Source organism: Anas acuta, chromosome 9 (assembly GCF_963932015.1).
Source record: "Anas acuta chromosome 9, bAnaAcu1.1, whole genome shotgun sequence".
Classification (NCBI taxonomy): Eukaryota; Metazoa; Chordata; class Aves; order Anseriformes; family Anatidae; genus Anas; species Anas acuta.
Window position 1 is genome coordinate 6,954,479 of NC_088987.1, and position 212,257 is coordinate 7,166,735.

The 212,257-nt window shown below is 47.0% G+C and overlaps 2 long non-coding RNA genes across 2 annotated transcripts; one reads left to right on the forward strand and one right to left on the reverse strand.

Moving 5' to 3' along the window:
* Positions 1-13,798: 13,798 nt before the first annotated feature.
* Positions 13,799-197,259, reverse strand: LOC137861123 (uncharacterized). Its single transcript, XR_011099398.1, has 11 exons — positions 196,590-197,259; positions 176,748-176,885; positions 21,639-21,814; positions 21,058-21,218; positions 20,440-20,636; positions 19,322-19,798; positions 17,231-19,109; positions 16,795-16,923; positions 16,479-16,542; positions 16,144-16,366; positions 13,799-16,063 (listed from the first exon to the last, which is right to left on the reverse strand). It is a non-coding gene; the product is annotated as an uncharacterized lncRNA (long non-coding RNA).
* On the forward strand, positions 86,020-93,931 carry LOC137861299 (uncharacterized). The gene is made up of 3 exons (XR_011099534.1): positions 86,020-86,451; positions 86,850-87,193; positions 88,076-93,931. It is a non-coding gene; the product is annotated as an uncharacterized lncRNA (long non-coding RNA).
* Positions 197,260-212,257: the final 14,998 nt, after the last annotated feature.

Consider the following 212,257-nt stretch of genomic DNA (forward strand, 5'->3'; position numbering starts at 1 on the left):
CACCCAGCCCACCCGTTTATTTGCGGAGCGTGGACTGCTGCCCGATGGCCAAGAGCTAATAAAAGCCGCGCTCTGCCTCCTGTGCCAGCCGCTGCCATGTACCACAGGCAGGACAGACCTCTGGGCACACCGTGCTCGCTGCGAGCAGCCCGGGGTCACAAACCAAGCAGCAGCTGAAGATTTCCATTCTTAATTTCGATGGAGCCGCATCGCCACGCTGTTTTCTCTCCCAGCTCAGCTCTATATTTAGCCGGGGATCCTGTCCTCAGCATATTCTGTCGGGGAGGCTGCTCGCTAACGCTGCCTGCGCGCTGCCTCCCTTCTCACTGCCAGGCTGCTCCTGGGAGGCAGGAGGCAGGCAGATGGGACAGAAGCTGAGAGGTTTCTTTCACAGCTACGGGGGAGGAGGAGGAAGCCGAGCACTTCCATGCCCACCCCAGGAGCTGCGGTCCCAGGGGACGGCTGGCACTCAATGCCTGCCGGTGCTGGGATCCCCCATGTCCTGCAGCAGTGGTCGGTGTTCAGTGCCTGGCGAGGACATTACAATGCCAAGAATCCCAACCAGATGGGATATCAGGCACTTCAAAAATAGCCCACGGTGAAGCTCCAGGAAACTGTGATGACTGGGGGCCAGACCCAGCCTTGCTCACCCCAGCTCACGTCTGGGGTAACGCTGACCTTGGTGGCGTCGCACGGGGCTGGCAGTGAGAGCAGAATCTGGCCCGAGCCACTTGGCCTCCTGCTGCACCCCATGTTGTAACTATCCCTGATGTTGACACATTCAGCTTGCCACTCGTTTGTGGGACTAATTACGCATTCACATTTGTCTGCGCTCGCTCGGCTCCTAGCAACTGCAGTCACAGTCCTAATTAAAATAATAGACGGAGATTGGTAACATTACTGATTTAACAGGAAATTAGAAGAGTTACGTTCGCAGAGCTTAGGTAATTGACACCAACAGCACTTTTCTTGTAATGTGCATTCTGTGATTGATTTCATTCCCCAGTCAGACCTAAAAGCAGCTTGGGAGCACATCCTACCATCAGATTACAGTGCCGAGGAATTAAATGACTATTACACCACTGCCTGCTCCAGAGCTGGCAGCTGTGGGCTTGAGCATGGCTTTGAGCTTCCAAACCAAACATTAGACCTAAAATTGTAAGCCTAATGTAAAACAAAACATGTTCAGCACAACGTGTTCGGTTCCCCTTTTAAGAGCTTCCCTGCAACTGCTCAGCTGGCAGCGCTCCTTCCTGGGAGAGGGCGGCCATTGGCACAGGGGCAGCTCGTGTGGTTTTGGTTGTATTAAGCACTGAGTCCCTCAAAGCAGGACGTGGCCTCGAGTTCTGCGAGCTCCCCAAGGCAGATGAAGGGCTCCCTGAGCACCGCTGGCTGTGGCAATGGTCCTGGTCTGGTCCTGCAGCGGTGGAGCTGAAGGCAGGAGCTGATCAGGAATGCCCAAGGTGTGTAAAATTTCATTGTTGTTCTGAAGAGAGGAGACCCTGCTGTGCTCAGCCCAACCTGCAGCTCGCTCCACACGAAAAAGTCCTGTGCATGGACAACACTACAAGGCAGCAATACGCTTACGGAAAGGAAAGCAGAAAAGTTGTTGTTTCAAAAATGGGATGGACTGGTTCGGTATCAGCAGTAGTAACAGAGGCTGGTATCTTGATGTAACATCTCTTCCTGGAGGTTGGGGCCACCAGGGCAGAAGGGTTTCTGGTCTGACCTCCCGTGTCACATATCCTTAATTCCTTCCAGTTACAGCGCTGTGCTGCCCAGTGAGTTCCCTATATTGTGTTGTGTTGGGTAGTCAGTTCCTTTCAGAAAGCCCTTATTTGAAGACACCAAAGAAGAGACCCACCTCTGCCTTGGTAGCTTCATCCAACTGCCAGGCGTTTCCAAAAGAGGTTCTGGTCAGCTCCATCGTTCTCTGCTACCTCCAGGAGCTCTGAGTGTGCCCCGGTCATGCTGTTACTGTGGCTGTATGGTCACTACTAAGCAGCATTTACAAACTGACATTCAACACGTCCAACACTGCCTTATAGCTTAGATACACCAAGATATATCACCCATGTCTGCGTACCTGTAGATACAGACACTGCTTTTCGAAGAGTGCATAACTGCTGACTGCTTCTGAAGAAATGCATTGTCTGTAAATTATTGTGAAAACTGTGTATGAAATGCCAAAATTGCATCAACTTGGAAGTATATTAGTTACTTAATAGTCGTATCCTCCCATGGGCTCCTTTCTATTTGTGGACTCAGAAATGTGCTGGGAAGAACAAAGTACACGTAGTCTGAACTTTCTTATCTGATATTAATCCCAGCACAACAGGGCTATAAAATGTTTTCATGAACATATATGTCTTCCACACAGAGCCTTGTGGAATAATACTGCTGAGAGAGTTGCAGTGTAGGAAATACCCATCCACAGTTTATAAATCCTATCCATCTCAGCACATCTCAGGGAGTACTACCAGGGCCCTGGAGAGCTAGTGCAAATGCTACTTTTGCAGCTTGCGTGGCTAATTGTTTATAAAAGTCTTTCTTTCCTTCTGCTGCAACTGTGAGCGATTATATCCAGGAGACATTTGTGGTGTCCATCTCGTTTGGCTCCAGCAGCTCCCAGAGGCATGGCACCTGGGATGCTCCAGGAAAGCCCCTAAATCCCTGTCGGACACGGACAAGAGGACTCGGCCACACTGCAGATATTTCTCCCCGTGCTTTATCCCGTGAGAGCCAGCTTTCAGGTGGTAAATGACAGTCTGGGCTTTAATCACTCCGTGTGTGCACTGAAATGACTACTAGGGCATTTGCTTCTGGAGTGTTTCAGTATCCCACAATTTAAACCTCCCTGCTATTAGCAGCTATTTGATCCCATAAATATTGGCCAAATGCTCAGAATGGATACCTGCTGTTCACAATGATAGCATCGAGCTAGCCTAAAAATTAAGTGCCATCATCTCTCATAGTCCTCCGTCGAACTGTGTTGCCTCTGCTACACCCCACCGACAGGAGAAATTGCTCTCGGCGCAGGTGATTCCCACCACCATCATGGCAGGCACCCTGTGTGCAAGCCTGCCTCACGTGAAACCTGCTGTCTGAGTGACAAGATGGGGTTTGTATCCCTCGGGTCTTGGTAGGAGAAGCCTCAGCTCCAGACTCCACAGCTCCTGGCACTGAGCAGCCCCTCTGGGATGTCCCCAGACCACCCAGTGATAGCGACCGACTGCTACAGGCACCGGCTGCTTCTTGCCCAGTCCTTTGCTATGGGCCAAGCTGAGCAGGGGGAACAGGGCCCAGGACACCGTTTCTGTGCCTCTCTCCCAAATGAGACACACAGCTCCCCATCCTAGGGAGCTCCCAACCTAGCTACGAGCTGGCGATGCACAGGACGATGCAGATGGGAAATCGCAATGAGGCAGTGCTGCTGAGTAAAGCATGTGGCACCCCACAGCCTCACCACTGCAACACATCGTCAGCCTCATGGCAAAGCAGGGCTGTAAACATGTGAAAAGGCTTAAAATTGCTTTTCTGAGCATGGAAGAAGTAGGTGACAGATTCCATTTGATCCTTAATGAGAGCCAGCACTGGGTAGAGCACGGCGGGTCAGGGAACTGAAAACAAGGCACCACGTTTGCCATGATGAAGCAAGTGAACTGGTGAAAGTATGCCAGGGACTGTGTGGGCAACAAAATGGGCAATGAAGACGATCTTTGTGGGTGTCCCGCGTGGAGAGGGGCAGAGCGAGCCCACGCGGGGCATGGCGAGAGGAAAGGGGCACTGCAGTGAGGGGGGAGCCGTGTGGGAATACAGAAAGTGCCCAGCGGCAGGGATGCTCCCCAGAAAAAATGTGAGTTTTAGACACAGTGTGAAGGTTTGCGGCGGTGTAAGGACGTTTATGTTAACAGCCGGCTGCCAGGCAGAATTCCTTTATTTATGCTTTATCAGCACCAGACAAGGAAAGCAGGGCACAAGGAGCCGAGGCGTGAGGCGCGCCCCTCACGCCCTACAAGGGAAGATGGCAGGGCGGCAGGCAGCAGGGTGCCTTTGGTGCCACGTACAAGCCCCTAGAGGCTTCCCCACACGGCAGCGTTCCCCTTGCCCTGCCTCCACCCCCAGCCGGGCTGTGCGGAGCCCCAGGGCCGCCCTCAGCGTGCAGCATTCCCGGCACCCCCCAGCCGGGCCGGGCCGGGCCCCTCTGAAAATGGCCGCCCCCTCCCCGCCGGGCGGCCGCGCGCAGGCGGCTCCCGGCCGCCATTTCGCGACGCCTCCCGCGGGCGGTGGGGAGGGCGGGGCCTCACCTCAAGCCACGCCCCCTCCCCTCCTCCTCCCTCCGCTTCCATTTGCGCCTGGCCGGGCGCCGCGCGCGCCCCCCCCCCCTCCCGCCGGGTGCTCAGTCATTGAGAGGCAATAACACGGTGACGTCACCGCGGCGCGCGGGCAGCGCCCGGCTGCTGCCGGCGGCTCCGTGAGGGGAGGGGGAGGGGAGGGGGGGGGGGAGGCCGTGAGGGGCTGGGCCTCCCCCAGGGCCTCCCCCAGCCCCTCGGGCCTCCACCCCGCTGCCTCCACCCCACTGCCTCCACCCCATCCCTAAAATCCCCTCACAAGGCGTGGAGGCTCGCCTGGTGTTGCCCTCCCTCGCCTCGTCCCCGCCATGCCCCTGGTGGGTCCTGGTCACCCCAAGTTATCCTCAAGCATTCCCAAAATAAGGAGCTCCAGGGCTGCCGCCGCTCTGAAATAAATAATTTTCCCTAAATACATCAAATCTGTGTTGGTGTTGGTGTTGGGTGCGCTGCCCGAGCCCGGAGAGGGCCGCATGAAGGCATCACCCGGCCGTGCCTTCGTTCCCGCTCCGCAGATAGAGAATATTATAAATTTAATGGGTCTGCTTCATAATTCATAGCTTGCTTGTGGAAAAAAAAAAAAATCATAATAGGTTGGTGTGATATGTCAGGCATCTATAATTCATGGCGCTGAGATCACACGGCCGCCATGCAGCGGGAGCCCGCCCGGCGGAGCGCGGTGTTTGTAATTAATCTGGGGAAAGAGAAACAAAGGCGGTAAGCGGGAGGGGACAACAAGAAGGCCAGATCCCCCTGATGGAATAACGCTCAGCCAGAAATCTTGCATATTTTTTGGCTAAAATCAACAAAACCGGCCAAGGGATGGGACAAGCAGCACATCTATCAGCGGGCGGTTTATGTGTGTTCAGGCAGCCGGGCGGCCTTGGGCCCTGCTGCCCTGTTTTTGGGCTATAAGGTGCCGAAAAAAGCCAGGGGGCTTGCGTTTAGGGCATTGTTGGCCAACGTGTCTGAGAGTTTTTGGTTTACCCAAAAAATAAAAGAAAAATGAACAATGGTGCCAGGCTCCTCACACAAACTGACGTGCCGCAATTCAGTCATTTTAATCGGATACAAACAAGGCACAGGGCGTGGAGGCATCACGGGGAGGCAGGGGTGACCCCAGGAGGAAGCCCCGGCCTCGCTCCCAGCGGGCTGTGACGGAGCCCTTGCAGGGCTGCTGGAGGCCGGGGCCATTCGTGGTTTTGTTTGCTCATTTGCGACTCCCTCCGAAATAATTGGTTTTCCTTTGCTGCTCGCTTGTTTGTTTGTTTGGCTGCTTGCATTCTTTGGATTCAATTTCCCCTGCAATATGGCCTTAATTTGCATTGTGAAGATCCGCTTTTATTTATGCATTTATGTTGTTCATTCATTTAAAAAAAAAAAAAAAAAAATTTAGTTGCCCCTGGGCTGCTGGCCCTGCAGAAGAACGAGGGCCCAGTGGGGATGCGGAGGGTTTTGGGGGCGCAGCCCCACAGCTCTGCTCCCCGATGCCTGCACAACCCCCGGGTTTTTGCAGTGAAATGCACGGAATCGGGGAGCCCTGGGGTGCCCCTAATTGTAGGATTTCTGATCTAACCCAAGGCGGGTTTGGGCTGTGGAGTCTCAGTGATGCCCTCTGGTGACCTGTGCCATGGGCAGCACGCAGGTCCTCCTCCTCCGGGGCTGAGCCTGCTGGAGGAGTTGCATCAGAGAGCAGCTCGTCCTGCTCTAGGGGTCCTTAGGGGAAAATAAGCAGAAACTGGGATTTTTATCAGCTTCTGCAGACTCACAGCCTGCTAACCACCCTCTGCGGTGCCCCCAGCTGAACCCTGGCATTTTTCCTCATTTGGGAAATTGTTAGGGGAACATCTGAGCATCACTGCCTCATGCCAGCATGGGAGGAGGAGGAGGGCCCTGGGACCCTCAGCTAAGATGCCCTGATGGATCAGTCCGGTTATTGCCCAGCACAACACACTGGAATTAATTTTGACTTTCATTGGCTCTAATAGTCATCCAAAAAGCGTGTGATGGTGTTAATCCGCCCCAAAGGAGCATCGCGGGGCCCGACACATTGTTGTGGGTGCAACGCTGAGAGCTGCTGGCACAAAAGGCTTTGTGCAAGTGCAGATTTTTTCCCCTACGTTTTATTGGTTTTGCCTAGGAGCCTCATGTGGCAGAGAAGAAGAGAAGCAGTACCTAACCCGTGTCTAACAGCCGCACTGGGGCAGCGTTAAACTTTGCTCTTATTTTTCTGCAGTATTTGCATGTTGATATTCTGCAAGGAAAATAACCCAGAAGTCCCTGTTAGAAGCCTAGGGATGGGCAGACAGGTAGAAGAAGAGGACTGTGTCGTGACATTTTTTTTGTCTAGGGTCCACAACACAACATGAACATGGACAGAATTACCCAAAGGATCACTTGCAAGCTTGTCCTGGACTTAATGACTGCATAGATCAGACCTAACTTGGTGCATGGCAAGCACCAGATGTGCTGGTCCGATTCAAACCCAACAACACGTGCATCTGTCCTCCAGCCTTGGTGGGAATGCTGCATCACAACAGCTCGGCATGGCGATGTGACGTGGAGGTTGTGGTGGGAACGGTGATAGCTGTGGGCGCTACAGCAGAAAATTCCCTTGGCAGCATCCAGGAGAGGGGAGAGACAAAAAGACTTCAAAATTTTCACAATCCCTTTGAGAAAAGAAAAACAAAACAAAAAAACAAAACAAAACAAAAGGATTAAAAAATAAAAGGAAATAGGCAGGCAAAGAAAGCCAATGCTGGTGTATAAATAACCAGCAAATGGCAGGGTGTTCACCCTTCCCACACTGTGGGTTACCTAATGCGTTGCATTGCTTGCTGCAGCTCGTGGTGAGCAGTGTGTGCCTGAGCCCCCAGCAGCCCAGGGACTCGTGAGCTTGTGTCTGTGCTCCGAAATGCAACCGGAGCAGAGTTTCCTCCTTGTCCTGCATCCCAAGGGGCTGCAGCAGCCCGCTGCATGAGGCTATCCCAGCCCCATCCAAGAGAACTGGAAGTGTGCTTGAGGGACGTTACGGAAACACACACAAAAATGGCACGAGCATCCAAGCTTGCCAGAAACGAGCGCTTGCCTCCCATCTCCCCGGTGAGGCTGTGTTACACCCTTCATGGTGGGTGAGCAAGGCCCAAGAGGGGCACCCCACCCGCGTGGGGATGCAGTGGCAGACAGCAAGCGGCAGTGACCAGAGCGTGAGCAGTGTCCGCTCATACCCACTCCTCATTTCGGGTTGGCCTCTGCGCTCCCACCAGCTGCCAGATTTTCAATATCAAGTGTTTCAATAGGAATGGGATGAAGGCAGGCACCTGTTTTTGTACCTGTCCCTTTCCTGCTCTGGATTCATACCCAAACTTCTCGGTTTAACCTTGTCTTCATGGTGTGCTGAAATCAGAAGGCTGATGCAAACAGCCTGAAACACCCGGGATTTTCAGCTCCAATCTGAACTGGAAGCTGCTCTCCCAGGCTTTGCAGCGCTCGCTATTTTTAGCTGCATGTCAGAGAGTTGAAGCAGCACGTGGGGAGATGTTATGACTCTTAAAATTACTGTAGGAATATTCCAGGGAATGGTACCAATTCATCAAAAGTGAGTTCGTCGCACGAGATAACTCTGCGACCTTTGGTGTTGTGTTGCGTTTATGGGTCACTGGCTATGAACGTTGCTGCAATTTCTTTAGCAATAACCCGGTGATTACGGAAAGGGAAGTAGCTATTAATATGGTAAAAGGCACACCTACGCGAGGATGTTTACTTGTGGAGGCTGAGGGGGAGGGGAGGCACCCTTCAAGATGTTTTCTGTAGCTCTTCGGTGTCATCCTAAAAATAAAGACCCGCTCTCCCTTCCCCCAAGAGCAGACAGAGCATTGCAGCGGGGAAGCAGTGCCCTGGCATTTGAAGAGAAGGGCGAGGTGACAGGCAGCAGGCGAAAGGAGGCCTTGAGGTGGCTGTGAAGCCAAGACCGACACTCACGGAGGCTGCAGGATGACCTCTTGTTAACACCCAGATACGACATGTCTGAGCCGTGCCGCAGCATCCTGTGAGAAGCGGTGGATGGTTTTGTGACTGGCAGCATCTTCTGCAGCACCAACAGGGCTGCCTGTCTCTGCAGCAAGGCTCTTATCACCCCATACCTATGGGCAGCGAGGGAAGGCCATGGGTATGCAGCCACAGCCAGTTCAGCTGTCAACGCTTTGCCAAGCTTCATTTCTTCAGGGAAGTCTCCTGCTCTGTATTTTCTCCCCCTGTGAAAAGCTGCTGTATCTAACAAGAAGCCTGGGGGTCTGCAGGACCTACAGTCTGCCCAGAGGAGCACTGCCAAATGCAGGCATGGACACAGATCTGGGCTTTAGGGACGAAGGCAGAGGGGTTTTAGTGGCCTGGCCACAGCAGTGAAGGGAAGGGAAGAGCTGCGGCCTGTCCTGGTGGGTGCAGGAGGAGCTACCTGCACTCCGTGCTCAGCAGGGTGGGCTGATTTATAGCCCCACGTACAGTTATTGCTTCATAATAACAACAAAGGTGGTTCTCAGGCATTCCAGCCCGGTACCTCCACGTCACCTTCTTGCCTTTGCTAACTTTGCTTCTGATTTACGGTCACATAAGCAAGATGAAAATCAGTCGCCTCAGTTTCCAGACAGTCTGGAGCTAACCAAAGGGGAAAAAAGAAGAGGCCAGCTTCCAAAAATGGCCTGGGTTTATCTCTGCCTGCTTTCAGAAGCATCTGTTTTGGAGCTCTCGTGTTAGGCTAGCTCTAAGTACAACTGTCCCCACGGCTTTGTTGATAAATACTGAACTCCTGACGTCCTGCCTGGCAAGGGTTGTGAAGTTTCGTTGATGCAAAGCTCCTCAGTTTGTTCTGTGCTGTGTAATCATCCAGGTTGCTGGGACTGTTCCCTGCAGGGTCTCCCTTCTGCTCTTACTCCGGTCTCGCTCGCCATACGGCTTCGTTTCTTCAGTCCTCCACTCGTCACCACTCTTTTTCCAACCTCAGCTGTTCTTTTCATGTTTAGCTCACAGAAGAGTTAAATCCTCACAGACTGCTAATGGTCCTGCAGCTAATCAGCTGCCCTCTGCTGTATTTGTCACCTGGTTTGGCTCCTGAGAAGCCCGCGGGGTCTGAGAGCCCTCAGTCCTCCACAGCGTCACGGCGAGGATCTGCGCCTGCTTCTCCCACCCGCCTCGCAGGGCTTCATTCACCTGCTGCGACTGATGTGGGGAAAGCAATTAAACATTTATAGCCCTGTAGCCTCCTGGCACGTGGGCGGGCCGGCCTGCTGCCTGACCTACATAGGCTGTGACTTGGCTGCGATTTCGCCGCCACCTTGGCGCAGGCCCCAGCCTGCTCGCCCGCAGGCCCGTCCATGTCCCGCGCCGCTCAGACGAGTCCCTCGGTGACACAGGAGGCAGAGCCCTGCCCGTGCTGGGGCTCCATCTTTCACCGATATCCCTGGGGTGGCAGAGGTGTGTGTGGGCCTGGGCCTGGGCCATGTCCTGGCTGACCACCATGGCTCCTCCTGCTCGCAGTGGCGGTGTTTTTCTTGAGCTTTCTGAGCAGATTCACCTGCGTCCCCTCCTGCACTACAGCGAGCCATGTGGGCAAGAGTTAAGTGAATAAAGTGTGCTCCATCCACTTCATCTTCAGCCTTAGTTACCCCCTGGTAACTAATAGGAATGGGATGGTGGCCTGCTTTTGGGTCGCCTTTGGGTTGCCGATCTTTTTTGCGATGCTCTCCCCTGCTGGATGTGCCCTGGGCAGCTCTTGGCCCTCACCCAGCAGCATGGCTGGAGCAGGAGACCTGGACGTGCTGGTAAACATTTTGTAGATGGAAAATAAATCCATCCATCTCTGTAAGAAATGCTGCCCCCAAGAGAAATTTCTGATCATAGGCAAGGCTAAGTGCACAGGCACCAGCGAATTCACCACCAGCATTGATTATTTCATTATAAATTGCTCACTTGCTTTTTTACATTTGCTTCTGTGCAGAAACGAAACACCAGCTCCTGAAAATAACAACTGATACACAACCAAAAACCTGACTCGCACATGAAAACGCTGGATCTTCCACAGGGGCTTTCCTGCTGTTTAAGCTCCTTTGAACTTTAAAGTACGAGCTCCACCAAGATTACAGAAACGTGCTGCCTTAGCTGCTGGATTTTTCACCATACCAAATGGGAGCCAAGTGCTCAGAGGCTGATGGAGAAGGCCAATCTCCATATTAACAAACAGCCCTGCAACGGCATTGCTGATTAATGTCAGAGATGAGGATGCAGATGGAGAAAAAAGGGGCTTTCCAAATTGTAAAATGGGGAAAAGAAACCAGTTTGCTACCTCAGTCTGCTCTGATATATGCACAGCAGACACGTCAGGATACTCAGCAGTGGCCCCTCAGTGACACCGAACTCACTGGTGGCCTCCTCCTTGTTCTGGAGTGGTTGTTTAGTGGAAAATAAAAAGGATTGTTTACCGAGAGGCTTTTGCACAAAGCTTATGGCCTCGTACCTACATGGAAATAACCGGTGCTAGGACACCACTAGAGAGGATTTTCCTTCACAGGGCTGGAAAGGGACTAAGGAAAGGTGGTGGACACTGAGCGTGGAACATGAGAGTGGGGAATGAAGGGCAAAGAAGAGAAGGCATGTTGGTCCTTGACCCTGAGTTAAGGAGGTCTGGGCAGCTCTGCTCCCCTTGTATCTCCTACCTGATGGCTTCAGCAGTGGCTGGGGGCCAGCAGATGTCCAGGGCCATGATGTGAGGCCCAGGAACAGGGCACAGGGCTGACCCTGGAAGAGCTGCTGAGCTCTGCAGCTTTCCACAAGGGTGGGATGACCTTCTTCGCCCTTGAGGGGTGACTGGAGAGAAAGAATATATCTCACTTTTTTCACTATCAGAATAGACAAGCTGGTTTCTTGGGGTCTTCTCTGGGAAGGGGGAGATTTCTCCAGAAAGCCAACATTTGGCCCATTAGCATTTTTTCTTTTCCTAAATCCTGAGCTGAAGGTAACTGGAAAAAAAAAAAAAAAAAAGTTGTGTAGTGGTGTGTGACTAACTGCAATCTTGCACTGAAGCCAAACCAGGCAATTCTAATGGCACAGACGAGAAGCTGCCACCTAGGTAGGAAATTTTTCTATTTGCTTCCCATGGCCTCCTGCCCGTGCTGAGCCCTGTGCAATTGCTGACAGCACATCTGCTACGGGGCTGGATTTACACCACCTCATTCTCTGTTTATAGGGGTGATTCATCTTTGGAAACATTGGCTACTGGATGCCGTTAGAGGGATATTGCCCGCGATGGTGTGCTCCATCGTTCATTCTAACCTTTGATTTCCTGGGTGACATCAAATGATGGGAGTGTTTTTTATGATCACCTGCATTTGTACAGGCGAGTGCAAGAACGTGCAGGTAGGTGGGAAGGCCGCTGTGTCTCGCTCTGTAGAGAGGAGGAGAACAACTCCTTGGAAAAAGAAAATAAGAGGGAAAAAAAGGTAAATATCTCCCCTCTCCCTAAGGCACAGCTGAGAAAAGCCATCATCATTTAGCACAGACACTGGTATAACCTCATGTTCCCCACAAAACACATTTCCCTCAGTTCGGTTTCCACGTATCAGGTTTTGCCTATGAATACTCATGAGGCACAAATCAGCCCCTTTAATCCATGATTAGCATGTCACCCCACGCTCAGCGGTTGCATCATGATTTGCTGTTATTGTTGAATGGATGCTGTGCTATTTAATTGTTTTTTGCTTAGTGATCTGTTTGCTCTGTTAATATTTAATTCTCTTTTTCCATCCTTCTTTCTACCCCCAAAAGGCCTACAGAATAGGAAAGCATCTTTCATTTTCTCAGGCTTCATGTGCTATCGTAAGAAAATACCTATTCATAATCTGCTGTACGTGATAATGATGACATACAGTCATAAAGCTGGAATTTTTAAGTGCTTGCCACTGCTGCTTTATAGCTGAGAGAAAAAAAAAAAAATGACCTGATTTGAAGTAAAGCAGGTTAGTATGCTTTATTTGCCTTTTCCAATGGTTCGGATAATGAACAAATTGTCATCTTTACAGATCCTCTGCCAGGCTCGGAGCTGAGTGCTGCATGCAAGCCTGAATGACAGTAAACAACGCGCTGCCTGGTGCTTTGCATGCCACGCAGAGGTGAATTCATGAGAACAAATTAGACCTTTGATTGATCCTTTAAACAAAAAGAAAGGAAAACAGTAACAGTAATTTATACGAGCTCTAGCTGCATTGCATTTTTTACAGTGATCAATATTCTGGGCATTGTAAACAGCAGCTTTACATAATAAATAGCTGCATTATGCAATGCTAGTTAAATTTAGAAATGGTTATTTTATTACCTTCAGCAGACATAAAAGAGAGAGTGATAGAGCCAGGGCCCAGGGCTGCTGGTGTCTGAGGATGCAGGGACCAGCTGGGGCTGGCGGGAGGCGAGCGCAGCCCCGGGGGCCTGGGGGCTCTTGCACTGCCTGCGGGGTGGCCCCCACGCCGAAACGCAGAGCGCTCCGTAGCCAAGCATCTCCGCACAATAAAGGGGAAGATTTATGATGAAGGAACGAAATGTGCTACTTTTGTTCTCCCTGGTGTCCCCATAAAGCTTTTGTTTGACAGGCTGGTTGGGCTCTGGTTCGCTCCAGGCTCTGCTGTGCTACTACCGGCTGCTCTGAGACCGGTTGTGTGCGGGCTGGAGATCAATTATCTTCCTGCTAGGGATAAACAGGGTTTTCCTCTTCCCTCTCTAGTAGCGTTTGCTATTATCCTGGAGAAGAGGAGCCCTTTCTTTTCCTTCCCAGCCACACACACAGATGGGTTGCTGAAGGGTGGGGACGGAAGAATTCAGATTTGTTGCATTCATCTTAATAGCCCGCTCCCCTTGCAGCCTGCTGCTGCTAACTTAGCGTTCAGTGCGCTGCCCATTTACAATAGGCTGGAAGGATGAGCTCCTTTGTTATAAATAATTATGAGACATCTCAATCCAATAAACGCATTGAAATGAGAGCCTCTGAAAATGCGAGTCTGGAAAAATACAGCTGGAGAAGGAAAGTCGCATTGTGAAATCCTCAGCTGAGCACCACACTGTTGGCTGTTTCATAACACAGGGAGCTCCGATGTGGGAAACGACGGGACTCTAATTAGGACATCAGGGCTGTGATGTTGCTCTGCTCACAGTGGTTGGCACCCACTTACCTGGAGGCTGAGGCGCTCTCAGGAAGGCTGGAGGCAACCCGCTGGTGGAATTTGTGGGTAGGAGTTCACACAGCACTGCGGCTGTAGGGCTCCGAGTTAAAGGTTAACGCAAAGCAGCACCAAACTGAAGTTATATGCAGATCTAGGTCATCATTTTACAAGGACAACTGGTGGGTTTTTAATGGACTGCACCAGAATCCTGATTCAGAAGAGTGTTCAACTTTTCAAGAATATTGATTGGGATTGATATCAGGAATATCTCTAATATTTACACGGATTTGCTTTTTCTCAACTACAGTTCATGCATAGGACAAACAAGAATCCTGCCCAGCATCTGTTGTGCCCATGAATTTTCAAGCTATTGAGCAGCACGTAGTGGCTCCAGAGAAATCATTAAAGATTATTTAGCTGAGCTGCTCTGAGAGGTGAAGAGTTAAAGCTAAATCCCATTTGAAAGTAAACTTTGGAAAAGCAGTGAATTTTCTCAAAGGCTGACTGCTCTTGATTTACAAGGAGTCCTGATCCCAGTCCTGATTTCAATTAAAGAGAAATCCTCAGGCATTTCTGCAGTTTGGCGTCGTTCTTTATTCCACATTGTTATATATTGAGCAATAAACAAAACAAACAAAGACTGTATTCTGCAATGAACTACATACGTCCTGTGCAATCTTGGCAAAATCAATAGGTCAGAGTCTGGCCTTGGATCGTCTCAGATCCGCTGTCAATAATCCCTCCTGCTGCAGTGGAATTTACATCTGTGTAAGTAAAAGTGGAATACGGAGACACAAACCTATCGGTGTATTCACCTAAATAAGAGCAAGGGAACAAAACACTGTAGACTCCACTCCTCTCTACAGAAGAAGAAGAAAAAAATAAATAGGTAGCTGGCGTTGTAAACTGATTTAACTGCCAGGCCTCCAAAAACCATGACAGTATGTCTCGAAGGAAGCACATTAAACCAAGCTGTGGGATCTCTGCTTTCTGCTTGTTGTGCCTCTAGGTCCTGGTTCCCCGCCTGGGTCTGCAGCTCCTGGGCCATGTGGTGGATGCTGAGCTCGCAGGGCAGCAAGCACCAAGTCTTTAAACAGCAGGGATGTGGTGCTGCCTCAGAAGGGAAAGGAGGCAGAGGCTGGGGTAAAAGCAGCTCAGACACGGCTCCGATTACCCCATGGGAACTTGGTGACACAGCAAGGGGACGGGTGGGCTCGGTGTCCCCACTGCCAGCCTGTCCTTCTGCCCGAGGATGGCATCTGAGCCTCTAGCCCCTGCTTAGCACTTTCCTGGAGTGATGAAATATTCAGATGGCAGACATTTTAATGCCTCCCTCTATTTCTGTTATAGCCAAGTCTTGTTTTTAAATAGATCAGATTCTCATCCCCATTCAAGGCAGCATAAATCAGGAGGTAATCCAGGCAAAGTCACCTGGCTCTGCTGAAGCCCATACAAAAGCGTTTGTAGGAGATTGCAATCACAGAAAACGCTCATGGCACCGGCTGAGTGAAACCGTGCTTCAGAGCCATAAATATCATAACCTGCCTTTGACGTGGGCTCTTCAGATCTCCCCCCTTCTTTGCAGCCTGGCCGGAGCTTGCCCAGCGAGTGCACGAGTCTCCGCGTGCCCTTTCATCCTCCCCACACGCTTCTTCCTAAGTCTTCATTTGTATGCACACGCTTTGTAATCACTCATCCTGGCCATAAAACCTACAGGATTTTAAATTGAACTGAAGTCCCAAATGCTTTAAAAGAATTTATGTTGCATAATTGTACTGGTTTGCCTGAAAACAAACAATGATGTATGGCTAGAATACTCTCTCGGGGAGATGACTCAGATCTTTCCTTGTGGCTCAGACCTTGCTTGGCTGCTGATGGTGCAACTTGTAATCTCTCCTCTAGATGCACGCTGAGGGAAGACAAACAAAAGAGTAATGTGCAGAGCAGAGGGCATAGATGAGAAAACACGAGTTATTTGGAGCTTTTGGAGACACTCGATGCTTTCATTTGTTCTGAATCGAGGCTACTTCGGAGATTATGGAAAAGAAAACCAGACCCCATCAGCATTATGCAGCAGCCTACCCTAGCAGATGTGTGCCCGGTGAAATCCCTCATGCCTGGGCATCCATCAACAAGGGCACCTGGGCTGCTCCATCTGCGCCATGGGTGTGCAATGTTTGTGCCACATCACCAGCTGGTGTGGGGTTTGCTGTCACTGTTGTCACTTCAAACATCTTCTCATACTTTGTTTTCTGTAATCGTGGTTTACACCACACCTAACAAAACACTTTAGCCACTGTATAAAAGGTTTAACATGTTGTTAAAGAGAGACTGCCACCTCCTCCCCTTCCTCCAGTTTGACACTGGCAGAGAGAGCACCCTCACAAGCCCCAGCATCATCATCTGACTCTTGTTAATTAAGTTAATTTTTCATCCAAGGTTCAAAATCATCTATGAACGCTTTACTCTGTGGATACAACATTCAGCCACTGTCAAAACGTCAGGAATGGAAGCCTGAAACAGGAGTGAGAAGGATCAGAGCCACCTCACTGGGTACAGTTCTAAAGACCTACGTTTGCTTAGTACATGTGTACAGCCCCGGTTTGCAGAGGTGGCTTTGCAGATTTGGGGATTTTGCCGTGTCTCTGCAGTTTACAGATTTGGGGATTTCCATTCTGAGCATGCACTAAAACTGCAGCTGCTGCTGCGTGTGAGCAGGCATTTGCAGGATGGTGGCCCCAGGTGGATCTGGCTGTTTCGTTCAGGCATTACGAGCAGGGCAGAGGACATCCAAGGGGCTGTTGCTCCCCGCTAGCCCTGGAAATGCAATGCGTGCTGTGGTGTAACCCGATGCACTTAGAGCTGTGCACCCCGCAAGCTCCCTCCACCCTTCCTTTTTCTAAAACAAAAATAACAGCTCTGAAGTTACCATTACGGAGTGTCCTCAAGTAGCAAGTCTGCCTTCCATTCCAATCAAAGCAAAGCCGAGCAGTCTGATGCCATCAGTTTGCAAAGAAAGCATTAAAATAGTAAAAATAGGAAAAAAAAAAAAACTTAACTTCATAGCAAAGAATAAAATAAGAAAGTTTTCTTTTTTCTGAAGGCAGTGCCAAGCATCATCAGGGAACATATCAATTCGTAACAGCTGTGGATAGCTATTTCTGTCCCAGACTTCAGCAGATTAATTGGGGGAGCATGGTAAAAGCTAACAGATCTGTGTCCAGCAAGGTTAATTCTGAGGTTACCAGAACATGACGCAAAGCAAATCAGTCGGTGTTTTTCTCCCTCGCTCTGAGCAGCGTCATTGCATTACTGCCACCGGAAGGGTAGTCAGCTCTTCTCAATCTGTGGTCTGCCACTGTGGAAGGGGCAACCTGTGAAAAACAGGTTTTCTTTACAAACATACCCTCCTGCCTTTCTCATTCAATGCCTACGTAACCACCGTGTCGAAGGGGTGGTTGCTAATATCACAACTGCCTCTGATCCTGTTTTGTGACTGTCATTCCTTTCTGTAAGTTCGGTGACTAATTTTTGTGCAGTTCCTTTTTTTTTTTTTAAAAAGGATGTCAAAACCCAAAAGGGTTCTTAAAATCTTTTCAAGCAGCAGTTCTGCAAAAACGCTTATGGTTTTTGCTTCCACCTTGCCTCATCTCCTGTTCCAAAATGATTTGTGTGGCTCACCCGCTCCGTATCGCTGCCACCGATGGCCGAGGGATGCCGCAGTGCTTTTTCCAGAGGACTTCCAGTCTCAATGCAGCCGGCAGCCTAAAAAGGGACAAAAAAAAAAAAGATGCGCAATGCAGAGACTTCCAAATGGCCCTGTGGGAACGTGGTGGCAGAGAAGAATCTCCTGATTCCTGGTGCAGTGGACTGTCCTGTCCTGGGGGCCCGTAGCCAGTTTGTGCTGGCTAATTTTGACGTGCATCATGAGAAATTGTTTCATTTCCTGACTGTACCAGTGTAGCTCACAGAGACATATTGGCAGTGGTGATTTAGAAGTCAAATTAAAAACATTCCAGCTCAGCTTTAGACAGATCGATCTAGAATAGGGCTAATGATATACTTTCATAATGCGCTTTGAGAAACCCTGGTTAAGATACCCGAGTAAGTGCTAAGTGCTATTAATAGAGCTGATGGGATAAGTTCAAAACTCTTCCCCAATGAAATACATGTACATGCTTCCATCAAACTGCTTTCAAAATTGTGCACGTTCCCCTAATGGGTAAGCAGAATTAAAAAAAAAAAAAAAACAGCAAACAGTGAAATATATACATACACATATATATATTTCACTCTGGAACGTCTTGTATTTTATAATAATAGAAAATAAAGGAGCCGCAATAAAAAATATATGTTTTGACCTATCCAGAGCCTTCTTCCCTTTGGCTCTGAGGAGAATTTCGGGAATTTTATTCTGACTTGAAATGAAGCCAGACGTGAGGGCCTCAGGCTCTGCAGTGCAAGGTACGTGTGCTGCGGGGGCTCCCTCGGGGACCTGCACCCTGCTCCAGCACAGAAGAGAGAAGATGCTCCCAGCCTCGTATTCACAAGTCTGACTCAAACTGCCTTGCGGTTGCTGCAAGGAATATGAAGACTAGTTCGTGAACTTAGAATAATGTTGTTCACTTCTCTCCAGCTATTTATAAACTGCCTGGAGGATTCATGTTGCAGCCTGCTCCAGCAGGATCTTGCTCTCCTAAGTGTCCCAGGAAGGGAAGGAAGATTTTCCCCCAAGCCTTCATGCTGTTGCCTTTTTGCCATCTCAGATGGCAAAATTGGGGTGCAACAAGACTGTTCACCCACATGCTTGGGTGCTTTGCCACATCCTGTGGTCGCAAGACAACCCAGGAATTCAGCGCTGAGCTGAATGCATGCAGGGAAGAGGAAGGAGGGGACACCCCTGGTTCTCCTGCCCTCATACAACGCAAAGGCAGGGAGCAAGAAAAAGCCTTCCTAGAGTCCTTCTCTCACAGAAACACAGCCTCAGTTCTCCAGCTGTCCCCGGTTAATCATCATCTTTGTCAGGAGGGAAATGAGGATCCGAGCCGTGACTCAGAGCCACATCCCCACGTCTGGCCTCCTCCAAGGGAGGCAGATGATGCGCTGCCCCTTCCTCAGGGCTGCCAAGTCTAGAGGCACAGATGTAGCAGGGTTTGGGGGATGCTGGCCTTAAGACAGACCTTCAAAAATAGTTTCCTCAGATGTTACCTTGAGCGGTTTCAGTGTGTATTGCTGCCAATGAGCTGTTGTTAGAATATTTGTGGAAAATAAACTCTGGAGAGCCATGAGCAGAGCCAAGCAGATTAATTTAAGACGAGCAAATATTTGTGGGAAAGTTTCTGTTTGTTTGCACTATCCACCCAACTCCATCACACAGCATTTTCCATGAGTACGTAACTTTGCTGAGGCACCTTTTGATCAGCAAGATAAATCAATTGCCATGTATTCATCTCTGTTTTTCAGCTATGAGGCACTAGCAGAAATGTTGGTATTTCCTCCAAGAAGAATTGGTTTTGGCTCCAAACTTCACTCGAAGAGTTAACATTTCTCAAGCCATGACCTCAAAACCACAAATAGAAAAATAACATAAGATAGATGAGCACAACGTTCTGGAAGCTCTAAAGGGTAAAAAACAAATTTCAGTATGTTTTGTAACCATCCTCTTAGTAAAGGGAAAAGGACATTTTCATAAAACTGCACCCTCGAGCCCAGAGATGTGCTGGGCTCCATGTGGGCCTGCAGTCCTCCTGCTCTGAGGAGAAATGCACCTACCTGAGCCATCTGAGCACAAGAGCTGGTGTTGGATGCCAGCAAAGCCTCCTGGACCTGTCGCTGGACCCTACCATTTCTCCCTCCCACATGCGATTCAACAGGCCCGGAAGCTCATTGATATATATACACATACACACATATATATTTTGGTAAAAATCACCTGATGAAAAGAGATATTTCATCATCATTCCACCATGATCCCAGTGACCCAGTATCAACGGGGACACAAAGACCGTGCAGAAGTCAGTCTTTGATACAGCAAAGCATGCTGCCTTCCTTGCCTTTCCTCTTCCACACCTGCAACTCCCGACTGTCATCTCCTCCTCACGTCAAGCCTGTCCATCTGTCTGTCCCTTTTCAGGCACGTTCCTCTCCTGACCATCATCTCCCCGCTCACCGGGCTCCTCGCTCACCAGGCTGCCTCTATTTGTCGTCTTCCACAAAGTCCTGTGGTGAAAGGCCATCATTCAGCTGTGCCTAAACAAAAGGGTGGCAGAAACCAAAATGAGATCAGTGATTACTCATGAGGAAAACGCCACAGCAACACTTCTGCTGCTGTTTTTCCAAGTCAGAAAAGAAAAATGGGAAAAATAAAGCAGCCACGAAAACCAGGCTCGACCCACCAGCTCTGGTAAAGTTACCCCAGCATGGGAATCCCTAAGCTGGCCTGAAGGGCTTTGAGTTTTTGATTTAATTATCCCAGGAGAAGAGCTCAGCATTACAGAGAAAGATGCTGCCTCTGGGTGTGTCTCTGTGGTGGAAGAAAGGAGAAATTTTCCAGATTTCTGCTTCAGGAAATCCAGAACCCCAGAGGCCGGCAGTCAACCCCGCTGAGGCAGGGCCCTTTGGTGGCCCTGCAAACCAGCTCCGATGACACATGCTATCTAGAGGGGTCTATACGTCTCAAATGAAGGTGGCCAAAGTTAAATAAAGCAGATGGAGGGCGAGGGGTGCCCTCTCCGCAGCACTGAACGAGATGAGGGAGGAACGGAGGGCACCACTGTGCTTTATGCCTGGCGTCCCTGTGACCCAGTGCTGCTTGCTGCACACCTTGGGTGCTTGCTAACTCATCCGTAGAGCAGTCACTGTATTTGGTGGGGATATTTTGAGGTAAATACCCGTTTCCATAGCTGAAATGATTTCGCCATGGATCATCGTTGTATGACTGGAAATGGGACGTGAAGCATCGTATCAGACTGGAAGGAGCTGAGCATCTCAGGGAGCTGCCTTAAATCCAGTTTCAAGATAACACCTCAGCTAATGAGGAGCGACACTGCGAATGATCTCTGCAGATGTCCCGGAATTACAAGGAACTCTGAGCAACACAACAAATTTGCAAGTACAGCTTTAAACATTTTCTTAAGAAGAATATATATATAAAAAAAAGCTGGCCTGGCGGCGTGAAATCCTGTCTCCTTGCCCGAAAGCATATGGTGTGTTACATGAGCAATGCAGCGCGCTCCGCTCGGGGCTGCTGGGGCTTGCGGTATCCGGTTGCAATCAGGTGAAAGCAAGGGGAGACACAAAAATAGCTCGGCAGCCCACAGTCCCACCCACGGGAAAGCACAAGGCACCCAGCAGAGGTTGCACGCCGAAGCTCGCTGCATCAGCAGCTCTTGGAGCAGCGCTGGCTGCAGCTGCAGCTTGTGAGCTCCCCAGGATGGGGACCGAGGGACAGCAGCTGGGGGCAGGCTGGTGCACAAACCTCCTGCAGCAGGGTTTTGCTGCTGGTTTACCTGAATCCAGGCACGTTTGCTCTGGCAGTGCAGGAGCTGGGTGCCAGTGCCACCACGTAGTCATCTCAAGTGAGAGCAGAGCATGGGGGGGTTTCACCTTGTGCCTCGTCGCTGGTGCTTTGGGTGTCATCAGCATCAGGTTGGATCCTCACGGGACATTCCTGAGAACAGAAATACAGCACTGAGACTGACAGAGCATTGAAGCTCCCCCATTCTGTAGATAAAACCTCATCAAAGGCTCAGATCAGTCAAATATATGGCAAGCTGCCCCTCCTGAAGCCCAGACTTCAAAGGTGACACCTCACTGACCTCAACCCCTTGTCCAGAGATGGGTTAAGGGGCAAGTCCCATGGTTAGGACAGGGATGGTGTAACACCCATCTGACACCTGGGGGCAAATTCAGTGCCCCAAGAGGATGCGCTGGGACCTGTCTGTCTTTGGGATGGAGCCCCGTGCCCAGCCTCAGGAGCTGTGGTGCCCTCTCTCCTGCGGTCCTTCCCACCCGAGTGAGTTGTGGTCCCACCGCCTGCCTCCTCCCCTCTTGCCCAGAGGATGTTTTGGGTTACCCCTTGTGTAAGCACCGTGGATATTTTTGACTGTCCTTTTCAATTCCAGCTGAAGTTGGTGCCACAGGCAGCTCTCTTAGTAGATTGCTTTTGTGATTTATGCAGGTCCAGAAGAGTCCAAGGATCATTTATCTTCAAACCAGGAGAGAGATGAAAGAGTCGTGGTAGTAAAATTTCCTGCAGAGCTAGATCTGAGCATCAAAGAGGGGAAAATGTCATTGTTTTACTGAGACGAGACAACGTGAGAAAGGTTTTAATGCTGGAGGATTATTTATTTATTTTTAACTGAATAATCCTCCTTAAGGAAAAAAAAAAAAAAAAAAAAAAGAAGGAGATTTTGGAAGCGAGAGGAGGGCAAACAAGCATGGGTGGGCACCACTGGGATGCAACCCAGGGAACGCAACCAGCTGGGTGCTCCTGGGGAGGAAGGCAGGGACCTGCGGTGGCTGCCCAGTGTCCCCAAGGGTGCCCCACGTCTGCTGGTGGCCCAGCGTGGCTGGGTGAGGGTCCCCCAACACCCCAAAACCCTGGGGCTCACCAGCCAAGCAGAAACCTGGGGAAACTCAATCACATCAGCCGGGTGGCTGGGAGGGAGCCAAAGGAAGGAGAGGGCTGGGAAAGGGTCCGTTTACATTTGCAGCAGATGCTATCTGGAGGAGGAAAATACTTTTATTTCCCCTGTGGACTGCCAGTTGATTTTGTTGCGGCAGGTACTAATGGAAAATAATAAAACCCGTTTTAGTCAGGCTGTATCCCGAACACTTACAGGTCAAGCCAGTACTCAAAACAGATGGTTATGGAACATAGCACATTAGTTTGTCACCAGCATCTACGGTGGCCAGGGGATTTTTACCATTTGAAATTGAATTTTATAGGTCAGGGCCTTACGCAGGTCTTGAAAAACAGTGCATCTCTGTGAAGTTAGCGTGGCCGGGGAGGCAATTACTGGGTGTAAAGACACGCAACCTCCGCGTTTGTTAGCACTGCAGAAAAGCAACAGGGACCCACGGTGGGATCCACAGCACAGCTATAAACCCCCGAACATGGTCATTAATTGTTACGGACTCAAATATTTCAGTATGGTCTTCCTGCTGCTAAATCAAATCCCTGGACAAGACTCACAGTTGGCATCTTTCACTGAAAATGGTGCCCTCTCACTTTATGATTCAAAACGCACTGATGGCTGTAAAAGAAGCTTGGTTGTAGGAGCCCAAGTTTCTTAGAAGTGAATCAGAAGTGGATCATTTATTTAGGAGAGGTTAATTTACGTCAACATCCAGATAACCTCAAGTATCTTCCAGCTGGTTTTATACTTATGGAATAAATAAAGCAGGGGCAGGAGTGCCCGCATGGTTCTCCCCATCCTTGGTGGCTCCCCAAGACCAGGGACCCCCACAGCTCCACACCGTGCCCCCAAACCAGGCATACTCCAACACTGCTGGCTTTACCATGACACCAAGCACACATGCCAGGCAGCTCTGGTGTCAGGGCTCTTGTGGGGTGGGTGAGACATAGGACAACCCCCCGGCATGCAGAGGGACCCACTTGGCTTCAGCGCTTACAGGGCACTGCCTTTCCTGCCTCTGCCAAGCAGGTTCCTGCTGACTCACGGATGGTATTGATCACGAGTGTAATTAATAATAGCAAAACACTCAGCCCAGGCTACAAACCTGCCCTCTCTACGCTGTGCTCTGCCTGCTTCAGCCATTCAGTTCAAACACATCACTGTCCCCATCTGCTAGGGAAGGCATTTACCATGAGACCCTGGAAGCAAGGTGCAGAAGCTCCCCACAGGCACTGTTCACCAGAATTGGTGCTTATCAGTCCTCATCTGAGCTGTGCTCAGCTTCCCTGTCCTCCCCAGCTGGATTTATCTCCTGTGCCTCCCTCAGCAGCATCTTCCAGGAGGAAGGGGCTAGTCCTGCTGCCCTGCCTTCTTTATATAGTGGAGCCCTGGCTAATTATTTGCTATTTTTTTGCTAATTATCACCAAGCACAGGCCAAACTAATCAGCACCTCCTGAACCCCATGGCCCAGGGGACGGCCAGCATTGGGGAGATGAGCCCCATGCTTGGTGGAGTAAATGTGCCAATCTGCTACACCTGAGCCCTTGCAGTGCCTTTCTTCCCTTCCTTTACCCTTTTTTCACCCAAAGCCAAGTGCAGGTTTCAGGAGGGGTATGCTGTGCTGCTAGCACACAGAACCACTTTGTTTCCCAGTAATATTGGAAGAAGTCTGGGACTGCTATCATTTCTGCAGGTTTTTCCTGCAATTCAGCTTGGGTAAAACCCGCTCTCAGGGAGGAATTAATAGCATGCTGTGTTTGTGCTAAATATTGATCAGCGTTTTTGTCTTTATATGGAAAGCTGCACAGGCTGCTGGACAAAAATCTGTTAATAACAAGCGCTAAATCCGCTGATGGTTAGATAATGAGAAAGATCCCCAGATCCTCACACTGATCCCAAAATTGCCTCATTTGTGCTCTGGGCAGCACTTGGGCAGGCAGCGCCCCTGCGCAGGGGTTGGCGGCTGCAGCCCCTTTGTGCAGCTGGGAGCAGACCTAGAGGAAGAAGGGGGTCAGGGGACAGAGATGGAAACAGCATCTGGGGCTCCAAATCTGCCATAGTGCAATGCTACCTGAAATCCTAATGCTTTTCTTTTCCCCGGGGCTCTTATTTTCTGGCCTTGCTGGGTGCCGAGCTCTTGCTCCCCTTCCCAGCACAGGTATTTTGCACCACTCCCATAACTTCTTTTAAAGACTGCACTGTTTCAGACTCCCCACAGATCTGTGCCATGTAACGAGAGGACTTCTCTAATGTCTCAGAGATTTCTAAATTAAAGGTAAAATATTTGTTTCAGAGATGCCCAGCCATACATTATGCATCACCGCTCCAACACAATAACATAATACTGATAGAAATTATCCACATAGAGCTGCGATCAGCTTCAGCTACTGCTCTTCCTGTGCTTCACAACCTGGGCATTGGGCTGTGGAAAAGGGTTTGGGCTTGATTTCTTCTGGCCGGGAGCCGTCCACGCTCCTGGTGCAGACTGCAGGGTAAACCTGGTGTTTGCTGAGACCGCTGTGACTGACACCGGCAGCTCTTAAATCACCTCAGCTGCCCACGTACGGCCACAGGCCACACCTGGCCCTGGGGGTCGGGTCTCTTCTCGGCTGGTGTAAATCAGCTGGGATGGAGGTGTGGGGGCAGCCTGAGAGCCAGGCTGGATTTTATTGAAGTGTCTGTGTGGTAATTCCAGCTCCGAGGGACACCTGAGGGCTGTGGCTTTCTGTGGCTGGAGCTGTCAGGCCTCGCCACAGTAAAAACACCTTTCATGCTGAAAGCTTTGAGTATAAAAAAGCCTTGTGGGTGCCATACGGATGCCAGCAAGGCCCAGGACCAGGCCTAGCATTGCTCAGCATTGACTCCAATTATTAATACACTCCTAATCTTTTTCCAATGACTTTGACACTGCGGACAGGCTGTGGGCTGGTCCAAGCTGGGCCCAGCTCCCTGAAACTGCCACCATTTTGCTGTGGGGATAGCCTGGTCTCGCCTAGAGGGGCTCCCTGCCTTCGGAGGGGCTCGTTTTTCTCCTTACAAGCATGCACCCTGAGCAGGATCAGGCCCTTGGGGTGTGTGGGGTGCTCTCCTGCCCCATACACTGAGCTGAGCCTTGGCCCAGTGCCGCGGGCTGGATGTGGTGTGAGCATGGGTGTGTGTGCATCCTCCAACGCCGTCATACCCAGACCATAAGGTCATTTCTAGTCGGGTTTTATCTGGACAAATTACTCTGTGAGTAGAACAATCTCAGCAAAACACAGCACGTCATAAAAACAACGTCTTGAAATTAATTCTGCTTGGCTTTTCATCGCTTTTTGCATGGTCTGGGACACAGCAGACTGGCGGCAGCGCTCCATGGCGTGGGCTGAGAGTGGAAGAAGCAAAACAGCAGCTCCTTCCTCTGCCCCTTCCAGCCTCACCAAGCGTGAGGCCGGATCCATGCCCTCCTGTACCTTTCTCACAGGTGCCACTGCAGGGCCTTGTGGTGACCAAGGCTCCTTGCAGATGTCTCTTCATGTAACTTAGTAGCTAGATGGCACTGAAGGTATTTTGTGGCATCTACTTTCTCAGGTATGGCAAGGGGATGACTAATTTGCCTGTGAGTGGTAAATAATTGCAGAAATTAGTATTATTCATTTTTATTGCTGTTGGACCAAATTCTGGGTGCCGCTGTTGCTGTCTCACATAGAAGTTGGGGCTGCAGTAACATCAGGATCACCTCCTGGCTCTGCTGCTGGGGAGGGGAAATAGGAAGCTGGATTGCTTGGGAATCTAATTCCCGATTTGTTTCAATTACGCTTCTTTCTCAGTGGGAGTCAAGTGGGTGTTTTGGTCTCTCTGGTTTGAGGCACGTGAAACATGCTGGGGTCAAATTCCTCCTGTTTTGGAGACTCTTTCAGAGCTACCTTGGTGGATCCAGCTGCCTGACAGGAGGTACTCCTGACCTACTTGACTGCCCTGAGGAGCAGCAGGAAGAAGGAAGAGGGTTACATTGCTGCATGGAGGGAGCAGTGCATCCAAATGACCTAATTTTGGTCTTTCTTGAGCACTTTTATCTCCGTGGGCTTCAGCAAAGGAATGCTGGCTTCCACCAGAAGAAGCTGACCCAATTTCTGTGATGGCATCACCACTGCTCGCTGCCTTGTCTCCCCGGGGCACAGGGTTCTGCAGGAGCATGGGGCAGTGGCAGCACCCCTGCAGCCCCCCAGGATGGGGCACGGAGCCAGTCCCGGCCGTGGGGCTGCTCCACCCGCAGGTCCTGGTCTCAGCTCTGCTTTGTGAAAACTGCCCGGGTCGGTTGGTTCAGGCTGTGTTCAGTGAGTGGATATGAATGAAAACATCCATGAGAAATATTGGAAAGAAAGAAACATTTTTCATTTCTGAGTGTTAAAAATGAATTTCCTTTTTTTTTTCCTCCTCCAGTTTGAAACAATCAAAGGCAATTACAATAAAGCCGAGAGGAAAACAAAATCCTTGAAAGAAGATATTTCAAGTGACTGGAAAAAATAAACGAGGAGCACTAAGAGCCATTAGTTTCTCACTGCTTTGCATTGGCTCCACAAAATTTGGGGCAGAGCTGGGTGCCCATCCAGCAAGTGCCCAGTCTAGCCATACAGTGTTGCTCTGTGTGTCTGTGTGGGTACCACGAGTGCCTGGGGGCAGCCGTCTGTCTGTCTGCAGGAAAATAAGCCCTGGGTTTAGGTGGTGGAGCTTGGGAGAAGCCCACTCCCCACGGCTCCAGTCCCAGCCTGCAGCCACCCTGATATTATGGAGATGTGAAGCGCAGAACTACTGCCTGCTCTACCTGCCGCTGTCAAAATTCTGGTAAATGGTAAAATTCAGGGAAAATCCAGGGCAAACATGACAGCAGCGAGACCTCACACCAGTCACCCAAGTGATAAAATCAAGATTGAACAACTACAGTGAACTACTATCTCTGCAGATCCTGCCATTTGGAGCATAACAGAGGGGATTTGTGCACTCCACACTGCACCCAAATAAAACAAACTGTTCTGGAGGCAGCTGGGATGGAGTCACACAGGTTTATTACTGCTGGAAACACCCTCATCAGCCCTGGTACCTGCTAGTGCCTTAAAATATCTCCTTGGGGTTCCTGGAGCTGTTATGCATCCTTGTGGGGTTGTCGGATGAATTTTATGGCTAGAATCACACACCTCCATTATTAATTTCTGCTCTTTCCACACAAAATATCTGATGAGCTTGGCTGCTTAAGGCAACCTGTAAAAATTGGGGCCCGATCTGGCAGCTCTCCTGACAGTCGCTTTGTTACTGCCTGGCCATTAATGAGGGCAGGGAGGTGCCAGCCAGGCAGGGCTGGGCACGGAAGGAGCACGGCTGTGATGAACCCCTCAGTTTAAAGCAATGTTCTGGGTGCTGCCTGCTGCTTGGGCTCTGATAGCCTCTGCAGCCGTGAGAGAGACACTGGGAGGAAAATCCAGAACCCTTTCCCCCTTTCTGATAGTCAGATGTCTGGTCCGTCCCATCTATTTTTAATACTGATGTGACACAGCTTAATGTTCTGTCAATTAAATTAAGCTGTCGGGGAGCTGGAGCTGGAGCTGAATCCCCAGGTGAAAAGTGGCTGCCAATCACTGCAGCTTTCCTGGCAGCCACCCTGCAGTGCCGGACACGGGTTTGGGTGAGATGGGGGAGCCTTACCCGAGGAAAAGCAGGATACGGCCCTTTTCTATCCAAGCAGTGCCATCCTCGTGCATGGGGAAAGCTCAGCCACCACCACGATGTGGGTGCTGCAGCCATCTCCTGGCTCTTGTGTCATGTACAGTGGCATGGAGGGCTTGAAGTAGGAAATTGTTGAAGCTGAAAATGTATTGCATTGTTTGAATTGATCCAGAAGGATTCCCTTCTCCCCATGTGTGATTTCTCATGAAAATTTTCAGGAATCCCTCAGGAAATTAAGGAACGGAAAATTTCATTACTAGGGAAAAAAAAAAAAAAAAAAAAAAAGATTTGGTTCCTACACAGGCTGAACTTTAATGTCTCTCTAAAAATGCAGCACCTGGCTCCCCAGTGTTCAGAGGAGGGGCGTTTTGGGAACCTCGAAGGAGGCTGTGGATGGGGAGGCCGAGCACTAGGTTCCTACAGGGTATCTCCCAGCCCCTCTGTGCACCGTCAGCACTGTGGGGCTGAGCCTGCCCTGGTCCCAGCACACCAGGGTGCATGGAGGTGTTGGGCACGAGCAGCGAGGGCCATATCTGTGTCTCCACTGATTAAGAAAAAGCTGGTTTGCAGGGAGGCCAGATAAGCCTATTTCATAAGCACTAAATCAACACGCATGAAGCTCTGGCAGGATTGCCTCCATGGGAAGACATAAAACCATTGCACAAGTAATTTTACTAATAGAATAAAAATAAAAAAAAAAAACAACAAACACTTTGAACAAAAAAAAATGACAGATGATCTACAAATAAATAACCTCTCAACATAAACACAGCAAGAAAAATTCATTAAGTGTCTTTTAAAAGTATTGGATTTGACTTAGCAGATCTTTTTCAGATGTTCCTCTCAAGCAAACCTAAACATCAAATAATAATTGTGTAAAGGCAAGTACCATAATAACTCTGAAAATGCATTATGCATCTCTCCCTTTGATAAAGGTCTCTGTGCTTTTATGAAATGTTCATTATCAGCACTTCCCCCTATATCTGAAGAGAAAGCAGCGCTTTAGTGGTAGAGAACAGAGCCGACGGGGCATTATTTTTGATAGGCTGATGCTATAAAGCTATCCTTCATGTTCCCGGGAAAATTATTTCTGTTATTTATATGAAATTAAAACCAACTTGGAAAAGATTTCCTGTTTTTAAAACAGGCTCAGCTAATGTTCTGTTTTCTTGTAATTTATATTAATAATGATTGCTCTAATATTTTAATGTATTTCAACAGTTTCAGCAGCTTTATGAGGTAAGATTGCTATTATTTGCTTCAGTGACTGGTTTTATGGAATAACTGCAGCTTTCAGTGGAGGTAGATCAAATGCTGAAATGAAGGAAAATAAAACACAGCACAGGTTCTCACCGCTCACGTAAGAGGCAAAAACATCCAAAGAGGACAAAAAGGACAGGCTGTATATTTAAAACATCAGCACTGCAGGCTACTCCATTTGGACTGACTGCTTTTTGATGTCATTTTTAATGGGTTTGAACAAAACATGGAGGCCAATTTGGGGAGCGATCCAATACTGGTGCCCAGGAGATAGGCCCCATCTTCTGTCCTACTTCCCTACACCATGAATTTGAGGACATTTTGGGATTTTTAGCCCTCACACCACTGAACACAAACGCACCTCCCGGCCGGGGCTGGTAGCAGCCTCCGCTCTGACCCGCTCGGGCGCTGGAGCTCCAGGAACGCGCAGGGATCCCATCCAAAGTCCCATGAAGTCAAGGGGCTCCTCTTAGCTTCAAAGCCAGGAAATACATTCTTAAAAGCTGAAACCAGTTTTATAAACACTTAGGCCTAAATCTGGAAACCTCAAAAAAAATTTTTTTTCTTTCTTTCCTTTTTTTTTTTTTTTTTTTCTTTTTTCTTACGTTAATTGGAAACACATGTGCCCAGCTCCCTCTGTGTTTTGGGAGCATCTGCCCTAAGATGAGCAAGCGGAGCCGGCAGCTCTGTGAGCGCTCGCCGGGCTGGAAACTCCCCAAATCCCCACAAACATGCAGAAGCGAAGCCCACGAGCCGGCAGGGCGCGGAGCGAGGGTTTCAGGCGAGGCGGGCCCCCGCTTTACGACTTTAGAGATGACAATTGCAAAGGCTTTCAGATACCAAAGGATTTGGCAATGGGATTATCGTAGCAATTAATGACACACAGAGAAACTATCAGAGGAATGTGAGCTCTTCTTTCCCTGCTTGAAGGTTTTCTGTGGGCAAAATATGATAGCTTTATTTATTTTCTGTAACGGAAGAATGCCATTTTTTTATTGCAATAAAAAAAGGTCTGCAATGATTTTTCAGATTATTTCAGATATGTGAGATGAACCATGATGGGTCCAATACAATCACATAACATTTTTTCTTCCTGAACTGTGCAGTAGACAAGCACTGGAATGCCACAAGTAAACATTTTTGATCTTCCAAATATCATGGGGATTTTATACGTAAAATATCGTATTGGAAAATGAACTAGGCAATTTTCCTTCCCAAAAGATGACCCTCATTAAGGCAGCCTCAGAGCTTGTTGAAATTATTCAAAGTATCAGTTCTGAATAAAAAAATCAATGCTTCATTTGCACCTACCAGAAATATCCATCTCAGTGCACCAAAATGAAGAAGTAAAAATGGAAATCAAACACACAAAGAGTTCAGACTTGCCTGAGATGAATTCATTGAAAAAACAAGCTACGTACTTACTCAACACAGTTGCAATCATTTCCTGTGTTATCCTTGCAAAATTAAGAAATACTCAGAGCTAACCCTTTTGAGGGATTGCTACAAACACCACAAAGGAAATTTAGCAGTAACTTGGAAGTTTTTTGTTTTATGATGTTATTCCTTAGACACTTAAAGAAAAAGAATTGTTTTTCTTTTGCAGAAGCGCTCAGACAACGAGGGGATGCAAACAATTTTATATTCAGATGACTGTCGTTTTTTCCCTTCACACAGCTGTAAGATTTGTGCCTTTGGCACCTATTATTCTTGATAACCATATATTTCTGGCACTGTTTTTCAGCAGCGAGCTTACAAAGTCTTTGAAATTAGTCATTGCAGAAAAATCTATGTAGCGACGGAGATGAGAAAATAAAACCATGATTAGAGAGGATGAAAAGCCTAACCGCCTGAATCCAGGTCAAGAGCAGCACTGATTATTTTGGAAAAAAAAAAAAGTCCCGTATTTCTAAATTGTTGGCAGTGCCATCAATGCATTCTGTGTCAGGATTTTCAGGTTTTTAATCAGAATTAGGATTTTCTCCCCCAGCAACCACCGCTGCCCGAGCACCATCCTGCTTCCCCCCCGCGTTTCCCTCTCCCGGCCCTTGCAGCCCCCCACCATGGCCAAGCCCCCTGCCCGAGCGCTGCGTCATTTGTCTGGCACTTCCCTAAATCTGCCCGGTTTGTCAGCACTTCTGAGTGCTGGGTGATATTTCCAAAGCTGTCGAGGGTGGTATTTTCAAAGCTGTTGAGGCTGATATTTTCAGAGCTGTTGAAGTTGATATTTTCAGAGCTATCGACGGAAATCTGAGGCATCACTTCCCTTTTTCTTTTCTCTCTCTCTTTATTTATTTATTTATTTAAATGCTAGCTCTAAAGTCTCTGAGATATCTTTGAAAGCCTCAGCCTGTGGATTTAGGGGCAGGGACATGGGGGAAGGAGATGGCCAGCCCAGGGTTAAGGTATGACATTTTTTGCAGGTATTTGCTAGTAGTAAGGGGGTACAAAGAACAGAGAAAAATCTTAAATCTAAGACTCAGTTTTGCTTAAAAAAAACGGTCCTAAATCACATTTTTCCATACAAATTGTGCAGAGCCAGAATCTTCTCCTGTATAATTTCTGACTTCAATAGGCTTATGCAAGGGTTGGTTGTGACCCGTAATTAGAGCTGGCCAGCGAACAACGGGTTTGTTTCATGGTAGCTTCTGAGATTTCAAAATCTGTTTGTGTTCTGCAGAGGAAACGAAATCAAAACATTTCTAATGTGAGATGGAAGCCTGTCAAAATGCCCACTTTCTGAGCAGAGGGCTCCTCGTTTCCCTGCGGGTTTTTCCCTGCCCTCTGCAGTGGCCGGGGTGTGCGTGCAGCTGGGAGCAAGGACAGGGTGGGCATGGCTGGGTGCTGAATGCATCAGTGACCAGCATGATCTAGGTATTTTGATAAAAAGTACGGGACGTCATAAACACCATGACCTGTCTGAGATGTTCTGCTTCTTGGGATCACACTCACCCAGCAAGGAGCCCTGCCAGCACCCCGGAGGGGCAGAGGCTGACCAAAATGGACACACCGTCTGCTCAGTAAATCTGTCCAGCAAGAGCTTAAAAATCTGCCTTTTTTTCCGAAGGTCTAGCAAAGACTTTAAAAATATCTGCTCTGCAGGGACATTTGAGGCACGATGGCATACTTGGCAGGAGCGGGCATCTGTCCGGGAATCGCTGGCATCTCCCCTCCTGCCCCACGTGTTGCTGACCATCAGCATCGCTGCTGCTCTCCGTCCCAAAGGGACACACTGCAGCTACATACAGAGCCTGTAGGTCACACCAAGGAAGCTGCTGAGCGGTTTAGTCCTGACATCGTAACGTGGAAGAAATGCTCTTTTCACTGATAAAAGGAAGTTTCCAGGTATGGGCAGTCCGTCACCGTGCAGCAGTTTGAGGAACACCTCCCCGTTGCTGCAGGTGCAGAGGGGCTTATCGAAGCCCTGTAGGTGGAAGGACTGCATCTCTTGTGCTGGGTCTGTGCACAAGGGGAATAATGCCAGCTTTTTTTTTTTTTTTTCCTTGTTGAGTAATATAACTTTACAAAACCTGCAAGTCTGAGAAAACTTTGGGAAAATTTGCAATCTTCCAGACTAATTAAACCTCTGAGACAGTCACTGATTTACGTAAGAGGAGACCATCAACAGGAATCACCCGGCTGGATGCCAGCAATTCCCTCCCCAGCCTCCAACACCCTAAGAAATTGCCTCTCTGATCTGTGATGGCATGAAGCATTGCTTTTGGCAGAGAAGAAGATGGTTTAAATGAAGTCCCCCTTTCATGTACCAGCCCCTCGCTTGTGCTGCTGGGTGGCAAAGCCCATTGCAGTGACGCTGACTGCTCGTTGTTCACCCAGATCTTGTGAACAGCAAAGAGTCATCTGAAGGATTTTGCTGGCATTGATATCTGAAATCTGGGCCTTACACAACTGCTATTCCAGGAGAAGGGGAGCTGCTGTTTCAGGGCAGGACACAACACTTCTGCAATGCAGTATGTGCCCTGAATGCTCAGCTTCTCTCTAAACAGCAAAGCCCCTTGCTGTGCTATGCAGGAAGTTTACAGGGAAGAATTGAAACAGTTTTTCTTTGCCAGATTCACCATGACCACATGCTTCACCCCTCTGGCATGTGAAGGAAACCCAAGGGCTGCCTTTCCCATGTGAGGATACTTGGGTTCATTACCAGACTCCAAAATACACAGGAAACGGGGAAATCACCGCGCGGGGAGATTGTGCTCCTGCTTCCAGCCCTGCCTGCTGCAGCCTGCTTCAGCACATGAACCGCAGCTTCCTCCTGAGCCGGGGCTGATTTTGGTTGAGGGAAAGGCAAAATACCCAGCCGTCAGCTCAGGGACCTGATGACAGCTTGTCCTTTGTGCCCTGTGCTCAAAAACCTGCATGAGGACAGCACCTTACAGCAAAACGCCGTGTCCCTGGGAGCACTCCTGCAGGGTGCTCCCCCAAAACCAGAGCTCCCCTTCCTCGTTGGCCATAGCCCAGCCCGGATGGGGAAGCTCAGGCAAACTTCCACAAGAAGTCATTTGTCTCCTTATCACGCCAGTCATAGCTTTCCCCGAGGATGAGCACGAATTAATTCCCTTCACCCACAATTAGCAGTTTTTTATGACTGAGGCTCTTTTTAGAACATTTTGTGACTGAAAGCTCTGTGTAATTAATTTGCACGGGGTGGTGGGTCTGACACCACAGCCGAGGAGGACAGACCTAGATGTGTGCCAAGCCAGTGCCGACCAGAGCTGTGGAGCTCCCCAGCAGCCTCACACCCCAGCACAATTTGGCAAAAGCCTGGCTCTGGAGCAGTCAACGCTGCAGCTTTTTAGCATATCAAGAGAAATTAATGTTGTAACTTTAACTCGTAATAGCCTGAGAGCCCACCTCGGTACACTTCAGACTTAAAACCCTTTCCTTCAGTGCCTGCAAGTTTCTCAAAGTTTCTCATTTTTTCAGGTAGTGCTTCACCTATGCTGGCCCGTCAAAACCTCACGTTAAGCTCACACAGCCTAACACGACATGGATGGACACCTCTGCCACCACAGACAGATGGGTCTCGGCCTTGTTTCTGCTCAAGCCCAGCTGGAACTGGGGCCCCCACCAATATCAGCTCCTTCCAGAGACATGCTGATGATCCAGTGAGGCTGCGAAGGTTGTGTAAAGGGTTTATGAAAGAAAAGCCAAAGTGTTTGCAGTAAGAAATGGGCCAGAAGACATGTGGTGACCTCTGAGTGACGGGACCTGTTGGAGCCATGGGTAAATTGACCATAAACGTTGTGCTCATTGCATCTGGTAGCATTTGGCCCGCTCACTTTAATTGGGAATAAATGCAAAGCAGGAAGAGCGGGTTGCAGTTATTGTTGGAGCCGGTAAAACATTCTGCGCGAGGAGGGATGGTCTCCAGCCATCCAAGTAAAACCCATTGCCTAAACAATAAAGCTTAAAAGATGAGCCCATAAACATCACTGTTTATAGGCTGTTCCAGTTCCGTACCATTCAGATGGAGCTGAGTACACGAGCAAATTCCCTGCCTAACTTATTGGAAAAAAATGAGCCTTGTGCAGGATTTGAGCCATTTTAAATCGCTTGCTCAGGGCAAAGAGGAAAGCTCAGAGCAGCAGCAGCCCGAGCAGTATCAGTGGGAACATTATCAGTCCAGATCTGCGAGCGCTGGTGCAGGCACCACATGCATGAGGGACGAGGCACAAATGCACGCGGCTTGCGGCAGCCTGAAGGAATAACCCAGGCAGGGCAATCTGTCAAGCTGCCTGCCTCAGGTTGGGGACCAGGGGAGGCTTCCCGTGCACTGTTTGATTCCTAGCCCCATGTGCTGGAAGGGGTTTGCTCATCACCCCTCTGCGTGCTGAGCAGCTGGACCAGATTTCACAAACCCAGGCTGGTTTGGGGAATGCAATGCCTCGCTGGCATGCGGCTATTCAAGCTGGTGCCTATTATGTTGCTCATATTAAAATGCTATGAAAACAGGCATTGTGCACCGAGAGGCCGAGCAAACCTTGTTATACAGTAATTATGTAATCAGGATATAATCTAATTTAGGTGGCTGGGGTGTGGAAGGGAAGTTTTGGTTCCTAGATGTTTGTAGGGGTCTCTGCAATGAAATATGCATAGAGACGTATTTACCACCAGTGGCAATACAAATTCTGAGCAATGCTAACTAAATTGAGCTTCTGTGACGTCAGGAGCAACTTACAAAAGCCCCGCACAGCTGGCCAGGCTCAAAAAGCCTCTGCTGCTCAATAGTCAGGCTCTCTGCAATTGAGATGCTCTACAATTAACAGCCCCTTCTGGAGCAGGGCAGGAAAGGGCTTTCAAAACCCATGGAGTTTTTGTTCTGAGATTTTTTACCACGTCCTGGTCGCTGCTGTGGGGCAGGGGTTCTGCTGGGGCAGCGCTTTGTGGCTTGAGATGAAGAAACGTTTCTGAAGAAAGCTCTAGCAGGATGGGCGCTGTCCTGTGACAAGTTTGACTTTTAGCATGCCATTTCTTTAGCATGTCTCTTCTAGGAAGAATGGAAGCAGAGCCCAGGATCTCTTCTCCTTCTGGGGCCACGTCCTTCACCAGCATAAACAGGCTGAACTCTGCCTGGCCAGACTGCTGCCTTGTGTGCCAACACAGCCTGTGCCCCGCACTCACAGCCCATTTCCTTTTTTGAGCCACACAACACCAGATACGAGCCTCAGCCCCCAGCTGCCGTCACCTGGGGGCACACAAGGCCATTTCAGCAAACTCCTGACCCTACAAAACAAGCAAACAAAACAACCAGAACCTCCCAAAAATAATTCAACCAGTCATGAAATCGCAGCATCCACCAGCACGGCTGTGAGAGCAGACATCTCCAGTCTCCTTTTTTTCTCGTGTGTGACATTTTTACTTCCTCCAGAGTTGTGTGTGCCCTCCGGACAAGCGATTAAATTAGAAGATCAACAATACATGACGAAGGAGTGGGATCAATTTGCAGAGAAATGGCTGGAAGTGGTTTATTACATCTTTTATCTTTTTTGCTGGGAGATCTCTTGCCATATCACTAAAAGAGAAATCAAGTGACTGGGATGACCAGCGACTAAAAATTGCCTTTTTCTTCATGAGTCGATGTGACGACAATATTATTTTGAATAAAATTAAATATACAGATCAGCTAAAATCGCTTGCTTGGGGTCGGGTTCTGATCCCAGTTACCCCAGCAGCACATGGCTTTGTTGCAGCAATTCAAACCCTCGTGTTCGTGTTTACCACAAAATAAGGACACAGATCCCGTGGCAGCTCACCTGATGCCAGGCCACGTGTGTGCACCCAGTGCCTACTTCCCAAAATACAGCCCCTGACCCCTTCCCTGCTGCAATAAAGCCCTTTTCACCCACTGACCAAGACCCTCAAAAGACATCGCCCACCAGCACACGGGCAGTGCTGTGCTGCCTCGTGCACCTCACGGTCACACCACTTCCAGCTCCTTTGGCACCAGCAGAGTGGTGGATAGGAGACCAAAAAGCAAGAAGGGAAAAAGCCCTGCTCCCAAAAACCTTCCAAAATGAGCAAAGTTGCCAGTTTTTATCAAGTAATAATTTCCAGGTGCAGCAAGCTGTCAAAGCACAAGATGTGCTGCACCAGGCTGGGAGTAAAGTGCTGAGATCACCAAAAAATACTGCAACTCCCAGGGAAAGGGAGAAACCCTTAGAGATGCAGCGGGGGACATCGTTGTTGTATTATCCTGATCTTCTCTTTCTCTTTTTAACCTTATTTGAGCTGTTAGTGGCTGGCAAGATCATCATCTTTCGCTCGAGCCTCTCTGAATTTGGGAAATTCAAGTCAGAGAAAGAGCCCAACCCCGTCAATTACGAACAGACAGGACACGATAACACACTTGAAACAGGTCCAGCATTTAAAAACCCTTGCTATAAAAAGGCAGAAGTTAATTCAATCACAGAAAACAACACTGCAGGACCTATTAACGCCGGGTCCCCGTGTTTTCATCGAGAGCTCTGTCTTGTGCTTTTCCCCCATCATCTGCTATTCACATGACTCCACTTAGCAACCGCGTCTGATTAAGCTTGTTTGTGCGCTGGGTGCTATTATTTCTGCTTTGAATTAGTGCCTCCTTGTTCTCCTATTTCCCCAAATATAGCTGAATTATCTCCTTTCACCCAGAGCTTGGGTGCGCGGTTGTTCCACTCGGGCGGGGTGAAGCAGCGCATCCTCACCGCTGCCGTCCTATGCGGGATGGGAGAAAACAACGCTCGTTTTCATGCAAATCCCCTCTGTCTGTCAGGCATCACAGTTGTCAAGCAGGTCATTAGAAGCCTACTGTGTAAAATGAAGATTACTAATTAGAGCTGGAGAAATAATTTGCAACAAATAATTTATCCAATGAGGTTGGATTTTTTTTTTCTCCGTGCGTGCAGGTTGTGACTTCGCCGGAGCCGGCCATCGTTAGTGCTTTTAACTTGTTCTGCTCATTGTGATGGATTCTGGTTTTTCATTATTACTTTCCTAAGATGGGTGCCAACTTGGTGTTGACGTGGGGTTTATTTCCTGGCTCAGATATCAAAATATGGCTGAAATGAGTAAACGCCAGTATAGACTTAAAAAGTGCATTCCCCCAACACGGATTTGTGTTTCTGCAAACATCACACCACAAAAGTGGTTTGGGAAATTTCTGTTAAAATGCATTTATCAATATATATATATATATATATATATATATATATATATATATATATATAAATAACTGTAAAATCTTAAATTTTACCCAGAGCAAATCTTGCATAAGACAAGAAAAGCCTCAAGCCTGCGGTGTGTTATACAATCCTTATGAATGAGTAGCACCAAAAATAGGAAAAACAAATTTGTCCTCTAGGGAAATGGGGAACAAATGTATCTGGTTGCCAACATCCCTGAAGGCCCTGCGGGACCCTATGCACATCTATTACATAGTAGAAGGAACTGAAAATGAAAACTTCTGTGCTGTGACTCAGTGTTATAGGAAACAGGCTTTAGCAGTCTGACCACTTCATTACAATGAAAAGCACCAAAACACGGGGTTGGGATAATTTTGATTGACCGTTTCTCTTCGACCTATGACAAATTCTGTTACTTTGGCTCAGAATGCTCATCTGATTCAGCCTGAATAGAGAAAGTGAAATTTTGTATTGATTTCCATCCCGTTACAGAAGTCAATGTGCTGCAAACATCAATTCTGGCTCGATGCACTCTGCGAGCATTCAGAGAAAGGTGGAGCACTAAGAAAGGAAAAAACTCACCCAGTGAATTAATGCCAGCACCAAAGTATGCACTCATAGGAAACCATCTGCAACGTTCACCATTTTTAATTTATAACACGGGGCCAAGTCACACCTAGGGCTGGCACAACCAGGGCCTGGATGGCAAAGGAACCATTTCATTTTCAGCCCTACTCCTGAAGAACATGGAGAGACGTCTTGGGGGCGGGGGGGTTAGAGAGTCTCAATGAAGTAAAAAGGACAATTTGTACCAGACTCCTCGATCCCATCTGCTTCGCATTTGGAGCACTCGGTGTTCCCTGCGGGGCTGACTCACTCCCCTTTGTGCTCGCAGGCGGCAGAGGCAGCACCGCCGCCGAGGAGGGATGGGAGACGAGCGATACTCAGAGAGGAGCAGGGGGAAAAAAAGCAGAGAACACTCCAAGCTCGCTTGTCTAGTCAAAACAGCACTCAGGGCAAAGGAGGAGAGGCTGATAAAGCTGCTGAGAGAAGAAAGGCGGTTTGGGAGAAGCAGTGAGGGGTTTTGTAGGGCTTTGTGTTCCCTCCATGCTCCTTCTGGCTCCATGCTAGGGAAAAATGAATGGCAGACTGGGGGGAGGCAGAGAAAGATTGGAGGAACCAGGACTTTCCCCAAAAGTCCTGTGGGACATTGGGTGCTGGCACCTCTGCGGCTCCATCACCTACAGTCTTGGCTCACAGCAGGCAGATCTTGGCTCACTGTCACCAAAAGCCAAGATCCCTTCAGGAAGCCACAATGGTGATGTGGAAGGTGAGCAGGTCGGGGGCAGCAGGGGCCTGAGGCTCAGCACCACATACACTGACTGAACAGCACCAGTAACCAGGGGACACGGTGGCCCTGGGATGGAGAAGCGAGCAGCAGTGAGGGAAACGGGCTGCATTGTCACCACGGCTGTGTGCCAGCCCAGGTGAATCTCATTTCCACCTACAGGTGAGGAATAATCACTTTTCTAAACCAGGTGCTTGCAGATCCTGGGATTTATTTAAGACCTAACTTATTATTTTGGTATGCAACTGACAAACAGACATAGAAGGGTGCCCAAATGGACCAAGGCAGATACTCTGTGTGCCAGCCCACCTCTTGCTCTGACTCCACCTCCCAAGCCCCCTCTGCTTGTCCTGTCCTCAAGCACGTCGGCACGGCTGGACCCACGATTCCTGCCTGGGCACCCCGTGGTTCCAGTGGTCCCAAAGCCCTTTCTGGAGCTGCATCGCCACTGGGGAGGTGACAGCAGCACAGCTGCCAGCACAGCACTTCTGTCTTTAAATACATTTTCCCCCAGAGCAAGCACAGGTTTTTTAAAAAAAGCACACACAGAAAAGAAAAACGACCTTATTCAGAGCTGGCTGAACTCAATGGGAAGACTCCGCTGGAATTTCAATGAGCTCTGGCGGGGCCCATGGGGCTGGATTAACATAGGAGCTGGGAGGAAGGTGTCCAGGTGCTCCCTGTGCCCAGGGCCAGCCTCTCCGAGAAGGCTCAGCCCTGGCGGGGTTTGCCCTGCAGCTCTGTGGTGTGCTTACTGCCATGGCAAGGAGAGTTTATGCGCTGCGTAGGGACCCCTGGCCACCCCAGATGGACACAGACAAGGAGAATTATTTTGCTTTCCATTCACAGCAGAAAACGAGAAAAATGAGAGTGAATCCCACCAAAAATCTCATAAAAAGTTCACCAGCTCTAACAGCATGGCCATTTGGGGGTGGTTTGATACAGCTGGGAGGTATTTAACCCTTTCTCCCAATAAGTTATTAAACAAACGCATATTTGGGAGAGCAGCAAACACACCAGGCTTCATTGCACTGATGACCAAAAGCACAATAACTCAGGTAAGGTCTCCGAAGGAAGAGGCTACGTCCTGCTCCCAGAGCCATGCCCATGCATCTGCAGCAGCCCTTGTTTTTTGATGGGAACCAAATCCGAGTCTTGTTTTGGTTCTCCACACTGCTTGGGATTGAGTGCAGCCAATACTTTGAGGCAGCTGCTGCCCTGGGAGTCTCGCTCAGAGCAGGATCCATCCCGCTTGGGCTCTGCGCATCCCATCTCACCCAGAGCTGGCCTCAAAATGCACACCCTGGCTCGGGCTCAATTCAGACCTAAGTGCTGCCTTTCCAGCCTCTCTCTGTGCTTTTATCCTTCAGATGAAATTTGTAATGAATCCCTGCGATTCACCCATCCAAATAATTTATTTATGGGATTATTGTGATGGCCTGGTAAGGCTGGAGATGGCGGCAGGGGTACCAGTGTAACACAGGGCTCAGCCAGCCCAGACCCTGGTGCTGGGTCTCAAAACCTAAAGACATTCCCGTGGGCATTATTTCTGCATTTCTTTTTTTTTTTTTTTTTTTTTAATGCTGAACTGTACATTTTAGAATACACAGCTGTCTTTGTTCAGAATAAACCAAAAATAGCAGATTTTCCTCTGCTTAGCTGGGTGTTAAATTATTTACATTTCAAAACCCCTAAGCAGAAACAATGACTGCATTTCCAGAGCCTGCTCCTGCTGTCAAATACCCTTTTCTCTTCCGCAACCTAATTTAGACTTCCGTTTGAGCTGCAGCTTAGCTCCTTTTCCAATCACATTAAGGGATGTGAGACCTCAGGCCTTTATCTCACCAGTTAGCAGTCCCACGAGGGATATTCCCCCAAGGGCAAGGGATGTGCCCATGCAGGGGGGAAGGCGAGGAGGGTTCAGCCCTCATGGTCCCCTTGGGCTGCTTTGCTGTGGAAGTCCCTGCGAGGATGTCCTTGTGCTCTCTGGTGGCACTGGGGAGCCCATCTGGGGGGTGGCTTGTCCCCCTGTGCCCCCTCCTACAGCCACCAAGCCAGGAGGTGCACCCTGGGGGTGCTGTGGGGATGCTGAGTCTGGCCAGGAGGATGTGGCCACCCCGTCAGGCCCAGGAGAAAGAGGAGAAAGAGTGCTGCCATGGAGGGTGCGGAAAGCCCAGGGGAAACCCCAAGGCATGGCAGGACACTGAGCCCTGAGGCGCTTCTTGTGGTCAGGGCCTGGAGCCTGGCCCAGGTCACCAACGCTGCTGTGATATGAGGGCAAGCTGGGACCTGCACGAAAAACGGTCTCAGATATCACATAACTTCACGAAGCTGCTTCTCAGGCTAGCTGGCCGAGCCTCAGCGTTTCTCCTGCGGGGCTCTGTTAACCACCACCTCCCCTCAGCACCTCCCCGCTTCCCGCTCCCCTTTGCCAGGTGCTCTGTGCCGCGGCTGCCGAAAACCTTGCGCAAGTGCCAGCCACCTTTGCCCCTCTCCTGGTTAAATTCCTGCATACATTTCTGCTGACGCAGTTACTGCCTCACCCCGCGGCTGTGTGAGCTGAGTCCCAGCCCAGGAACAGCGATTTTAGGTCTTTTTCAGCCTCGGCTCACCAAAACTTGTTATATTTCTTACTCCCGTGGCAGAGCAGCGTCCCAGGGGCGTGTGCTTTACTTGGATGATTATAAAAGGAATATTCTGCATCGAGCGGGAGTCTCAGCGTTGCCAGCCCCTGTGATTTTATTACCCATCTTCTGATACTTGGAATTTTTCATAAAGCTCCTCTCCTGGATGCAAGTAATTAAGTGAGACTCTCAGCTTTCACTGAGCAATGAACGGAGGCTTCTAGGCCGCGTGTTCCAGAAAAGCTGGAAAACGTGCCTAAAAGCACAGGCTCCGAAAGGCAAATTAAAAGAACTGATGTGTTTTCTTTCTTTTTAAAACAATTGACAGGTAGGGACAGGGAGGGGAGGATGGGGGGGACTATAGGTTCATGATTTATAGGTTCTGCCTTTGGCTGCTTTCCAGGGGTTTGGGGCTGCAGTAGAGCTGTTTGGAGGTTTTCACCTGGTTCGGCACAGCTCTTTCCAACAAACCCCTCAGATAATCTGTGCAAGGTGGATTCTGCAGTCAGCATGATTTAAAACATACGTGCCATCTGATAGCCTGGTTAGATATGGAAGAGCTTGTACTCACATCTGGGTGGGAGACGCTGCCCCCTCTACACACACTTTGAACGGCCTTTAACTGGTGCTGGAATTTGGGAGAAGTCAGGTTTTTACATGTGTTTTGGAGGGCTCAGAGTTAGGACTGGCCCCTTTTGAAGCCTGGCTCGCTGGCTGCGAGCAAACCCCTGCAGGAAGGCATTGCCCTGACAGAGGCACCCCAACCACAGCTCCCCTGCCTTCAGCACTGTGCCAGGCCTTAGCCCCGCACCACTGCCCTCTCACCTCACAGGTCAGTTTTTATTTTTTAGTCAAAACCTAACAAAGGTGACAAACAGCAAAACAAATCTCCACTGAGGCTCATCTGCCAGTGACCATCCACAAACCAGGGCCCTGTCTAAATGGTGCAGACCCCGGGCATCCCTGCCAGGAGGATGAAGGTGAGGAAGATGATGCTCGTGGATCCTGCTGCAAGGCAGAGCAGGGTGCTGCAGGGGAAGGCACCGCACACAGCTCCACCTTAAGCTGCAGCGAGCACCTTAAGCTTTCTTCTGGCCTCCTGCCACCGAAACCGCTCCAGGCTGAGCTTTAATCAGAAGGAAGCGTGCGCCTTGCGTGGTGGGGGAAGGGGCGGCCGGGAGGACGTTTTTTCATCGGATTTTTCATTGTAAAAGTTTATTTCTTGGGTGGTTTTGTTTATTTTCCCCTTGACACGATCGATTTCAAATTGATTTTGCAATCCAGTCTCTCCCACCCTCGTGGTGCCCCTCACAAAGGTAACAGTGCCCAAGGCTTTGTTTTCCCCAGTGGTGCTCTCTGGAGTGGTTTCCCCACCCCAGCACAGACCCTGGGCAACCTGGAGCTCCTTGGGTGCCCCCTGCCCAGCACCCACAGCTCCTGAGCCCCTCAGCCCCTCACCCAGCCCAGCCCTGTTTTCCATCACATTTCCTGCTAATCACACCATTACTGCTTGTGCTGATTAACCAGCTAGTTCTCAATTTAATTAGAACATTCGCCTCTTTGGAAGAGCCAGGGGTTTCGATCATATTTTACTCTTATCATTCCAGATCTGATTGGCATTAGCTACAAATATCAGGGGGAACCAAAGCAGTTAAACCTTCCTCTTGCCGAGAGGGGCATCATACACATCACGGTGAATTTTTACAGCCCTGCTTTGCAACAGTGCCTGAGGATCTCAAGACATCCAGCCACATTTTCAGTTACCCTGCTTCATTAAAATACAATGCAAAAACTATGCCAGCAGCGAAGGCTGGCACAAAACCAGTATCTTTTGCAGAGAAAGCAATGCAGGGGCAGCTCCTCATCTGGCCATAAAGCCAATTGCATGGATCAGGTCTGATTTCTCGGCCCGAGCAGGGTCTTCTTGGACCCACAAGCAAGCCCCCGACCCTACTGGTGCAGCCCTACAAAGCCTCTCCAGGTCCCTCCTTGTAGGGCATGGGGAAGCGGGAGGCTCTGGCAGCCACGGAGGAATTTAGGGTGTGGAGAGACGTGATCGCCTGCAATTAACGCTGAGTGACAGGCATAAAACAGAAAGTCTCACCTCTGTTTTACTGTGAAAAAGTGAGAATTGTGCCTGGCCATGCTCATGGGAGGTAGGAGGATGTCAGGGCACCCACCCCAGCCCCAAGCAGGGCTCTGCTGTGCCCATCGGACCCGCACGTGGCCAGGGAATTTGGGACAGGGCCCTTTTTTCTTCAGTAATGCTCCAGTATCTCATTACCAACCTCAAAAATATTTGGCTATAGCTTACTTTTGAGGTTTGGGCGAAGGCCAAGGAATCCAGCAGGAGAAAAGTCAAACCTAAATAAATGAGTTCAAGTTCAAACCTCTCCAGCCCAGCCACGGGGCGTTCCCCGTGCCTGCCGGGACAGCCTGGGGTGCAGGGAGAGCCCTTCGCAGGCAAGGCTGCACAGAAGGGTTGGGAAGGATTTTCCAGCAGCAGTTAATGGCCCATATTTCATCTTGGCAAAAAAAAAAAAAAAAGCCACCAAGCTAATGATTTGCTCCTCTGTGTTTCCCTGAGATAGCAAACTTCACCTCTCAGGATTTATTTTCTTTCCTCGCCACCTGATTGCATTTCCCACGGCCCAGGGGGGCACAGACAGCTCCTCTCTGCATACTTCATGCCCCGCTGGGCTGGAGGCGCTTTGTAAAGCACCCTTTGCTTTACCAGCCCCAAGGCAGAGACATGTGTGAGGCCCTCATCACCCCACAACCCCCTGCCAGCTCCTGGACAAAGCTGTAAGAGAGGAGAGCACCAAGGTTTTTGCTCCCCATTTTGCAGCAGGGTTCCCTTGTGCCGGGCTCCTGACAGAGCAGCTGCTTTGCCCAGCATCATGCAGGAGGTGGCTGTGAGTTTAGGGAATCACAGAGCCCATTGCTTTGTGTTTCAGATGGTGCTTTCACTGGAAATGGCTTCCTATCCATCTTCCCAAACACATGGCTGGCTGTAAATAAACCAACACAGATTCACGTGCTGGAAAAAATCTGCCTGAAACCTCCTGGATGGGATCACGTTCAGTCCCAGCAGGAACATCCACACAGCAGGGCAGGACAGAACCTCTGCACGGGGTTCCCAAACCCACAGTCTTATTTTGGTCGGCCCTGTGAGCCCCGTAACCCCACCACCCATGGTCAGAAGCGGTCATCTACAAGGGAGACACGGGCTCTGTGCTGGTAACTTTTTTTTTCTGCTCAAATTGCTGCAGCATCAGCCAAATGGGGAGGGACTGCAAGCCATCACAACAGCGAGGGAACTCCTAGGGCTCAGCATGCCGGGAATGTCAAGCTACTGTCTGGAAAAATACAAAGAAAATGCTGTTGATCCATTCCTGCAGCCCCTGACATATAAATTAGGGAACTAACCTGACCTGTGACTGTTTCTCCGAGAGCCCGGCTGGGACATGACAAGTATGTCTCGGCACACCAGGGCTGCTCACCAGCAGGCTGTGGGAATAGCTCAGGGCCCCACGGTGATGTTATGGAAACGAGCTGGGTGCCGGCATTATTCAGTCATCCCTAGGGAAAATGGGTTTACCCTTTAGGGTCTGTGCTGGCCATCACACGGGCTGCTCTGGCTGACAGCAAGTTCCCTCCTGCTAGGGCCAGGAGCTGCTGTGCATGGGCAGCAAAGCTCCCGTGCCATGCCTGAAGTCACACTGCTGGTGTCACCAGCAGTGACAGCAGCATCCCAGGCACATGAAACCCTTAATTCCTTGCCGTCACGCTGGGTTCACCACATGCACAGCATCTCCCACCCTGCTGGGGGTCTGCTCGAGGTGGTGTCCCCATGCCCGGGTGTTTCCAGGATGAATTTTTTCCCCAGCAGAACCAGCCAGGTTCGCCTTGGGTTTTACTGCACAGCTCCTATTCCTCTCCCATCTGCCAGGGCCATTCCAAACCTTGAGTTTCAACATGTGATTTCACAGCACGTGGCTCGGGGAGGGTGACCAAACTGCAAATCAGCCCCTTCAAATCCCCAGTCAGGCGCTTTACATTAAGCAATTAAACTGAGCAATAAATATCACTTTGTTGTGAACGAGCCTCCATTTCCTCTTCTATTTTAATAACAATAATGGTCAAACTTCTGTTTAAGAAGCAGTTTCTGGTTCTATTAGGAAATGTGCCAACCTATTCAAAGAGACACAAGATTTGTATGGAGAGGTAATAGCTTTTATTAAGCCAAATTATATAATTAGGGGAAAAAAAGCAGCCGAGCTTCCAGGCACAGAAGCCCTTCTCCAGGCCTGGGGAGACGCGATGCTGCTGGCGGCTGCCACACACAGATATTTCGGGGATTGCTTGAGACCCACTCCCCAAAACCTGTCTCCAACCCAGGCACAAATCCTGCCAGCTCCCCAGGCAGGGGAAGCTCTGGTTCAGGGGTTGCTCAGCCTCCTGTGGCTACCCAGAAGACCACATCCTACTACAGACACATGAACAGAAATCTGTTAAATACCTGCCTGGGTCTCCTGCTGCGTACAAAGAGCTCACAGCTCAGAAAAGTACATTTTTTAAGCATCCAATCTGAGCTCTTGGGATTCCCACTTCTTCTGGCACAGTGTTTGCTTCATCTTGCAGACTGGAGGCCTCTTGGGGCAGGGACTGTGGTTTTAATTATGCACTGCTCCCAGCTGAGCGAAGCCATCAGTCCCCATTAAAGGAATAATTACTTCAGTGAAGCACAGCTCATGCCTGGCTCCGACCATCGCTGAAGTGTTTGTAGGTCAGGGCACATTCGTGAGCACAACTTCAACAAGACATGCATTGGGCAAGCCGTCAGCAGAGATGTCAAACTAACCTCCAAGTCCTGCAATGTGTTTGGGCAGCAGATGCTTTGGGTTATTGGGGACACAGGCATCACCAGCACTGCAGGCACCACGTGGGGACGTGGCAAGGCTTCCTCTGAGGGCTGGGGAAGAAGGGGTGGGTGAACTGCTCTGCAAAGAGGAAACTGGGAACCATCCCCTCTGCACCAGGGGATGAGATCCCACAGCAGGAAGCTGTGCTCCTGGGCCATACATTCCCTATGCCACAGCTTTGCAGGCTTATTTTACCAAATTATATCCCCCTTTGACCTGCACTGACCCATCAGTTTGGTGGTTTATCCAGGAGCCTCGATTTCCTCTGTCCCAGTGAGATGTGGACATGGACAGGAGCTGGGTGACTTTTTAATTAGTTCCCTCCCCTCTTGGGAGTGCCTTCTCCAGGCCAGGCATCTCCCTGGCGCTGAGCAGACTGCTACCAAGAAGTGACAGAGCACCCACATCATCCCTCTGATGCCACCCAATGCTACGTGCTGTGCATTAGGCACAGGATTACTCAAGAAAAAAAGCCTAGAACCCACAGATGCCACAAATACACAGCAGGCAGACATCAGAGGAGGCGCAGGAACCACCAGCGACCTGGGACCCACACAAATCTTTTTGGGTAAAAAGGCACAGCTTATTGCAGGAAGCCCAAGAACAATGCCTGACTATTTAAGGACAGCAGTGTTTCCTTTCTGAACATCAGCATCATTAATTTGCTTTGGAGCCAGGCCAGATAGCATTTGATGCCTGCTTTCCTATTAAGGTGGAAAAGGAGAAGTATTTGCCAGAACTTGCTCAACGTTACCCAAGCCTCTCTCTCTACTCACGTGCACAAGAGCTTTGTAAGCTATCCGTGATTGCCATGAGATGTTATGGAAGTGCAAACAAGCTCAAAGCACTACACAATTCCTGGAAAAAAAAAAAAAGTCCACTGAGGACTATTAAAATCAAACGCTGCAGATTACTGGCAGCAGGGACGATGCTGTCTGACCACCTTTGCCTCGTCCTAACACTTTCATTGCACAGCAGCAGCACAGCATTTCCTAGGGCTCATCACCAGCCTCCCCAGCACACAAAGCTTTCCACCACCCAGTCACAGAAACAGCAAAAAGCCAGAGGTGCAGGTGGCAAGTCACAGGCCAGTTGTTAGGAATATATGACACAGGATTGAGTAATTCACAGGACAGGGTGAGAACCACTTGTACAAGGAGTTAAAGATTATTTCCAAATATTAACCACAGTAACAGAAGTCACAATGGCTTTGCCAGTCACAAGCAACACCAAGGAGCTCAAGCTTTTTTCTGTACATCAAACACCCTCCACTACAGCAAACAAAGGAACCCTTGCCATCAACCAGAGACAAGCCATAGCAATTAGGTTGCAAAAGGAAAAAAAAATAAAAAGGAGGAAAAAAGAGGATGGAGCAAAAGCACAGCAACCTGTTGGGTCAGCACTGCAGGGACAACACAAACTGGCTGGATTTCAGGGTCTGAGCACTTTGCAGCTCTGTCTGAGCAAGCTCAACATGGAAACTGGACTCTGCCTGCTTGTCCCCTCTGCTCTCACTGCAGAGAGCTGCCTTGGCACTAGTTCCAAGGAAAGCAAGGTGTTTTTCTCCAGTTTTTAATTAAAATTAAAAAAAAATCTGCCTTTACCCAAACACATCTCCCGTCAGAGTGCTAAATAGCTTAATTTCCCCTTCCCTTACACTGCCCTGAAACAGCTCCTGTTGGTTATGTCATCCCTGATGACAGAGCTTGCTCAAGGCCCTCTGTAGTGAGGTGCAAAGGCATTAAAGCACAGACCACTTCCCCAGCTCAGCGAGGGTTCAGCTGAGTGCACACAAGGGGAGGAAGGGCGCCTCTTCCTCCTCAGCCAGCCACAGCCCGCAGCAGCCCCAGCCCAGGGATCCTGTTGGCTTTGGCTGCCTTTCCATCTGGCTTCATCTCAGAAAGGTACCCCGCAGCCTGCAGCACTCTGTGTTTCACTTACAAGGGCCTGAGATCCCTGATTAAAGAATCAGGAGCCCTGAAGCAACACTGGCATTTCTTTGCAGCTTTCTTAGGCACCCATCAGGGCCTGCAAGCCGTAAGCCTCCTGCTGCCTTTCGCTACTGCCTTGGGTCAGAGCCCTTAAATTCAGATTGGGTTCACATCCTTAGGTTTCCTTCCCTATTTATCCCCATTTCTGGGCTTTTGAGGCACGTTTTTCCTCTGAAGACTAGTCCCAGTTTGATATTAACCTCACCAAAGACACAGTTGTGCTTAAAATGACATTGCTCATTGCTCATGCAAGTGCTTTGAACATTGCAGAAGAACTTAAAAGTTTACCTGGTTGAGTAAAAAGCACGTTGGATCTCTGAAGAGCATCAGTCCCCTGCTGCCACCTCCTCTCTTTCACACCCACAGTGGGCAGCCCTTCCTCCAAGCACAGAGGAGAGCAGCAAATTGCTCCATGGCACAGACACTCCAGCTGCCTGAAGCTCAAGCTCACACAAGGACAAGGTCAATGCAGTGTCCCTAAGCAGGGCTGGTGTCCTTGCTGCTGGTGGATTGATGGAGGCCGCTCAGGACATGAGGAGCCCAGAGGCCCAGGAGATCTGGCACCATGATCCGTGGTGGACTCCCCCAACACCACCAATTCAGCTCCTGCACTTCCTTGTCTTGCTGAGTGGAAATGCAGGGCCCTAAAAACCCAGTCTAGCAGCATTTCCACAAACAAAAGCCAGAAGAGCCCTAATTCAGCTAAAAGATGAGAGGAAGAGGGGAAAACCTGTTACCATCCTCCCTCAGTCCCTTTATAGGGGAAGCCTGAGCTGCCCCAATTCCCTCCAGCTGAGCTGGAGGCCACAGCCCCACTGCACCTGAAGCCCTGCAGGAGGAGGCAGGGTTAAGGTGATGGTGGAGGAGCTGGTGGGGAATCACCCTGCCTGGCGTCTGCAGCTTTGCTGAAGCAGTGCAGGAGGAAATTGCCTCGTTGTGCTCCCCGCTGTTTGAGCGAGCTGCCACGGCGTTCCTGGGGCAGCCTGCTCCTCGGCTCGGCTGGCCATACACGAGGCTTTCCGTTGATTTATGGCTTGTTTTCCTAGGGTGGTTAGCTAGGGAACGCAGAAAGAAAAAGGGCCGAGACAACATATATTATCTTGTTTTAAGACCTTTCCCAGAGTTGTGGCTCGGGGGCTGAGGGAAGGTCCCTCTTCTGTGTCAGAAAGTCACAGAGCAGCAGAGGCAGCGCAGTTGTGCTCCTCGGGAGCTGGGCGCTGGGCTTGGCGGTATTTTGAACCAATTGTTTTGGAAGGACTTCAGATGTCATCATGCACGGAGTATCTCGATGGCTGCGTGCCTCACAATGGCCCTAAGAACTAAAGAAATACGGGTTGGAAATCGGGGAGCTGAGGTGCAGGAGAGGTGAGGGCTCGCCCCTGGGAAATGCCAGCCCCAACCCTCCCGTGGTGAGGTGTCCTGCAGGAGATAAACCTCATCTGTCACTGAACCATTAAACACACTGGATCTGTCCTGTAACGTGCACAAGGCCCTTGTTTTCCCCTCTTTTCCTGCAGGACAACCCGCTGGCTACAGGGACATTATCTTCACAGGCATCTTTCAGCTTGATGCCCACCAGGCTCTGGGGTGACCCCGTACCTTGGGCTGTTGTCCTCCACGAACGTGGCAAACCAGCGCCATGCCTTAATTGAAGGCCTGCCTTCAGCAGACCTCGCGTGCCCTCTGAGGAATGGGGTGAGCACTACAAAACCCAACCCTACCCCTAGGCCATTAGCCCCCTGTGATATAATTACAGCTGCCGAAGACCCGAAGACCCGGCGTGCTGAATGGCTCGGTGATAGATGAGATCCAACAGATGTTGGAGAGAATTAATGCGTTTAGCCGGTGAGTTAGAAAATGGAAGAACAGAGAAGGGAAAAAAAATAAACAAAATCCTATCACATGGCTCTTCTTAGCTTCTGCTCGGGCCCCTGAACGCTTCCTGAGCAGCAGGAGCACGCCTTGGCTGTAAGGCTGCATTATGTAAGAGCGATTTCTTTGTTCCCTCCCACCTCAAGATTTAGCACCGGGGAAGGAAAAAGAAAAAAAGAAAAAAACACAACACAAAACCCACCTCCTATGTGCAAATGTAGAGGGGGGAGCAAACGTTAAGAAGATGCTGAATCCCTTTGAGCTATTAATGGAGAATTGCATAACAGCTGCCGCGGGGTTGCTAGGTTTTACCACGTCCCTGCGCGGTGTTTAATATTAACGGGGCTCGTGCTTGGGGTGGGATCGCTGCGAGCCTGGATACGGCCCTGCTGACAGCACAGCCACTCGCAGGGTTTCCATGGAGCCATGAGCCTTGGTCCTCAATGAAGTCCTCCCCGTGCCCTGGCAGATCCAGCTCCCCCGGCGAGGCGGGCACAAGCACAGCCAAGCAGTGCTTCGCTCTCTGCTGCTCGCCTGATGGATGTGCGGGGGTGTGCCCGCTGCTTCGTCTCAAAAAAAAAAGCCGGGTTTTAGAAATTATGCCTATTTTCTCTTGCCTGGCAGCTCTGCAGAGCTGCGTGGTGATTTTAACCCTCGTGTCCCCAGCTCCGCGACAGGCACCTGTGTGGCTCTGCAACAACCCAATGAAACATCTCCTGAACTGGGGTCTGTCTCCATTTCCCCCAGTAACCCAGCAGATACATTTCAGCTTCAAATCTGGAGCATTTTGATGAAACTAGCAAAGCACATTTTTGACACATTGGCTCTACGAGACCAGTTTGCATCCAAGCTGGGTGCTGGGGTGCTCTGCTTGTCCTTGCCCCTTGCAGAAGGGCAGCACTGGATGCCAGAGATCCTGCGTATTCAATATGCACGTGGGCTCAAATAGCGTTTTGTTATGCCTCTAATTAGGCTAAGTAGGATGTTGGATTCAAGTGTTAATTAGAAATGACCACTCTAAAACACATTAGGATATTTAGGGCTGTGTGCTGTTTGCATATTCATGTTCCAGCTCCTGCTGTTGTGTTTGTGTGAGATGACTCCATCCATCTAATTCCTTTTAACCTGTGGCATTACTTTTTTTATTTTATTTTCATTATTTTGTCAGTTACACCACGTTGAAGGAAATGAGCTTCTAGCAACAGGAATCTGCACAAGAAGGAGGTGGAGGACAGGGACGGCCCAGCCTCGCAGGGTGACATTTGCAGTTGTGTGGAAGGGACCCGATGCCCTCCAGGCCCATGCTCACCCTTCCCATCGCAAATATACCCTGTACAGAGTGGCTCAAAAGCAGGCACAAGATGTCTTTTTTATTTGTTTGTTTGTTTTTTATTTGTTTTTATTTTTAACAGACCCTTGGGAAGAGCCCAGTGTGCCCATGTGGGTCTGGCCCACAGTCTGCCCAGCACAAACCCATGTCCCCTGAGGGCACGAGGCTTTGGGGGTGGCTAAATAATAAACCACCCCTGCTTTGGTCTAGATACCATGTTACAAAGTTGAACAAAGAGCTTTCACTAAAAATTCATAAACATTTGGGTGACCTGGAGTTTGGGCTCCATTTCATATTCACTCCTGAAGTCGGGCTGATGAGCTTCCAGCCCCCAGGTCCACTTACAGGGGATGAACGCAGCCATATCTACGGCCTAACAGAGCCGTAATTTCTGCCTGAATGCTTTATTATTTGAAAATCGTAAATAAGGCAAAGTGAAAAGGACAAGCCCCTTTAATCTACGAGTGGTGTGCTAAATGACGGTGGTAAATCTCTGCTGGCTCCGTGGCAGGTAGGGCTGATTGGCACACCCAAATAGCACTGATGGTATCGCAGTGACCAAACTGAGGGTGTGGAGATCAGATATTTGAGAAGAAAACGTACCCAGAAGGTTTTTCCCATTTTTTCCAACCCTTTCTTGTATCTCCAGATACTGTTACTTTAGTGTTTGAGTGATGCTGAGTGAGTAAAAGAGAAATGTCACTGTTTTTAAAGTCACAGACTCTTGACAAGGCTGGGATGGGAACAGCTAACAAGGCGTTGCAAAAGACTGATCCTGCTCGCAAGACACTTGAACTGAATATATTTTGCTAAGGCTTTATTCAGGATATTTTTTTTCCGAGCTAGCAGGAAACTGCCCTGAAATTTCTATTTGGCCAAGGCCTGGGCATCCACGCTGCCCTAGAGCTGGGGGCTCAGAGATTTATTTCCAGGTCATTTCTGGCCAACAGGGCTGACAAGTGAGTGTCTGGAAAGGAGGAAAATCAGCTTTGTGGTTATCAAGGGCCAGAGCTGGAGGCCTGCTTCCAGCCGTGCAGAAGCAATCTCTGCAGCAGTTTGTACGTGGCATTATTTCCCGCGTAGCTGACTTGTAGGTACAATTAAGGGCTTGTAAATCTGAGGAAATCTTAAATTAAGGGATCAAAGTGTGCCTGAAAACGTTCGTGCCTGCCATTTTTCAACTGTAGTAGTGGAAGTCCTGTTAAAGCGAGGATGAAAAATTGGTCCTATGTCAATAACCTGCATGAATGATGCTCAAGAAAACTGGCAAGTCATCAAAAGACCCTGTTCTCTATTTAATTCTCTCCCTAGCTCATTATGGATTACCACGTTTTGTCTAGTTAGCGGCATGATTATGGAAATAGAAAAACCATTTTTCTCTGCTTCTTATCTAAAAGATAAATGAGGCACGTATAATTGGCTCAAGTTATCATGTAGAAGAGAGTGCTAGTGAGGCAGCTCTTTTTTTTTTTTTGTCCTCAACGTGAAGTCCTGCGGCACGAACTGTTAGCCCGCTGCTCTCTCTGGTTGCTCTCTGTCCCCAGCACCCACACACTCACCCAAGTACAATACATCTACTAAGGGCTGAAGTACATCATCCCGAAGGGCTATTCCTTCCCCAAATTAAGCTTTCTTTCCCCAGTTTAAGCCCCAGACTGAAGATGCCCCGACTGAAACAGACACTTTCCATCGGGCTGCTGGGCTGGACTTCTGGCCCCAGGTACAGCCACCTCAGCTGGTGGGGACCACTCAGTTTATATGTGTTTGGGCCCATGAAATCTGCACTGTGGTGCCTAAAATCACCTGCCAAAGAGTTCAGCTGCTGTGAAGATGGGGTCATCAGTCCTGCTTGTGCTGTCCTTGCATCTCTGCAAGCCTCAGAAGACACTATCAGATGATGTTAATTAGAAAAGTCAGAAAAAGCCCCAGCAATTTGGAAAGGTGCAGTTTTTTTAATTATCTTCCCCCCCCCCTCCCCCCCCCCCCTCATATGTTCACTCAAAAGGAGAATGTCTGAGAAAAAGGGAAAAGCACATCGGCTCTTCTTTAATTCCCCAGTGGAAAAAGGAGAAATGGGAAGGAAACAGGATGCTTTCCCTCTGGTTGATATTTTTGGAGCTTAATTCCTCTCTAAGTATTCTCTATGCATTTTATTCAAAGCCTAGTTTTAGAAACTCCAAAATAATAATTGCTGAAATTCCTTTTTTTTTTTTTTTACGTGCAAAGCATTATTGGCCAAAACACTGCTTGCAGCTTCCCTTGGCCTTCAGTCGGTGCAGCAGAACTCACTGGACCTGGATGGAGGAAGCTGGCTGGAGAGGACACACCAGTGCCCAGGCACCTACTGCCCCAGCTCTGAATTCTCCTCCGATTGCATGTTCCCAAGAAAACCCCAAATTTTGGACTCTTTGTGATTGAGTTGGGGAAGATTTCTTGCATAGGTTCACACACACACACACACACACACACACACACAAAAAAAAAAAAAGCAGAGGAACCAAAATGGAAACAGAAAAAGGAAAACAGAAAGATTAAGGAACTTTTCTCACCAAATTTTTTGTGAGCTGAACAGTGCCACAGAATGCAAATCTAGACCCAAGTGAGATGAGAACCAAGCTTGATTTGCTCGTGGTTGTGTTAAATCCATAAAAATAACGTCACATTTTTCTGGAAGCAACCCCCCAGATTGCACTTTTCCCATACAGAAATGTGCCAGCAAGAAATCCATTACGTTGTCCTCCCACAATTATTATTTCTCCAAATGACGGTGAGATGACAGGCGGCTGTGGCTCCAGGTTGTGAATGAGCAGCGGGAACAGATGGGCTTGCGACGAGCAGCAATCCTGCTCTCCTGCTACAGACGCTGCCACCAGGATCCCCCGAACAACGTGCCCCGAAAATATAGAGCAGAGGAATTGTCCCTGAGCAGGGGATTTCACGGTGTTTTCCAGGAAGCATCAATATCTATGTAATAAGGAAACAGAGCTGCAGATGCTAAAGTACTTACTGCATTTTTTTAATGTGGGGACAGCTTCAATTATCCCGCTATCATGTACTAAATAAGGTTGATTAATCAAGGTTTAAGATAACAGAAGGAGTTTTCAATGCCATTAACGTGTCTCAAGGGATTCGCCCTTCTTTTGGGTAATGGGAAGCTTCTGGTTGTGAAGACGTAGATAATAAGGATTTATAGCACCGCAGCGTGCAGTGTTTCTCATAAGGGACACTATGAAAACACGGGCACATGACAGCAAATAGTTTCAATTATTTAGCTCCCCACCCGCATGCTGGGATGGGGCTGCCTGCTGCTTCATCCTCACCTCAGTCTTTTGCATTTTTCTTTTGCTTTTCTCCATTTCCCGGTGTTTCTGCTTTGCATGTGCCCTTCTTGCTAAACAACTGCTTTGAAAAAAGCAGAGAAGTTATACAAAGCGCTTTTTGCTATTCCCAAATTTCCCCGCAATTTCCCAAGGAGGTGGACTTCCCCTGCCTCACTATGGTGCGGCTCTGCTGCCTTGATCGGCATTGATCTACAGAGATCTCGATGTGAATTTTCACACCACAAACACGTCTTTTAAAAATATAGATACCGTGTGGCCACCCCCTGCAAGGATGCCAGGTGCTGCTGGTACACCTGGGCACGGTTTGCTGGCCAGGCTGGGGAGAAGGCGAGGCTGGGCCCAACAGTGGGGGCAACACTCCTGCTTTCCCTCACTGTGCGTTTGCCTTTCACGCCCAAGGACCTTCACCTTGACCAGAATTGTATTTTCTGGTGTTTCCTATACATAAGCAAGGAAAATGCATCGCTGCGCCTCTGACCTATTTCTGTACTCAACACAATTTCCCCTGCAGACACGGGGAACTCCTCCAGACCCCGAGCTTTCCGCTTCCCATCAGCTCCAATGCCCCTCGCTCGCTCACAGCCCTCGGGTATGGCTGGGACCAGGGATCTGGTGGCCAGAGATGGGTGTCCCCAGCAGGGAGGGGGGAAAAGGGGCAGAGGGGCAGCAGGAAGGGCCCATCCATGCACCCTTGGCTTGTCTGGAGCTGTGTGTGTGAGTGTGTGTGTGTGAGTGTGCATGGGGAAGGCTGGGGGTGGGGAGGAGGGGAGTGATGCAGCTTTTTTCATGCCTCATAAAAATAGAGCCAGGAGAGAGAAAAGCAACGTTCCCCTTCAAAAAGAGGGAGGAAAAAGCCAGATAAAAGATATGATTTTTTTCCTCCAAGACAGACGGCTAAATAGGCTCTTCTTGTTCACTGAGGTTTGGTAATGCGAGTTGACAGGATATTAAGGTTATTTCAGGTTCTTCTGTCTCCCAGGGTCATAAGCCTTCTGCTATGCATGTTAATCCATCTTAGCATTCCTCCGAGTAGCTACGTAAGTAGGGCAATCGGTTTAGTACGTACCCTTTCCATTTACAGCCTAGCTAGGAGGAGAAACCTCCTAATTAACAGAATACCCATAGAAAATCAGGAGAGATTTTAATATCGCAGGGACACGGCACAACCTCCTGCAATTACAGAAAGGCAAATCTTCCTCGGAAATATTTCAGGGCTGAGCGGTGGGAGTGGTACAGGAGATTTGTGAGGTGTCTGTCCCACAGCCTCTCCCTCTGTCCGTCTGTCCACCCTGGCCAAATGCTGACAGATGGGTGCTGAGCCCCATGGCCATGCAAAGTGGGAGGAAGCTGGATCCTGAGCCTCGTAGCTCTGCATCCCCAAATCACAGTGGCACAACTGCCATCCCCACTGCACCCCAGGGTGTGCTCCCACCCGGCCCCTGGTGCGTGGCACACTCCAGGGTGCCAGCCTTTTGTTTGTAGGCCGTGGAAAGCCCCGCCAGCCTTCCAGCAGCATTATGGTGACATCAGGGAATGATGCTGAGGATAATACCGCTTGTTTTGAGCCCGATGCATTGGAAAACCGAGTAACCGCCCTGAATTCTCTGCTCTCACCATGTTTGGGGTGACTCACTGCGAGCTTCCGAGCGCTTTCCAAATTATCTAACAGAGCCTGCCAACCATTCCTCTGTCTTAATAAACGGGCTGGTGCTGGAGAGAGGGCAAAGGGGCCGTGGTGCTGCTGCTTGGCTCTTCCAGCTGCTGCAGCGATGGAGCTGCCGGCCAGCCCTGAAGCCTCATTCAAACAAACACACTGCAGAGCCATCTCATCTCACAAGCACAGCGCCCCTAAGGACAAGGAGGAAGTGGGAGAGAGGGCAGAAATTGGGTTTGGAGGTCTCTGCAACCTCCCCAAAACAGCCACAGCGCAGGTGGCGGCTTGCTGAGCTGGAGCCCCCAAGGGTTTTGCTCCTGAGCGATGCCCAGGTGCCATCCTGCTCGGAATGCTGCCTGCCTCCTCTCCACAGGGGGCCAAAAGACCTGAAAATGTGGATGGTTTACTTAGGAAAGCCCAGTTAATATTTTGCCTTCTTTTTTTTTTCATTCTGGGGAAACCAAATGAAACAGCGTTATTTGTAAAAGATGGCTTTAATCGGTTTTACTAACAAGATATAATGAATCTGTGAATTCATAGAGGAACTCCAGTGATTTCAGCCCAGTGAACAAAAGATGAGTTTGTCTCAAGAAAGAAAACACCATTCAGCCAGTGGAGTAAGTAAAACAATAAATGACTGCACATTTAGATCAATCAATAAGGCAATTACACAAAATATTACATGAACCATGATTAATTAGGGATGACAAATTCCCCAAAAGGATAAAACACAGGAAAATTACCAAACCTAAATGAGAATCAAGCCAACAACTGGAGAGAGGAGCGGGTAGCGCTCAGCGCTCCGACATCCCGTGTGGTTTCAATCAAATGTCACAGCAACAACCTGGGCACCCCTGAGATGCAGCAGAAGCAGGGGCAAAAAGCACATTTCTTGTCAAAACCGAGCCTTGCTGGAGGACGTGTTGGTGCCCCTCGGGCAAGAGCCAGCTCGGTGCCACCAGCTCCTGGAAGGGTCCCCCTGTCCCCCTGTCCCCTCCTGGCATCGTCTGCTTGCTGGGGGAGCTGAGCAGCACAGCGGAGTGCTTGCAGCTTGAGCTGGTTACTGCGCCTCACTGAGTCATCAGCACAGGGTGTGCTCTTAATCTCATCAAGAGGGGATGAAATATTTCAGCTTCAACCTCATCCCTTGAGGTTTGCACAGGCTCAGCAGGCCAACAGCGTCCCCACAGATGTCCCAGCCCAAGCGGTAACCCGAGGGGTTGCACCGTGAGCTCAGCAACTCCTGCCTCTTTGATGTCTGATTTCTCCTTCTCTCCTGCCACCATTTTTATTCTTTTTTTTTTTTTTTTTCTTCATTTTTTTTTTCTTATCTTGCCTGAAATGCTGGGGCTGATCTGACGTGACTCTCCATGTGCATCCCATTATATCTCAAACCACCACCATGCTACGTACTGTAAATCACTCGAGATCAGCGCAGCTCACAGCCAAACCGTGGTGCTTTCCCTTTCCTCACCACTACCACCATCCCAAGGAGCAAGGTCCGTCACGTCCATCCCTGCAGGCCCCAGCCCTGCCCGGCCCCGTTATTTGCCTCAGCCCTGCTCTCCCCCGAGCTTTCGGTTCCTGCTCCCCCCGCATCCCCCTCCGGGAGCTGCCATCCCTGTCCCATCTGCGGCAGCCACGACGTGGGTGGCCGCCTCTTCCCGCACCAGAGAGCTGATGTAAATCATCCTGGGCTTGCATGTGAGTCTATTTATTTTAACGCTGTGGAGTTTGTTCCCTCTCCAGACAGTATGTAAGGGCGAAGCGCCAAACTCCGCGTTGATGTATAGCTTTCCCCCTCAGATTTATAATATAGCACAAGTGTAAGTCAGGGTAGAAGACTGCAAAGGAGCTGGACCCGCTCTCCGTGCTGCCTTTAATTTACAATGGAGATGAAAATCCCAGCAGAGGTTTGACCTCGCTGTGCTTGGTTTGGTCCTTGGTTCATCTTTGGCTCCTTGGGGGGCTGTGTGGCCAAAGGGGGATGCAGTGGGAGCCAAGCCTGGCATTTCTGTCCTTTGGTGGAAAGGTGCAGAACCACGACATGGTAATCCTGCCGTTGTCTCCGTGCTGGCAGATTGATGTTGAGCAGAAGGAGGTGCCAGCTCTGCTCCTGAATTTTGGCTTTAGCCCTGGGGCTGGCTGTGTTGCACCAAGCACCCTGTTTTGAGCTCTCTCTGAAGGACATCAATTCTCCTGTTCCCACAGGTCATTTTTTCTACCTTCCCATGCCTCTTTTTTTTTTTTGCTGCAGCGTGGTGTTTCTTGACCCCAGGAGGAACTCAGTCCCAGGACAAAAATCATCATCAGAATAAGCTTTTTGGCCTGTCTGGACAGGCTGGTGAAATGCAGCTTAACAAGGCTGCCACTCGAGGCGAGGGATGCTCTAATGAGCCTTGCCACCAGTTACAGGGCCTCCAAGCACAGGAGCAAATTCACACACACAAAATCAGTTTTTCAGATACAGTAGGGAACCCATTAAGCTGTGTGTGGTTATGCAAGCTGATACAAATGCCTTATTAATTAGAAAATCAATCGCGCTGTCCAGCTGATTGATGTTAATCCTGCACCGAGAGGGGGGAACAATAGTATAATCAAGACCTGATCATTTCTCCCCATTACAGGGAAGGGGACAAGACTGCGTTTCAAAGTGATTCTGCTGTGATGAGCTGCAAGGAGATGTCATGTGGCAAGGGCTCTTTTAAGATGTGGCACATTATTGTGATCAATAACACTCAAATTCATTCTGGATCTCGAATCTGAGGAAATTTTATATGAAGATAAAAGGAAATTATAATGTGATCAGAGGGTATCACGGAGGAGGAGAGCTGTAATTATCCAAGGGCAGAATTAATAAATAGGAAAGAGCCCAAACCCTGTGAAATCAGAAGACAGTGAGAATATGCTAAGGGTAGGGAAAGCATTTCATGGCATCCAGCTAATGCTTCAAAACTGTGAAATAATTTGTTTTTAAAAATGTGATAACAGTTCAAAAGCCTTTGCTAGACAAACATAGAACAATAATTAAAGGACCCAACCGGCTCCTCCCATTCCACATTATCTGCAGTCAGCCCTAGCAGCTCAAGGACTGGGAGCAAATAGCCCCGGCAGCTGTGTTCACACTGTCCCAAAACAGTGTGCCTGGCCAAAAAGCTTTGAAAAATACAGGAAAGGATCACACGAAATGACTGGAGGGTGACTGGAATACAGTCCTCTCAGTGAGTCAGGCTTTGCAAGAAGCAAATGTCTCCTTTCCATGCAAACGCGTGTTGTTTTGGTTCCAGGCTAGCTTTGCTGTAACAGCTTAGGGAAATGCTCCACGCTCCAGTGGCTCTTTTCTTATTGTCTTTATCAGTGTTTGTGGTATAGGAGTGCTGGTCTCCAAAGCAGGGGCTTCCAGCCTGTGTTTGGTAGCTGGGACCCGTCCCTGCCCAGAAAATCTGCAAAGCTTCTGCCCCTCTGTGCCAGGTGGGCTGCTGGCCTGTGCTGGTAGCTGGCTGCTCTGCCTACGGGTGTGAGCATCGCTCCAAAAGCTCCTGGGGAGGTTGGTGGTGAAAAGTCACCCTCCTGGCATGAGGAACAGGCACTGGGAGAAGGAGAAGAGGTGTGAGGTGAACCACCGAAAGAAAACAGAACTGAAAAGTAGGGCTGTACAGACAGGCTTTCATCTGATGCAAATCTGAGTGATTCATAGCAAGAAAGCCTGCTAATTTGGGGGGAAATGGCACTGGAAATGCCTGATGCATAATGTGGGAAATCGGCTCATCAAGCAGTTGTTACTTTTCCACGCTGAGCTCTGGTGAGTTTGCTGAAAGAGCTTTGTGAAGGCCCCAGGAGACCCAGGAGTTTTGTAATGGTTCCTGCTGGCTGCTGCATTTTGTGTCGGTGTGAGCAGGCTCTCGGCGTGTCCTGGGATCAAACGCCCGGCGGCTCCCCGTGCTGCTCCACGCACCGCGCATGCTGCAGCTGAGATGCTTGTGGTTTCATAACTCACGAATTCAGAAATAGATAAATTTACACATTCCGCCACAAACAGATGGTGCCTTTGGCTGGCTTTCGCCGCGTTCCTCGAAGGTAGTGCCGGGTTGCAGGAGTCAATCTTCCTACAATCATCTCTGCTTGCAGGGGCTTGGGGGCGTGATTTGGTTTCCCATTCATATTTCATGCTGGCAGGGGCTGAATGAACACGTGAGGAATTACCGACCCATTTCCCATGCTGGGAGATGTGATAACAGCCGTACATGGCCATGAAATTAAGTTCTGGCTCTTGACACTCTACGACACCCAGCAGGACTGGCAAAGATACCAAACCTGCATCCAGAATTTATGGCTAACCTTAAGCTCTCAGGATAAGGAATTGGGGGATTCCTCCAGATACCTCTTTCTGCAAAGGAAAACATAAAATAAAAAAGCCTGGCTGAAGAAGAAGAACAGCTGCTAGCCCCGGTGATGCTCAGGATGTGGCTGTGCTCTGGACACAGGAATATTTGAGCACGTTGCATGGAGACCTCAGCTGGCTACAAGGACATATCGCCTCTGGATGGGGTAGCTCAGGGGAACGGCCCTCCCAGCCCAGCACATTTAGGTCCAATTCCAGCAGAAAAGGTCATTCGCAAGGAAATGGTATCTGGTAATGTGCCCACAGGGAGGACTTGCAGCAGTTTCCAGGCTTGAGCACAGCTGCTCCAAGGGGCAGGGAAAGCTCAACCACTTGCTATGAGCCCGTTCATCTACCAGCAGCTTTCACAGCTGCCCTGTCCTCGTGCCACCAGTGCCAGTGGCATTCTGTTGGTGGCCCAACCCAACTCATTTCTCTGCATCTCTCCTGACTCCTTTTGCACTCCCTTGCCATTCATTCTGCGTGGGCTACATCCAAGCAGGGGTGTTGCAGAGTGGTTGGGATGAGGGAAAGCTTTCCAGAGGCAGAACTGGCTGTGCTCTGGGGGCTCGCCATGTAAAGGGAGTACCAGCCATTCAGACCACCGAGAGAAACACTTCTGAACAGTGAGAAATTCTAGGGAGGATTACATGTCACAGCTGTGGATTCCTTCAGCTCCTGAGCTGAGGCTGAATTCACTGGGGAGGGAGTGAAGGAGAGATGACGAGAGGCAAGAACGACCTGGCTACACGTGATCTGGGGAAAGCAGCTCCGATTGTTTCTCAGCCAGCCATGCAGAAAGTTGAAGGTAGGCAGCTCCTCAAGCAACCCATTTAACTCTGGCACCATCCAGTAAAAGGAAGCTTGCCAGCATGTTTCATTAAAATACTTTTCCATTAGTTAGTAATCATCCTCTGTGCTCTAATAGCAGTTCCCCTCCAAGATTTCTAAGCAAACTCATAAATGTCAGCTCAACCTTGGGGGATACACAATCATAGAGATATTTCACACATGGGCAAATGGCAGGACAGAGAGACGGCTCACCAAAATCCCCTGGTGTGGCCCTGGACCTGCACCCTGGCAGTGGTGCGTGAAGCCCGATAACCGAGTGGCCGCTTGCATAACCGTGGCCTGAGCTAGTGGCCGAGCCAGGAAGCGGATCCAGGGCTGGTGACGCTCACTCACTGCTTCTCCCCTTCTAAGAAAACTTTCCACAGTCTCTGTGGATGAGCTGTTATATGCCAAATTCCAGGAATAAGTAAATTGGAAACATGCGTTGTGTGACCCAGTAAAGTGTGTTTACAACAGCACCGCTGCTACCGCACCGAGCTGGGCCATGCAGAGCAGCCCCGCGGCTCCCCACACCCCCACTGATGCCATGTGCAGTCTGCAGGTGGCTTCCTCGTGCAGGGCACTTGGCTTCTGCACAGCGACACCAAATATAGGCATTTTAGAAGCTGGAATAGTGGTTTTCATTGATTCTTGTCTATGGTCCAGTCAAAGATATTTCCGAGTAACTGGCAATTCTCCTAACGATGACGTGAGTACCCACGGACCTATACACCATGCTACATTTAGTCTTAATCACTGAAAACAGACCAAAAACCAAAACCAAAACCAAACAGAACTATTAATCTGTTTGAAATTAGAGAAACTTCTGCTGCCCAGCCCAGAGAAAAAATGCTCTTAGTAATCATTGTTATCAACAACACCATCCCCTTCAAAAGGACCACGTCAAGGATTCCTCCGGTGCTGTGCAATTGCTGCTGCCCTTCATTTTTTCAGAGATGTGCTCTTACAGCAGGCCATGTTGTTACTAGGGGATATTCCTCAGCCTTATTCAGAACTGAAGGTCCTGGAGTTCCCCAAGTGCACACTGAAACAGATGACAGCAATAAAAATGATAATGGTAGTGGCAGTATGGTGTGGATCGAAATCCTGATCCTGAAGGGTAACTATGCAGGAGCACGTACTGACCTTTCACAGGTGTTCTCCAAGGTATGCAAAGGTATTGACAGAGCAGGGTGGAGTGATTCCTCCACAGAAATACCCCATCACTGTGACAAAAGTGTCATAACCAGGATCCAGAACAGCCTGTGCGCTCAGTCCGAGGTGTTTCACAGTGACGTTGTCTGGTGCCTCCGTCCCAGCCTCCCCGGGGACACTGATCTCAGCTCCCTGCACTCACAGGCAGATAAGTGGGAAACCACACATATTTCTGGTAATGCTGGATGTAATCCCATATCAGAGAAAGCTTCTGATGTTTTAATAATTTGCTTTTTTCCTGACTTCAAAAAAAAAAAAAAAAGAAAAAAGCTCACAAACAGATAAAGATGCTTTGTCTGTGAGGGAGTGCCTTCCCCAGGCACACTCGTGAGCTCCTGGGGCCAGGGGATCTGCCCACGGGACCCCGACTGGGGCTCAGTGAGAAGCCACCACAGCCTTATCCCATGACCTGAAGCTGCTGTAAGGTGCCCGGCCTTTGCCCAGCAGCAAGATGCCTGGCACAAAGCGTCCCCAAGGTTGAGCTTTCCGGAAACTGTGAATCAGGTTTTGAGGGCACTGGGTGAAAATGTTGCAGTGACACACTTTAAAGAGCAGTTTCTGCATATCCTTAGTGTGATGGAGTCTCCAGAGATGAGAGGACGTGGACAAGCATCAATCCCTATCAGTGCTGAGGAGCACCCCACCACCAACCCTGCTCCACCCCAAGGCAGGGAGAGCCCCAGCCCAACAGCCCTTCTCCCCACCTGAGCTCGTGTTTCCCAGCCAGGAGGAGAAGGAAGAGGTGATGGTAACGTGTTTTTCCTTCTATCCAGACTAGTGACCAGAGCAGGCACCACCTTTCACATCAGCTGTCGTGTGTCCTGTGGTCACCGTGCTGCTGGCAGTGCTGTGCTGCACCCCAGCGGGGCTCCGGCACCGTCAGAACACCCGACACAGCGTGATGCACAGATGTTGACAAATTCTCCCACGTGAAAAAAATATTAAGTCGTTACAACCAAACAGCCTCATAAACAGAGCTTAGGAAAGCGTGATAAATCAAGTTAGTTGGGCTGCGGAGTTGGTACAAGCCGCTGCCTCAGCTAATGCAGATGGAGAGCGGAGCACACGCTGCACAGATCAGCGCTGGAAGCACGGCGCTCCCAGCCCTAATGAATGCTAAAAGCCCAATAAGCAGAAGCCGGAGCTGCTCAGACACGGCTTCATACAGATGTCGGTGGCATTGCCTATCATTTTATTTGCTAATGAGTTATCGATAGTGGCAATTTGCTGCTGACCGCGCTGCAGGTTGTAAAAGAAAGGAGTTAACGAGTCCTGCTGGAGGAGGCAGCGGGCGCCAGGCCCCAGCGCATTGGGGTGCGGGCTTCTGGCAGAAGGGAGGGGGCCACGGTGCAAAATGCCCCCTTCTGTGCAAATGCACACCTCGACATCGGTGCTGAGCTGCCTACAAGGAGCCTGCCTCCTCGGGCACCCAGAGGCCACCTGCACCAGCACCGAGCAAAATGCGCAATCTCACCATGCCAGTCTGCCTTTCGCCTTCAGCTGTCTTCTGTTGCAGTTTCTAATTTTAATTTTAGCTAATTAATGTGTTAGTGGTTATAGCTGGGGATTTATAGGCTTGGGTACCACCAGCAGAGCCCTGGACCTGGTGGAGGAGCAGGGCCAGGCTGCAGCCAGCCACAGGACTGCACGGAGCCAGCATCACACCCAGCAGGCAGGAGACCCAGCTAATAGGTCACGAAACCCCCACCCCCTAAATTTCACTGTAAAATCCATGACTTCCCCTCCCCCATTTGCTGTTTGTGGCACTTATGGAAATTAATTTAAAAGTATTGTGCAATTAAAAAAAATTAATGGTTTCCTTCCTTTGGAGTGGAGAGCTTGCTTCTGAGCGGGGGGAGGGGTTTGTGAGCACGTCTCTCCTTTTTAGGGGGCTGAATGGAGGCTCCTATCCTCTCATGCTTTAATTAATTTTTGCATAGTTGCTTCATTAATTGATATTTATGTATTGCTTGTGCATAAATTCTGGAAACAGCACGCGCGAGGATGTTCTCATTACAGCTCTACAAGCGCTTGGCCAATGCTGGAATATTAATAAAGGGAACCGCGTGGAAAAGTACAGCCTGCTGCCCTTTCTGAGGCTTCTGGCTGGGTGATGCCATCAGGGAACGCACAGTGCTTTGAGAAAGGTGTTTTTTGTGTGCTGTGGGAGTGCCATGTCAGTGCAGGTGAGCACCAAAGCAGCAGGGATTATATTGACGTCAGTCTATCTAGCGCTGGGTTTTGGGGTCCTACAAACCCCAGTGTGCCCAGAGAGCATCTTCTGCCCGCACCTCTCCCGTGCCTGCTGGCGGGCGGTGCAGCTGCCGGGAAGGGAAGGCGGTGACACGATGACATGTTCTTGTCACTGAGTCCCCTTGGACCCCACAGAGATCATGCTTCAGCCTCGCAGCCTTCCTATCCCTACCAGCTAATTCAACCTTACCATGAGTAGTTTCCCTGTTTAAAGATTGAAATTAAAATAGAAGAAAAGGAAAGGTTATTTACAGGAGCAGAAGCTCTGGGACTCTAATTGTGGGGGCAGTTTAGGCACAAACACACAGCTCAGCTCTTTCCACAGCTGCCTGAGGGGGAATTCAGCCCGGTGCAGGGCTGTGGCCCCCCAGCTCTGGATGGCTGTGGCCGTGCTCCGCGGCTGCACACCAAGGTCTCATGTAGCTCCTGGCAAGGCTCACGGGCTGGCATTTCTCTGGTGACTCCAGACAAAAAAAAAATCTCTCCCACAGAGCAATCAGCCAGCGTCCTCCAAAGGCACGTGGGCTGTTCAGGGGGGGCGAGTTATGATCTGCCCATTGAGCCATTGTTATCTGAGATTTTATTAATCATTTACTGCATTTTATGAGGGTAGTCACCTGCATCGGCGCTGTGCTGACACAATAATTTACCTCTACAAGGATGAAAAATAAAATAAAAGATCATTTACTGGCAGCTCGCGGTGCTCTTACCGGGTTACAAAGGCAGCAGGTGGAGGGAGATGGCTGCTGGGGAATGAAACAAAACGAAAAGGGCTGGTGGGGCAGCCAGAAGGGGTTCGCTGAAGATCGGCTTTACACCAAGGCGCGTGCTAATCAATTATTCAGAAAGAAGGAGCTGGACCACCTCTCCCCAGGGGGTTGTGAGGCTCTCGCTGGCTCGGCTCTGGTAACAGCTACCAGAGGTATGTCAGGCTATCGTCAGGGGCCACGGACGTTGGGCCCATGGTGCAGATGAGCAGGACGTCAGCACAGAACCAGCTCATCTCCTGCTCTGGCTCTTGCTCCACCAAGGTCAATGCTTCCTCCTGCAGCGTGCACCACCCATGAGGCCGCCTCACAGCTGCTGCATCACATCAGAGGGCAGCGAGCCCCATAAAACAGCGAGACCCTGAAAGCAGCGAGCCCCCAAAAGCAGGGAACACAAAACAGGGCCAAGCCACGTGTCCCAGCAGCTCTGTCCCAGGCCTCTCGTAGCGGGATGCCGCGAGCCTCCCACTGCGTCCTCCTCGCTCGAGCCTCCTTAGAAGCATTTTTCAAAATAATTGCCTGGATAAATGTGTTGGTAAGCAGCAGCACGGCACAGTGAGTTTTTATAACTATCACTGACTATTTACAGCTGCTGGTAGACCACTGTTAAGGCTATTACTCATGAAGCCTCCTAAAATAATGCTTACAAGAGCAACAAAACGTGTCCCCAGCCTCCCTCTGGTGGGCCAGGGGCTCCCAGCTCCCCCAGCTCCACTCTTGGCTCACCAGCTCTGCAGCATGGCACAGTGACAGTGCTGCCCTGGTTGCTGCTCTGGGCACTGCCCTGTGTATTGGAGGGGCAGAAACATGCTAAAACACCCAACAGCCCTTCCCCCCCCAAAAACACTGGTACTGCAAATATGCAAAAGTCAAATCTTTTGTGAGGGTAGAGCTAGCAATAATTAGCTTCTAAACATTCCCCTGTCCTGTATAATAAATGAACAGCACAGTAAATGTTATGAGAATAATTCATTATTCATCACGGATAACGAATGAAGGGGATGATTTACCAGCCACCAGTCCCGAGGCGGGTGGCACATCGGCCTGCATCGCGCGGGGATGCCGGCGCTGTGCTCCATCCACACACGGTGGCTGCTTGCCAGCGGTGCCGTGGCACAACCTGGGCACCTCTCCTTCCGTGTGACATCCCCCTGTCCTGCAGGGGGAAAAGCTCTCCTTGTCCTGTTTCCCTGTACCACGTCTCTTTTTCCTTGTCCGCATCCAGCCTGTCCCAGGGTTGCCCGCGTCCCTCAAATCTCACAGCGCTGGAGCCCTCCTCTTGACAGAGCCCCCCCGTTTCTCCTGGAGACCTGAGAGCCCCTGAGCCCCTTTTCCCTGCATTTGTGGACTGTTTTACCTCTGCTGATTATTATTTGTTTATTGCTCTTCCTTCTCTTGTGTTTCCCCAGTGCTCCAGATGACAGACACTGCATAAATCACTGTAATGGAGCACAGCGGGTGGAGGAGAAGGTGCATAAATACGTGTGTGTGTGTGTGCTGGTGGGTCACGAGTGCTGGGGAACCCTTCAGTGCCTTTCACCTGCAGCTGTGCTCCCTGTCCAGGGATCTGCTGGATCGCCAACCACCAGGGATGGCTGAGAAAATGCCCTCAGGAAAGGGGTCCCCAAAAAATCACAGTGGATGCCAAGCTCACCAGCAGCCCTGGGATGCCAGCAGTGCCTGCAGATTGCTTTCATGTGTGAATTGCTTTTTTTAAAAAGACCCTAAATTCATGTGTCCAGACAATAGACGTGAATATAAAAGCTAAAATTCAACGTCGTGCTTTTAGGCAGGTATTATTTTTTATGCTAACCTCTCACCTGTGTTATTGCTCCTGGATGTGAGTAAGCACCAAAACATAAAGGGTAGTTAAAAGCATCTGCCCATTGTACGGTAACTGCCCTCATGTGGGTTTAGCGTGGTGAGTACATTTACTGTTTTTCAATGATTTCAGCTCCAAGCTTTGCTAAACTTGCATTTTTGAGACTATATTTGAGTAAAGACTTCCGTAGGATAATCAAGATAATGCCAGCAAGCTGACTTCTGACCTCCAATATCTCAAAATATTCACAAACCTGCTGACTAACCGGGTATATTTTCAGCTCTGTGGACTTTCCAGCCCTGAATGAAGTGATTAGCAACAGAGAGGGGATTTATATTGAAACCAGCGGGAACTAATGAGACACCAGTGCGTGCTGACAGCGGCTTCAGAAGGATGCACCATGGTGCTGTGCTGGGAGCACCTGAGGGGTGCACCGAGTGCCCAGGAGCCTTACGGGGTGCTCTGCTCCTCTGGGCAGTGCTGTGGGATGTCTCAATCCCATTGTTCCTATGCTTCTGGCCATGGAGGACTGCCCAATTTTCACACATGTGCGTGATTCTGGGGCTAGATCCCGCACAACCTACCTAGAAGCCTGCAAAGAGCTTCTTTAGACACCCACACCAACCCGTAGTCCAACAGGGTCCCTAAGATGATCCATAAAAAGGCATCTTTCCCCAAAACCACTAATGCAGACTGGCTGCTCCAAGAGGAATTAAGGCATGAACCTGAACACCCACTTCAGGGTACAAGCTGTACCTTGACCCCACAGCTCCGTGGTGCTCAGAGGTGGCCTGCCCCGTCCTGGCCCACAGCACCGACCCGTTTGGTGTGGGTCAAGGGGAAGTTATCAACACAATGACCCTTTTAATTGCCAGCACGCCTTCCCAGGCTTTATTGGTCAGCCTTGAAGTCTAACCAGCTCCCTTGTGAGGAATGCGCATTTGGCAAGCGTACATGAGACATAATGTGGTAACAGAGGTAGCTCTATATGTATGGTAATTTTTAGAGCTGAGTGACATTTTTCAAATGGATAAGTTCACTGAAAAATGCAGGAACCAACAGTATTTGTGAAAAAAATTAGAAAGTGTACAAATGTTTCATTCTGACATGTCAAAAGAAATGGTTGGGAGAAGCGGAGACATTTTGTTTCAACAGCATCAAAACAAAATATTTTGACTTTTTGTTTTGAAACAAGCTTTGTTGTTTAAAAACTGACCTAAATTGTAGGAAAGCATTTTTTTTAACCAACACTATATAATTAAAAAAGAGCATTTCTTTCTTTGTTCAGGAAAATGCTTGGTTTTACTCATTTTCCCTCCATTTTTCAGACTTGATGACCAAACCGAGCAATCCATATTCATCTATCTCCTTCACTGCTAACATTCACGTGGCATCTCCAGCTGCCAAAAGCAAGCTGCCTTCACCCCATTGTGCATCCCTCTTTTGCTCGACATCCCTGTGTTGGTTGTGCAAAAAGGGGGCTGCCCCGGTTACATGTGAGCACGGGTGACCCAGTGGCCCCGTTGCAGGACGCGGACGTGCCCCATGGCCACCTTCGAGCCTCCCTGCACCTGGATTTGTCCCCGCCAGGCTCCCTGCCCTTATCAGGGCTTTATTTAGCAAAGCGAGTTAATGAATAACTGCGCTTTGCCAGCAAAATGAGCCCTCGCCAGCACCTTATCTCCCGATCACACGCAGCGAGAGGCAGAGGAACAAAGACGAATTTGTCGTGTCCTCTGTTGTTCACCGCCCGAAAGGGCTGATAGGGCTCGGCAGTTTTTTCTAATGGTGAAGTTATCTGCTTTCTGCTTCCCTTCCCACCTGTGAGTTTCGATTCCTAAAATAGCTTTAATCAGTCACTGCGGAGCTGGCTCTGTTTGTGGCCAGCTTGGTTTCTGCTCCAGCTCCGGTGCTCTCAGACAATTGGTTTTCTCATTTAGAGGCTCACCATCCCCCCAGAAGCTCTTGTTCCAGGGAAGGGCCCTGTGAAACCATCGGGGACATCTTTGCATTTAGGATGTGTAGACGGTGAGAGCCGAAGAGTCCCGTGGACACCTCGTGGGGGGAGCTCCCCAGGTGGCACAATGCCCTGAGGTGCTCAAAGCCACGCACGGGAAACCCCCACACACTATAAATGCTTGCTGGTGGCAGCAGATGAGGCTGCGGGTTAACATGTCCCTGGACAGCCTGGTTCACCTGCGTGTGAGAAAGGGCCGTGAGCTGCCATGCTCACACTTCCGTGCTGTGCTGGTGTCTGGGCACCGGGGGGAAAGCCTCCGGCTGGATGGGGCAGAGGCAGGGTTTCAGCCCGTACTTCATCAATAGTTATTAGCACACCTAATCTTCAGTCAGGCTGCTTTCTGGGCCTTGGCCTCTTCATTTAATGTGATTAAAAAAGCTCTTCTGCCCTAGGTCTCTCTGGACACAGGCCACTGTCGCGTTTCCATTTCTGATGGGGTAGCCGGACCATGGTGTCACAGAAGCGCATCCAGCAATTTTTTTCTTGATCTCTGCATCTCTTTGGGAGTTTGCTGCAGGTCTGTGAGGAATTGCTAATAAACAGCAGTTTCCTGGGGGTTGTTCTCATGCCCTCTGTGACACCAGAGCCTCCAGCCATCTATTTCTAGGTTCTGCAAGAGAAACGGGATGCCCTGCTTACACCGGGGTGCAGGAAATCGAAACGCATTTCATCACCTTGTCCGGAGCTGTGGTTAGCAGCTTCTGATTCATTTACAGTGCACCGCTCATGCCTTTTGCAGCTATTTCAGTCCGTGCCCTTTTCTCCCTACCACTCTGTCTCCTGTAAATACCCCGGGCACAGCTCGGCACTGGATGGAGCCGTGCCACTCCTGCAGCGCAGCGCATGGTGGCTTCAAGGACTCAGGGCATGCACAGCTGCCCTACAGAGCCCTGCTCCAGGACAGCACAACTCAGAAACCATTTCCAGCTCTCTTATCAAGCTCAGGGCAATCATACTACAGGCTCCAGTGCAGCCAACCCTGCCAGTCACTCCCTCTCAATACACCGAGGTTTCCATCCAGTTTAAGGTTAACAAAAATTAAATTTGCGTGGCCAAATATAGGCAGAGCTTTCATTCCCATAATGAGGCTCTGTCTGGGTTATTAAATCCCACCCTTTTTTATGTGAAACAAAAATATACCCAACATAGGTTGTTTTATATATATATAACATAATATTCCATTGAATTGTACCAGGGGAAAAGGGTGAGTGTGAGTCTGCTGCTGCGAGCACAGCAGTGAGCAATGAGCATTATCCAGGCTCCAGCCACGGGGAGGGAGACGGCTACAGAAGGCCGCATTACTAATGATCATCATTTCTGAACCTTTTAGGTTGTTTATTAAGGATTTCAGTGCTGGGCAAATCTGCCCTCCTATGAAATGTTTTACAAAGCAGTGGAAGTGCCACCTGGTCATCTCCTTCAACATGCACGCAGATAACATTAAATACCAATCTACGTGTACACAACCAAGCACATAAAGTTACTTCCAGGGCATGCAGTGGCATTTAGTAGCTAATAACTATAACATGGTTAGCTCAAAAATATTGTTGATGTTTTAAATATGATGCTTTTACTGGATTTTTGCTTGGAAGAAACAGACACACGGGGTTCCTAGGAGACTTACGGTTATGGGGGAGCGCGCTACCTGAAATACAAGATTTCTGCCTCATCGGGCTTCTTTTAAGCGGCTTTTCTTTAAAATTACCCAGAGTTTTGAAATTTCCCCTCTGAATTCTCTGCCTGCACTTTTGGCACTTGCTGTACCTTTGCTGTTTCATCCCAGAAGGGTGCTGCAGACAAGTGTTGAATCTGCACAAATGTTTCCAAATCGAACCAGCCGAAGTGCTACTCTATTTCCCTGCTTCTCTGATGTTTAGAAATAAACATTGGCAGTGCTTATTTACAGAGTTTTGGAGCATTGCTGAGCATGTCAGCAGCACGTTATCTCTTCAACTGACAGAGCCTGCAATTCTGTTTGGTGACTGAAACGTGCAGACTTGGAAACCCAATTAAAAAAATAAAATAAAATAAAATAAAAAAAGGAAGATAAAGTTCCTGTATGCAACACCTACAGCGACCACTTCCAACACTGGAAGATGTGTACATTTCTTCCATACATTGCCTAATCCTATATGTAAAACCCCTTTATCTTGCTCTTTGATGGCATGTTTTGCTCTCACCCAGAGAACAAATTCTAATATCTAAATTTCCCAAATTACCTCGTTTAATCATTCCCTACTTCTTATCTTCCCTGTCTCGACTCCCTTCTTACAAGTCTTGATTTGTTACTTTTAAGATTTATGGCGATGTACAAATTGCTTCTATTTGTATCTGCATGTGAAGTCAGTTGTGAGGTGTCTTGGGAAAATTTGCTTTAAAAATATAATATGAAAATAAACAACATTGTGTTCTCCATCAGGGAAAGCTAAGCTGGCTTATTGTCAATACATTTTCCACCTTGGGAGTTGTTTTTTTTTATTTTTTTATTTTTTTTTCCTCTCTTATCTGTGTATCATTTACATTATTGCTTTTTTCTGGGAATCACTCCAGCGGCGGGACTGAAAGGTCATAATTTGATGGAATACAGTGACGGTGATGCTGGCTAAAATGTGCACACGCTGTTCCTCTCAGCTAATGTTACCGAGATAGCAGGATGCTGGGGAGAATGGATGACCTACTTTTATCCTCTGCATTACAGAGACGTTTTACAAGGTGGTAAAACTCTTTTGAAAATATATGCAAAACCCAAAGCCTGTTTTCAGCCGCACCAGTATCAAGCCCACGACTTCCATTAATGCTGGTCCCGGGCAGTTCAGAGTTACAGAGCAAAGACAAGGGAAAAAGCGCAAATATTTGTGTGCCTGCAGCAGAGCTCCACCCTGCTATTCTTGGGAAACTTCATGGCCAGTTCTGCCATGAAACGGCATTCAATCAGCCTCAACTGCTTTTAATTATATTAGCAGTGTTATTGTAGCTGTTACGGTCTGCGGATATGACTGAAGCAGGATTTATATAGAGAAGTAATATCATTTGTGGGGCCAACTGATACACTGACAAGCTTTTTGGCAAACAAACCTGAAAAAAGGGCTTGTGTGCCTGAAAACGTATCTGCTCTTTCTCCAAAAATATCAGTTTGTTCTAATAAAGGGCATTACCTCTCCCTGTAGACGTTGTCTCATTTAATTATGTTAGCAGTGAAAATAGGTGAACCACATTGCATAAGGTAATTTGTTTTGTCCCTAAACCATGCTACCACCTCCAACAGGGGCCTTCTGCTTCCAGGCTGCTCGCAAAGTGAGAACACCAGGCTGCGGTGATTACCCCGTGCATATTAATTCAGTTTGATGAAAAACACCCAAAAAAGCATAAAGCATCCAGACTGTGGGTTTTGAAAGGATCTTTGCCAATGCAAGACGAGGCTGAGGCTCCCAAGGGAGCAGGGTACCTCAAGGTACCCTTGCTGAGGTACAAGACCCCGGCTGTGCCAGGGGGGGCTCCGACCTGGCCGGGGGGTGCCCGCTCCTGCCTCGCCCCCAGCTGTGCAATGCTCCGCTTCTCCCCATGGCTCTGATGGGAAGGAACCCAAAGCAGCAGCCCCAAAACACTTCAGCTCCTGGTATCTCAGTTCAACACGAGCTAGAGGCATCCCGAATTTTTAGCCAAACCAATTCCTTACCAAGTTTCCAGCCAAATTCACAGACCCGAGAGAGTCCGTGAATCACAGATCAGCAGCCAGACTTCTTCTCCATAAACTTGCTTCCAATTACAAATGGGCGAACGTAATATATGGAATCATTAATCGGTCAAAAATAACACCAGGAATTTGATGTAATGGGATCAATGCTTAGACACAATGACGAGAACTAAAAACATTCAGTGTGTGTGCAAAATTAAAGCTCCCTGGCCAGTAAAATGAATTTACTTTTCAATGCTTCCCTGTACCTTGGCTACCCAGCATTTAATGCTGTGTTTGACTTCAAACATTGCGGGATGGCTTTGTTTTGGTCACACACACAGTGACCTCCTCTTAGCATTTATTCCTCAGGAGGACGGATTTTGTTTAAAGCAGAACTTTCAGACTGAAAGGATTAATCTTTTGTGTGCTTTCTTCTTCAAAGGGTTTTTAAGAAGGAATATATTTGTTTCATAGTTTTCTGAATATATAGTTGGTGTGAGTGCTCGCTCCCTCCCCCCTGCTCCCCGGCTTGTTTACTCAGGGACTAAAAACTTGACCTTGGCTTTAAGGTCTCTGGTTTTCCAGACTGTACAGTCAGCAGAGAGAAAGGGGAAAAATCAATGCAAGGAGAAGAGAAATGCCTGAGTGCTGGGAACTCATCCTGGAAATGGAAACTACTGAGGTAATTTGTAAGGCAAAGCTCATCCCACCGATGCGTTGCTTGCGGCTAAAACCCCACATCCCACCTTCCGCTTTCTTCACCCCCTCTCTCCCCAGGTGCCCAACACATCCTAGGGGCCGTCAGAGGATGGGGACACAGCGTGTTTAACACAAACCCAGTGATGGAGCCCTGGCACAGGGTCTGGCAGTGCCCCAGCTCCCAGCTCTGTCCCCGCACTGACCCTGGTATCGGGCTCCTGTTAAGGTCTCCCATAAAACAATACTGCAAAAGGATCAACTAGACAGGCGAGAAAGGACAGCTCAGCAGATAAATGTGTCACCAGTAATGAGGATGTCAGCAACCCGCAATGATAAGATTGGGTTTGTCACCAGTGGACTCACAAAGCACCCTCTGCTTGTGCCCGCTCTGTGTTTGGGGAGAGGCATTCACATTTCCTTGCCATTTCCCAATTTCTGGGGTGAAATCCTCAACGAGCTGCCCTGGTGTGTGGTTGGGGTACCAAGGTCAGGGGGCAGTCAGCCCCGAGTCCCCAATGCCTTCCCAGGGAGCAGCACGGACAGCCACAGCTTACATGCAAACCCGGTTTGGTTCAATGTACTGAAATGTTGGTAAAGTGTCCTCAGCAATAACAGCAGGCTGTTAATGCCTATGTGTATGAAATTTTTAATTAATTAGGTGGCATTAGAGAACTGGCTGTGTTGTCAAAACAGCTCAAAAGTACTTTTAAAAAGGAAATTAATATTTAATGGGGAAAAATGCAATAGCTTTCTGAAGTCATAATTAAATGCATATACCTTTATGGCTCTTGCAGTCACTTTACTCATCACTGAGTCTGCCAGGGAACTGCATCACAGGGTTTTGTGCAGCGAGGGGGTGCCCTGGGAAACACAGCCATCCATCAGGCTTTTCCTCAGAGCCCCATCCCCCTCCTAAGCAAGGAATTGCTGGAAGGCTTTGCAAAAAACATCTGCCTTTCCCTTGAAAACAGCCTGCAGGAGGAAGAGGAGCGGAGGAGGTGCTGCTCCAGGCAGAGAGCGGCTCACCCCTGGCCCTGGCAGCTCCCACGGCTGTGGGGCCAGCAGCCCACCCGATCCAAGGTGTGTGGGACCGTTTGGGGTCACCTCCCAGACCCTGCAAAGGAAGGTCCTGAGCAGGCCACGCTCTGTGCCTGTGGTGCCAGTGCACCTGTATGGGGAACCAGCCAACCTGCAGCAGAAATGGCCATTCCCCGTAAGAATTAGGCCCACATACGCACACCCTTATTTGCAAATAATCCATACAACTCATCGACTAATTTCCATTTCCCTTCTTATGCAAAGGCAAGCTAAGCAGAGGAAAGCTAAGGTGAGCGTGGGGCTGAAGCCCTGTCAAAAGCCGTGCCAATGGGAAGAATGATGCTGGGGGTAATGTGAGAAGCCAGCGGGTAACATCCAGTCACTTCGTCCAGGGCAGAAGAATGCCCAGGCCCTATGTTCAGCACAAACCATCTCTATTAGCTTTTAAAACGGGGTTCTGCTAGGCTTTATTTATCATGTTTTCTCCGGACCACACAAATAAAACAAAATACACGTGGTAGCCACTTCTCTATTTAAGCACTTAAAAATATGTGCGACGTCTAGCACTGAGAGTTTCGGCCATGGTCTTAAACGGACTTGGACGTCTTTCATGTCAACCAGACAACTTGTGCCCAGCCCCTGCGAGCCATCTGGAGCAATTTTGGAAACATGGAGCCCTCATTTGGATCAAACTGAAAACCCCTCAGCTTGGAAGCTCCTGAAGGTGCGGATCAGCTTTTTGACCAAATTTTAGGCAGCGCCTGGCACGGTTGGGTGCTGGTGAGGCAGCACTGGGGAAGCTGCTCAGGAGGTACAGCAGCAATAATAGGGCACGGAGCTTAGGTTATCTCATCTCTTTCTTTAACTCTTCTTGCAGCCCCACATCAGATTTTTTTTTTTTTTCTGAGATGATGGGGAGAAGATCTATTGATTTTCTGAATATTGTGGCCTTTTCCTCACCATATTTCATGCCAAGGGCCAGCACAGGTTGCCCGGGAGCACCACAAAGCACGGGCACGGCCCCGCTCGGGCACGCTGCACGGTGCCGGGGCGTGGGCTGCAGCAACGCCTGCGTGCTCAGACAGGTCACAGCGGGGGCCTCGCTTGAAATCCGGGTGTATTTTTAGTTGAGCTATGCGAGGGATAAAAGTAGGGCAGCAGTGCTCAGCAGAGCCGCACAGACAGCTTCTGCATACAGAGCAAAACCGGAGAGCTGGGGGGGGGGAGGGGGGCTGGGCTTTTTCCTTCCTTTTCCTTTGTTCTGCTGACTTTGCACAAAAGTTGAAATTCAGGTTTCACCCAGTGAACTCGCATGAGTTTGTGCGCTAGATTTGGAGAGAAAAATGACCCGTGCAGAGCCAGGGGGCTGGCAGTGCCCCACGGGTCTGTGTCACCGCCAGCGGTGGCAGGGCCAGCGCCCCACTGGGGACAGGGGGAGCTGTGGGGTGGGAAGGAGGCTTGGCAGCTTCCTCGAGATGCCTTCTCCATGTGCATGGCTCAAAAGCTGAGCAGGGAGGTTGGCATTGCTCAAGGCGCTTCTCTTTAGCCTCATTCTGTGGTTTGGAAGGCAATTTGAATGGAAAATGAAGAGAGTTTGAGGAAAAGTCAGAGAAGGAAAATGGGACGGATACAACAAGAGGAGAAGAAATTAAAGGAGTGGAGTCTGGGCTTGAGAAACTCTCCAGTGTCAGCATTTCTCCCCACCAAAAGGAAGCATTTTATTTTCCCTGGAAGGAGACAAAACGAACAGCAGGGACTATTGTTGTGGCAAGAACACCTGGAGATGTGCTAGCTGCAGCGAGAGCTCTCTGCCAGGGAAAGCAACGGCATAATTTGCAGCAACATCTGCAGCTGGCCCAGCAGCCATCTCTCCTCATTAATTAGCAGAAGCAGGACGCCTGCCAGACAGTCCCGTTGGCTTTTGCCTTATTACTCTACCCCTTAGCTAATGAGCCATCCCCTGCCCTTCCTGCTGGGTGAGGTATATCCAACCTGACCACAAAATGGGCACAGAAATCCAGTGTGCAGCAACGGGGACGTAATTTCACATATATACCTGACGGGCCGTATTTGTTACAGCCACGTGAGTCGACAGCAGTGGGCTGCAGGCCTGCGGAGATGATGGCAGAAGTTCATCAACGACCCCCCCGTCTCTCCCCGTGGGTCTGGTTTCAGGCTGCAAGGTGTGTATGTGTGCATGAGTCTGGCTTTTTCACTCCCTGAAACTACCTTGTGCTATATGTGGTTTATTCACATCTCTGCCTCGGCCTTTGGATAAACAGCTCTTTTCACCGTGCCTTATTTTCTCTGCCCCAGAATGAGAACTGTGTCACCGTCCTTTGGAAGTGCCGCGGTTTCCCCCGGTGAGGCATTTTGGGACAGCTCAGCCCTGCTTATCAGCTCACCCCCTTCCCAACACAGTCCTGGCAGGCAGGACAGCACCATGCACAGCACCACGCAGGGACCCTGGCGCATTTGCCTGCCCATCCCCATTGAACACCATCCTGGTGGTGAATCACTGCCATGGCAGCGAAATCAATTCAAGGTGGAGATGGCAGGAGCATTCAGCAAGACTCTGGCCAGCTCAGCTTCCCTTCCCAGGCTTGCACACAGAGGAAACGGCAGCTCCTGGCCATGGCTGAGGGACTGTGGGCTGTTTTTTGGGGAGCTGCAGGTCTTGGTGTGAGAGAAGCTGCTCTCAGGTGGCAGTGTGGGCAGCATCCCCCTGCCTGAGTGCAGTGCCAGCCTCGGGCAGCCTCGCTGGAGCCATTTCATACGCAGCTCAACTCTTTCCGTAGCGGGGAGGGGGACTTGTTCCAAGAAAACCCGATCCAAAGTGATCAAGGTGGCTTAATAACACGAGGCGAGCGGCACTGCCACGGCCCTGCTAGACAATAGCAAAACACATTCGGATACGCAACTCAGACCTTGCTGCATTACACATGTAATTAGGTTGTTTCCATGGTAATGATCTAATTATGGTCTTCTTGGCTTTGTGTAATCACATTTGCTGCATTTTGGCAGAGCTGTTTTCCTTATTTTTGAACTGCAACACTTGGCAAGATGTTCTTTCTAAAGCCGAATAATAATTTTGCCTGATGGAAACCGACAAGTCTGTGAGTTTTTATTTAAAGCAGGGTTGAAGACACAAGACAAGACAAAACTATGTGTGTATATATAGCACATATATAATATGTGTGTATATAGAAAGGAGGATTTTTATCCCTGTAATTTCTATTCCTCCTGCCTTCCTACCTCTTTTTACAAGCGCTTAAAATAATGAGTTGTAGCACGGGCTCCCACATGGGAGGGGAAACTCCAGGACCTCTCTCCTGTCCCCTGGGTAGCGATGGGCTGACCCCGGGGCACGAGGTTTCTCTTCTCCCTGCCTTACTTTTCCTGCCTAGCAATAACCATACCAACTTCATACGAGATACATATGCAAAACATCTATTATTTTTACAAAGCTATTTCAGCTCCTGGTAAGCATGATACCTTTGAGACAGCTGGTGAAAGCCTGGCCCTGCAGAAGGCCAAGGGCAGAACTCTTATTGATTTCCATAGCGCTGCAATTTTCTGTACGCCTGTTCAAACGGTTTAGAAAACTCAGCTACCAAAAGCCAAACCTAGCAGCCTTGACTAATACGGATTCTCCACCCCAGAGCTGAGCGAGCAGACGCCCGGAAGAAAAGCTGTGGCCATCTGGGAAGCCACTGCCCAGGGCGCTTCTCCCTGCCCTCCTCTTCCTGCACCCCTCGACAGCCGGGGAGCCCTGGGTGCAGGCGGAGGAAGGGGACTGCACCCTGCGTGTGTCCCTTCTGCCCCGCCACGGCCACGGCAAGGAAAAAGCCCAAGGTGGTGTTAGGCTTTGGTGACACGCTGCACCCCCCTTAGCTGCCAGGGGGGCAGTGCTGGCACTGCAGGGACACCTGGCCTTGGGGTTTGCTTGTCACAGGTGGGATCCCCTTTTCCTCAGCCCACCCCTCCTTATAGCTCAGTTTATTCCTCTGCATTTGGGGGTGGTTTTAGGGCGGTGCAGGGTTGAAGGTCCACAAGAACCAATGCTGGTAAGGATTTATTGTGCTCTGTAGTGCAGGAGAGGAGCTTATTGCAGCCTGTAATCTCTCCTAGGGCAACTCTCTCCTTGAAGTCAGCTGCAAGATCTGGCTGTTAGTTACCACTTACAGAGATTTTTAAAGCTTTCTTGCAAAACAAAAGATATATTTCTAGCTTGAGCAATAAGGGAGCTGGGGATAGATAGGAGACGAAAGGTCAAGCAAGAGGAGCTTGTGAAATCACACCAGAGCAGAACTGCAGGCTGCAGTCAGCCAGGAGCTCATATTGCAATCGACAGGGCTATTCATGGAAGGGGTTTTGATCAGAGTTACCATGACAATGGGAAACACCTAAAAAAGATCTATGAAACGTTGTGTCGGCATCAAGCCAAGAAGTTCAGCCAAATCCCCCACTCCGGTTATTCCTATGAGTCAGTAGCTTTCACAGTGTTATTGCTAAAGGAAGGAATTGGTCTTCTGATTTCAAAGATTTGGGGAAACAGGCATGAAATGCAAATTATGAGAGAAAGGATTTGTGCCATAAAGAATTTGCTGTGGAAAGATGTTGGGAATCTTACAGATACTGTTTACAACTTCTGCTTACTGTCCTGGACCTAAACACAGGACAACAGCATCCCCCAGCTTTGATGGACAGGAGGGTATGGCTGCCTTCTGAGCAAATACAATACAACACTAATTCTGCACCTCCTCTAGGGTCTATGGGTTGGAATTTCCATCTCTAAACCTTCACAAAGTTATTTCAAATCCAAAATGAGTGACACCGAATTTCAAAATCCTTGAAAAAAAAGCACTCATTTTTGAAAGCACTGCTTTCTCAAGATATCAGAGGTGATAAGAAAATCTGGTGCTGCCATTTTGGGAATGAATAATGATTTTAGTGGCTTTATATATATGTGTGTGTGTGTGTGTATAGATATATATATTTAGTGTGGGGGATAGTTCATGTCTGCTCACACGCTCACAGCAGTAATCGCCATCTCCTGCCTTCAAGGTACTGCACACTTCTAGGACTAAAGTCAGAGCTGAGGAGCCTGTCCTCCTTCCCACATCTCCACAAATTTCATTAGAGCCACCAGGGGTTCTGCGTGTGCCTGCAGGAGGGAGCAGACCCCCTGAATTTATTCTGCCCTTGTTTCCTTCTTGCATAACCCAGATATTTGCATAGCACGGAGCAGCAGTGCCAAGCGCCGGGCGCCGCCGTTCCTACCGCACAGGCTCCATATGCTGCCTATCTGTGTCAGTCCCAGGGAGCTCTGCAGTTGCATCAGGACAATTTTTAAGCTGTGTGTATGTAAATCAGAGCCGGCACTCTGCAGCTTTAATTCATGGACTGAACCTGATCCTTGCTCATGCCATACCCAGCGGATAACCTTAACACCATATTCAATACCACCAGATAATTACAACCAGTAGGGAAGCCAAGCGCATGTTTCCAGTTTTTTTTTTTTCATCAAAACAAAGACCGAGTTTCTGCCAAGGCTTACACAATTCTCCTTTATTACACTGGGAACTCACAAAAGCCTAATACTGTATTACACTTTTTACATGAACGCTCTCAGCCAGAAGCTCCCTTTCATCTAAATCTCGCTCATCTATCTTGGTATGAATCTCTAATTCTGCACGTGTAGGGGAGAAGCTGTCCCTCTGTTTCCCTGTTGATCTATTGCCAAATCCACTGCTGCCAGCAGCCAGGATGAGAACGACTGAGAGAAATGGAAGACTGGTCCATGGAAACTTGAGAGGTTGCACATGTGGGTTTCACTAGCCAAAGCCTGATATCATTTCCCACTTTCTCATGGTCACCCCAGATCTTTTATTTTCTCAAAGATACATTGCCCTGTTCCTCTTCCTACATTCGCCCTTCTAAAGATTCAGAGAAGCTTCCCCTTTTCAGACATTTCCTTAGAAGAGCTATGTGGGTCGGGATACCTGGAGCAGGACCTAAGCAACAGCAAAGAGAAATCTCAGCTCTGTGCATGGGCACAAGGTGAGCAGGTGAAGCCTCTTCCTCTGAAGGGTGATGCCCAGAACTGGCTTCTAAAATGCCTGAAGCCAAACAGCAGCAGTAGCCCGATGGTGGTGAGGAAGCGATATGACCACAGCCATTATTAGCAATATCACCACAATAACGCACTGCTATACAATCTGGTACAAGAAACTTTCATCTACACACACAGTGGTGAAGAAACCATCATGAAGATGGGCTTTAGCACACACACACACACAGAGCATATGTACACGCAGAGAGATCAATAGATTGCATATGGTGCACGTGGCATAATTCATAAGTTTTCCTGAAGGCTGTCACAAATCTGAGATGTATTGGGTGAGAAGAGTACTAGGGTAGTCTTTTAATTAGTCCACAGCTCAGCTGTGTTGTAAAATTCACTCTCTGACATTGCATCCAAAATTTATAACCTTTTAAATCAAAGGAACATCTCAGACTCTGAGCTTTTGCTAATCGGAGGTGTTAATGATAAAAGCAGGAGCCTGGAAAAGGGACGCGTTACACAACTCTGCACAATATTCAGAACTGTTTCCCAGGCCACTGTGCCACCCTATAAAAATTAATCTGGGAAATATATGGGGCTCCCAGCTGTCTCTGTCATATCCGTATATCATCTCCTTCGTGCCACCAGAGGTGGCGTAATGGGAAAAGTGCCCTTTGCCCAGCTGTGATGGATCCCTCCAGGGCTGCCTGTACATGCCCAGAATCTGGCTGCTGTCGGTCTTTCAGCTCTGGCGCGTTCAAGGAAAGGAAAACATCTTGGTGAACACATAGCTGGGCTGCTTCTCCATACATCAAAACGTTGCTGAGGCTGGTTGCGAAGGCAGAGGCAGAGAATCCCATATCAGTGTCCGGGCAGGGGCCCTCCTTTGGGTGGTGCACATCGACAGTGGTTAGCCAACATGAGAGCAGAAGTGTGACCAACTGGCAGGCAGTCATTGCAAAACACTTATAAGGCTTTAACCTGCCTTCATTCCCCAAATCAAATTGTTTCCAGTTATTCTGAAAAGTTAATTTTCACTTTTGTCCAAATACTGGCTCTCTTGCAATGAACTTCCCTTTCCAGCCACGTGTTCCTTCATAGTGAAACATTTCGTTTGGAAAATGTCTGAAGGGGCATTTCAATCACTGAAAATCCTTTTTCTTCAGAAATACTGAAAAATATTGCCTAAACAAGCCACTAAATGCTTCAGTGTCTGCAATTTACTGTTTCCTAAGCCCAACTGTTAGAAGATTCCTAACAAATACGTCAAATAAATGTCAAAATTCCTTTGATTTTAGGGTAGGTCCTTGGGTGAATGTCCACAGAGAAAGGCATGAAGATAAGAGACTGACTTTTGACATTGGGACTGTTCTTTTTTTCTTTTTCTTTTCTTTTTTTTTTTTTTTTTTTTTAATTTTAAATTACAACTGTGTCCATATTGTAAATAATAGATTAGAGCTTCCCCAAAGAAACACACCCTAATAATTTACAGGAACTAAGTGGCCACCGTGTTTGGTTTCTTCTTTTGCCTTTTAATCAGCCCCAGCTGGAAGGGCTATTCTCTGCTGTGCCAAGGGAGTTGAGACAACTGCACTGCAGATTGTGGCCACTGTGGGCAAATACGGCTTTGTTTGCAAAAAGTAGTGAAACTCCCTTGTTATGTTTGGCAATGGATCTTTTATTTTGTGGTTAAAAGACTTTTCAGAATCACCAACAGAAAGGAAAAGAAAGATGCTTGATGGATACTTTTCTGCGTTTCCTGTAACCCTTTCCATTTCCAGAAAACAGGCATAAGAAAATGTTAGGAGATTTCAAGGTACTGGTTGCACAGGCCACACCAGCCCCACTTCTGCAGCCTGTATGTGCTGGGAAACACCAACATAATTAAGAATTATGTCTGAGATGCCCACGGGTCATCTCCATCCCCTGTCTTGAAGGTGACAGAGCAGGGGATGGTCACGGGCTTCTGAGTCAGCCCAGACAGAGAGCCCAGCCTGCACTGCCTACATCACCGCTGCCTGGGGAGGATTTGGGGTCTGCAAGGAGGCACCAGCAGAGGTGTGTGGTCTGGGTGCTGGTCTGGGCTGCGTGTAAGAGCCCAGCAGCAGTGAAGAGGCTGGGGGAAGCCCATTAGTTAAGTGCTGAGGCACCTGATGCCGTTATCACTAATGCCTTCAGCACAGGACAGGGCGGCAATCAATTTCATAATAAATCAAGCCCATTTTCTAATATGAACCCATTTATCTGCCAGGCCAACTTGCCAAACGCAATTAGAGGCTGAGGTCAAACTGAAAAAGACGTATCATGCCTTCAGCTTCTGCTGCTAGCTTCGCGTCTCCGAGGCACACGCTGCAGGCACCAGATCGCAACCCTTTCCCCTCCCTGGAGACTTCTCCTTCAGGAGACTTTCATTTATTGATGATGCAGGCACAGCAGGAATGATATATTTAATACCAGCAGCTAATGTGACAGCTTTAAGTCTGAAACCAGCACCTGTCTTTTGTCACCACTGCACAGTATTTGTAGAGACGGGGTAGAAAGGTTATCGGAAAGGTCTCATTTGCAGCAGAACCAGGAAAAACCCTGGTTTATGCCAACCAAGCCTGTGTTATGATGTTATCTGTGCTCGTTTATGCTAGAGCTCTGCTGGAGACACCCAACATAAAGAATTAGCTGCGGCCAACATGGTAAGAGGGAGACTTGAGATTGCTATTTATGGAAGGAGTCCCACATAGACGACTATAAAAATGATTATCTCCTGTTTAAGATTACATATGATGATTTTTGCTTTGAAAAATTATGCATGCAAAGGCAGAAAAGTAAGGGGGTACTTGGGTAACCTCTCCCTTCCAAAGCAGCTGACCTTCCTCTAGCCTAGATTGCGTTTAGCTGATGTACTGTATTCAGCTGATCAGCATTTCCAAATGCAAATATGATTTGATACAAAGCTGGCTGCAGTCAGTGGAAGGGTTTCCACTGGCATTCCTCAGCAATGAGCCAAGTCCATACTGTTAATGAAATTTCGTAGGTAGTGATAATAAAAAAACACTGAGTGATGTTGCTTTTGTTATAAATCCAGGGATCTTAATATCAAATTCAGCATTACCCTCACATTCCTGAAACTTAGGTCCAGATGGCTCCCCATACTTAGCTGTGAAGCTGTCTACAAAGAAGAAAAGCAGAGGGAAAGTGTGCACATGGTGAAAGTCTATTATCCACATTTTGAGTGAAAGCACAATTAAAGGAATAGGTTCCACAGAGCAACCACAAATTACTTCACCACGGCCTCACAGACTGCTGGTGGTTTGTGCTGATGGCTCAGGAATCAACGGCCAAGAAGACGCAATATTATTAGTCAGAAATTTGAGCCGTGAGATTAATGTATAATATCTAAATTGGAAGATTTTGGGTCACCATTAAGATTTTTTTTTTCCAACACCACCCTCCTCCCCCTTCCCCTGTCCTCCTGGCTTCCCCATGAGGCTTGTTTGGAAACTCGCTCCTCATGAACGGGCAACACCGCAATAACAGTGAAATACCTGCTATGAGGCGAGCTGTAATTTCTTTGCCGATATAAACCTATCCGGAGAAAATGATCCCATAGCCACTTATATTAAACTGTCAGGGAGCACATCCCCTGAAAGCTTTTTATTCTGTTGTTAATTTACGGCGTTTGACAAAGGGGAGAATTGAAGATCGCTCACGCCGATTGCAGCGCGGCTGACGTGCTCGGGCCGAGCAGCGGGCCAAGTGCCGGCCGCCCTGGCCGTATATTCTGTGTTTTCATTAACAGATATTGTCACTCCAGCACCTCTGCGCTCCGTTTTCATCCAGCTACCGAGCTCTGGAAACCATTAGGTGTCTTTCTCCATTAGGTGTTAAGAAGATGTATACGTACTTGAGCAAGAAGTTTTCTCCGAGTGTGGGAAGTTTCCTCTCTGTTTTCCCCAAATGTGCTCGTTTATCCCCCAGTTTTAGGTGCCTCGGGGTGGATGATACCCCAGGGGTGCCTGTGGTGAAAGGGAAGGGCACAGTCCCAGCAGGGACCACCGAATACTCCCACCCACGGCAGCTCACAGACTGTGACCCCTCGGGTCCATCGGCCGCCCCTGAGAGATTCATAACAGATAACTGAGGAAGAAATCCTGCTTTCAGCTGGCTTCAATTTACTGTAACTGTAGCTGCAGCTCCACTGGAAATTGGTGTCTGCAATCGATAAAACTCAGAACCCAGAATCGCCGCTAAATTTAAGGAGAAAAATCCCCAGTCCTCCAGCAGTGAGCCTGTGAGCAGCTGCTGACATCAACTAACGACTGCAGGGGAAAATACCCGCATGTCTTAGGCGTATGGGGCCTGCTTCTGCTTGGCACCGGGCACACCAGGCCCTCGCTGCTAGAGATCACTGCTGTGTCAGGTGCTTCAATGTCATAGCATCAGGTCGCTGCTAAAGGGAAAGAGCGTCCCTTGATTAATATTAATTTCTGCTCAGGAGGTACTAAGGGAAGCAATTTTTGAGCGTTGTCATCTGTGGTGTGTGTGAGGAAATCCTAAAACTTCAGCGCCAGCCCCATGCCTGTGGTCAGACACGGACTTGGTGTGGGCTGGTGGATCTCAGACTCATCTCCTGACCGTGGTCCAGCACTCGGGAAAACACCCGGCTTTAATCTCAGTGCAGTCAAAAGACAGCAAAAGTCAAGCAAGGAAACCCTCCTGCTTCGGGCAGCCTGGGACAGCGACCCTGGCTTGCTGCTTAAGGAACTGTCACCCGTAAGTTAGGGGTTGGCTGCTGGAGATGAAAGCTTCACAAAATTTAGTGGGACAGCGCAGCGGAGCCTTCCCTTGCATTCTTCATTCGGTGTCAGGAGAGGCTGAGCCTGGGCTGGTTTTATTTATAAACCTGCAGTGAGTAATGTGAGTGTCGCCGTCGGCTCCCTGTGCTAACCGTGGCTTTGGCAGGTACTGCTCAGCCTCACCGGAGCCCCTGTCCTGGCACACAGCGGGGCTGCTGTCCCCAAAGGCTTTTGGCAAGGCTCTGCCACGGGCTGTGAGGAAGGCAGGAGAAAGCTGGAAACAATATTAGGTGTGCAGAGCAGCTCAGAAGCTAGGAGGTCAATCCCTGGTAAAGCCACCTGGCTTTGTTCTCCTTTATCCCTACCTGTCCCCAGGGCTGGGCGCTGCTCACAGCTTTGGGCATCTCCCTCAGCTGGTGTGGCCAGGGCTGCCTGGGCTGGACGTGGCCATCAGAGGATGCCGGTCTCCAAGAAGCAGGTGGAGATGGTGGGAAAAACTTGTGAGGCCCTGAAGACAGCAGTGAAAACATCACTTCAGATGTGCAGTGTGGGGTGCTCACGGTGCCTCACATGCTGACAGCTCCTGGATAACCATGGCCAGCAGCCACCAGAGACAGCCCTGGCTGCCTCTGGGCTTCAGGGAGCCCTGAGAGATTTTTGGAGACATCTCCATGCATGAGTCAAGTTCTGAGTCAGTGCAGCAGCACACCTGGTCCCAGGTGAGATGCCGTATCTTGTAGCAGTACCTCATTATTTCCTGGGTACCTAGTGGAGCTAAAACCAGGGAGAATGTTCCCATCTCTGTAATTTTCCCTGCCTGTTCATTAATTAATAATGGAAATATGTTAATTATTTCCTCGGCAAAAATATTGCCCTCCCCAACATTTGCTGGCTTCCCACCTCCCTGTGACGTTCTTACTCTATCTTACTGCTGTCCTGAAAACACTGCATTTGTCGAAGGCTTTCCATTGCAGGCTAGAAAACATCAAATTTCCTACAGAGACTTCACAGCTTTCAGGCTGAAGGCTCGCCCTCTGCCCCGGCTCTGAAATAGCACCAAGATGAAGCCCAAGCACCTGCCTGGGAGCAGCTCCTGCATGTCCCCATCACCTGGCACCTTGGTGCCAAGGGAAGGCAGAGCCTGTCCTACTGCCAGAGAGATCTTAAAATTAAAATTAAAATCCCCGATTTCACAAATAGCTGTGTGTCTGTGTCAGAGGAGAGACAAGGACTGCAGGAGCACCTTGGGGCTGAAATCCAGCCCTCGGCTGAACCCAGGCACAATATCCACGGAACGGCATGGGCAAGCGGAGGGCAGGGTTTGGTGCCAGGGCTGGATATCATTTCATGTGTTATGTCCGCTTGGTTGCCAACTCCGAAATTATAAAAATGTGCTGTATTTTAAAACGGCAGTCATAAGACAGCAGTTTCCATCCGAATGATAATGAAACACACTCCAAGGTTACGCCGGGACTCTGCTGGCGCTGTTAGGATCAGTTCAAAGCTACAGGAGAAAAAATATATTGCACTAATAAGTGTTCCTCGGTTTTAAGTTCCCCTTCAGGAGTAATTAAATGTGACTTTTTTTTTTTTCCCCTTAGATGGCTGATTTGTGGGATAGCTGTCATGTTTTTGTCAGAGGCTTGAAAAAGAGAACTTGAGGATCTGAGCTATTTGAACTGAATAACAACACCGCCCAAGGAGATTTCTGGAGGAGGGGCTGCTTGGGAAGCGGACCCGAGGGTGAGTTTTAATGCACCATGGGGAAGCAACACGTGGGTTATCCACAACCCGTGGCCTGACCCTGCACCCTCCTCCTCATGGGGCACAGCTTGGAGGCTCTTTCAGCTCTCATTTCTGCGTCTCCCCTGAGGATGCTCCCAGAAATGGGAGGCACAGCCTCCCTGGGGATCAGGAGATTTAAGCTATGCTCAGGGATGCCCCTGGGGATGCACCCACTGGGAGCTGGAGATGGCAGAGCTCGGGCAGAAGCACTGGGGGCTGCCCTGTGACCCCAGCAGCAGGGCTGAATGTGGCCGTAGTGACTTGTCTGGGAACGTGGATTTAGCACAGCTCTAACCCAGCAGCACTCTGCCTCTCATTGCACCTTGGTGTCCCAGATGCCTCTTAATCTAACAATGTGGAGTCCTACATAAACATTAAGCATCACTAGGGGTGATTTTCTGAAGGTGATAAATTACAAAACAACTGCACAAAATCCATTCTCATTACACCTCGGTGCTCAGCACACCCTGCCCAGCCTCCCCAGCTCCCCTGCAGCCATTACCCATCGATGAAGGTGAGGTTGTGCTGCTGAGGGAAAACTCAGCATCAGCACCATGCGGTCACCCCCAGCGCTGGGTCAGGAGGCGAACGGCTGCTGCTGCTTCAGGCATCTGTGTGGGAAGGTCTCTGGGAGCTGGGAGGAGAACCCAGAGCTAGGGCTGGACCTGGAGGTCTCCTTTGCGAGGAACAAGGATGGATTCGACGTCTGGGATGCCCCCAGGGGCAGGCAGCAGAGGGAGACTCCAGCCAGAGCTCCCCAATATTTGCAGCTCCCAAGCCAAAGGAATTCGCTTGGGGGCTGGCAGGGAAAAGCTGGATTCCGGCTTTCACACACGTACATCCACACAATTAAGGTCAGGGGCTTATCGGAGCTGGCTTTGTTTTTATTTATTTATTTATTCTCCTAACGGTTTGGCTCCAGGGGCTGGATGGCTGCATCCAAGCCCCGTGAGCTGCTGATGTTGCAATCCTCTCTCTCCGCCGCGAGTGCTTTGTTGATGTTTCCAGGCATGTGTTATTTCAATTTTTATCTCCTGTATCAATCGGTGAAACAGGCCCGAGAAGTGAGACCAGGCCAAGGAGAAACATGCAGGTTTTGTTTGGACCGGGACACGGCATTCCTGAGAGCTGGCTGCGCCTCAGAGGGCTTCGGGTGCTGTTATTTACTGCTCTGCACCTCGCCAGCAGAGCTGGCACCCAGGCTGCTCCCACCGCCGGCTACGCTGGGTGGGTTGGGAAGAGGCGATTAACCCCTGGCTTCCCTCACTCTGCTGACTCTCAGGATGGGGAAAAAAAAAAAAAAGACACTCCTTTTTTGGGCGCAGTTGGGAATGGGTTTGGGTGACGGCCACCCTGTTACTCCCTGCCATCCGTGCTGAGGGCTGGAGCTCAGCACCCACTGATGGGACGGGAGCACCCATGGGTGAAAGCACCCATGCTGGGGACAGATCTGTGTAGATCTGTTTTATTATCCCATAGAAAAGGTACAGCAGTGAGGGGAGACACATAGAGCAGAATAAACACCACTGTGTGCTCGGGAACCAGAGAGGACCCAAGCTTCTGGATGTGAGATTTTCTTCTCTACAAATTAGGATAAGCAATCTTCTGGGAATGGAGAAAAAAAGCACCAGTCTACATTTGCTGGAGAGGTCAAAGAAATGGGTTTCCTAATGGGAATGAGACAGCTCAAGGATTTACAGCTGAAAGCTTGAGGACATGCGAACACTGGTGTTTGAGATGAATGTAAAAGGATGTAAATACTGGGTAAAATGCAGGCTAAGGAAAAAAACACCACAACCACCACATAATCAGATCATTACAATTCAAACAAAGCAATTGTCAATTCCCTGGCAATTTACATCTAAATGCACAATATAATCCTCATGCTAAATTATCTGTTTCCAGCATAGTCTTTTCGCAGAGTGTCTGCGAGGGGGAGGCAGGGGAGGCTGAACCTTAACTTGTGCGTGTGCTGGTCAGGGGGAGCCGGGCACCACGGCCGGCTGAGCAGCCTGCCCCTGGGCTTTCCCTCAGGTGGGGACAGGCATGCTTTTGGCAGAGAAACCCAGAAACATTTTCACCCCCAAAGCCAAGCGGAGATGGACAGATCTAAAGAGGCTCTGGATCTAAATGTTCAGGGGGCTGTGGCACCTAGCAGTGAGACATTTTTGGATGCAGACAGGCTCCTCATCAGACGGAAAGGACTTCTACTGCATGCCCCCAGCCAGCCTTTCTCCCAGAAAGTCTGCTTACTGCAACATATTTTCGCTAACAAGATAAGACTTGCTGTAACATCAGCCCTGCCTACACGTCATCCACTGCCTGCTTCCCATCTGTTAGCCTTGCTATTTCCTTAATCCCCCTCTCTTGCACAGCGCCGTGAATAGTTCCCCTCCGTGGCACGGGGAGGGAAATGGGAGAGCCCAACGTGGCTCTGGAAAGACACGAGGTGCTTTGAGACCAGGAGCCGAAAGGCCCAGCTGGGGCGGCTGGTCGCCGAGAGAAACGCAGTGAGAAAATGGAGGGAGAGCTGAATCTGAAGTGTCTGCTCTTTAATTATAAATGTTCTTCCTCCAAGCAGCTTTTCTGAACAGCTGCTCATCAATTACACGGCGTTACTGAGGTTTTCAGACAGGAGATCAATAAATGGGATTTTTTTCTTGGCTGGAAGAAGCCATTACATAATGGCTGTGTTTTTCCCCCCGCTAGCTGAGCTGCCACAGGCTGCCAGGCACTCGGGACGGTCGGACCGTCCTTGGCTGGGGGCATAGCACAGGCTGGGGGGCAGTAGTAGTGTTTGGGACCTAGGGAGGGTGGTCAGAGAGGGAGCCCTGACATGCTGGGATGGGCAGGCAGCTAATGCAACAGCAGCCTCCATGCAGTGATACGCCAGATTTGCATTTAAAATGTGCCAGACTGAAATCCAAACAGCCCAGGCAGTGACAAGGAAGGATGGACAGCCTTCCTGGGCTACCTTACTGCTCTGTGTAGGAAGCCTCGTGATGTGAGGGGGAAGAAATACCGTTGGTGTGACAACTGTGACCCTCTGCTGTCTGGTAGGAATGGGTTATTTCAACAAAGGTTGCCATCAGTGCCATTGAGGATATGTTCACAGAACAGGGAGAGCTACTTTTTGTTGTAGGGGAGCCCTTTGCTGTGTGTCCAGTACAAACCAGGTTGTTGCTGGATGTTTTCATCACAAGCTCCTATCTGCATCTTTGCAGCTGACCCGTCTGGCACAGACACGAAACACCAGCATTTCTACGGACATTTTGGCAAACACGCTACAAGCCATCTGGCTACCTCTATAAATAGAATAAAGCCACTCTCCTTATGATCTTTGCCTTACAAAAACAAATAAATACATAAATTAATTAATTAATAAATAAATGTGCGTGTGAGGTGTGCTGCCACAGCCTTGAGCTACTGCTTGGCTCAGCTGGGAGCCGCAGCCAGCACGAGTTTGTCAGCTCCGGGTGACACAGTGGGGCCGTACGGGATGGGGCACCCTCACCCACCCATCCCATGCATCCTGCAAGCAGGGCCAGGCTCGTTAGGTTATGCTGGATAGAAACACCTAAGAGAAAACAAATGTTCCCCTGCCTGAGCACAAAAATGCGCCTATTCTGCTTGGTTGGTGCCTGGCAAGGAGGAAGGTCCTGAGCTCACTCGCACATCCCTCACACGAGCATCACCAGCTAGATCCCAGGCAGGGTGGTCCTCGAAGGTGTTCAGCAAAGCAATGCAAAAACCAGGCAAATACAAAGTATTTTCATGCCCTGAACACTACGGGAGACAGAGTTCAAGCTGCCAGAAAGGCCGAGTGCTCCGGGGAGAAATGAAAAGACGTATTTCAAAGCACGGCAATAAAAGCACATTACAGCACCTGAGCCAAAACGTACTCTCAGTTCACCTTCCAGTGTAAGATCCAGAGCAGCACTTGGACGATATCCACACGTATAAAGGTTCGGTTTCAGAAAGGTGAACTTTTGAGGCTCTTTCCCAGTACAACAAGCTGAGGCACAAAGGTGTTTTTGTTGCTGCCTTCCCCCAAGCCCTAGGGGTGTTGCTGTGATTGTCCCAGGCACCGCGTGGCCAGCGATTTCATCGTCTGACCAGTGCACAAAGCAAGTGCAATTCAGTCACCTTGGACCTGACAGCTATTCTGTCCATGCAGCTGATTGTCCTAAAAATAAGTGTGGTATCTGCTAGGGAGTGAATGCCTCCTGTTTGCCAGCAAGATAATCAACAAAACAGCCCCTTGAAAGAGAACAAGCCAAATGTTAGAAATAGCCCCTCGAGCAAAGGTTTCACAAAGCAAGAGTGCACTGCAAGAATGGCAGGGGCTTCAGTGATAGCATTTCCAAGATTAATTCATGCTGAATAGATTACACATTACACCAAGTTGAGAGCAATCCTTTTCTCCGGGCCAAGGTAATGCTTGTTGCCATTATTGTCTCTGGTTCATCTGCAGACCTGTGTTTTAGGAGAGCTCAAGGAAAGCCTTTCTCCTAAAGGGGAAGAGGTAGGTCTGGCCAGGCGGGCAGGGCCTGCAACAGGTACTTGAACGGGGCCAGGAGGGGACCCAGAGAGCACCCCTGGTCCTCCAACACCAGCCTTCGTGGCCCTTCAGCACCAGCAGACCCCCACCCCTTCAGCCGTGCTGCCTGCACTCATCATGCACTTCACAGGATCCTTTCTCAGCCTGCTCTGGGCCACCCTATGTTTACTTTTTCCTGAACCGGAGGCAAAATAAACGAGTCAGTGCCGCATGCAAGACACACTCCCCCTCGCCTCCTGGCTTCTCCTGTGAAGACCGCCAGTGCTTCACCTCCTATTTGATGTATATTCAGCAGAAGAGGAGAGGTGCCGTAGTTTCTGTGGGCAGCAGAAATGAAAGGGAATGGCACAGAGGCAGAAAAAAAAAAAAAAAAAAAAGATCTTACAGCTCTTTGATTGTGCTGGCTCGTTGTTTGAGGTATACAAAAAAGCGCCCAACCTGCTGAAGGATTTGTCTGCTCGAGATAATAACCTTTTCAGGAGACTTGTCTCACCTTTCAAGCATGAAATTCCTCAGAAGAGATCCCGCCTCTCACGTGGCCTCCCTCCCTCCTAAACAGCGGGGTTAGTTTTGGTCACAGCTCAGATGCTCTTCTGAGCCCTTATGCCCCCAGTTCTGCCCCACGGCGGTGTGGCAGCCCCCCTCGTGGGGTGGTGGTGGGCTGGGGAAGGGACCTCCTGCCCCCACGTGTATGGGGACATCAAGGGTCCCTCCTTGCTGCAGAGCCCAGATGTCTGTCCGATGGCTGGTCCCTCGCAGGGCAAAAAGAGACAACAAGTAAGCAGGCCAACAAGGATATTTACACCCCAGATACTGCTGGGGTGTAAATCAGCACATCAACCCCAGCCGTACACCCTGCAAGGTCACAGGGAGATGCTGAAAGTAAAATTTGGTGATTTGGCAGGCATCTGCTCAGCTCCCAGGAAAGCTTTGCTCCGATGATTTATGTCAGGCTTGAAAGAGGAGGACCAGACCAAACTAAAGCCAGCCTGCAGCATTTTGGGAAAATATCCTCTTCCCTATGAACTTGTGAGAATTTCCTCATTACATCATATATATATATAGATATAATATATATTTCTTTTTACTGTGACATAATCCTGCAAACTTCTAGTCCTGGGAATAAGTTCAAAACATTTAAATCATTCTCTCTTCCCAAGCATTTGGATGTTAAAGTACTTTACAAGTGTGTCATTGGGTTAGGCCAAGATTTTCCAAAGCCACCATTGATACTCAGCGCCTGCCATTCTGGGTGCCTCCCTTCGCAGCAGATTTCTGTAACAGGGCTTCATTTCCTGAGGTGCTGGAACACCCAACCTCCATAGATTAAGTCAGAGAAACAAAACCACCCATCACTTTTGAAAGCCTGACCTTTAATCTCACAATACCTTTGTAGATCCTGACTAGCAGCAAGGAGAAGTGTCAGGATTTAAGGGAGGTATCCAAGGTCACAAGAGGAGGCTGAGACAAGCCAGGCATGGGATAAACTTCAGAATCACCTTAAATGCAAAACCATTCCTCTTCTTGTGTTAGCTCCAGCAGAAAAGAAATGCCTTCTTTGCAGAAAAAAAGGTCATTATTTTTGTGAAGAGGAGTTTTTAACAAGAATAAAGGCACTGTTGGCATCTAAAAATAAATCAACTAGCTTTTGATTGCTCTTTGATTTTACTTTAGCTTTTTTGGGAAAACCACAAAGATCCTGAGACAAAAGCTGCAAACAAATTTGGGATAAAACTGCAATTTGCCAGAAGGGCAAACCCCAGAGTCCTGACTTAGTTCAGCAAATAAAGACAACTTGGCTAATACAAATGGCCCAGCAAATGAAGCATGTGAAGAAAAACTGTAGCGATCGAAAGTGCTCCCTAGACTCATTTATTTATTTATTTTTTTAACATATGACAATGACACAAAGCTTTAGTGATCTGAGAAAACAGAAAGAACATATGACATTTTATCTTTAAAATCACTGATACCATCCTGGAAAGGGGCCGACTGATGGATCAGGTTAATTAACTAGCCATTACTGGTATTTCCAGCACAGTGCGTGCCAGATCAACTGCTGGCTGCTGCCACACATGGTGCTAGAAGGATTTCATACAAAGAAGTTTGGAGCAGGGAAAGTGGTTCCCGTTTAAATAAATCCCAATGTAGGACTGTGTTTGAACAGTGATGAGAGGCTTTTATGTGCCTTCAGCGTGGTGAAAGAGCTTAAAACATGAACTCTCAGCTCTCTCCTGGCCGTAAGAGATGAATGAAGGTTGTCATTGTTCAAGGCGTCATCGCCATCAGAAGAAATTTTAGACTCTGCCAGGAAGGGGAAGCAGTTTTTCATCTGAGAAGCCTTATCTATTGTGCAGAGCTCTGTTCACAATAAAGATTTTCTTCTAGAGAGAGAGACTAAAGCTCATTCTTGCCCCGCTCGTGCTGTGTGTGCATGCTGCAGTGGTGCAGGTGTGCTCGGCAGGACACCTGAAGGACTCGTGGCAGCACCCCAGAAGCGGTGGAGCACAGCCAGCACTGGTGGTCCTCCTGTACCCACATACAGCGGGCTGCAAGGTGCTGCAAGGGCAGGGGAAAGCTGGGGAGTCTCCTTTGGCAGGGCTCTGCAATCTCACAGCAGCCCTGGGGAGGCTTCTGGGAGTGACACGTGCAAAGGCTGCGCTAACACAAAACACATGTCGCCTTGGACCTCCAGAATCTAGAAGGAGCAAAGTTATTGTAAAGTTACTTTTGCTTTTCCTTTCCTTGGCTGCAATTTCTATGCCACATCCCCCAGGGAATACAGTATGAAGTGGGAGGCAAAGGCAGGATTTAGCTCATTGCAGTGCAGTGGTTGGGAAAAATAGATTTAGGGACTAGCAACGCCTCTTTGGTTCAGTTTGTCCTTCAGTATTTTGTTTTGCATGCCTGCCTCTAAGGTGACCTGCTGGTACGAGAAGAAACGTGATTTGAACACAGAGTTGTTCTTGGAGGATTTCTGCAGCCCTGACTGCTCAGGGAACTCTTTCCTTGTCCCTTTCTGTCCCTTTCTGTTTTTTTGTCACTTAACGTCCCACAGGGTGTGATGGTCTTGCTTGGAGCTCTGTACCTGGGTGTAAGCGAACATGGTTGTCCATCTCCTCTGGTGAAACAGGGCAAGGAATACCAGTCATCATTAGTGCTCCATCTGAACCAATTAAGCTGTTACAAGATTTGACCGCAGGTGCATTGTCAGGAGGTCAAGGCCCCTGATACCTCTGCACATAGAGTTCAGCTGTAGGCTCACACCAAGGCATTTTGTAGCCATTTCTCAGACACAGATTCCTCATTCTTCAAAAAATTCAGGGTTAACACCGGCCTTGGGTTAGAAAAGTAGAGGAATGAATGAAAGGAATTGCTGGGCTCTGAATTTCCCATCTGGTTTGGTACAGGATGGTCTGAAAGTTGTTCCAAGGGAGGAGCGCACAGCAGAGAGCATTTCCAAGAACATGCCTTGTCTTCCAGGAATGAATTTTAAATTTTGACCATCTCATATGAAGCTGCCACGAGGCCCCCATAGTGTGCGTGCAAACAAGCAGCTCTCCTCTCATGGGAAAGAAAGAACACAGGTTTTTAAATGCTGCATTTGACTGGAAGATCTGAAATGTGTAATTTTCCTCTAAGCTTAGGCATACATGGCGGCAGCACAGGAGGCAGGCAGAAGCTGAGAAACACTTTGCTGGCAGCAGGCAGAGCAAAAACAAACCAGGGAATCTGAAAACTAACCAAAACACTGCACTTTGCTCAACAAACCAAGCAATTACTCATACAATGGGAAGACATTTGGTAGTGGATGAGCAAATAGTTTCGCATCGCTAATGAGCCTGAGAACTACAAAGGAAAAGCTCAAAGGAGCCTTTTTCTGTGTGTTATGATTTGTTTGGCACTTGCCAAGTGACCGCTCTTGCCACAGAGGCCCGAGAGGAGCATGGAAGCCACCAGGAGCCCATCCTTGTCTCTAGGACCAAGCAGCATTTTCATGCTTCTCATCCCAAATCTCCCCAAAAGGCCAGCGAGCCAGCAAAGCCAAAGGCAAGGCGAGGTGTCAGGAGCGTGGGGTGGCTTGTCTCAGCCCTGAGCGGGGCGTCAGCCCTGGGGAATTGGGGCATGTGAGCAGAGGGATAGCTCCTCTTCCGACCTCACCTCGAGCATCCCGAGCAGTGGCTGGGCACGACAAGACGGCCTTGGGGCCAGCCCTGAGCCCAGCTGCGTGGCCACACGGCTGCATCAGCCCCCGGGAGATGTGGTGGGTCGGCCGTGCTGCTTTCACAGAGGAGACTAAAGGTAATTGAGCCAAATCTGTTTCTGATTAAAGAGATTATATCTTGCTGGGTGTTTTTTTGAAATTGCACCTAAATGGCTTTTACGTAGCTTGTTATTTTGCAATAAGATTAACACCAAGGTGGATTGAATTACCTGTTAATTCAACACGTAATTTGCTGGTACCTCCACAGCCGTCAGAGACATATTTAAAGGCGTCTTGACAAGGGATCCATGGAAGGCACAATGAGGACATCATTACTTAAGGAGATACATCCCCAAAGAGACGCATGACATTAACCCCATCTGTAGATGAGTAATCAGAGCTAAATTGGGACTGTTCCCTTTCAATCTGAAAGAAATGGCGACCTATAAATTCCACATACAAAAATACGGGTAATTTACCACATGATTAAACCGTAGTGATTTTTATACAACACTTTTGCTGCAATATTTTATCTCGGGATCCTAAAAAAAGATTTACTGCTCTGAATGCAGCACTCCTGCTTGGAATAATCAATACTGATTTTAATACACATTTTAAAAAGATTTATTTCCTTGTTGTGGAAAAGATTTAAATTGCAGGGTGCCAGCAACTGATGAATTATGATTTAGGGCCAAATATGTTTCACTTGGAAGAATGGCAATTTTAAATTCAGTGAAGTTTCTCTGATGAGTAGAACAAGGAAGTTTTGGCCCATGTTTTTCTTGAAAACCCACCAAAGAAATAATTATCATGTCACACTGACAGCCATGTGTATTTATGGCTGGAAATCAGCGCACCCTGGAGACATGTGACAAACACGCACTTTGGTGCAGCTCTTCTCCAAAATGCTTTGAGCAAGGGGGGAAGAAGCCCCCAGGACCATGGCCATGGGATCATGACAGGTAAGCATGCAGCTCCATAGCCTGAGTGTGTTTGCTTTACATACCTCAAGAATATTTTTGAAGATTTTGATTTTAAACACTTTGTCACAGGGAGCATGGTGACACTTTCCTCAGCGCTGCACAAAGACACCCAAACAAAATCCAGGGGACACCAGCCTCTTCTCCCTTCAGTGCCCCGCTCTCACCCAATTAATGCTCTATCTCCACAGAAAGATAGTTGGATAAAAACCTCGTATTTAATCTTGTCCATCCCCAAGCAGTTCGTGATTGCTCCCAGGAGTCTATTCATGAGCGCTTTGTTCAGCGGAGTTTTAAATGACTCAGGAGCTGATAGGGACTCCACCACCTCCCGCAGGAGATAAATCAGTACACTTAAATAAAAGACAAGATGGTATCTAGCATGCTGTTTCTACAACATTTGCCATTAGTTCTTACCCCAAGGCAAGCATGAAATAAACATTCCCTGCTCCCAGGTTAACTGCCTGCGTTTCCTTTGGTACAGTGTGGTGGGGATCACGCTACCACCAGCATACAGAATTAACTTCTGCCCAGTGCTGACAGAGACACATCTAGCCTACGTAGCTTGGCACCGCGTCCAGCATTAATTTCCTGGTCCCAGACATGAGAAACAGAAAAGCTTTATTAGATCACTCGGTCCTGCTCACTGTTAGGCAAATGATTTGCTCCTCAGTGACAGCCAGTTTTCTCCAGCCTGCTTAGCAAAATCCCCTGGCATGAGGATGAGGATCACCTCCCTGTGGACTACAAATTTGTCTTCATATTTAGACTTACATTCATGTGTTCTAATCTTTCTTTAAATTGCCCTTATTTTTTGAGCTGCACTTCTAGGATTCCCTCTCATTAATTCCTCCTTTTTTTTTTTTTTTTTTTTCTCCTGCCGCAAGATTTCCTACAAATTAACCCATCCAACTCCCCAGAATGACCATGAGCTTCTCAGGTTCTACCTCAACCAATTAATATTTTTCTTACACGGGGCAGATGATGCCCCTAGCAGACTCTCCTCAGCCACCAGGACAGCAGTGCTGGCCCTTCCCTGTGCCAGTGCCCTTCCCAGCCACAGCCAGATTTGCCATGTCCTTCCCCCATTGGGGTCAGATCCTAGAGGCACACCAGCTCCCCCTTTCCACCAGCTCTCTTCCAGCACCCTCGCTTCTTTTTGTGATGAGCTAGAGTATTTCTCTTCACATGGATTAACTGCAATTTTCCTATTTTTAACGTTAATGTTATTTTACTCTAACCACATTTTCCTTCATATCTAGGCAATTACAAGACAATTCAGAGCAAATTTTCATGGGGATAGTTCATTACGTACTAGAAAATGTATAATAATGAAGCATGAAAAACATGGCAGCTTGCAGTGGCACTCGCTTCTCAGACTGTGATCAGAAATGGGGAAATGATGTTCTGTAGAGCCCGGAAACTGTTTGAATTGGGGCAGAGCAAGAGCGTTTAAAACAAAACAAAATATGCCAGGCACTTCCCAAATAAATTGCAGTATGACTAATAACATATTGATCCCTTGTTTTTTTCCTCCTAAAGCATTTCATTTCCCTTTTAATTTTCATGATTGTGCAGTCACCCAAAAATGATATGGGAGCACGTAACTGGACATCCATGGCTCTGCAATATTTTAAGTGCTTGCTTAGTACAAAGGAAAAAAAAAATCAGTACCTCGAGTTAAATCAAAGTCATAAATGCTTCTGCTGCTATCTGAATGACTGCCTCGTGCCTAAGTCATCCTTCCTCATAGTGGATGATCAAACATCATGGTGACAAATTGTTTTGCATCACACCAGGTGCTCCAGTCAAAAGATGCTTTCAGAAGGACAAATCTCAGGGAGGAAAGAAATGGCTGTAATCACCCTGGGCTCTCCTACACGAGTGAGCTCTTCAGCACATACAGACAGTGCAGGGACTGCTACAAGAAACTGTGCAGCAAGCCTTCCTAAAGCATTCCTCTCTCCCACAGGCTGGATAATAAATGCAAGGAATGATTATTCAGAAGGGCCATTCTTGCTTCCCTCAGATGTATTTTGCTAAACTGCAGCAATAAAGGTCAACTCTACCAAACACTTTCTTTTTCTCCTGCCTCATGTCTTCCTTCCTCTGTCCACATCAGACTGTATATAAAGACTGCACTGCATGCTCCTGCAGCTTCTTAAAATGAAGCAGGCCAGCAATGGATCGTGCACCAGGCACTGACTTAATGGGGGCAGAGGAGCATTGTGGAAAAGGGGTGTCCTAAAGGTCTTGGAGAGCCGCCTTCTTACCCATTACTAGCATTCAATGCGGGGGTATGCATGCAAGGCATGCAGCATTTTGTTACATCAGGTCTGCATCTGCTCCGCTGGAAGGAATTTAAACCGTTTTCTTGTTGCTGCCCTTTTGCTGTCGAAGCCAGTACTTGGAATAGGAACAAAATATGTAATGGTTTCAAAATAACTTGCTTTTCACAGATCCCTAAAAATGGAAACAGTTTTGGTAATAGTCTCTGAAGATGAGGTGGACTGGGGATTTTACAAAGAGGGCATCTGAGGAGCCTGCAGATTGCTAGCACTGCCTGCTCCTTGTGCCAGGGTTCCCCCCTGATGCCTGAGAATAGCAAAGTCACTGGGAAGCAATGTGTAAACTGCCCCACGCTTTCAGATATAAAGACCAAGGCCTACAAGTAGTCAGAGCACCTCTGTGGGCTGCCCCATAACATCCTAACAGTGACAGGAGGGGACTGACTGGGCTGGGACATGTCCTTGCACCCACCCATTTCTCAGTAACATCACCTCAAGCACAAGCTATCCTCCAGGTCCCAGCACATGACCTCAACTAGCCCAAAGCCAACGTTTTTGGCTTTGCAGGAAATAATCCCTAGTTCCCCATTGTCTCAGTGAAGAAAAGGGTTAAGTTCTCAATTATAAAATTGAGAGCAGAGTTCCTGTAAAGTGAAATGAAGTAATTCAATGCAGTGACATGTTATATTTAACCAGGCTCTTTCTGAGCTCCTTCCGAGCCTCAGCTGAAGCAGGGGTTGAGCTGCAGCCCAGGCTGGGGGCTCTGGGGCTCTTCTCCCCAGCCAGGGGTGCTGCTGCATGCCCCCCTTCCGCAGGACAGTCCTTCTAGCTTAAAATAGACCCAGCCACTCAGTGTGGTTAAGACTGTCATTCCCCAGCTTTTTGCAAACCACTGATCACAAGAGGTATTCCCTGCATACATCTCTTTTTAGATGAGCAGCATTCACTCTGAGTTCTTCATAAAAAAACAGAGCTGCTGTGTTCTTAGCAGAGAATATGTATTTGGCATTTGGGTGATTTCAACATCCTTGCGACCTTCCTCTCCCTCCCAAACACACAACTAGTGTTGATTTGGGGTGCCCTAATGAGAGCATGGCCATAAACAAACCTCTTTGTTGGAGACAAAAATGAAGGCTACCAGAGAAGAAGATGGTTAAGCACTGGAGAAGACTCCAACAGCACATGGTGGGGGAGGCAGTAGATTGAGGGACTCCAATAAAAGAAACAGACATACAAAAGAGAAGGCTGAAATATTTGTAATTAAGTTACAGTATCGTATTAACTAATTCCTCATCAAATATAGGTGGTGGTTTCATTTGACACCTACTAATAATTCATCATCCTGTATGCAACATCCTAGTGTTGAAATCAAGACCTTTTTGGGGTAGGCAAGCACTGACTGGCACAGGATGGGTTTCAAAAGCAGAGAGGGCTGAAGCTGCCCTGAGATGGCAGCCCAGGTCAAAAAGAGACTGAATGGAAAGGAGAGTGAAGGAGCTGGGAGTTTCCAGTTCCATCTCTACAGCTATAACGAGCGGACTCCCCTCTCCTACCTTCTCGCTGTCATCGGCTTTCTGAAAACTAATATCTTTTGATGGCCACTACCTGGCCCTGGGGCCGTGCCAAGCCCTGCCCTCAAATTGCCCTGACCGCTCAGCCGGCGTCTCCGAGACCACAGCTGGGCTGAATTCCTGCGGCAGCAGCGAGACTTTCTGACACGTTCATTTCTCCTGAAAGCGCGTGTCCGGGGATGCCCAGCGGAGTCTTATTTAGCAGAGCATTGAAACACAAGCCCATTACTCTGCCTGTCAAGTTACTTATATGGTTCTCCATCACCGCAGTATCTACTGTCTTTATATTGCTGTAGATGAAAGGAGTTTATCCCCCAAGGTAAGGAAATGTTAGCCCTAGCCTCTGAACCATGAGCTAGAGGCTAAGACCACACAGGGAAGTTTGCGGCTCATTGGGGAAATTCACAGTCCTCTAAACCAACTTCTAAATCCTGCTTTCCTCATCAGCTCTTTCTCCATTTCATTGCAGCACATCCCTTGCCATCAAATGAGGCTTTTGCATCTATTTTTCTTTTATGCTTCAAAAAGAAACTTTTGGCAGTTTTTCTTAAATTTAATATTTTCCTGAAAAACAATATTTTCACAGTGATCTCTGAAGAGATCCCACAGCCAAATCCCCGAGCAGATGCTGTATTTCCCATTCATGCATGGAAGAGGAACAAGGGGAATAAAAAACTGCATTTATTTTCCTAAGGGTGGAAAATAATAGCCCCCCAAATCCTCTGGTAACCTTCTGAGTGCCTGGCTCCGTTTGGTCACAACGAGCTCTCCTAGACTGCCTGTTCTCCCAGAGAAGCTCAATGCCATCTCTGAAAATAATGTGCATCTATACATCAGAGGGGCAGAGTTAGGTCTGGTGTGGAGTGATGCTGCCAATACTGCCCTACAAGTTTTTTCTACCTGAGTGTCTTTATGTGGCAAAGACCACATGAACTTTGGGAGGCTTCCTCCCATGGAGAATTTTGGGCAAAATTGTTTCATTTCATGAGATCTAGTCCATGCCCGAAGCCAAACATTTGCTTCCCAGGGATGTTCCTACACTCCCTTCAGATAAATCACGCTGGCAGTGATGGCTTAGCAGGGGGCAAATTTCATTAGAGGCCAGGATATCACCTCAGCCTTCCTTTCAACTCAACAGTAGGATTTTAATCAGGGACTCCTGATTACTCCCGAGTGCCATAAACAACCAACATTCGCTATCATGTTTTTGGACTATTACCAAAATCTTAGTGATATAATACACACTATGAAGGAAAAAAAAAAAAAGTGATTACAGCTGCATGCAGATAAAATGCTTCCAATTAAAGAGCAGTAACTTCCATGCTGGCTGCTTGAAACAACTCCCGCTATTATCATCTTTGATAATAATTAATCCCTATGATTTTACACAATCTAGGGCTGCTTTGGCAGTTTCCAACATGTCCCATCTGGATTTATTTATTTATTTATTTTAAGAAGCATTGTCATCAAGAAACCTGGAAGACCCAAGAAAGAGTTGATTGATCACAAGGTCCTATCAAATGTCAAAGCTGGCCTCTGCTGACCTCCCATCTATTCAGAACTGCTTTGATTTAATCTACAAACTGGCTGCCTCTCCTGCCTGTGAGTTCTGTCTGTAACCCATGTGTCAGCGTTTGAGATATGACCTGCTTCACGCTCCATTCATCTCATCTGAAGGACGGAAATTAAACTGGAGGGTCAGCAAGGGGCACGGCTCAAAATACGTACACATTAAACCCCAGCCTTTTGTTTGGGCCCATCAGAAGAGGTAGAGCAACCACCAAAAATGACATTCAAGTGGAATTGATTTTCTCTTTCCTATTGAAATTTGTAATACTAATACACGTGGAAGGTGGCAAGCCTTGCCACTGCTGAAGGAGGAATAATCACGGTGTCTTCCCAGAGAGGTGCTTGTGGTGCCTTGTAGCACTATGAGAGTCTGAGCATCTCAGTGCCTCCAGGTACCGCAGTGTGCACAAGGCAGTACTTGCACTGCAAATCCAGCATTTCAACCTCTTTATGCTGATCATAGTGTTACAACTTGAACTGAAACACGGTGGAAAGTTCACAGTAAAGATTGCAATGTTTTAAATCTCATCTGTCTTACTCGGGTTTTATTATAATTTGGAAAATGCTGAGCTGCAGAGGAATGCTCTTGCCCTGTGGAACACGGCCAGCAGCTCAGATGGATAAATCTCAAGGGTGACCACAGCTTTGCAGAGCAATTTTCATACCGGCTTTTACTTGGCAAGGAAAAAGAGTTGAAGCATGATCCCCCCATACCAGCCTTCGAGCACTCTTACAGCCCTGGTGTGAGCTGCACCAAATCAGTGATGTTCCCCTTGCATGAACTGTAGGGCAAGCCAAGGCTCCTGCAGGCTGGCTGCAGGTAGACTTTGCAATATTTTGGTTGTCTCTGCCCCAAGATTTCCTGTTAATTAGCTAGACTGCTCCGCCTATTACACAAACTTCCTTGTGATGGGATACAAACCTTATTTTTACTTGCAATGGCAAGGTGAAAGGCCTGGGTTCAGCTAGGAGTCCTCCCCTACCTCTATTCCACAAACCATGGGTTCACTGTAAGAGCCACTGACACTGCTTTGAGACACGGGGGGAGTGGATTTACTAATGGCCAAATTAATTGTTTTCCCACTCTCCTATTTTCAGTTTCCTTTTGCTATTTTCCTTACCCTTTCATTCTTTCTCCCAGCCCAAAACATTGACAGGTAGCAGGAGATGCTCAGGCAGCAATCCCCACGCACCCCAGACAGGCAGTGGGACGTGCAGCTGAGACATGCTCCTCCTTGCAGTCTCTTCTTTCTTACATCTGTAAAAACCCCCAGTCTGTGTATGTTCATAGTCAATAAAAGTCCAATGCACTAATCTATCAAGCCACGTGCCTCCTGACTCATATACACTTTTTGTTCTTTTACAGTAGGTCAGTGTTGAAAGACATCAGACTTCTTGCCCAGAAATTACATGCATCAAAAAAACATCAATCCTTTTCTTCCAAACCTCAATCCGCTGCCATGAAAAAAGAAAGAAACATGTTCTAAATGAAGAGAGACTTCCAAACCGAGGATGGGACCTCCAACCAGGTGTGCAGCTACGAAGATTTCCTTCAGTTTTAGCCCCCTTGACAATGGCAGTTGTCACCCCGGCTGTATCCACAGCAAAGAAAGAAGGGGATCCTACTGGTGGAAAGAAATCCAACAACATGCAGGTCTTTGCAGGTTGTGAGTACCTGGCTTACTACTAAGGGATGATATCTAATTCCAGTAGTGCCATCCCTGCTAACAAAACGAGCAGATAAAAGGGTTCACACTCAGGGCTCCCAAGACAGCATTGGTGTTCATCACCATTTTTTGTAAATCTCCTTGTCAATTCAGAAGTACAAAAAAAAGCCCAAATCCTATTGTTCCATATCTTTCTTCATCCCATTGTTCCTAATTAATTAATTAAATTAAAAACCCTGGTGATTTAATCCTAAAAGCTACAGCAGGCCTCCTTTCGGATGGCACGCTGCTGCTTGCAAATCTACCTGCCAATCATCAGCAGAGAAATTGTAGTGATTTGTAAAGAGGTTTCTTCTTTGGAAAAGAAAAACAGGCTGATATTTATCAAAGGCACATTTGCCCTTGAGTCTAAAAAAAGAAAGCATGAAAATGCCTTCAAATTCTTTTTAGTTCTAAGGCATGTCTTTTTGTTCATGCTTAACTGCAGAAGAAAAATTAGGAACAAGTGTGTGCATATCAGTGCATGTGTTAGCATAGGCTTTAATTGGCTAGGAGTAAATTAATGGCTGCTTGCAATATTTCTGGCAATCTGTTATAAGCTATGTAAATTTTTAAAAGAGGTTTCTTGAAAAGGCTGGCTGAAATCCTGTAATTCATATTCTGCTGGGGGAATTGATTTGAGAAATAATAATGAAATGTTTTACCTCAGTGATGAATCTCAGTTTTGTAGCACTGCAATTTTTTAAAGATTCTTGTAAATAATGCTATGAGTGTTTCTAAGAATAATCTACTTGAAATAAATATATCTGCCTCTGAATTAACTGCATCTTTTTCACTTTTTCCTGTTCCTTTTCACCTCTTTCACGTTCTACCCTGCCAGGGCTTCACTTGCAAAGCCAGTATTAGCTTTGATGTTGTTATAATAAATTAAAATCCAACTTTTGTTACATGTGGCTTGCTCTAGTAGGTTTTAATAGCAGCTATGCTACTGAATTCAGTGGGAACTTAATCAAATCCCTAAGAAACAAGCCCAGCTTTATGGCGGCCAAGTGGTAGTGGCCCAGCAAACCCCTGACTCTTCCAGGTGAGCGTGTCTGGGTTATTTTGGTGGGAGCTGTTAAACATTGACTGGGACAGAGGAAAAACATCTACTCGACTGCCCAGGGCACTCATTAAGGCTGCAGAAGAAATGAAAGCCTCACAGGAGGTAGCTGAAGGGCATGGACCTGACATCCTGCAGTCACTCCTTGGCTATGCTTTGTTCAGTGCACCCAAGGAAAAGAAAAATCTTCAGTGACAATGAGCCAACCACTGGAGGACCTTGTCTGCATGCTGCATTCCTGGTTTAGGAGCTTCCCGCTATTCACAGGGACTCCCCATGCTCCAGATGGTTGATGACAAACCCCAAGACCAAAACCTAGGTCTTTAAAAGTCTGGTGATTCAAGACACGTGGCTTTCCTCTGCTTTTTTAGGAAACTTACAATAACTGCACTTCTTTTGAACAAATACCATCTGCCCAGCTGGTCAGTAGCGTTAATTACTCTTGGCATAGGGGACGCATGTACAGAAGGACACACTCCCACTTGCCTTGGGGAGCTACCCCAGCAGGAAACTTGGGCCAAAGAGACCCACTCCAGAGAAACGACACAATGAAGAAAATTCAAAGGTTTTATTGTTTTTTTTTGTTTGTTTGTTTGTTTGTTTGTTTTTCCTAGGCAGCTAAAACTGGATGTCTTTGGAGGGAAGCTCCAAGACAGGAACTGGCTAAAAGCAAATTACCAATATATTTTTATTATGGCTGTACGTGTAGCTCCTGCAATGTGCCTCGCTGCTTTGGCTCTACTTTTCTCTTATCTTGTATATCTGACACCTCCCTTTTTACTGCTCAGTGGTATGCAAGAAGGAATCTTGTACTGCCAATAATGCTGTTATCCTTTAATAAAAAATTAGAAGCTACCAAAAAAAAAAAAAAAAAGAGAGAGAGAGAAGGGGGAGGGAAGGAAGGAGAAAAGCTATGAAAGAACATGGCTCAATGCCTAGAAAACTTCAATATGTTGTAAAAGGAAAAGATTGCTAATTAGGCTCTTGCGTAGTCTATTCTAGTCCCCTCTGTGCTGCAAGAAATTTAACCCAGCTCACTTGGCTGATGGCTGGAGAAGTGGGAATACAGTGTGGGAGCTCTGGAATCAGATTATTGAGATGATCTATGAAGTAATGAGGCAGTGAAATGCAGCTGGATGCAGGGATTTCACTGTTGGGCTCAAAACATAGGGAAAGGATTCTTAAATTAAACAGAAGGCTGGTCCACCCCATGGCTCATCATTACGCTTGGCCATAGCAAAGCCTCCCACCAAACCAGTCCCACATCGCTTGTGTGCTGAGTGATGCAAGGCAGGGAAAGAGGCTTTGGTGAGGCTGACTGCTACTCCAGATGCTCTGAGAGATCAGCTAGGCTTGGTTCTTCTGGAAGGGGAAGAAAACAATGCAGGAAGCACCGGGAGAGCTCAGCAGGCCATGATACGGCCTGAGAGCTGCTCTTCTTAAGCTCCCAGCTTTTAATATCTGCAGCCAAACTCCACATATCCGCGGGACAAGTAGGGTGCAAACCAGTGCAGAATTGAGAACATGCTCTGGAGCTTGGGAAAAACAAACGGGAAAGAAATACACCTCCCAGGTGTATATATACACCTCCTGTCACCCCCTGAGGGCTCAGCTGGGCCCCCTGCACCCCCAGGTGTGCAGGCACATCCTCCCGAGAGCCGCAGCCTGGGGCTGGCCCCTGCTCCTTGTGCCATGGAGAGCACGGGGAGGGTGGCTCGCATATGAGGCACTGGGCACAGCCACTTGTCCCATCCCACCAAAAATCATTTTGATATCTATCTGATCGTAGCCAGAGATCATCCACTCGGATACATTCATTTACAGGCATGAAATGCTGTTTTGAAAAATATGGGAGCTGCTTTAAACCCTCAGCGTCGCAGCTTTGGGCAGAGGCAGGTGAAATAACGTGCACAGGGCTGCCACCAGAGAGAGCATCACTGCCGCCCTGGTCATAAACAGGCATCCAAGCTACCCGCCGGGCTGGCCAGGCAGTAGGCTCGGAAAGATATATGGATAGGCAGATAACACATGGCTTAATTTGCATTCTAATTAATCTGTAATATCTTATTTGCATATATATTAATCCAAAGGTGCTTTATAAAATACTTGCTTTTAAGTAGTGCTAGCGAGTACTTGACAGACAGTCACGATAATCTTCATTGTAGGTTAAAAAAGGAATTAATGATGACTTTGGTTATTACTAAAGAGCAACTTCAAAAAGAGAAACGGAAAAAAATCTGCAGAGCAAACCCCACCATGGCTGAGGGAGGTGACTCACAGCATTGTACCACCAGGCCCATCGCTGCCCAGCTTCCCCTGGGCACATCAGGGCACTCAGCCCATCGAGGGTGCTGTGAGAGGGGTAACCCACCCTCTGCATGAGGAAAGCCTCCATGGGCTGTAAATATTCTCAGCCACGTCAAGCAGAGCAGAGCTGATGAGAAAAGCCAAGGGGTTTTTGCCCAGCTCACCCTTGGGGCCTGAGGTGAGCAAGGTGGGAGCGCGAGGCGGCTCTGTCCACCTGAGCACATCCATCCCAAGGGCAAGGTTTGGGGGAGTTATGGCCAGTCTGAGGGCTGGGAAGGTTTTGGGGACACAAAGATGGTGGGAAGATGGGCCCCCAGGGGACAACGGCTCTGGCAGGATCCTGGCAGGAGGGATGGTCATCATGAGGTTGCTGCTCACAGAAAGGAGTTTGCTGAGCAGGAGCAATATGATTTTTAGGAGCTATTATTTACTGCGTGAGCTGCCATTGCAAACTGTGATTAAAGGTGCTCTTTTTGCTAAGACGCAGCTCTTTTTTACTGCAAGCTCTGCCTTTCAGTTCTGCTGATACTTGGAAAAGGGCAGGCTCAGAAGGAGAGCAGTGGGGACGGGGGAATGCCTCCACGCGGGCCAGGGTAAGGAGGTGTAAACACGGTGCTTGCTTCTCCTTGGGTGAAGGAGAGGAGCGTGGTGGCCCAGGCTGTGGGTTTGGGGTGAGAAACCTGCAGTGTTAGCATTTCACAGAGGGGAATGCTTAATGTTAGCATTTCTCAGGGGGAAAGCCCTGCCGATCCCGCAGCCCGCAGGTGAGCTCCCTCCCTCCCTCCATCCTGCCCGGCCGTGGCCGCAGCTGCAGCTCAGCTGGGGCCGGGGGAATCCTCGGCCGTTTCCTGCTCCTCTCTGCAGCTGGTCCCTCCGGCTGCCATCTGGAAGGACCTTCCCTCCCACTTCGGTGCCAAGGAACAGCTTGCTCACACCTTGCTGCTGCACTACCCTCGATAGCCCTCCCTCTTGCCAAATTCCTCCGCGCGGTCCCCGGCGAACGGCGCAGCTCCCTGCTCACGTATTTGTTTTTACTGCCTGTCAACGAGATTTCCAAAGAATGCTTCATCCTTAGGAAAATATCCTGTCCTTTAGCACTTTGGATGCCGTTTGCCCAGCAAAAGCCTTTACGGGATACAGATTCTGGACCTTCACGATTTTAAAGAGGGCCTGGAGAGATCGTAGTGCTAATTTTAAACAGATGGGCCTTGACACTAAAAGATACCTTGATTAAATTCAATCTGTGCTTGGCAGGGCTCTGACATAATCACGGTGACCCTGTTTGTAGGAGCTGCCATTGCTCTGATGAGCTGTAACACGCACACTCCGCTCGGGTTCAATTTGGTATCACCCAAAGGAAACAAACAGCGCTACGGAAAGGTAGAGCGTTCTCTGGTTTTTGTCGAAGCGAACTAAGCAGCAGGGAAGGGTTTCTCTGTGAGGAAGGAATTACGCCCACGTAGCAAATGCCATGGGAACTGTGGTGCTCGCAGCATCCCTCCTGCTGCCTCCGGGGAGCTCCCCAGGGCAGCCCGACCACGCCGGCCCCTGAGCTTCGGGAAGCGCCGGAGAGAGCCGAGAGCAAAAATGCAAAATATGCATTTAAACGTTAAAAAATTAATGTTGACATTTATTTAAAAATGTGAGCTGGCAGCTCTCCAATGGTTCACTGAGTACATTAACTTTGTCAAACGCCCATTACTTCCTCCCCTTCCTACGAACCAAAGTGTTTTGAGAAGGCGAGCTTTGCAGGCTTTGCAAGCTTTGCAGCTGAACACCCCTTCCTTTCTTTTATTCCATCGAGGCTGCTGAACGTAAAGGCTATTTATGGAGAGTGGAGCAGAGAGGGGCTTGAAGAAAATCTAGAGCAGGGTGCTCTAAAATTTAGCATCGAGAAAGGATTTTCTCAGGGCCAAGATTTAAAAAATAAACAAATAACAACAACAAAAACCCACAAAACCCAGCAATGTGGGCTCAGCCCTGACTCCTGTGTGCCTTCCTGCTCCTGAGCAGGTCCCCCAGTGTCTCCCCACGGCTGGGAAGCCTCCTGACGTTTGTCCATCCAGAGGGCTCTGATCTAAGCTCTGGGGGAGTCATGGTAATGCAAATATTTTCCCAGGGAAGTTTGTACCTAACACTGTCCCCTGATGCTATCCCAACACAGCACTGAGCCCTGGGGCTGCAGCCAGGGCTGTCCCTCCCCTGCCCGAGCCCCAGGCCCCAGGTTGTTCTCCTCAACCAACACCAAGCCCCGTGTCTCTGCAGCCCCATCTGCGGTATTTGGGGTGCAGCAGTTCTTTGGCTACGCCTGTGCAAATAACGAGCACATTTTGCAGCTGTTTTCTGGACATGGGAGCTGTAACCACGGGGCTGCACAGGGAATTGCTCATGCATCCGCTGTTATGATATCACAGCCTTCAGACATACGAGCTGACAAATTCTGTGGCTGTAAACACTGGAGGCTTGCTGAGAATCTGGACACTAGTGCATAAAACGGGAATACTTTCCTAACGTGAAGACAAGTGAAATCCGTATGGCCTTTCCAGGCAGCCTCAGCCTGCTGGAAGTCCTGCAGCTGCTCTATGGGATGGTGTAAGTCCAGCATCACCAGCTCCCACAAGGACCTGAGCACTGAGCAGCATGTTAGATGCTGGTTTGAGAAGCTAGGTTTGTAAGCCTATGGAAATAAGTAGGTTTTAGGCTACGCTGCTGCTGTAATGAAACGAGAAAGCAATACCCTTAAATAAATCTTTTATGATTATGGGTGTATCTTCTATAGACCTCAGATTTCCAGACCTGCTCTGAGCAAAGAAGCCAATTAAACTCTAGAAAGAGAAGACAAAATCATCTCCAACTGCGTACTTCCCGATAGACAGCAGGACAGGTTCCGTGCTCCTTCACCACCCAGCAATGGCAGAACAACCGGAGTCTTTGGCTTCAGTCCCACAAAGTTACTGCAAGGTCACACCAAATTAGCAAGGATCGGATTTTGACCCAGTTACAGCTCTTAATGATCTTCCCCCTCAACATATGTTCTATAAAGTTTCCTTGAGAAAAAAAAAAAAATAAAGGATGGGGTTTCATTTTCAAGGAAACTGTGCTGCAGTGTACAAGGAGCCAAAAAGTGCCATGCCAGTGATAAACCAGCAGGGATCTGCTGGGGTCATGGAGGAGGAAAGCATGAGGCTGAAGGCTCCACACATTGAGCCCATCCTGCCGTATGGCCAGCGAATGCAAAATCCCTTGGAGATGCACCCTTCTGCACACCACTGCTGCTCCCGTAGGTCCTATCCGTACCCCTAAACCAGGCAGGACTGGCGGGGAAGGGCCAGCGGAGCGGTGCTGGGCAGGAGGAGGCAGGCCAGCTGTGAGCAGCGGGATCACAGAATGAAGTGTTTAAAAATAAAATTAAAACCTTAAATAATGAAGGCTGGAAAAGCCCTCCAAGGTCATCTGAGCCAACCATCCCCCTACCACCAATATCACCCACTAAACCATGGCCTCTCAGAGCCTCAGCTCCCCCCAGTGCCATCCACAGCAGCAGCCTCAGGGCTGCTTTTTGACGAGACTCCTGTTTTATTGACCCTGGGCACTTCTCCTCCACACAAAGAACCCTCACGTCGCTTCTGGGAGAACAGGATGAATGCTACCCAGATGGCAGGAAAATAACATTGCGGATAAGTGCCACTGAAAGCCCTGTTAGACTCTTTTGCTGTGCAATCTCTGCCGTATATTTTAGCGAAATACTCACCCTCCACTCCAAAATCTCATTAAAAAACAACATTAAAATGGAAACATTCACCCTTCCTATCTCATAAGCTTATTGCATGTGTTACGTGTGGGTGGTGAACATGTTAGGTACAATTTAGAGCATAATTTCCTAAGAATTGAAATGTCACCAAGAAAAGGATTGTAAATAATGAAACTTTGAAAGGAATATGTGATCTTTGCAACAGATAATCATATTTTAATTCTGACTTATGGCTCATCCAATTGCCTACATTTAGGGAAAAACTATTCTTTTTTTTTATTATTATATGGAAATCAGATGAATCAGATGAAAAGCCATCAACACCACAGCTTGGAAAACATATACCAATGTTCAGTGATGTGAGCAAAGCCCATGAATCTGCTTCAGTTGTGGCCCTTTTTATTATTTTTCCTCAAAAATATTTAACAGATCTGTGCTCATAAAAATGCTGGTTGAAAAGTTTTCCAGAGATACCATAGATCATAGAATAGTTGAGGTTGGAAAAGTCAGTTCACGGAACAACTTGTACTGAATTAGGCTGGATGGAGAAGTCGGAAATCTCTTTTCCTCTCTTGGTTTTTCAGAGAGCCAGACAAGTACCAAAAGTAGTGTTAGATCACGCAGTTGCCCAGTTGTGGAGCAGGAAGAATGAACATTAAATGGCAAATACTCAAAGTTTACCCATAGCCCCAACAGGCAGGAATAGGCCAGTACAATGCTTCAGATCTGACCTGAATATTAAAAAATAAAAATGAAACAAAATACAGAGACAGCAAACTCAGCTTTAGATTAATTAGCAAGAGTAAAAATGGGCAAGATGCACCAAATAAATTACTGCAAATGCTTTGCCTAATGACTGATACCACAAAGACACGCTGCAGTGTCCAACAAAAACAAGGCCAGGGGATATCAGTGCCTAGACATGTTCTGATTTTGCTCTAAGCCTATCTTTCTTTCCTGTTGTTTCCAAACGCTGTGAAGCTTTATGCTAAGCACTTGCCAATAGTTGGGGCGTTCTGCAGAAGGAGGACCAGATCAGTGAGAATTTCTGATGTGCTTCCTGGTCACCGACAAGGCAAAAAGGTAAGATTTTGTGGAAAGTCACAGCACCGCAAAGCAAAGCTGCACCCTCGAAAGGCCATCAGCGCATGGGGAGAGTGAGGGAGGGAAGGAGGGGAGGAGAAGTCAGGGTGCATTCACCTCCCCTCCTGACTCCCTGCCTTTTGCCACAGCTTCTTGCCGTTCCCAATTCCCTCTGCCAAGGGCTGATGAATTATACATACACTGATGTGCACACACAGAGATCATGCAAAGGAGAAGAAAAAAAAAAAAAGAGCTACAGAACAAAATCCAAGCAACGCTTCATTCATTCTGTTCTCCAGAACTCATTTTTGTCCTCCACCATCCTGCTTTTTGCTAAACAAAATCAAGATCAGTGCTTTACGGGACCGTACACCACTGGAGCAAGAGCCTGAAATTATTCGCCTGGGGAAGCCCACAGACACGGCTGGTGCTACAAGAAGGTAGAGCGAGGGCTCACCTCTCCTAACAGCCACGTCCCAGCTCCCATCAGCAGCCATGGAGCTGGGGAGTGCCCTAGGCACCCCATAGCACTGCATGCAACTGGTTTGTCTTTAGCGGCTAACCAAAAAGTAGAGGGGGAAAAAACAACACCACTTAGTACTGATGCAAAGCAGCATTTTTCCATGTTTTCTTGGCAAGAAATAGCCAAGCAAACAAGCCAAAGGGAAAAAAGTGTCTGTTTAAGATCTGACTGAACAGCCCCTTTGTGTTTGTTAACCCTTCTCTTGACCAAAGCTTGGCTGCTCTGGATACCAGGTACAGAGTAAAATGAAAAACAAACCCAGAAGGGGTCCATCTTTCCCCCTTCTCTTCTTCTTCTCCAGCCACTGCTCATTGCCAGCTGCTCTTTGTCTCTCCTTGACCTCCCCTCCCATCCGCCTTTTCTTTTTTCCAAGCTTTCCTTTTGGCTGAGAACCCATCTCTTTGGGTGGGGATCTCTGCCGTAAAGACAATCTCTGAGATTTCATTGATGTAATCAGTTACAGCACTGAAGTCAGCTACTGACACTGAATCGCCTTTGTGTTAGGCAGGACAAAACCAGGGCATCAGATAAAAAGTCTTTTCTCTGCTGATAGAGGCCTGATCAGAAACCATCAGGCATATCAGCTCCATTCATCAACGAAAAACATTGCTACACAATTTAGGTCCCTGATGGGAACCACAGACCCCCCAGGACAGCACAAGGAGCCAGGGCAAACCTTTGTTTTAGGACTGTCCCTGGCAGCTTTGTGCCAGCATACGAGACGTTTTTGCTGCCCAGAGAAGCAAGTCCTTGTGTTCAAATGGGACACTGCCATACAAGAGACAACTTGAATTTCTTACACATTGCAAAACTGACTGGTAAATTTTTTGAATAACTACGTATGTTTTTTTATCTTGGACTTTTTCATGCCTCACATCTCTAATTGTGGTAATAATTACTAGCTCAGTTAATGAAGGCTTTGGAAACAAGATTGTGTGGGAGCACTGCAAGTCACGAGTTAAGTCCCTTAACTCAGTAATTGCCAATGATTAATTCATTTTTTCATTTAAGTGCTGAAAAGCTGAAATATTATTTCCTTGAACTGTATTTGTGCTTGGCGGTTCTGAGTTAATTACTGCTCTGTGAGCACCCTTAAATCAAATTCAGAGGTCTCCAGGTGTATGTATCACAAGGTCCTGGTAAATCCTTCAACATCTGCCCGGAGAAGGATTGCTGGGCTGACTGATGGCGCTGTTTGTCTGGAGGTCTGTCCGCTACGCGCCTCCCGCTGCCGACGGCACTACAAGTGCAATGGCAGCAGGGAGCTGAGGTTGTGCAAGTTCTCACATAAATTAGGATTATACTCGTGTCTGGTTGGGAAATCAGCCACCCTAATTTTGCTGGATGAAGACAAGGTCTTGGTCAAAGCCCTGGAAAAAGACAAGTCCCTGCATAAATCACCAGCAGTGACAGGAGAAGGGAGCCACACTTCCAGCAGGAGCTGTGACACCTGCAGCTCTGCGGGGAGTTAACCTAGCCGGGAGGGCTGGGGCTGATTTGCCCCTTTTCTGTTATTTCAGTCCCCCGTGTTGTTCCCTCACCTGACCAGTGTGGATTGAAAAAGAGCATCAAGTAGGGAGAAGGCAGCACAGGAGAGGGACCCATTGGGCATTTTTTTTCCCAGCAGCAAGGACTCTGTTTTCTCCAAGCACAAGGGAGCATCTCTAGCTGAGTCCTATTCCTCCTGCTGCATGCCAGCCTGGTTCTTTATCTGTCGGTGGCGGCAGATTTCCTTTTCCTTAAGGATGCTCCCGAGCACTAACACATCCCCAAGCTGCTTCCTGGCCCACTTAACCTCTGCTTTCCTGGTTCAGGGCTTGGGAACCCGCTAACCCGGCATCCTCCTCTCCCCAAAGGGCACGGTGGTGCTTACCGAGGCAGCACTCTGCCGCGATGCTGCAGCAGAGGAGGAGAGCTGCCACAGAGGAAAGGGGCAGCCGTGCCAGTAAAGGGACTGACACGTGTTCTGGGCCTCGAACAAAACATTTTACAATTTCTGTAACTCACTGAAGTCCACTCCTGGGTCCTGATCCTTGCTTCCAGCATGACTTCTATATTTTTTTTTCAGTGAGCCTCAAATATAAAAGACATAAAAAGCCCTAAGAGCAGAAATGGGATCTAACGCTGCCCTTTGCAGGAGCAGAAACAAGACCTCTGGCTTCCCCCGCTCACAGCGAACAACCCCGAAGCACCCTGCAGCACAGCCTCGCCTGCTCAGGGCTTGCTGCAGACCTTGCCACCAGCCCGGCTCAGTGAGGCAGCTCTAGCAGGAGCAGCAGGGAGCATCGCAGCCTGGTTGTGGGGTCAGGACACTCTTGTGGGGAGGAAGATCTGAAACCCCTCAGTGTGGGGTAACCCCACAGCTGTGTGCTGCCCCCATTCTCACGCAGCTCCAGAACACCAACGTGTTCGTGGCCATGCTTAAACTTCTCAAACTCTGCCACCACAAAATGACAGCGGATGAGCCCACCCTGAGCATCACAGCTTGTTCCTCACCCAGATGCTCCCAGCCTAGGTGAGCAGGCTCCTGGCTGCCACCCTGAGCCCTGCCTAGGAGGTCGAAACGGCGGCAGCTACCTTGGAAACACCCAAAGCACTGAGCTGATCTCACCCTCGGTACGGTTGGGCTTTGGCAAAGCCTGGCTAGGAGACGTGGGACTTCCAACTGTTGGACCAGCCTGGTCAGAGATGAACCTCCTCAGCTGGAAGCTGGATTTTGGCCAAAAAGACCTCCTCCCCTTTCAGCTCTCTATCTGAGCCAGAACATTTTATTCCAGTGTTTGCTGTGGTCCATTGCTCTTTATTGGTAGTCCAAGATTTATTAAAAACAAACATCTGTTAACCAGGGATGCTAATCTCAGCCAGACTTTCAAACTTCTTGGGCACAAATTATTCTGGACTATTAGAACAGAAAAAAATGCAACTTGTTAAGTATTTTTTCAGCAACTATTAAACTGAAAAATATTTCCTTTTCCTCATCTAGTAAGAGTACAGCTCCCTGTGTCTGTCCAAAAACAGCACAGAAGATTTTAATCATTTTGTGTTTTCTTTTTTTCTGCTTCATCACACTAAATTAAATCAATACTTTCCAGGTGGGAGGGGGAAATCCATGATTTTCTGGTTAGCTCTTTGTGCAATCGTTTTTCTTCATTAGAGACACCTGAGACCCATGCCAGAATATATGCTAATATATAGGGCAACATTTAAACTGTTTTCTTTATTATTCATGTCTTTTGAGAGCTGTTGCTGTTACGTCAGAGGGCTGGCAGGTTATAAGTGGAATCGGTAAAAATAGCTCACTTTAGTAATAACACAGCACTATTCATATTTTATTCAGTATTTAACAACCCACAGGAGACTCTCACACTTTCTTACTTGCCAGACTGTCTCCTCTAAGTGACGTCAACCGCTCATATCCAGTTCTTCCTCCTGAGAGAAATGGGGTTCACAAAGCCAACTTGAAGCAGAGCAGCGACACTGATGCGATTTCTACAGCCTGGGGTTTTGTCCCTTTAAAATAATAGCACACCTTGAAGCGAGCATGTTCCCTCATACTAAAAACCGAAATAGAGTAATCCCAAACACTATGGGACAATTCGCTCAGTCACTGTATGCGCTTGTGCCTCGCTCCCACCAGGCATCAAGATCTTGACCTGGTGCTTCACGAGGGTGAGGCATCATTGGTCACATAGGAACATGCAGAAAAGAGAGAAAAATAGCAAGAAAAAGCATGGGTGCATTTGGGTCTGGGCTTTTGTTTCAAGGGGAAACTGAACTGCTGTCCATCTCCTCTGGCAGCCAGAGTTTAAAATATATACACAGTGTTTTGATCCACACTCCCTCTACATTATGTATGACACCCCTGGAGCTCCCAAGCTGCCTAAATCCCTCACCAGGAATTCGTTTTCTCCATTATGTTCCCTTCCTAGAGTCAGCAGGGTGCGAGGTCCTCCCCTGGACAGAACCAGAGCAAACACAACTCACTGCCTCCTTTCCGAGTGTCTCCAAATTTACAGCTACAGAAAGCTCAGCTGAAATCAGTACCTTCTCCCACTGATCAGTTCAAAGTGCACTCTCCCATGTGTGGAGAGAAACCTCCCCAAACTTAGGAGACGAGGGAGAACTGGAAGGAATGTAGTGCACAGGCTCCAGAGGTGGAGGGGCTGCCAGAGCCTCGCTCACACCCCCTTGTTGCAGCAGCAAGGTTTTGACGCACGTCCTGACCTTCTAGGCACGTCCTGACCTTCTAGGCAAGGATGCCCCGGAGCTGGCAGACAACGTCATAAAAGAGCAAAAACGTCAGTCTGATTTTTTTTGAGCTTTCATCAGCACAAACTGAGAGCAGTTCCACTATAGATGCTGGAGCTGTGCTGCTGGAAAAGCTGCGTGGGAAGAGACCAAAGCCCACATTGCTCCTCGTGGTTCCTGGAGATGCTCCCTGCTAACAGCCAGGTGCCGTCTGATTGATCTCCCATTAAACCCAAGACGAGGCCAAAAAGCAGCCACTGCAAGGACCCCGCTCCCCTGTGAACCGAAGGGACATCCAGCCTGCGCTTTGTCTTAATTTTAAAAACATTATTTCATTTCTGAGCTCCTTAGCCTGAAAAGTTTGCTGTTTAAAACAAAGCAATCCATCACTGTAATGGCCTGCGCTGTCACAGCCTGGCTGTTCGAGCCTCCATACGCGAGCCTAAGCAGATCAGCTGGGGTCCAGAGGCAGGTTGGGGTGCCTGCTTCTGTTACCTCCATCCCCACGTCAGCCTGATTGATTTGGATTGTAAGCTCCAGCCCTTATTATGGTTTATACAGCTCCTAGCGTAAGGAGATGCTAATCCCCGTGTGGTAACTGCAATACAAATGGGAGTAAATCAGAGTTGTAAGAATGCATTAGTTAAACTGCTTCATTCACAGAGATTAAGAGAAGAAGATTATGCTGCTATTAAACTTCTAAAAGTTTAATAAAAGCAGTCTACTTGCTTATTCCTTTTTCCAGGGCTATTATTTCGGTGCAAGTCCACAGAGTCTCCTTGCAATGAGCCTCGAAGCTCTTCAGCAGGATCCTCCTGCTCCGAAACAGCCACCGCTGGGGCTGGCTGACGACAGCTGTAGAGCATCACACCGGGACACTAGCAGTAACAGCACTTGCAGCACTTACACTGCATTTTATACTTGCAGAGCTCTTAAATTAATTAGTTACAGGGCTACAGTATGGAATCAGACAGGATGTGAAAGAAGAAAATGGTATCCAGTGGAAACTATGGGGGGAATTTGGGGAAACAAAGCGTAATTACCCAGCTTGGATTGTGGCCAGAGCAGCACTGCGAGGAATGCTGGGAGGTCTCTGGTGGCCACACGTGGTCAGGACCTTGGCTTCATGTCTGCTCCCAAGGATGAGGAGAGCCCTGATGAGATGTGCCCAGGAACCAAGCACAGGAAAGGGATGATTACAAGAAATCCTATTTCCCACCTAGGTGCCTCCCAGCCATGTGCACTGGGTTGGGCCATGGGAGCTCGTTTCGAGTCAGACCTCGAGAAGTTCCAAATTATTTTTGATTAAAACACCTTTTGGTGATATTGACAAATGATCCACCTTCTGAGCCCACTAACTGCTCTTAATTGGGTTAAAAGCCCCAAGTAATTAGTTGTCTCAGCCATCGCTGTCTGGCCAGCCCAGCAGCCCTGTGTGTACCCTCCTGTTAGCTACAAACACACCAGGTGGCTGCATGCCCAGCTGCAGCGTCGCTCCGTGCCAGTTTGGAAATATTAATGCTGGTAGGCATGCAGACGTCACGAGGGGCCAATTTCAGGATGCACAAAAGAGGGACCACTAATTGGAAAGAAGGGGGAGGAAGCAATTACAGTGCCTGCTCACCTCAGTGGTGCTGCAGGACAGAAAGCCTGAGAAAAGCTGAGAAAAAGCAGCCAGCCCCACCGACGGTGCTGGGTGGGGGCCACACACTGGGCTGGTGGGGAAGAGGACACAAGTTTGCCAAAATCCGACATGCCGGGTTGGGGCAGAACCCACCAGAAGAGCCTGGTCTTTTCACACAGCTGGATTTGTGCAGTTTAAAATTTCTCAGCAATGCCCGCATGGTGATGCTGAGGGAGCTACAGCTGATTTTGAAGCCCCCTCTCTTGCTGCTGTCCCCGGGCTGGCTGCTCCGCACCCCCAGCCAGCCAGCAGGGCGATAAGTGACCTGAGCAAAGAGGAATTTTTTCTCTTGCCTTATCTCCTCCCCAGGGTAAATTCCTAGAGCTCCCTGTTCCTCTGCACCAACACGTCCTCCATAGCTGTTAACTACACTCCCGGTCTTTGCACCCTCTTTGATGAGCGAGATGCTCAGGAGCTTTGTCTTTTGCAGAGAATGTTGGTAGATAAGCAACAGAAAACACATGAAGGAAAGCTGTTGGTAATGGCACGCTGCTCTCTGGCAGGCAGCAGGCACTGCCTCTGCTCACTTACACCTCCATCACACACGCATCCCTTCTCCAGCCTCTGTGGGTCTGCCCTTGCTTTGTGCTAGCCCAAATCAGACCAGACTCAAACTTCTGCCTCCATTTTCAACTCTGGAGCAATCCCGTCACTTGCAGCCCTTCCCCGTCAATAGCTGAACACGTCTGAGCTTTATTTACCCAAAACACGAATCCTGGCTGTGTTTGCAAATCACTGTCACTGTCAGGGGCTCCTCCTAAACCACCGCCTTTGCCACACGGATGGGCCCCACGAGCAGATCACGCCGTGTACACGCTGTCACTCAGCACCACCACCAAAGCCCCTTTCCAAGCCACAACCCCCTCTCACCGGGCTGTTCAGCAAGCTGTAATTACGCAGCTCACTCAGCACCCGGCACTGACACGCCTCTGGCAATCCCCACACGTTGGCATTTCTCTCCCGTGGCTTGCCGTGCCCTGCCTGAGCAGCCGGGGCGTGATGGGGAGCCGGTTCCTGCCGGCACCGCGTGCCCCGAGCGCTCTCCTCCACCCACAGCGAGCACGCCGCAGTGCCAGGGTTTGGACACGGGACCTCCAAGGCATCTCCTGAGAAATCAGGCGGTGGAAACTGGTTTGTTACAGATTAAAGATGCGTCTCGTGGGATTAAAGTTTGCTGCTCCTCAGCCTACGACTTGGAAGCGACCGACCAGCAGGAGGAAGGGGCCCTCTTCTCATTAGGGGCTGCTGCTCGTTGGGTGAGAATATCAAGGATGAACCTAAACAACCCCGGGTGACACGAGGGGGCACGGGGAGGGCAGAGGACCCGATCTCAGCGTGGTGGATGCATTCAGCTCTGCCGTACCCACGCCGTAATGAGCTGCCAGGTCACGGGGGCAGCAGCAGCGTTGTGAGTTTGCTTCTGCTGGAAAGGGCTCGCTGCCCCAGTTTGGGTAACGAGCTCCCTTGTACGCACAGAAACAAGCACGAGAAACCACAGTGGGTGTTTTCTGCCACACAGGCTGCTGCAGACACATCACATCTGACCCTCTGAGCCTTCAACAGCCTTCAGTAAAATTTGGAGCCATATTCAAGACCCCTGCTCTCACCCCTGAAGTATTCAACTGCTTAGCCCCAGCACATCCACGTGGACAATTCCAGTGTCTGGTGCTCTCCGCTACGAGGTGCTTCCCACACTGCTGCTTCGGCATGGAGGAGCTCCCCCTGTGCAGCGGGGTTGTCTCCGTGACACCACATCTCTGCTCCAGGCAGCGGGATAAACAACTGGGGGAAACGAGGCGGTGACACTTGTAGCACTGGGCACATCTAGAGTCAGCTACTGCTGCACAGATAACCACATACATCTGTTCCTAAAACTCTTCCAAAACAAGGCATCACCGAGCACTTCCCCTCCCAAAGGTGCTTGCAGAGGAACAGGGACCTGCAGAGTCCCTTGCAGAGAGCTCCACGCCAGACCCCGCAGAGCAACTCATTTCACAGCAAAAACTCCAGGGGAGGGTAATCGGCAGGAGTGCAGCTGTCTCTGTCATCCCCGTGGCTTTGTCTGGGCTGCTTTTAATGAGGCCCAGCAGTTCACCACTGCCCTACCTCTCTCCTTACGGAGAAAGCTTTGTAGGGCTGCATCTCCCCTCCCTTTGATTTCGTTCCTGCAGGAGCCGGAGCCTCACTCCAGCACTGTAGCCCGAGCCTGGCGGGGAGAGGAGGGTGCACCGAGTCCTGGGCTTCTCTGGGGAACAGGAACATGAGAACGTGGGTTGTGGTGGACAACAAAGGAAAATGCAAACCAATGACAAAAGCTAACAAGGTCCGTGACCTCCCTCTGGGATGCAAGCATGAGGGACAGCCATTAACAGGGACTTCAAGGTGCCGGTTAAAAGGGTGCACGCAGAGCCATGCCCCATCCATCTGCATCCCTCAAAAACACTGCCCCAAGCTCTCTGCCACTGTCCCAGAGTGACACTGGTGACACAGGGCACGAACCGGTGGCTTTTGGTTCTTCCAGATGGGACCAAACCCGAGCTGTGGCTGTGGCTGTTTGCACTCCTGGCAGTTTGCAGCAGGGACTCACGGGTTAAGACGTACGGCAATCCCAGGAGTGCGGGCACATTTCATGTGCTTCTTGCAAGCACATCCTTCAAGGACAGCCGCTACATTGTGCCCAGTCAGGCAACAACTGCAGCAGAAATTAGTGCCCAGTGTCCGACCTTGGCAGCGACCTGAGAGCTGGCCAGGCTCCAGGGGCAGGGCAAGAGGAGGGAAGGGGCAGGGTGAGAGCTTTGGGAAGAGGCTGTGGCCCCATGAGCCTGTCCCCAACTCTCTTCCCCTCTTTTCTACCTGCACACAGCAGTATGGAGGCACAGCCTCAAAGCAGTGTAGTTTATTCCCATGCCTATGGAAATAAGCCAGCTTCTGTACTCATCCCAGGTCAGGGTAAGCCAAGGGAAGGCTGAAGGAGGTCTGGCTCCACGAACTAACAGGCAGTAGCAGCACCTGGCTCTGTTTCAGCTCTCTTTCACTCTGTACCCAAATATCTCCTGTAACACCAAGGCTGGGGCAGGTAAAAGGGGCAGCAGTGCCACCCCCTCCCTGGCACGCCACTGCGCTTCTGCACGACCTCCTGCTGCACAGCCCCATTCCTCCTTGCTAGGTGAGTTATCTCTCAGCGTGGGGAAGGATCTAGGTTTCATCAAGGAGCTTTTCAACAAATTGTCACCGTCTTGGTGATTTAGGGCGGGCAGAACACCTCCTGTTCCCAGCTGCCCTCCTGCCACCGCAGGCTGCCAGTCGGCGTGGAAGCACAGCCCGCAGCATCTGGGAAGGGCAGAGGCGAAGTGTTTGCCTGGGAAGGCGATCAAGCCGTGAGATAAACGCCTCAACAGGAAGAAAAGTCAGCTCCAAAACGAGGACGGTTATTGTACGAGACATTTCTTTAGCTAAAGGAAGCAGGTTAATATACCCCCAAATTACTACTCATCACTCGGCGGGATGTTCATTTTCCAGCATAATTTCCACCGTGCTCTCTATAGCTCGTGTGGAAATCAGCTCAGAGATTAGCAAATCCTTCCTTCTGAATTTGTACAGCGGCGAGTCCAAAACCAATTAAGAAAAGCCATGACAAAGCAAAAGACCATATCGCTTGGCAAAATAATATTTTGAGATGGGCATTTCAAAAAATGCCAGTCCCACACAGGCTCCTGTCAGCCCAAATTTAACGTGTCGCTTCACATCTTGCAGCTTGAAAGGGAGGAACCGGGGAGGGAGAGCGCTGGGGGTTCGGGCAGGGCAGGCAGAGGGGACAGCAGAGAGGGCTTTGGAGCAAGGAGCTGGCAAGAAGCACAAAAGAAAAACTTAAAATGTCTTGAAGGCATCGGCAGCAGATGCAAGGTATAAAAGGATGAGAGGGCTCATACAGGAGCCCTAGGAGAAGTGCTGCAGAGGCAGCTCGTGGTGAAGGAAAGGTTTTGAAGGCCAGCAGTGGCATAGGAATGGGAGAGGCCTGGAGGAAAGCACCAACGTGCAGTGAGGAAATGGGGCGATGCCATTCAGAAGAGCTGAAGGGTTGGAGCCTTTCAGAGAGCCGCACATTAGGACTGATGGAGTGACTGTGAGCCAGAGCTTCTCAAATGAGGAGTAATTTACTTTTGGGAAATATGCGACCTTTAAAAAAGATCCGCTGATGAACACTTCCCAACAGGCTCTAAAAAAACAGCTACTCTTTTCAAACGACTGGCAAGGCAGCCTAAATATTATTTTATTTTTTTATTGCAGTGCCCTTCTCCCCCCTTTCCTGGGCTGAAGGTCCTGCTGGTGGTGGGGCCGGGCAGCGCGCTCCTGGGGCTGCAGCCCCCGAGAGCCCCGCTGCAGCCGGGTGCGTGGCCAAGAGGCTTTCAGTGGCTGCACGCTGCTCCAGTAACTGGGGAGGAACCAAACCACGCTCGGAGACATCACATTCAGACCAGCTCCATCTCCTCCTCAGCACCTCTGAAGCCACCCAAGGTGCCTGTACCTGCCTGGCTGACACGACCCCCCGTGGGCTGTTGCCCCTCACCCACCAACCTGCTCTAATAACACTTTACAATTTTCTAAAGCTGTCAACATCAATTTCCCAGACTGCATGTACTCCTCTTGCATGATGTGTGCTGAGTTACCTGTGCCACAATTAAACCTTTATTTAGCCGAAGGCAGGCTACCTTCACGGCAATGTGTAACTTACTCCCTAGCAGGGTAGTAATCTAATCCAATGATGGCGTAGGGCTAAAAAATATATATGTACATTTAAAAAGATAATAAAAACAATTTCATCAGTATCTTGTAAGACGGTCACACTCCGCATGACAAACTCTCCCTTTGATGGGATAATTGGTGTGGTATGACCAAACTGCCTGCTCTCACAGCACCGAGCAGTGCTCACGGCTCGGCATTAAAGGGGGAGATTGTCTTTGTCAGGCCTGTCATGAAAACAGAAAAAGAGAGACTGGACTTTACTGGGCAAAAACAAAGGGATGTCCTTAAATCCAAGGGACTGTGTGCCTTATTTATCCCGGTGCTACTCGTTCAGCCTCTCCTGTCAGATCTCTGTAATCTCTTTTGATGTCTGCTGTTAAAAAGGAAGCAAGCTGCTAGCAGAGACATCCCGCAGAAGTCCCATCCATTTCTTCCCGCCCCTTATGAAACACCACGATGACCTGGGCACTGTTACATCCTACAGACAACAAAAAATAAAATAACGCTGCCTGCACCACTAATTGGAAAATGCAAATTGGTTTATTGGCACCTAATAAAATGGCTCTGGAGGTCAACAGCTGTCAGCCTCCAGGTTTGTGGATAAGGGAGGGCGAGCAGATCTCAGCAATAGCTGCCCTCACAGCCACGGCACTCCCAAGCAGGACCCTGCTTGGGCTGTAGCATCTCTTCCAGAAGAACACCCCACCTTGGTGGAAATCCTGGAAAAGGACCACTCTCCCCTGCTCTGTGCAAGCTGTTTCCAAAGCCAGCTGCCCTCCCACTACCGCCATGCCCAGCGACAACCTTCTGCCCATTATTCTTGTCTCCCCGTCCTCCTGCAGCTGGATCCCTCGGGGTGACACACCAACACCCTTGGCATTTAGGAAGGTCCGCACCCCACCTGACTGACGTTTGTAAAAGATGCTATGGTTTGATTTGCAGAAAAAAAGGAAACTTGGTCTAGAATCCTGCCATCTGGTGCCTCCAATTGTTGTGTATCGGTACCAAGGCTGGTGTCTTTTACTTCGCTTTGCTCTCTGACTTAGCTGGCTGTTCCTTGCCTGCCCTTCCACAGCCCTTCACTCTGTGTGCTGTAGACTGAATACAAAAGGTTTCTCTCAGCTGAGCACAGTCCTTCTGCCTCTGTTTTACAAGCAAAGACATGAAGATGTAGAAGGCCAAGAGACTTGGCCAAAATCACTCAATGAGCCAGTAAAAAGGGAGTGAGCCCACTCTCCGAATCTATCTTGAAACCAACAGGCTTGGTTTGGTTTTATAAGGTAAACTCCTACTGTTAAAAACCAGGGAAGGGGAAAAAAAATCACCCTATGTCTTCATGACATGATGCAGGAGAGGCATCATCATGTTGACACACAGTTTTGTGCCTGGTGACCACCTACCTCCCTCTCACCAGTACTCATGGGCTGCAAGAGCCCCAGCTCACAAACATGGATTGGGATGCCCAGGGAAAACTCCAACATGAGCCAGCCCCGCTCCTCAGGAAGGAGTGGATCCTGAATCCCAGATCTGCCAGACCCTCTGCTTCCTCTGGCATGTGCCTGAAGCCCTGGTCGGATGGAGGAACCTCCCTGTCTTCTCAGCCCACCTGAACACTTCCCACCGCCTGATTTCAGCCCTGAAAGCAAGATGAAAATCCAGCCCAGAGGCTGAGCCAGAATGGCAAAGCGATGCAAACAAGGCTCGATTAGGATTCAGACTGCATAATTCACGCTGCACGTGCTCTTCTGCAGCTAGAGCAAGGGCCAGCTCCGCCGCCAGCCGTTCCTCCCACTGCCTTCAGGGTCTACACCTCCAGAGGATACGTGCCGTGATTTTTTCATGCGCAGGATCCCGCACGTGTCGCAGCGATGCTCTGTGAGCAGCAGGGTGCAGGACACTGCAGCAGGGATGTCAGGCGGATCCAGGCCTGCTCACAAAGGTTGGAAAGCACCGTCCCAGAGTGTGACAACCACCCTGAATGCAAACCAAGCCTTTCACTGTCTCTTCCCTCCTCTGTCTTATGGGTGGGAAGGAGAGGAGAGAGCTGCAGCTCACCAGGGCACGTGAAGTCGTGCACTCTCCATCCCCTTCTCAGGAGGCTGTTGCAGTGCCACTTGCCCCTAGAGGTTCAGATGTACCCACTGAAGGTGTCCAGCTTGTTATCCCATGAGGACACTACTGGTACTAGTAAAGAGCTTGTGAAACAACAAAACCACATCTTGTAAGCTTCCTTTCGCACTCATTTTGCTCACATTTCGCACTCAGTTTGCTCACATTTTCATTGCTCCCAAAAGACTTGTGCGAACAGAGGTGGAGGGTGGGGGGAGCTGCGCGAAACTGCACTCTGCTGCTGTCACTGACAGGCACAAAAACAAAAGTAAGGTAAAAATAACACACTACATCCTCCTTGAGATCTTTGGATGAAAGCAAAAGGAGTATTACCACCACACATCACACTCCCCTCCCTGTATTTCCTTATGGAGCTGGAGCACCCGACTGCCACCAGCTGCCCGAGGTCAATGCCCCAGACCCCGAAGCCCCACAAGACTTTTTCTTCTGGTCTTTCTTAGTCCCTGGTTTCTTTCTGGATGCTCTGCTTGGTCTCAGCCCCAGCACTGCAGAGGAGAGCAGCGGGCAGTGCTCTGTGCCCCCCAGCAGGCACCCAAGAAGGGCAGGGAGCTGCATGCCCAGGGCTGCCCACTTCTCACTGGGACAGGCCTGGGGGATGGGTGGGACGCCCAAATTCCCCCAGCCGGACACACGTTCAACCCCCCCGGAGGATGGGAAGCCTGTGGCTTGGAGGTTTTGGTCCCAGTCCCAAGCTGGGTGTAGCTGCGAAAGCAAAACAACGCTCCCCAAAGGAAGCACGATTCGTCTCTCTCCGCAAGTGTTATTTATGGAGGGTGGGGTGGTGTGACTGAGAAGCTGGGGAGAGTTGCCGGAGCGGCTCGCAAACCCTAGGTTAGGTGATGAAGTTTAGTGCCCGGGAACCCTGCCCAGACTCAGCCATCGCCAGGGGAGCAGCAGGCTGCTGCAATGGCTCAGTCTTTTAACTCCCCCCATGGCGCAGTGGTGGAGAGGTGAGGCTTGGGGGTGGCTCCGTGCTCCTCACAGAGTTTTGCTGCAGATTCACGCCTGACTTGCTCATGCGCTGGTGGAAACACGCTGCTTCCCCCTGCCCACGGCACCCTGACAGAACACCGTGGCAAACAGAGCACCATGCATGTGGAAAACAATGCACCCCCCCTTCCTAAACCCTGTCCTCTCTTCACTCCAACACATTTGTCCTTGCAGTTACCACACTGCCACATTGAGCAGCTAAACAAGGACACAAGTTTGGTTTTGTCTCCGTTCGCTGCTTAATAGCTATAGCAATTTCTCTCCATACACATTACAGTGCTCCCAACTGGGCTCTCCTGAGGGGGCAGGCAGTAGCTGGTGCACGCTCCTTGCTTTAGATGGATTTTTTTCACTGTTTGCAGAAAACAATAATACAGAACAGACAAAAAGTGAAATAGAGAAAATAAGGAGAAAATAGCAATTGTTCTGGAGGGGATGAAAGCAAGACATCGATCCAGTATCCTCTGCCATTTGATACCCCAAATGCTCACTTCTGAGCATGGCCGGGCACCTCTCAGCACAGAGCCGGTCCCGGTGCACGGGGTGGGTGCTTGCCCAAAGCTCACCCAGCTCTGGGGATGGACCTGCCAGCTCAAGTGGCTGTGGTTCAGCCTTAAGTCATGCACGCAGAAGACTGAAAATTTAAAAATATCTATTCACACAAAAGGAAGGGAGTGAAAGGCATGAGGGGGAGGAATGTTTCATTGCCTTAACATTTTGGAAAAAACACTTTTCCTGCAGCTCTCAGCCCAGGGCAGTGGGAGCTGGCTTAGGGAAGCCTCTCCTCAGGGTGGCACCGGAGCCTGTTGGTTCAGGTGTAATTGAGCATGTCCCTAAATGTGCCATGATTAGGGACAAAATGCTGGAAGCAGTTTGGATCCTACAGTTGCAGGGAGTGTTGGCTGGAGGGGGAGCGAAAACTTCAGACAAGTCCACGTGCAGCTGAGCTCCATCTTAGGGTGACTTTATAGTAAAACCTAGGAGAAAACAGGGGCAGCACCTGGGATAAGGTGCCCTTTGTCCTCTGTGTTACTGAGCACACAGCGGTTACAGCTGCAGCCTGCTGAAGCTCCCACAGACGTGCATCGGGGAAGCCTGTTGGGTGGTCCCTCTGTCATTTGGTCTCACTTTGGAGCTTTGAGAGAGATTCACCAATTTGTGGGAACATTGAGGTGGCTGGATTTCTGACATGACTCTGTGGTCACCATTGTCTGAGGTACAGGACACAGGAGGGCAGGCACCAAAATTGCCATTCAAGGCCCACACTCTACCACCAACGCAACTAAAAATGACTTTAGCAGCTGTGGAGTTGGGCACAGGGAGCTGCCTGACAGCAGCACCCAGCAAATTGCTCTTGGTGCTCTTCCCAGGGTCCCAAGGAACATGAGGCTGCCGTGACCCTGCCTCCTGGGGGCTTTCCTGGTGCCGCCTCGGTCTCCCAGGGCGCTGAGCATCTCACCAATGTGCCTATCTAAAAAATGTGATGTCGAAAACAAGCCCCGCGGTGCTGCGCCTCATGCAGGACTGACATCCAGAGAGAGAACGCCTGAGAAAAGGCGTGGAGGTGAAGGGAAATTACAGACTTGCATTTACACAATTTTCTTGCATCTGATTAGAGCGGGGGCAGAGGAAAGCGAAGCCAAACGCTCTCGCTCTCTCCCCCACGCACCCGCCCCGATCACCCCGGCTCATTATGAACCGAAGCCTCACAAGCCAACACTGCTTAGGCAAAACCGTGTTTCCATGGTTACGGCAAGGATTTTCTGTATTTCTGATTTGCTTCACCAGGAGCGCACGTGATGCACGCGGCGAGAGTGACTCGGCTGATATGTTGAGCACAACGCGGGGTCCCCGCGCAGCCCCGCGACACGTCAGCTGCATGCCAGCTGATTTCATGTGAGGACCTGACCTCCCCGCTGCATTTGGGGTGGTGAAATGCCATGGGGGCTGTATGGGACCGGGGGATTTGGGCCAATCATTGCTGTGGTGTGGATGAAGCTGCACCTTCCCCCACCCTACTAAAGCTTTCACTTGCCACAGCACTGGGAACCCTCTGCCAACTCCTTCCAGGGTAGCTGAAGCCCTGGTTTTACTGCTGGATAAATATTTCCCTCGATAAATAAATAAGTGAATGAAGAAAAAAAAAAAGCATCCTGAACTGCCCCTGTGGGTTACAGTAAGCACCAGCGGGCCCAGCAAATTCCATACTGCGAGAAGCACAAGCAGGGCAGGAACCCTGCCAAAGGACACCGAGATACGGCGTGTTGTGAAACACGAGCAGGAACCCAAGCTGAGACTTGAGCAAGGAGCTGCTGGGAGGCGGGACGGCTCCCAGGTCCCATGTGAAAGATGTTCCTGATACGGCAGGGCAGCACGCAACCCTGCCTGCCCCAGCAATGCCAACCCACTGCACTCCCTGCACCTATAGCTGGTACGGGCCTGCGTGGAATTTATTTTGCACACAGAACTACTGAAATGATTATTTCCCCATGAAAGAAGAGGAACGAGCTGTTTGTGTAAAAATAATCTGGACTTTTGCTTTTACTGGGTATCTTTGGCAAGAGTAGCAGTAGTCATCAGAAATAGGACTGGAAAGAAAATCAAGAAATTACTTAGTCCATCCTCCCTCCCAAAGCAGCCCCAACCCCACCTCCATACTTCTAGCCAGATGTCCCCACATGCCTCCAGTGACGGAGGCTCTACGTGGTCCACAGAAAATCTATTCCATTCTTTCGTAACATTCAAGTTCTGAAAGGCTTTTGTCTCACACTGCTCACCAGGCAATAACTACACACAGAAGTCCTCCTATTCCTAGCACATTAAAACCCTTTCCAATGTCATCTAGCAGTGGCGATGCGGGGCCAGCACCCTCCACATCCAGCTGCTCCACATGCTCAGCCCACTGCTCTCTGGCTCTACTGCCCATGCCAAGGAGGTATTTTGACAATTCCCGGACAATTTTGTTGGTTTCCACCCCCGTGCAAACAGTGGCTTTGTTAACACGAGTTGTGAGTTCATTTTGTTTTCTCCAGGAGCTCCCACACCACCAAGACCAATTTTGAAGTGTTAATTAAATGGAATGCCTAATGCTTCACAGCCCCACAGGCAGCAATTTGGGCTTGTGGCAGTGGCAGGTGATGGCCATGGGTAGGGAAGGCTCCGATCGTCCCCTGTAGCCTCCCAACCAATATTCCTGTTTTCCTATAAATTCTCCCACTCCGTGGCTTTCAATAATTATTTGACTACCCCTCACTGCCAGCACATATTCAAAGTGAAGGCTTTACTTGCCAGCTTATATATGCTTATCTGCAAAAATAATTCTCCATGTTGATAGCTTTTCAGCTCCTCAGCATCCCAGCTGTCTTTAAGTTCAACTTTATTTTGCTGTTATCTTCATTCGACAGCTGCAGAGAAAGACACAGCAACTTCCAGGTTAACTAGTTTGTGGGTTTTAGCAGAACATCATGATGTATTCATGGTCAGAAACCCACCCCAGGTGACACCAAGCACCCCAGGTCCGAGTCTGTACAGCGACTGCCTGTCTGCAGCAAAATCCAGCCACAAACACCCTTCAGAAAGACCCCTGAGTGCCCCAGGAGAGTTCCTGTGCTGCCCTGGCCTGTGCACCTTGTAGCCTAATAAAAACATTTCCTTTAAAATATATTTTTCTTCAGATATTCTTATATACTAGTGGATTATGGCATTTTCCTGGTAACCAGAGGGCTTCTATTTTCTCTAAGCTTGAAATAGAAGTCGAGCTGATTGAGCGGACAGAATAAGGTCTCTTCTGGCTATGAATTGTCCAAAAGCAGCATCAGATTTTCCAAACTGACTTACCATCTGTCTGAATATTTTTCATGACAGTTGGAGCTGCTCAGAAGGAATTTGGTAGCTGATACTGGAACCGTGGGCTTTGTTCGTTAATTTGGACAAGATGCATAGATGGTAGCATGTTATTTTGGCCCCTCTTACTGAAAAAGTTTCCAGTCTGCATATTTATGCTCTAAAGCCAAAAACATCTTCCTAAACATTCTCTGCCATCGACCTCTGATTCCCTGCCTATGTGAACTCCTTTGTGAACACACCGGTCTGTTACAATCCTTCAGAACAAATTCAAGATGGGTGCAAACACCAGCAAAGCCAACCCAGGGTTTCATTTCCTTATTCCCAGATAACTTGTTGAGGGATTTTCCCCGCTTCAGTTGACAGCTGTTTTGCTGTTTCTGTGGCAAACTCATAAATCCACCTCAGTTTCTGTTGTGGTGGAAGGGAAAGCCCAGCAGTGAGATGGAGGATAAAGTCAAGCGAATGCATTACTGTAGGCAGACTGTTTGCTGCCTGAAGCTACACAGCCCCGTATTTCTAACCAACAGCCAGTTTTAGCACAGTTCGTAAATACAAAAAGCTACACTCCTCTTCTAAAATTAAGCGAAATGCAGATAAATGTTGAAATAATTTCTCCCTGTGTCCATACCCAGCACCTTTACATCCTGGACACTGCATTACCATCCCTTGCCATAGCATCACATGCGTGCCACCACCAGCATCCCACGAGGAGCAGAACAGGTTAATTTTTCCAAGGCTGAATCATCACAGAATTCAACTATAATAGCCCATGCAGAATAAAAAGCTAAAGATGCATTTAAATACCCCCAAAGTAATTTGGTTAGTCAATGAAGCACAGTATCTTCTCCCCACTCACTGGTTCACTTGGCATCCATCACTTTTATTTTGTATCAGATACTCATTGTCTCGAGAGATAACAGATACGTGATCCAAAGAAAGGAGCAGCCCGTTGAATTGCTGGCACGCAGCTTACCACTGTCATTATGAAGCATTGTGGTGCAAGCCAAAATACCCATTTTTAATGCGCTCTTTGCAAAGAAACAACTGCACCCCCAGCTCTGTTACATAACCTCAGCAAGTTATTGAAGCTGGTAGCACTCCTCATTTGGCTTCCCCCCATGTGAGCTAACATGAGCTGCTCTTCATTCAAACACCTAATTCCACAGATACAGGTGTTGCTGACACCTCTTTTTTTTTCTTTCATCTTTTTTTTTCTTTTTTTCCCCAGAGTAACATTTTTAACCTTGAAGTTTTTGGAGTTTCACAGCACAGAAGCTGTAAGCACAGTCCTTTGCCCTGAAAATGTATGCAGTAAAGCTTGCAGTTTAAAAATAGGTGAAAATTGGATAAATTACTAGGCAGGAGGGCACAAATTTCTCTTGAGCAGAACATTTTTTCACTTGCAGCTACGGGCTCCCCACTGAGCTGCATCTCCCGCTCCTCTCTGCCTATCCTCACTCCCATTCCTGTCTCTTGAGACAAGGAGCTCAGAGCATTGCACAGCAAAAGCTCACCTGGCATAACAGCTACGTGCCTACAAGCATTGGGATATTATTCTTAGCAAGAAGTCATCGTCCATCTGGTGCTCATTGTCCCCAAGGTACAGTGACCTGACCCCCCCCACCATGTCCCTCCTGGCTTGTGCCACCCAGCAGAGAGCGAGCCTGAGGTTTTGTTCCACATCCACTCTGGTGACACGGATGTTTGGAGGAATTCAGACCAAGCCCAGCTCTCAGAAAAGGCAATCCAGCCCCAGAACCTCATTCAAAGGGAATTACCTATCTCAGAACAAAGGCTCAAGTCACGGATTTCTACAGCTTGCTTAAGTCCCTCCACCCAGCAAATCTTTCACTCCAGCATTACGATGCCAAGTCAGTCACTGAGGGCTTACAGTCTGCTCACAGCTGGCTCCGGGCGGTTAGAGCTGCTGTGCAGTCACAGGCCCTGCTCCTAATTATAGGCACGGTGCTTGTTTAGGTGTTTCTGCAACCTCCTGGTCACAGAGAGTCCTGTGAAGCCATTTCAGTGATGTTTTTGGGGAAAAAAACACAGAGACATCATGGTGGAGCCCCAGACAAACCACCTTTGGGGGGGGGGAGGGCCAGCAGCGCTGCCAGGCAAAATGGGAAAAACACCACCACCAACAACAACACAGCAGGATCACAGCTTATTTCTCCCCTTCCTGCCACCCTGAGCAGAACACAGGCAAGAAGTGACAGGGCAAAAAACACTCATGCAAACCATCAGTGGGGGCTGCCCAGGGATGCTGCAGCAACGCGGGGTGCCTCAGCAGGCACAGCAAGCAGGGACCTCGTGCTGCAAACCTTGCTGCAAACCTGCCAGCACCAAACCCAGGCAGTGCTCCAGAGAAATGTACACCAAAGCGAGGTTCAGGGCTTTGGCGTTCATTCAGACACATCCAAACCATTTTGGTTTGCTGATTCCTGGCTTGCCCAACAGGTAAAGGTTAAAGGTTAAGTGAAACAACAACAACAAAAATCAAACCCGAGGAGGATTCGCTCTGATTTCTGAGCAGGGTCAGGGAGCACTTGCTCGTACCAGCTCTCTGGGAGGGAAGAGCTGTAAACAAACAGCCTCCACACCTTCCTCCCACGCAGGCAGGCACTCTGAGCTGCTATCTCCTTTCATTCAACTCCGACAGCCCCAATGTTAAAGATAATTAACCCTTTTTACGATTATTTTCCATGTACGGCACGCTTACGTTTGGCTCCTAGAGGAGCCTCTAACCCAGCCCAATTAACCGCGTCTGGCAGGGAGGGGAGCGGGAACAAGAGCTGTCACTGCAGCTGGTGACAGGGGACACCTGAGCTCAGCTGGGGCACCAACACTGCCCCTTCAGCAGCCTCACCCTACAGACTGCAGCCTCACCCTACACACAGCAGCCTCTCCACGAGCTGGCCGAGCTCCTACAGACCCAGGCACCACCGTATCCGCCCCTGCTGAGCGCTGCTGTTAATGCAACACTCACGTGAGCCCTAAATCCCCTCTCCTGACAACCGATGTTGCATATCTGGGTTACTTTAGCCCAAACAAGCCCTGTGGCAATGATCCATTCCGCAGAATTAAGCAAGCACAACTGCTTTCCACCTAAGCTCAGCAGAATCTGCAGCTCGGCGTTTGATCGGTTTTCATCACCAGAATTGTTTGGAGAGGTGGGAGCGCGCAGCCAAGGCAGATTTAGGAAATATCAGGGCGTTTTAAAGATGTAAAAGCCTGGCATGGGTTCAGAGATTTTCCATACAGAACTAGTATTCAGGCTTCCAAAACAAGATCTACACGTACATATGTACATATACGAATGTGCATCCACGCATACCACAGGCAGGCTGTCTGGACACTACACACAGCCAAACGAAGCTATTCCAGCAGCAGGAGGGCACAGTGTGGGTGTTTTTCCACTCCTGCCACCGCAGCAAGGATTCAGATTTGGCTGCGGTGTGTGCAGGAGCCGCGATGGGACCAGGGACCAGAAAGTGCTGAGCCAGGGTTTCACCCCCTTGCGGGCCCGGGGAAATGCTGGGCTGCTGTTATGAAACAGCATCCGAAAATGGGTTTGTTCCACAGAGAAATTCTGACAGCCTTGACCTGCTTTGCAGGCAGCCCGGCTCTCTGCCAGGCTGGTGAATCAAGTGATGCTGCACAGCCAAATCCACCAAACATCAAAGGAAGCGAAGCTGTTCCCATGGGACTCGTTCTGCTTTCTGGCCACAGAAACCTTGCATCAGAGCTTCCCTTTGAAGAGCACAGGCAGCGAGGTGCAGCGGGAGCCCCGGCAGCTCCTCGGCGGGACCAGCTGGCTCAGCCGAGCCAGGCTTCATCTTCTCCACAGTACAAACCAACGGGGCTCAAAATGACTGTGAAAAATCCATTGCAAACCTAATAGGAATGAAAAGGAGGGGTAAAAATAGCTAAGAAAAGGAAAAAGGTAGTAAAAGAATTAGGGCCGTTTGCAAGTGGTTTGTGTTTCCAAAGAAATGCCTCACCGGTTGCCAGCTGTCTGAGCCCTGAAACTTGGCATAACTGCAACAGACGCTGAATTTGATACAGACATTTGGTTCCCCATATTAATCATGTAGAGTAGAAATGGAATACATCATTTACGTGTTTGCCTCACCAGCTCAGGCTTTCGCCTTATTAGACCTAATGGAAACCTTCCCTTGACTTTCTCCTTGCCCAAAATTTCAGCTCCAGATTACACCTCCAAGGAGACATCACTCAAAAAAATAAAAATTAAATAAATAAATAAATAAATAAATAAAAACACGCACCTGTGTCCTACCACCCAACAGAGAAATGCAGACAGCGCAAGCTTAACTCTTGCACAGTTGGCAGTAAGTGGGCTGCTCTTTTATCCTTGCACAGGACAGAAACCCCAAAAGTATGGAGAAGAAGAACATCAGAGTCAATGGGCAGGGAGCAGAGGGGGAGTCAGGGGGAAGAGGGACATCTTGGGCATCCTGCAGGAGCCCAACAGGGATGGGCAGTCAGGGCACCCACTGCCAGGCAGCGTTTGCAGGACTGGGTTACACCAAGTGAAGCAAAATGGTCCTGTGTGACCTTAAAAGACATTAAAAGGTTAATGTGTGTCTGTGTGGCTCAGCGAGAAAAGGCTTTGATGTACCTCGAGCCTTGCCCATGGTGCAAATGCCAGGAGGGGAAGAAGAGGTGATTCATTGCAGTATCTCTCCTTTCTCCTTCAAACCCCAAACGCCCACACAATTAATCTAAAACCTTAACACATCAGGGGGGTTAGTATTAAAATACATGCCTTATGCCAGTATTGTTCTAGAAATGTCTTTTTTTCTTTCTTTCAGCTACTCCCACAGGGCTGAAAGCACAATACTTGTGCACGCATCTGATGTGCCACAGACATCACAGAATGAGTCAGGTCCTCAGCTGGTATTATTCAGCTTGGCTGTCCCGATGGTTTTAATTCTTTTTTATATTTTTCTTATTTTTATTTCTGTGCCTCCTGCCAAACATTTCCCCCTCTCACATTCTGTCTGCAACAATAGCTCCATAACATATAATTGTATTGTAAGCATCTCTGCAGCCTTCCCAAAAACAACATAGATGTGTCGATGTTGCTGACAAAGCAGCCGTGTCTGGGTGGCATTTTCCTTAGCAATTCCTGACATCAAAGTCCAGATCCTACCTTTGCTTTTCCACGTAAAAAGAACTTCTCCTTCAATCCTACTTATCTAATATAGCAATCCTTAAAATATGCATTTGAATATTTTTATGGTGGCAGCGGATTTTCAGGTTTTTCATGGCTGGTGCATGAGCACAAGTCCTGTCCCCTGCTCTCACAAGTCTCCACATCGTATCACTCCCCCTGCATCCCCGATAATTTTGTCCTTGTTTGTGCTCACTGGTCTGGTGGGTAGAAACCCTCTTCTCATTTCCAACATAAAGCTTTTGCTGCAACTATTAATTAAAATTGTATTAATACAAAGGAGGGTACTTTGCTTAGAGCTGTTGTTATTGTCCTCGGGAAATAAAAAGCTGTTATATTTTGTTCTCTGCTTAATTAAAAGGTCAGCTGGTGACCTAAGTGATGGGGTTGGCTTCATGTTGCATTTCTGTACATTCTGGCAGACATCACCTCCTTTTTGTGACTGAAGGAACTGCACTGCATGTGGCTATGCCGCTGCAAAGCCCTCACGTGATTTCCAAGTCTGTGTCAATCATACCAAACAAAAACATTTATTTTTCCAAAACGCTATGTTTGGGGCCATTACAATGCATCCCAACACAACAATTATCATACCATGTCAGACCAAAGGTCATTCCAGCTCAAAACCCTGCGTCTTGCCACAGCCCAGGAGAAAACAAAAGTACGGGGAAAGCTTGTTTGCCTCAAGAGATCTTCCCCCCTTCCAGAAGCCTGCAACACAAGCACTTTCTGGAGGTCACACATGAAGCGTTAGCATCAAAGAGCCCTGTACAAAGAGTTCCACATTTCAACTGCACAGACAGCACTGACTGCATTTGATGCTCTCCAGTTTCTGCATTAGGGGAAGCAGCAAACGAGTCTCTGCTGTTCACCTCCTGCATACAGCTCCACAGTTTCCCTGCCATCAGTCTGCAGAGGAGTGCAGAAGAGCACTGCCAAAGAGCCCTGTGACAACGTGGCCATGTAGTTTGATGATGAAGACTCATAACAAAGTACCTCATGACAAAGTTATGGCAACAACCTTCCCTGCGGCTATTCGTCACCCTCTAGGGATGGCTGACAAAGAGACTGACGGTGCCCATCCAAAAGAACTGATAAAGCCCAGCTGAGAGCAGCACCTGCCCGTTTACAGGCCAGGACACCAGGGCATCTCCTGCTCCTGCCACCCACAGCACTGCAAGGCATCCTATTTTTCACATACATCGAATACCCAAGCAACTTGTAACATGCTGTTCTTGAAGCTCCTGTGAAACAAATCTGCTCTCTACAACTACTCATTTATTTAAAGGTTATCCAAAGGCAAACACAATAGTGCAACACCCACCTTTTACCCCCAGAACAACTGAGCTCCATGGTAATCGTAAAGTCATTTGGTCGCAGCCTTCTAATCTGCAGTGACAGGTTTGATCTCTGTAAACAAATACTTGAAATGAGGGAAAAAAAGACCAAGTTATGAACTTTTTGCCGTGTACCAATCTCGCAGCAGTGTTACAGAGAGAGAGCTGAAAATGTGTCTGTGTGCCTCACCTTATAAAAATAGACCAAACTCTCCAGGAGAAGAAAGAAACAAAATACTCTTTTACCCATTTCTCACTTGTGCTGTGGGGGTTTCGGAAAGCATACTGCACTGTGCTAGGAGCTCTACACACACAGAGGAAAAGATGTGTGCCAGCCCGTGTCAGCGAGCTGAAGGCTGTGACACCACTTGCTGCAGACCAGCCAGCGTAGCTGTCCTACCTACCCTGAGGCTACCTCGCTTTGCACAGCCAGATGCCTTTCTCCTGTTTCTTGCACATAATATAAGGGGAGAACTTAGACAAAACATAAGATTCCTTTGTTCTTTGGTGTTCCTTAGTCCTAATGCAACAAACCCCACTCTCTCGAAGCAAACTGCCAGGTGAAGCTGACTCCACAGAGCCCCCAGATTTTGCCCCTCCCAGGCCAAAGAGGCGACGTGGTGTCAGATCATGGTCTGGATCTGCAAAGCCTACACCAGCTGGATTCAGCTTCCCAAAGAACAAAGCTGACAAAAACTCCTGCTTTGTGTAAGGGAACGAAATGCTTCCTGCTGTAACGCCCCTGCAAGGAGAGGTGCTGTGAGCTGGGATGTATTTTTCCATGCCTGTGACCTTACAGAGCTGCATGGAAGAGAGGAGCTGGTGGATGGGCAGCAGCGGAGCCCTTCTCTTTGCACCACTTGGCTTTCCCTCACGGAAATCCCTAGCACATGGGCAGGAGGGCGGCTGGAGTAGGGCAATGTGACGGCAAAGCTGTACCAGGAAGCTTGGTGGGTGTCAGCAGAGCACTTTGCATAAGGTGACCATCGTGTTGTGCAAGCTGAGCTGTACTTCAGCTCGGAGGCCAACCTGTCTGCCTCCTCGTCTTTCCTGGTATTTCAACACCAGCTGCGCTCTCCTAGAAGAAGTCAGCCACTCAATCAGCCTGTGGAGCTGGGAATTGTGCAACTCCCGGTATCTCACACACCTCTCTGCCTGTTTGCACAAGAAGGAGCCTGGTCCTACGGCTTGAAAAAAGCAGTCAGCACCTGCTTTGGAACAGCTTATTGCTTTTTTTTTGTCATTCTGAGGGGCCAGGTAAAAAAAAACACTGGAATTCAGGTTCGCATGTTCTCTGCAAAGCCAGGCAATTGCTGCCACAGAAACAACATAACACAGCTCCAGAAGTCGCTTTGCCTGGGTCACCCAGTGATAGCAGCTACAGCCAGCAGCACTACGGTTGTTTCCACCAGTGGAGAACGGCCCATTGCTCCTGCTTACAGGGGCAGCAAGGGAAAATGCATTCCCAGAGAAGCTTGCACCTCTATTCCCCTCTACTCACCCCACCAAAAATCACAAAACAACAACAAAAAACTATTTAACCTTCACATCTGAGGTGTGAAGACAAATACAAAGAAGGCACCAAGCATGTTTCCTAATCTACAGATCAGTGAGAGGATAACTCCTGAACACTGGCTATTTCAGAGCACACATCCACCCCCCGGGGCCATTTCAGACCCAGTGCCTTCCTGACGTGCCAGGCCGCCTCTGTTCCTTCTGTCCCTTCATGAGGTGTTTTGAAGTGTTGAAGTGCGCATTTGCTCTTCAGCTCCAGAGGAGCAAGTTGAGCAGCTAAATATTTCAGTTGCGTATACTCCTTCCCCCTCCACATTGTTATTTCAGCCTTGCCTCTGAAGCCCCAAAAGAAGGAACATGACTGAGATCAAAGCCTGGAAGGACGCACACCACCCAGCCTGCCCGCTCAGAAGCCCGTGTTGGCGTTCGCACATCTTTCAGGGAAAGCTCTCACAAAAGCTGCTCGCCGCTGTTAGCAGCAGACCGGGCTGTGCTGGGAGTTAAATACTTCTATTATTATGCCGTCCAGTGCCTCTTTCAGACCAGGCATGTCAAACATTTGTGACACGGTGTATTGCTCTCCTACTGACAATGCTTTGGATCTCCTGGATCTTGCCAGAGAGCTCCCGCTCTTCAACAAAGCTTTCCTCTTCTCGGCTTCCCTCAAGAAGTTTGCGTGCCTTTCATGCTTGCAGTAATCAAAATGCCGCAGTAAGAATCTCAATTAGCAACACGATGAGAAAGTCAGAAAGAGAAGACACGGTGGAAATGGCACCTATCGCTGACAGCTGTAGGACATGCGCTCTCTAATGATCTGCCGTTGGAGATTGTTTGGGATGATTAATAAGACATAATGACAGATGATGAATATCTTAAGAGCAACGGCATTCCTCCTACTTACTCCGCCAGTCTAACAGAGCTGACCTTTTCCTAATGCCTAGTAATTTTCATATTACATCCTGAAAACACAGCTGAAGTGAGCATGCTGAATTGCAATACGGTACCACAAGGGACACACCAAACAGGAGGAAGGTGTTAGCAAAACGTGACAAATTACTTATCTGCAACTTCACAGCCCAAGGCTCAAGTCCGATTTGCGATTCCGAGTGATATACGATTGATGGGTTCAGCTTAGTCACATCAGACAGGCTGGCCCATAATCCACTTTATAACTGCCGTGCATTAGTTGATAATGCTCCTGGAGGCTTGGCAAGACAGAACGAGACGGTAACAGAATTACCTCCGTCACCTACCTCACACCTTCAGCTTACTGAGCTCAGGTCAGAAGCAGTGAGTCAGTGTGCAGGGCCTCGTCACAACACGGCCTGTTCACAAACCACGTCTCTCACACGCTTGCACAATATTATTATTTTTTTCCATCCTGTTGGCATTTAGAAAAGGTTGAAAATAAACACGGTTTGGGGATGAAAAGCTGCGTGATTCACTTTGAGCTCTCTGAAAAGAAGAACGAGGGAGGGTGTATGTTTCAAAACCCCAATTTCAAATAAAAAATTCAAAACTATTGTTTGACAAATATTGAAATGAAACATTTCAGTCATGCTGTCTTTTTTTGTGACAGGTTGCTTGGTGCTTTTCTTTCTTACTGAAATATTAGCTAAGGAATATATTAATATGCAAAAATATATCTGTAAAGGCAATTTTTAATTTTTCATCCAAAATCCTCCAAAAATTACAACTGTATTTCATGCTCCTTTACTTCATAGCCATCTTATCTTTCTAGGAAATACATAGGATGTTGAAAGTGGACTGGCAATGATAAGCAAAAAATATGTATATCCTTCTGTCAACTTCTGTAGCCCCCAGATTGTGAAGAATGGAGCCATAGCCCTTTTACTCATGTCCAAAGACAGTAGCTCTTTGCATGGACAACTTGGTTTGCAAAAAGCAGTGCTCATGTCTGAAGGGGCCAGCTGGTCCTACTTGAAAAGACGCATAACCATAGCTAAATGACACCGTGGCCAAGAGCAACTGATTTATCAGATCTCTTTCCTTGAGCTTTCAGTTGCCCTTCAGTCACTGGTTGCTGGGAGCAGGACACAAGGAGGTCTCTTGTCAAAATACGGAGCAGAACAGCAGCCTACAAGGAACAAAAAGGCTTTTCTGGGACTAATGAGATGTTCCTCAGGTGCAGAGTAAATCACAGCCTCGTGGCTCTGTTCTTCCCCTGTTGTTCTCCCGGACTGTGCCTCTTTACGGTGAGTTTGTCATTAGATGGACTTTGTTCTGGGTTTGGCAGATGTACATGGAGAGTTGTCTTAATAAAATAGTGTCACAGCAGTCCACCTCACATCTTTTGTGCACATCTGTGATCTGCCAAGAACACTTTTTGGTGTCATACAAAAATAATAAAGATAGATGTAGTTAATAAATAGGTAAGTACATTTTCAGCCCTCTGAGCTCCTCATTTTCTTCCAGCATAAGCCCATTTTTTACAGCTGACTGCTGTGATCTTCCAAGGGATGTGCTGATGTGGCTTGAACCAAGTTAATTTGCTTCCTTTTCCTTTTTTTTTTTTTTTTTTTAGGATTGCAGATGTCATCAAAATAAACAGTATGGGGGGAGGGGGGAAGGGGGAAGACTGGGCAAAGCAGAAACTGATTCAGAAACTAATTAAAATAAAGCATAGTTCTCAAAACCTCTTTAAATTATTCAGATGTCACAATCCAGGGAAAAGCAGATCTTTTCTAGCATTCTGCTTTTTTTTTTTTTTCCTCCCTGCCAAAATAACTAATTAAATGTTGATGGTATCTCTGAGTGAATTCAGGTTATCGCAGCCAGGGGTTTTGGAGGCATCTGAAGATCTCCAAGTTCCGGTAGTGTTGAAGGGCTAAATGCATGTTCCTTGCTACAAGTGTTGAGAATAAGGAGCCAGGAACTGAGGGCTGAGAGACCTGGCACTGCCTCCAGCAGTCCTTGTCCTTGTCCTTGTCCTCGGACAAGGTTGTAACCGGGTGCTGTACGGCGAGGGGTGCAGCTCCAGCATGTCTGGATGCTTGAGAATGACCTGATCATCAAAGCCCTCCTTTTGCCTTATTTTCCACAAATAACACAAACGCCAACTAAAACTACCAAGCACGGTTTCAGATAAATAGCAGTAGATTAATGAGCTCTTTAGAGTGGGTTTTTAAGCCAACGGGTGCTTGCACCAAGAAAGCAGCTTTCCAAAGCCTTGTCTTCGTTTCTCATCTCCCCAGCAGGAAATGTGGCAACCCCCAGTGCAGCGGGGCAGGCCAGCCTTTACTGGTCTCCCAGTTTTATGTGGTGAAAAAGAAATTCCTCCAGTGTGACCTTTTCTTCCCATGTGAATTTCTCAGGGAAACACCCAAAGAAATAACTGTTTCAGGCTGGATCCTGGGACATTTGCGGTGGCTGAACATGCTCGCAATGCATTAAAGCACTGCAGCCCGTGGACATGAGAAATCAAACCCTGCCTGAGCAGGAGCTGTGCGCTGGCTGCAGCCGGGGCTGCTCTGCTCCCTGCCACACACATCTCAGACTCCCTCAACAGCATGACCTGGATGCTCGCTACCTAGGGCCCGCTTTTATTAAACTGTGTTCCTAGATGAGGTAAGGAGGTTGTCCACCCCAGTGAGCCCAGGCTGCAGCCTGTGCCTGGCCAGCTCTCTGCACAGGGCTGTGGAAAAGCTGTGCCCTGTGCCCCTGTGCCACAGGGATGCACCAGGCTCTGCCTCCCCTCTGCTCACCCCTGGCTTTTGATGGAGAACCAGCAGGTTCCACCTCGGCACCACTCCGCTGCGGCTCGGGAGCTGGCCACTACAGACTCTTGCTTTTCCCCCTTCCACCTGCTTCAAAAAATAAAGCAAAAAGCAAACTCTTTCCTCTGGCAAGGTCTGGAGAATGCAAACAGCCAACACAATAAGTGCTGTCAGTGAGCATATGGAAAAAAGACTTTATCCAGCTCTAGATCATTAATTCTTGGTTAACCTACTTACTGTCCCCAGCAGTAGCTGTTACTGCTGCAGGTGCTCCTCAGCCCTCACCTACAGAAAACCCCCAGGCTCCATCACTTGGCTGCCACCTCTCAGCTCCCGCAGGGCCGAGCTGTGACCCCTGACGTGGGGCTGTCCCCACCCCAGGAACCCTGCTTCTCCCACCTATAAGTGTTTTCCTTATCCCGCTCCCCATGCCACTGCTGTGCACCCTGGCGTAAATCCTCCACCCGCTTACGGCTCCAGACCCAGCCCCTGCTCACACTCAGCTCATTCACTCGAGCGATTCTCAGCGCAGCCGTCTCTCCTGCAGCTGTTAATCTGTCATTAGCGTGCCATAAGTCAGCCAGACATACTGCACCATTACAAAACCTCAGCAGAGTGGAAAAAATCATTTGCTTTACTGTCAACATAAAAAACTTTTTATCTTCATTGACAGTTTTATTTGGAAAAATCTCGGCTATATTTTAATTTGGCTCTAATGATAGCTCTCAGAAAGCAGGATCTGTGCGTTAAAGTTTAGTGCGAGAGCAGCTGCTAATTTTCTTTTTCCGCTTTTTGATTTTGTTTAACAGATATTTCTGAAGAAAGGGTGGTGTTTTGCTGTTTGTTTCTGGTTTTGTTGTTGTTGAAAAAAGGCACACATTGCTGATAACACCGCAAATTGTCTATTTACCAAAGGCTGCTAAACCCAGCTTCCTCCACATTACCAGCAGCACTGAAGTGAAAAGAGACACCTCGAGATCTTTATCTAGCAGGACACCTGCAATTTACTTCCCAGAGACTGTGCTACACGTTTCAGTGCAGTAGTGTCCTGCCTTTGCTCTGGGAATGTCCATCTCCTGCTGTAATAACAAAACCAGTGCCTTGGACTGGAGTCAAGATGCAGGGGCTGTAGGAAGAGTATTTAGCTCTAATTGCACTGAGCAGGGCTGGTGCTGGGAACAGAGGCAGAGCTAATGGTCTGAGGCCATGTTTTCTGCAAAATAAGTGAAAGAAACGAGGACATCATTGCTCTGCACTAACTTCTGAGCTCTTTTTATGTTTTACTGAGGCCATAGTCCCAAAGCTGCATTAACCGGGTTTTCCTGGTTCAAGCCCACAATGAATTCATGCACGGGTAGAGTACCTAAAACAACAACTGAGCTCCTCTACTTGGCCAAAACCCACCGGCCTTCCAGAAGATATTTTCTCTGGAAACAGCAACACCTTTACAGAGCTCACAGCCTTCCAGCTCTGCGTTTCTGTGAACTGAGGTTCATAAAAATCTACCGGCCACATCCTGGCTGGTAGAAAATGGCTTGCACCAGGCTGGCACACTGATTCCCTCTCCTGCCAGCCACACCAGGGAGCAATGAAGGCAGTTCAACCCCCCGGGAAGGCTGGCACGGAGACAGGGACACGAAGATGCTCAGCAGCTTTGGGGGCAGTTCCCCCACACTGCAGACCATATAGGACCTACAGCGCATAAACCCAAATGCTCTTCCTTTAAAAGCTAAGTACGACACAGTTCGTGGAAGCATTTGACAAAAACCACCAGAGGCTGACTGTTAAATAAATAAAGTTTGTAAAAGATGTTCCAGAGGGATTGTGCTGGCTTCGGCTAGACACGGACAGCGCGATGTCAGTTGGTTTCAACTGCTGCAGGATCTGGTTTTGTTTGTTTTATTTTAAATTGTAACAATATGAAACTGATCTTCCAAAACACTTTCTTTTTTTTTCTTTCAAAAGATAAAACCCCAGAGCAAGAATATTTGTGCTGGAAAGAAGTCTCTCAGATGAATAGCTTTGCACATACAAGGATAGAATTGCCTGAAATAGCTTTGTTTTGAAACAATGCATTGTCTCGCAGGAATTTTAGACATTCTTTAGGAAGGCAGCACTTGGTATTATATTTCATGCCTTTCAAAGTATCTGTTTTCTTAGGAAATGAAGGAAAGGGATGGGAGAGTGATGTTTTTCACCAAACTGACTTTGCACTTGTAAGGATCCAAGCAGGAAGATGCATTAGAATGGTCAGGAGAGAAAAGATTAGATCCTATTCACCACAAACGGCAGAAGAAAAATAAAAGAATGCTCTCTCCAGCTTATTTGCATGAAGAGAGCCTTTCTTTGAAGTCTCCTTATTGCTAAAAGGCCTGTTTCAGCCTGACAGATGAATGCCTGAGAATTGCACAGGTGACTTCAGGAGACCACAGCTGACAAATACCACATCAGGACAGATCTTCCCATCAGCCCAAACGCAGTCTGTTTTACTAATAGCTTATTGTCCATTTCATGCACGCACATGAAGCCTTTTCTGCTAGAGCAAATGCAATGAGGTGCTGATTTGATATGACAATGCCTTATATACGTATACACACTTATATACAACGCCTCTAAAATCTAAGAGGTCTGATCTGGCGGTCTGCTCCATATCCATCTGTGTCTAACGTCCCAGGCACACATTAATCCCTTTCCCCATGAATACGATATCCTGATCCAGGTTCACCTTACAAACCCCCAGGACTCAGACTTCAGGCCTGGAGTATCCCATCGCTTCAGTCCCCTGGTGGTTCCATCAATTATGGGAAAGCACCATGGAGAAAAGAAAGAAGCAAGAAATGAACAACTAGCAGGTACAGAGTCTTTCTGTGTACAGCTTTCTCTTTCCAAGCTCCAAGGCTCACAACTGCCCCCCAAACACACCAGTACACATACACACGTGCACACCCTGCTATGGTGCACGTGCGTCTGCCTCTGCACCTTGCCTGAGGGCTGGCTCACACCTCAGCTTCCCAGCTTCGTCTCCAGTTGGTCGTTACACCTATCATTCAAATCATTTTTTCATTTGCATATTTCTTCTGAAGAAAGGTCCTCGGTGGGCACGCTATTACTCACTCTCTATTTCCAGTGTAAATTTTAAGTCACCTCTCTGTCCCTTGTGCAGCCCACGCACTGACGCAGCATCTTCTCACACTTCTCTCCCACACAGGCAGCTCATGAAATTACACTCCTAAGGCATATGGGGGATGATAGATGGTTGGTATTTATCTACGCCGTGCAGGACCGGCTTACTCAGAAGCTGGTAATGGATAAGAGAAGGTTTAGCTGGCCCTAGCGCTGTGCAGGATGCTCTGGCTGCCTACACAGAGATCCCTAATTGCTTAAAGAGTTGACTTCACAAAAAATATTCCCGTGATTGACAGGACGACAGGCAGCCTCGGGCAGGAGGTCAGGGAGCGGAGCAGCTGATCGTCAGCCGGTGCCGGCTCATCTGCCGGGGGCTGTGTGTGCAGAGCTCTTGGTCGGGGGGATGGAGAGAGGAGAGGTGGCGGGGAGGTGGGGCTGGGAAAGGCCAGGATGAATGCAGTGTTTGTGCCCTCGTCAGAAAATACAACCACGCGAGAGAGAATCCAGCTATAAAAGTCTGGTTTTCTCCTTTCCCATCAGTAATTAAGTACAGGAAATCACTTCCCTGCAGACACGCTGGTAAAACACACTCACAGCCTGTCTTCTTTTCATATCGGAGCTTTTTATTTTTACCTTGCCAAGGTGACAAACATGAGACCAATAAATTTGCCTCAGAAAAAAAAAAAAGTAATATTAGCTTGGAGGAGCTGCTTCATCATCTTCCTTCTGCTTTTTTGTAACAGCCAATGTGGCAATATCCGCTGAAGTTTAGAAAGCATATTGTTACAGGATGTGTGGGAACCGCAAATACCATCTGAGGCCAAGTTACAGTAAATCCTATTCTGAGCGTCATTAATGGAAGCGCTTCCTTCTCGTCACAAAAGCAAACGAAGGAAGGTCCATTAATTTTTCACTTGAGGAGCAGTAAGAAGGCACATTAAAAGAAGTGGGAGGAGGGACTGCAGCTGGGCCCATGGGCAGCTTTATGGCCTCACACCCGGCAGGGCCTGGGGCCCTGAACCCAGCCCTGGCTGGGGATCACCGAGGCCTGAGTTCTGCTTGCTGCTTGAGGAATATCTAAAATACAAGCTCCCTTTGAACCCGTGATTATGTTTGTATTAGTGTGATATTAGTTACTGGGGCCACACACTGCAATAAGCAGCTAATCGTTACTTCTGTTGTTCCTGGCCACTGTCTGCAGTACAGTAGAATAAATCAGAAGAAACCCATTTTCTGCTACTTTGAGTGCGATAAGGCATGAGGTAGCAAATGTTTCACTTGGGCTTAGCATTTACACTTCCTGGGCTTGGTATTCCCCTGACTGACACCAAAGTGAAGCAGGACCAAATGTACCAAAGTCAATGGAGTTAAGCTAGGGTAAAAATCAAGCCCTCTATTACCGCAAATCAATTTTCCATTTGTTTTAACAACATTAATTTAAATGAACTCACTTGATATTCTTGCTGTCTGCATTGTTTATGCCAAGGGTAATTCTGGGCAAACCTGGGTGCTTACGGCTTCTCAGCCACTCACATGTGAAAGTCTCATTCCAATTAAAGTATTAATAGTGTTTATTTGTTGATCTTGCATACTGACGCCAAGTGTAAGGCATGCAGTTAACTTAAGAACACGGAGCAGACTTCAGCCAGTCCAGCACTGGTTATTGACCATCTCCTTGACTTTGGGGCCCATTTACGTTTCCATTTCTGCCTGCACACTGATTTGTGCCATGGCTGTGAGCGTGGGACAGCTGTCAGTTAGAAGTGCGGGGTGCGAGCCCCACTGCTGGGCTGCCTCCACGCCACCCAAGGATCACACCCCACAAAGGTTATCCTACACACAAAAAAATGAGTTTTTACTGTCTCTAAGATATTTTTGTTTCTCTCTCAGGTGAAAGGGGCATTCGAGTCCAGTACCAGTCTTTTCACTCACTCTGTGCACTGCACACTGACCTACATTGCATTTCCATTGCAGCATGTAAAACACTAAGTCCCAGCCATGTGAAGGTCTTAGGATTTAGCTTTTGATAGAATTCCCTCTTACCACAAACAATAATGAACATTAAACTTCACTACAACTGATGATAATATTCAATGGCAAAAGCAAGCGTTTAGAAACAGAATGTGCCTTGCCACTGTAAAAAAAATTGCTTGCAGATCAAGGATGAGAAGCTTTTCAGCACAAATGTAATTCTCGTTCCACTGAACCCTGGTCACAAAGAGGTGAACAGGATAATATTCACAGTGAAAAAAAATAAGCTAGGCTTCATTTTCTAAAGTTTTTTATTGTGAAGACCCATGTCCACTAACAGAGTGTGAACATGAAAATATGTCTTGCTAATGCCACTGTAATAACACATGTGAAAGCATTACAGGAAGAGACAGGGCTAAACCACATCCACCTAAAGATAAAAAATATGAAAAAACGCCTCCAGAGAAAAGTAATGTGGCATGAAGATACTTTTTTTAACCCAAGAGTAGCATTCAGGAAAAACATTCATCAACTTTGGGATTATAAATCTTTTGTTCAGGGCATCAGCCACAGGACCGTAATGCACAAGTATAGGATTTAATATAACCTCATATGGAAAAGTAACAAAATCTTGAACCTAAAGCCTGCAAAACTACATCAACCATTTAGGCTTCTTCACAAAAGGTTGCTCAGTGCAGCATACAGAGCTCTGACAGATAACGCAAAGCATTGCCTCTAATAAATAGGACATCTAGTTCCTGGGAAAGTCCATTCGTTGTTGCTTCATAATATTGTAGTGAAGATTGATAGTCATAATAAAAAAAATCGTAGTATGTCTGCATTTTCTTACATATATTAGGTAGATTAGCAGGATACTTCCAGCAGAAGTGCAACAAACAGATATAAATTATGGTTTATGCATTCTGTGAGGTGCTAGTATTAGAAGTCTAAGTACTCCATCAGACTCATACTTCACATCTCTTCCCCTCAGCTGATAATGAAAACACTGAGTAGTCACCAAAACCTTAAAAGAAAAAAAAAAAAAAAAAAAAAAAAAAAAAAAAAAAAAAAAAAAAAGGCTATAGATGAAGGGGCAAGCTTTGAAAGGCCCCTGTAATAGAACGGCTGACTTAAAATTCATACTGGCTTTGTGAGCCACCAGCTAACCAACCACATGATGAAAGAAGCAGCATATTTTGTGGTATGGACCCAACTCTGGTTGTGCAGAAGAAATAATGTTTTCAGCCTCCCTCGAAACCCATCTTGACTTTCTGCAGGAAATGTGTCCCTGCAAAGTGTTTCTAGTATTGGGCCACGTTCGTGCACCACTGCAAGGAGAAGGACACAAGAATGGTGAAGGCAACAAGGTGAGAAGAGAACAGGGAACTGAGTGGTGAGAGGTAAGAGAAGAGGGAAGAATAATGAAAGAAAAGTGAATGGGAAGGAGGGGTTTGTAATGAAAGCAAGTGCAGGAAAGCTGTTGAAAAAGAACCAGGGAAATCATCACTGCACGACAGCACTTTCAGTTCCATCATTGTTCTGCTCTGAAGCCGTGGTTTCCATACTCTGCATCACTTCTGACTGACCAGAAACCCAGCCCCAGGAGAAACAATACAGCTGCCTGGGCCAGCAGCCAGGATGCTGTCTGCCTAAGAACATTTTTATTCAACTTGAGGTTACAATTCTTTGTTTCTGAAAATGCAACATTTGATATAAACCCAGAGTGCTGACCTATCCCTTTTGAAAATGGAGAAGTGATTTGGGCTTCAGTTCCAGCTTTTGATTAAAAAGCTTTTAAGGGAAAAGCTCAAAAAAAAAATCTAAGAAAACTCTACGCCAAACCCACTTTTCTGGCCTTTATTTCCCAATAACCAAAGAGAAAATAACAATAAGTGAAGGAAACAGAGACACACGTAAGTTGCTTTAAGGAGTATTCGTTTTCCTTAACAAGGGACTTTAACAGGATGATGACTCATGCAATATAGATAAGCAGAACCAAATAAATCAAGAAATTAAATAGATACAGAAACAAATGGAAAACACTCAGAAGAGAAAGCATTTATTTAAAAAAAAAAAAAAAACTTGCAGATAAGGGCAGAGGGAATGGACTACTCTGCTAATTACCACTAGCTGGTTTTTGCTATTCATGGACTATTTCCTTTGCTACAGGTCTTTTCTGTGACATGAAAAGTCTTTGGGGTGTTTATTCCTTGGAGCTGGTGGAGATCTGTCTCTTCCACCAGTGACAGTGATAGGGCAACAAGGAGCACAGGCCCTTCTCGTGTCTTATTCCAACACCCAGTTTTTCCAGGACCTTTCCCAGGTCCAGGTCTCCTTCCAGCACCCAGCTGCAGCCCACTCCATCACCCACCTGCCTGATCTCTTTGAAGTAAAAACCCTAGTAGGGGTACTGCAGGGCTACAGAACAAGGAATAAGGGCATCTTCTACTATTAATATATCTCAGAGATAAAAGAGAGATCATAGTAGAAACTATTTCTGTTTTTTTTTTTTTTTTTTTTTTTTTTTTTTTTTTTGGCGCGTGTGTTTTTTTAATTTATTTTTTGGTTTGTGCAGGTTTTTTTTTTGTTTGTTTGTTTGGTTGCTTGGTTTTTATTGCAGTTTCAATTTGAGTTTCACTTCTCTGCTAGAGAGCTCCTGAGATGGACAGGCATCTCTATTTTTGTATTTTATGGTGCTCAAATCTTGACAGGTCTGTTCAGCAGTATGTTTAGATCTGCGATCACAAAATGGTTGAGGATGGCAGGGGCTTCTGGAGGACACCTGGTTCAATCCCCAGCTCAAGCAGGGACACTAAACCCAGGGTGCCCAGGACCACGTCCAGGTGGCTGTTGAAGATCTCCAAGGAGGGAGACTCCACAACCTCTGTGAGCAGAAGGATCACCTCCCTTGATCTCCTGGTGATACCCTGCCTAATGCAGCCAAGAATACCATCAGCCTTTTCAGCAGCAAGGGCACATTGCTGACTCATGGTCAACTTGGTGTTCATGAGGACACCTCAGTCCTTTTCTGCAGAGCTGCTTCCCATCTGGGTGACCACCAGCATGCAGTGGTGCCTGGGGTTGTTCCTCCCCAGGTGCACACCCTGCCCCGTAACTTAGGGTGTGATTTTTACAATTAAACCAACTGTACCTTACAGCGTTTCTACTCGCTATTTTCTCTTTTGTATTTAACACCGTTATTTTTTACTTTTAACAATGATCAGATCCAGCTGATACACGTAAAATGAACAGCCTAATTAAAGCACCACCTTTCTTTTGTCTTTCAACCTGAGAAAATGCTTCAATTCTTTAATGCCCATCATTCCAGCATTTGCTGATGCTTTGTTTTAATGATGACAATCTGTTGCAGCTCAGACACAGAATTCACATTTTCCCCCAGACACCCAGTCATTTGTTTCTTTGTGTGTGTGCTTTATTTTTTATGGGGCCAGCTGCTTTGTGATCAGCGAAATGTCAGAAAAATCATCTTACCATAACAAAGCTGAAAATAAAATATTCAAGGAAGCAAACTCCCATGGAAATATTTAAAGCCCTAACAAGGGAGAATTCTCATCTCTGTGCACATGGGTGACTCACTGAAGTAAATGGGAACTACGTGACTGCATCAAAGACTTCAGCACTGAAGAGCACAGATTTTCTCTCGGCCTCGGCCATCAGGAATGAACTCATGAGCAAGTTCCGATGAAGAATCCAGATAGAGATAAACTCACTCCGTGCTATCAGCCATGACCAGAATACTGGAATGGTTTGAGTTACAGTATTTTCCTATCAAGATTAATTGCGTGCTTAAAAAAAATGCATGTCCTTAAATGCTTTTTATAAATCAAGCTCTCGCATTCAACTCTTCAATTTGCAAATGGAATGAATGGTACTTAAAGGTCAAGACAGATGTGTTTCTGCAAATATAGAGGTTAATTAACATCTCAGGGACACGCGGAGTTAAAACTTGCAATACGGAAAAAAAAAAAAAAAAAAGGCAGTTTCTGTAAATATTGTAATTAAACAGAATGCTGTTTTTGTAATTGTTAGAAAAGAAAGCCCCAAATTACCAGGAGGAAAGAAATCAGAGCAAACAGATCTGCAGGAAAACATTCTCATTTTAAGTATCAGCTAAAATATAAACTGCCTATGAAAAATTCACAAAGATATACTCATGATGCACTAAATTATCCTCCTGGGTTTCATAATTCTGTGAGTGTGTGCAATTAGTTAACGGTGGTGTTGTTATAAAACTACATACTGTGGCTGGCGGGTTTTGAAACTACTCCAGAAAGCAAAGTCTGACGCTAAACAACTATTGTGTTTGGGTATTAGGCAACAGGAAATCTGCCTGATGATAACTGAGTTATACCAAGCCCTGCAGCAGCCACTGAGACACTATGTCCATTTAATCTGCAGATGGCAAAGTAGATATGCCATTCACAGCTGCATGCATGAGGATATGACATCTTTGTCTATATTAATCTCATGGCTGGCTTCACATGACTCATTCAACCTTTTTTTCTGTTACATGAAAGGGAAGTTAACTAGCAAGACCTCTGGGGATTTTTAAATAGGGCCAGCCCTGCTGCGATGTACATTTAAAGCAATAGAGCACAGGGCTACTCTCTACATTCCTAAAGCCCTCGTGCCATGCACTTGTACCAGTCCACTGGTATCCAGGCAAATCCCCTGCATGTGTCATTAGCTCCTTCCCAAAGCAGTCTCCTTAAAGCACACAGGCTGCGATGCCAAGAATGTGACAAGGGGGCTAAATGTATTAAACTATATAGTGAGGTAACATCATCGGGCTTTGTTATCCCAGTTATCAATAGGGAGACAGAATTAAATAAATGAACACCCTTAATTTTCAGAGAAGAAAAATATCTGCAGAATCTTTGTTTCTCAAAGATAAGCCAACAGCTAAGGCAAAACGCTGCTATGTCCAAAGGCAGCAGGAGGAGTGTAAGAGGGTTCCTCATCCTCTGTGGCAAGGTTGAGAGAAACACCGTGGATTTAGCTCCGAGTGGTTCACAGGAGCCTCGCTGTTCGGAATAAGTTGATTTAGAGATACTGCACTCTGCTTTTGAATCAATATTCAGATAAATACATGTTCAAAGTGGAAAGATCACTGGGGGGAAAATATCAAGCTTTTTCATTCTCTCTTCTTTTTTTTTTTTCTTGAAAAAGCAAAAATCCCTCACAGGTTTGAGAAAATCCACACAATAGTACCATTTTCTGTTATAACAACTCTTTCAAGTCTCAGAAGAGACTGCTTTGAAGAGCAAGTGACATTCCACTCCCCAGAAAAGTGACTCCTGGTGATAGACAAGGTACTGAAGGTGAGGAATGAGCAGAGGCAGAGCTGTCATGGTCAGCAGTGGTCATGTAGACCCTTCAGAGCAGGGGTTAGCAGAGGATCGCAAAGGGAAACTGAAAAATCAAAATAAATAAATAAATTCTTTCTTAAAGCATTTTCACAAGGAAAAGTAAACATTTCCATGTGAAATTCCCATTCTGAAGGTCAGAGTCTGTGCTTTTCCATAATAACCTCATCTAGCCTTGTGCAAACAAAAATAATCAAATGAGAGGAGAATTTTTTTCCCCCATAAATACTTGTCCCATGTGCACAGGAAGCTCCAGTCACTTGCAAAATTCTGAAGTTAAAAAACTTAGGCTCCAGCCCTACTGACAGCATTACCAAGATTAACTTGTTTGTATCCCTCTGCTCTGTTAACAGTGTGCTGTCTGCTGAAAGCTAAAGCAAAGAGATTCAGAGCACAGTAAGTTATCGGTAGAAACTAACCTGTGGAGAGAACATCTGTCCCAGAGAAGTGGGAGCAGAGCTCGGCAAATGTTCCAAACTTTGTAGTTAAACACTAAAAGCCATAGCCATAAGCTTCCAAAAATTCATACCATCACCACTTTTTCTGCCTGGAAAAAAAAATAAATCCAAACCAAACAACTTAACCACCAAACCCCAAATAAATACTTCAGATACTTTAAAGTATTTGAAGATGTCCAGATTAGTTAGGAAAGGCTAAATTAAGCTTTTCAGAGGCTTTTTGATGATCAAGAGCCAGATCAGCGCTACACTTGAAGGAAGCTCTCTAACTGTGCTTGAGAGGACTTTTAACTTCAAAGACTGGTGTGCTTGAGGGGCAGTGAAAGCAGTAATCTGTTTTTTAAAAAATCTAAACATAATCAGAAAGACTTTGACGTATACCTGTGCTGACCTGGGAACTGAAGTGCAGCAGCCACGTCCATAAGTTATAATGTGCACAGAACAGAAGGGTGCAGGCAGTGCCTTGCCCAACTGGGAAACCAGTGGATGTCCTCGGACTTGGTAGAGCACATCCAAAGCAACGTCAAGACCTGAGTAAGTCAAAAATCCAACAGCTTCCCAGCAGAGACTGCTTGCAGGGAATATACTTGTGTACATGTTAATATTTTGTTGTTTTCTTATAAAAGAGTAGAGATTGCTGTTAGTGTTCCTACAGCACTCCAGGGACACAGTTGCAGTATTGTCCCTAGGCCAACTCTGGTTACAAACTTCTTTACCTCTTCCAAAATCTCAGTGTGCTGAGCTAAGAGAACTTTTTTTTATTATTATTTAATTAATTAAATTGATATATATGACACACAGTTCTACTTACTCTTTAAACCTGATGTGCTCGTACCTCTTCTCGTGAATAGCACGTAAAGTAAAATATTGATGCTAGATTTGGTAAGGGGCTCAGAGTACAAAAGGGAGTGTAGGAGAATAAGGCTGTGTTCACACCACTGACTCCTAGCAGAATATCTGGATACCAAGGTGACGTTCACATTTCTGCTGAGCATTCTGAGGGGCCAAGTATATTTCAGACAAGCCTGGAACTGAATATCTAGCATGAAAGTAGCCCAGATTAAATGCACCACTTGCACTGCTGCCTAAAGTTATTTGTCACATTACTCCAAGAAAAAGTATTAGTATTGCCATGAGATAACCATGCAAGGAGCTGCTGGGTTGTTACACACATTGTAAGTCATTGTGCAGAATTTCAGAGGTAATATCTCAGTAAGTGACCTGTCAAAACCGCAGTGAGCCCCTCACCATGCAGGCTGCTTTCTGTGCAGGGATACTCGTGCTACATAGGAGCCGATCCCTCCTTCAGAAACGAACCTTGGGGAATTGTTGTCATCTTGCAGTGAGAAGAGCAGAAAATGCTTTTGGAATTGGTTTTCATCCTTTCATAATCCTGCTCTTAACTCTTTGGTCTGACAGTAGGAAACGGACATTTATAGCCACTATCTCTCAACTGTCAAACCTGACAACACAATTAACAGCTCTGGTAATTAGCACAAAGAGTACCATGTGAGGCAGAAGGCTCAGACTGCAAGGTGATCTATGAACTTTTTTTCCTCAGGGTCAGGGTAGGGGTACAATCATAAAAATGGTGAATTACTTATGATATGAAGAAAAAAGAGACAGCTGAGCCACAAATTTTAGCTCAGGAGACTGTAGTCAGATATTCTATAAAGACATCAGTTAACCTACACCTCAAAGCTTGTTAAAAACAAAGCAAGTATCTTAGAAACCCCAGCAAATTAGATATACTGCAGACAGTTAACAGGAATAAAGGAGATTAAGTGGCCGCTAGTCACACTTTCAAAACCAGAAGAGAATTTAGTGCTCTTCTGAACTGCTTCAGACACAAAACACTTCTCCCAGTAATAGAGCAACTAACTGTATGAATCTTGGGCTAAGAGGCCTGCTGACCAATTTTAGACTTACCAACACCTCATATATAGCTTGAGACAAGAAAGTATTTGAAAACTCCCCGAGAACTGGATGTTCACACAGCCCGCACTCAGCGTATACTCAGGATTTGGCAGCACAGCAATTCTCAGCAGCCCAGCTTGCTGCCTGCGCTAGCACCGTTACGGATGTGTGACAAACACAATTATGTCTGTGTTCAGCATTACAGAGCTGCTCACACCGTGTTCCTGAAGGAAAAGGACTTCTTTAGCAGAAAGGACTTTTCCACAAAAACGCACGTTTAAGTTAGAAGGTCAGTTCCAGATGACCAATACCTTTTCTGAATGTAAAGACTAAAAAATTGTTCAGAGAACACCCTGATGAAGAATTTTTTTTAAGCTATCATTTGGGTTTTTGTTGCTGTTGTTGTTTTTTCCTGCCAGGAGGAAACATAGCCTCCCAACCAGCTGTTCTCACCACTCAGAATACATAAATATCAAAGCAAAACAGAAACATGAGCAGTATGGAAATACTCTCGAGGAATAAGAGACTACCTCGTGGCCTAGTCGGCAGCTGTAACTGGAAGCTACAGCGAGACCTTCTTTCTAAATAGCCACAAGATTTAAAAGATGTGCTGACAAACCAGAAAGGTCTCATTCATTTGCAGGCTGGAGGGCTGCAGCAGCATTGCACCGCGCTGGGCACAGCCCAGGAGAACCTCTGGGTGCCTGCAGGACGCGCTCCGTGGTTCAGCACCAGCACTAACACGGCACAGCCCGGTGCTGCAGCCATACAAACGTGGCAGAGGAACAACTCTCCTCATTTGGTACTAAATAGGCTTTGGAAAATACCAAAAATCAATACTGGTTCAAATTTTAAACTAGTTTTCCTTCGTATTTAAGAGCGCTGTTTTTGCATATGTTAGTGATAACCAGGGTAAGGAATGCTGTGTGTTAGCAGCTATCCTAGGACACAATCAAACAGCCATTGTCCCCTTTGTGCCTCTAATCTAAATATACAAAGAAAGCACTGGGGAAAGGAAACGTTATTATTCCCACCTTAGAGTAGGAGAATTGAGACAGATAAGAACTGAGGAATTTTCCATCCCTAGACAGGAAGCCTGTGACAGAAACTGGGACAGAATGCAAATTTCTACAGCTATTCCCAAAACAGGTTTGCTGGCATAATTGTTTGTAGACTGCACAGGTTGCCGAAGAATCCCAAGGAACCTTAACAGAAAGTGAACGTTGAAGAGGCACCGTGCAGCAAGGAGCCCTGGCGTGCTACAGCGCTGGGTGGAGAGAGATCCTCTTTAGGTACCGTAAGCACACACGGTTGGGTTGGCTATGCCACTTCTCTGGTGAGGAGCTTTTCCTCCAGGGCACCAGCTCTGAGCAGGGAGGGTGCCAGTGAGCACGGCTGGGTGGTCTGCAAGCAAAACGCTGCTGAAGGCACTGTCACTGCTGCAGGATTGTGTTAGTGCGACCAGATGAAATCTTCACAAGCCAGATTAATGAGGTGAGATCTAGACAGAGGAAAAAATGACACATGGACACATGGGGCTTTCGCTAATAAAGAGCTGCTGTAAATTCTGAGGATTGTACAAAGATGAATAGAACAAAGCCACATGTGTACAGACAAGCCTGTTGGTACCCCACTGAAAACAGGGTGTTTCCACCCTCTGGTAGACATATCACTTCTATTCTGGGTGTGTAGAAACCCAAACCTTTTTTTACTGTGGAAGACAAAATTACAGCTGCCTGTGGTCTGCAGCACAGGCATAATACTGGTGTAGTTCAAGATGACCTTTTATTGAAAACCCTCACCTGAGAAAAACGTACTGTGCTTCCTTCCAACTTTCAGATTTGGTACAAACAGACCTCCTGTGACAGGAGCACTTGCGTTAAGCACAGCGCTTACAGATGCATCTCAAGCAATTGCTCACCCACAATTCTTTTGCGTTTACGGGACGCTAATTGTGAGCGGATTTGCAATTTGGGTTGCTTTTTCCTGAGATTTTTAGCAAAACACTAATATTTATGCGTAACAAATACAACTCCTCCTTCCGCTACAGTAATTATGCTTTCTTTGGTCCTCATCATAACTTGTCTTATTTAACAACCTAGAGAGAAGAGGTTTAAGAGGTAGCTATCGGGAGTTTCTAGCAGCATAGGGCATGAGTGAGGGCATCGGAGATCCGCCAGAGGGGCACCTCCAGCCCTTTTGTATGGCAAAGGTTGGGGCAACAGCAACAGAGACAAATTTCCTAAGGAAAGGTGGTGCTACTACCTGCCCTTTATGGGAAAATAGATAAACAAGACAGCTGAATATTGCACTGCTTGGAAAAGTTAAAACTGAGTCCCCACAAGTAACACCTGCACCCCTCCATCCAGGGCTGAGGTCCCAGGGGCCCCGTGCCATGGTTCCAGCTCCCAAGAGCTGCTGAAAACCAAGGGTAGACACCACATGAATGCATTTTTCCCCAGTTGTGGAATATCACTTGAAAGAACAGTTCACTCCTCTTTCGTTATGCCTTTCCCTGGATGCTTATTCCTTTTTATTCCATTAAACAAAAGGATCGAGGAAAAGCATACCACGTGTACGTCTTCAGGGGCTGACTCAGATATTAGGGCGGTGGGTGGCTTTGCTGGCTGCTGTGCCCTATCTGATCTTCCTCGTGTTGACTTTGCCAGCCTGCTAGACTCAGCAGCGTTGCTCTCAGGTTTTTACCAGCGCAAGCAATGTCAGAGTAAGACCCCGTGCACTTCTGCTACAGCCTGTGGCTAAAACATGATTTCCTATTTGGGAGTTCCTAATCTATCACACATTAATTAATCGTATAGACTGCAGATAGAGCACGGCTGAGCAAACTCTGCGCAGAGAGGAAGCTGAAGCCACTCCAATATCCCGAGGGCTTCTCATAGCTCTGCCCTCATACTAGGAAATGTCATTCTCTAAAGTAGGTCTTACATCTTTAGAAGATGAGCACGGGAAAGAGCTCTCATCTGGGATACAGAGACAGTTTCAGGCAAAATAGCAAAGAGTGGTTGCTCTAGTTTGATGAGGGTTTCCTCATTATGTTCTGTGCATTTCAAATGTGAGAGTTTGGTTTTGTAATGATATTGCACATCATTTTTGAGCCTCCGGGGCCTGGATGTAGGATTCAGAAATAAATATATTAGCAGGAACAATTGCAGCTTAGAAGAAAAAAAATTATACTTTTCCTGATTGATAGCTTCTGTGTGCCACCTACAAAGGCTTGTGTTTCTCTGCTCTGGAGTTTCCCAGGCTTGGAGGTACTTCAATTAATTGCTGCCTATATAACCAATGCCTCCCTTTCTCAGGGGCAATGAAAGCTCTGACTAAGGAGAAAGTCAGCAGATCTCTTTCATCACTCAGAAGCAGGACCAGTGACTAAAAAGCATAATATTTCATCTGGGTTTAGTCTCATCTCTGCAGCACATTTGTTATAGGCAGTTCACTTTGCTGCCTAGTTTTTGTTTGCTGACTTCAGGAGCGTACTTCAAAAGCTCCCCGTCCCCTTAATGAAAGTGCTATGCCTGTCTTTTATCATATCTTTTGTTCTGAGGTTTAGCCCACATTCCCAAATGGAAGATGAAGAGTAGGAAAACTTATTCAGCATGACAAAATAGTCATTGTATTAGGAAAAAAAAAAAAAAAAAAAGTATAGCATATATCTAAGTGAAAACCTTAGAGAAAGAACTCTGGATAAAGAGAGTTTACCTACAGAGAGATGTTTTTCTCCTAACCCAGTCCCCCTGCCCTAAAATAGAGAAACAAAAGTGCTATGTAGAAAGAAAAGGCCCAGCTGAGCCCAGCTTTAAGGGATCCTGTTGAACAGGGTGGGAGGACTGTGGCTAGACAAGTGGTTCATCTGCTGCTCATTAATGCTCTGTCCTCAGCTCTGTACTCTTCATACCCTGACTTCTTTCCAACTCAAATCATTCTGTGATTCCTTGTGGGTCAAAGGAAGGTGGTGGTTAACCCTATCATTGCAGAAAAAAAAAAAAAATGACCCCCAAAATTCAATACATGGAGGTGCTTTACTAAAAAAACTTTTCCTTGGTTGATTTGTGTGTGACCAGGGAATTATTTTTATTCTGGGGGTGCAATAGCTGGTTATAGGCACATCATCATGGCATATTTCTGAGTGTCAAAATAAAAGGTTTTAATAGGAAGGTTGTAGTTTCAGGATTATTTAGATCTCCATGTGACAAAACTTCTTAATATTTCTGTCTAGTGTTTATAGTCCAGTCTTAGTGTTCCTGGAGAGTCTTATGCAATACTCATACCCTACCTACCCTCTTGGTCTGATTTCCTCAATATCACTGTGGATGGGATGTGAATCAGCTAATTAGCCATTAGAAAACAGCACAGCAAGAACCTTTCAACCCTAATCTCCTTCTGTGTAATCTGTAGTAGTAACTGGTATTTAGTTAGACCAGAGCTCTCCCAACTTTCTATGTAGTTTTCAAGATTTACTCACACTCCGTGTGACATTTCTCTCCTAAAGGTCTGATTTACCTGGAATCTGAGATGCAGAGCTGTGGAAGGAGGAGAGCTGACATCATTTCAAGCCTCTCGAGTAGTAGCTAGTAACTCATAGCTGTATGTCAGACATAAAAAAAACAAAACACTATCATGGTTTCAGGAAAGTTGGTGGGCCCTAGCTCTGGGAAAAGGGCAGAAGCACAGTTAATTTGTCCTCTTGTTTACTACTTAATCTCCCACTTAAGTCATCCAGTGAACCAAAACCACTTTTTATATGAATTAAGTAACTACCTGCACACCAAAAATAAGAGTGAAATGAGATGTTGCAGAAACCCAAGCTGAGGCACTATAGCTACAGATACACCTGCCAGTGAGAACATTTGTACCAACTCTCTGCCAGCCCTGTCTCAGCGAGGGTGGTTCCCTGCAGCCTCCCGCAGTGCCTTCAGAGCACAAACACTGAGCCGCACCTCTGTTAGGTACTCCAGAAATTCCCCTTCCCTAGCTAGGATCACTTCCATCTTTTAAACACAGCAGACTGCACAAGCAAGTAGCTAACGCAGGTCTGCATTCGCTGATTACATTTTTTTGTGTTGCTGCTCCAGTTAATCATCAGCAGCATTTTTTCGGTATCACCCTCTTCATACACTGTCAATTAATCTTCTTTCATCTATGAACTTGCTTTACCCTATTTCTCTTCTTCCACAAGTGCCAACTTACACTCATCTCTAGCCTAAAAAAAAAAAAAACCTCTTATTTATAATCTGGTTGGCCTTAATCTGCTAACTCAAACTCACACTGAATGATTTGTTCTGCAAAAGGTGGAAAACAACTTTTATGCTTCCACAAGGAATATAAGCTGTTTTGTTCTATGTTGATAATTTATCTGCATCAAGTCCATTGATCTCTGTGGGTCTGAGCAGGTTACAGATCCCTGATACACACATTTTTTTTCCTCTGAAGTGTCTCTGGCTTAAAGAAATTTATCTCTCTCACTTGTTCATTTTACTACTTGACTTCAATCAAAACTATCTCCACTGAAGTCATTCTACAGATTTCATTTCTCTACTTAAACACACCATCTATCTTCACTCGTACCACCTCCCTCCTCCTACTCATTTAAATGGGCTGTTTTACCAGGGTAGATTAATGTCACAGTCGTCTCCCTTGATTTAAATGCTGTTTGATTATATCTGTCAGGATATACTTCTCTCTAAGTATGTGTTCTTGTCTGATGTGTTAATCTGATGGAGTAAATGGGCCTAGAGACATGGTCTAATCACTGCACAACACTAAATAGTTAAAGCAAGGTTCAGACCTCCAGGTACAGGCTTGTCAGTATTTGTTATCCCTGCGGGCAGTGGAAAGCATGCCAGAGTTTGATGATATAATGGCCAAAACACAAAGGGAAAGTAATATTCTTCAAGGCTGAGGTGGCCAGCAAATACCACGTTTGATCCATTTTGACATCTCTTTTTACCATTCCCCCTCTTTTTAAGCCAGCCTTAGGAAAAGCTGCTTTGTCTCCAGCAGAATTTCAAAGCTGGAACATCAGCCATGAAAGCTGCTTTTTTTTTTCCTCCCCTTATTTTATTTTTTATTTTATTTTTTATTTTTTATTTTTTGACCTATGAAGGAAATTTCACTGTATGGCCAGTGTCTCCCTTTCCAGTATTTCCCAGGTGAGGAAAGTTAGCTGGACCACGGTATCACCTCCAGCACAGGTAGCTTCACGATGACAGGAAAAAGAAGAGTAAGATGGTGGGGATCCAAGAAGCCCACAAGGAACTTAGAGCAAGGGCTCACGGTTTAGACAAGTGTCTAGATCTTTTTGCAGTGGTTCAGATCCCTCCTTCAGCATTTCACCTTCCTTTTGGCTCTTCTACAGATTCTTTGAGACCTTTTGAATCTCTAACTAAAATTGGATATTGTTTCCATACCAACTGCTTTTCTAGAGAAGAATCTCTGAAGAGGTGGTAGAACTCCTTCATTTGCTTAAAACTCCATAAATTTGGGAGTTTATTTTAATTCCAGAATGGAAAACAGAACTTTAAAAATTGCAGTTAAATGAAACTTTAATATTTTTTTCACATTCTGCTTTATTTTTTTCCTAAATAATTGAAATAAGGTTTTGAGATGATCACTTTAATATATATATTTTTCAATCTGAAAGTAGACTAATGAACTTATTATTTTTTCCCCCTATCTTGCATTTAAACTAAGGTGACAGAAGATTTAATCTAGTTAAGAAACATTTCCAGGAAGAAAAAACTTAGAAAATTAATGGCAAAATTATTCTGAGAATATAAGTGGGGACTCAACATCATTGAAACCTGCAAACTTAAAAAAAAAAAAAAAAGTCCCAAATTGAGCTAGGTCAAAGCAATACACTGTACCCATTTTGGATTAGTTCTCTTTGGAAAAAAAGGCTTAAATGTATAAGAAAGCTTTCTGTCTCTTGATGCCATCTGCCCATCAGAGCTGTACGCCTGCCTCAGCTCTGTTCCGTGCCTGTTGCTGTGCTTTGTGTTAGTGAGGTTCTTACCTTCACACAGGAATTTTTGGGATTACTAGCACTGACTTTAGTTTTCCACACCTCAGCCCAGGGCCAAACCTATCGTAAAAAAGGAGGAAGTAACCTAGAGAATAGACTTCTTCCCCAAAATAAATACATCAGATAAGGATGAAAGTCTTCTCTGCCAGAGAAATCTTTCCTCAGCAACCCAGATTTGTGATAGCTCATATATGAGGAACCAAAGGAAATGCTGAGCAGATAGGTGCTGGCATTATGAAGGCTTCCTAATAATGCTAGATAAGCTAATTTTTTTTTCTTCACTGCAATTTTATGACTAAGCATAACACTTCTTATGAGTGATAGTGGAACAGAACTATAAAGCTGACAGCATAACATACAGCTGCGGTCCAAAAGACTGGGAGATAAATGCATGAGGAGAGAAGAAAGCTAGTCTGGGGAGGAATTGCTCTAGAGCTCTGCGATGAGGGACTGGTTAAACACTTTTGTGGCAGTTACACCCAATATCAGGTGTACCTACTGCTGAAGTAACCAAGATAACGGCCTCATATTTCTATAGCACCTTCATTCTAGATGGAGCATTATTTATATAGCACTCAGATGGGGGCTAGATGTCCCCTATAGGAATTTACAATCTCATTTTATTCATGATGTTCAGTTACTGTGGTGAAAAGAGCTATTTATATCCAGAGACAGAGAAGTAGTTAGAGTAGCAAACAACAGGGGATTGCAGTGCAAGAAAAAGAAGCCAAAAATCAGGATCCCCCAGGGTTTACTCACTGGAAACTTTGGGATGACTTTTTCCAGCTACAAAAATCACTTACTTTGGGATTAACGATATGTCATGTACTTGATACCAGTACAAATCCTTCCTATGCCCATTCATGTTCATACTCGCTCCTCGTATTCATGTGCATTGAATCAAGCCTGATCCAGGGGACAGCAACGTCCACAGCAATGCAGGACTGTGGTTGTATGTGCACCAAAACTATTGGTGCACAGATCCCAGCAACATTGGCACAAAGAGCACTTCAGCCTTGGAGAAGACAGTTCAGAGATGGGAGAGCTGGTGGACCTGCTGCAGAGAGGAAGTGCCAGCACTGTGCCACCTGAACTACACAAGGGAAGAGAAAGAAGTGATATTGCACCTAACGTGCAGGGTTGCTGTTCGCACCCTTTGAACTTATGTTTTATGTTTCATTACCCACAATATCAAAGTTTCCCAAAGCCACCTGTAACAGTACAAGTAAAATGTTTTCTCTTCTGTCTCCTGAAATGAATTATTTTTAGCTGAAAAGGTTTATTGATGCGATAAACACGAAAGAAAGAGCAACTCCTAATTATATCCCTATAAACTAAGGTTTGTGGCAAGCAGGATAAATGCATGGAATCTGAAGGGCTATAAAGAAAGACCGGGAAGGATCCTTCTCTCTGCTAAGAGCAGCTTAATGGCAGCAGCAGAAGTATTGCGAGAGAAAATCCTTCAGCAACAGGAGTAGCAGCGATTCCCCACTTATTCTGCAATTACTAGATTTGACGATGGCATGCAGGAGACCACTTATCCATCAACTGGTTTTCATCCTCATCAGCCCATCATGGTAATGGAGTAGTGGTATTTGCAATGCCAGTGTACAGTAATGATCTCTAGTTAGCGAACCAGACTTAGCATTAATTACTCTGTTGTCCCCACAGAACATTGCTACAAAGGTTTTATTATCCCTACTGTCAAATCACCACCCTACTCCCTTCAGCCTTCAGTCCCTCCACATGCAGGGCCCCATGCATCCAGCATTACGTTGTTAATGCACATATACAGTGAGATAATCACAAGCTCAGTATTACTCATGAGCATCACTTGTGCCTATTTTGAGACAAACCATAAAGAAAAAAGATTGTAGCTGAGTATGCAGACACAAAAATAATATTTTTCAACTGAGATTCCATGGCTTTAAATCATGTCCCACAAAATATTTTTTCCTGACTAATGCTCTAGCTTTGTTCTTTACACAAGTATTGATTGTGTACATAAGATAATAAGTGCTGGAAGAAAGTTTTTAGAATTGTTCGTCTAGAGTCAAAGGTGGATGTTTCCTAATCAAAATAACCACGCATGGAGAAATGGATGAAAAGAAAACAAACGCAGCCATTATCCTCACTCCGCTCCACGAACAAAGTGCTGGGCTGAGCCAAGCTCTGGTATCGGTTTTCTTTGCTTAATGAAAAGGTTTCCCGAGATGTAGTCCTTTCTGCTTCGCTGTGGATTGACAATGCATCCTGACCTAATGGCTGCTGATTACCGTTTCCATTATGCAAGGCTGACAGAAGCAATATTTCTCCCAGCCACAACCTGTTGCTGCGCACAGAACTACTGTAGTGTGAACTGTATCACAAAGGCCTTTTCATGTTATGTCCCTCGTGCGGCTTTGAGCCACCAGAAGTCCCCTCATGTGGCCACAGGAAGACCCAGAGGCTGTCCTGCCATCCTGTCCTAGGACACCCCTCAGGAGTAGAAACAGCACCATTGACAAGCCTTGGTTCAGCATGAAAACCAGACAAGAAATGTCCTGCACTTTGGTTCCCTAAATAAGCCAGAAATGAAGCGAGTGCCACAAAGGCGAGGCTAACCAGGTAGGAAGTCCTCAGCTCCTCCTGCTCTCCCCAAGGCTTCACCCAAACGCTACTAGAACTGGCACAGGAAACCACATCCTTCTTGCAAAAACAGAGGAGAAAAATGTAAATGGTATTCACTTGTAAACCCTGTCTCTACCCACCAGCTATTTTCATCTGGAGGATTTGGGTAGAGCCCAGGCTGCGTGAGCTGGGCCTGCTCTCGGGGGCACTATGCACAGCTCCACTACAGGCTCCTCACAAAGCAGCTTACGTGCTTTATGTTTGTCAATAACATACATCGGTGAACTCTTCATCATTTACATTTCATTGCATAGTAGCTAAGACCACTTCGACACCACACAACAGGCTCACTTTGCTAGGTGCAGTTCAGACGGCATTTCCTGCAGGGGGTTCTGACACCAAAATAAAGAAAGCTTTTTTTCAAAGAAAGTGTGAACTACCATGGCTTTCAGCAGTGGTGCAGGGAGGTCTGAGTCAGCCCAAGGAAACGGCAGTCTCTGCTCCACCTCAAACCACTCACAGCTGCACCACGCACCTCCCAGAGATGGCAAAGTACTCGCTGGAATATCTTCTGCTTTATTTTATTTTTTTGTACGTCCATTTGCTCTCTGCTTGTCTTATATTTACTCTAGCTACCTGCTCTCAGAAAAAATGGGGACCAGTATGCCAGTACGGACATATGTTCCTATAGCTACGTGAACTACAGGTTTCCAGATTTGGCATCGCAGGCAATCCATTTCCACGCCAGTGAAAATGCAGTGAGGAGAGCCTGCTGCCCTAAACTGGCCCAACAGCAGCAACCTGTGGCTTCCTACAACTCCACGCAGCAGGCTGCTGTGAGGCGACAGCATCCTGCCCATCTCACTCAGAGCGAGCTCTTCCCATGGCCCTGCTTCCCTCTCTGCAGGCACCTGGCACGTCTTCGGCACCCAGAACCTCCCCTGGGTGTCTGCAGCCCTTATGGTCACTGGGACGACATCCAGTGTACAGAGGCTTCCTATTTGAACTACAAAAGGTGGAAAAGGAAACAAACAGACAAAGTGACCTCTTTAAAAATGAAGTAGAGGCATGAGTAAAACCACAGCCCTCCCAAGCTCTGTGCCACAGATTTGTTCCTGCAGCTGTCGACCACAGCTTGACTTCAAAAGCCCGTGTGGGTGAATGAGAGGCAGCCCTTTTTACCTTCCTTTTGCTATGCATGACAGTCCTGGTGTAACTCACACACCCCTGGTGCATCCCTGTCAGCTGGCTCGCTCTGCTACATAGGGTGCTTCTATTTGTATTTACCAGCTTACCTGATGTGCAGGACAAATAGTTTGGATTGTGAATTATTCAGCATGCAGTATGTGGTGAATGTGAATTGTAGTCACTATTCTTGAGCTACTGAGATACTACATGGATGCTGTGTAGGAAACAGCAACAGATACATCCGACAGATATGCCTGCTGCACAGGTGTGCCTCACCATCACTGTGCAAAGTTGCACACTCTTCTAAAACTGACTGGTTGTGGCTCATGCCACGTGAATGTCTTTGCCAAAGGAAACCGTGCTCACAAAACAATTGCAAAAGGCATGCAGCCACACTGGCATTTGCATATTTGTATGCTTCATTTAAAAGAGTCTGCTGTGGCTTGTTTTCCAGGCAGGGGTAAGTCATTTTTTCCTACTTCTTCAATTTGCAGCAACTTCACTCTTCTTCAATTCCCTACAGTTTTCTGCGAGCACTGCTGCTGCAATACTTTTCCATTTAGATGAAAAAATAAGTTGCACAGCCCTTTGGAAACTGTTACCACAGGTATTCAGGAAATAGCTGGCAAGAAGAACGCTGTGGTTCATATTCCCTCTGGGCAGCACAAGATTGGCACAGTGCGTAACCAGGCCAAAAAACTCATAAATACAGATGAAAAGAAAATTCAGCATAATCCTTTTCCAAAGCTGATCCTTAGTACATTTCTGAGTTGACAGGCCGTGTTCATGCCTGGCTGTCTGCTGACATTATAATGGCTGATAAGACATTGGCAAATTAGTAGCAGGGAATGATCAAGCAAAACAACTTTTGCCTCCATGAAGCATCCTTAGCTGTGCCTGAAATAGACCTCCAGTTGCATCTCATGTAACCTTAGCAGAAAACTTCACCACCTAAAAGCTGCAGCAACCTCTGAAACAGAGCTGGAAAAAAATATTGTACCTACAAAGAGTACTGACTCAATGAACAAAGTCATTTTGCAAAAAGACATTGATTGCAGCAACAAGAAAAATCAGGAAACTGTATTGTGGAAACATACTGAATATCTTGTGTATGAGGTGCTAGCAACCCACCTGCCAGGCTGACTGCCCACCAGTCTGGAGCCCCACCTTCCCAAATCCCATTTTCCTTCATTTCTCCACAACTCAGGCAGTAGGTCCCAGGCACTGAGTGCTACCTGGCCTCTGGTTAAGCAGGAGTTTCCCCAACACTTCATAGCAGCCTGTTTTCTGACTTTCCCACAAGAAATGCAGGTTTCAAATAGGAATTTCAGTTCTAGTTAGATTTGAGAGTTCCTTGTTTGCTGTAGATGCCCATATATCCACGGGATAACATCTGTAGATGCCCGTATCTCCCTCTGACTGAAGGCCTATTGTACTGGGTTTCAGACAGCAGTGTAATCTAACTTCCAACTTCAGCCCCAGCTGCGCCATGATTTTGAGATCTTGGGGTAGAAACTATAAATTCATATTTCCTGAAGTACAGCTCTTGGCTTTTAACCATAGCCCTCTGTGAAAATCCAAACACTCACAGGATGTATGATCTCTTTTGTAAAGTATTGCTGTAAATACCTATTGCTTGTCGTTGCCTCTCTGGGGCTGTGAGGAAACCTTTCTAATGATGCTACCCAAAAAGCAAGTCAGTACAAACCTACGCAGGGCTATGACAGGTCTATGAGCCTCTGCGTGGTCACGCTGACTTAAATGGCAGGATTCCAGCTGACTTCATGGGAAGCTGAATGAGGTCAGTAACGAAGGTTGCAAATTTAGGTCTGGTTCAGACAGAAAAGTTCAGAGACATGTCTAGATCCATTGACTATGTGAAATCATCAAGGCTTTTGTACTTTGCCACCGTAAGAGTCTTGAAAATGAGGATACTGCAAGAATAAGCCTTCACACGACACTTGCAGCTACACTGAGAATTGAAACAAGAAAGGCAAATAAAAAAAAAAAAAAAGGAGGGCACTGGGCATAGAAGTGAATACAATCTCAAAAAGAGGGACATTTTTCTCTTGGCGGATGGATGTTCATCTTTATTTCGCTCCCTTTATGGCATTGGCTCTTTTCATCAGGAAAAACAGTACGCTCCTCGCTGCTTGCTCAGAAGCTAGCCTTGGTCCAAATCACGATCCATCTTAACCACGTATTATTAGTTACGTGTCTATTGCGATCGGCTCCACTTCTCAACAAAAGGCTTCTGCTCCCTTATTAACGATATTTCATTGCTGCATAGATGTAGAATGACAAAGGCATACGAAATAACGAACAAGGCAATGAAAGCCCCTTGGATTTTCCTATTCTACCTACAGAACAGGGCAAGAATAAGGACATTTCGTGAAATTAGAAAGGCTGCAAAGTCTGATATGGATTAAAGGAAGGACTTTTCCTATTGAACATAGTTTATAACCAGCCTGTGAAATTAACTGCTGCCTACTCAGAGCTCAGGAAGAATGACTTTTTTTTTTTTTTAAAGTGTGGAATCCTGCCGTATTCATGCCCTCAAAGCACATTTTGAAATAAAGTAGTAAGAGAACATTTTAGTTGAAAGCAAAAGATGAAACAGGAGGAATTGGTCTATACATGGCTCTTATGGGAGCTGTTGGTTGTTTTCTGTCCGGATTAGGCTTAACAACGCTCATAAAAGGAGGCTTAGAAAAGGATCCTTGAGAAGTAGATGGAGACAAGAAAGCTACTGACAAAGAGGGAGAGGCCAAAGAAGGAGGAGTGAGTTGCAGAGTCAAGCAGCTGAAGACCTTCAGAAATCTGGGGGGGATTTCTGGAATAGGATGGGCAGCTCTATCCCACAACACGAATGATATCTGGGGCAATTCAGCAGTGCCTTGCTGAGCAGGGGCACATCAGCAACAACAGCCCAAGAGGCACTGAGCTGGCACTGCCTGCCCCAGCCTGGGCAAGGGAGATGGGGAAGCTGGGTGCTGAGCCCCTGCCTGCCAGGACACAGCCGGGTGGCTCTAGAAGCAGGGCCAATGTTTGCCAGGCACACAGCCCAAGCTCCACTCTGCTCCCTTGACAACGCTGCTGGTCACAACCCTCTTCCTCCACTGGCATAAGCTGCTGTCCTGCCTGGTCTCTTTGCAGAAATAGCAGTGGCACAACACAAAGACCATGCTGGACTTCTGCACCAGCTCCTTTCTGTAAGCCAAAAAAATCGCAGGGTATATTACTCAAAGATTCAAAAGCTCATTGCAGTAGCCTATGGTCCACTGGCAAAATTAAAAGCGATAAGGGATGTTAATCTTCATGCTCCAGGGTATAAACTAATTACCATCTGGAGTCAAGAAGAAGCTTTCTTCTTTATACTGATACAGCCTTTTATTGTTGCCTTGGAAAATGATGAGTTTGGAAGAGGTTGCTCCTCTCTCTGATGCATTGACCTTTGTCAAAGACTGGATTCTCAGCTAGTGGATCAATGGCCTATTTTAGGATGACATTCCTGTGTTGATATATCACCTTCCATCCAAATACAGCCATCTGATTTAATATCCATTAGCAAGGTAATGCCCCAGAGGCTTGTATTTGTCAAACTGTTTACCCTTTTTATTCCAGAGATTAGTGCAATCTTACATGCAAAGTGCAAGCAAGCATATCCACTGCTCCATGACCCGCCTTTCGTCTGAAAGGTCAGTGGTCCCTCCACACCTCCTGGAGGTGGCGGTGCTGGTGGCACTCGTACAGACCTCAGCCTTTTATCAATGAGCAGCGCGGCACGCCGGCTCGCTTGAGCCCTCGCTGACACCCACAGCCCCTGTAATTCAGTCTGACAGATTGAGGCCGTGTTCCAGATCTCACAAAAGAAGCAGAGGCGGGTATTGATTTTTCTGTTATTGTTGGTGATTTGCTGCTTCATTCCTCTAACAAATGTAAAAATATATATATATATAGTAAACAGGAAGGTCACAGCTGCAGGTTGGCAGAGCACACGGTGCTCTTTCCCCTGTTATTCTCTTCTGCTGCTATCTTTCTGATTCAATGGGTACACTCCACAGACCTTGAGCAACGACACTGGATAAATATGAAGTAACAGCCCTGACGATGCTGACAACCCTGCAGTCCCTCTGGAGTCTGGTTCCAGGTGCGTTCCACGTTGCAGCTTTGAGTAATGCTCCTGAATCACAACTCAGAATAATGCCTGTACTGGTATCTTCTCCTGCACTAACTCTGGCGTGGAGATAGCCTCCAGGTTCATTTGGTGATGAGGCCTCTCAGCTTGTTATGCTCAGACTTAACCCCACTGGCCTCAGGTGTCCAGTCACCAACACACCGAGGCTCTGCAGAAGGGCCCAGGCCCACGCTGAGTGCAGGGCCTGCCATGGATGTGCTAAATGCTGCTGGTCACGTACCTGGCTTCTCCAAGCACCATGTGGATGTGTCTCATCTCAGGTACACACCTGTCCCACACAACCACAGCACTTGCTTAGCGAGGCGCACATCTTGCAACACCCGTCCCTATGCATATAGACACAAAGGTATCGGTTCCCCAGTAAAATCAGCAGAACAAACATCTTGATTATTTTCATAAGTTATTACATTGATCCCTGTGCTTTTAGAAGCTCTCTAATCTCCAAGCATACAAAGTAAACAAAATAAACACTAGAAACATTTGGGAGTCTGTTTTTTCTTTCGTACATCATCCCAAAGTGACCAGGTTTCCCCTTTTTGTCAGCTACTGTAGGATAGAAGAGAGGCACACATTCAGGTCTGCGCTTCTGGACAGAGAATGCTTCCATGGGTTAAATTTAGCCATTTGTAGTAAACCTAGGACAGATCCTGAACTTAGCTGGCTTAGAAAATGCTCCCTACAATTTGTGAATGTCACCATGTTAAACAGTGAACTCGGGTTTCTGTTCCTGTCTTGGAGGAGGGAGGTTGGAGCGCTCCCACGTAGCCTAGGAGGAGCAACAGACACAAAACCTCAGGCACTTAACTGCCGTGCTGGTGCCTCTAATGCAAATACAAAATATATAAGGGATTGTTCTTTTTAGCAGCCTTTCAGCCTTTAAGAAAGATAAGTAATATCTCTGTGCTCTGAAGGGAGCCATCTCCACTATCACAGGGCTCTGACAACGAGCTTCCTACGCAGTTTGTCATGCTGAACGCCACGGAGGCTGCCTGAATGCTGATATTGTTCGTGACTTTTTGTTATGTCTCAAGTAAAGATTTGATGTATTTAATTTAGCAAAGACATTGATCAACGGATATAAATCTTTGGATAGGCTACTGATAAAAACTCCTTTAATATCATCCTGATGTCTGTGCTGTGTTAGGCCTCAATAATATTTACATTTTATCCTTTTTATGAGCTCACTGGCATTGCAGTGATGGTTTCCAAAGATTTTTTTCAAAACACAGTAATCTCCTGGGAACACTGGCATAAATCTGCAGTAACCTCATTTCTTCTGGTAGAGATACTTGTGCATGACCAGGAGCACTACTCAGCCCAGGGATTGTGTCATACCTCTGGTTACCAGCAAGGAGAAATTGCAGCGTTCAGCTTACTGCATGTCCTTGCCCTGTCTCTTTCAAATCCTTGGCTTGTTCACAAAAAGCAGCATTTTCCCTTTTCCAGCTGTGATGTCAGTGCTGTGCAATACTTTCCTCTGGCACTGGCTCACAAGGAGCCCTCTGGAGGACGAGCCAGCAAAGAGACCTGCTCCTGCACGGGTCACTGGTCAGAGCGAGGGCAGCAGGCCCACCAAAATCAGCAGTGATGTTTATTGCTTTGCTCATGGCACTGCTAGCTTTCAATTCATCTTATGCAGCCCTGCTCCCATCAGCTGGCTCCACGAGAGCATGAAGGCACATCCCTTCATGGCCCTTTTCCAGTGGGCAGTTAATTCCCACAATGTCGCTGCGTACCTGCTTTACACACCCTGGCCTGGAGGTGATAACGGGTGGGGGCACCGCTTCACCCTGCAGAGATGCTGATTTCTGTGTCACAGAGAGGCTGACACCTCAACAGATACAGGTTGTCAGCAGTCCTGCAGCCCCACTGCAAGGAGAGATGTGAGTGCTGGCTGTTCCCATTTGCTGTGCCAAGGGGTCACAGCAAAGGCTGAAGGCAGTAGGGTCATGGTGTGGGTATAAGCACAAGCAAAGAGTCCCAGCACCGCTGTGTTTGGCCAAAATATTAAAGGAGAGAAAGATGAGAGTGAAAATGGAGGCAGAGATAGCTGAAGCGATTAGCCTAAGGGCAAAGAAAAGCTCTTTGCTAGAGCTGGAAACACAACTCTATCCTCTGAGCAGCTTTTCCATAAAAGAAACGCACGCTTATTTTGACAGCATTTTGTGTACAATTATAACAGTGAACTTGTCACAGTAAATTGCTGTGTGCAACTTGGTTCTATTTTGAATATTGCTTCTTCACAACATGCAAGAAGCCTAGTAGGAGTGCCTTACGTTATTCATGTTACACCTCAGGGGCAAGATAAATAATACATAAATTGAATGAACACCCAGGCACATTAATGGGAAAGGCTATGCAACTTCAACCACCCTATGAACTCTTCCACTTTCCTCACAGAAATTGTTTCTGTCGATATTTTGATTTAAATTGGTCTGAAAGGAAGGAAGAAGGAAAGTTTAATCAGAAGGTTGTCAACAAACTGTGCTCACTTAAGAATTAGTGGACAGTGCCACTACTCACAGCTTGGTGTGCTATGTATCTTCCCTGCAGATAAATGGTTCCAGGGCTTATTTGGAAAAAAAAATCCTCACCACTTTTTTTCTTTTTTTACTTTGGTCTGGAAAAAGTTTGTTGGACTTCTTTTGTTGTATTTTTTTTTCCTGTGTAGTTTTACAAGAAGTAAAAACCTTAAACTGGTACAACATAATATTGATTGTTGCATGATCATCAGGAATAATGCAACGTGCTCTGTTTTGGGAGGCTCAGAGTTTGCTGTTCCAAAAAGTTATGCTAAGTGAAAAGAGGAAAACTATGGAAACATCTTCTGCTGTAACGGATATAATCACCGGCACCCGGTTAATTAAGCAGCTAAATGCAGCTGAAGAGCTGACAGTTCTGCTGTTCAGTTGCACTGTCCTCAGCAGTTCCCACCCTCTCTCCTGCCATGATCCCTTGTTACCTTCATCCCTCTGTGGAACAAGGGCTTGTCTCTCTGTTTAGCTTCTGTAACATCTCCTGTTCCTAATGCAATCAATGGTACCACCATAGCAACACAAAACCAGCCCAGCTTAATAGCTAAACAAACTCATTGTCATGTTTGCAGCCTGCTGAGATTTAGGAGAGTTTAAACTAGAAGAGCCCTTTCTGTCACCCAGCAGTCAAAGGTTGACTCCTGCCTCCATAGGCAGATTTCCACCCTCCTCTGCTGTTCCCACCAGATGCAGGTGAGCAGCAGTTCTAGTCCCCAGCGTCCTTTCCTCTTTAACCCCGATACACCCCATTCCAAGCTCAACACCCATTTTTATGGTGGATAAATACCACTGATCCTTCAGTGAGGCACTTCCTGAAGCTCACCTTTATCTTTCTAGCACTGGCAAGATTTTATCTGCCAGCAACAGGATCCAGCTACGAGTGTAGGAAAATATTGCTCATCAGGGTTTAGTAGAGATTTGCTGACCTACGGAGAGCTTTCCTTCCCAGAGATTATGAAAGACCCAAGGAGGGATACAAACAGGCGTCCACATCAACCATCTTGATAACAGCATCTGTTACACCACGAGATGAGCCTGGTCCAGGAGCGATGGCAGCTGCTTGGCAGCTTGATACCCGGGGTACCAGGCTAGTTTTGGTAAGTGGTCTTCAACAGCATCCCTATGCTTGCTGTTGAATTGCTGACAGTGCCAGCAGGAACTTAAGTATCAGCCTAAAATCCTTGTCAGACGACTGCTGATAACTGATCTCTTGAAAGCCCAGACTACTGTAGACAGTATTAAATGGCTATTCTGTGAAAACACTAGAAACAAGCCAGCAGTGCAGTGGCTGCAAGGATTGGGGTGGCTGGTGCTGGAAGGATGTTACTTTATTTGTGCCTCACATGTCAGAAGTTTGGAAGCAGAGGATGGCAGAAAGTGCTATGTCTGCAACAGTCACATATCGCTTAATTGTACAATGATATCATGAAGACTGCCCAGGTTCTTTTAATTGAGAATTACACTGTTTGTTTTAAATAAAAAAACTAATTCAAGGTCAATAGTAAATACCTGCAAAATTGCAAGAAGCAGAACAGAGGGAGAAAACTAGTCAGAACACAAAAACATTAGAACAGGAAGCAAATTAAGAAGTGCTTATAAGTTGATGGTGTTAAAGCCTGGGGAACAGTAAATGAGGAACACTCCAGTCAGTTATAGAAAGACTGGAATCATTTAGAAGCTAATGGCAGAGACTGTTCAAGCTGACAAACACAGAGTAATGAGGACATTTAAGAATCTTATACTCGCTGTGTGTCTTAAAATGCAGAGATTAAAGAGTACAAAACAGGCAATCTAAGGGTGGTTGATTCCCCCACCCCTTTCTTTTCTAGAAAGAAAAGCAAAATGTCACATCTTTTTTTGGGTACAACTGTGTTAAGAGCATGCCCTTACATTGGGAAGAAGTTTGACCAAAATAGTAAAGTTGCCTACTACATATCAATCTAAGGAGAACAGCAAGTGCAATTTAGAGGGAAATAATATGAATTCAACAGAAGTAGGCATTCTGTCCAGTTACATATTCCCAAAGTTAAAAATCAACATTTTGAGTTCCTTTGCAAAGCTGCCCTTCAAGCACTCAGAGGTCAGGCTTCATTTAAGAGTCAATACACTTAGAGATCATGTGCTTAAATCATCTTTTACAGAGAGGCTATGGATTCCAAGTAGCGTTTTAGAAAATACCATTTTGTGCCCAAACACAATACCATACCAAAGCCATACCACACACATCCTCCTGTTCATCCTGCCAGGCCACAGTTCATATTTAAACATGTTCTATATTAATGCTCAGAGCTTAACTTTCGAAGCTTACAACACACTGGAGCAATGCATTTCTACTCTTATCAGCAGAGTGTTTAATTAAGTGATCTAATCTTCCACTCGTGTCCCGAAATCATGTTCCTTCCAAACAAGACAGATCTTCACTATTACATGGCTCTTCCAAGAAGATCAAGACCAGAGTTACTTTTTCCACACTGGAGCTCTTCAGCCAAAATGAAGAGGTATTATTTTCACAGTATCTTTTACACTGTTAAGTCCCACTCTGAAACCAATTCACACTTCTCCAAGCTGACCAGCCAATGGCTGCATTTCAGAAAGGTGTTCAGTGTCATCTCTGAACGTTTTCAATGCCTCATTAAATGAACCGAACCATGAACGCCACATTTCCAGCCTCGCAGCCATTGCTGGCCTCTAAGCAGTACAATCCCAGCAGTTCGATACAACTAAAATAGTGGTTGGCTGCCATATATTAAATAACATTGGCTATGAATTTTATTGAGCTCCCACAGCATAATGTACTAATTACTTGGCCAACAAACATCATTAAGCTTTTAAAATAATCTTGTACCATTTGGAAAACATGCCGTTCAATGAATACCTTATTAAACACAATTTAAGCATTTCTTTGAGTTCTTAAATTCCAATGGTGAGCACACATTTTATTATAAGACATGAAAAAATCAAATAGAGTAAATGATTAGAAGATACCAGAATCATTAAAAGAAGAAAAAAATCAAGCAGACTTACTTGAACATTCTGGAAACGGTGCTGAAAATTGTCCAACGTGGAGTTTACAGCCATCTTAAAGGCTGGGCAGTTTCAGAATGACATCTGTAGGTGTTTCGTGACCAGCAGATCTGTGTTGCCATGGGAGAACATAAATACCTGCAAATGACAAAGAGGAAACAAAGCTGTTATCAGTTACAGACAGTTTTTTGGACAATTTTTTGAGGATTTCACACTCGTTTAGTTACAGCCTTCCAGGTAGTGAAGGGACAAAGAGAAAAGTCTGTGTTGAAGTCGTGGAGGTAGCTATTTCCCATCTGCTGGTCAGCTTGTCTTGATTACGTGGATGAGAAAACTTGAATCGGAAGAGGGATAATTGAATAAGTCACCTCGTGTTCAGGACAAATTGACAAGAAAGGGTTGTAGTAATGGTTGTGAAGAATGACTGACCATAGAGTGATAGATTAAAAGTAAGAGGAAAAGAGAAGCACAGAATGTAATTCTTACTGAGTCTTCAAAGATCACCAAAGGCATGAAATAAATACACACAATAATGTCTGGTTTCAATTTAAAAGGGAGTCATTGGAGAAAAGATTAAAAATTAAAGCCATATATTGAAATGGAGAGAGAGAACAAGTAGATTTTATGGGTGCGTTCAAGAGGGGAAGTATTATACTAAAAATACAAGAAGATTAAATAGGCTAAGTATGTAACTACCGCTATCACATCATAGTTGGAAACCTCACTGAATTCAGCAGGAGCCCCATTCCCCCCACCAAACGAAAAAGATGCGTTTGACAGCTGTTGGATCATGTTCTCAGTTACCACATACTGACCTTAATACCACTCAGCTTACTCTAACCTGCCAGCCCCGGTAACTATATATGAGACCAGGCACAACTCAAGAGTATCCTGAATGCTTAATATATCTTTTTGCCACTGAAACTCAGTCACTTCTAGGAAAGTGGAATGCCACGCAAAGATCCTATGCTCAAAAGAGTAGGTCAGAAAAACAATATTTTTTCCACAAAGAAATTACAAGAATAAAATCTTCAATTATATTTTTTAGATGTGATTTTTTATTTATTTATTTATTTTTAACCCAACTGACTGAAGCGCACTTGAAACTTTTGTATTTTTGCTTTTTAGTCAAAAAGTCTTGACTGGTTCTACTCTAAAAAAAAAAAAAAAAAAAACACAGAAGTGAAAACTGAAATAAAAATATTAACTGACAGCCCAGACAGCCATGTGGATTAGGCTTCTAACCCAGGATCTGACCTTACCACATGAAAAATATTATCTGCTAAGAAACATCCACACAAAGGACTTTTATTTGCAATATCTTGTCCAGGTAACCCACACCCAACAGCCTTACAATTCTTTGATTTATAAGCTTCAGAAAGCTGAAGGAATGCCTTTTAAACATATTCAAACTGGTGTAAGTCTGCCTGAAATCAATAGGCTGTATTCATTTAGCAGGAGGTTGACTTCACGCCAGTTCTGACTGAGCTGAAGGTCAAACAAGCAGATACTTCAAGCTTAACGTTTGGAAAAATAATTCACTTTTCGTATACATCTCTAAAATTCAATCTTTAGTTCAGGAAGCCGACAGCAGGAGCTGTAGCTGGACAATGGCTAGGCCTTGTTGGTAACACGAAGTTACTCTCCATAGCTTTAAGAGGTGATGCCACCCATGGCTAAGCTCCGATGTAACGGGCTGTCTGGTTTCCCCAGGTGTTTGTGGTTTTCCAACCAGCACAACAGTTTTTGGGGGAAAGGAAGACAGGTGTTCTGCCCTGCATCAGATTTACAAGCTATGGGTATGTTTCTGTGCACAAAACCAAGTTTCATACTACTGCTGCATCGGCAGATCGAGACCAGAGCATCTCAACCCATCACTTATGCTGGAGGAGGAGCAGGGGTTCCTCAGGGAGCACCATGATCGGCCCTTACTTGCCACACTGTCCCTTTTCCCCTTCCCTCCCCTTTACCTGCTTTCGGGCAGCAAAGTTCAGGGCTGCCACGAAGCCTTAAGCCATCTCTGCTGGAAGGCAGTCAGCTTTTCAGGTAGCAACGGGCTTTGCTCTCCACTCAGTACCTTGGCACCACCAGCCAGAAATAAGTGACCATCATTCACAAACCTCTGGCTGCTGGTACTTGTTTGCCTCGCATGCACATGGGAAGGGCAGTCTTTGCCCTGGAGGGTTTACCACCAAAATAGCAAGGAATGGGGATGAAAAACCACAAGTGCCCTGCACCTCATCCCAGGAGATGGGTCCATGCAGAGATCAAACCTGTCCATGGAAACCATGGCTGGTCCCCTGGGCCCTGACATGCACTTGCCTCTCAGCAAGAAGAAAGGTGACCTCCCTCTCTCTTCAAAGAGCAATCCTTCCTAATTATGGCAACCTGAAATTGCTCACTGAATAAGTTTTTTTTGAAACTAGGCCAGATACAGAGGACAAAAACAAACCAGTATACATAGTAATTGTTCCCAGAACGAGTTTCTCCAAATGAACCAATTTTTATGCCATTTATCTGTGCAAGAAGGAAAATACAGCTCACCTGAGTAGATTATAGTGCTGCTGATGGATTAAGACTTAAAGCAAGTCTTGTCATCTTTTATTAGGCATAACATCAGAACACAGCGGTAAAGCACAAACTGCATCATTGCTAGGTAACATCAGACTTTTCAATTATTACTCCAGTCATCATCATGCTGGCACATGTAGAGATTTAAAAGTCAAATACCATAATTATACCCAGAGGAGGAGTTTATGGAGGGGAGCCCATACAGGGTTCATAGGTAAACAGTCCTTGCAGGTTTGGTTTCTATATGGTAGATTTTGTGTTTGTTTTTTTTTTTTTTTTTTTTTTTTTTTAAGGCAGCACAGCAACGCTTCTGTCATTCATGGAATGGGTTGGAAGGGACCTTAAAGATCATTTAATTCCAGCCCCCCTGCCATGGAGGGGTGTTAAGAGTCACTTTTATCTTTTTGCCATTGTAAATATTCAAAGCAAGACAGCCAAGCCTAGGTTTCTGAGTTGTCTTCTTTTGTCTCACTTACTTTAGAAATTCTCTTGGCAGTGTACAGATAGCAACCTCATGCAGATGAAGGGAGAAACTCACCTTTCCTATAACCAGTCAAGTACCATTGGCTACAATTCAACAACTACATGCAAATTAAATTCAGGTGAAGACATTGCTGGAAATCAATGAAACAGTTCCATTGAATTTCTGAAATTTTGGATCAATCTGCATTTGTGTGTAAAGTTCAGCCCCATAGTGCCAAAGGCATTGGTTGCATCTGAGACCCAAAAGCAGGTAAACACTTATCTCACAAGACCTACCCAAAGCCTGATCCCAAAATGCAGTTATTTTTAGAACAGAGAAGCGTACCTCTTTCAGGAGGTTGTAATGCTTTGTTTCCTCCTGTCACTTAACAATTTCAAAGTGATATTTTATTGATGTTTATCATGATTTAATGGAGTGATCATTTGCTTAATATTTGGTTACCTGAAAATAATTATTTCTCCATCAAAGCAGGTATGTTCTGGTTAATAACCACTGCTAATAACGTTTATGTTTCAAATGAACCTTCACTGCATTAAAAAAAATAATCCTGTTACACTGCTTTTCTCCCTTCTAGCCTTTACACATTTTAGTTATAAAAAAACAGAGTAAAAGTCCACAATTTAAGTTTTAAGTCTCTCACTAAGCTTAATTATCTAATAGCACTGTGCTTCGGGTATTCATTTATTTTTTTTTAAACACAAATTAAGGTAAAAAATTCATGTTTCATTTACTTATAATACCATAGCTAATGCCATGCTAATCAATGCTTTTGACATTCACAATGCCAAATTGATTCAGTATCAGAAAGGTAAAAGGCTCATTGAGAACATCCTGACTCGTGTAACTTCGATTGCGTTCAGCAGAGAATTAGCTGGTAGCTATTGTCATTATGCAAAATCTAAATAAATGTAAATGAAAGCAGAACCTAACCCAAGGTTACAGGGTTCACAATCCATGAGAAGAAACCTTGCTTCACATGCTACAGTTACTGTATATTTTGTTTAATCCATGGGGGGGGGGGGGGGGGGGGAAGCCTAGACCCAAACACACCCAGACCATCCACTTTTAAAATAAAAATTGCCACCTGATGGCAGTGGGAAAATGCCTTTTGCCATAAAGCAGTGACCACCTCCTTGGAGGTGGCTCCTAGGATCCTCCCGCCTGGGGAACAGCATTCTCAGACATCATGCGCTAAGGAAACAAGAGTGAGTCCTTGTAGCAGTACTGACTGAAGGAACAGAATTTGGCAACATCTCCTGGTTTACAGTTTGGAAATACAGTAGGAGAAAATGGAAATCAATAATGTTGAATATTTCAGAGTCTTGAAAAACAAACTGAATTTAGTGGAGCCTAAATTACACAGAAATGTGATTACCCATATTAGTACTATGTGCAGGGGAAGGCTGCACTAATTTTGCTTATTTAAGAAGTTGCAGGAAGCCCCACACCCATCATCACTACCTGATCCAAAAACTTCTCAAGGACAGTAAGTTACCTCCTGGTTCCTAGGACATGTTATATACATCTTCCACCAACATCAGCACCCACGTTTGGGGTTGAAAGGAGGAAATTTTTCCCAAGCAGCAGGCTGATGAACTTGGCACGTTGACAGCAAGAAATCCAGCAGGACAGCAATGGATAGGATAACTGCATATGGTATGGGCAGGAGGACAAAGCAGGTCACACTATGGCAGCTCTGATGGTTTGCCCCCAGCTACAGGAACAGCCCCAGTGGCTGGGGGTTGGGATCTCCTCCTGGAAGTCAAATACTTTCTTCTGGCCATACCTGCTAAATACGCTTACTTTTCCATACTGCCACTAGCAGCCCATAAAACTTTCTTCCCCTCTTGCCTTTAATCCATCACTCAGCTGACCTCGAACAACCCTGTATCAAATGGGTATTGGAACCATTTAATGTTTCAAGCAACCTCTTAGGTCAACTTTGGCCAAAGAGCCAGGAGGAAAGGGAAGGTTTAAAGCATTTTAGCACTCGCTCCCAGGAACATTATAAGAGCCTGACTGCACGAATCCTGCTCCTGAGCTGTAAACATTAGATTTTTGACATGTTCACGAGAACCCTGAAAATAAACTAACTTGGATTTTAACAACCTTTATATCCCTGAACCCCAGCTCGCCACCACGAATACAGTTTGTTACCTCGGCCGTTAGCAAGCAGCAGGAGCTGCACAACCTGAAACGGCCACGTCAGTGTCTGTAGCTCTTCTGCTACGAGAGGGGGGAGTTGGGGATAATTACAGGCGGAATGAGTTGCATAATGCAGCGTGCATCCTCAGCAGTACATTGTGTCCTGATTACCAGCCGAGAAGCTAGAGCTGCATCGAAATTATAGTTTTAAATTCATCTGTCTTTATTCTAACAGGCTGAATGCGAGAGGCAGGAACAACCAATTCCAGAGACAAACAAGAAATTGGTCAGGGGCTTGGAAAGAATTGTATTGTCTCCAGGCTGGCAGGCAGACAGCTGCTGAATTCTGTGTAGTTCCGTGTTTAAGGAATAGGTGGGAAGGCCTTTGAGCAGGCCAGGTTCCCCTCCTGAGCTCTTCATTAGGTTTCATTTGAGGACATCACTCATCTCTAGTTACCACATAGGATCAGGTAAACCTACGTCCAGTGACTGCTGCCCAGGAGATACATAATGCCAGGTCCCAGCCTCCAATAAAAGAAAAAAATTAAAAAAAAAGAAAGACTGAAGAGAAAAACAGCTGCTCAGTCTGATGCTCAAAAGCTGCAAACGGATGACCTTTATGATGAATTCAATCTCCTGCACACTAAAACGTCCCAGTAGGATTTGGGTTCAGTTCCAGATCTTCAAAAGGAATATTTCTGAGCATGTCTTTGCAGGGTCTTTGAACGTCTTATTAGCCTATTCTCTGAATGGTTTCTTTATTCTCACCTTCTGGAGAAGCTAGCCCCTTCCTGAAGATCCCATGCTCCACCTTTTCTGGCACTTTCCACACCATCAATATGCATAATTTGTCACAGCAATTTTCATTTGGTTTTCATGGCCTTTCTCACTATATTACATATTGAATTAAACTAATTTACCCCCTTCTCATGTTAACAAACAATTTGTATTGAACTCGTGCCTTCCTTCAAAGACACTGCTTCCTTTCATATTCTGCTGTATGTAAAATGCCCACAGAGCCTCTTCCAGCATTCATTACTTATCACTTCTGATGCAAAGATCAAAGGCACGCAGGGCTGATAAAGCTGGATTTTCCTCAGAAGTAGACATCAAGATGTCCCACCAATTGTTTTGGCACTCGCATTGTGGACTATATCCGAATGAGACATACACATATTTTCCTATTAATATTCACCAAGTGTTCTTGGTATTTCTGCTCTTTATAGTCGTTGTTCTGAATAAAAACATAGTGGATTTATTGACTTGAAATTTTATCTGCAGGAAGGTACCAATATACTTGTACAGTGTTTAACTGCCTCTTAGTGACCATAAGCACATAATTACTGCTGAAAGATTGCATGGGCCTAAAGCTGACCGAATGCTTTCAGCAGGCAAGTGGGACCAGGACTCCCAGTCAAATACCGGTTGCCAAACCTGTCCTCCTGATGCTAAGGAGGATGCTCTCATGAACCACATCCCTGAGGCCCCAAGTGCTGACAGAGCTAGATCCAGCTTGGACAAGAAGGTGCGGTATCGAGCTGACCCACTCTAAATGTGGGTCTGCTAACCCAGGTTATTACGGCCTATTCTGTAACCACAACCGCAACAAAACACGGCTGTAGGACAGGCTACAGTCTGCCTGATGGGTTACCTCTAGGAGCCCACAAAACCCATAAAATAGGATTTCTTGCTGCTTGAGCAAAAGGTCAGCTTCACCCCAGAAAGCTTTAATTCAGCTCCCCTGGAAACGCCTATGTGGAGAACAACCTCCTCACCTCCTTTAATTAAGGTGAACCAAAACCAAAGGCTGTTAGGTTACATATTCTTGGCAAACAGAAATAGCAGAGGATCGTTCACATTGGTACGATTGTGAGCTCATTCTTAATGTTCAGATGCAAAATGTTCCTAAAAGCTGGGTTTTATCATGCAGTATAAATAAAAACAAAGTCTTATTATAAAACATTAACACACAGATGACCAGAAACCCAATATTTATATTAGTAAATGGTTTGGCTGCTGCTATCATTTTAAGGTGTTTTTTTTCCCCCTAACATTTAATATTAATTTCAAAATAAATGACCTGAGTGTATATATTCTGTATGCTATTCAGTTTGATATATACAGTACAGAAGTTTAATTTTCATTCGGAATTAATTAAGAATTAATGTCTACTTAGAGTGTTAGTCATGTCTGGAAATGCTATTTCTCTCAAAGGAAAGCAGTGGCAGAATTAGTCAACTCTGAGCAGCACAATTAGATGCAGCCTCATGAAAAGCATGAAGAGTTCAGCACATTAAAGGATATTATTTTACTGAGCATGTTATACGCAACGAATGAACCTTTTGTATGTCTGCAAACCATTTAAAATTAATTTTTTTCATTCAGTCTTACGTATTGTATTAGAACTTCAGCTGTCCAAGTATCCTTCATTTCTTCAGTCATTAAAATTAATATAATTGCATGCTCTGAAGTACAGCTGGCCAGGCCTATGGGTTAGCGTAGCTTCCAACGCAGCACAGCAAAATGTTCTTAAGGGATGGGGAACCCCGTGGTCATCATTTCTCCAGTTTACTACCAAAAATTATATCATTCCCCCACCTCCTGATCTCTATGGGAGGGTAATAAGCAATAAGGAGGCAGTAAGGAAATTTAAAGGAAGCCTGGTTCAGCAACGAAGAGCATGCTTATTGCTCAGTTTATGGTAGCCTGAGGTTTGAAGATCATTTCTGTCATACAGGGCTCCTTGGCAGGTGTTTTTCGTGGGCTGTCAACCGGAGAGCACGAAAAGGGACTTTGGGCAACAAGAGAAACCTGCAGCAGGGAGCCAGCTCCCGAGGCAGCCCAGCTTCCTCAGGGAAGGGTCTGTTGCAGGTAAGTACAAAATACACTGAGATCCCAACAACATCATTCCAGACACATTCTCCACTGAGTTATTAAGCGCTGACAGCGTGCTCATCACCCGGGGTTAAACGCATCCCACGGAAAGGAATTACACAGGCCTATATGCTACCTTGTGAGAGCCAAGCAAGCCTTTTTATGAATAAAATATTTCTCTGAAAAACAACTTCTTTTCTCAACTGAAGTTATTTGTAAATCCAGATCAAATCACAGAATTGCCTCGGAGGATTAATAAAAGAAGGAAGACAAGCTTAAAAATATTATGTACGTATTTAAATCTAGTAGTTTGAAACAACAAGTCTGATCTCCCTAAGTTGTTTCAAAAATATTTCTTCTGCACTTGGCATGAGAAGATATTCTAACAGAAAATCTTCATAAAAAGAAATCTTTCCCTCCTGCATTTTGGACCAAAGTTTAATTTCACGCAGTATTAATTTTGGAGGTTTGGGTGGAAAGGAGTTGCCTACATTGGAAAAAAGCAGTTCTGTTCTGCAGTCATAAGACCCTGATGTTTTAGGGCCTGGTCCTAATTTAGGTTAAGTGTAAAAAAAAAAAAAAAATTGCTCAAGTAAAAACAGTAAGGACGAGCCAATTTTTTAATGAACCGTGAAACCAAGGTGCTAAACCGTGAACTACACATCTTGGGCAAAGAAGAACGCAAGAGAAGAGCAGAATGTGCAAGAACATCTTCAGAGGTCATACAGAAAACAAGATGACTGCTTGCAAAAGCTCACAAAGTTCCCAAGTCAGCAAGACAATTCCCATATTAAAAATTTGAAATGTTTTTACCCATATTGAGGTTTAGATTTGCTAAGGCTAGGGATTGGATTTAGGCTAATTTAATCTAAACCAGTGGGAATATCGGAATTGCACACAGAAAACAAAGGCAGCAAGAGACAGTTGTCATAATTGGGTTCAAAACCCTCCAAGAGCTGAGCAGATGATGCCAGTCACCGGTGGTACAAAGGAAAAAAAAAAAAAAAAAAAAAAAGATGAGATTTGAGGGGAACAAACACTTTTACAGCTCCAGCTAAATAAAAGTCTCCAACTGTCCTACGGTGCATTAATGTTGATTGAGCAACAGAAATACAAAGAAAAAAAAAATAAGACACCAACATTACAGCCACCCACAGCCTTCCCCAGGTTTTGCTTGTAGGCATAGAAGATGAAGTGGTTTAATACCTTCTAATAAGCCTGAGTCATCCCACCTCTTCTCATCGGCAGCCTTCACGGCAGCACAATGGCAACATCCTCACTTGAGCAGCCTCAAGGATAACAGCACTGTCAAAACTTTCCATTGTGCGAGCAGAATATTCGAGAGGGAGATCAAATTAAAATATTTCAGCATCAAACACAAAATGTGCCTGGGAACTCAACTGCTGAGCATCCTGAATTTACAAGGATTTATGGAACTGGTTACGTGATGGGAAAATCTGGGAGAGGACAGGACCAAAATGGACAAACCAGAGGAGCCCTTCCTACCCTGAAACCCTGTACCTGAACTCATTGGGAGGCTAAAAGAGTCACGTTGAAGCTCTCCCTTCTGCTGTGCATCTCTTCCCTCTGATGCCCCCAGATCCCAGCAGGATTTGAAGGGCCATTCGGCCTCTGCTAGCACCAGGCACCTGACCTGAGAAACAGGCTGTGAGCACAGACTCAGCCATGAGTGGGCTGTCAAAAAAAGGGAATTTATAAGTCACCTGTATTAGCAAGAGGATGCCCAGATACCACTAATACCTATCTCACCATGCCATTTTATCCAGGCCTACCCTGAGGCTTGAAGTCAGCAGGAAAGATACCTGCAGATCTTGTTTTAATTAGTACTCCAAGTGCAGAAACACCGTGATTATCGCTGCTTTAATTCCATCCTGCTATGCATGGGAATTTAAGTCTTGTACTTCTCATAAACCATATTTCCTCAGGATCCCCTGCTTCATTCACTGAAAGCAGAGGGGGTGAGGGAAGCACATTTGCATGAAGAACAACTACTCAGTGCTTTACTTGCATTTCCTCACTTGGAAAAATCTCCCAGCCTTTTCCCTCCTGCCTTGGTTGTGGCTGTGCTCTGACAATAGCATTGTTTGCTTCCTTGTAGGCTTTACTAGAATATGGGGCATCACACAGCATTTGCATGATTCATGAGGAGCACAACACGCAGCTTCACTTTTATGAGCAGCAGTATATTGTTCTCTTCTTACAGATGCAAAACTGAGATGCAAGAGGATTAAAAGGGGGAAAAAATCCCTTTGTTCCTTCGCATTTTTAAGATAATTACTTTCCACACAAAGTTGTGACAGGGCCTTGAAAACTGAGCTTTTGATGTTTAGTGGCAGAAGGCCCAGCATCTTAATGGCCTTTGACCTCAGCAGCTCGAGACCTGCCAAAACCTCTGACACCGCAGCGAGGCTGGACATCAGATGCATGAAGGACCAGCCTCCGTGGCGACTGAGGTGCACACAGAGGTCCTGGCGTATTCTCAATTTGGGTGCCAGGCACAGGGAGAAGACACCCCCAGGAGGTGCCCTGGGGTCTTCACTCAGCATGAAGGAAGGAAACAGATAGATAGATGAATGAAAGATTGAATGAGCAGCCATTTGGTGTTTCCCAGGTGAGGAACGCCCTTTTCCTCATTGGGAGGACAAGTAAAGCCACGTTGTCTCTGCATTGTCATTTGGATTGCTTATTTATGCAAGTCTTTGTCAGCTTGATGTTTTCAGCTAACTAAGAAGCAAATCCCATCCTTTCCTTCCTGGTGATAGCACCTGAGAGGACAGCCCTAAGATCTTTACCGCCTGAAATCTTGAGTGTATTTCCTAATTTCAGCCTAGATGATTAAAATGAGTAAAAGCCATAAGCAACCGCAAACAGCTCCTCCTAATAAAAAGCCAGTAAATACTGAGATGCGTGTTCCAGTTTAGGTCCTCAACTAAAGAGCAGCACAAGGTGTGTGATTTAAAGGCTCCATCTTTGCCTCTAAGCAGAGGCCTCATTCAAATGCTCCCTCCTCGGACCTGATAAATGTCTTTGGCAACTACTCTGAACATGTATCCAGAAAGAGAGAAGCAACCATATAAGCACGCAGGTGATTTACTACCACATTTTGGTGCTTGTCTTTCTCATCCATGACAGGTATATATCCAGGCTGGGGCAGGGGAAAAAAGGGCAAACAAGACCAGTTATTTCTGGATATTTAAACATCCCTGTGTTCAGAAACGTGGCCATCAATAAAATAACATAAGCTGCAGGTGAAAAAGTCTCACTAGATATGTCCAGAAAGGGGGATAGTCCCTTCCAGATTCACTTAGCCTGGAATGTCCTTACTGGGACAGATGGACAGGTGATGTCAGTTTTGGATTACTTCCCTTCCTGGAGTTGGATTTTACCAATGCAAGTATGTTATCCCACCACCTGGCCACAAACCCAGTTTTACAACAGGTTTTATGGTATTAAAGACTTCTCAAAACTCCTCTTGGAAGGATGTTTTATGTGAAATCCTTGGTCTTCATACTTGAAGAAAGTAAGTTTTGGTCATTAAGACTAGACAGAAAAGCACAAGAACATGAATTCCAAGATATTGAAATGTGAAGTAACATTTCACAAGGGGCTTTTACTTTACATAGCCTTCAAACCAGTCATCCATTTTGTATTTTTCCACCCAGGCTTGATTCCCAATATACTGCCTTCATTTTTTCAGAAGGGTTTTGCCAAATAAAATGCATTCCCAAATTGAAATTCTGGTCGAACGAGTCCTTTAAAAAGATCTAAGATCAATTTTTAAAATACCTAATACGTTTTTAACTCCAAACAGAAACAGCTGGGACAAAACAGTCCCTGGCCACGGATGCAATTCAAACACTGAACTGTGGCAAGGCTAACGTGAAATGGATGATTGGAAATAATATGCAAATAGCAATAAGGTGAATAGTAATGTACACTATCTACATTGAAAGAAGTGCAAGCAAGTAACAAGACAAATCCATGGCAGTCTTCTCCTTTGTTTTGTTGACTTGCAGTTTCATCAGAGAACAGATACGTCCTCTGTGATGTGACGATTTTAATTGACTAATGTCCCATTATCAATCTTGTGATTTTGAAGAGGGCCCTTTTCATATTTTTGTAAGGATCAATATATACAGATTAACATAATAATCCTTTATTGCTGAGTATATTTATATTGATGTCTGTACCACAGGGCTTTAGGTTTATAACCCTTAATTACTCACGTGGCTCTACATTGCTTGATTATGGAATTCTGTAAAACTGCAAACATACAGGAAAGTTGTCATTAATTTGGAAAGTAATCTGGAATCCAATTCTTTCAGACAATTTATTCTCTAAAATGAGTCCCACAGCTGCATATATCTACAAACTCCAGTGATGTTTCATTCCCAGAGTGAGCTCATTTGGAATCTTTCTTTTAAAGCAATGTATATTGGCATTGACTGCTCTGAAATTAGTTTAAATTAGGTCACAAATAGACCTATTGCCTATAAAAATCGTATCTTTTATAGATAAGTGGTTTGCTTGTGTTATTGGAAAATAGTTCTCCATCCCACTTTAACCCTGCTCTACTTCTTTGTTCCCCCCCTCACACACACTTTATGAAATAAACACACTGTGGAGAAGTAGAAACAGGAGATAAGTGAACTCCCCCCACCTCCTTGTAATTTTGCATTGCTGCCAGCTTCACATACTACAACCCAACTCCCTCGTAGGAATCCACAAGTAGGAATTCTTTCAACATAGGTCAAAAATCTATAGAACAGCACTGCTGGAAAAGGCTATAGCAATGGATTGCACAACACTCATCTAAACTCCACTTAACAGACCATATTAAGGGTCAGAGTCGTGATTTCTTCTGGATTTAAGGAAGATAAGAATCTATCCTAAACTGAAAAAAAAGACAAATGATTTGTTGATTTTCTTTTAAATGAGAATCACAATATCCCATTGAATAAAGCGTTTAAATCAGATTTAAAATGCTCTTGAGTAAGAGTAAAATGAAAGTCATCTTAATGTATTTCCATTCCATAACAGTCTCAGCACCCACCAAAGAAGTATAACACCCCTCTCTTTGGAGTCAGGAAGCTGAAGACATCCTTGTATTGGTCTTGTATTGGTGATTGCTTTTTCAGATATGTGATACCTGGAAATACGCTGGATTTTCCTGATAATACATTAAAATAAATTTGCCTGTAAAAGTAGCACCAAAGTTTCCATTCCAAGCTGATAGCTATCACATAACATAGGCCAGAGCTTACATCTGGGGTAGGCCAGCCAACTGCTATTTAAATCTGAACATGTATGACAATTTATATCAGCTGAGAATCAGACCAGCTGCTTCTAATGGGGTTTCATTTGACGCAATTACAAAATGTGAAGTTGGAAACCCTATCATCTTGTTGGTTTTCCAAGGCCTATTATCTAGTCTGCGTATTGCTTCTAGAGAAGTGGGGGTCTTCTCCAGTTACTCATTCTTAATTTATATGGCAGATTCCAAGCTCCTGTCTCCACACGGCCACCCATGACTTCATGTGACACAAACAGAAGTCGCTGCATCACCTAGCGGCTAAAGCCAAGTGTTCAGAGGAGCAAGGACGGGCTGCTTCTCCCAGCCCTTCAGTCTTCCACAGTTTCATCATGCAGAATTAAGTGTCTTATTTTAAAATATGCAACATTTTTATTCTTATTTAGAGAACTAGTGCTTAAAAGTGGGTGGCATGTAAATATATGACACCAGATCCCAACAGGAACTACCTTCATCAGATCATTGGCAGAGCTGCAATTAAAAGACTTCCCTTCTTGATCCCCGGGCATGGCTTAAGTCACTAGAATCAAAACAGAAATGTCTTCTCTCAAGTCGAACCCCACATACTACTAAATCTCACATGCTATTTACCTACACCACAAAAGCTTGTGTGACTTCACTGCATATGAATCACACTCGAATCTGCAGTTTACATCAAGTTTTTCTGAGTAGGAGTCTCTACAGAAGTGGGCTGCAGCATTATTTTGAGTGCAGACAAAGGACGGTCTCTTTCCTGAGACAGGAGGTCTGAACAGATCGTTACAGCACAGAAGCAGAGAGCTTGCCACACCACAGCTGAGTGTGTCTGTTAAATAAGAAGCTGAATTTCGTATTATTCACAGGGCTAGGAGTTTTCTCTCAAAGTGATTTGTAATGGGGAAAAATGATACACCAAAACCAGATTTTGCAAGACTGAAAGCTTGCCACAGGATGTACTTTCCTGTTTCTTCTCTGCATTTAGTATTTTGTGGAAGCCATAAAACAGGGCGTATCATGGGATACGCCATGAGGCAAAAATATCTAATCCCTGCAGCTGAATGGAGGCAAGAGACACCCGAGATACAATTTCCATAACATGTGCCCAGCAGTAACATTAGACTGGTCTTAAACAAAAGGTTAAGTATTTCTACACTACATTGCTCTTCAGAACAGCACTCATGCAGATTTTCAATTTTTCTTCCAGTCCAGGACAGAAACACATCAGAATTTTTTCTGGGTAGTGATTTCCAGTGTTTCAAAGCTCAACAATAAATACTTATTTTTACATCACTAGCTTTTTCCAGATTACATATATTTTCAAGTGCCACGTTTTAAGACATACAGGACAAGCATTCGCAATTTGTACACAATTACACCCTTTCATTATCTTCATTTTAACACGAACACATAACACTATTACCAAATACAAAGTGAAGAATGTTCCTCCTACGTAAGGAGTTATAAACTACCCAATTCAGTCAGTTGGGTTGGTTTCTTGTCAATATTTTTCTCCCTCAAACCGATAGGGAAAGGCACAGAAAAACTAAGAAGTGCGTATCTTTGAACAAAATGAAAATCCTTCCTTAGGCCAATGCATAAAACCCTAAGTACCAAAAACACTGCCAAGTTTTATATACATTCACAGGTTGTTAATACTTGTGGTATTTTCGAATGTGACACCTGGAGCTTCATGGCACACATCAGACTTCCACAGCCTCCTAGGAAAGCTGCCTGCACAGTGAGGTCTTTGTCAGATGCTTCATCTGATTCATGTTCTCAACGGCATGTGCTTATATCACTGTTACGCCGGTTAATAACCTGACCCTGAAAACTGGAAATATACCACAAATCACCATCATGGAAAGTTTACGTCTCAACTTCCCGACTGGATTCAAAGTTCAAATGATAAACTCATCAGTGGGGGGTGCTGCTTTCTGGCTAGTGGAAAATCTGTTACTAGCAGGGAACTATTAATCTTCCAAAAAAGAACTGCAGTGCCTTACTTCAGATGATAGCTTTGTGGTGGGGAAAGCAAGAAAAATGGCACAGCAATTGTTGCTGACCCTTGCCGTTAAAATGCCATTTACCAACTCTTCAAACCGGGGACTCTCATCCAGGGGGCAGCTTGCCAACAAGATCAAAGTCAGCAGGAGCTTTGCCCGAGAAAGTATTAAGAAGTGCCCAAATAAGGCAGTTATCCAGAATGCAAATATTTCTTCCTTATTCAGCATGTGGAATTCCCATTGATGGAAATGAAAGTACCATGTGTGCAGAAAATGCAAAAGATGTCTACAGCATGGATCAAGGGAAAGAATTTTGCCTGTAGTGTTATGAAATCTTAATCATTTATACAGTTCAAGGACCTCAGGCTGTGGCATTAAAAAAAATAATTTACACATTCTGTGTGAGAAACACACAATCCACCATTTCAAAGCCTTCTGGATTGAAATAAGGTTGTTTTTCAATTGCCAACCTGAAGAAGTGAAGAAATGCAATAGGTTTTGCACGGAAACCGAGAGTGAAGTTTATCAACTAAAGCTAGGCTAATTTTTGTACTGGAAGAAAAGTATCAGGATATCTTTAAATAAACATAACTTGGTCTTATCTCTCAGAGATGTAGCATTTCTACCGTTAACGTAGACTGTTAAATTGACTTTAGCACCATGCCTATATCTCAAACAAGAGTATGGCACCTATCCATGTCAACAGTCCTGCTGGAGGACAGACGTGTTCCTTTAGTTAATCATTCTGATATGGAAATCAGAATTTGCTCCTTTGTGGGCAACTTTCAGAATTAGACTACTTACAAGTAATGTAAGGCTTGGATTGAGCCAAAGAGACATCATTCATTGCAAATTTTACTTGCAAGCTTCCCAGAGCTGGGCAAATACATCTGGACTTAAATACATCCGTAGCTGAGTGATGGAGACATGAATCATTGTTCTTCCAATTGTTAATACTCTTGAAAGTGTTTGCAAGCGCCCCAAGTTGTATGTTGTTTACTGGTTGTCGTTCACCGTTTGCTATTCCCTGTCAAAATGTTTCAGTCATTAAGTCAGAGAGCAGAAAATATACCACATGCCTAATCACACAGTGTGAATAATACAAGCAGACAATTTGTGAATGGTTTGTGAACAAACCCTGAACCGGAACAGAATTCATGCAGACTATTTAACAGGCAGCCGAATAACACATCTCTTTCCAGAGCACAGCAATGCTTTGCAGGTTGCCTCTCAATTAAGAGGAAAATAGTTAAATTCATCGAGCTTTGTGTTTTGAGAAGCACTGTTAGTGTAGTCCCAATATTTTGTCTTCATTTCTGCTTTCAAAATGGCCATAAGGAGACTACTCTGATTTACTTTTTCCTTCCTTACAAAAATAACCTTTGTTAGGACTTCAAGTTGAAAACGCTTATCGGGAACATATGTCAAAATACATTATAAGGGAATATTGATCGTCTCAGAACTAAGAATCCTAAGTCCAGGAAACGCAAAGAAAAAGTTAAATATTACAAGAAATCCAAGCATGTAAAGATAAGGAAGAGTTCAGTGGGTTCAGCTTTAATTCTGCCCACCATACCTTTTTTTAAACATTCTGGGAACTGACTGAGAAGTGTTCAATATGCACTATGCAGAGTGGCTTTCCAACTTGATCTCTCTCAGGGAGTGCATGCAGAGCTCTGGCTCCTCTCTTACTGAACTAGCACGCAACCATTTTGTAGCAAACACACGACTGTCCAGTCCTGATTCCTCTTACACAGCCATACAACCAAGCTGAAAATTTATTTTTATAAGCCTTCCTACCTCTAAGTCTGAATATTTGTAGACAGCCAGCCCAAAATAATATAAATGCCTCTGAAGCACTCATAAGCGGGATTGCTTTCAGTGTTATCAGCCACGTAGCTCACAAATGGAGTAATTACCCCAGTGTCCTGGGGTGTGCTCGTTACTCAGTTTTCCCATTTGTTTAAAGATTGATATTCTCACGGTATCCCTTTGGACTAACATCAGTGCATCCGATGGCGAAACGCAGCATTAGACCTTTACAGTGTGTGTGCTACAGCACAGATCTGCATTGCCCACATCTGTTCTCAGTTCAGAGCACCCTTTCCCCAAAGCCGGAGTTTTACAGCTGATCAGATTACATTTTCCATGTTCTGCTCACGGTGCTCATTCGAGACGGAATTTGTTTCTATGCAGAAGATGAGCACGAGGCCTGTGTGCTATTTAAGCCGCAATTAAGCCCTCAGAAATAGGTCTTAAGTGATGCATAGGCTGCTGTCAGCTCTCTAAATTTCACCCTATGTAATTTCTTCCATCACCCACTCACATTATGTTATTGTCTATGGCTTCAGAAAATTACTACTAGTGCATTCATAACTTCCATTCAACAAAGAGGCTCAATGATTGTTTTCTTTAACGCCCTCTGAGCTTCCCATATTGGCTGTTGTGCTTTTACAAGTACATTTCCCCAGTATGAAATTTCTCTTCCATCTTATATTGGAAGCAGTATAATTTAGAGTTCACTCTGGAACATCTCATCAGGGAAAAGGAGTTGGGTATGCACCAGTTCTATTCCTAACATTATACTGACCTCTAGAGTAAGAAGTGCTGCACACCTCAATCAGCGGGGTGCCTAAGAGAAGCAGAGGCAGACAGGGACCACCACCAGCTGCCTGCCCTCAGGAAGGGTGCCAGGAACAAGGCTCTGGGGCAGCACAGCCCCAAAGGCCGAGCCGGACCTGGGCAACAAATAAGCTGCATTAAGGATTTGGCCATGCTGCTGTGAGCAGTCCCAAGAGTCTCACAATAACCCCACACAACACCTTGTGTCTTAAATTCACGTCCTGAGGACTAGGAAATTTAAGATTCAGATAGCTGCTCACGTGGATTGGCAATACTTCACACAGAATATGACATTTAGTCTTATTTTCACTTTTCAAAATAACCTGGAGGCTGCAATATTTTAAAATCTGAGCTACACATCCTCTGTTGCAAGCAATTGTGTGGCAATAAGCAACATTTTATGCTCAGAGTTTTCTTTAATTTCAGTTTCCTGGTTTCCTTTGTCTGAGCTAACTAATATTCAGAAAATATTCGTCAAATGCTTCCTAAATACGAGTGTGATTTTTGTGAAAACTTCAAGGTTTCAAAAGCATATCCCCAAGAGACTCAGCATGCAGATATGCTCAATTATTGTTGCCTAGATTCCCCCAGGAAGCCACTACGGCCTCTTATTGGTAAGTTACTAAACTACCTTCTCAGAATAAGAACATAAGAAAAGTGCTTTACACCACGTTGCCCAGACTGCTTGTTACATGCAGTTGAGAACTAAGAACACAGCACTAAAGATCAGGGAACCCACTGAGAGCTGCACTCACTGCTCCCACTCAGAGCCTGGGCAGCCTGCAGTAGCGATCCAGACAACCCTCATCAGTTCCAAGAGCTACCCACAGCACTAGCAAGCTGAGTTACGTTGCCAGCCAAGTCCTTCAAATTTTCATTTCACACCTCGAGTACAAAGTTCCCCGGGCCCTCCAAACAGAGACATTTGGGGGCGATGATGGTTTTGTGCTTCACGTTGTGATTGCCTTTAACAACATACGGTAGCTCATCCTTTTCAACAAGGTTCATCCTTCCTTCCTAAGTACGCGAGCTATTTCTGTTCACTCTTTCCCTCTGGTCTGATCTCCTGTACCTGTAAAAAACAGGTATGGTCAGAGACAAAACCTGTGGGCTTCTGACGACTTGAAAATGGTAATTCATTCTCTGTGATTTTCTGTACTTCATCACAGATTACCGTAAGTTTAAAAACAGCGTTGGATAAAGTTTTTCTGGGGGGAAAAAAAAAAAAAAAAAAAAACACACACACACACACCAGAACTCCTAAGAATTACACTGATTCTTAAAAAGCCTTTTCGAGATGTATGCTGTACGATAAGAGCTTTTCTATAACTTTTGAAAATCACCTCCAATGAGACGTTAAATGAAAAGAAAGATTCATGCTTAAGATTTCAAAAAGGTAGGCAGCTTGTGCCGGTTTTCTCCGTTAATTCCCTCCACGATCAAAAGCAGCAAGCACTTCTTCACAAAGCCATGAAAAGCTCAATCATCAGTAAATACAGGTCAGCATTAAGGTTTTTTCAAGCAGTCAGGAGCTGAGCACAAATGGCAAGTGAAATGGCAGGGGACAGAGCCAACTTGACATTAAAACACAGGGTGCAGAGTTCGCACAATAAAGGATACAACGGGTTTCTGCAAAAAGGGACTACTTCATCCAGAGTAGCTGGTACACCAAACATGTGGGTGGAAGTAGATGGCAGACAGCAAGCAGAAGGCAGAAAGGGGCTCAGTTAGCTGGGGCTGAGACCATTCTGCAGCGAGGGCACACAAACGCAGCACTGACCAAGCACACAACCACAATCACTCCTGAGGGAGGCAAATGCCCAGACACCTACCCTCCTCTGCAGCTCTTCTTGCAGCTTGACTGTCCTCAGAGGCAGAAAAAGTAAGCAAAAGAACAGGGATTCCACAAGAACAACCCATTTTCCTTGGTGTACCTCACAAAAAACCCTGTTCAAGACCATAATTCATCATCCTCCTGTAGGTCTGACTGGGCAGTTAAAGACAACTTCACCCTTGTGCTATGGGGAAAAAACTGAGCTCTGAGACAACCCAAACCTCTCTCTAACTGCTGTAGGATGGCTGCAAGTGCTGTGAGTTAACCTTAATAACTTTGTAGGGGAAGCCAATGGGTCTTCAGCCCTGCAGCTGTGGCACACCCTCAGCTGAAAGGCCCTAATTGCATCTTCTTTTAAGAGGCCCATGCATCTGAAGCAGTACACACAGATCTTCTTTAAGCCCATGTACAGTTTTCTTTGACACACTCGTTCTGTGTGAACCTCTTGGTGGTCTCAGGGTATCCCATCCACCCCAGGTTGCGGGGCTGTCCCAGCTCCAGGCCAGGCCTTAGCACACGTTCAGGCCCAATGCTTGATGAGCGGCCAGGGTAGAGGATATCGAGCCGAGTATGTGGGTGGGCTTGGAGAACGGGGTCACCCTCAGTGTGTGGGTTCAGAGACAACTTCAGCAGTGACAGGGTAGGAGATAAGGTAGAAGATTCTGGAAAGGGAAAGGGTCTGATTCAGACACGAAGTGGTATAGAGGGCTGGAGGGGTGTCATTGTACCACTCTGGATTTAGAAATGGGTGATGGAAATGAACCAGCACAAACTGCTTCTCCAGGGAAAGTCTGCAGCTGGGTAGGTGCAGGCAGGTGGCGTGCATGGTCTGTGATCAGGTGTCAGTGACGGACTGGCTGTAGCCTGACCTAACAGAAAGCCACAAAAGCTTACATTTCATTTGTGTTTTATGTGCTACCTCCTAAAATAAAAGTCAATATGTGTCAGACTGGAGGTGTTTAAACATATAATTCCCTTTGTAGTGAACTGATGCTTCCCTTTACCTGTCTGACAAGTGGTTCTGGGAACACAAAGTAGGAAGAGACCTTGGACAGGAGATGAGAGGGACTCAAGAGACTTGAAGTTACTGAAGACACTGGAAGAGGAAGCAGCAAAATCAAACCCACAAACAAATTGTTCAAGGTCAAAGACCAATATGCATTGCTGAGATGTGCTGCTTTGTTTCTCAGTCCGAGTTAAGAGAAACAAGACCAGATGCATTGTGTGCATTATCCAGGGCTGAGGGAGAAGCAGAATAACCAAGAGTCAACAATCCATCAGAAAATAGTAAAAGCAAAAGGAAGAGTGGGAGGACCAGGCATGCCAAAAAGACAAGCCCAGCTCTTCTAGCAGCTGAGCTGTGACTGGAGAATGAGCCACACTGGGGCTCTGTTTTATCGGGAGCTGAAGAAAAATCTCTGCAGGGGCAAATACATTGGTCAATGGGTACTGTTCTACCCTTTCAGGTAGAAAGGGTGATGCACTGGTGGTTGGGTTTGTGTTTTGTTATAGTTAGTAAGAGCCTCAAAGTGTGCTGGGTTTGTAGCTATACTCTGCCATGCTGCTCTTTATCTGATAACATGAATTTTAAAAACAGTGGGTTTCCCCTCTCTACAGAGGCATACATTTGGCTGCCATCCCAGGTAGTTAGACTGGGTGATCAACACATGAGTAAATGCAACGTGGTGACAGCACAGGGGCCGTGGGCAGAAATTTCCTAACTTACACTGGACAGGAAGTTTCATATGATAAAAAATGATCATTTGATTAATGTAAATCTTTTCTTTCTGTTGATAAAACTAAGCCAACTCTTCCAGTGGGAGTAGGGAAGCACTGCCTGGTGCCTTTATGTGAAGCCACGCTGTCACTCCCAGCAGTGTGTTTGGCATACGGTGCTGTGGTGTTGCCTACTGGTGCCACAGGCATCCCAAGGGCACCTAGGAGGTCGCTTCCCCCTTGCAAGAGGAGGCATCCACGTCTAGGAGAAGTTAGAACATGTGCAACGTGTAGGGCAGTCACAAACCCACTGCTTTGGCAATGCACCAGCCCCTCCTCAGGCAGGGGATCAGTCATCTCATGGTGCCAGCTCACACAGGGCACCAGAAGACAAAGCTCAACTCTCCTCCAGAAACTCATTTGCACGCCCCGTGTTGCTAGCTCCTTTGTGCACAAACACAAGTGTTTGTCTGGCCAAGCTTTTCCTTTGTGGTGTTAGTTTTAAGCCAGACCAGGTTCTTGTCTTCTTTCTCTGAAAGAACAATGAATTCCTGTGCTGGAAGATGGGATGAGGGACAAGAATGGGCAGGTACCACCGTCTTCCAGAGCCAGTGACAGCTTTGCATGGCCTAAACAGATTATGAAATTATGGCACAAGTGGCATGATAGTATCATTCTTAGCTGACTGGGTAACCAGAACTTCCCAAATAAGGATTACGACTGATAAATAATGAATGAGAGGACAGATAACACATGGTGTGCCGTTAATAATCTTTCTGAGAACAAAAGCCCGATTACTCAGTTTTTCTGAAAGACAGTCACTCGTTAAACACGCGTGTGAGCAGAAGTAGTCTAGTGTGACCATCTGAGAGTAGTTAATGACGAGGAACGTGGTTGTGGTCAAAAAGCACAGTCATTCAGAACCAAATTAACATTATTTTGATGTGAGCAATGTTTTTGTGTCATTCAACCAGTTTTCTGGTATTTTATGAAGCTCTAAAGCTTGGCAATGTTAGGATCCTGTCTGCCATTTGAAAGTCTGGTATCTTGAAAAGTTTAAAGGAGTTCTGATACTCTGGGGAGGCTGGGGTGAGGCAATGAAGAGGGGAAAATGTCACGGAGGGGTCACTTCTTTGCAACTCAGAAGAATCTGTTGAGGAAAAAATGGCAATTTTCTTGTTACACCTTCAGCGTCATTGCCTGAGGTGTAAGCTCTGAAACCACGACTTCCCTAGCACAGTCCTCTGCAAAACTAAGCAGAGGATGATGTGTGCTTAAGGTAACAGGCGTGGGAGCAATTTTCCAGGAATACTTTGAAACATTATTGTTTACTGTTTTCTGTGTGAACAGTCTGTGAACCAAACTTCTACCCAGACACGCTTTGAAAAGAAAAACTTCAGAATATCTGCTTATTGTCCTCACCTAACTTCTACTCAAAGTTGAGCTTTGTTTGTAAGTGAAAGTAGTTGGAGCCAGAGTCAAGGCCCACAGGACTAAAATGAATGAAGTCTTTCTGTTCCAGTAAGTAAACTCAGGGTTTCACCTTGAGGACAGGTTTTCCAAAGATTCAGGGAAGAATTCAAGTGTTCATGATGCCTATCCAGGAACATGTTAACCCAAACCCTCACTTAACTGGGGTGTAACTGGCACCCAGGTTCTGGTGGTCCCTGAAGGTTAAGGTAGATTCTGGTCACTTATTTGAGTGCTTTAATATTTGGGTGCTGCAAATATTGCCCAAGGCAAGCACTATTACCTGCAGCCTCAGAGAACAGGATTTACCTGCTTCCACAGGTATTACTCCTGAAAAATTCAAAGAAAGGAAAAATAAGCAAATGGTAAAATAAAATGAAGTTCCAGCAGTACTCTTATGAGATTAAAACTTGACTCAAGCTGTTAAATTAACAGCCCCATCATATTACTTGCTGATTAGTCAAGCAGCACCAAGTCAGTGTACAGGCAGAGCTGTGCGTGTGTGTGATGTAAATATAAAAGGGTATTCCAGGCAACTGCAGCATTTCCCTTAGCAACAAGTCATGTGAACTGTTAAGGAAATGTAAATAAAATAATAAAGTCATATCATCGTGCACAAAATAGCCCTGCAGAGAAGATGCCCTGCAGATATGAACTCTGTAATAATCTATCCATCTAGAAGCCTAGGTGATTTATTTTCCCACAGCTTTTGTGTGTGTATGTGTCTGAAAGGAGTTTCCTTTATTTAATGGCTCACAGTCTGTTCTGGGGCTTGTTAGTGCAAAGGAGACAAGTCTAATTTTGCTAATCCATGCTGTGAAGGGAGTCAAACAGCATTTCCTATATTCTCTGCCAGTATGAAACAAAATCACACTTCTATCGGGTTCTTAATACTATCTCACAAGATAAACTTCTGTTGCTAATAATACCTGACACTTCTATGTATGAAAGCACTGAAAAAAAAAAACTTCAGAACAAATTGATCCCTGGAGTAACTATTGAATTTACTGGAATTAAACTAGGACTAACCGGGTATATTATAGGGTCAAAGCAAGAAGTTGGAGAGCCTCTTCCTTCAGCAGGCTTGCCCTGACAGTCAAGGTTAATGGTGCCAAGCAGAGCTCCTGCCATTTTCCTAGAGCCATCAAAGGCTGGAATTGGGATTATATAGCAGTGACTGGGGGTTGCTGCAAGACTCTGGTTCTCCTTCTTCCTCTTCAGTCAGCAGAAAGATGGAAAAGGAAGAAAACCTCATGTCAGCGCACCTCTGCTCTCTTGTAGGCTCAAACTCCTCTGTACCTGAGCACTGCTGCATTGCACTGGTATTTACCAGCCAGGCTGGGGTAGCTGAGTGGGATACCTTGCTCATAACACACCAGCTCCTCCTGTCTCAAATGCAGACAATTTTATTTGTTCTCCAGCACGCCAAATTAGCCTTTGTCCAGTCTATCACCAAACAAGTAAGGCGGAAAATTGCCAGAAAAGCTCTGAAGTTAGAGCCTTGTTTTGTGACTATAAAGTTTACTCATCTGGTAGTGCCCAAGGACACCAAAGCAAATGAGATTCCCCCAGGGTTCATCTCCATTTTGGGGGGAATCTTGTGTGGCACTAGTTGTGACCCCTGCTCGCCAGATCTTCACGTGGCAGTGTGAGCAGCAAGACAACATCAATCAGGGGTGTGCCCGTCTGAGGCTTCACAGGGACCTTCAGGGAATGTACCTTGGGATTTACAGGATCACCACACCTGGGTTCGTGCAGCATTTGATCCTAAACGGCCTGTTCACAGAAGACAAACCAAAGAGGTGCTGTGTTTTTGGCAAAGTGTTTTACAGTATGATGCAAGTTTAGCAGATTGGAAATGATGAGTGCCTAAACAATCCCCAGGGCTGCTCTGACACAAACATTGCGTTTTGCACGTCTCCTAACTGCAAGGGCAGCAATTTACACAAGTCTGCGACTTCTGCAGGCAGTGCTGTGACTTGGAACAAAACATATTTACAGCACCTAAGGGAGAGGGAAACACCCAGAGCCTGGGGCCTGAGCCTGGTGACTCCTAGCACAGCAGAGAGGAAACATGGCCAGGAGACCCTGAACTCAAAGAGCGAGCGATCCCAGGGGACTGCACTGCTTGCAAAGCAGAAACACACAGCTGAGCCTGGGCCCCAGCAGCCACCGTGTGTCTCTGGAGAGAAATCCTGACTGTAAGCAGTTGCATGTGTAATTTTAGGTAAGTACAAACACACTGGATCTACGTAGTATAGATAAATACATAAACTTTATTTCCCATGGACACATTAACAACGTGACATCTGGGTAAGAAGGCCTCTAGATGCTCCAGGAACGGGCACACACACACCTGGGGCACGCAAAAGGCATCGGAGAGGCTTCACAGAGGTAAGGGGGGTGGACATCAGTGACCACAGGTTGGAAATTCAAAGAGGTGGCCACTGTTGCACAGCACATACGTGCTGGCCATCAGGCCTGCCTCCTGCCGGTCTCAGCTCTGTGCCTGCAGAAGTGGCTGGCAGCCCACCACGGACAAACACGCCTGCTGGGACCACCACGGACGAGGAGCCCCTGCAGCGAATGAGGCACTTTGCAGGACTGAGCCCCGGTCAGGCTGTTTTACGGTCTGCCTGCACTGATAATCTTCAGTGACTGCGAGTTCTCGGATGTGCACATGTGGTAGTATTTGCTCATTTATTGTTATATTTATTTGGCAATCCATGGCGTGAATATGACCACTATCAGTGAGTAATACTTCAATAAAATGGCTCTCTACTAAAGCAGTGACTCTGGAAGCAGGTACTGTGCTCGGTATAATGACGAGAAAATATCTATCTAGTGCTGAAATAACCTTTGTAAAAGAATATTGCAGACCCAGGTGTCCTCTACAGATGTTAAAGGAAATCCCTCATCATGACCACTCCAAAGAAATAAGTACACTGAGAGCATTATTATTTTGGGTAAGTGCCAGTGTCTCAGAGCCGTGAGCCCTACAAGACCTGTGTCTTCTCAATACTGCGTAGCAGCAAAACACAAAGGGAGTGTCGGATTCGAAGCGGGAGATGGAATCAAACAAACCAAGCTTTGAGATAAGACAAAGTTTAGAGATCAAGGAAAAAAAAATGGGAAGAAGATATAAGGAAAAAATGCAGTGCAGATGTGGCTAGCCCTTGGTATGCTGCAAATCTTCAGTTCCCAAGACAGGGTGCCAAAATTAGGCACACTGAATGAAAGTGCTCTTGGCAAGGGCTACCAGGAGGCTGACAGCAGAGCCCAGCAGAGAAAGGAACTGCTGGCACCAGGGCTAAAGACAAGCAAATTTCTGTGTGAGTAACACAGTAAACTGAGGTCATGCTGAGTGTAGGGCCCCGGGGCAAAGCACACGTGGATTTTTCAAGGGATTAATGGGTCTTTTATTTCCTCTCCAAACTGTTACACTGGCAACAGCCACCTACCCAATTGCATCTATGAGGAGGAACCAAAAGGAATTGGGCAACAATGTATAGTCATTTCAAAGGGATTTAGGTCAGGTCTGGTCAGGTTTTTCTATGCTAATAGCAATAAAGGAATCTTCAGCTGGGCAGATAAATATCAAGTTTGTTTGTTTGCTCTCATATCGGAGCTTGCGTTGTGGCTCATGTTACACATAGTTTACTCATTCACATCAGGCTCAGCTTGGGTTACAGGATTCAGTTTCCTCCCCATTAACATTCAGCCCTTCTAGGGTGGAAGTTGCAAGGAGAGACCTTTGCACAGCAACCCTGAGCAAATGTTTGCAAGACGAGGTGTAAAAGTAACCTGGGCAGGCATCATCCAAAGCAGGGTTGCATAAACAAGGTGAGTACAAGCCTGCAGGATAGTGGGTTTACATTTCACCTCAAAAGCACCATCTATTTGAGCTTTTGCATAAACAAGGTGAGTACTAGCCTGCAGGATACTGGGTTCACTTTTCACCACAGAAGCACCACCTATATAAGCTTGTTACCAGAGCTCACACTCTGATCTGGTATTGCTGTAACATGGGAGATGAGTACATCATCCAGCATCGCTTCCTCCTGCTCTTACACCGTTTCCTTGCCATGCTACCAAACAGAATGACAGTCCCACGAACAGCCACCAGCAGAAGACAGCAGATCAGAAATTCCTGGGATTGCCCAAGGAGCTGGCAGTGCAGGGCAGGGCAGGGCAGGCTGAGCAACCCGCCAACCTCCCGGGTGGGAGGTTGAGACTTTTTGCCTCAGGCCAAGGTAGATGACTTGAACAGTTAGATAAGTTGGAAGGGAAAGTGCAAAGCTCCTAGTTCAGTATCCACACTTGGACATAAAATTACCAGGTGAGTTTGTTTCATTGTAGGGAATTTTAGCAAAACAATTGGATTTGGAAATATGACTTCTCCTTTCATTGGCAGTATGCACACCTGTAATCTGACAGGAGCTCAGTGAAGTTTTTACCCAGAGAAAAGGAGATTGCATTTTATGCCCGCTAAACATTGCTCACAACCTCCCAGGGAATTTGGCTGCATGAGGAATCACCCAATATCTTGGAACAGCCTCTGGGTCAGGGTCACTTCTTTAATCTCAGCTGTTCTAAAAATAATTTCCATGTGACAGACCATTCCTTTTTTGCACCATTACTTGAAACTATTTGCCTGGCTGCTTTTGCTGGTCTACCAGAAATAAACCACAGTTTTAGAGTTCCGACTCTAGTTCCTTTTGTTACCAAAGAAGCTCATGAAATGCTGTAGCAGAACCATGTTAAATCACAGGATTTTTAGGTAAATCACATTAAAACTTCCAAGGATGGAGGTCCACCAAAGCCTCCAGAGAATTGTTCTCATAGCAAATCATCCCATTAGGATTTTGCAGCTTACCGTAAATCTACATTCCACTACCCTCAACTATCTGCTTACATTTATTTTAGTAGACTTAAGATTGCTTTATCATCAAACTCACATTATTTCTGTAAGGTTACTTAAGACTCTGATCAGATTTCCTTAAATTTGTAAAACCAAACAGATGGGGCTGCCCTGAAAGCTTTCCCTGCAGGGAAGATTTTCCGGGGCATTCAGTGTTTTCATGGCTCCTCACTCCCAAATTTTCATCATCTCTTTGGAGTTACTGTCAGTAGGACCCAACACCAACCACACTGAGTAACGGGCTTGCCGTTATTATTGCACAGTAACACAAGTTCACCTTCCTGCGCAGCATTCCTACTTGTACGCAGAGTTGTACAGAGTCGCACTAGCTCTTCCCACTTTCCACCTCCATGTTTTTAATATTGTTGTCTCAGCTAGACGCCTCTTTTCAAAAACTGTAGCACAGAAATGGAGAAGCTTCAAGGACGGACAGGAACAACTATTCACATGCAAAAGACTTTCATGAGAAAACAGATTAAAGGTAGGAGGAGGAGGAAGTGAATTAGAACTGACATTAGGAGATGTTTATGAAAAAAAAAAAAAAAAAAACAAACTGGAAAAGAGTCTGTAAGGTTTACTGTGCCTTGCACTCTATTGACAAGAGGTGCACAAATGAAATTAAATGGCAACAGCCAGTAACAGATATGATAGGAAATTTTGTTTCCCAGAACATAATTAGCTGGTGAAGCATTTGCGATGAATTACTATGAGGCCAAATTAGCAGGAATCAAAGAAAATTTCAGCTGTTTCTACCTATCCAGGTAGGTTTATCGAATGTAGGAGGAATAGTGACCTTCAAGAAATCAATAAGCACATCAAATTATGAAAAACCCAACTTCCCTTAGGAAATGCATATTCTTTCTGAAAGCACCTGATGTAATGTGATTCTGTGATTCTGTAAATATGTTCTTTTGTTGGAAGCAAGGAGGTGAGTTTGATGCTGCACTGGTGAGGTGATCTGTAGGCCTCTACACATCAAACTTCAGATTTCCTGTCAGCCATACACAAGCACCCATTTTTCTTCACAAGTGCAGTTATACCCAGTTGTTGTCAAGTTTATGTTTGCTTTCTTTCATAGGGCCAATCTATTCACACAAAGGTATTGCAGTAGAGTACAAAATCACTTTTTCCCCCACATTATTCTTTCAACACTTTTTTTTTTTTTTCTGTAATCCTTGCCACATTGCTGGCCACAATATTAATGTATTTTTGTTTTGTTTTGTTTTATTGTTGTTTTCAAAGTGCATTTAATGTAATCTAGACAGTCCACAGAAAGCTTCAGTGGTGTTACACCTACTTCTGAGTGTGTTGGCCTGAACCCCTTGACCTAAAGCCGTGTTGGGCTGTTGAAGGGAGCCATGAGGCCATTAGGGAGACAGATCCCTGTGCTGGCTGGGCCTCCCTCATCGGGGAGCTCGGGGTGACCGGGATGGGCCATGGCTCTATGTGAGGGGAAGCAGAGCCAGGTGCGGCTCAGGGCATCCATGAGGGCCACAGTGATGGGGACAACTAAGGCCAGGCAGGACGCCATCCTGCGTCTCCAGCTGTGTGGAGGCAGGGTGAGGCACAGCCAGGGTTGTGCACACAGCGCCGGGGTGACAGAAGCGACGCTGAAAGCCCTACATGCAGCTCCAGGCCGCTGCCTCATTGCCATGGCGACAGCGCCATCTTGTGGCTCCGCGGCCGCGCGGCGGGCGGGCCCGGCCTCATGGCGGGAGGCGCAGGCGCAGCGCCTGGAGCGGGCGGGCAGCCCCTCAGGAGGGTGCCTGGCACCAGAGGGGGACTCCGCGAGTTTCTCTGTCCCTTTTAATCGCGTATTCCGGCCTTTTCGGGGTCAGAAGCGCAGGCTGAACCTCGTGAAAGCTTACATTTTGGTCTACATACTGTGTAATACCAAGTTGTAATGTGACTGCTTGGAGTTGTTCTCCAGTCGAAGGAGGCCTTCAGTTTCAAGTGACTTGGAAAATTCTGTCACGCTGAATACCCTCCCATGAAGCGTCCTACAGAAGCTGTGTTCGCTAAAAAAGCGTTTTTCTGGTCAGGCTGAGCCATTTTGGGGAGGCCCGCTTGGCCACAAGGGTTAAGGCTCAGTGGGACCGAGGGTGTCACCACCCTCACCTCAGGGCCACCAAAACCCACGGCAGCCACCCACACGGCATGGGAGGGCTGCAAGGCAGTGGGAAGCAAGCACAAGGCACCAGGGCATGCAAAACTATCCCACAGAATGGTTCCTGTGGTCAACCATAAACAAATTCAGTTTTAGGTGGAGAAACGATCTCATTTCTCCTCTGAGGAGTCCATATGTGCTTATCCAAGTTTGAGTCTTGGATTCTGGGCAGTTTTTATCTGCTTACTGGTAGACCGGCTTTTCACACCCTCTCCTCAACCCTCAGAAGAAATCCTGTCTCACTTCTGTGACTCACTGTGCTGCCATAAACAGCTGCCTGACAAGGCTGTAAGATGACCTCCTTGGGCAACATGATCCCTGCCAAATGAATTTTTCACACAGATTGTCTGTGGAAGATCAATAGTATACTCAAACATCACAAAACTGTAGTGTATGTGGTGTTTTCTGACAGAAACATGGAGAGAGAGTGTTCAGGATCGCTCTTTAAAAATGATTAAAAAATAATGGGGAAGGGAAGGGAAGGGAAGGGAAGGGAAGGGAAGGGAAGGGAAGGGAAGGGAAGGGAAGGGAAGGGAAGGGAAGGGAAGGGAAGGGAAGGGAAGGGAAGGGAAGGGAAGGGAAGGGAAGGGAAGGCCAAATAACAGTGTGAAGAAGCTTTAATATTTTGTTAAATGTTGAACATTTAACATTTGCTCAACATCTTCATCAATGACCTTGATGAGAGAATAGTGCCCACCCTCAGCAAGTACAGCCATGACACAAAGCTGGGAAGAATGTCCAACACAGCAGAAGGCTGTGCTGCCATTCCCAAGACCTGGACAGGCTGGAGAGCTGGGCAGGAAGAAACCAAATGAGGTTTAACAAGAGCAAGTGTAGAATCCTGCATCTGGGAAGGAACAACTGCATGTATCAGTACAGGCTGGGGAACGACCTGCTGGAGAGGAGCTCTGAGGAGAAGGACCTGGGGGTCCTGGTGGACAACAGGTTGGCCATGAGCCAGCTGTGTGTCCTGGTGGCCGAGAAGACCAGTGGGATCCTGGCAGGCATTAAAAGGAGCGTGGCCAGCAGGTCAAGGGAGGTGATCCTCCCCCTCTACTCTGCCCTGGTCAGGCATCACCTGGAGTACTGTGTCCAGTTCTGGGCTCCCTGGTACAAAAAAGACAGGGATCTCCTGGAAAGAGTCCAGCAGAGGGCCACAAAGATGATATGGGGCCTGGAGCATCTTCCCCATGAGGAAAGGCTGAGAGACCTGGGCCTGCTCAGCTTGGAGAAGACTGAGGGGGGATCTCCTCAATGTGTATAAATCCCTGAGGTATGGGAGACGGAGGGATTTGGCCAACCTCTTTTCAGTGGTTTGTGGGGACAGGACAAGGGGCCATGGCCACAAAATGGAGTCCAGGAAGTTCCACACCAACATGAGAAAGAACTTCACAGTGAGGGTGACAGAGCACTGGGACAGGCTGCCCAGGGAGGTTGTGGGGTCTCCTTCTCTGGAGATATTCAAGGCCTGTCTGGACGCCTACCTGGGCGGCTTGCTCTAGGGAACCTGCTTTGGCAGGGGGGTTGGACCCAATGATCTCTTGAGGTCCCTTCCAAACACTACAATTCTGTGATTTTACCAAAAGCAAAGGAAGGCCAGGCCAGGCCAAATAACAATGGGAAGGGAAGGGGAAGGGGAAGGGGAAAGGAAAGGGGAAGGGGCAAATAACAACATGAAGAGGCTTTAATATTTTACTGAGTGGAAGAGAAAATTTCAACTGCTCCTTCACTAACTCGCCTTTCACCCTCATCACATCATTGCACCTAATTAACTTTCCTGTTGCCTGCTGACCTGAGCACTGTAACTACTTGGTAGCCTCAAGGGGTAGGTGAGATCTGTCATTCCCAATCCTGTCTGCAGAGCAGAGGACAGTATATTCTGCCTCGTTAAAAGTAGCAACGTAGATGCCCTCCACCATTTTCTGCACCAAGATACCCGTCCAACAGTTGCAACAGAGCAATGTGGGCTTGACCCTTTGTGGGAAAATTACTGTTGATTGCAATGAATTTACAGTCTAGCCCCCCTCTAAGTACAGGTCGATTCCTCTATTTCTATTTTCCTCTTTTGTTTCCCAAGAGTAGGTTTTCCTGCTTCAACAAATTACAGAGTAGCCTCCAGGCTTTTTATGGTTACTAGTATTTTATGTCACCCTTTAATCTCCTGTAAATCACTTTTTAACATCTTTTCTAGAATGCCCTTTTCCAGCTCCTTTCTGCTTTCCCAGGGCTCCGGCTGCTGTTGTGAGAACAAATTTAATTTGCATTGATCGCTGTTCCCAAAGAAAGCTGACTACAATCAGCTCCGCCTTTCTGTGGAGTTCATTAGGACTTCATTGCAATGGACATCACCTCACATTACGTGTATTTATGTTACAGAAAACAGCTGACCATATTAACCTATATGCTGCCTCTGGCCCAAGCCACTGAAGTGCTCTGAGAGCTGAAAGACTAGCAGGCAAAGTCTGAGTACATAAATCTGGAAATTAGACTTGGAGAGTGCCTCCTCAGCTGTCAGATAAGCTGTAGCCTTAACTCTGGAGAAGCCCAAGTTTGTAACCTTGGAGTCTATAATGTCAAACTGCAGTAGTGCAGTCTGTAACACCGTGCGAGGCATCCACTCTCTCCTCAAGGCAGCAGCTTCAATCTGACACTCACAGGCTTGTTCACTGATGACTCCAAGCAAGTCAGTGAAGGCCAAAGTTGTGCTCAATACAGCTTTGCCGGGCTCTTTGGAAAATCTGTCAATTAAGGGCGAATCGCCTTGTCCTAGGAAATGGAAATCCTGCCCCTGTCCATCCCCACACCACCGGGAGAGCTGATAATGGGACTTAGCCATAAAACTCCACCATCATGGAAATGCCTTCTAATGGTGTCAGAGAGGAAGGGACTTAATGCTGCCAGCTTGACAGAGAAAAAGAGAGAGCCATCAGGCCGCAGTCTGCAAACCACTCATACACCACAGAGCCATGGATGGGGTTCGCATAGTCATATTAAAGAGGCAAGCCTGTAGCACTTTCAGCTGCAAAGCTGGGTTGAGAGAGAGAGAGGGGAAAAAGAAGAAGAAAAAGAAAAAAGAAAAAAAAAAAGGAAAAGGAAAAGTAAAAAGGTTTTTAAAGAAAAGAAAAAAAAAAAGAAAAGGAAAAGAAAAAAAAGATTTTTAAAGAAAATAAAAAAAAAAAAAGGAAAAGAAAAAAGATTTTTAAAGAAAAGAAAAAAAAAATAAAGGAAAAGAAAATAAAAAAGATTTTTAAAGAAAAGAAAAAAAAAGGGTTGTGAGGCACTGGAACAGGCTGCCCAGGGAGGTGGTGGAGTCACCATCCCTGGAAGTCTTCAAAAGACGTTTAGATGTAGAGCTTAGGGATATGGTTTAGTGGGGACTGTTAGTGTTAGGTTAGAGGTTGGACTCAATGATCTTGAGGTCTCTTCCAACCTAGAAATTCTGTTATTCTGTGAAATAAAAGGAAAAGAAAGGAAAAAAGAAAAAGAGGAAAAAGAAAGAGAAAAGAAGAAAGAGAAAAGAAAGAGAAAAAAGAGAAAAGAAGATAAAAGAAGAGAAAAGAGAAAAAAGAGAAAAGAAGATAAAAGAAGAGAAAAGGGAAAAAAGAGAAAAAGAAAAGAAAAAAAAAAAGAAAAAAGAAGAGAAGAGAAGAGAAGAGAAGAGAAGAGAAGAGAAGAGAAGAGAAGAGAAGAGAAGAGAAGAGAAGAGAAGAGAAGAGAAGAGAAGAGAAGAGAAGAGAAGAGAAGAGAAAAAAGAAAAATACAATTAGAGGGTCTGTCAGTTGGAAACATAAACAGTAGACCAGAGAATTTGACTGGGATGGTCGACATTTATTAAAAGTTGATTTGGGAAGAGAAAGTGTCAACACTGCAGAGATGAATGATGGTAGCACAGTGGCATTATAGTTACCAGGAAGGTGGTGAGACTAAGGCTGTTGCAAACCTCTTTTGGCTTTTGAACCTCCTTTTTAGCTATTGAGCTAAAAAAATCCTCCAAGGCAACACATCAACTAGAACATTACCCCCAGAAAATATATAATAGCGGCCAATCTTGAATTTGACCTCCCGGATGTATTAGATGGGCTAAAATTATTTTCCCCTTATACAGCTTCTGAGTTGTTCTAATTCGAGGATAAACACATACAGATGGGAGAAAATCATGTTGACATGTCAGCACGGAGCTTCTTCCAAATACACACAAAAATAAATAAATAAATAAATGATATCTTAAAGCTTCACGGAGAGCTCTTTCCCAGTGTAGCAGCTCCCTGCTGTGCAAAGGGCCACACTCAGTGAATAAGTTGATCGGCAAAACATGTCAGCGATGCAAGCAAATCAGTAATGACCTTGTCTTGAAGAATTAAAGCTTGACTGCGGCACTGCTGGCCTAGGGCTGTCCTCAGCTCCACCGAACTGCCCTGCGGTAAGGCCGGCAGGCTTCAAAATACACCCACACTGCCAGTGCGCCAGCAGCAGCTTGCAGATTGCAGAGCAGGGACTGTTTGTTGGTGCCCTGATCCTTCCGAGCACCCTCCCAGCTGGGCCTGGCTGCCCACCCAGCTCCTGCTGTGCTGCTCAGCGCGCTGCTGAGCTGGGCTCTGGCAGAAATGCTTCCCTTCGGCGTGGTGCCAAATTGCCGTGGCACCGGGTATCCCCTGGCTATGTGAGTGCAGCAACAGAGGGGCCAGCTCTCGTCTGCACTGGTGGCAGCGTCCCCATGTGCCCGCAGTCACCACCCAGCCCGACACAGACTATCTAAGAGTCAGACAGGATAACCTGACCCCCCTCAGCTCCCCTCCCCATACACAGTGCCCTGAGCAGGCCATCCATCCCTACCACCTCCCTTACACAAACATCGTTGCTGCCTGCCTTCTTGGAGACCTGGTTCAGGGCCGTACATGGGCAGAACACAGACCTGCAGTCTTATTTTCTGCCCATTAAAACCCCCAAACCAGGTCACCACGTGGGCAGGAAAGCAACACTGCAAAGGAAGGGTATCCATGGAATAAGATGCAGTAATATAATTGTAACTAATTAGAACAGAAACGTCTTGGACTCAAGCATTAGTAAAATTAATACAGAGAACGATAGGGAAGGGAAGGGAAGGGAAGGGAAGGGAAGGGAAGGGAAGGGAAGGGAAGGGAAGGGAAGGGAAGGGAAGGGAAGGGAAGGGAAGGGAAGGGAAGGGAAGGGAAGGGAAGGGAAGGGAAGGGAAGGGAAGGGAAGGGAAGGGAAGGGAAGGGAAGGGAAGGGAAGGGAAGGGAAGGGAAGGGAAGGGAAGGGAAGGGACACAACTCCATTTGTTTGGGAGGTAACTAACCCCAGGGCTGGCTGTGCACCATGCCCTTGCTGGTGTGTATGGCAGGGTCTGGTAATCCTGACAAAGTCACCTACG